The sequence below is a fragment of the Aquarana catesbeiana genome, linkage group LG02, assembly GCF_042186555.1.
Source record: "Aquarana catesbeiana isolate 2022-GZ linkage group LG02, ASM4218655v1, whole genome shotgun sequence".
Lineage (NCBI taxonomy): Eukaryota > Metazoa > Chordata > Amphibia > Anura > Ranidae > Aquarana > Aquarana catesbeiana.
In genome coordinates this window covers 361,610,849-361,841,900 of record NC_133325.1, presented here as the reverse complement: position 1 = coordinate 361,841,900, position 231,052 = coordinate 361,610,849, and the positions used below count along the sequence as shown (strand labels likewise).

At 43.6% G+C, this 231,052-nt stretch overlaps 1 protein-coding gene across 2 annotated transcripts; it reads right to left on the bottom strand.

Moving 5' to 3' along the window:
• Positions 1 to 3,021: 3,021 nt before the first annotated feature.
• Positions 3,022 to 163,912, bottom strand: P2RX1 (purinergic receptor P2X 1). Of its 2 annotated transcripts, XM_073615053.1 has the most exons (14): positions 163,611 to 163,912; positions 118,267 to 118,414; positions 65,757 to 65,828; positions 63,385 to 63,451; positions 53,068 to 53,100; positions 48,885 to 48,981; positions 46,530 to 46,610; positions 43,842 to 43,983; positions 38,464 to 38,591; positions 37,501 to 37,591; positions 22,430 to 22,495; positions 20,074 to 20,169; positions 18,924 to 19,052; positions 3,022 to 10,146 (listed from the first exon to the last, which is right to left on the bottom strand). In XM_073615053.1, exons 1-13 carry the CDS (start codon positions 163,745 to 163,747, stop codon positions 18,951 to 18,953), a joined length of 1,260 nt encoding a protein of 419 aa, XP_073471154.1. In that variant the 5' UTR covers positions 163,748 to 163,912; the 3' UTR covers positions 3,022 to 10,146; positions 18,924 to 18,950. The 2 variants fall into 2 exon arrangements, with proteins under 2 accessions (XP_073471154.1, XP_073471153.1); XM_073615052.1 differs by lacking the exon at positions 53,068 to 53,100 and having other exon boundaries at positions 163,611 to 163,910.
• Positions 163,913 to 231,052: the final 67,140 nt, after the last annotated feature.

Sequence of the window (231,052 nt, the reverse complement as noted above, 5' to 3'; positions counted from 1 at the left end):
AAAAAGTAGGCATTCCTTTACTAAACAGAGCACTGCATATTAATGCATAGCCAAGATTTTGGCAAAAGTCATTAAAGGTGAACGAACACTTTAAAGTGCCCTCCTTCAACAGTTGTCAGTAGAACTAGTGTCCCTGATGCAAGACTTACCTTTGCTTCTGATGATTATTCTAAATTTTAGATTTCCAATCACTTTCTGCGTCGGTGACATTGGTCGCCAAGACAAATGGGGAGGTTTACCACTTGCCACCCACCACAGGCACTGCGCTCTGTAACTGCTATGTCCACTGGACACAGAGGATTGCGGTGCTCAGTATTGGACCATTGTGAGTGGCCCAGATACAACATAATCACTATGTCATTCATGACATCATTGCTTACTACTGTGTGTGATCTGTGATTGGCCGCCAGTGATCACATGATACCGGGGGCCAGTCACAGCACCTTGTACCATGTGATAGCTGTGGACCAATCACAGCATCACAATAACAATGAGTCATGAATGAAAGCCATTCATGACAGTTCAAACGATTGCTGTTACAGTGATTATCACTGCAATCACAATATAAATAAAAAATAAAACAACTCCGATAACAGTAGGTAAAAAAAAGTAAAGAAAAAGAATGTAAAAAAGGAAAATGTTAAAAGAATAAATACAAAATTTTATATTTTTATATACTGTGACCATCCCTAGTCACTGCAACACCAGCCATATGATGATTCTGTACTGCACTGTTGACAGTATTTAAAAAAAAATGCAAAAAAATATATTTTATTTAATTTCTTAATTTTCAAAAAAATTGTGACAAAAAATACTACTTCAAAAAATTCACCATGCCTCTTACTAAATACATTGGACTGTCTGCTTTCCAAAAAGGGGTCATTTGGGTGGTAATTGTACTGTTCTGGCATTTTAGAACTTCAACAAATGAGATAGGGTGTCAGCATATCAGAATTGATCAATTTCAAATATATATCACATAGTCTGTAGACTCTACTTTCACATAGACTAAATAATATACACTGATTTGGGTTATTTTTACCAAAGAAAAAAATAAGAACTCCAGTAGTGATTGCATATCACCAAAAGAACAAGTTCTATTTGTGTAAAAAAAATTATAGAAATTTCATTTGGGTACAGTATTGCATGACCGAGCAATTGCAAGTTAAAGTAGCACAGTGCTGAAAAAAAATGCCCAGTATGGTCACAGATAGCAAAAATAAACCTGACAGGTTACATTTCTGCCCTACTGTTTCCAAAACTAGAACCCTTTTGACCCTACATTCACACCTATGCGTTTTTTGGTGCGTTTTGTAGAAATGCACTACAGTCCGTTTAACATGGTTTCCTAAGGATGTAGTTCACACCTTTGTGTTTTGCGGCACTGCATTTTTCGAAAAGGGTCATGGACTTTTTTCCCGCAGGTGTTGCATTTTGTATGCGTTTTGCAGGGTTTTTTTCTCTTTAAAGCGGACCTTCTGTCATTTTTTCAGTTTTCCATCTATTAAATCTTCTGCCCTGGTTGTTTTAACTTTGGATAGTAAAACTTTTTTTTTCTGCCAGTAAATACTTTATACAGCCCACTTCCTGTTTCTTGTCTGGCCTAAGCTTATGACATCATGCACAGCTCTCTCGCTAACTCTTGAGAGAGTTTGCCAGGAAGGGAGGGGGGATGAGTCATAAGAGGGCCAATGAAAGCTGCAGGGCTGCAGAGCCGCAGGCGTGCCTCTGTGTGTTTGTGTAAATCCAGGAAGTGAACAGGCAGCAGCTTCAGCTGCCCACAATTACAATGGCTACAGCCAGACTTAGTGGAGGGAGATTTCTGCAGCATATTTGGCAAGTACAGAATCACAGTATATATAAAATAATATGCAAAGTGGTTGGAGGGAAGCTTCAGAATAGCAAAGATGTTTTTATTACAAATTATGTGAGCAGACTGCAGTTCCTCTTTAAACACACTGTGTATAGCTGATTGCTAAGGAGCAGACCCGGAAGCCTGACACCATGTCTATAACAACCGATGAGGCATCAGCTGTCAGCAGGTTTCCCTGCTGACAGCTGAATGTAAAGAAAAAGAATTGCTGGCAAAACAAATCGGGAAAAAAACATTGTGGGGTCCCCCCCAATCCATACCAGGCCCTTCGGGTCTGGTATGTACTTGGTGGGGAACCCCGCGTCCAAACTAAAAAAAAATGGCATGGGGGCCCCCCAAATCCATATCAGATCCTTATCCAAACATGCAGCCCGGCAGGTCAGGAAAGGGAGGGGACGAGCGAGCCACCCACCCAAACCATACCAAGCCACATGCCCTCAACATGGGGGGGGGGTGATTTGGGGCAGTGGGGGCAGAGCACCTTGTCCCTATGTTGATGGGGACAAGGGCCTCCTCCCCACAACCTTGGGCGGTGGTTGTAGGGGTCTGCGGGCGGGGGGGTTATCGTAATCTGGAAGTCCCCTTTAACAAGGGGGCCCCCAGATCCCAGCCCCCCTCCCCCAATGTGAATGAGTATGGGGTACTCATTCACCAAAAAAAGTGTTAAAAAGAAAAAAAAAACACACACACAGTTTTTCACAAATCCTTTATTAAAAATAAAAAAACAATGTCCCCCGATGTAGATCCATCATCAACCATGCTGTCCGTTGCACCGCTAGACCCGAAAAAAAAGAAAGAAAAGAAATGCACTCGATGATGGCTAACTGCCGACTGCCCGCTCCTCCTGATGTCACAAGGGGCGGGGCCACCAGGTGAGGTCACCAGGTGGCCCATCCCTTACATATTTAAGAACTGTCAGAAGGAGGAGCAGGCAGTCAGACTTCGTTAAGTGCTAAGCTTTTCTTTATTTTTTTGGGTTCGACGATGCGGCAGGCGGTGTGATTGACAATGGGTCTTCATCGGGGGACATTGTTTCTTATTTTTAAGGATTTGTCAAAAACTGTGTGTGTGTGTGTTTTTTTTCACAGGGTAATATCAGTTGTACTTTACAATTAGTAACACTACCAAATGAGATTTACAGTATTCAGTTGTTAAAAAAATATTTTTTTATTTATAACATTTTCAGAGAAAAAAATGTCACATTTAATATTGATGTTTAAAAGCTCACACAAACCATTACACTTTTTTTAATTGATAATACATTGAAGACTTATTAGTCATTATCAGTAATGCAGAACACTGGAATTGATGCAAACATGTTTCGGGGAGATGGATCTGTGAAGAATTGACAGGAGGAGGATGAAAGTGTCTCCAGTGTAATATACAGACAAGTTCTCCATTCCAGCTTGTGAAAATTCATTAAGAGCTGAAGACTTAATATACAGAATTACTTCAATAAATATTGCACATTCCTGCACAGGTCAGCTCTTCAATACCACATCACCCATTTTTTCACAGAGATAAAGAAAAGCAAAGTAAATATATGTGGTCATGCTTTATTTAGACATGTCCCTTGATAAACATACATGGCTTTTATGGCATGGCAAGAATCTGGGAGGGTTAAGGAACACATTGAGGTAACCCCTCAATAGAATTGTGATTCTCTGCATTCCCAGTTAGGATGTAAGTTTTATTTATTTTTTTTAATTTTTTTTTGTTTTTCCTCAGATTTGTTTTTTGGCAAACATGTAATGCAGAGTTTTTACACCTGGGGGGTATTTATTATTACAATGTAAATTAGAATGGCCTTATTCACTAGACCTTCCGCTTAGTCTTATTTTGATGGTCATCCTATGCCATCACAATTCCATTTCTTGTGAAGCAGCGTACCAAAAAGTCAGAGGATATTTAAATTCTTCAGTGGAGCTAATTCAATTCGAACAATGCAGAGTGTAGAAATAGGTATGGAGAGACATGATTTTACAACACAATTCTAGTTAATAACACCACTGAAGTAAATTGTAAAAAAAAAAAAAAAAAAGATTATCATTATGGTTGCAGACACATAAATTGAATCTACATTGTTTCCCCTTTTCACACATGCATACAAGCTAGAGCAGGGGTAGGCAACCTAGGGCCCTCCAGCTGTTGAAGAACTACAAGTCCCACCATTCCCCTTTCTTTCATTTCTATGGCCAGTCAGTCTAGGCCTAGCATGGTCCCCATTAACCACTTGCTGACCACCGGAAGCAGTTATACTGCGGCAAGGTGGCTCGGCTGCGCAAATCGCCGTACCGGTACAGCGGACCGTGTACTAGCTTCCGTGGGCACGCGCCAATTGGCCAGCGGGGGAGCCAATCGTTCCCCGCAGAGACAGAACGGGGATCTGCCGAAGTAAACAAGGCAGATCTCTGTACTGACAGGAGATTACACTGAGATCTTGTCTTTCTGCTATGCAGGAAGACAGATCTGTGTGTTATCTCAGGCAGCCCTTCCCCCAGTTAGTTAACACACCCAGGGAACGCAGTTAACCCCTTGATCGCCCCTGATGTTAACCCCTTCCATGCAAGTGTCATTAGTACAATGTCAGTGCATATTTTTAGCACTGATTACTAATAATGTCACTGGTTCCCAAAAAAGCGTCAAAAATGTCAGTTAGGTGTCTTATCTGTCCGCCACAGTGTCGTAGTCCTGCTAAAAATCACTAATCGCCACCATTACTAGTAAAAAAAAAAAAAAAAAAAAATCATAAAAACACCATAAACCTATCTCATAGTTTGTAGGTGCAATAACTTTTGCGCAAACCAATCAATATACGTTTATTGGGATTTTTTTTACCAAAAATATGTAGCAGAATACATATTGACCTAAATTGATGAAGAAATTATTTTTTTCTAATTTTTTTAATTGAGAATGTTTTATAGCAGAAATTAAAAATATTGTTTTTTTCAAAATTGGCTGTCTTTTTTGTTTATAGCGCAAAAAATAAAAACCGCAGAGGTGATCAAATACCACCAAAAGAAAGCTCTATTTATGGGGGAAAAAAAGCACACAAATTTTATTTGGGTACAATGTCGCAAGACCATGCAATTGTCAGAAAAATTAACGCAGTGCCGTATCGCAAAAAATGGCCTGGTCATTAAGGGGGTAAAACCTACCCGGGCTGAAGTGGTTAATGCACTTTAGCAGTATAGTTCCTGTGTTCTGTAAATCAGGTTTTATTACTGCTCACTGCTGTACTTTCAGTGACCTTCCTACTACTTATGCTGATCTGGATGCCAAGTGTCATCTTATGCCTAGTCTTTATTACTAATCACCCTGTACGTTAAATGGTGTTATTAACACTGTTAATCCATTTCTATACTTACTTTATAACCATATCAGGTGACAATATATTAAGTTTACCTTTACTAACTGGTTTAGTGCCTAATTTTTTATATAGCACTACTACTGGGTACTAAATATTACTTTCAGTGATTTTTTTTATGGTATTGCATGCTTTGTACACTGAATCTAGTTTGTTAAAGGGACTGAAATTCTTAAAGGGGTTGAGGCAAAGAACAGAGGACCCATCCTAACCAGTGGCTCCTATGGGTGTAACACTACACAAAGTTAATTAAAGCTGTTTCCTACCCTTGATCCCCAGAGGACAGTTCTGCCAGCTTGTTAATACAGGTGTGCTAACAGATTAGGACTTTGCAGCCTTTGCTTAGTAGCCCCCTATTCCCCATTTTCTGCTGGATAGGAGCAGGGACGGAGGACATACCCAGGGGGGCAAACTGACAGTAAACACATGAGGGTAGGGGTGGGTAAGCAAACCCCTGCACAGTTCTGATCTGACAGCAATCCTGTACTAACAAGCAGGCAACAGGAGTGCTGCTCTGGCAGGAAGGAGGAGCTGGATGGGGCTAGAGAGCACAGTCCACACCTCCTCACAGTTCTCTTCTCCTCTCCTGGACACTTCTAGTGCTCAGCTTTGTGAGCTGTGTTCTTTCTCCACCTGCAGCTTCTCTTTCTTGCCAGTGCAGTGCTTCCATATTCCTGTAAACAGAGCTGCCAGTTATTGGCTTGTACTGGAGCGCTGCACTGGCAGGAAGGAGGAGCTGGAAGGGGATGAGAGCACAGCCAGCACTTCCTCCTGGCTCTCTCTTCCTCTCCTCGCTGCTTCTAGAACCTGGCTGACAGAAGTAGTGATGCTGACGTGACTACTCCTGTCAGTCTCTAGCTAAAACTTGCAGCTCCCCCCCCCACACCACCATAAACTGCTGTGCCTGGGGCAGTCACCCCTCCCGCCCCCTTGTCCCAGCCATGGTGACCATATTGATTCTGCTTGAAAATGGGTAAGTATACAAGAATGCAATAGGGAAAGGGGAAAGAATGGGATAGGAGAAGTAAAGACTAAAGAAGTAAAAAGAGGAGCTGGAGAAGAGGATATTTACAGTATGATCTGTTGGAAACACAAGGCAATTGGAAATGTACCCCTTGTGTTTCATGTCCGTAAGTGAGATTATACATATGTATCAATGGTAAAAAGAAGGGAATAAATGTATTTTTGTACTTACATCTAGTAAAACAATAAAAAAAAAAATTTAAATATTGCATTAAAACTGCATGATACAGAATGTACAATAGTTCTAAATGATTTATGACCAATAAGGTTACTTTAAACAAAAATGTACACTATTTCAACTTAAAGATTACATTGTCCAGCAATGGATATGGCATACTTTCAATCAATCAGAATATATCACAGTATACATTTAAATATGAATAAAAGACAGTGCAAGTGACATAAAATGTTTCATGTTCAGTTAGCTTGCAGGTACGTAAGTATTACTGCACTTTTTTAATAATTCTATATCATATACATTTCAAAGACATCTGGTTTTATTATAAAATGTATATTTTCTATTTTCCATGCTATAACTATTTGGTTTACATTCTGTAAAGCCAAATTATGGATGTTTAAAATACATTTTGTTGTCATAGCTATTCCCAACACATATCAATATATTGCAAGTCACACAGAAACCTGCAGAGCATGGCAATTTCTCAGTGTGTTTCAATTGGTTACTGAATTATACAACATACATGTGGTTCTACTAGATATCTACAATATGTTTGCTATGTGTTTTTGTATAGGATTTTGACAGGTGCAAATAAAATAAGTAGATTACTGCTGTGCTGATGCTGGATGTCTTTCAGAAATCTATTTATATATATATATGTATATATTAAAAGAAAAAAAAACTCTCCAGCATTGATATTGGAGTCCTTTACAAATGTAGCCTGTGTTTGGTTAGATTTTACACTTTATCTTCAAGTATAACTGAAGGCATTTTTTTTTTCAATGTTAGATTAGATTAGAGTAGAGAGGGGGTTTTTATTACTGCCTGTGTCCCCTCCCTGTTTATCCTGGTGACCGTTATCTTTGAAGTAAAATTTTGAGTAGTCACCAGAACAGGAATAAAGGGTGAATCTTACAATGGGGACACTAGTTCTAGTCGCAACCAGGGATTCCTCACTTTGGAGGGATTTCCTCTTATTATCAGTTGTGGCTATGGGACAGAAAGTGTTAGAAAATCTCCCCAATGGGACCAAAAAAAAAAAACTGACAGGGTCACAATCCTTCCTTACTCTATCCAAAATTTAAAAAAAAAGCGTTGCCTTTGGTTTTACAATAAAATAAATATATACAAACTCCCAGCTCTGCTTCACACACGTATTGTAGTGAGCAGTTTGTCCTATCTATAATGGCTGTTTTATACAGCATTGCTTCTTGTGACGCATGTGATCTCAATACCCACTTAGAGAGCAGAAAGCGAAAAACAGTATGTGCTGTAGCTTAAAACATAACTACACTATGATTGCAGATCCTTTATCCACCGGTTCACAGTGTCACATCGCATGTGATTCGCACAGGAATGCAGCGCGATTCATGTGCGAATCACATGCGATTCCGTGCAGTGCGATTTGAGCCCTTTCATTTTAAATGGCTCAAATTGAACTGCATCTGCATAAAAAAGATGCAGGCACCTTTTTATTTGCCACACTGGAATCGGATTCCATAGGTGTTCATACCCATGCGATCCAATTGAGGCAATCAATTTGCGACCTGCTTTTGGGGTGTTGTTAACTTTTAATTGACACCCACAGCAGATCGCATTAACACAGTGCAATTGCTATGCAGTGCAATGTGAGGAGGGCAGTGTTTCCTGTGCGTTTCCTGCATCGTATCAATGTGAACCAGGGCTCAAAGTAAATCTCCAGGAAAAGGCTAAATCCTTTCTTGCAGTAGGATTACACGCACTACAGGGGTTACTGTAAATGTTTGTTTATCTCTAGGGTCATGAAAAAGCTATTTTATTTACTTGATCTCTGCAACTCTGGCAGACAGCCCTCTCCTCCACTCTAGTGGTGAACTGTTCCTTGGAGTCCTCACATTCATTGCAGAAATATGGGTCCTGCATTATACATGATGATGTCAGAGGACCCGTGACCTGTGAGTGTAGGGGAGAGGAAGCTGCAGGGGCGGCTTTAGCAGTGCAGAGGGAGCCTGTGGGTGCAGGGGATCAGGTAAGTAAAAGTGCTTTTTCTAGTACCCTAGACAGGGCTGTATTTAATATTGATTGGACCCTGAATAAACATTTTCTTGGGCCCTCCCAAATTCACTTATTAACTTTTTTCAGGCAGTGTGGGCTCAATGGGCAGCTGCTTTGGGCCTCACAACTATGATTAGGCCCGGGGCAGCTGCCCCGTTTTAAAGACAGCCCTGACCCTGGAGCTAATTGAGCATTTAACCCTTGAAGCCTTGAAATGAGGGAATAGTCCCACTGAAAGGTATGGTTCAGCATTAACTGTCACCTTTTCCCCAAGTATGCTTAATCAACCTAATGCAGAGATGCAAAGCCTGTCTCTCATCTTCCATGACCTTATTCTAGTAGTGGGCATTAGCAAATCCTCAGCATTACAACAGGATATAAAAAGATGCCAGGAAACTGCCGTGGTGTGTGTGTATTGTGTGCGTATGTGTGCTGGTGAGGGGGGTTCTGATTCCTTGTGAGGTAGAGAAACTCCTTTATTTTTTCATGCAGCCTGCAAAGAATAACAGCTAAAAGTCTGCACTTAAAATGCAACTATCTATTAACTTGTGCATCAAGGGCCTGAAATACTCACCCCTATACCCATTTCAACCACTGGTCTTGGAGGCACTGCTAAATACATGAATCAAGCATCATGACTCCAAAACATTCACCCCTATACCCATGTCAACCAATGGTCTTGGAGGCACTGCTAAATACATGAATCAAGCATCATGAGTCCAAAACATTCACCCCTATACCGATGTCAACCACTGGTCTTGAAAGCACTCCCATTGAATGAATAAATACTTTAGACCGATTATGATTCAGTTCATTCACTAGATAAGTGCACCATATCTCTATACACAGCACTACAGGTGCCTTCTGGCCAACTTGCGAACAATAGTGCCCGTGGGAACAATAGTGCCCGTGTTATATGAATATAGTATAAACAAGTTCATAGTAATGACATATAAATGCTAATACCACTATGATAAACCAAATAAATAAACACCCTTCTAAATATTCACATACAGGGTTTCTGATTCCCCCCCTTGCCAGTTACTAGCATAGTAAGATGTTCTAATATATACATTGGAATATACACACAGGAATAATGCACCCCCTACTGTAAACATAAGGTTATTCAAAGGCAACAAAAAGTTCCATTGACACATAAAGGCACAAAGTTGCAGAACATCATATTCTGAATAGGAAAATACCTTCATCTCACAGATGTTACTTTTAGAAGAAAGAATAGTGTTGGAAAGCAGTTATTCTTTGTAGTGGATCTTTATCCTTATGCAGTATGGTTCACCCTAGCAGTTAGTCATGACACATGCATCAATTTCTATTTTCAAGACTTGTTATAGATAGGAAAAATCTTCTTTCCAGATATATGGAACTGATCAAACATTATATTTTAAGGAGATCCTCAAAATACCAATGGCATCTATTGGTTGTACGGTTTGGTTTTTGGGAGCTTTCATGTTCTTGTGTGCTGGCACAGCTGTGTAATATAATTGTGCAACATAAATATGTTTACATTACTTCATTAAATCAGTTATTTTTCAAAGTCAGTTCTTCCAAAATATCTAGTGTGCATTCACAAGGAAGTTCATTCTACAGCAGGGAATGTGCTGATTTAATCCTGATAACCAAAATATGGAGAATCTTCCGGCTGTTGAACTTCTGAAAAATAAAAAGAAAATAGTAAGAATTTGTTTTCACAAATTGATTGATTTGTTAATTTAGTGGATTGAAACGTGCTATCACAAAAATAAAGTAAAACATGAATTGCAACCCTACTTGGCACTGATGGGGGATGGAGGGAAGGAGGAAGAGAGAAATTTAGGGGAATCTAATATGCTTTACCCGCCCCCCCCTTTTTTTTTTCTTTCTTCCCTTATTCCCCAATTATGGGACTAGGCTGTTATGCCCTGTACACACGGTCGGATTTTCCGGCGGAAAAAGTGCGATCAGATTGTGTTGTCGGAAATTCCGATTGTGTGTGGGCTCCATCAGACTTTTTCCGTCAGAATTTCCGACGCACAAAGTTGAGAGCAGGTTATAAAATTTTCCGCCAACAAAATCCGATTGGTTAAATTCCGATCGTGTGTACATAAATCCGACACACAAAGTGCCACGCATTCTCGGAATAAATTAAGAGACGAAAGCCATTGGCTACTGCCCCGTTTATAGTCCTGATGTACGTGTTTTACGTCACCGCGTTCAGAACGATCGGATTTTCCGACAACTTTGTGTGACCGTGTGTATGCAAGACAAGTTTGAGCCAACATCCGTCGGAAAAAATCCAATGGATTTTGTTGTCGGAATGTCCGATCAATGTCCGACCGTGTGTACGGGGCATTAGACTCATTGAATACACAACCGAGAAGGGAAAGACATTCTAAATAATATGATGATAGTAAATATATTATTGGACTAAACAGTTTGTGATTAGTGGAATGTACTATCCAATATTGTGGTTATTAGTATCTAGATATGGAAGTACTAATGATTGGAGCTTTTATTTTGTTTCTTTTTCCTTCTTCTTTTACTTCTGAAATAAAAGGATTTAACTGTAGAAAAAATGAATTGCATGGCGTTTGTAAGTTCTCCCTCAAATTTTCCCCTCGTTGAGTGGAAAATGAGGGCTGGCGAGGGTGGGCTTCCTGGGAGCCGGGGGGGGTGAGAATACCGCTGGCAGGCGGGGTTGTATGGAAGCCGTTGTCCCAGTGATCACGGAGGGGATGAGAGAGGAGAGCAGGTGGTCGGATGATCAGAGCGCCAAGGAACATCACAGCTTTCAATTCAATTGCTGTGTGTTCCCCGCACTTGCTGTCACATAAAGCCCCTCCTTCTTGTCTGGAACTTTGATAGACAGATCACCCATCCAATCCCGGGACGTGTGACGTATATCAAAGTTCCCAGGCCAGGAGGCGGGGCTGTATGAGACGGCAAGCAGCGGGAACACAGCAATTGAAATGAAAGCTGTGATGTTCCTTGGCACTCTGATCATCTGGCCGGCAATTCCTCTCCTCTCTTCCCCTGCACAGGTAGGCTGCATTTTTAGGCACAGGCTGCACTAGTGGACATAAGCTGCATTGGTGGACACGCAGGGCCGCTGATAGAAACCCCACCCCTGGCCCGCTCCCCTGCCTTAAGATCCAGCGAAAGGACTGAGATGGGTGGGAAGGGGTTAATGATGCCAAGAGGTGCCCATGTCTTACTTTGTAAACTTACAATCTGTTTATTTATGTGCATTATATTAAAGTCAGTATAACCGGCAAAAGATGCGGGGGGGGGGGGGGTCTGTCAATAGAACAATGGACAGAGTCCCCCATTTCACATCAGAGTCCCCTCCATCACATGAGAGTCCCCTCCATCACATCAGAGTCCCCTCCATCACATCAGAGCCCCCTCCATCACATCAGAGCCCCCTCCATCATATCAGAGCCCCCTCCATCACATCACAGCCCCCCTCCATCACATCAGAGTCCCCTCCATCACATCAGAGCCCCCTCCATCACATCACAGCCCCCCTCCATCACATCAGAGTCCCCTCCATCACATCAGAGCCCCCTCCATCACATCAGAGCCCCCTCCATCACATCACAGCTCCCTCCATCACATCAGAGTCCTCTCCATCACATCACAGCTCCCTCCATCACATTAGAGTCCCCTCCATCACATCAGAGTCCCCTCCATCACATCAGAGTCCCTTCCATCACATCAGAGTCCCCTCCATCACATCAGAGACCCCTCCATCACATCAGAGTCCCCTCCATCACATCAGAGCCCCCTCCATCACATCAGAGTCCCCTCCATCACATCACAGCCCCCCCATCACATCACAGCCCCCTCCATCACATCACTGCTCCCTCCATCACATTAGAGTCCCTTCCATCACATCAGAGACCCCTCCATCACATCAGAGACCCCTCCACCACATCAGAGTCCCCTCCATCACATCAGAGCCCCCTCCATCACATCAGAGACCCCTCCATCATATCAGAGTCCCCTCCATCACATCAGAGCCCCCTCCATCACATCAGAGCCCCCTCCATCACATCACAGCCCCCCTCCATCACATCAGAGTCCCCTCCATCACATCAGAGTCCCCTCCATCACATCAGAGCCCCCTCCATCACATCAGAGTCCCTTCCATCACATTAGAGTCCCCTCCATCACATCAGAGTCCCCTCCATCACATCAGAGTCCCCTCCATCACATCAGAGCCCCCTCCATCACATCAGAGTCCCTTCCATCACATTAGAGTCCCCTCCATCACATCAGAGTCCCTTCCATCACATCAGAGACCCCTCCATCACATCAGAGTCCCTTCCATCACACAAGAGTCCCCTCCATCACATCACTGCCCCCTCCATCACATCAGAGTCCCCTCCATCACATCAGAGTCCCCTCCATTAAATCAGAGTCCCCTCCATCACATCAGAGTCCCCTCCATCACATCAGAGCCCCCTCCATCACATCAGAGTCCCCTCCATCACATCAGAGCCCCCTCCATCACATCAGAGTCCCTTCCATCACATTAGAGTCCCCTCCATCACATCAGAGTCCCTTCCATCACATCAGAGACCCCTCCATCACATCAGAGTCCCTTCCATCACACAAGAGTCCCCTCCATCACATCACTGCCCCCTCCATCACATCAGAGTCCCCTCCATCACATCAGAGTCCCCTCCATTAAATCAGAGTCCCCTCCATCACATCAGAGTCCCCTCCATCACATCAGAGCCCCCTCCATCACATCAGAGTCCCCTCCATCACATCACAGCCCCCTTCATCACATCAGAGTCCCCTCCATCACATCAGAGTCCCCTCCATCACATCACAGCCCCCCCATCACATCACAGCTCCCTCCATCACATCAGAGTCCCCTCCATCACATCACAGCTCCCTCCATAACATCAGAGTCCCCTCCATCACATTAGAGTCCCCTCCATCACATCAGAGTCCCTTCCATCACATCAGAGACCCCTCCATCACATCAGAGTCCCTTCCATCACACAAGAGTCCCCTCCATCACATCAGAGTCCCCTCCATCAAATCAGAGTCCCCTCCATCACATCAGAGTCCCCTCCATCACATCAGAGTCCCCTCCATCAAATCAGAGTCCCCTCCATCAAATCAGAGTCCCCTCCATCACATCAGAGTCCCCTCCATCACATCAGAGTCCCCTCCATCACATCAGAGTCCCCTCCATCAAATCAGAGTCCCCTCCATCACATCAGAGTCCCCTCCACCACATCAGAGTCCCCTCCATCACATTAGAGTCCCCTCCATCACATCAGAGTCCCCTCCATCACATCAGAGTCCCCTCCATCACATCAGAGTCCCCTCCACCACATCAGAGTCCCCTCCATCACATTAGAGTCCCCTCCATCACATCAGAGTCCCCTCCATCACATCAGAGTCCCTTCCATCACATCAGAGTTCCCTCCATCACATCAAAGTCCCCTCCACCACATCACAGCCCCCTCCATCACATCAGAGTCCCCTCCACCACATCACAGCCCCCTCCACCACATCAGAGTCCCCTCCACCACATCAGAGTCCCCTCCATCACATCAGAGCCCCCTCCATCACATCAGAGTCCCTTCCATCAAATCAGAGTCCCCTCCATCACATCAGAGCCCCCTCCATCACATCAGAGTCCCTTCCATCAAATCAGAGCCCCCTCCATCACATCAGAGTCCCCTCCATCACATCAGAGCCCCCTCCATCACAGCAGGACACCTCTCAACATCAGTCCCCATTTCAGGTTGGTGGGGGAGGGGGCCCCTCAGGAGGTGTTAGGATTGTTTACATTACAAAACTTTTCTGACTATGTTGTGCCTGTGCTGGCAGGCCAGATGCAGTATCAGTGTGCCTGTCCTAATCTGTGCCCACATGAGAGAACTCTGCTGCACAGCACTGTGTCTCTTACCTCAGAAGCTCCTATCCGGGCTGCTAATCCTCAGATTTCTCTCCTCCAGCCAATGAGAGCAGCGGAGGGGTGTGGTCTGGGGTCTGGGGAGAAGGCAAACTAGAAGCTCTGGACTGGATTACAGAGCTCAGCTGGGGTCCTGGGAGACACAAGGTGGATCGGACCTGGATTCTGTTTCCAGAATTTTGTAATTGAAAAATCCAGCATGTACAATGAGAGCAGGGAGCTGCGGCCCCCTGGAGCTAAATACAGGGCACAAAGGGTGTAAATTAGAAAGCGTTTTTTTTCTTTTTCTCCACTGAACTGTCTTTGAAGCTGCACAGCCCCCTCCTGCTGGCCGGGCCCGGTACAACAGGGCTGGTTGTACTGGCTAATCAGCGGCTCTGTGGGACACAGGCAGGCTGCATTGATGGACACAGATGAGGCTGCACTGATGGGCATGGATCAAGTTGTTGTTAATATTTATTTTTATAACTTAATTCTGCATAAAGCATTTAAGTGTCATTTCATGAGATAATTTATGAGGGTGTGTTTAGGGGCGGAATTAGGGGCGGGGCAGGGCAGGGTGTGGGTGGGGCAACTGGTGGCGAGTATCTTGAGGCCTGGCTAGTAGCTCAGGACTTTACATTTTTAGCCCTGTATGTGTGTATATATATATATATATTTTTAGCCCCGTATGTGTGTATATATATATATATATACACACATACGGGGCTAAAAATGTAAAGTCCTGAGCTACTAGCCAGGCCTCAAGATACTCGCCACCAGTTGCCCCACCCACACCCTGCCCTGCCCCGCCCCTAATTCCGCCCCTAAACACACCCTCATAAATTATCTCATGAAATGACACTTAAATGTTTTATGCAGAATTAAGTTATAAAAATAAATATTAACAACAACTTGATCCATGCCCATCAGTGCAGCCTCATCTGTATATATATACAGTCAACAGACCAGCCATGAGACCTTAGGGCAGTGATGGCGAAACTTCGCCCCCAGATGTTTTGGAACTACATTTCCCATGATGCTCATCCACTCTACAGTGTAGCTGAGCATCATGGGAAGAAGAATAAAGGAGGTTCTTCAAATAAGAGAAACTGGTTCCAGTAACAACTATCTAAGAGTTGATTACGCCTAACTTAGGAGAGATTTCTTCACTTCCTGTTACAGTGCCTTTAAAAAGTATTCATACCCCTTGAAATTTTCCATGTTTTGTCAACCAAAAACGTAAATATATTTTATTGGGATTTTATGTGATAGACCAACATAAAGTGGCACATAATTGTTAAGTGGAAGAATAATAATAAATGGTTTTCCACATTTTTTACAAATAAATATCTGAAAAGTGTAGCGTGCATTTGCATTCAGCCCCTATTACTCTGATACCCCTAACTAAACTCTAGTGGAACCAATTGCCTTCAGAAATCATCTAATTAGTAAATAGAGTTCGCCTGTGTGTAATTTAATCTCAATATAAATACAGCTGTTCTGTGAAGCCCTCACAGGTTTGTTAGAGAACCTTAGTGGGCAAACAGCATCATGAAGGCCAAGGAACACACCAGAGAGGTCATGGATAAAGTTGTGGAGAAGTTTACAGTAGGGTTAGATTGTAAAAAAATTATCCCAAGCTTTGAACATCTCACAAAGCACTGTTCAATCCATCATCCAAAAATGGAATGAGTATGGCACAACTTCAAACCTACCAAGACATGGCTGTTTACCTAAACTGACAGGCCGGGCAAGGAGAGCACTACTCAAGCAGCCAAGAGGCCCACTGTAACTCTGGAGGAGCTGCAGAGATCCACAGCTCAGGTGGGAGAATCTGTCCACAGGACAACTATTAGTAGTGCACTCCACAAATCTGACCTTTATGGAAGATTGGCAAGAAGAAAGCCATTATTGAAAGAAAGCCATAAGAAGTCCTGTTTGCAGTTTGCAAGAAGCCATGTGGGGGACACAACAAACATGTGGAAGAAGGTGCTCTGCTCAGATAAGACCAAAATTTAACTTTTTGACCTAAAAGCAAGATGCTATGTGACGGAAAACTAACACCGCACATCACCCTGAACACACCATGCCCACCGTGAAACATGGTGGCAACATCATGTTGTGGGGATGCTGTTCTTCAGCAGGGACAGGGAAGCTGGTCAGAGTTGATTGGAAGATGGATGGAGTCAAATACGGGGCAATGTTAGAAGAAAACCTGTTAGAGTCTGCAAAAGACTTGAGACTGGGGTGGAGGTTCACCTTCCAGCAGGACAACAACCCCAAACATACAGCCAGAGCTACAATAGAATGGTTTAGATCAAAGCATATTCATGTGTTAAAATGGCCCAGTCAAAGTCCAGACCTAAATCCAATTGAGAATCTGTGGCAAGACTTGAAAATTGCTGTTCACAGACCCTCTCCATCCAATCTGACAGAGCTTGAGCTATTTTCCAAAAAAGAATGGCCAAAAATGTCACTCTCTAGATGTGCAAAGCTGGTAGAGACATCCCCAAAAAGACTTGCAGCTGTAATTGCAGCGAAAGGTGGTTCTACAAAGTACTGAATGCAAATGCACGCCACACTTTTCACATTTATTTGTAAAATGTTTGGAAAACCATGTATCATTTTCCTTTCACTTCACAATTATGTGTCACTTTGTGTTGGTCTATTACATAAAATCCCAATAAATTACATTTACGTTTTTGGTTGTAAAATGAAAAAATATGGAAAATGTCAAGGTGTATGAATACTTTTTCAAGGCACTGTATGTCTGTCAAGATAGTAGATGAAGGGAAATCTCAGTGAGAAACAGACAGCAAAAAAAAAAATAAATAAATAAAAACAACAACAAAAAAGACAGACATTTTAACCATACATTACTCCAGCCCTCAAAAATTCCACTTGTCTGCTTGCATTTTGCGAGTGGATTTTGAGGGCTGGCGAGCTATTGCCTGCCTGGGAGCAGGGGGCGAGCACCGTCGGCAGCCTGGGTTGAACGGGAGTCCTTCCTCCCATTCAACCCATTCCTTGAATGGGAGTCCAGCGATCACGGAGGGGAAGAGAAAGGAGAGCCACCCGGATGATCAGAGAGCAGGGAACACAGCGATAACAGCTTTCATTTCCCATTGCCGTGTTCCCCGACACTCACTGTCACATACAGCCCCTCCTCCTGGTCCCGGGACTTTGATAGACAGACCCCCGTCCAATCCTGGGATGGGCAATCTGTCAATCAAAGTTCCCTGGCCAGGGGGCTGGGCTATATGTGACGTTGAGCGGCGGGAACATAGCAATTGAAATGAAAGCTGTTATCGCTGTGTTCCATCATCCGTGTGGCTCTCCTGTTCCTCTCCTCCCCTGCACAGGAAGGATGCATGGTGGGCACAGGCTGCATGAGGCTGTATGGTGGGCACAGGCTGCATGAGGCTGCATGGTGGACACAGGCTGCATGAGGCTGAATGGTGGGCACATACTGCATGAGGCTGCATGGTGGGCACAGGCTGCATGAGGCTGCATGGTGGGCACAGGCTGCATGGTGGGCACAGGCTGCATGGTGGACACAGGCTGCATGGTGGACACAGGCTGCATGGTGGGCACAGGCTGCATGAGGCTGCATGGTGGGCACAGGCGGCATGAGGCTGCATGGTGGGCACAGGCGGCAGGAGGATGCATGGTGGACACAGGCTGTATGAGGCTGCATGGTGGACACAGGCTTCATGGTGGGCACAGGCTGCATGAGGCTACATGCTGGACACAGGCTGCATGAGGCTGCATGGGCACAGGCTGCATGAGGCTGCATGGGCACAGGCTGCATGAGGCTGCATGGTGGGCACAGGCTGCATGAGGCTGCATGGTGGGCAGAGGTTGCATGGTGGGCAGAGGTTGCATTGGTGGACAGAGACTGCATTGGTGGACAGAGGCTGCATTGGTGGACAGAGGCTGCATTGGTGGACAGAGGCTGCATAGTGGACACAGGCTGCATTGGTGAACACAGGCTGCATTGGTAGACACATGCTGCATTGGTGGAGACAGGCTGCATTGGTGGAGACAGGCTGCAATGGTGGGCACAGGCTGCATTGGTGAGCACTGATAAAGTTGTTGTTAATGTTTCTTTTTATAACCAAATTCTGCATAAAACATTTAAGTGTCATTTTATGAGGGTGTGTTTAGGGGCTGAATTAGTGACGGGGCGGGACAGGGCAGCGTCGTGGTTGTGTGGGGCAACTGGTGGCGAGTAACCCTTGATGCTTGGCTAGTAGCTCAGGACTTGAAATTTTGAGCATTACATTATGTAAACAAAACTATAAAACAAAAGTTTTCCTCTAGAATAGATATACTTTAAGAGCTCTAGTTAACAATGTTTTCACACAGGATTCACACATTTTTCACATAAGATTCAAATAGAAATATGTGTGAATCATGGGTAAAATTCTTGGGTGAACACATTAACAAATAGACACCTAAGTATTTCAAATATTACTTGGTAGCATTTTCATTATGCTTTGATCCATCTTTAGAGATATTTACTTACCTTGTGTTGTTGAAGGTTGGTTAGATGTTAACTGGCTACAGTTTCTACAGGAATCCCAGAGGTTTGGGAGTTGTCTTGTTGACTGTTATTTGAATAGCCCACCCCCTCTTCTTCTTTTTTTAAAGTGTTCTGATTTAGAGAGAAGAAGTGCAGAAGGTGAATATAAATAAGTGTATATGAAACCAACAATCTATTAAATAAGCCTTTAAAATTCTATATCATAGAAATCCTTCTTTCCTTTCATGCTTTCTTCGTTCCTTTATTCATTTTATTGCTTCGCAGTCACCAACCCAGATTAAGCCAGCAGAAAAGATTTGTGACTTCACTTTACTGATTTGTAAGCTTGTTCCAGACTAGTGACTCTGGGACTCTGGTAGTAATGAAGCCAGAGACTGACATTTTTTTTTTTTTACAAGAGATAAGAGACTGACATTTTTAATAGAAAACAAACCATTTGCATGCCACTCCCAAGCTATGTGTGCTTCCTTGGCTGTTGAATGCCAAAGCTGGACAGTGCTGCATCTATGCCCCAAACACTGTTTATTAATTAAGAAAACTATCAGAACACACTCAATTCCTTGTTAGGTAGAACTTTATTGTTCCAGACAACAAAAAATCTTGCCTGGGACCCCCTCCTTGGACTTGTTTTAGCCAAAACTGGGCATGGTGATCTCAGCATTCAAGCCAAATTTTTGTTGAAACCTGTCAGAGAAAGAGATTCCAGGTAGGCTTTTTGATGTTGTACTGATCAATAAAGTTTTACCTGCAAGTGATTCTACACTGTTTGTCCTGAACAATAAAGTTTTACCTACCTGGGTATTTTTTCTTGGATTCTCAAATTAAGTTCAGCAATGACAGTCTTAAGTTAGCTCTTGGTATAGGGTCCCTGTTGCAGAACAAATATGTACACTGCTATTGCTGACCTAGAACAATTATGTAGGAAGGGAAGTCAGAACTCCCAATTTTCATACTTGTTTAACATCATTTAGATCAGCAGGACAGCCAGGCAACTAGCTTATTTCACAAGGAGAAATCAGCAATGGCAGACCACATATTTTTCTTAGCAAGTATTTACTGTGAATGTACTCATTTAAGGCACATTTAATGTAAAAAAATACCAATTCATTAGCCATTTCATGTAGTTAGTTACCTTTTCTTCATTTTTTGCATGCTTAAATTTTTTCGCCTTGTAGTAGTTACGTTTGGGAAGGATGTGCAATAACATTAGGTCACATACAACGGTTGCCTGAAGACATAAGACATATCAAGTTACTCAGATTAAACACAAAATTAAAAGCTTCATAAAATATACTGCACTGTTTCCGTTTGACATTTCTCCTTTCTCATGTTTGAACTTTCTCCTGCAGAATATGTCTTCATTTAGGTTATATGATGTCTTTTTAAACAGCCTATCAAGAAATTGTACAAGACGAAAGCATTGCTGAGGAGCATTAAAGTTGCACACCAACACTGAGGGGAGTTTTTATTAAAAAAAAAAAAAAAAAAAATGCAAAGCAATTAGCCCAGTGAAAGTGCATATACATTTGTTCTATGTAAATGGGGCAAAAATCAAATGTTATTAGGCAATTTCCCATTGTGGATGATTGTTTTTCATTGATTTTAAACAGAAAATATTGCATTTGGCCACTAGATGCTACTAAGTACCATACCAGTACCATTTTCCGATGATACTTAGCGCCATCTAGTACCCAAATGCGGTATTTTCTTTTTTAAATCAATGAAAAACATTCATCTGGCACAGGAAATAGCATAATATTATTTGTTTTTTCCCCTATTTTCATGGGAACAAATGTATATGCACTTTAAATGGGCAAACTGCTATGCAAATGTTTTTTTCCATAAATACAAGCCTTAATTACAATACATTTATTTCCTAGGACATTTCTGTCTTTAAGGTTTTTTACCCTGAATATGTCTAACTTTTCACATGATTTGTGGTTGTTAATCATATCATATCACTTTGGATTTTAAAGTAACATTTTTGAAAGAGCAAAACAATATAAAACACTTGCAAATTTTGCAATGCCCTGAAAAATGCTTAGAATATTTGGGAGTACATAGTATGATCAGGGTTTCCTCCCCTATCAAAGCCCCTTCTCTACTTAATTAGGTTATTCATTTTGCTTATTTTTTGTTTACATTTTTACTATTCATATGTAAACTTTTTTTTGGTTGTTTTTGGAACTTTTTGCTTGCTTTTTTCTTTTTTTAGCAAATGTTTAGCAATTTTAAAGTACACTTCTACTTAATTTGTAAATAACTTCCCTATGCTTTGTACCAGCAGCACATATTTATAGTGGCCTATGTATAAAAAAAATCACATATTTGCACAAGCTCCACAAATCTTCACCATAATATTCCTAATATTTTTATTTCCTACGATCATAGATGCTATATAGTGGCAGTAATGCAGTGTTTTTTTTCTGAAATACAACAATCTGGATATACTCTGCATTATTGCCACTAAAAAGCACTGACAATCGAGCAAAGGAAATCAATGTATTAGGAAAATTATGAATGGTTGAAATATTTGAAGAGCAATTTTTCTTTTTTTTATAAACAGACCCAGTGTCATTTGAAATGAAACAAATCACAGAATACAATTTGCACTTTAGATTGGTAGTGTTACTAGCAGTTTAAAAGTTAACACTAGTTGAACTAGATTTGTTTTAGTTTTTGAATTATTTTTTTTAGTTAAATTGCAAAGAAGATTAAATACATTAAGTTTTCCTAAACAAGTGTTGCTTCTTCCAGAAAATGTTATATGTATTACTCAATAATGTACAGTAAGTAATGACAAATTTATTTCCAATTAAATAGCCCAATAGCTGAAATGTAATTACTGCATAAAGGGTATAAAGGTACAGTGATTGAAGTGATTAATGTGCCGCAGTTCAGCTGTATGGTGTCCCTTGGAACAGTTTTTAATAGTGACTAATATGCCACTGCATTCTTTTTTTTATTTTTTGACTGATCCTCTAAATCCAGACAGTGTCCGTGTCATAGCTGAATGGTCAACTGCTTCTTCAGCCTTCCCCATGAGTATACAATGCTTTGACACTATAAGACAAGAAAGCAGCAAAAATGATCACTGCCACAGGAGCAGTCAGCCTGCTACTGTCATGATAGGGCCACTCAGATGTAAATCTTTCAATATGTGTTACAGGTAGAAATGGATCTGTTTCTATTTGAATTCTGTATATTAGCTTCATTTTGGTATATTACTGAGCAGGAAGAGTCTGCATTTGGTTTACTATTAATTTGCAATACTACTTTGTACCACACGAGGTCACTGTGAATTACAGCAGTAAAATGCAGAATGCAGAATATCAAGAAAACTAAAGGTAGTTAGGCAAGGCCCAAAGATATAACCAAGGTAAAAAGAGAACTTTGCAATGCTGTTTATTTTGTATTATACAATGTCTAAAAGAATTGCATGAAAATAAATAAGCGTCACTAATTACAATATACATATTTTAACTTACCACTCCAAAAATACCAATTCCTGAACCTATTGTTGTCATTGTTGGGATTATATTAAATTTTCCTCCCTGAAATAAATATAAAGCTGTTTTGATTTTGGCTCAAAATTGCTAGACATTTGAGCTATGGAAAATGATAGAAACATGTATGTGACTCAATACCACTAAGATAATTACATTTTTCATACAGTGAATTTGATGGAAAATGTGTTTGCAAGAAAGTAGTACTATGACTGTTACTACTAAACATTATTTACATGGCTTCTTTCAAAACAAAATAGCTTTACAGAAATAAATAAGATGTAAAATACAGATAATTGACATCTCCAATATGTATTTAAAACAAATCAGTTAGCCACGATAGTCAATAGATACGTTTTTTTTAGAATTCTTTTTAAAATTATAAAGCTGAAACCTTGCATTACAATTAGATGTGATGCAATCCAGCTACAGTATATGTACATGAAATAACGGAGGATCCAAGAATGACCCCTAAGAACCTTAACAAGACCTTGATGTAGCACAGTCACAACTTGTATAGCTAACCTAGCCTAAAGCCTCGTACACGATTGGATTGTTGGCCAAAAAAATTTTTGCAATTTTGTCCGAACAAATACGAACGTAGTGACGTACTACGTTGTTTTTCAGCTATTTAGCACCACCCTTTGGGCTCCTTCTGTTAATTTCTTGTTAGTAGAAGTTTGGTGAGTGTTGATTCACGCTTTTCATTTCGCACTTTTCATTTCGCACTTTTCAGTTAGTTTCTGAACGGCCGTTCATCAACCAGCCATGTTGTGGAATCGGAGGCGATAACATGTTATTTATTATTGGCCTTGGGGTTATTGCTTTGACATTATTTTTTTGGTTGAATAATGATTTGATTTGGTATATTTTCTATATTTATGGATGCATAGAATGCACTGTTTGGTTAAGTTCTATTGGCAGATAGCATGTCTAATTTTATTTGTTTTCTTCTTTTAATGCACAATAAACAAATTGTGGAGAATAATACTTGGCTATGTGTTTTACTTCAAATGACAGTTTGGGAGTAGGCAGTTACATTAAAAAAAAAAAAATACAATGTAAAATTAACAAGGGATACCAACATAGTTGTATCATTGATCTTAAAAACTACGGGATAATGGTGTTGTAGTAACTTTCCCAAATTAAAAAAAAAGCAAAATAATATTATTTTTGATATCACTAGAAAAAAAAAAGCCTTTAAAAATTTGTTTGCAATAACTCCATCAGTATCACCAGCAAAACAGCTTCATTATTATCCAATTAAAGAAGAAGAGAATGTGCGCTGCATTTCGAGATTTCATAATTTGCCACGTCACGAATGTTAATTCTCCATTACGAACCCTAGTTTACAAGACCAACCACTTCTGGCTCATCCTTGCTTCCGAGCATGCGTGTTTGTACTTTGGACTTTTGTCCGACAGACTTGTGTACACACTCTCGGAAAATCTGACAACACACATTTGTTCGCAGAAAATTTAAAAACCTTCTAGCCGACATTTGTGCACGGAAAATTCCGACAACAATTGTCCGATGGAGCATACACACGGTCTGATTTTCCGCCAACAGCCTTTCAACATTTCCCGTCGGAAAGTCCGATGGTGTGTATGAGGCTTAACACTAGACTACAAAGAACTACAACTTTTGCAATCCATAATATTAATTAATGATCAAATGTATCAAAAGCTAATGTGAGATCTGGATAGATAAACAGCTTAGACAGAAAAACATTACTGGAATCATTCCTCAATACTATTACAATGATTCACTACAATATTCACTAAATAAACACTACCTGAACAAAAAACTGAGAAGACAAGTTTGTCACTAGTACACTCAGATAACAGTGATTGCTTAGCTCGTATAATGTTTTTACATGGGGTAGTGTCTGTAGACACAAGGCCTACCAACTGGCTATTTAAAAAGGTGGGTAGGCATGGGATTAGTATCCACGACAGCACAGTAGAAGGCCGTCAGAAGTCATGGAGTACTGAAAATAATGCAACCTTTTTAGTGTGAACTAAAAAAACTTTGCAAATATCCACACTTTGAGGCATATTTATAAAGCAGTAACTTTGATGTTAACCAAATATTCACTTCAGGTGAATCTTCTTGGTACACGTTAAATTGCATTGACTGATTCACCTACAGAAAATGTTTCATGAATGTCACATTCACTGTTTTATATATAGGCCCCTAAGTGAACTAGCAAGAACCAGTTTGAATCCTGTTTCCTGCAAAATTGTTTAATTGGCTTTAAAAGCACATTTTTTAAAGTGTAAGACTTTAAAAACAAAATATGTTTGGATGCACGATAATAACTTGTGACAATGTGGTTTATTTACTAAAGGCAAATCCACTTTGCACTACAAGTGCACTTGGAAGTGCAGTCACTGTAGATCTGAGGGGGACATGCAAGGAAAATAAAAAACAGCATTTTTGCTTGTACATGATTGGATGATAAAATCAGCAGAGCTTCCCCTCATTTCAGATCTTCCCATCAGATCTACAGCGACTGTACTTCCAAGTGGATTTGCCTTTAGTAAATCAACCCCAATGCCATCTAAAGCGTGGGTAAAAATTTCACATACAATATATCCTTAAGCAATGACAATTTAGGAGTGCATGAGTATTTGTGTACTGAGGACATTCTCACATTTTGCATTTGAGCCCTAAGGGATTTACATACACCACCTAAATATTCTGTTGAAGTATATGCATATTGTGACTCACGTCATGGAAAGTTGAAATCTACAAAATGTTAATGTTTTAAGGGATGATTTCTGTGTTTTATCTCTCAGCTGTCTCGACCAGGGTTTCTCAACTCCAGTCCTCAAGGCACCCCAACAGGTCATGTTTTCAGGCTCACCGTTAATTTGCACAGGTGATTTGATCAGTTTCACTGCCTTAGTAATTACCACAGCCATTTCATCTGAGGGAAATCCTGAAAGCATGACCTGTTGGGGCGCCTTGAGTACTGGAGTTGAGAAACCCTGATCTAGACAACTGTCTAAGCATATAGACGTTTAGACATTTAAAACAAGTAATATTTGCACTCCATATTGACCATCAGTTTTGTTCCTATCCACCAAATGTGCCGATATCATAATATTTTATAAGTTAAAAGTTACGGACATTGTTGAATTGATAAACAAAGCAACTGCAGCATTACTTGTACTGTGTAACTCAGGGGTAGGCAACCTTGTAAGCACAGTGTGCCATAAACTGTAAACTACTTGAGTAGTAGTGAGAAAATAACATCCTGCACTCTCACGCCTCAGATCAGCCCCAATCCCTGCACCTTCACACTTCAGATCGCTGTCCTGCCTGCTCATCTGCCCAACCACTGTAACCCCCTGCACATCTGTCCCACCACTGTACTACCCTGAACATCTGTCCCACCTCTGTACCCCCATGCTCATCTGCCCCACCAATGTTCCCCCTTTCTCATCTGCTCCACCACCGTACCCCCATGCTCTTCTGTCTCACCACTAAACCATCTTCTCATCTGTCCTAACACTAATCTTATCTGCTCATCTGCCCCACCACTGTACCTCCTGCAAATCTGTCCCAACTCTGTTCCCCCTGCTCATCTGTTCCACCAATGTACCTCCTTTCTCCTGTGCCCCGCCACTGTACCCCCCGTACATCTGCCCCACCTCTGTACCCCCTTCTCTTCTGCCCAACCACTGTAACCCCCTGCTCATCTGTTTCACCAATGCACCTCCTTTCACATCTGCCCCATCTCTGTACCCCCCCTGCTCTTCTGTCCCACCGCTGAACCCCCTTCTCATCTGCCCCAACACTGAACCCTCCCTGCTCATCTTTCCCACCACTGTAACCCCCTTCTCACCTGGCCCAACACTGAACCCCCCCTCTCATCTGTCCCACCTCAGAAACCCCTTTTCATCTGCCCCAACACTGAACCCCCCCCCCCGCTCATCTTTTCTACCACTGTAACCCCCTGCTCATCTGCCTCATCACTGTACCCACCTGCTTTTCTGTCCCACTACTGAACCCTCTTCTCATCCCTCCCACTACTGTACCTCCTGCACATCTGCTCCACCACTGTACCCCCTTATTCTTCTGTCCCACCACTGTAACCCCGCTGCTGATCTGCCCCATCAATATACCTCCCTGCACATCTGCTCCACTGACGCATTCCCATGCTCTTCTGTCTCACTACCGAATCACCTTCTCATCTGTCCTAACACTGAACCCATCTGCTCATCTGCCCCACAACTGTAACTTGCTTTATCATATGCCCCACCAATGTACCTCCTGCACATCTGTCTCACCTTTGTACCCCCTGCTCTTCTGCCCAATCTCTGTGCCCCCTGCTCATCTGTCCCACCAATACACCTCCTATCACATCTGCCCCACTGCTCTACCCCCCTGCTTTTCTTTCCCACCACTGAATGCCCTTCTCATCTGCCCAAACACTGAACCCCCCTCCTACAGTGCTGCAGTCCCAAAACTGTAACTCCCGTCTCATCTGTTCCACCACTGAACCCTCCCTGCTCATCTACCCCATGACTGTACCCCCCTGCTCTTCTGTCCCCCGCAGTTTGGCCCCCGCAGCTGAGAAAAAGTGCAGAGCTCTGCGCCGCAGCAAAAGTTGGGTGTGATTTTAATTGCGCTGAATACTGGCTGTGGCTTAAAGGGACACAGAGTGCAGGGGTTCAGTAGTAAGTGACACAAAGGTTCAGGAATAATTTCAACAAAGTTCCCAAAAGCTCAACAGTAATTCCACAAACTGTCACCTGATTGTGGTTTTCTCAATCACAGTGAAATCCATTCTTTCTGAAATTGGTAGTGGCAACCAAGTGAGTCATCTTCCTCCAGATGGTGGAGGGGGCTAGCAGGACTGTGATTGACTTTAGCAGTGGCCAATAGCAGTCCTCCTCCGCCTACAAACAGGGAGTGCCCAACCAGCAGAACTGCACCCAATCTCTTCCCCATCACAAAAGCTGACAATCGCAACTACAGCAAAGTTACAGAACCAAACAATGTTTCCCATCTTTTAAAATGTGTGGGGGCGCAGTACCTCCCCCTCAGTGCAGGCGCGGCATGGGGAATTCTGAAATTGGAATGCATTAGCGTCTCACTGACACTTCCCTGCGCTGCTCTGCTGTTGAGGAGGGAGTCGAGTGCCGGCAAAGGAGGCTTCAAGTGCCGCTTGCGGGACCAGTGCCGGGGGTTGCCTACCCCTGGTGTAACTGATTCAAAGTCATCTCTGTAAACTTTAAATAAAATAAAATGACAAAATATTTATCAAAATGATATTGCATTAATAGTAACATTTAGTTGAAAACTTATTTTGATTAGTAAAATTGAATCTACTAAAATGTATTAAATATTTCTGCTTTGACAATTTTTGCACATCCCAAAACGAACTCTTTCTGGTAAAATACAGTAATAATTAATGAACCTTAATACAAAAGGCAAATAAACGCGATTGAAAGTAAACACCAAAATGATAGTGTAGCATAACACAAAAATTACCCCAGAAGGAGCTGCTAATAATTTTCTTCGGGCTTACCGTTACCATCTTCACAGTGTTCGTCATAGGGGTACTTATCAGTTGCTCAATTGAAACACTGGCTCCAACACTTAGTCCTTTTTCCAAGTTTTATTGAAAAAACAAAATAATGCAATAGCAGGATAAAGGGATGAACGGGATTCAGGTTGTTGCAAAATGTTGCAGTTTAAAGGTATTTCTTATATCCAGCGAGCAGCAGCTCCACAGCTGGCTTTAGCAATAATCGGATAGATTTCTCTCACCAATCTAGCAGCCGATGCGATGCTCGGATACGGTTTCTGCCACAGACCTGACAATCTTGAATACATTACTTGCTGTACTTGACACGGTCTCTGCCACAGACCTGACAATCTTGAATAAATTGCTTACTGTACTTGATCTCAGATGCGTCTCCGACTGAGTTTCCAGGCTCTTCTCAAGATACCAGCCTTATGCTCGGTCCTCTCCCGAAGAGTCCTCCCCTAGTTGCTACAGTCCCTTGCTTCTTCCCGTAGGCCAGACAGCAAAGAGACCATCCTATGGACCAACAGGCCACTAAGTGGTGCTAACTAACCCTGAATAAACTGAACAAATAAAAAATCCAGTGCAATAATGATTAACATGCGATCCATAAATTCTAGAGTACAATAAAATAAATAAAAAACAATCATAAAGTGCAATCGAGTGCAATGATGATAGATATACAATCCATAAATTCTAGAGCACAATATAAGACAATAAAAACAATTGAAAAGTGCAAATGAAGAATAAATATAAAGTGCAGTGAGGAATAGCTCATTCAGGATAAGTTCAAATAGAATAGGAATAATGAAATAGCAATATGCAAAAAAGAAATCGTGACACACTGTTGTGTGTGTAAATGTCCCAAACACACTAACAAGTGACCAAAAAAAGTGACAAGTGCAGTCCAGTAAATAGTGTAGTGTAACTCCCAATAGCAGCAGGATCCGATCTTCTGATAATAATAATACAGGAAAGTGGAAGAGCAAGAAACAGTCGCTGTGATGGAAAGTGTCTCAAATACACTACAATCATAATCCGGAGTGCGGCATCTATTTCCCCCACCCTCTCACCTGTAGCAGCGGCCCCAAATGGGACGAATCGAGCATGAACCAACAGGTGATACAGTACTCCACAGGGAATCCAGTTGTAGTCACGGCACCCGGGGACACTCGATATCCGGTTCACAGTTGCACTCTCCCACACTCAATGAGTGCCATCGGATGAATGGTGAAAGAAAAAAGATAGCTCCATAGTGTAGTATTTAAAATGTATTGCGGCAAAAAAATCTGTAACTTACATTAAAATTCGGTACTAGCAGCAGTGGAAATTAATGCTTCCGGGTTCGGCCGTACCTGGAAACAGCGGCACCTGGCTCCTCTCTGACGCGTTGTGTCACTACACACGTGACTTTCTCAAAGGGTCCAAAAGACAGTGTGTCACGATTTCTTTTTGCACATTGCTATTTCATTATTCCTCTATTTGCACTTATCCTGAATGAGCTATTCCTCACTGCACTTTATATTTATTCTTCAATTGTACTTTTTTTTTTTTTTTAACAAAGTTTTTTATTTTATTGTGAAACAGTTTGCATACATGTTATGTTATTTGCACATACTTATACAAGTATACATTACAAGGTAATTGTACGTAAAATAAAGATGGTTACATACATGAATGGTTTGTTGTACGTTTCTACTGACGTTCTCTATTAATATTATCATTTAAAGTAGAATATGATTATTATACTTTCATTGAGGAGAGATTTTTCAGGTGTAAAAGCAATTTATAATGATCATGAACAAGTTTCCGAGTCCTGTATCCATCGATCCCATATTTTATAGTATTTGTCTGGGCACCCTCTATTTATGTATATCACTCGTTTGTACGGGAGTGTCCCGTTTACTTCTGCTTTCCACTCTTTAATCTCGGGTGGTAAGGGACGCATCCACTTCCTAGCTATTATCTTTCTACATGAGAAGAGGGTCTCCTGTAGAAATACCTTGGTATATTTTTCCAGTGGGTTCGGGAATACCCCTAACAGGCATTGTTTGGGGTCTAGTGTCACAGGTGAGCCCATGTTGTCGTGAAGAAAGGTCACTATCTGTTTCCATAGGCCCTGTATCTGTGGGCATGACCAGAGGAGATGATAGAATGAACATTCTGAGGACTTACACATTGGACACAAAGTTGGGTAGTTGTGTTTGTATCTAGCTACCCTATGTGGGGTTAGGTATGTGCGATGTATTATATATAGGTGTGTCAGTCTGTCTGACAGTCTGGGGGACACCTCCTTACACGCGTCCAGTGCTTCTTCCCATTCCTCATCTTCTAGGTTACCCAGATCCCTTTCCCAGCGGGATTTGAGACCGTATGCTATTTTTGTGGCTATTGGGATAGTAAGCATGTTGTAGAAACAGGAGATTAATTTTTTTGGGTCTGTGTCTTTTATGATTGCTATTAAAGGATTGGAAGCTGACTGTAGTGAGAGTTGTGGAAATTGTGCCTGCATTGCATGTCTTAATTGAAGGAATTTGAATACCATATTGTTGGCCAAATGGAATTCCTCTCTAAGAGTGTCAAAACTCCTAAGGGTTCCACCCGACCAAACATGGTGTAAGTAGAGTACACCCCTCTCCATCCAAGGCCGCGTATCCTGGATGTTGTGGAGTTCTGATAGATCCCTGTTACACCATAAGGGAGTGAAGTCGTTATGTCTGGGTATGTTGAGTTTATTGTTTGCGAGTTCCCAGATGCGTCTGTACTGGTATATCAGGGATGTTCTGTTTATGTTACCTTCATTGGTCTTAGTGCCCATGGTGATAGCATATATAGAATCTGAGGTTCCTTGGGCCCACCGTGGGCAAAGTAGCATCCGGAATCTTTCACTATCTACCTTATCTATATGGTAAAGTTGGGAGAGTTGGGACGCAATATAGTAGTGATTGAAGTCTGGGAGTGCTGTGCCTCCCATGTCTGTTGGGTTTTTGAGGGTTTGCCATGCAATCTTGTGTCTATTTTTCCCCCACACAAAGGGTTTGATAAGGGACTCCATTATTTTAAAGTGTTTTAGGGGTATGTATGTTGGGGCATGCCAGAGTATATATAATATTTTAGGGAGTAGTATCATTTTTATGAGATTGATGCGGCCCCATACTCCTAAGGGCAGTTTGGTCCACGACTGTATTTTAATTTTAATAAGGGAATATAGTGGTTTAATATTGAGTGTTATATAGTCTGCTGAATTGTTGGAGGTATTTATTCCTAGGTATTTAATTGTGTTTACTCTTTGTAATGGTAGGGTGGCCTGGAATTCCGTAAGTGGGAAGGTGTCTATTGGTAAAACTTGGGATTTCCCCAATTTATTTTGAGACCCGAGAATTTCCCAAAACGTTCGATTATCTGAAGAGCCCGGTGGAGGGAAGGACCTGGGTCCGCCAGATATAATAATGTGTCATCAGCGTACATGCTGATTTTTTCTGTAAGGGTTCCAGTTTTTAATCCTATGATCTCTGGGTCTGTCCGAATAGAAATAGCTAGTGGTTCCGCAACCAGAGCATACAGTAATGGGGACAATGGGCAGCCCTGTCTCGTGCCTCTGTGGAGGTCGAACTTCTGAGACGGCCATCCATTCGCCACCACTCTGGCCTTAGGGTTCTGGTATAGTAATTGTACCCATTGAATGAATTTTGGACCAAAACCATATCGTTCAAGACAGCACCAGAGGTATCCCCACTCAACCGAGTCGAAAGCCTTGGCTGTATCAAGGGTGACTATCACTCTTGTGCCTACATTCTCATGTGTAGCCTGCATGTTTATAAATAGTTTCCGTAGGTTAAAGGAAGTGTTACGTCCTGGCATAAAACCTGCCTGGTCAGCGTGTATAAGGCTGAGTATCGCTCGGTTGAGTCGCATGGCTAGGATTTTGGCCAGAATCTTGATATCAGCCTGTAATAATGAAATAGGGCGGTAGGATTCCGGGTTACCCAGGTCCTTGCCTGGTTTAGGTATTAAGACTATTGTGGCTTCACCCATAGAGGCTGGGAGGGTGAATTGTTTAAACATGGTATTGTAGAGGGTAAGTAATTTGGGGGTGATTATTTCATTGTAGTGAGAGTAAAATTCTATGGGTAACCCATCTGAGCCAGGGGATTTAGATTTGGCGAAACTCGCAATTGCGGTGTCTATTTCCTCCCTAGTGAGAGGGGCCTCTAGAAGCTCCCTTTGGTCAATCGTAAGTTGAGGGAATGCTATTCCTTCCAGGAAGGGAGTCATCTCATCTGGTCCCTCTTGGGTCCTAGAGTTGTATAAGTCCATGAAGAACTCCCTGAACTTAGATGATACAACAGGAGGATCTGTGATTTTTTGCCCTTCTGGGCCCTGAAGTGCAATTACCACTGGGGGCCTATCCTCATTTCGAGCCAGAAACGCCAGGAGTTTTCCAGCTCTCTCTCCTTGCTCAAAATACTTCTGTTTGGCAAAAAATAATTTCTGTCTTGCTTTTTCGTATTGGAGTTGATTCATAACCCTGGATTGTAGTTTTAAATGGGAGGCGTTAGCTTGGGATGGATCAGTTTGATATGTGTGTTCTGTACGCGATAATTCAGTTTCCGCCTTCTCATATATGTCTGATGAGTTTGTTTTGATCCTGTTGATGCGAGTTATTAGGGTGGCCCTGGCGTGTATTTTAAAGGTCTCCCACACTATCAGGAAAGAGGCAGAGTTTGTGTTTTCCCGGAAGAAGGTCTCCCATTCGGATGACAAGTCGTCATCCTCTGGCAACAACTTCAGCCAGAACGGATTGAGGCGCCATGAAATTGGTGGTTTGTCTATGTGGAAGGTAAGGGTAATCCAGTATGGAGCATGATCCGAGAGCATTCTAGGACCAAACTCTGTCTTAAGAAGACGTGCTAACAGATTTTGGGATATAAAAATAAAATCAATTCTTGACATAGTATTGTGTGTTGCTGAGAAGCAGGAGTATTTACGTGTGTGTGGATGTTTATGTCTCCAGGTGTCTATCAAGTGAAAGGGTGAGAAAAGCCTGGCGAGTCTAGTATCCCTGGGAGGGTTTATAGCGAGTGAAGTTGGTCTCAGTCTGTCTAGTTCTTCATTAAGTGTACTATTGAAATCTCCCATCCATATTGTTTGAGCTGTTGGGTATTTTGCTATGAAGGAAATTCCCTCCAGTAGTATAGAGGTGGAGAATGGGGGGGGGACATATACAGCCAGGATCAAGAAGGGTTCCCCGTGTAATTTAGAGGATATAAATATATATCTACCTTGTGGGTCAGTGTGTAGCTCGCATAGTTCAAAGTGTACTGTTTTTGCGATAAGTACTGAGACACCCCTTGAGTGCGTTGTGTGGGTCGAGTGGAACGCCCAACCCACCCATGGGCGACGGAGTGCCATCTGAAGTCTACCCTCTATGTGTGTCTCAACCAGGGTCACCACATCCGCTCTTTGCTTTTTAAGAAATGCGAGAGCTGCCGCCCTTTTAATTTTGTCTCGTAATCCCCTCACGTTCCATGTGAGGAACTTCAATGACAGTTTGGGCATTGTTGTTTGTGACTATACATCAGTATATTAATGTAGCCTTTAGCCCTATTGTGGCAGGGCGATGTAGAATAGTAAGACAGAAGGGATAGGTGATATAACACATTGCGTTTGTCCAGGGGACATCCGATAGAACCGAGACTTGTTAATGTTGCAGACGTATCAGTTAAAGTGCACCCATTTAAGTTCATTTTTTCAGCTTCTCTTCCCCTCTCCCTCCTCCCTGCAATGTCTCTCGCCCAGCCAATGTCTGCTTGCATCAGTAATTGAGTTTTCTTTATGCTTTTGCGTCTGGTAGCATAGTAAAAGAAGAAATAATAAGAGGGCAATAAGTAAGATGGGATGGACTTCTGTGTACCCAGCCTGAAGATCCCTTTTCTTAGGAGAGACAATACAGAGAGTATCAGGTTCCCAATACATCCGCAATATAACTTGTTATGTGTAGCAAATGAACACCAGATATACGTGGGGTATAGCATTGTCATACATACATAAACCGAAGCGGGTGTGGTTGAATCCAGCTTTTTAGTTTCCCCCCCCTCCTCCCCCTTCCCTAAGACGTATTCTCTCCAATTGGTCTCGGTATGTATGCATGACAATACTCTCCCTGTGGACCCAAACTTGACACTATATTGAGGGGTAACGCATTGATATGGATACAGGAATTGTAATAGAATATGTTTTGGTCTCAATCCACCTCTCTCTCTCCTTGATAGGAAAAGAATAAATGGGGTTAGATTCTTTCTGGTCATGTGATATAACTCACTGCTTACAGCACTCGAATACCAGTAAAACATAAGGTATGTCAGTGCTGCACGTTCGAACATTAAAACGCATATATTGAAATTCAACTTGTATGTTTCCCCTCCCCCCTCCCCCCTCCCTGCTTTGCATCTTCCCCAACTGATGCTAGCATTCACCCATAACAAAACTTTCTTTGCAGTCTCGGCCTTGACGGCACATTGAGAAAAAAAATAATGAAAGTAAATTATTTGAAGTAGGATAAGTGTCTGTGCACCTCTAAATTTCTCTTTCCATAAAAGAAAAAACATGGAGAGGACTAGTCTCTCTTCACTCAGGTGTATATCTGGGGGTTGCACATTATCAGGATTGATGCTGTTGTGGTAGTTTCTTCTTAAGCCGTCAATTCCAGACTTGCATGGGGGCAGAGTACGCTGCACTCTGCTTGTGGATTGCAGGACTGCAGCAGCCCAGAGCTCCGTTAAGGTGTATAAAGTAGTGAGTATAGTTCGGTTACTTAAGAAGTTATCCCAGGAAAGTTCCAGCATTGTGTATCAGTAGTGATCCGCAGAATATAAACTGGATCGGTGCCCACAATAGGGGAGTACGTGTGTATATTTGTGTAGCCACTATGTCCCTCTACCCCTTAGGTTATCTTCACAATGGTAACAACTGGTGAAGTAAATGGGGGTGAGTGCTTAGTGAGAGAATTTGATATTGAGTTGCTGTTGCATCTGTTGTAGGGTATGCGTGTGGAAGATTGATGTGTAGTTACATACTCACAATCACTTTAATCCGCCTTCTCCAAGTTGTTTCTGCGTTCCATCCAGGCCATCAGTTCAGCGGGATCTTCAAAAAAGGAAACACGGCCATCATGTTCCACACGGAGACGCGCCGGAAACAACATGGCATATTTCATGTTGAGGTTTCTAAGCTTGCGCTTGGCTTCCATAAAATTTTGTCTGCGTCGCTGCACCTCCGCCGAAAAGTCAGGGAACACTGCTATTTTTACGTTGTCTAGGGGGATGTTACCCCTCTCCCTTGCAAGTCGCAAGGCGGCGTCTCTATCTCTGTAGTTGAGCATTTTGGCTATAAAAGTACGTGGTGGGGCTCCGTGTGGCGGTGGTCTGGCGGGCATACGATGAGCTCTTTCAACTGCCAGCATGGGGGAGAAGGCTTCTCTACCATAAGTCTTGATGAGCAGTTGCTCCAGGAAAAGTGTGGGGTCCTTACCCTCAGCCCCCTCTGGCAGTCCAATGAGACGGAGGTTACATCTCCTGCTTCTGTTCTCAAGATCTTCTTGCTTGGAGAATAGTTGTTGGATTTGCTGCTTCATGTGGTGCACCTCCGTTCTCATTGGAGGAATGGTGTCTTCCATGTCACTGATGCGGGTTTCAGTTTCTTTAACTCGATCCCGGAGTTTGTGGAAGTCTTGTCTGATTAGGGATATGTCTACCTTGACTTCTTCTATCTGCGAGGCAAGTGATGTTCTGCAGAGGGTTATTGCTTCCAGCAGTTTTTCCGTGTCTCCCGCTGTGCGCTCCTCGCCATGTGCAGCATCGCCGCCATTCTTCGCCTGGTCCTCCCTGTCCTGACGGCGGAATTGATCCATCTTGGATGTGGCAGCTTTCTGGGGTTTCGATGGCGACATGGTGTCCGGATGTTGGGGTATCTGGGGAGACGGGGACAGGAGCCAATCTTGCTGCGACAATGTGCGGAGTGTTACTCCTCCTCCTTCAGGGAGCCCAGCAGACCGAAGCTATGTCCTGCAAGACACAGGGGGTCAAATATATGTTCTTGAGAGGGGAACAACAGGACCCCTGACTGTGTCTGGAGTGCAGGCAGGGAAGGAAGGTGTGCCAAGATGGCCGCCGTTCACAGCATGTAGGCCCAGGCTGCAAACCAGGCCAGCTATGGATGACAGTCTCCCCGGGTCTCCGACAGCCAAATAAGCCAGTGGTCAAGGGGATGTGTGCTGCCTAGCTCTCCCAGGGGGTTATCCAGCAGTTGTGTACCTGTTTACTGAGGCAGGCCTTAGTCAGGGCCGCAGAGGAGGAGGATCAAGATGGCCGCGACCTCCGGTGGTAGGCCGAAGCCGCGGTCTAAATTTATTGCGCCGCCGAGCGGGAGATCGCCGCTCCGGTCGGGTCGGCGCTCACTCCTTCTTCACAGGGACCAGGTGGTTCTCCTCTAGGTGTCCCAAGGGAACAATCCAGCCGGAATTTTAGTTTAGAATGTCCAGGATTAATAAGGAAAAGGAGTAATGGACGGAGCTCTGTGATCACACGTCCTACTCCATGCTGCGTCAGACCACGCCCCCTTCAATTGTACTTTTCAATTGTTTTTATCATCTTATATTGTGCTCTAGAATTTATGGATTGTATATCTATCATCACTGCACTCGATTGCACTTTATGATTGTTTTTTATTGATTTTATTGTATTCTAGAATTTATGGATCGCATGTTATTCATTACTGCACTGGATTTTTTATTTGTTCAGTTTATTCAGGGTTAGTTAGCGCCACATATTTTGATTTTTATTTGTTTGAGTTATGTGAGTACACTTTTTTATGTTGGCAGCTCCTTTCCAGCTTATTGATTATTGTGGTTTTGTGCATTAGCATTCTTTAGAATAGGCCACTAAGACTTTGGGCCTTCTTCTAGTAACAAAGCCTTGGGTCCGCCAACCCCAAGACAGAATTTTAAGCAGCAGCAATTCCCCCAGGCCAGGAGGGCCATGAGGTCAGGAAGTGCGAACCCCACCAGATGGTGTCTATCCCTTAAATACCTCTACCCAGAATGCACGGTGAATGAACCACTCCCACCGAACCTGTTTCTGAGCAAAGAGCATTCAATATGTCCAACCAGCACCACCCATGGTCAGATGGAAATTTGCACAGTCCAGCTAAACTGGTACAGAAACCATTACATGTAGGTAATAATAAGCTGAGCCAAACTGTAGCTTCAGTTAACTTAAATGTCAAAAGAATAGTGTCTGCTCTTCAGGAGCAGGGCACTACAATAGTATGGTAATTAAATCTGTAGCGATTGCCAGATTGTGCTTTTGATCAAAAATAGATTAAGCTATTGGTATTAAGTTTTGACCTTGGTATGTATAAACTATTTCTCTAATGTGTAATATATTTAGCCATGAAGTACCCTTTAAAATATTAACAATACCAATGACCACAACAATAATAATTGAAACATTACCTCTCCATTCACTAAGATGTCAAAGCGAATACCAAAGACCTTGAATAAAGTTCTTTTCTTTACACCGTTATCTTTGTAATATCTTGCATGTCTTTAAGAGGCAAAGAAAAATGTGAACATTAACAGTTATTCAAAAAAGGCACCCATAAGATTACATTTCAAGATCAACTAAAGATATTATTTTTACAGGAAGTGGACAATCAACAGATCTAGCAGCATGATCATAAAATAATAAAACTATGTTAGGGAGGTCTTGGACAAATAAAAAAAATGTTAAAGCGGAGTTCCACACAAAAATGGAACTTCCGCTTTTCGGAACCCTCCCCCCCTCCGGTGTCACATTTGGCACCTTTCAGGGGGGAGGGGGGTGCAGATACCTGTCTAATACAGGTATTTGCACCCACTTCCGGCATAGACTCCCATGGGAGTCTATGCCTCTTCCCGTCCCGACCGCGCTGTCTGCTGGGAACACACAGCTCCCAGGAGAGAGCGGGGGCCACTAGGGACGCGCAGCGCGACTCGTGCATGCGCAGTAGGGAACCAGGAAGTGAAGCCGCAACGCTTCACTTCCTGATTCCCTCACCTAGGATGGCGGCGGCAGCTGCCGAGAACCGAGCGGGTTCTCGGCGTCCCCTGCCGACATCGCTGGACCCTGGGACAGGTAAGTGGCCATGTATTAAAAGTCAGCAGCTGCAGTATTTGTAGCTGCTGGCTTTTAATATTTTTTTTTTTTTGGCGGTGTGGGTGAACCCCCGCTTTAATTCTAGTGAATAACTGCAGCATACATGTAATTTTTTTTGTCTATAGTTCCACTGTAAAAAGAAAAATGCAACTTCACCCATTCACTATTGCTTTGTGCAGCAATTTTCTCTACCTATCTGGTATTTGCATTTTGCTTTTTAAAGTACACATGTAAAGATTAGCACTGTTTGTCCTGTAAAACCAAATTAAAACATGACATACCTGAAGTTAAAGCCCTGTGAGGCTGAGTTCTCATCATTGAGTCCATGGAAACTATATGTGGGTTTACAGTATTTCCATGGCCAATCCAGATCACACTGCCAGTCGATTATAATGCCAATGGTCCCTCCCTACAAAACAACATTATTGATATTGGTAAGGCATGATAAGTTACAGACAATATATATATATATATATATATATATATATATATATATATATATATAGTGTGTTACACACAGTATATGTGCAAAAATATGTGAGAGCCTGATACACATTAAGTGTGCTACAACTTCACCTTAGTTCTTTTTGGCAATTGTGTAATCATTGGAGCAGCTGCCGATTTATTTGGGCTGTTCTGAATCTAATAAGCTGTAAGTTTGATTGCTCCCCCTGCCTTCAAAAGGCTTCTAGAACAAAGGGGGCTGGGAGTGTCAAATGGGCAGCTTGAATATGTATTGGTTTTGCAGCCAATCCCTGGAAAGGTGTGCTCAGTAGATGGCTGGGGGAACATAAATAGTCTGGGGTCTGGGGCAGCCAGGTTCTTGTCCTGGGGGAGAAGTTCCCAGCCTTAGGGGCTACTGCCCCTTTGGGGCAGCTTACTGGAGTTGCTGCAGTTCATTGTGGCAGAGCTGGGGGCCTATCCTTAATCAACTTTAGAACTACCTAAGCACTTTCATTTAAGTGTGTGGATGTCTCACATTGTGAGTACTAACCTCTCCCTCACTAAAGAGTGTCTGATGGAAGCAAGGAACTGAGCAGTTGACCTGGGACATAGAGATGTCTGGGGGAAACTGGGGGAAGTTCAACTGTCATGGAGAGACATAGTGAGAATAGACCTGTGCTATTTTGAAGGATGAGTGTCAGCAGTAGCTCTTTCTGAGACAGCTCTTCCTAGTAACCCTTGAGAGAAAGACTGTCCAGAGAAGCCTAGCCTAATCAAGAGTGTCCTTTGATTACTATACAGTGTGCCTTTAGTATCCCATATCCCATACCACCCTCACCCCTCTCACATCCCAAGTTTAAAAGCAATAAACTATATAAAGACAACCCCTAGGCTGTTTATTGGAGCCAGAAGTGAATGGACTGTTGCTTGGGTAATTGGTGGCCTCTGCAGTGTTTAGGGATGGACCATTTAATACATGTGGCTCCTACGGGGCAGCGCTACAGACAGCTCTCTCTCTCTCTCTCTCTCTCTCTCTCTCTCTCTCTCTCTCTCATATATATATATATATATATATATATATATATACACACAGTGGGGCAAAAAAGTATTTAGTCAGCCACCAATTGTGCAAGTTCTCCCACTTAAAAAGATGAGAGGCCTGTAATTGTCATCATAGGTGTACCTCAACTATGAGAGACAAAATGTGGAAACAAATCCAGACAATCACTTTGTCTGATTTTTGAAAGAATTTATTTGCAAATTATGGTGGAAAATAAGTATTTGGTCACCTACAAACCAGCAAGATTTCTGGCTCTCACAGACCTGTATCTTCTTCTTTAAGAGGTGCCTCTGTCCTCCACTCATTACCTGTATTAATGGCACCTGTTTGAACTTGTTATCAGTATAAAAGACACCTGTCCACAACCTCAAACAGTCACACTCCAAACTCCACTATGGTGAAGACCAAAGAGCTGTCGAAGGACACCAGAAACAAAATTGTAGACCTGCACCAGGCTGGGAAGACTGAATCTGCAATAGGCAAGCAGCTTGGTGTGAAGAAATCAACTGTGGGAGCAATAATTAGAAAATGGAAGACATACAAGACCACTGATAATCTCCCTCGATCTGGGGCTCCATGCAAGATCTCACCCCGTGGGGTCAAAATGATCACAGGAACGGTGAGCAAAAATCCCAGAACCACACGGGGGGACCTAGTGAATGACCTACAGAGAGCTGGGACCAACGTAACAAAGGCTACCATCAGTAACACACTACGCCGCCAGGGACTCAGATCCTGCAGTGCCAGACGTGTCCCCTTGCTTAAGCCAGTACATGTCTGGGCCCGTCTGAGGTTTGCTAGGGAGCATTTGGATGATCCAGAAGAGGATTGGGAGAATGTCATATGGTCAGATGAAACCAAAGAACTGTTTGGTAGAAACACAACTTGTCGTGTTTGGAGGAGAGAGAATGCTGAGTTGCAACCAAAGAAAACCATACCTACTTTGAAGCATGGGGGTGGCAACATCATGCTTTGGGGCTGTTTCTCTGCAAAGGGAACAGTACGACTGATCCATGCACATGAAAGAATGAATGGGGCCATGTATTGTGAGATTTTGAGTGCAAACCTCCTCCCATCAGCAAGGACATTGAAGATGAAACGTGGCTGGGTCTTTCAGCAGGACAATGATCCCAAACACACCGCCCATGCAATGAAGGAGTGGTTTTGTAAGAAGCATTTCAAGGTCCTGGAGTGGCCTAGCCAGTCTCCAGATCTCAACCCTATAGAAAACCTTTGGAGGGAGTTGAAAGTCCGTGTTGCCCAGCAACAGCCCCAAAACATCACTGCTCTAGAGGAGATCTGCATGGAGGAATGGGCCAACATACCAGCAACAGTGTGTGAGAACCTTGTGAAAACTTACAGAAAACGTTTGGCCTCTGTCATTGCCAACAAAGGATATAAATTCTTTCAAAAATCAGACAATGTGATTATCTGGATTTGTTTCCACATTTTGTCTCTCATAGTTAAGGTATACCTATACCTTTTTTGCCCCACTGTGTATATATATATATATCTATATATAGATAGATAGATATATATAGATCTATATATATATATATAGATCTATATATATCTATCTATCTATATATAGATATATATATATCTATATATATATATCTATATATAGATATATATATATCTATATATAGATATATATATATATAGATATATATATATATATATCTCTACACACACACACACTGTATATATAAAGTTTAGAACATAAAATGTAAACATTTATCTATTATTATTTATCAGTACTATGTCTACAACATTTCTCATTTTTACTATGAGCTCCATATCAATTTTTATTGCAAAGTGCTTATAAAGAAAGCCTAAAGTGGCAGTTATGGAAAAGTCACATTCAACCCATTCTTTAGTCTAAGTTGTTTCTGAATTTCATATTAGTGTATATATATAGAATGTTTGTATTTATTTACTGCCATGAAGATGCTTTTATTATTCCCTCCTTCCTTTAAAATACTAACTTTTTGATTTGTGATTAACAATGTTTTGCAAACTGGCCAAAAATCTATGGAGGTTATTTACGAAAGGCAAATCCACTTTGCACTTCAAGTGCAAACTACAAGTGCAAAGTGCACTTGAAATTGCACTGAAAGTGCACTTGGAAGTGCAGTCACTGTAGATCAGAGAGAGACATGCAAGGAAAATAAGAAACAGCATTTTAGCTTGCACACGATTGGATAATAAAATCAGCAGAGCTTCCCCTCATTTCAGATCTACCTCTTATGCCCCGTACACACGGTCGGACTTTGTTCGGACATTTCGACAACAAAATCCTAGGATTTTTTCCGACGGATGTTGGCTCAAACTTGTCTTGCATACACACGGTCACACAAAGTTGTTGGAAAATCCGATCGTTCTAAACGCGGTGACGTAAAACACGTACGTCGGGACTATAAACGGGGCAGTGGCCAATAGCTTTCATCTCTTTATTTATTCTGAGCATGCGTGGCACTTTGTCTGTCGGATTTGTGTACACACGATCGGAATTTCCGACAACGGATTTTGTTGTCGGAAAATTTTATCTCCTGCTCTCCAACTTTGTGTGTCGGAAAATCCGATGGAAAATGTCCGATGTCGCCCACACACGGTCGGAATTTCCGACAACACGCTCCGATCGGACATTGTCCATCGGAAAATCCGACCGTGTGTACGGGGCAATAGATTTACAGCGACTGCACTTCCAAGTGCACTTTCAGTGCACTTTGCACTTGTAGTTTGCACTTGTAGTGCAAAGTGGATTTGCCTTTCGTAAATAACCCCGTATATGTTGTAAATACGTGTCCTGCTGTAGGTTGCAGATTTCTAACCAAACTGAGAATAAGTGGGGTATCTGCTTTTTGTTTGGCTTAGATAATGCAATGGCAAAAGACATTGTTTGTGTTCCATTAGTGCCAATGATCTGTAGGTGATAATGAGCACTTCTGATAGCAAGTCATTTTTGCTTTCCTTTGTTTGTACCATGTCTTGTAGTGGCAAGGAAGTTGGCGGAAGGAACCAGTGAGCGCTGCAGGAACAGGTTACGTTTCCCCGCAGACTATGGAGGATTCTGGCTTTTCAGGCAACAGGAGAGATAAATATTTACACTACTTTGAATGGGCTAAAACCAAACTTAAACCTAAACACCATCCATCACCAGAAGAAGTGTGTGAGTGAATCCCTCCACCTTACAAAGTGCTGCTTACCAGCTAGTGATGACCTCCTGTTACGGAAGGTCAATCTCGCTTGTGGCTCAAAAACCCAGTCAAGGCCTTTATCCATACAGGGGGACTTTAAATCAAAGATAAGGAAATCCCCCCACTTTAATAAGACTTGGTTATAAGAGATCCCTGCACCATGCAGTGGAAATAGGAATGTTTTTGAGTCTTCTTAAAGTGACAGATTTCCTTATGTTCGATTTAAAGTCCCCCTGGATGGATAAAGGCCTTGGCTGGGTTTTTGAGCCACAAGCTAGATTGACCTTCCGTAATAGGAGGTCACCACTAGCTGGTAAGCAGGCACTTTGTAAGGTGGAGGGATTCACTCACTTCTTCTGGTGATGGATGGTGCATTTACTGTCTGAAGGACTGTTTCACTACTTTAGGCTTTTTTCTTCTTTTTTATTCCTTTTATTTATTTTTCAATTGTAATAATAAGCACAACTCTATAAGGGAAGAATTTTGGTGCTGTGTGTGTCTCACAGGAGAATTGCTGCTGCAGTGTTTCACGTTGTATGGAGATAGAGCAGTTTTTACCTTTCGTTATTACCATGCACAGCTGCACCAAATTCTTTAGTGCTTAAATTTTGGTAAATCTCCCCCAGTATGTCCCACGGATAGGCACTTTTAGCTGGAAACTGAAGTTAATGCATATGCAAATTCATCATATGCATTAACTAAAGTTAATGCATATGATAAATTTGCATCCTGCTGGAAAGTCAACACCCCCTTAGCCCCTACGCAGTAATCACAGGGGAAGAAGGATGACGAGAGGCTTTGCAGTCATGTGGCCACATCTAAAACCCCTACAGTAAGGTATTAGTTTTTTTTGTTGGCACTTTCTTATATGCTGTGAACTAGCTTTGAATTTTTATTTGGCGGGTCTCAACATCCAGGCTTGCTATCTACATTTATATAACTTATCTACTGATACCTTATATGCTATGTCACTGAACGTCTGTCCTGTTTGCTCCACAATATATCCAAGTCGAAAAACAGGACAAAGTGGGTCTTTATGTTTGTCATAGATACATTTCTTTAGGTAATCACTGGTTACCGATTCCACTAAATTCTGTCTGAAAAGTAAAAATAAACCACAAAAAATTCACAAACACAAAAAATTTAAATCAAACCTTTTGAGGGTGGTAAGTCAGCTGAATTGTTGCGCATTCTGCTTATTAACAATAATTTGCCTAAATGACGAGTAAATGCATACAGTATCTCACAAAAGTGAGTACACCCCTCACATTTTTGTAATTATTTTAGTATATCTTTTCATGTGACAACACTGAAGAAATGACACTTTGCTATAATGTAAAGTACTGATTGTACAGCTTGTATAACAGGGTACATTTGCTGTCCCCTCAAAATAACACAAAACACAGCCATTAATGTCTAAACCGCTGGCAAAAAAATTGAGTACACCCCTACGTGAAGATTTCCAAATTGTCAATATTTTTTGTGGCCACCATTATTTTCCAGCACTGCCTTAACACTCTTGGGCATGGAGTTCACCAGAGCTTCACAGGTTGCCACTGGAGTCCTCTTCTTCTCCTCCATGACGACATCACGGAGCTGGTGGATGTTAGAGACCTTGTGCTCCTCCACCTTCCATTTGAGGATGCCCCACAGATGCTCATTAGGGTTTAGGTCTGGAGACATGCTTGGCCAGTCCATCACTTTAACCTCAGCTTCTTTAGCAAGGCAGTGGTCGTCATGGAGGTGTGTTTGGGGTCGTTTATCATGTTGGAATACTGCCCTGCGGCCCAGTCTCTGAAGGGAGGGGATCATGCTCTGCTTCAGTATGTCACAGTACATGTTGGCATTCATGGTTCCCTCAATGAACTGCCAAATTCTCTGAAACTCCTTTGGAGACTGCTTATGGTAGAGAAATGAACATTCAATTCAAGGGCAACAGCTCTGGTGGACATTCTTGCAGTCAGCATACTAATTGCATGCGCCCTCAAAACTTGCGACAGCTGTGGCATTGCCAACTGCACATTTTAGAGTGGCCTTTTACTGTGGCCAGTCTAAGGCACACTTATGCAATAATCATGCTGTCTAATCAGCATCTTGATATGCCACACCTGTGAGGTGGATGGATTATCTTGGCAAAGGAGAAGTGCTCACTAACAACGATTAAGACAGATTTGTGAACAATATTTGAGAGAAATAGAAAACATTATAGCAATTATATATGAAGAGTGACCTATGTTTTTAGCCAAAGACTCATTTCTGAGCATTGGGAGTGATTTTATGGGAAGGTGCCGACCATTGTGATTCCTTACTTGTGGAGACAGCTGGAGGATCCTGATAGACCTACAGACTGAAATCTGGGAGAGCCTAGGAGGAAGCCAATCCACGACCACACACTTACACCTATTACCCCTGTAGGGGTGACAACATTTAGTGAGTGGGGATACAACAGGGGGAGCACCTTAAGTCACCCTATCTGCTGAGCACCGAAGTCACTTGAAGGGATCATAACCAGTTAACCTGGAATATACTCCTGCGATATACATCTTATCCCCTGGGAATATATTCATTTATTTTTACTTTAATCCTTATTTTTATCTCTATAAATTTTGTGTATGTTATTTTTAGGTTAATATCATTTTTGTTTTTTCACGCATAATCTGCATATATACCCCTGCTCTGGGACTTTTTAACAATATTGAATTTTTGGTTACTTTAATATATATATATATATATATATATATATATATATATATATATATATATATATATTTTTTTTTTTTTTTTTTTGTATTTTTCTGTTATGTCATTTTGGAGGTCTCACTTATATTAGTACCTTCAATATATATGTATGATGTTAGCTCACATTTTTGGTTTATTAGATATAGCTATATACTACATATTTTTCCACATCCTTGTTTGACAGAATATACATATTTGTTTATATGTGCACATAGGCACCCTTTTTCTTTTCACTTGGCACGGTTTTTGCCACACTACACTTTTATATCCACCACATATGGATATATTTACATAAACCTAGCTTCAACAGCATAGGTATTTTTGCCTCCACTGGTGGGAGGTCACTCACTTTTTACACCACTTGGAACAATAGGGTAAAGCCACGTACCCTACTTTTTCCCAATATTTGAGAGAAATAGTCCTTTTGTGTACATAGAAAAAGTCGTAGATCTTTAAGTTCAGCTCATGATAAATAGGGGCAAACACAAAAGTGTTGCGTTTATAATTTTGCTCAGTGTGTGTATATATATATTTAGGCAATATATATATTTATTACACATACACATATACTTTTCTGTACCCCTAATAAAGTGGTATTGTTTTGGCCCCTAATGCACTTTGGCTATTTTGAGTGTGAACGATTAAAGTGGTTGTAAACCTCAGACATTAAAAGTGAATATAACACATCCCACTACTAAATCCAAAGCACCAAATCCTGTTCTCCTCTGATCTCTTCTCGTTCTGCTATCTGCATGAGTCACTTCTATATTTAAAAGCAGTACTGTCATTTTCTACACTGCACACAGCATGCCTGTATGATATGTCTGCATCTACTCTTTTCAAAAAAGGTTTAACTTTAACGTTAATATTGTATTTCATAATATTGAAATTCATTCATGCTTACCTATCAACTTTATGTTTTGGAAAACTTATGCTGTTTTTGATAAATAATGTGAAATTTTCTGCTTGCATCAGTAATGGGGGCCTATAAAGAAAGTAAACAAGTGAATACATTTTTATAACATTGTCTTATTACTATCAGCCCATCCCCACATGCCAAGGTTCTAGGTGTTATCCTGGACTCTGAACTATCCTTTCAGCCCCCCCGTCCAATCACTGTCCAAATCTTGCTGCTTCAACCTCCGCAACATCTCCAGAATATGATCCTTCCTAACCAGTGGGACCACAAAGCTCCTGATTCACTCCCTGGTTATCTCCCACCTCGATTACTGCAACTGCCTCCTCACAGGATTATGTTCACATAGGCAAACCCCCCCACCCCATCATGAATGCTGCTGCCAGACTCATCCACCTGACCAACCGCTCAGCGTCTGCTACTCCTCTCTGCCAATACCTCCATTGGCTGCCACCCAAAGAAATAAATTAAAAATACTAACAACAACTTACAAAGCCATCCACAACTTGGCCCCCAGCTACATCACTTTGTCTCAAAATACCAACCAAGTTGTTCTTTTCATTCCTCCCTGACCTTCTGCTCTCTAGTTTCCTCGTCACCTCCTCCCATGCTCACCTCCGGGACTTTTCCAGAGCCTCTCCAATCCCATGGAACTCCCTACCCCAATCTGTTCAACTATCTCCTACTCTGTTTTCTTTTAGAGGATCCCTAAAAACCCTTCTCTTCAGAGAAGCCTATTCTGCCCCACCTAACAACTGCATTTTCATTTTCTCCATCAGATCATCCCCCACAGTTATTACCTTTTGTATCACTTGACCCTCCCTTCTAGATTGTAAGCTCTAATGAGCAGGGTCCTCTATTTCCTCCTGTATTGAACTGTATTGTAACTGTACTGTCTGCCCTAGCATTGTAAAGCGCTATGCAAACTGTTGCCGCTATATAAATCCTGAATAATAATAATACTATTAAATCGTAATATAAAATACAGAATACATGTACTGTATTGTATTGTTTTGTTTGGAAATTGAAAACACTGTGGTTTATAACAGTTTAGAGGTGCGCCATGAATTAAAAAGTCAAGCATTAAAAGGTTTTTCTAGTTTTGGATAGCTTATAGAAAATAAGAACTACTGGTGGGTTCTTAATGCTATTTATAGAGACTCACCTTCACTTCCTGTCTCTCAGACAACAATTTCCACAGACATGAAGTGAGAGAAAATCTGCAACAGGGTTACAGACAAAAATAAATATCTGACAGGGGTTCTAATCTTCTCCTACTTTACAAGGAAAGCTATTTTTTTCTGTCAATGTTGCTGTTGGAGAGTTTCTCTCACTGGTAAAACATAATCAACAGAACAGGAACTGAGAAGAAATCTCTTTAAAGAGGAACTGCAGTCTGCTGACATAATTTGTAATTAAAACATCTTGCCATTCTGAAGCGTCCCTCCAACCACTTTGCATATTATTTTATATATACTGTGATTCTTTACTTGCCAAATATGCTGCAGAAATCTCCCTTCACTGAGTCTGGCTGCATCCATGTTAACTGTTGGCAGCTGAAGCTGCTGTCTGTTCACTTCCTGGATTTACACAGAAGCACACCTCTAGCTCTTCAGCCCTGCAGCTCTCATTGGCCCTCGTATGACTCATCCCCCCTCCCTTCCTGACAAACTCTTACAAGAGTTAGAGAGAAAGAGTTGTGCATGATGTCATAAGCCTATGCTTTTTACCAGACAAGAAACAGGAAGTGGGCTGTATAAGGCATTTAACTGGCAGAAAAAAATGTTTTACTATCCAAAGTTAAAACAACAAGGGCAGAAGATTTAATAGATGGAAAGTTGAAAAAAAATGACTGGAACTGCAGATGGCAATATAAACTTGACAGAGGACTAACTGTTCCCCACTCTATTCAAAAACAAAGAAAAAGTTTTGGCTGGACATACAATTTAATGCCAACTCGTGTTTGTGTTTTGCATAATTTGAGCAAAGCAACATGTTCAAATTATTCTCCTCTTCCTTCTCTTCACATACTCACCTTTCCTTCACTTCTCTACCGCTCTGTTCAGCTGTCCATGAGCAGATTATCTATGTAAGCTGCAAGCACTTCAAGTCATCTTGTACATGGAACTATGGACTCTGTCCACGTGACACTGCTGGTGCCTAGTGATTGGCCCAACACTGTCACATGGAGTGTGTCACATGTTACAAGTGCTGTTGTTTACAGCAGCTGAATGCAGCAACGTTTATCACTAAATATTGGAAATAGGGGAGGAAATCTGTACAATTACGTACATTTCTTTGTTCTGGTTTCCTGTATTTATATTTTTATTGAAAATAACATACTTAGGGACATTGTGGTCATTCTCCACGGGGCACCAAGCATAGACCTCACAAGATTTGGTCTTGTTGTCAATAGGTGTGCAATTTCCTGTTAGGACTCCTGAAATAAGCACAATAAGACATGTCAACTATACAGAAAAATATGTTGTAATTTACTAACTACTGTACCAAAAATGTTAATTCTTAATTTATGTGCATCCAAAAATTGTCTATAGCTAGCTGGGAAATAGGCTAGTATCTTATCTTCCAAACTATTTACGCATATAAAGTTCTGGAGTAAAATTAAAAACAAGTGAAATATTCACTATCCATTTTCCGGTAATTAGAAGTTGTTGATAATTAATAAACCCAATATACCTTGATGTGATGTTATACACTAATCATAAAATCTCCCTTTATCTCTTGAGGCAGCAAAATAGAAATAGAAAGAGTTGGTGTAGCTTAGTCACAAAAGAGGTATGGGATGCAAAAAAACCCCCCAAAAAAGCAAAGCTGAGCAATTTTAAAGGGCATTCCTACAATCTACTATGAAAGCCATGAATATCAAATTAGGTATTAAAATTAATAAAGTGAAACGCTGCTCCTTTTACTAAACAAATTAACAACAAATTATAAAGTGATTCAAATAAAATTGTCATTGCGCATTATTACACATATGTGAATTAAGAAATACTTAGGTTACCATTACACGTGATACACCAAACATTATGTGAATAAACAATAATATGAATAAGCAATTATGTTGTGCGGTAATAGTACATATCCAACATTACTAGTGCTATATGCACATGCCAAAGTCCATATAACCTCAACCATCCAATATTGTCTCTATTAAAAAAGTTTATAAGTCACAGTGCATGTTCAAAAGTTCAACAGAGACACTTATGCACAACATATGTTATTAACATATATTATGTACAACATACGGTAATTGTTTATTCATTTTTTTTGTTTTTTCACATAATTTTTGGGGTGTAATATGTGTAATGGTAATCTATGCATGTAAATAATTGATTCACAAATGTGTAATACCACACAAACACATTTTTATTTGAGTCACTTTATAATTTATTCCTAATCTGTTTAGTAAAAAGGAGCAGCACTTCACTTTATTATTTTTAATATATCATTTACCACATGTGGGAATACAGTTAGGTGGTAGCAGCAGCTCAATGCATAAATATATGATTTCTTTTTATTAATATATAATAAGGGCGTGGCAGTACAGGAGTAATGTATTGGCTAATGTAGCACCCTAGGGTTTAGTCAGGGCGCTCCTCACAAATTTACTTGTCAAGTGTAGTCATCTTGGTCGATTAATAGAGAGCTATTGATTTCTCCATAAGTTTGGCCTTGTTGTACTTTTCTCTTCTACCACTAGGTGGCCGGGTATTAGATATGAGAAGGGCAACTCAAGGTCAGGTTATGGGTATACAGGGTATCTCAGCCAATGGGCAGGGGTTTTCTTGAATCCTTTGGCCTGCTGGGAGAACCTTTATATTCGGGTGAGGTCAGTTGATCGCTGTTCTGTGCCACTTGGATAGCTGTCTGGGTGGACGTGTGTCATACACTCCGGGATGCTAGGCTGGAGATTGGGCCTATCCCGGGCACATCTGGCTGCCAGGCTGTGTTAGGGCCTATCCAGAAGTAAGAGGGCAGTACAAGGTTGGGACTGCGGCTTGCAGTCCAACCGAAAGTGACGGTTCTGTCGGCCAGAGAACCTGTCAGTGGTCAGAGGTAGAAGGTAAGCTGTCGCCACAAAGGGACCAACCATCTTTACCAAGGACCACAGTGAGTAACTGAAGAAAGTACCGGAACCATATTCTCACTGAACGGGCACGGTGGAGAATCAGACAACTTCATGTGGTGATCAAGTTAGGGACCCAACCCGCGGAGGAAACACTTGCAGAGCAGCCTTGTGAGTCAAGCCAGGGACCTTGCCGGTTAGCAGGGGGGAAGCTTGAGAAGTATCTGGAGTGCCAAGCTAGGGACCCAGCAGGGAAGCGTGGGTGACGCTTGAGGGAGATACCACCGCCAACCTTGGAGGAGCTCAAGGGATTAAGAGTCAGTGAATCAGTGGGTCTAGTGAGAGACCAGGAGCTCAGTGTTGAAGAACTACAAGATGCAGTTGTAGTGGAGCTGAAAGAACGGTTACGTAAGAGTTAGGAACTGTTAAAGGACTGTTGCCATAAAAGACAGCATTCCTGCATGTGCAGAAGTGGTGCCTTGCTGGGGCCTTTCCCTGCACGGCTGTCTGCCTATTGAAGTCTCAGAGTCTCCCAATTGGATCTATAACTACTTAACGGTGTGCTGGCCCTAACCCCCTATCCCCGAAAAATACAAAAAAGGCTACCAAAAGAAATAAAACCTCTATTACATCCAAGAAGTGTCTGGTGCCCAATGACTTTCACCATTTTTGCACCCACTATGCCTCACAACCCACTACATACTGATGTCAGCTATCTTTGGCCTTAGAGGTCCTCATTAGACTGGACAAGGCTGGAGACTTTGCAACACTAATAACAAATTATTGTTGAGTGTAGGCAGAAGCATATTATTATTTTTTTGCTTATTTTGTCTTTGTATGAATTACAGGTTGTTAATATATTTTTAGTTTCTTTTTGGATTATATGTCTACAGGATGTCAAAGTAGCTGGAGATTCTGTATAGATTATTGTATTAATATTAGTTTGTTTTTTTTGCGCAAGCAAGCTGAATTTATATTTTCTTTAATTTGCTGATGGTGCAAATCTTTCTAAGCCTGGCTTCACACTATAACGGGCTGCGGATCGCACAGGAGCGCTGTGCGTCCCTGTTCCCCGTTTCAGGGACGAATCAGGGCCGATTCTATGCCTGAATTCGGCCCTGAAACGGAGCCAAAGACGCACAGCGTTTTTGTGCAGTGCGCTCCGCAGCCGCCGCGGAGATATGTGAACCGGTTCCATAGGGAGCCAGTCACATTCTCCTGCTATACGAATTAGATGTGGGGAAACGCACATCTAATTCGCATAGGTGTGAACCCGGGCTAAGGCCTATATTTATTTAAAGGTATTAATATTTAAAAACTAAAAATGTACTCTCTATTTTGCAGTCTGAGAAAAAAAGTGTATCTAGCATTGCTATGTAAACCTAAAAGCAGCCCCAGTGCTTTCCAACACTAGCGCAGATGCTGGAGTCTCGCGGATCAGAAAACTACAACCAATAATCTACAAAATTCAGTAACTCCCTACTTATGAGACTACTACAGCCTTCCTGTACTGCAAAACCTCTCAAGTGCCAAGCGCTATGCTCAATATTCAAAACATTTTTTTTCACAGGTCAGTCAAAAAATTAAAATGTTCTACTCAACATGTGAACCCATGCTAAACATAATATGACACTGTGGGGTTGATTTACTAAAACTGAAGCACTCAGAATCTGGTGCAGCTGTGCATGGTAGCCAATCATTGTCTAAAGTCAGCTTGTTCAATTAAACTTTGACAATAAAACGTGGAAGCTGATTGGTTTCTTTGCAGAGCTGCACCAGATTTTGCACTCTCCGGTTTTAATAAATCCACCCATTTGTACTGTTGTAGTGTCATAACCCCAATATATCTTTCAGACTTCAGGATAGATGAGTTCTTGATGTGCACATCAAAATTCTTATAACAGTTTAGCTAGCTTGTCCCCTAGACTAAACAAGCAGTTAACCCCATGCAGTGCAGGTGCATCCCTACTGCAAGGGAGAATTGAGCTTTAACCCATCAAGTCAATTGTTTTTTATCTATTAGAATGCAAATCAAAGTTACAAGAATATCCATTAGATTTAGAGTTGCCACCTCATCCCTTTAAACCCAAACACATATGATTTACACAGGTTCTGAGGCTAATTAAATGCGGATAAAACACCAAGTGAGTTTAATTACCAACTTAATCAGCCACATAACCTGTGTAATCAATATGTGTTCAGGTTTAAAGGGATGAGGTGGCAAATCTAATTAGATTCTGTTTTTTTTTTTTTTTTTTTTTTTGCAGTCACTAAGTCATAAACATACGATTAAGCCTTTTTGTGTTTTACATTAAGTAAAAAAAAAAAAAAATCTCAATATTAGATTACATAATCATTTTATTTATTTTTCGTATGCACTGAAAATAAGCATGGAGAATGCTCCCACCACCAAGACATATCTAGTCAAGCTAAGGTTACCTGATTCAGTCAGTGCTTGATAATCACTCTTTCCTTTTTAAACAGGGATAAATTAAAAGATATAAAATCATTCACTGTATTGAAATATTTAGTAAAATCATTTTAGATATTAATAGCTTTGGTAAAATAAAAACTTTACAGGCTTTTTTTTATATGGCAGTCAACAACATTCTTGTCCTTTATGGCGGTTTTTGTAAATCTATGACCATAATCATCCCAGCAGCTTTAAAAAGTATATCTAGCCAAAACGTTTTTTTTTTTTTTTTCCATAATGTAGGGAGCTGCTTGAACCTCTTAGTATTTTATATCTGTCTGTATTGCAGATTTTCTCTCACTACCTGGAAGGTGAAACTGATGTTGGCAGTACAAGAAGTGGGGGTAAATCTCCGATCCCAGGAGAACATTAAAAACCCAACAAGCAGAGGCATAGATTGAAGCTTGTGGGCCCCAATACAAAAGATGACCTGGGCCCCCCACACTACCACCCCACTTCCACTGTGTGTGCAGATACACCCACCGCACGCCAAGATACTCAAAGTGGCTTAAGAGTTTTGAGTTCCCAGAGTTCCTCCTTACATTAGAGGACAGGGATCACTCCTGGAGAATCAGAGGACAGGGATCACTGCTGGAGAATCAGAGGACAGGGACCCCTGTCAGATCATTTGGCAGAGCCCATTTTCAATTCCAGCACTGCAAACAGCTCCCCCTCCCCCCCACAATACACAGGGCTGAAATCACATTCCTTTACACACAGTCTATCAGCCTTCACAGGGTGTATCTGGGTTTTATGTTGCCGTTCTGACCTGTGAAATCCCCTGGTCAGAATGGCAGTGTAGCTGCAGTAGGCAGATACACCCTATGCAGATCATGGCTGACTGGCTGTGTTGTAAAGGAATGTGATTTCAGCCTTGCGGAGGAGGAGCAGTATAGAGTGCTGTACTGGTAAAGGAGCTCAGCAGCAGGCATAGCATCCAGGGCTTTGGGGGTAGTCAGGGGGCTTTGTGTGGTGGGGGGCGCAACTTAGATCTGGGGGGGGGCAAAGCCATGTGATATGAAATCCGGAGCCTGCAGCCCCTCAGGGGCCCCTCAGGAGCCCCTCAGGAGGAGTTAAGGGATTTGTTTTAGCAATTTCTGAAGGTTTCTCTGTCAGTGTTGGCAGGTGTTGGGGGAAGGTCACCTCCCGGAGGTGCGTGTCTTTTCCCCAGTTGTCAGGGAAGTGGGGTAAGCGGTCATCCCGTGTGGGAGGGTACAGAGAATCCCTGCTAGTGACTAGAAGACACTGAGAAGTGTCTTACCTCTCCAGTGACATCGGTCCCATTGTGGCTACATGTCAGAGAACTCACAGTTTCCGTCTCCGTGCAGCAATGACTAACGGCCATGCGCGGTGTCCCCGACAGAGGCGAACGAGTTCTGGATCGAACGTGCACACCCACGCACCTATATGAACGTGTGCGCGCACCCGCACAACTATACGAGCGGGTGTACGTTCTCACGCACGCACATTCACGTCCACCAATCCCGATGCTCAGCCCCATATATAAACAAAGTCTTTGCCTGACACTAGTGCTGGATCATCTTCAGCTAGTTCCTAAGTTCTTGATTCCTGTGCGACCCGTTACCTTGTTCCTGACTACCCGGCTTCCTTGACTACTCTTCTGTATCTCCCTTGCCTGTTACCTACCTCTGCTGATTATACCGACCCTGGCTTGAACTCTCTACTACGGCTCTGCCTCCTGACTTTGTACCTCGCTGCCTGCCCGTTGCCGACCTCTGCCTGACCTTGACCACGAACTTGCCTCCTGTTTAAGATACCTCGCTGCCAGCCAGTTGCCAACCTTTGCCTGTCCTGACGTTGCAGTTGTTCTTGAACTCACACCTACCTGCCCGGCTTCTACTAAACAGTTCTGGTGATCAGTCTTCCCATCTTCTCCCAGAGGATCCTGAACCTCCTAGTTCCAGTTCTCCAGCCTGCAAGCACCTGCACCCTTCCGTGCCCCGGCACTCCCTGTCCTCACTACCAGGGGTGTCAGGACCGGAACCGTGCGAGAGGCCTCCCTCAGCATTTCAGACTCCGCTGTAAGGTACGTGACAGTACGATCCAGCAAAGATGGAGTCTGAAAGGGGGACCTCACCTCGAGATGCTCTGTGCCAACAGATTTCGGCCCTTACCCAGGCAGTCCAGGGCCTACAAGATGGCTACCGGCAACTCGAGCAAAGAGTGGAGTCATTGTCTCCAAATCTCTCAACTCACCAGGCGGCTATAGCATCTCGGCCTCCTGGCCCAGCGGCCTCAGCATCAGCACCTGCAATAATGATGCCACCCCCAGAGCCTCGAGTCCCCACTCCAGAGAGGTTTTTGGGAGATTGCAGCAAGTTCCGTGCCTTTAAAAATGCCTGCCAGCTATACTTCTTGCTACAGCCCCATACCTTCTCTTTGGAGAGCACCAAGGTGGGGTTCATCGTCTCACTACTCCAGGGGGAACCCCAAACCTGGGCTCACCGCTTACTGGAGCAGGCCAGTCCGCTATTAGACACTATGGACTCTTTTCTGAATGAAATGGCCAAATTGTATGACAACCCTCAATGTGCCACCACCGCAGAGGCCAGTCTTCATGCCCTCCAGCAAGGACGTAGGCCAGTGGAAGATTACGTAACAGACTTTAGGCGGTGGAGTTCCGATACCCAGTGGAATGATGCCGCCCTCTGCTATCAGTTCCGCATCGGACTCTCTGAGGCACTGAAAGATGAGTTGGCCCGTGTTGGACTTCCAGACTCTTTGGAGGACCTGATCCAATTGTCCATCCAGATAGACCGTCGTCTAAGAGAACAGAGATCTGAATGAACCAGTCAGATGCGGCCCATGTGGATGTTGCCCAAGGTTCCTAGCAATCCTCCTATGTCTGTCTCCCATGTACCTGCTGCCACCTCCGAAGCTCCGGAGCCAATGCAGATAGGTCTGCTCCGTTCACCACTGCCACCCAAAGAAAAACAGCGTCGACGCCAGAACAACCTCTGCCTCTATTGTGGGGAAGCTGGCCACTATGCAAATATGTGCCCAAATAAGACCCATAAGTTTAACTCTCTGCCTCATGAACCTAGTTCACTACCTATAACAAGATCTGCTCACATTGCTGTCCCTGTTTCCTTGCAGCTTCCAGAAGGAACACTCCGGGTCCGGGCCATAATTGATTCTGGCGCCTGCAGCTGCTTCGTAGATCGTGCCTTTGCCCTGCAACATAACATCCCGTTAACACCCAAGCAACAACAACTCTCCATACGGCTAGCAGACGGGTCAAATATTAAATCCGGGCCTATTACTCACGAAACCCAACCACTGCCCGCTAACATACTACCCAACCATCAGGAACTACTATGCCTGGACGTCATCTCATCCCCATTATTTCCAATTATTCTGGGAATGCCGTGGCTGCAAGCCCATAATCCTCAAATCAATTGGGTTACGGGTGAAGTAGTGTTCCAGTCTATCTATTGTCTCCAACTGCCTTAAGGTCATCCACCATGTAACCCCAGTCATCGGCTGTTTAAAATCTACATCAGAATCCCAAGAACTGGTCCCATCTGTGTACCATAGTTTCCTGGATGTGTTTGACAAACAGAAAGCGGACACTCTTCCTCCCCACTGGGTTTACGATTGCCCAATGGAACTGTTACCGGGGGCAGAAATTCCATTTGGAAGGATCTTTCCTTTGTCGGAACCCGAACTCTTGGTCCTTAAGGAGTACATTGACGAAAACCTCAAAAAAGGTTTTATCTGACATTCCTCTTCTCCAGCCGGTGCTGGAATATTCTTCGTCGAGAAGAAAGATCATTCCCTCCGCCCATGTGTGGACTACAGAGACCTAAATAAAGAAACGGTTAAGAATCGCTATCCTCTCCCACTGATCCCAGAACTGTTTCAGAGACTTCGCTCGGCACGGATATTCACAAAACTGGATTTGCGAGGTGCCTATAATTTGATTCAAATCCGTGAGGGGGATGAGTGGAAGACAGCTTTCCGGACACGCTTCGGCCACTTCGAGTACCTAGTTATGCCATTTGGACTCTGTAATGCACCGGCTACCTTCCAACATTTTGTAAACAACATTTTTAGAGACTTTTTGGACTCATTCGTAATTGTCTACTTGGATGATATTCTGATATTCTCAACCTCCCTAGAAGTTCATCGTGACCATGTGAGACAAGTTCTTCAGGGATTGAGACAAAATGGACTTTTCGCCAAAGCCGAGAAATGTGAGTTTGAACGCCAGACCATTCACTTTCTCGGCTTGGTAATATCAACTGGGGGTGTGGCAATGGATCCTCAGAAGGTCTCAGCCATCATGTCCTGGCCACCCCCAACCGATAAAAAAGGAGTGCAACTTTTTATTGGATTCTCTAACTTTTACAGAAAATTTATTAAAAATTTCTCCAGTATTATAGCACCCATCACACACCTCACAAGGAAGCAAAGCCGTTTTCAATGGACCACAGCAGCCCAAGCTGCGTTTGACAAATTAAAAGAACTATTTACCTCTGCCCCGGGTGTTGAAACACCCTGATCCTGCCTTACCTTATACCCTGGAAGTGGATGCATCGGAGAGCGCTGTGGGGGCCATCCTGTCCCAGCGCCAAGGGCCCAAATCCTTAATGCACCCTGTGGCTTTCTTTTCCAAGAAATTAGGTGTATCAGAGAGGAATTATGACGTTGGGGACCGAGATCTCTTGGCGATAAAAGCAGCCTTAGAAGAATGGCGGTATCTCCTGGAGGGAGCAGCGCATCCCATATTGATCTTCACAGATCATAAAAACCTAGAGTATCTTAGGACTGCCAAGTGTCTCAGACCCAGACAGGCAAGATGGGCTCTTTTCTTTTCCCGTTTCAATTTTCACCTTACCTACCGGTCAGGGTCTAAGAACATCACACCCGATGCGTTATCCTGCATGTTCACGGAGGCTGAGGTTTCTTCACCACCAGATACAATCCTGCAAGCTGGAAATTTCTTATTAACCCAATCTAGCTTTATATCACAAATCTGTCAGGCATCTTTAAGGACATCGATACCCCCAGGAACTAACTTTCAAGAAAAAGACGGGCTCTTCTGGCAAGGAAATAACATTTTTGTCCCTCAAGATCTATGTACCACCACCCTACAGGTCTGCCACGACTATCCCTTAGCGGGCCACTTTGGGGGTCACAAGACCATGGACCTAACTCAAAGGCACTTTTGGTGGCCCAACCTGGCAAAGGACTGTAGGAATTATGTAAATTCTTGCTTCACCTGCCTTAGGAATAAGAGTAGCAAGAATAAAGCATGGGGACTATTGAGACCACTGCCCATCCCTGAAATACCTTGGGATAAAATTGCAATGGACTTAATTGTCGAGCTTCCCCCTTCTGAGGGATTTTCATCGGTCTTCGTGGTAGTTGACCGTTTTTCCAAAATGGCACATTTTATCCCCATGAAAGGGACTCCGTCGGCAACCGAGACTGCCAGGATTTTTATCAAGGAAATCGTTAGACTTCACGGAATTCCCAGTGACATTGTTTCGGATCGTGGAGTACAATTCACATCTAAATTTTGGAAATCATTGTGTGAGGCACTAGGCATCAAACTGAGCTTTTCTTCAGCATATCACCCCCAGACCAATGGGCAGACTGAACGCACTAATCAAACGTTGGAACAGTACCTATGTTGCTTCTATTCTTTTTCTCAGGAAGATTGGGCCTCATTGCTGCCCTTGGCAGAATTCGCATGCAACAATTCTACGCACTCTACCACAAACCAGTCACCATTCTTCTCCAACTACGGGTTTCACCCCTCCTTTCTGCCAGTACTCGTACCAGACTCTCCTTTACCCGCTGTCCAGGAGAGACTCAATTTCTTTGCCGCAAACAATCAGTTGCTTAAACTATCTCTAAGGCGCAGGAAGATAATAAAAAATTCTTCGACAAGAAAAGAAGGGGAGAATTGGATTTAAAGGTTAGTGATCGTGTGTGGCTGGCTACTACAAACCTGAAATTGGCATGCCCTTCTAAGAAACTGGGACCCAGATACATAGGGCCCTTCTCAGTCAAGAAGAAAATCAATTCAGTCGTCTACGAACTTGAACTCCCCAATTCATTCAGGATCCACCCTGTTTTCCATACTTCACTACTCAAGGTCGATGTACCAAATTCCTTTCCGGATCGGAAGGTGGACCCCCTGAGGCTATAGTTGTGGATGGGGAAGAGGAATTCGAGATTGAAGCCATTTTGGACTATAGGAAACGACAAGGGCAGAATCAATATTTGATCAAATGGAGAGGCTTTGGCCCAGAAGAGAATACCTGGGAACCCGAAACAAATCTCCATGCCCAGAGACTCATATGGGCCTTTCACCGCTCTCGCTCAGAGGGTTTGGTTTCAAGAGGCATCCGGAGGCTGCCCTTAAGGTGGGGGCAATGTCAGAGAACTCACAGTTTTGTCTCCGTGCAGCAGTGACTAACGGCCATGCGCGGTGTCCCCGACAGAGGCGAACGAGTTCCGGATCGAACGTGCACACCCACGCACCCATACGAACTTGTGCGTGCACCCACACAACCATACAAGCGGGTGTACGTTCTCATGCACACACGTTCACGTCCACCAATCCCGGCGCTTAGCGCCATATATAAACAAAGTCTTTGCCTGACACTAGTGCTGGATCGTCTTCAGCTAGTTTGTAAGTTCTTGATTCCTGTGTGACCCGTTACCTTGTTCCTGACTACCCGGCTTCCTTGACTACTCTTCTGGATCTCCCTTGCCTGTTACCTACCTCTGCTGACTTTGTACCTCGCCGCCTGCCCGTTGCCGACCTCTGCCTGACCTTGACCACGAACTTGCCTCCTGTTTAAGATACCTCGCTGCCAGCCAGTTGCCTGTCCTGACGTTGCAGTTGTTCTTGAACCCACACCTACCTGCCCGGCTTCTACTAAAAGGTTCTGGTGATCAGTCTTCCCATCTTCTCCTAGAGGATCCTGAACCTCCTAGCTCCAGTTCTCCAGCCGCAGGCACCTGCACCCTTCCGTGCCCCGGCACTCCCTGTCCTCACTACCAGGGGTGTCAGGACCAGAACCGTGCGAGAGGCCTCCCTCAGCATTTCAGACTCCGCTGTAAGGTACGTGACACTACAGGACAGCACTCTCCTCCTCTTAACTCGCTGAGCTCGGTTACCATTCCATGTTGCTAGCACACAGCACAGACGTTTCCCCATCCTGGGCTGTTCTCATCCCATGCTCCTCTCCATTTAGGAAATGGCTCACAGCTTCTCTCCAGCCAATGACAACAGAGGGGTGTGGACTGTGGAAGGCAAAGTGGAAGCCCAGTACTGGAGCGTGGCTGTGGGTCCCTAAGGCAGATCGGAGCTGGACTTTGTGGAGGAAACTATTATTTAACAGGGAGGCTGCAGGGACCCCCTGGAGCTAAGGGCGGGGTTGCGATTGTGACCTCTGTAACCCCTTATGCTACGCCCATGCCAACAAGAATTTGAATCCTTTCCCACTCTATTCCAAACTACAAAAAACAATTGGCTTGACATACACAGTAAAACCAGTCACGTTTTTAAGTCCTGACTCGAATTCTAGAGATGTTAATGTTATAAAGACTTTAATTACAGATTTACAAGGGCAAATCTGTAGACTTTGTTGTAGACATTCAGTGACAGTAAAACATTCTTGCAGAATCTAATCTTTGGACAATTTTGCCTGTAGTTCCAATTAAAAACATATTAATGAATGCAGTATGGAACAGTAAAAAGGAAGTTTGTGTGTCTTATCAAATCCTTATAGCCTTTTTAAATATCCTGGTTTGCTTTATTTAGGTTATAGATACCACCATCAGCTAATTATTACTGACATAGCTGAAAAAATCTATTTAATAATGTACATTATTATTTGGATATAAATATGAATTCAACTCAGTTTGATAGTGGTGTGCCCTTAAAGATTGCAATATATAAAAGAATGCACTATAGAAGAGACAAGAGATAAAGTATATAGGTGTGTTTTAAGTCAGCATTGTTTAAATATAGCAACCCCAAAGCTCCACTTCCTGATGGTGTTGAAGCTTGCCCATTCTTATCTATTTTCTGCACATTCCTATTGACTCTAGATTGGGTATGATGGGCTGACCTGGGCATTAGAAATATGCAACAGATATAATGGGGTGAGCTCTAGGCAATGTGAGAGAGCGTGTCACAGACACTTGGCTTAGACAACTGCAGCCAGCCCCATGGATGGTTGGCAACCCTGGTGATTAGGGTGTGCCCAGGCCTATGCACTAAGCGGTTGGGGTACTCGGTTACTTGGGGAGTCACAGTAACCTGTCTGAACAGAGGTGTGTAGACAGTGGACAGTGGATTATGTCAGTCAGTAGAGCAGTGGATGGTGTCAGTAGGTAAGTGGATGGTATCGGTAGGGCAGAGATTGGTGTCAGGGGAATTTACTAAGAACAGCTGTGCATTACAGCCAGTCAGCCTCTAGCTTTCATTTTCAAACCTTAAAGTAGAACTATAGGCAAAACTTTTTTTTTCATTTTGGGATAGAGCAAGGGAGGGTTATAAGCCCTGTCAGATTTTTTTCGCTCTTTTGTGTACCATTGTGGATATTTCCCTTCACTTCCTATTATATTGTCAAACAGGAAGTGACAGATTAAGGGAATTCCTTGTGGACACCAGAAATAGTGTCCCCTTTGAACCTTCTACTACTTTTCTGGGGACAACCCAAAATTTTCTTTTACTTTCACTTTCATGATAATGGAAAACAGGGCAAATAGAGAGGGCAAATCTCTTTAACTGGGACATAGGCAGCAATGAAAACTGACAGCAGTTCTAATCCATCTTCACTCTCTCTAAAACAAAAAAAAGAAAGTTTTACCTGTAGTTATACTGTAGCCTCCCTGGAGGAATGATTATGTCAGAATTTTGCATCCCAAAGCGGTACAATTGTTTTGCATAGAAATTTGGCGTTTTATATTGTAGACCTGTAATTCTTAGCAATAACACACTTAAATCTATCCAAACAAGAGAGAGTAGATAACCCGGGTATGATAAAGTTTGAAACACAAAATCAAACAAAAAAATTATACTATAATAAATAACTATAAATAATTATAAAAAATAATAATATAATAATAATAAAATTAATTTCCCCACGATTCACTATCGCTCAATTCTGCAAGTGATTCTAATTTACTATCGCTGTTTTCTAGCTGGTCTAAAACCACTTTTGACATAAAGGGACACTTTTTGGTTGCTATGGACAATCTCCAGTTTCCAGGCAGAAAGAACAGTATATATAATATAAAACTGCATGCAGGGCTTTGGACAAAGCACTAAGGACAAAAGTGATGTGAAATGATTTTATACAGTAATGTAATCTGTAAGATTACAGTGTACTGTATGTGTTATGAATTTTCAATTTTTTGAATTTGCCGCCGGGCTCTGCCCCCGTGCGTCGCAACGCTCACAGGGAACGGAGCCCGGCACACAGAGGCTTCGGGCGGAGGACAGAGCCCTCAGACACAGCGGGGGGACATCGCAGGATCCTGGAGACAAGATAAGTACACTGCACCAGGATCCTGCAATGCAATCCCGAGTCCCACTCGGGAAAACCGCCAGGGAGGGTAACTGAACGAGCTGAAGTTAGAAGCTACATGTTTACTATGCACAGCTGATTCTGTCTACTTTAGTTTTAGTAAATTCCTCTCAGTAGGGCAGTGAACAGTGTCGGTAGATTTACATTTTTTATTATTATTTTTTACAATTTTATTTTTTAAATCATTTCTTTACTTAATTATTTTTTAATTATTTGTTTTACAAAAAATCCTCGTTGGGGACACTACCAACACAAAACTTTCTCAATCAGGACAGCAAGGAACCTAAGGCCTAGGTGTCTGTACATGGTGAAATTTTTTAGCTTCCTATTAAACAAGATCCGTCGTTTAATATTTGTATGACCCCCCTCCGCGCTAACAAACTAAGATTTATATGATCAGTAGTTTATTTTATCCCTTTAGATACTTGTTTATGCTAGTACCAAAAATCTGTGCCTATTTTTATTTACTGTAGGTAGATTACTGCATGATTTCATAGAATATACTGTACATAGCAATACGGATAGAAAAAAAGATAATGCACTGGAACTTTAATATAGGTTAAAAATGTAAATATATGTCACTATTATATTTACATGCCATGCACAACTATAAAGCATTATGTGGGTGCACTTAACATTAATTCATAGGTTTTCTTTTCAAATTAATCACTGCAAGTTTTTTTTTTCACAGTATAAAAGGCATACCTTGACTTTGACGAAAAGAAAGAGCGTTGCAATCTTCATTGGTATTGCATGGTGCTAAATCAGGAAGCTGGAAAGAATTGATAATACTTCTTGGTAAAATATTATTTTTTTCCATTCAGTGTTGAATATTGTAATCTTGGTATTATTGTATAACAAAATATAAAATTATGCAATAACTAGGTTCCCAGTTAGTCAGGTACTTCTAGCACACACCTACTGCCAATCTGGATGACAGTAAGCAGGCCCCCTTAGTGCCAGTTCACACCACAAAAACGTCCTCCAGATCTTTTCCGGATGCATTTCTGCATGCGCGCTTTGAATGCTTTTTTGATGTGTTTTACTGCACCCCAGTACAGTTTTGTGCAGGAAAAAAGTAGCATGTTGTACTTTTTTTCTGGAACTGAGAAGCACTGGAACATACTGTGCTGGTATGAACTATGCCATTGGAACCCATATAATCTACTTTCCATGATTTTTGGATGCAAAAAAATAGCACTGCACTGCATGTGGTGTGAACTGGCCCTTTAGAGCCCTTTCACACTGGGGCGGTTTGCAGGCGCTATTGCGCTAATAATAGCGCCTGCAAACCAACCCGAAAGTGCCGCGGCTTTCACACTGGAGCGATGCGCTGGCAGGACGGTAAAAAAAAGTCCTGCCAGCAGCATCTTCGGAGCGGTGAAGGAGCGGAGTGTATACCGCTCCTTCACCGCTCCTGCCCATTGAAATCAATGGGACGGCGCGGCTATACCGCCGGCAAAGCGCCTCTGCGGAGGCGCTTTGCGGTGGTTTTTAACCATTTCTTGGCCGCTAGCAGGGGGTAAAACCGCCCCGCTAGCAGCCGCATACCGACGGTAAAGCTTTACCGCCGACGCTCGCCCCAGTGTGAAAGGACCCTAATGCTTAGAATACTTGGATATGACAATAAAGACCTTTTTACTGCAGGATGCCCCATAACAGAAATGACTGTGTACTGGAACTAAATATAAACAGTTCACTGACAATACATGTCCCTAAGGCCTTTGCAGTGGCAACGTTTTCTGCTCTTGTGTTTTGTGGAAGACAGTCTTTGGCTGTGAGGGAACTATCATATCTTAGCCTTGTTCCTGCAGGCTCCTCCTCCAATACTAATGGTCCCCTGCAGACTCTTCTCTGATTTACGGTTGCAGCGGTGGCTGCATCACGTAAAATGCAGGGCCATCAGTCCTGCATTGTGAGTGAAAAAAGCGTGGGCCTGCCCATAAGTGAAAAGAAGATAAGGTAAGTAAAAGGGCTTTTTTATTGGTATTCTAGGCAAAAACAAGCATTTAAGCAGTGCGGGGTCAGTCCGTCTGCAAGACTGGTTCTTTTCTTTTTATTTTTTTCAGATGTTGTTCTGTTTTAAGTGCATCTTACCACCCCAAAGGCACTTTTACTGCTACAGGGCGGCAGCTCTGCACAGGATCACGTATATATATATGTGTTCCTGACTTCTGCCACCAGAGAGTGTTGCCTGCGGGTCGCTTCTGCTGTGATAATTCACAGCAGAAGCTGATCAGTGGGTGTCGGGCACTTGATGTCCTCTGGCATCTGCCGATCGTCGGTAAACTACACAAAATAGGGATCTGCTTATGTAAACAAGGCAGATCGCCATTTGGACAGGGGGAAGGGATTGATTCTGCGTTCCTGCAAAACAGTGACTCGAATCCATCTCTTCCCCTCGTAAAAGTAGCACAAATAGTAAACACAAACACACAGTTAACCCTTTGATCGCCCTAGATGTGACAGTGACAGTGCATATTTTTAGCACTAATAACTGTATTAGTCTCAATGATTCCCGCAAAGTGTCAGTTAATGTCAAACTGTCTGCCCCAAAATCGCAGTTGCGCTATAAATCGCCTCTAGTATAAAAAAAAAAAATGATAAAAGTTATATATCCCATAGTTTGTAGACGCTATAACGTTTGCATAAACCAATTAATATACGCTTATTGGGTTTTTTTCAACCAAAAACATGTTGCAAAATACATATTGGCCAAAAATGTTATTGGATGCGTTTTATAACAGGTTTTTTTTTTCAAAATTGTCAGTCTTTTTTTGAATATAGCACAAAAAAAATGCAGTGGTGATCAAATACCACCAACAGAAATCTATATTTGTGGGGGAAAAAATTACATGAACGACCACACAATTGTCAGTTAAAGTAACGCAGTGTCGTATTGCACTGGTTTTGAAGGAATCTTCCAGAGGTCAAGTGGTTAAGAACATGTGAAAACGTTAATGTCCATAGTCTGGGCACTACTGGGCTTAAATAATAAAAACTGCATGTTACCATATATCAAAAGTAATCTGACTTTAAATGGATTTAATAAATATCAGAAACGATCATATATTTACCTCATTACATGTTCCCATCTGTTGTTCTGGAGTAATTATGAAGTTAGTCATCACAACAAAAGAGCTGTCTCCCTGTGGAATAATCAGACATAATACTTTCTTAGCAGTATGTAGAAGCTTTCAGTAGCTCAAAGACATTCGTAATTTAGAAGGAATGTAAACTGACCTTAAGTTTGACCTTTAGCATGTAATATATTGGCCCTGCTAGAAAAGTATTTTCACTTGGTCTAACTATGAAAGTTTTGTTTGGGTAAAGAGGCCTCTCGATGTATGTGGGAATTTACACTGCCTCTGCGCTACATGCCCTTCTTCTGTGTCACATCTCATGCAAGGCCTGCAGATAACAGGATCATTTTCAAATAGCAGTCATTTTTATTTAACATGACCTTTCTTGATACATTTGATTTGACAGTTGAAAGTGAAATTTTCCACATACTGTATATTAAAAAGTTCTCCAAAGTGAAACTCACCTTATTACATCATAATTAATGTTCTTCAGGTTCCCTGTGTCCTTTTCCAAGCTGTGAAATCCTAAATTATTTGTACTGAAACCTTCACTGTTCATGCACAACCTGAACAGCATTTTCAGCATGTGAGATATATGCCAAATTATGCAGCTTGGTCTGGGGTGGAGACAGTGCTCTTGGTGGTAAAATTTTTTTTTTTTTGGGGGGGCGCAATCAAACTTAAAAATGAAACTGTTTTTCAAATATTCTCTTGTGCAATAACACCATTCATAAGTCCATAAATAAACTTTAAAATTATAAGTCCATATACAGTTGTGCTCATAAGTTTATATACCCTGGCAGAATTTATGATTTCTTGGCCATTTTTCAGAGAATATGAATGATAACACAAAAACTTTTCTTTCACTCATGGGTAGTGTTTGGATGAAGCCATTTATTATTAATCAACTGTGTTTACTCATTTTAAATCATAATGGCAACAAAAACTACCTAAATGACCCTGATCAAAAGTTTATATACCCTGGTGATTTTGGCCTGATAACATTCACACAAGTTGACACAAAGGGGTTTAAATGGCTATTAAAGGTAACCATCCTCACCTGTGATCTGTTTGCTTGTAATTAGTGTGTGTGTATAAAAGGGTCAATGAGTTTCTGGACTCCTGACAGATCCTTGCATTTTTCATCCAGTGCTGCACTGACGTTTCTGGATTCTGAGTCATGGAGAAAGCAAAAGAATTGTCAAAGGATCTGTGGGAAAAGGTAGTTGAACTGTATAAAACAGGAAAGGGATATAAAAAGAAATCCAAGAAATTGAGAATGCCAATCAGCAGTGCTCGAACTCGAATCAAGAAGTGGAAAATGAGGGGTTCTGTTGAAACCAAACCACAGTCAGGTAGACCAACTAAAATTGCAGCCACAACTGCCAGGAAAATTGTTTGGGATGAAAAGAAAAACCCACAAATAACTTCAGGTGGAATACAAGGCTCTCTGAAAACACGTGGTGTGGCTGTTTCAAGATGCACAATAAGGAGGCACTTGAAGAAAGATGGACTGCATGGTCAAGTCGCCAGAAGAAAGCCATTACTACGCAAATGCCACAAAGTATTCTGCTTACAATATGCCAAACAGCACAGAGACAAGCCTCAAACCTTCTGGCACAAGGTCATTTGGAGTGATGAGACTAAACTTGAGCTTTCTTTATCATACATCACGGGACACGGAGCAGCTATAGTAATTACTATGTGGGTTATACGCCACATATAGGTGAGTGGACACTGGCACACCCAAAAGACAGGAAGTCCCCCCTCTATATAACTCCTCCTATACAGGAAGTACCTCAGTTTTTTTGCCAGTGTCTGTAAGGTGGTGGTCACTGATGTGATACATGTGCTCTTGGAGTATACTTGGAGGTCTGGACGGTTCTATTAAGAATCATGGATTTCAATCGGATCCAGTTGAAAAAGCTGTCAGCCAAAATGGATGGTACCCAAGCCTCATTGGAAGGAGAGAAGATTCCTTGAGGTTTGCCTGTAATGCAGCCTTACGGCGCTGGACCCTGTGTAATGGAACCCTGTGCAGTGTTTGTTCTGACCAAGGTGCTTTCCTGCAGGGTGCTATACAAGCAATGGGGGGAAAAGCGAACTTAGGACTTTAAATGGGACGCAAGGGAAAATTTGCGCCCCCATCCTTAATATCATGAAAAAGAGGGGGGGAGGTTGGGACTTTAAATGAGGTGTGCATGATGCAGCCCAATCACACTCACAGAGGTGCAAACATATGTATGTTTATTAAGGACCAATGATCAACATGGCATAAAAACGCATTGCATACATTAAACAAAAAAAATAATCGCATATAGACAATAAATCTATGTATATACAACCATGGGACATGGGTAGGTACAATTATGCATCTTAATCCCCTAAGCAAGATAAAAGTCATGTGAAGTAAAAAAAAAAAAAAAAAATCTGAAAATTGGTCAATGTGTGTTTGATGCATCAAAGGTAGGCCCGACGCTGCGTTTCATGGACTTCAATCCACTCTTCAGGAGCCGGATGCATCTAAATTCTATAAAAAATGTATAAAAAGCAATATAGTTTCAGGGTCTAACAAAATCAGCAGAAAAGGGGGAAATTTGGGCATAATGGGCCATGCCAAAAAGGTTACTCACATGATAGTCAAAACTGGGACCGTGCGACAAAACAAAGCCAGGGGTGAGCCATGGAGCCTGGCCCGGGAGCTGAGAGGGGGACCTCAATGAGGAACACTGGACCGCACACACCAACACCCCGCAGTGGAGGGGACTTCTATAATGTAGGAAATATATAAAATGTATCTATGATGATACAAGTAATAAAAAACGAGATGATATAAGCTGCAGATATCACCAAGGTGATTGAAAAAAGCACCCGGAGGATTACCTTGAAAGATACATGTGGTGTTTGAAGCCACATAGATGGGGGAGGATCAGGGTTGCATAGGTTGTATCAGTACCATCTCTGAATACCATGAAGCAGGGAGTGAGATGCAGCCCCAGTATTGAACGTCAGCTCCCCCTCAGCCTCACGCAGGCACGACACAGTGGAGCAAAACCTCAGCGAATGCCAGAGAAGCTCACCACATGTCAGCCCAGCTGATATACCGGACATCTGTGTGTGCAACGCCCAACCAAGGAGGTCACATGAACAGTGCCGGGGGTGTGGCGCCGATGCAAGGTGGAAAGATCCGCCCAGCCACTCACCCCCAACCCTGTGGAGGGGAGGTAGGAGGGCGGACACCGGCATGCATCGCAGCTCCCGGGAAACAGGACATCTGCCCACCCACCGACAATGAGTCACACAGACCCAGTCTGGCCACAGGGAGTAAAAAATGTATAAAGTAGTAAAAGATCAAAGTATGTGGACTGTCAGTGCAAAGAACGTTCCATATCAAGCATGCTGAATTACGGCCGGACCCGGTAGGAATCCGCCATAAGAGAGCGATGGGCTACAATCATGAGCACCTCCATCCCTAATCAATGCAAGCAATGGGGGGAAAAGCGAACTTAGGACTTTAAATGGGACGCAAGGGAAAGTTTGTGCCCCCATCCTTAATATCATGAAAAAGAGGGGGGGGGGGGGGGGTTGGGACTTTAAATGAGGTGTGCATGATGCAGCCCAATCACACTCACAGAGGTGCAAACATATGTATGTTTATTAAGGACCAATGATCAACATGGCATAAAAACTCATTGCATACATTAAACATAAAATAATCGCATATAGACAATAAATCTGGCATGCTGAATTACGACCGGACCCGGTAGGAATCCGCCATAAGAGAGCGATGGGCTACAATCATGAGCACCTCCATCCCTAATCAATGCAAGCAATGGGAGGAAAAGCGAACAACCCTGCAGGGTGCTATACAGGTCCAGGGGAGTGGACCTCAGATTAAGGGGGACCCAGTCTCTGAAGGTCTTTTATGACAAAGCTCGCCGTGATGGGTGAAGACTGGACTCCTGTTATGTTCAGAGTCCTGCAGCAGGAATGGTGTCTGCATTTGTTTGCAGTTTCTCTTTTTAAAAAAAAAAGAGTTCTGACTGTCTGTTCTCCCGGTGGCCACTGGGAGCAGTGTGCTGTTTAATCATGCTATGTACTCTTACTCATGTGGGCTGCTGTTTCTGCTCCAGCCACTAGAGGGCACAGGCTCGCCCAGTATGGCCTATTTTTATATAGGCAGGAAGGGCGGCCATGCCATGTAGCAACAGGTTCAGTAGGCCTCTGGAGACATAGCAGCAGCCATGGATACTAACAAAGTGTGAGTACTTACTATGGGAGAACTGTGTGAGAGCAGGGGCGGATCCAGAGTCTAGTCTCGGGAGGGGCACTGCCAGAAAATATATTTTTTTGAGGTACATTTATCGGGGAAATGGCTGGTGTTGGCGCTTCAATCATCACGGCACCATGGTTGTTATGGTGTCAGGATGATTGAAGCGCATTATTACCATAATTACATTGTTATAAAAAATTAAATAGTTTAACTCACCATAATGCAGAATCAGTGGGAGCCCCGAGTGTGTCACTTGCCACGTCACCTGTCACTAGATGCAGATTGTCACTTGCCACGTCGCCTGTCACCAGATGCAGATTATCACTTGCCACGTCGCCTGCCACGTTGCAGATTGTCATTTGCCATGTCACTTGCCACGTCGCCTGCCACCGTGCGGATTGTCACTTGCCACGTCGCCTGCCACGTTGCGGATTGTCACTTGCCACGTCACCTGTCACCATATGCGGATTGTCACTTGCCACGTCGCCTGTCACCAGATGCAGATTTTCACTTGCCACGTTGCGGATTGTCACTTGCCATGTCACTTGCCACGTAGCCTGCCACATGTTGCGGATTGTCACTTGCCACGTCGCCTGTCACTTGCTACCTGCTAAGGTGGTCTCTTGTGTCCCAGAGACAGGCAGCAGAGAGATGATGTAATCTCTCTGCTGCCACAGCTGCCTGCATGGAGGGGGGGAAGTTGAACTGCAGGGATGCAGGGCGGGCGCCGAGAGATGATGTCATCTCTCTGCTCCCCCGCCCACCGGCTCCCTGATTGGTCAGCAGGCAGCAGCCCGCCCACAAACACATTGAGCGGCGGCTCTCCCTCGCCTATGGAGCCGCCCGGCGGCTCCCTCACTTACTCCCTCATTCACCGAGCCGCCCAGCGGCTCCTTCAGTCACCGAGCCGCCCAGCGGCTCTCTCAGTCACGGAGCCGCCCAGCAGCTCTCTCAGTCACGGAGCCGCCCAGCGGCTCTCTGTCACTGAGCCGCCCGGCGGCTCCCTCAATCACCGAGCCGCCCGGCGGCTCCCTCAGTCACCGAGCCGCCCGGCGGCTCTCTCAGTCACCGAGCCGCCCGGCGGCTCTCTCACACATCCTGCTCTCAGTCACCTGCATTTCTCGGAGGGGGCAATTGCCCCGTTGCCCCCCCCCCGGATCCGCCCCTGTGTGAGAGACAAGTCATTAATATATGCTGCATATTTACTGCTGATCCGGGGGGACTGTACAACTGTAACCCCTGGATGGTTAGCAGTTCACTTTAAAGAGTTGTTGACTGCTCTGTAGGCAGGTGCAGCGTAGTATACATGCTTGCAAACTTGTTGCTTAAATGCATGTTTAAATATACACGTTTGGAAAAACATGAGCATGGGTGCATTTTAAGGAGTTGTATCAGTATAGTGCATATGTGCTTGGTTAAATCCTGCAGGTCTAGTATGGGGCCAGATGCAGTTAAGCAGGTGCTTGCTTGCAAACTAGCTGAAATGCACAGTTGCTGGAGTGCACGGTTGCTGGAGCGCACGGTTGCTGAAATGCACGGTTGCTGAAGATACATGTTTTTATATATTTGCATAAATATACATGGTTTTACATGTTTGCATAAAGATACATGATCATAGTTGCACAAGGATGCATGGTTACACAAGGATGCATGGTTGCACAAAGATGCATGTTTATTCATGTTTACATAAATATACATGGTTATACATGTTTGCATAAAGATACATGATCATGGTTGCACAGAATGCATGGTTGCACAAGGATGCATGGTTGCACAAAGATGCATGGTTATTCATGTTTGCATAAATACACATGGTTATGCATGATTGCATAAAGATACATGGTTGCATAAAGATGCATGTTTGTATAAATAGACATGGTTATTCATGATCGCATAAAGATACGTGATCGCATAAAGATGCATGTTTATATATGTTTGCTTGGATATACGTGGTTATACATGATCGGATAAAGATACATGGTCGCATAAAGATGCATGTTTAGACATGCTTGTATAGATATACATGGTTTTACATGGTCGCATAAAGATACTTGATCGCATAAAGATGCATGTTTATACATGGTTGCTTAAATATACATGGTTATACATGATCGCATAAGGATACATGGCTGCATAAAGATATTTGATCGCATAAAGATACTTGATCGCATAAAGATACATGATCGCATAAGGATACATGATTGCATAAAGATACATGATTGCATAAAGATGCATGTTTATACATGTCTGCATAGATACGTGTTGCGTAATGTTGCATAAACACGTTTTATGAACGCATGCTTGCTTATTGCAAAAATGCTTATTTCCATGGGCACATGTTGCATGAATGCGTGTGTACAGCGCACACTTTCATATTTTGCCTAAATGCATAGTTGCATAAGCTCATGCTTCCATAAAAACATGCTTCCATAGATGCGGGTTTTACCCCCTTCCCGACCAGAGCACTTTTTACAATTCGGCACTGCGCCGCTTTAACTGCTAATTGTGCAGTCATGCAATGCTGTACCCAAACGAAATTTGCGTCCTTTTCTTCCCACAAATAGAGCTTTCTTTTGATGGTATTTGATCACCTCTGCCGTTTTTATTTTTTGCGCTATAAATGGAAAAAGACTGAAAATTTTGAAAAAAAATGATATTTTCTACTTTTTGTTATAAAAAAAAATCCAATAAACTCAATTTTAGTCATACATTTAGGCCAAAATGTATTCGGCCACATGTCTTTGGTAAAAAAAATGTCAATAAGCGTATATTTATTGGTTTGCGCAAAAGTTATAGCGTCTACAAACTAGGGTACATTTTCTGGAATTTGCACAGCTTTTAGTTTATGACTGCCTATGTCATTTCTTGAGGTGCTAAAATGACAGGGCAGTACAAACCCCCCCCAAATGACCCCATTTTGGAAAGTAGACACCCCAAGGAAATTGCTGAGAGGCATGTTGAGCCCATTGAATATTTATTTTTTTTGTCCCAAGTGATTGAATAATGACAAAAAAAAAAAAAAAATTTACAAAAAGTTGTCACTAAATGATATATTGCTCACACAGGCCATGGGCATATGTGGAATTGCACCCCAAAATACATTCAGCTGCTTCTCCTGAGTACGGGGATAGCACATGTGTGGGACTTTTTGGGAGCCTAGCCGCGTACGGGGCCCCAAAAACCAAGCACCGCCTTAAGGATTTCTAAGGGCATAAATTTTTGATTTCACTCCTCGCTGCCTATCACAGTTTTGAAGGCCAAAAATTGCCATGATGGCACAAACCCCCCCCAAATGACCCCATTTTGGAAAGTAGACACCCCAAGCTATTTGCTAAGAGGCATGCTGAGTATTTTGCAGCTCTCATTTGTTTTTGAAAATGAAGAAAGACCAATTTTCAAAACTTTGTGACAAAAAGTGAGGTCTGCAAAATACTCACTATACCTCTCAGCAGATAGCTTGGGGTGTCTACTTTCCAAAATGGGGTCATTTGGGGGGGTTTTGTGCCACCTGGGCATTCCATGGCCTCCGAAACTGTGATAGGCAGTGAAGAGTGAAATCAAAAATTTACGCCCTTAGAAAGCCTGAAGGCGGTGCTTGGTTTTCGGGGTCCCGTGCGCGGCTAGGCTCCCAAAAATTCCCACACATGTGGTATCCCCATACTCAGGAGAAGCAACAGAATTTATTTTGGGGTGTAATTTCACATATCCCCATGGCATGTTTGAGCAATATATCATTTAGTGACAACTTTGTGCAAAAAAAAAAAAAAAATTTGTCTCTTTCCTGCAACTTGTGTCACAATATAAAATATTCCATGGACTCGACATGCCTCTCAGCAAATAGCTTGGGGTGTCTACTTTCCAAAACAGGGTCATTTGGGGGGGTTTTGAACTGTCCTGGCATTTTATGCACAACATTTAGAAGCTTATGTCACACATCACCCAGTCTTCTAACCACTTGAAGACAAAGCCCTTTCTGACACTTTTTGATTACATGAAAAAATTATTTTTTTTTGCAAGAAAATTACTTTGAACCCCCAAACATTATATATTTTTTTAAAGCAAATGCCCTACAGATTAAAATGGTGGGTGTTTCATTTTTTTTTTCACACAGTATTTGCGCAGCGATTTTTCAAACGCATTTTTTGTGGAAAAAACACACTTTTTTAAATTTTAATGCACTAAAACATACTATATTGCCCAAATGTTTGATGAAATAAAAAAGATGATCTTAGGCCGAGTACATGGATACCAAACATGTCATGCTTTAAAATTGCGCACAAACGTGCAGTGGCAACAAATTTAATACATTTTTAAAAGCCTTTAAAAGCCTTTACAGGTTACCACTTTAGATTTACAGAGGAGGTCTACTGCTAAAATTACTGCCCTCGATCTGACATTCGTGGTGACACCTCACATGCATGGTGCAATTGCTGTTTACATTTGACGCCAGACCGACGATTGCGTTCGCCTTAGCGCGAGAGCAGGGGGGACAGGGGTGCGTTTTTTTTTTTTTTTGCTTTTTTATCTTATTTTTAAACTGTTCCTTTCATTTTTTTTTTTTTTAATCATTTTTATTGTTATCTCAGGGAATGTAAATATCCCCTATGATAGCAATAGGTAGTGACAGGTACTCTTTTTTGAAAAAATTGGGGTCTATTAGACCCTAGATCTCTCCTCTGCCCTCAAAGCATCTGACCACACCAAGATCGGTGTGAAAAAATGCTTCCCCAATTTCCCAATGGCGCTGTTTACATCCGGCGAAATCTAAGTCATAAAATGCTCGTAGCTTCCGGTTTCTTAGGCCATAGAGATGTTTGGAGCCACTCTGGTCTCTGATCAGCTCTATGGTCAGCTCGCTGAATCACCGGCTGCATTCTCAGGTTCCCTGTTGAGACAGGAGAGCCAGAGAAAAACACGGAAGACGGTGGGGGGGGGGGCATTCCCTCCCACTGCTTGTAAAAGCAGTCTAGAGGCTAATTAGTCACTAGGATTGCTTTTACATGAAAGCCGACCGCTGGCTGAAAAGAATGATACCAAGATGATACCTAAACCTGCAGGCATCATTCTGGTATAACCACTCAAAGTCGTGAATGGCGTACCTGATGACAAAAAAATGGTTAACAATAAAGCACAGTGAACAGTAAAGTATAAAAAATTGCATACCTGAAAAGCAAACATGATAAAACATAATAACAATAAAACATTGCAGAATAGAATACAGTAAAAAAGAGCAGAACAATAGAGAGAGAGAATAGAGAGAGAGAGAACAATAAAACGACAACTATTTTTTTTTATTTTTGTTTGTGTTTTTTTTTTACACTTTTTTTTGTAACTGTAACTTTTATAACTGTAACCGGTTCCAGGTTCGGGTCTCTCAAAATGCGATGGCATCTTGGGAGACCCTGTGAAAGTGTGCCTAGTCTGTGCAATGCTGTACCCTACGCTAATACTCAACTAGTGAATGGTAGCGTTCAAAACATTCACCAATGCAAAGACCAGGATTGTCAGGACAGGAGGGACAATAATAGCGGTTGTCACGCCTATATCCGCGCTTGCTGCAGACACAACATCTTTTTTGGGGGGGTTCGTTGGGTAGGGGTACTCGGGAGGACATAAAGAAAATGCCTCTCATGCAGCCGACTGCATTTGGTTGGGGATGTGAATGGGGGAAGTACGGGCGCTGCAGAAGCGGTGGGTTCCCAATTAGGATTGGCGAATGCAGCAGGAAGGGCACTATGGGCACGACGGGCCTGTGTTTGTCTTCTTGGTGGCAGCGGGACACTACTTGTGCTTGCCACCTCACCAGCTTGAACTGCACTTATGGGACTCGCCACGTCACCAAGTGTTACTGCAGTGCTGGTTTGACTACGACCGGGGTGTACTAGGCCGCTGGTGCTTGCCAGTTCACCAAAACGCTACAAAAAAAACTGTTAGCGATCGCAGGGATCAGGCCTGACTCTGCGAACGCTGCAGTTATGCGTTTAGTGTTTTGTAAGTGACAGTGATCGATCGATACTGCACTTGGGTGGGCTGGGCTGGGCCGGGCGGAGGGGCAAAACGCAGGTGCTAGCAGGTATCTGGGCTGATCCCGCTAACACTGCGTTTTTGGGAATCCTAAACTGCTGGGGAAGCTAGTATAGATCTGATCGGATCAGATACTGATCCGTTCAGATACTATACCACTAAGGGAGGTGTACGGTGCGTGCGTGGGTGTTAGCGCTACTGGCACTAACCTGACGCTGCCTGGGGCTGGTGCTTGCCATTTTACCAAAACGCTACCAAAAAAACTGTTAGCGATCGCAGGGATCAGGCCTGACTCTGCAAACGCTGCAGTTATGCGTTTAGTGTTTTGTAAGTGACAGTGATCGATCGATACTGCACTTGGGTGGGCTGGGCCGAGCCGGGCGGAGGGGCAAAATGCAGGTGCTAGCAGGTATCTGGGCTGATCCCGCTAACACAGCGTTTTTGGGAATCCTAAACTGCTGGGGACGCTAGTATAGATCTGATCGGATCAGATATTGATCCGTTCAGATACTATACCACTAAGGGAGGTGTACGGTGCGTGCGTGGGTGTTAGCGGTACTGGCGCTAATCTGACGCTGCCTGGGGCGACGCATATCACCGCCGGGCGATCGGGGGGCTAAACCTTTATTCGGTAATAAACGGCGGGTGCCCTGACACTATAAAAAATAAACAAACTAACCAGTGTCACCCGTAACGGTTATACAGTGATCAGTGGTGAAAGGGTTAACTAGGGGGCAATCAAGGGGTTAAAACATTTATTAGGTAGTATATGGGGGTCCCTGTCGCTATAAAACGCTGACGGTGAACCTAAATATTTACCTCCCTAACTAGTGTCACCAGCGACACTAATACAGCGATCAGAAAAATGATCGCTTAGCGACACTGGTGACGGGGGGTGATCAAGGGGTTAAAACTTTATTAGGGGGGGTTAGGGGGGTACCCTAGACCTACAGGGGGCTAATACTCACTGCCCTACCACTTCTAACTGTCACAAACTGACACCATGCAGTAATCAGGAAAAAAAAATAAAAAAAAAAACAGCTTGGTGTCAGTTTGTGACAGGGGGGGTGATTGGGGGGGGATCGGGGGGCGATCGGGGGGGGGGTCGGGGGTGTTTAGTGTGCCTGGCATGTTCTACTGTGTTGTGTAGTGTTTTACACTTACTCAGATGTCTTCTCTCCTCGGCGTCGGAACGGAAACTGCCAAGCCGAGGAGAGATGACATCACATCCTCTGCCTGTGTGTACTATACACAGGCAGGGGATGTTTCTCATTAGCTGGGAGCGATCGCGAGGGGGGGGCCACGATCGGATGGCCTCCCCCTCATCTCTGATCGCTCCTAGACAAATGCCGACCGCCGCTGGCACCGGGGGGGGTCCGATTGGACCCCCCGCCCGCGGGAAGGCAATCACGTACCAGGTACGTGATTTTGCCTGCCCGTGCCGCTCTGTTCACGTATATATGCGTGAGGCGGTCGGCAAGTGGTTAAACACATGCTGCCATGTTTTCATTTGTACTGCATACGTATGTTTATTTACATTAAACTGTATACATATGTACTTGTTTTCCTGGGACTACATACATATGTGCTTATTTGCATAGGACTACATGCATATGGGCTTATTTCTGGGGGTAAATGCGTGTGTACTTATTGATCTTCTACTGCATACATAAATGCATGAATGGCAAGAATACTTGTATACCTGCATGTTTGCATACCTAGGTACTTGCATACCCAGGGCTTTTTTTCAGGGGGAACTTGGTGGAACTCAGTTCCACCACCTCTGGCTCAGACCCTTGGGGGGGCCTGCTCACCACAATCACTTGTAAACACAAAAGTCCAGTTTCTGTGTTTATAAGTGACAGCTCTGCACTCTGTATGTAATGCAATCCTGGTATTTAATGCCCCTTTAAGACCCTTCTACTGTTTGTGAAATTCGACTGACCACACCCACTATTTGATGTGATTTGGAGGGTGTGTGTGGGTTGAGGGTTTTGGGGGGTCGTGGTTGAGTTCCAGCACCTATTGTTTGAGAAAAAAAGCCCTGTGCATACCTAAGGGGTTGCATAGAGGTAAACCAACATTGTTTTAGGCCTGCATCCTTGGAGGACTGTATATTGGGTTGGATAATATAGTTGCTACATTATTTACCTGTTATACCAGTTAAATGGTTCCAGAAAAGAGAGGCAGCCGGGGGAAGCAGGGGCACCGCTCTCAGGTTCAGGGATCTGGCGGTGTCCACATCTCCCGATGGACAGTGGTTTTGGGTGCATCTGAGCCACTGTGGTGTTTGGCATTGCAGTGTTTCCTGGTGCATTCATTTTTTGTCAGACTGCGGCCGCATCACCTTGACCATGCCTGATCTCGGTTGATCGAAGCCTAATCAGGATCAAGCCTGGTTAGTATATAGATGGTAGACTGCCCAGGGATACCAGATGCTGTAAGTTTTCCCCACCTGGGTCAGGGAGGCATCTGAGGCTGCTGGGTTTTGAGAGTATCTCAGGCCAGAAAATCTTAGGGCAGTCTCTGAGGTGGTTTGTTCCATCTTTAGCCATAAGAAACCTGGTAGGTTAAGTGCACCTCTTGGGACTGCCTGGTTCTGTCACAGAGTGGCCAGTCTTTTGCCTTGCATTTTCTCTTGGAGTAGAAGTTATGGGCTCATTATTGCGAGACAATTAAATGGTAGTAGTTCCAAAGCCAAATAGGGACACGAGGTCTATCTTAAGATCTCAAGCCACTGAACATCCTTCTGTTTCAAATAGGCTAGACTGTTCAGTGATGATCTCTCTGCAAGAGGTAGATTTCGGGGTCCATAATCATCTGTAAAAGCACATCTTCATGTGGCAGTTTGTTTTCAGGCTTATCAAAGATTTCTGTAATTGCAGTGGAAAGCCGTTTTTTTTGTGAATCTTCCCTTTGGGTTGGCCACAGCACCGGAAGGTTCTCAAAGCATATAGCCCCAGTGCTGGCCTTGCTGAAGACACCTCAATACACTTTACCTCAATAATCTTTGTTCAGGAAGAAGTTGATTCCAGGGGTTCATTCAATATATTTCTACAGGAAGAAGCTGTGTTTAGGTCAAAGCACGTTCTCTACATACAGCCCTACTCCAGGTCTTGGTAGAGGTTCATACTCTGTCTGGAACTTGAAGATCCAGGCATTGCATTGCCAGAAGGCTCTGTTTCCGGGGTGTTGCAGAGCAAAAATTGGTGCTTGATATTCTTCCTTTTCAGGAATTTGGAAAATAATAATCACTGATGCCAGTCTCTCTAAGTTGACTTGAAGCTGGTTACAGTTCAGTGGGCTTGGTCTCCACAGGAGAGAATACTGTCCAATAGCTTGGAATTTTTGGCCAGTATGCCTTGCTCTGGATTATAGGACAAATCTGTTGTAGGTTCAATCTGGAAATGCTTCTGCAGGGATATATATATCAACCACCAGGGCAGCACTAGAGGTCATGCGACTCAGGGAGGTGTACCACATTCTGTCTGGGATAGTACAAGTGCTGTCTATCACAATACATATTCCAGGTATATGATAGTGGCAAGGGGAACTCTGCAGGGGAATCTACTAGATTCCAAGTTCTACAACAGTTTGGGACAGATGTGTCTGGGACAAGAGTCCCACTGCCAATAAGGGTACATGTACTGGTAACACCTTAAGGTCTGGTTCTCCCTTATTTGAGGTTTTTTTCCCCATTTTGGATTCTGCTACATCTTTTGCGAAGAATCCGTAAGGTGGTAACACTGATATTAGTGTTGGCCGAATTAGCCAAGGGGGGCTTGGTACACAGGCATAGCGAGTCTTGTGGGGGTTGCTCCTTTGGACACTCCCAGTCCAGTGGGACCTGATGGTCTTGAGTCCTGTATCTCAGCACTGTTGAGCCCCTGGAAGCCAGCTTCAGGGAACATCAATCACAGGACTTGAAAATATTTATTTTGCCTGGGGTGAAGCCAGGAAGTGGCACCCGCAGAAATATGTGGGTGGGAGATTTTCTTTCTCCAATCGGTAGAGGAAAGGAGTTTGAATTTTTTTTCAAGGGCCATTGTTTCTCACTCCTTGTTTCATACCTCATACAGCATGTAACTTGGACAGTCCCGCCTGTCAGGCCATTCTTGTGTCCTTAGGACTTGAATTGATTTTGACTGTCCTTGCAGAGGCCACTCTTTGAACCAATCGAGGGATTCTGTTGGTCCTTTTATCTCAGAAGGTGGCTTCTTTGGTTGCTATCACTTCACGAAGTGGAGTGTCAGAGTTGGTGGCTCTTTCATGCAAGGGGCTATTCTTGGTTTCGCATCATAAGGTGATGTTGCGTCCTCATCCATTTTTATTGCTTAAAGTGGTTTCAAGTTTTTCACTTGAATCAGGACAGTGTCTTGCCTTTTATTTTTCTCCTAACCCACAGACGGCAGGAGAAAGATCGCTACCTACTCTAGAGTTAGTTCAGACGCTCAGGGTCTACTTGAGTTGTCGGCACAAGTCAGGAATCCTGGTTTGTGCTGCGAGAAGAGCCCAGGAAGGGCAGGCGGCATCCAGGTTGAATATTTAGCAGTAGATCTGCCAGTTTATCAATAAAACCTATGGTTTAAATGGCAAAAAAATCTTTTTTTTCTGGGGAGAGATTCTCTATCAGGTGTGGGAGTATCTTGGGCCATCTATCATCGGATGTCAGTGGTCCAGGTGTACAAGACCACTATTTTGTCTTTTGTTTATACATCTACAGGGTTTTTACCAGGTCGATGTCAATCACGTAGAAGACACTGCCTTTGGCCTCAGCGTATTACAAATAGCAGAGCATGTCCTTCTTTGGTGGCAGTTTCTATGATGATGTCTCCCTCCCCTCAGGGGCATTGCTTTGGGACATCCCAGATAGTAACTACTATATAGCTGCTCTGTGTCCCATGATGTACGATAAAGAAAATTGGATTTTTCCTACAGCTTACCTGTAAAATCCTTTTCTTGGAGTACATCACGGGACACAGAGGCCCCTCCCCTCTTTTGGGAATTTCTTGCTACAAAACTGAGGTACTTCCTGTATAGGAGGGGTTATAAAGAGGGGGGACTTCCAGTCTTTTGGGTGTGCCAGTGTCCATTCACCTATAGGTGGCGTATAACCCAGATAGTAATTATTATAGCTGTTCTGTGTCCCGTGATGCACTCCAAGAAAAGGATTTTACTGGTAAGCTGTAGGAAAAATCCTATTTTTTTGGCCACAACCATAAATGCTACATTTGGAGAGGAGTCAACAAGGCCTATGATGAAAGGTACACCATTCCTACTGGGAAACACGGAGGTGGATCGTTGATGTTTTGGGGATGTGTGAGCTACAAAGACACAGGAAATTTGGTCAAAATTGATGGCAATATGAATGCAGTATGTTATCAAAAAATACTGGAGGAATATTTGCATTCATCAGCCAGGAAGTTGCGCATGGGACGTACTTGGACATTCCAACATGACAATGATCCAAAACACAACGCAAGGTCAACCTGTCATTGGCTACAGCAGAATAAAGTGAAGGTTCTGGAGTGGCCATCTTAGTCTCCTGACCTCAATATCATTGAGCCACTCTGGGGAGATCTCAAACGTGCAGTTCATTCAAGACAGCCCAAGAATTTCCAGCAACTGGAGGCTTTTTGCCAAGAGGAATGGGCAGCTTTACCACCTGAGAAGATAAAGCGTCTCATCCACAAATACCACAAAAGACTTCAAGCTGTCATTGATGTTAAAGGGGGCAATACATGGTATTAAGAACAGGGGTATATAAACTTTTGATCAGGGTCATTTGGGTAGTTTCTGTTGCCATTATGATTTAAAAAGAGTAAGCACAGTTGATTGATAATAAATGGCTTCAGCCAAAAACTAACCATGAGTGAAAAAACATTTTTTGTGTTATCATTCATAGTCTCTGAAAAATGGCCAAGAAATCATAAATTCTGCCAGGGTATGTAAACTTATGAGCACAACTGTATACACATTCTCTGATTCATATAAAGTGGAAAGTGCTTGAATGCTCGTCCAAATATAGATGACTGGTGAATGGTGAAATGGCCAAAAACTCACTTATATCATGGATGTAGAAGAAATAATTTCAGATGCAATACACAGCATGCCCGGGACGCCTTGCATTCCACGAGATGAGAAGCCGGAAACCGGAAGTGACGCAATGATTTATTTATTTATTTATTTCAGGTACTTATATAGCGCTGTCAATTTAAGCAGCGCTTTACATATTCATTGTACATTCACATCAGTCCCTACCCTCAAGGAGCTTACAATCTAAGGTCCCTAACTCACATTCATACAGTACATACTAGGGACAATTTAGACAGGATCCAATTAACCTACCAGCATGTCTTTGGAGTGTGGGAGGAAACCGGAGTACCCGGAGGAAACCCACGCAGGCACAGGGAGAACATGCAAACTCCAAGTAGGTAGTGTCGTGGTTGGGATTTGAACCAGCGACACTTCTTACTGCTAGGCGAGAGTGCTACCCACTAGACCACTGTGCCGCCCAATGATGCTCAAAGCCCCGCCCTACATTTTGAGAACGGTCCAATTACATGAGACCAAAAATATAAAAACAATATCGATTCGCTAAAATCAAAAGTGGGAGGGTTCTGCGCCCCGAGGACAATCTGAAACAAGCCAATTAGAGCTCAGCCTCAAATCACATGCTTTTCAAAAGTTTACTGACCTAATAGACACCCATTAGTCCGGCACCATGCTGCACACACATATGAATAAACGGATATGAACAGTTTGTATTTTTTCTAGTTTTGAATAAATGATAATATATATGATTGACTAACAGTTTTTAACTGTTTGGGGAGGGGGTCTCTGAGGTTTGCCAAAGGCAAAGAGGCTGTTAACTTTGCAAGGGAGTTTGCACTTTGCAGGCTACGTTTTCCTTAGCTTAGTGAAGGAGGTGAACATTTACTTTGCAAAAAATACCCAATCATGTGCACATGATTGCATGATGGAACTCCGCAGAGCTTCATCTCATTTACTAATCTAAGGGAAAATTCCATTGCAAAGTGCATTTTCCCTTGCAACGTGAACAGCCTATTTGCCTTTAGCAAATCAACCCCTGTGAGTCAATAGTCCCCTGCTGTATCCCCCTCTAGTGAATGATGGGACAAATTCTGTTGTCTGTAGGGAGTTTTTTTTTTCTTTTTCTTAACCCGTAGTAGTGAGAAAAAAACAAAACACCTGTAAGAAAAAAAACACACACAAAAACATGCACTTAGGGGTGTGGCTCTAGTCCACCTCCCAAAGAAGTAGGATCCTTCCTTGGCCCCCCAGGGTGCAAGGCTCCTGACAGGGGCAAAGCACACTTGTGGTCCGCCTAGCCAAAAGGCCAGGCGGACACCTTTCCTCATGGTCAGCTGAGGCTGACCACTGAGTACTAGATGAAGGGTTCTCTCAAAGAGAGACCTCCTGGCTGGGGGGAGAGGGGAGAAATCTGATGGCCACACATCTTCCCCTAGACTTCATGGTAGGCGATGGATATACACCCTTCATCCGAGTGAAAAAGGAAACACATACAGTATCTCACAAAAGTGAGTAAACCCCGCATATTTTTGTAAATATTTTATTATATCTTTTCATGTGACAACACTGAAGAAATTACATTTTGCTACAATGTAAAGTAGTGAGTGTACAGCTTTTAGAACAGTGTAAATTTGCTGTCCCCTCAAAATAACTTAACACACAGCCATTAACCACTTGCCGACCGCCTAACGTAGATATACGTCGGCAGAATGGCACGGGCAGGCAGAATCACGTACCTGTACGTGATCTGCCTCCCGCGGGCGGGGGGTCCGATCGGACCCCCCCCCCCCCGGTGCCACCGGCGGTCGGCATCTGACTGGGAGCGTCGGGAGGCGAGGGGGAGACCATCCGATCGTGGCCCCCCCTCGCGATCGCTCCCAGCCAATAGGAATCCTCCCCTGCCTGTGTGTAGTTTCACACAGGCAGAGGATGTGATGTCATCTCTCCTCGGTCTGGCAGTTTCCGTCCCAGCGCCGAGGAGAGAAGACATGTGAGTGCACACAACACACACACACACAGTAGAACATGCCAGGCATACCTTACACCCCCGATCCCCCCCCGATCCCCCCCTGATCACCCCCCCCCCTGTCACAAACTGACATTAGCAGTATTTTTTTTTTTTTTTTCTGATTACTGCATAGTGTCAGTTTGTGACAGTTACAGTGTTAGGGCAGTGAGTATTACCCCCCTTTAGGTCTAGGATACCCCCCTAACCCCCCCTAATAAAGTTTTAACCCCTTGATCACCCTCTGTCACCAGTGTCACTAAGCGATCATTTTTCTGATCGCTGTATTAGTGTCGCTGGTGACGCTAGTTAGGAACGTAAATATTTAGGTTCGCCGTCAGCGTTTTATAGCGTCAGGGACCCCCATATACTATCTAATAAAGGTTTTAACCCCTTGATTGCCCCCTAGTTAACCCTTTCACCACTGATCACCGTATAACTGTTACGAGTGACGCTGGTTAGTTCGTTTATTTTTTATAGTGTCAGGGCACCCGCCGTTTATTACCGAATAAAGGTTTAGCCCCCTGATCGCCCGGCGGTGATATGCGTCGCCCCAGGCAGCGTCAGATTAGCGCCAGTACCGCTAACACCCACGCACGCAGCATACGCCTCCCTTAGTGGTATAGTATCTGTACGGATCAATATCTGATCCAATCAGATCTATACTAGCGTCCCCAGCAGTTTAGGGTTCCCGAAAACGCAGTGTTAGCGGGATCAGCCCAGATACCCGCTAGCACCTGCGTTTTGCCCCTCCGCCCGGCCCACCCAAGTGCAGTATCGATCGATCACTGTCACTTACAAAACACTAAACGCATAACTGCAGCGTTCGCATAGTCAGGCCTGATCCCTGCGATCGCTAACAGTTTTTTTGGTAGCGTTTTGGTGAACTGGCAAGCACCAGCCCCAGGCAGCGTCAGGTTAGTGCCAGTAGCGCTAACACCCATGCACGCAGCATACGCCTCCCTTAGTGGTATAGTATCTGATCGGATCAATATCTGATCCGATCAGATCTATACTAGCGTCCCCAGCAGTTTAGGGTTCCCACAAACGCAGTGTTAGCGGGATCAGCCCAGATACCTGCTAGCACCTGCGTTTTGCCCCTCCGCCCGGCCCAGCCCAGCCCACCCAAGTGCAGTATCGATCGATCACTGACACTTACAAAACACTAAACGCATAACTGCAGCGTTCGCAGAGTCAGGCCTGATTCCTGCGATCGCTAACAGTTTTTTTGGTAGCGTTTTGGTGAACTGGCAAGCACCAGCCCCAGGCAGCGTCAGGTTAGCACCAGTACCGCTAACACCCACGCACGCAGCATACGCCTCCCTTAGTGGTATAGTATCTGAACTGATCAATATCTGATCCGATCAGATCTATACTAGCGTCCCCAGCAGTTTAGGGTTCCCACAAACGCAGTGTTAGCGGGATCAGCCCAGATACCTGCTAGCACCTGCGTTTTGCCCCTCCGCCCGGCCCAGCCCAGCCCACCCAAGTGCAGTATCGATCGATCACTGACACTTACAAAACACTAAACGCATAACTGCAGCGTTCGCAGAGTCAGGCCTGATCCCTGCGATCGCTAACAGTTTTTTTGGTAGCGTTTTGGTGAACTGGCAAGCACCAGCGGCCTAGTACACCCCGGTCGTAGTCAAACCAGCACTGCAGTAACACTTGGTGACATGGCGAGTCCTATAAGTGCAGTTCAAGCTGGTGAGGTGGCAAGCACAAGTAGTGTCCCACTGCCACCAAGAAGACAAACACAGGCCCGTCGTGCCCATAGTGCCCTTCCTGCTGCATTCGCCAATCCTAATTGGGAACACACCGCTTCTGCAGCACCCGTACTTCCCCCATTCACATCCCCAACCAAATGCAGTCGGCTGCATGAGAGGCATTTTCTTTATGTCCTCCCGAGTACCCCTACCCAACGAACCCCCAAAAAAGATGTTGTGTCTGCAGCAAGCGCGGATATAGACGTGACACCCACTATTATTGTCCCTCCTGTCCTGACAATCCTGGTCTTTGCATTGGTGAATATTTTGAACGCTACCATGCACTAGTTGAGTATTAGCGTAGGGTACAGCATTGCACAGACTAGGGCACACTTTCACAGGGTCTCCCAAGATGCCATCGCATTTTGAGAGACCCGAACCTGGAACCGGTTACAGTTATAAAAGTTAGTTACAAAAAAAAGTGTAAAAAAAAAAAAAACACATACAAAAATATAAAATAAAAAAAAAATAGTTGTCGTTTTATTGTTCTTTCTCTCTCTATTCTCTCTCTCTATTGTTCTGTTCTTTTTTACTGTATTCTATTCTGCAATGTTTTATTGTTATTATGTTTTATCAAGTTTGCTTTTCAGGTATGCAATTTTTTATACCTTACCGTTTACTGTGCTTTATTGTTAACCATTTTTTTGTCTTCAGGTACGCCATTCACGACTTTGAGTGGTTATACCAGAATGATGCCTGCAGGTTTAGGTATCATCTTGGTATCATTCTTTTCAGCCAGCGGTCGGCTTTCATGTAAAAGCAATCCTAGCGGCTAATTAGCCTCTAGACTGCTTTTACAAGCAGTGGGAGGGAATGCCCCTCCCCCCCCCAACGTCTTCCGTGTTTTTCTCTGGCTCTCCTGTCTCAACAGGGAACCTGAAAATGCAGCCGGTGATTCAGCCAGCTGACCATAGAGCTGATCAGAGACCAGAGTGGCTCCAAACATCTCTATGGCCTAAGAAACCGGAAGCTACGAGCATTTTATGACTTAGATTTCGCCGGATGTAAACAGCGCCATTGGGAAATTGGGAAAGCATTTTATCACACCGATCTTGGTGTGGTCAGATGCTTTGAGGGCAGAGGAGAAATTTAGGGTCTAATAGACCCCAATTTTTGCAAAAAAGAGTACCTGTCACTACCTATTGCTATGATAGGGGATATTTACATTCCCTGAGATAACAATAAAAATGATTAAAAAAAAAAAAAAATGAAAGGAACAGTTTAAAAATAAGATAAAAAAATAATAATAATAAAGAAAAAAAAAAAAAAAAAAAAAAAAAAGCACCCCTGTCCCCCCTGCTCTCGCGCTTAGGCGAACGCAAGCGTCGGTCTGGCGTCAAATGTAAACAGCAATTGCACCATGCATGTGAGGTATCGCCGCGAAGGTCAGATCGAGGGCAGTAAGTTTAGCAGTAGACCTCCTCTGTAAATCTAAAGTGGTAACCTGTAAAGGCTTTTAAAGGCTTTTAAAAATGTATTTAGTTTGTCGCCACTGCACGTTTGTGCGCAATTTTAAAGCATGTCATGTTTGGTAACCATGTACTCGGCCTAAGATCATCTTTTTTATTTCATCAAACATTTGGGCAATATAGTGTGTTTTAGTGCATTAAAATGTAAAAAAGTGTGTTTTTTCCCCAAAAAAATGCGTTTGAAAAATCGCTGCGCAAATACTGTGTGAAAAAAAAAAATGAAACACCCACCATTTTAATCTGTAGGGCATTTGCTTTAAAAAAAATATATAATGTTTGGGGGTTCAAAGTAATTTTCTTGCAAAAAAAAATTATTTTTTTATGTAAACAATAAGTGTCAGAAAGGGCTTTGTCTTCAAGTGGTTAGAAGAGTGGGTGATGTGTGACATAAGCTTCTAGATGTTGTGCATAAAATGCCAGGACAGTTCAAAACCCCCCCAAATGACCCCATTTTGGAAAGTAGACACCCCAAGCTATTTGCTGAGAGTCATGTTGAGTCCATGGAATAATTTATATTGTGACACAAGTTGCGGGAAAGAGACAATTTTTTATTTTTTTTATTTTTTTTTGCGCAAAGTTGTCACTAAATGATATATTGCTCAAACATGCCATGGGAATATGTGAAATTACACCCCAAAATACATTCTGCTGCTTCTCCTGAGTACGGGGATACCACATGTGTGAGACTTTTTGGGAGCCTAGCCGCGTACGGGACCCTGAAAACCAAGCACCGCCTTCAGGCTTTCTAAGGCCGTAAATTTTTGATTTCACTCTTCACTGCCTATCACAGTTTCGGAGGCCATGGAATGCCCAGATTGCAAAAAACCCCCCCAAATGACCCCATTTTGGAAAGTAGACACCCCAAGCTATTTGATGAGAGGTATAGTGAGTATTTTGCAGACCTCACTTTTTGTCACAAAGTTTTGAAAATTGAAAAAAGAAAAAAAAAAATTTTTTTTCTCGTCTTTCTTTATTTTCAAAAACAAATGAGAGCTGCAAAATACTCACCATGCCTCTCAGCAAATAGCTTGGGGTGTCTACTTTCCAAAATGGGGTCATTTGGGGGGGGTTTGTGCCACCTGGGCATTCCATGGCCTCCGAAACTGTGATAGGCAGTGAGGAGTAAAATCAAAAATGTACGCCCTTAGAAATCCTGAAGGCAGTGATTGGTTTTCGGGGTCCCGTACGCGGCTAGGCTCCCAAAAAGTCCCACACATGTGGTATCCCCATACTCAGGAGAAGCAGCTAAATGTATTTTGGGGTGCAATTCCACATATGCCCATGGCCTGTGTGAGCAATATATCATTTAGTGACAACTTTGTGCAAAAAAAAAAAAAAAAAAAAAATTTGTCACTTTCCCGCAACTTGTGTCAAAATATAAAACATTCCATGGACTCAACATGCCTCAAAGCAAATAGCTTGGGGTGTCTACTTTCCAAAATGGGGTCATTTGGGGGGGGTTTATGTCATCTGGGCATTTTATGGCCTTCAAAACTGTGATAGGTAGTGAGGAGTAAAATCAAAAATGTACGCCCTTAGAAATCCTGAAGGCAGTGATTGGTTTTCGGGGCCCCGTACGCGGCTAGGCTCCCAAAAAGTCCCACACATGTGGTATCCCCATACTCAGGAGAAGCAGCTAAATGTATTTTGGGGTGCAATTCCACATATGCCCATGGCCTGTGTGAGCAATATATCATTTAGTGACAACTTTTTGTAATTTTTTATTTTTTTTGTCATTATTCAATCACTTGGGACAAAAAAAATGAATATTCAATGGGCTCAACATGCCTCTCAGCAAATTCCTTGGGGTGTCTACTTTCCAAAATGGGGTCATTTGTGGGGGTTTTGTACTGCCCTGCCATTTTAGCACCTCAAGAAACGACATAGGCAGTCATAAATTAAAGGCTGTGTAAATTCCAGAAAATGTACCCTAGTTTGTAGACGCTATAACTTTTGCGCAAACCAATAAATATACACTTATTGACATTTTTTTTACCAAAGACATGTGGCCGAATACATTTTGGCCTAAATGTATGACTAAAATTGAGTTTATTGGATTTTTTTTAGAACAAAAAGTAGAAAATATCATTTTTTTTCAAAATTTTCGGTCTTTTTCCGTGTATAGCGCAAAAAATAAAAACGGCAGAGGTGATCAAATACTATCAAAAGAAAGCTCTATTTGTGGGAAGAAAAGGACGCAAATTTCGTTTGGGTACAGCATTGCATGACCGCGCAATTAGCAGTTAAAGCGACGCAGTGCCGAATTGTAAAAAGTGCTCTGGTCAGGAAGGGGGTAAAACCTTCCGGGGCTGAAGTGGTTAATGTCTAAAACGCTGGCAACAAAAGTGAGTACACCCCTATGTGAAAATTTCCAAATTGGGTCCAAAGTGTCAATATTTTGTGTGGCCACCATTATTTCCTGCACTGCCTTAACCCTCTTGGGCATGAAGGTCACCAGAGCTTCACAGGTTGCCACTGGAGTCCTCTTCCACTCCTCCATGACAACATCACGGAGCTGGTGGATGTTAGAGACCTTGCGCTCCTCCACCTTCCATTTGAGGATGCCCCACAGATGCTCAGTAGGGTTTAGATCTTGAGACATGCTTGGCCAATCCATCACCTTTACCCTCAGCTTCTTTAGCAAGGCAACGGTCATCTTGGAGGTGTGTTTCGGGTCGTTATCATGTTGGAATACTGCCCTGTGGCCCAGTCTCTGAAGGGAGAGGATCATGCGCTGCTTCAGTATGTCACAGTACATGTTGGCATTCATGGTTCCCTCAATGAACAGCAGCTCTCCAGTGCCGGCAGCACTCATGCAGCTCCCACCACCATGCTTGACTTCATACTCCTCACCTGGTTGCCACCACACACGTTTAACATCATCTGAACCAAATACGTTTATTTTGGTCTCATCAGACCACAGGACATGGTTCCAGTAATCCATGTCCTTAGTCTGCTTGTCTTCAGCAAACTGTTTGCGGGCCTTCTTGTGCATCCTCTTTAGACAAGGCTTCCTTCTGGGACGACAGCCATACAGACCATTTTGATGCAATGTGCGGCGTATGGTCTGAGCACTGACAGGCTAACACCCCACCCCTTCAACCTCTGCAGAAATGCTGTCAGCACTCAAACGTTTATTTGCCAAAAACAACCTCTGGATATGACGCTGAGCATGTGCACTCAACTTCTTTGGTCGACCATGGCGAGGTCTGTTCTGAGTGGAACCTGTCCTGTTAAACTGCTGTATGGTCTTGGCCACCCTGCTGCAGCTCAGTTTCAAGGTCTTGGCAATCTTCTTATAGCCTAGGCCATCTTTATGCAGAGCAACAATTTTTTTTTGCAGATCCTTAGAGAGATCTTTGATATGAGGTGCCATGTTGAACTTCCAGTGACCAGTATGAGAGAGTGAGAGCGATAACACCAAATTTAATACACCTGCTTCCCATTCACACTTGAGACCTTGTAACACTAACGAGTCACATGACACCGGGGAGTGAAAATGGCTAACTGGGCCCAATTTGGACATATTCACTTGGGGTGTACTCACTTTTGTTGCCAGTGGTTTAGACATTAATGGCTGTGTGTTGAGTTATTTTGAGGGGACAGCAAATTTACACTGTTATACAAAAATGTGACATCACACATGCAGAGCAGAGCAGTGCTGAAAGCTTTCATTTTGGACTGAAAGAATAATAGAGTCCAGATATACCGTATATACTTAAATATAAGCCGAGGCACCTACTTTTACCACAAAAAAATGGGAAAACCTAGGGTGAGAAATGTGCAGCTACCGTAAGTGGAAAAGAGGGTCAACAATGCCCATCTGCAGCATCACTCTGCCCATCTGCATGCCTCATTGTGCCTCACTGTCCATCTGCATGCCTCACTGTCCATCTGCATGCCTCACTGTCCATCACTGTCCATCTGCATGCCTCCCTGTCCATCACTGTCCATCTGCATATCTCACTGTCCATCACTGTCCATCTGCATGCCTCACTGTCCATCTGCATGCCTCACTGTGCCTCACTGTCCATCTGCATGCCTCACTGTCCATCTGCATGCCTCACTGTCCATTTGCATGCACCAATCTCCCTACCTGATCCGTGCCTTATGTACCGGCGCTGTGTCTATCTGCAGTCTTATGATCTCCGGCGCGGTGACATACAGTCTAGTCGGCCGCCGTGTAGTGTAGCAAAGCACCGCCTCCTCCTCGTCCTCGGAGTGATGGAACACTGACTCAGTTTCCCAGCAGTGAGTCAGTGTTCAGCCTATCATGGACGAGGACGAGGAGAAGGCGGGGCTTTGTTACACTACTACTACTCATCGCCCACCAGCCTCGCATTTACCCCATCCAGGTTGCGGCTTTGGTGTCTTCCCCCCTGCATCTCCTCCTGAGTCCAGGCAGTCGCTTCTCCTCCTGGCCAATTGGGTCTTAGGACTCCTGGCCAATCGGATCTCAGGTCTCACTTCCTGATTGGCCTGGAGGAGAAGCAGGAAGACTTTAGTGAATAATAATTCGCTAATGTCACACAAGCCACCTTGTTTAATCCAATTAGAGCCTCAGGCTCTAATCATGTGCTTAAAAAAAAAAAATTCTACTCAAATCCATGCACCCTGTGCCCAGCATAGAGATAAGGGGCCAGGCGCATGGATTAGGGGGGCGGCACCCCTGTAGTATCATGGATTTGCCACCATCTTCTGACCTGGCAATAACGATCACCAGGACAGAGATTTTGGCTAAATATACACTTTAAAACAAAATCAAAGTGTAGTATTCCTATGGCAATTGTAATAGAGATGCAGTATGTTTAAACATTATTATATTTTTACACACAATTTTCCTTAAAAGATCAGCCAATCAAGAACTGACTTTTCAGTTTCTTGTAATACCGGAGAGTTAAAACATCTGACAATTTCCTATATTTCTCAGGAACAGTTAGGTAACTGTGCTTGAATTTCTGAGCCTGTACACCTGCTTTGCCCATTGTGATAGGTTCCAACACTCTTTCTGCGACTTGTTTTTTAATTAGTTGCATATAATGAAGAATGCCACAGGAAGAGCTGGAATGTACTAAAGTGGACATGAACACCAAAACTCCCAGAAAATCAGGGGACTAGTCAGAATGTAAAAGGTGATCTTGCTAGTGGAGTACTCAAGACATAAAATAAGCTAGGGGCCGATTCAATCTACCAGGCTCCACCTATAAATAAAATATCACTTTTGGGTGGACTGACTTTTTATTATTATAGGACAATGACCATTATGTACAATTAACTAAAAGCAAGTAATCACAATTCATTCAACTTTGAGTGTTATAATGTTGTCAGACTAAGGCCACATGCACACGAGACGTTGGTGCAAACTCTGCTGAACATAGGTTTTTAAAAGCTGAAACTGGCGTTTAGAAACACCCGTTTTGCCGAGTTTACATGCCGCGTTTAGCCGTGTTTAGCCGCGTTTAGCCGCGTTTGCGTCTAGAAGCGTCTGCAGAGCAGAGAATGACATTTTGCGACCCAACTTTGGGGCCCCATATCTCAGGGCCACTTAGTGCTAGGAACCCCAAATTTGGTGTGCTAACACAGTGGTCAGGGTCAAAGTCGGGTCGCAAAATGTCAAGCACTTCTGCAGCAGAGAATGACATTTTGTGACCCGACTTTGGGGCCCCATATCTTGGGGCCACTTTGTGCTAGGAACCCCAAATTTGGATATGTTATAGTGTTAGTCCAAATGTGGGGTTCCTAGCACCAAGTGGCCCCGAGATATGGGGCCCCAAATTCGGGTTGCAAAAAACACTTATGAACGCAAACGAGGCTAAACGCAGTACCGGCGTTTAGCCGCGTTTAGCCGCGTTTGGCGTCTGAAACATGGAAAACTTTTGTGTCTGAACCCATTTTTTTGCTTCTGGAAAAACGAGGTTAAATGCAACTGCCATAAAACGCCAAAAAACAAGACTGTGTACATGGACACATAGGATAACATTGAATGGGTTCAGGGGCAGTTGAAAAAAGTGTCCAACTGCCTCTGAACACGATTTTAACAGCGTCTCGTGTGCATGAGGCCTAAAAAAACTTTTGTGTGCCTGGGACCAAATGATTTGCCACAGTGACACAGGTAGTGTCTGTCCAAGGATCTCCTTCCATTTCTTCATGTAGGAGTGTTTAGAAAACAGGTCTGCTTGTAGGGTAACTGGGATTTTATAGAATTGTGAAATAAGGCCTTTCTGTGAGAGTCCATTTAGGCAGATGTGCTCAAATTGTGTGAGCTTATTGAAGGTAAGGTCTCTAATCAAAGAGCTAACGTAATGTCTGTGCAAGCTATTATTTATCCTGCAGAGCAGTAAAGGAGAGGATTCCTCTAGTCAAAGGACTGGCAAGTTGGTCAAATCTCAGGAGGAGTGTGTATTGGGGGAATCCAGAATTTATTTCTGTCCACCTGTCGTATGAGCCCGAGAAACATAAATACAATGCTAGATATTATTTCTCTATATCTGGTTCTCTCAAAACGTGTAATATATTTTTTCCAGACTACATTACCATATTATACAATAACTAAAAAAAACTATATGTTTTCAAAATCTCTTGAGAGTTAATCTTCAGTTTACCACAAAAAGGAAGGTAAAGAACGGCTTGAGTACCTGAGTACTCAACCACAATGGCTGCTGTCATTTATTTTACTAGCTCTTAGTGCACAAATTTTTACTTTTTATTTTTGTGTAATTAAGTAATTTAACACTTCCCTTTTTGCTTTTACTTCCTTTTGCTGTTGTGTTGCTGTATGAGAATTTACTTTTTTATACTTCTTCAAAAGGATTAAAAAAAGTGAAATTGTATCAAATTTTACTAGCAAACTAACAGCTCAAAGGCAGAACATCATAATGTAAAATTAGATCTGAACAAGAAACGAATACAACATTTAAAATGTATTTATAGCCCAAACTTTTTTTTAGCTTTGGATAGAGTAGGGAAGAGTATGATTATTGAGAAAAGAAGAATCATTTAAGAATTAATTTCAGAATAACAATCATAAAATGAAATACAGATGTAGCCTTATCATATCATGCAATTACTACATAAAAACATTCACACAACAAATAGCACTCAATTTAATTTAGTTTGAAACCCCTTTGGAGTTTAAGATCTGTATGGACAAGGAAGAGAAGCTATTTTGCAATCTAGTTTTGGAGGCAATGCTCTTCAACCATCTACCAGAAGGCAACAATCTAAACAAAACATTACCCAGGTGAAACCTATCCTACTAATCCTACTTTGTGCTCTCTGGAGACATCACCTTTCCCTATATCTTAAACTGTGCTCAACCCTTACCAAACAGAGATGTGATAAGTCAACAGAATCTCAATGGCAGCCTTATAGAAGCAGAGGAATAACTGCTCTGAAAAACCCACCTTCCACAGCTTCCTGAGGAAATACAATCTCTGATGAACCATGCCCATTAGGTAGGATACGTGCCCTGTCTACGACAAAGCCTCCATAAGTGTTGTTTCCTAAAAATCAAACTCATGTACCCTCTTTACCTCCATGCCACCAATCACAATTGGCTCATAATTAGTTCCCCTACTTCTCCTAAAATCTATTATTCGTTTTTATTCCATAAGTTGGCCATAGATGGGTAGAATTTTGACTGAAAATTGAAAAAAGAAGGCCCTAAAAAAGTTTGTTTGCTTTTCTAATTGTTAGTGGGCCAAATTGATGTTCATGTCCAGTCCATTCATTTCAAAATCGAATGTTAAAAGCAAACAAAATCTTTTGAACAAACGAATTGAGCTGAGAATTTTTTGACAAATTTTCCTAAGACTTTTCCCAAGAATTTTCATTTGAAATTCTAGCCATCTATGGCCAACTTAAGTTTTATCTACATTTAACTCTAAATTATTCTCCTTGCATCAGCCCACTAGGTTCTCTATTTCCTGCCAATATGCAACCTTGTTGCCTTCCTTTATTCTCCCAACAATTATAATGTAATTTTCAAATTTTAAAACTAAAGAAGTCTACACGGAAACAAGAGACACAGTCATGAGTATATAAAGTAAACAGGAAAGGGTTTAACACACATCTTTGCAGCACCCCTGTACTACAGAACAGCATCAGGGAGTAGCAATTGCCAATTTTTACCAACTGCTACTTGTTGATAGGGAAGTCCGGTGCCCAGTGACAAAAGGTTGGGTGGTACTGTGGATACTAAAAAGATACTATGTGCCACATCCTGGAATTGGTGACGAAAAATAGATTGGAGGGCTTGGACTTTATAGGCACGACTACACGAGGTGTATATTAAAAAGTTATAAATTTATTAAATGTAGAAAATACATAAAAACATATATCTCATCAAACAAGCAAGTCAGTAAAACAAAATCTCAATGGTTTATCCTATACATAGCCTTGGAAAATAGCATAGATGGTTTGGAGATGGAATACCACTCATTGCATAGTGGGTTTGATGGATTCTGAGTAACGGCTATGTAAATAGTCAAGATAATCGTAGCGCCTTGGGCTCTACATATTACGCGCGTTAGTGCTTCCATAGGAGCATAAGAGAGACTTAATGTATTGATGATATGAAAAAAGAAAACACAATTGTGTAAAAAATATAGTAGGGAGCCAAACAGTAAAGGTGGTATTGGAGTAGATATTCAATAATTAATACCTAACCTTGATGGCAATAGGTATGTCATAATACAGGGTACAAAAAGGTGACCGCACCTCTAAGAAAGAGGTTTTTTGTTAGAGGTATACGCCTGGTAATAAAAGGCTAAGACAGCACTGAGGTAGTGCCTGGGTAAAGGCAACTGACAGCTGTAAAGTCAGCTGTTCCTACCCGGATGGCTTTGTCCAACAGGACTTCTACTATATCCGCTACTATCAGGTGACTGCCTGGCTTATATTAAACTCTCTGTACTACCAGCACTCTGGTTCTCATGCACCAAGTCTTCCTCACGCAAATTACCCCAGGTTTTTTTTACCGTTTTTGAGGAGTTTTATATGTCAGTTGCCTTTACCCAGGCACTACCTGTCTTAGCCTTTTATTACCAGGCATATACCTCTACCAAAAAAACCTCTTTCTTAGAGGTGTGCGGTCACCTTTTTGTATATTATGACATACCTATTGCCATCAAGGTTAGGTATTAATTATTGAATATCTACTCGAATACCACCTTTGCTGTTTGGCTCCCTACTATATTTTTTACACAATTGTGTTTTCTTTTTTCATATCATCAATACATTAGGTCTCTCTGACGCTCCTGAGGAAGCGCTAACGCGCGTAACATATAGAGCCCAAGGCGCTACGATTATCTTGACTATTTACAGTCAGGTCCATAAATATTGGGACATCGACACAATTCTAATCTTTGTGGCTCTATACACCACCACAATGGATTTGAACGGTGTAGGAATTACAACAGTTTGTATATGTGCCTCCTACTTTTTAAGAGACCAAAAGTAATGGGACAATTGGCTGCTCAGCTGTTCCATGGCCAGGTGTGTGTTATTCCCTCATTATCCCATTAACGAGGAGCAGATAAAAGGTCCAGAGTTCATTTCAAGTGTGCTATTTGCATTTGGAATCTGTTGCTGTCAACTCTCAATATGAGATCCAAAGAGCTGTCACTATCATTAGGCTGAAAAAACAAAACAAGCCCATCAGAGAGATAGCAAAAACATTAGGTGTGGCCAAATCAACTGTTTGGAACATCCTTAAAAAGAAAGAACGCACCGATAAGCTCAGCCAAACCAAAAGACCCGGAAGACCACGGAAAACAACTGTGGTGGATGACCGAAGAATTCTTTCACCCTTCACAACAGTTGGCCAGATCAAGAACACTCTCCAGGAGGTAGGTGTATGTGTGTCAAAGTCAACAATCAAGAGAAGACTTCACCAGAGTGAATACAGAGGGTTCACCACAAGATGTAAACCATTGGTGAGCCTCAAAAACAGGAAGGCCAGATTAGAGTTTTGCCAAACAACATCTAAAAAAAGCCTTCACAGTTCTGGAACAACATTCTATGGACAGATGAGACCAAGATCAACTTATACCAGAGTGATGGGAAGAGAAGAGTATGGAGAAGGAAAGGAACTGCTCATGATCCAAAGCATACCACCTCATCAGTGAAGCATGGTGGTGGTAGTGTCATGGCGTAGGCATGTATGGCTGCCAATGGAACTGGTTCTCTTGTATTTATTGATGATGTGACTGCTGACAAAAGCAGCAGGATGAATTCTGAAGTGTTTCGGGCAATATTATCTGCTCATATTCAGCAAAATGCTTCAGAACTCATTGGACGGTGTGACGAACGCGGGTGTCAGATCCCTGCCCTCCTCGCTAACTCGCGACAAAGGACCGGCCAACCTCACACCACGCTGTCACTTACGTAACAATGCCACTCTCAGCTGCGCCCAGCACAAAGATTTTCCAGCTTGCGGGACCACAATCTAGGTGCGAGCAGCCTGAGAGTGATTGTCACTGGGCTAATTACACAATTAACCCTTTAACTGCCACCACCCCCGTTTAAAAGACCGAGCCGGGGGAGACTCGTAATTTAGCAATACCAATTATAATTTTAGAATAAGCGTCTGCCACACACACTGTCACCACAGACAGGTCTGCTCAGAGTCTTACTCTACAACAGTAGCGCCCTTCAAGAGGCAGGTTCGTTTATAGCTTGCATTAAGAGCTTTAGAGACAAGGTTAACACTTTTCAACATAAGGGTTTATTATGAAAAGGTCAAAGTTGATGCAAATAAAATATTTACAGAAAAAAGATGTTTCAAAAGATAAAGACAATATACAGCCACAAAGCAATAAGGTAGAATTGGGAAGAAAGAATACTTGCAATTAATGTCCAAGGGTTGATCAGAGTTCGATCGATGAGCTAGGTAATTGGTTCTCGACTTGGCAGATGTTTCTTCTTGGATGGTAAAAGGAGAACTGACTATTGTCTTGGCATCTCCTCTTTTCTGTCAAATCAAAAGGGGTGTTGACAGCGACCAGTAACCAATCATCTGGTCAGCTGGTGTAGGGGTTGGTTGCTGGGAGGTGTCTACACTCATGACCACGTCCCAGGTACATTTTGTAATACATGTTCATATATCTGCATCTGTAGGGTTTACAGACTCCAAATATCCATATTATTATTCAACTTGAGATTTCCTTCAAAACAAGTCTAAACATGCCATATCTATAACGTATAGCCTGCTTTGGAGGAATAAGTGGTCCCAGGGGTTTCCCATATGACCTGACATAGGGGTGTCTGGACTTGAAACGTTCCATATTATCTGAGGAAGCTAAATATGTCCAGATTATGTCTGTGCTATTACTAAGTCAGAAGTTATGAAACATGCTGAAATTTCATACTTATTCTTATGAGGTGTATTCAGAAGACTTTACGACCTAGGCCTGTTTGGTCTCTGAATGGGGAGGGTGACAGTTTTACGACAGGCCTGAACTGTTTTCTCTGTTGAGATAACCTTTTCTGTTGAACTTAAAAAGCTTTGAATTCCTAAGGTGGGGAAGACGGAGTTCAGAGTTCTCTGTGAGGTTACATGGTTCTCAAAACTGTCATGGCTACTTCCACACAAGATGGCAGCTAGCTACAGCTTTTCATGTCCCATACGTGATATCGTTACACCTCCCCCCTTAGGTGGTTGCATGGGAGGGAACTACAATTTCCCTCCTGACGCAACCGACTTCTGCGGGCTCGGCTTGTCGTGACAGCCCATCAGCATTGCCATGGGCGCTGCCTTTCTTATGCTGGATGGTGAAATCGTATTGCTGAAGAATTAGGCTCCACCGAAGTAGTTTGCCATTCTCCCCAGCAACACGATTTAGCCAGCTCAAGGGATTGTGATCTGTGATCACAGTGAAGTGCCGTCCATAAAGGTACGTTTGTAACTTCTGGAGAGCCCACACGATCGCAAGACACTCCTTTTCGATTGTGGCATATGCTACTTCCCTGGGAAGCAGCTTTCTGCTCAGGTAGAGGATGGGATGCTCCTCTCCGGCCTCGTCCACCTGGCTCAGGACTGCACCCAATCCAAAGGCAGAGGCATCCGTCTGCACAAGGAAACGGCGGGTGAAGTCTGGAGCCTGCAGCACAGGTGCGCTGGCCAGCGCCTCCTTCAAGGCCTGAAACGCCTGCTCACATTCTGGTGTCCAAGACACCACCTTGGGCAGTTTCTTTTTGGTTAGGTCAGTCAGAGGTTTGGCCAGGCTACTATAGTTACATACAAATTTCCTATAGTAGCCAGCGGTCCCCAAGAAAGACATAACCTGCTTTTTGGTTTGAGGGGTAGGCCAGGCCAGGATGGCCTCAACCTTCCCTGTCTCGGGTTTCAGGGTACCTCCTCCTACCTGGTGTCCCAAGTACTGCACATCAGTCATGCCAATCTGACACTTACTGGGTTTTACAGTCAGATTGGCAGCCGTCAGTTGGTCCAGGACCTGTGACAGGTGCACCAGGTGTTCTTCCCAGGTAGGGCTGAACACGGCGATGTCATCCAGGTAGGCTACGGCAAAGGTTTCCAGCCCCTCCAGTAAGTCATTCATGACTCTCTGGAAGGTAGCCGGGGCATTCTTCATCCCAAACGGCATGACGGTAAACTCGAACAATCCGAATGGGGTGATGAAGGCCGACTTTTCCCGAGCCTAAGGGGCCAGAGGAATTTGCCAGTACCCCCTGCTCAGATCCATGATTGTTATATAACGGGCGGCCGCCAGCCTATCTAACAACTCATCAATCCGGGGCATAGGGTAGGCATCTGCAGTAGTGATGGCATTCAGCTTCCGGTAGTCCACACAGAACCTGGTCGTCTGGTCCTTTTTGGGAACCAAGACTACTGGGGACGCCCAGGCACTGTGGGACTTCTGAATCACCCCCAGCTGCAGCATTTCCTCCACCTCCCTTTTCATGTCGGCCAGCACCTCCAGGGAGACGCGATAGGCCGACTGTTTAATGGGGGAATGTGCCCCGGTGTCCACCTGGTGGACAGCGAGGTGTGTCCTCCCAGGTTTTCCCGTAAACCTGCTACCATGTACTGCCAGCACTCGCTTCAGTCCAGGTACCTGGGTGGGGGTAAGATTGGAGTTTATCAGGAGTTCTGAGTCTACCTCCCTGGTGTCTGCTAGCAGGTCCAGAAGTGGATCAGCCTCCTCGGGCTCTGGCCTGCTGCAGACCGGCATGACATAGGCCGTGCGCTCATGATGGGCTTTGATCATGTTAACATGAATGGCCTTCTGCCGTCTACGCCCTTCTCCCAACCTGACCAAGTAGGTGACATCATTCAGACGCTGGGTGATGGTGTACGGGCCTTCCCATGCGGCTTGGAGCTTGTTCTGCCGCAGGGGAAGCAGAACATACACCTTCTGACCAATGTCATAGGTCCGCTCCCTAGCGTTACGGTCATACCACTCTTTCTGCCTAGTCTGGGCCTGGGTCATGTTCTCCCGTACCATTTCCACCAGCGTCTCCATTTTATCTCTGAATTTTAGGACATAATCCACAACCGAGACCTTTGAGTCGGCAATCTTGCCCTCCCAGTTCTCACGGATTAGGTCCAGCGGTCCTCTTACCCTCCGTCCGTACAAAAGTTCAAATGGCGAAAAGCCTGTGGACTCCTGAGGCACCTCTCTGTAAGCAAACAGCAGATGAGGCAGATACCGTTCCCAGTCCTTACCCTGGGAGTGCACAAAGGTGCACAACATTTGTTTCAAAGTTCCATTGAAACGCTCGCACAAACCGTTCGTTTGTGGGTGATAAGGACTGGCCATGATATGCGTCATCTGTATTTTCCGACAGAGAGCTTGCATCAAGTCGGACACAAACTGAGGGCCTTGATCACTAATGAGCTCAGCCGGGAATCCCACTCTTGTGAAGATTCCCAGCAGAGCATCAGCGACCTTGTCTGCCCGGACGCAGGAGAGAGCCACCGCCTCTGGATAACGCGTGGCATAGTCGACAACTGTAAGGATAAAACGTTTGCCTGAACTGCTAGGGATGGCCAAAGGCCCAATGATATCCACTGCCACCCTCTTAAAAGGTTCGTCAATCACAGGCAAAGGTTTTAGCGGAGCCCTGTGTACATCCCCTGCCTTGCCAACTCGCTGGCAGGTAACACAGGACCGACAGTAGTCAGCTATGTCAGCGAGCATTGTAGGCCAATAAAAGTTATGTATCAACCGCCCTCGGGTCTTAGTGATCCCCAAGTGCCCTGCGAGGGGAATCTCATGAGCCACTTTTAGCAGCTGTCCCCTAAATTGACTGGGTACAACCAGCTGCCTGCTACCTAGGTCAGCCTCATTCCCCTCTGCGGGCATATTTTCTCTGTACAGTTTACCTTTGTCCCAATAGACCTTTTGTTTGTCATTCTCTGCAGGGGGGCGATCAGCTAGACTCCTGAGCTGTGCTAGTGTTTGGTCTGTCTGCAGTGCTGTTTCAAAGGCGGAACAACAGGTCCCAGCCAGCAGTCCTGTGGCAAACATGGACAGCTGCTGAGGCTCAACAGAGGTGGAGTCCACTGGGTCAGAACAGGGAGAGGGCCCAGAGACCTCCTCTTGCTGTTCTGCGACCAGGGCCTGCACCTCGGCTGCCTTTGCAGCACTGCGAGTGACCACCAGTACTGGCAATGCATCATCATCATTATCATCATCATCATTATCCTCATCATCATTATCATCACATTTAACCTTTATCAGTTCAGCATCATTGGAACATACATCAGTTACCTTCACTGGGAAGGGGGCCTCCTCTCCTGTCTCTGAAGAAGGAGGACCTTGCACTTCCACTCCACCCTCCCCCTCCCGCTGTCCATCTACAGGTTGCCCAGATATTACCCCAACATCGGTAAACAGTACCTTGGGAGGTCCAGAGAGATCTGTGGGAGCATCTGGGGTGCTTTTAGCAGGGGCATAGTATGAAACAAGGGTACCTAAATCAGAACCCAACAACACCGCAGTGGGGATCTCCTCCGAGACACCCACCTCTCTCATCCCACTCCCGGCACCCCAATCAATAAAAACATAGGCACGGGGTACACAGGAACGGGTCCCCCCAACTCCGGTGAGGGTAAGGAACTTCTCTGGGATGATGTCTGTTTCTTCTATAACCTCTGGTCTGACCAATGTGACTTCGGCTCCGGTGTCACGAAAGCCTGTTACAGTCCGGTGGCCTACGATGACTGGCTGCAAGTTGGCATTGGTTCCGGGAGGTTTCCCACTGACGAGCAGCACAGCGGAAGGTTTGCTAGCCGGATGGCCAGGTGATATCGTCTTCTTCTGCTCAGGGCACTGCGCCCTGAGATGTCCGGCTCCCCCACAGTTGTAGCATTTGCGTTTGTCCGTTAGGAAGGCCTTGGCTCCAGGAGTTGCAGGTTCCGGCTGCTGAGGAACTTGTTTGGTAGGCATAGGAGGGGTTGCCGTGTGCGATTTCCCTCCTTTCCAGCCATTCAGAGGAGCCTTGCGATGGTCAGATACCCGAGAGTGGATATAGGTATCTGCCAGTTCTGCTGCTGCTTTGGCAGAGGCTGGCTTTCGCTCCAGCACAAACTGTCTGACGTCTGTAGGACAGATGTGCAAAAGTTGATCTGCAATCATAAGATCTTCCAGGGATTCAAAAGAATCGGCTTCCAAGCCTTTAGTCCACTGCCGGAATGTGGTACGTAAGCGACCTACCACATCCATGTATGAGTCCCCAGGCCCCTTTTGCAAGGACCTAAAACGCTTCCGGTACACTTCCGGGGTTAGCTGAAACTTTTGGATGATTGCAGCTTTTAGGGCCGCATAATCGTCGCACTGTTCTTCTGACAGTTCGACATAAGCATCCAGGGCCTTGCCTCGTAGCCCTGGTGTCAGGTACCGGGCCCATTGTGCTGGGGGCAGATGGTACTGACGGCAAGTTTTTTCAAACGACAGTAGATACACGTCAATGTCACTGTCCTTTTCCATAACTGGAAATTTGGCTGCTGGGATCACTGGCAGAGAGGCATCCCTGTGCTCTAGGGATCCGAGGTTCTGAGCCTGTCGCTGCTGCTGGAGCCTAGCCATCTCCAATTCGTGCCGACGATCAGCCTCCCTCTCAGCCTGGCGTTCTGCCGCCTCTCGCTCAGCCCTGCGCTCTTCTCGCTCAGCCTGGCGTTCCAGAAACTGCAGGTACACCACAGGATCCGTCTCCCTGAGGTTTTGTAGAGTTTCTTGCATTTGAAGAGAGTCTATGATGTTTTCAGGCAATCTGATGCTAGCCTGCTCTTGTGGTGGCTTGGAGGTAACAATCCGTGGTATTCCAGTGTCAGTCTCTGCTTGCCCATCTGGTGAGGCCGCCTCTGAACCACTGGGCTCTGGAGTAGCGGAAACCCTTTCTGGTCCAGTTTCCCCCAGGTTCTGGTGTGCACGGATATCAAACTCCTGTAAGGCATGTATCAAGCCTTCACAATTTTTGCCACCGACATCAATTCCTCTTTCTGCGCACTCAACAGTCAGTTCATTCTTGCTCATCTTTTTATATGCTGATAACCCAGACATTTTGCAAGCAGAAGAGATAGAACAGAAAGAAGAGATAGGAAGAAGGTGTAGGAAGGAGCTGTTGCTGTATGTCTCTCTTGAAAAAAATCGAAATAAAAAAAAAAAATATGCACCAGCTTGTCTCTAAGGACTGTTTCCACAAAGGTTACAATCCTTCAGTGCAGAGCTAATTCCTAACAATGCACTGAATGCTCTTAATGCGAAACTATCCCGCTACGCTGCCACCAATATGTGACGAACGCGGGTGTCAGATCCCTGCCCTCCTCGCTAACTCGCGACAAAGGACCGGCCAACCTCACACCACGCTGTCACTTACGTAACAATGCCACTCTCAGCTGCGCCCAGCACAAAGATTTTCCAGCTTGCGGGACCACAATCTAGGTGCGAGCAGCCTGAGAGTGATTGTCACTGGGCTAATTACACAATTAACCCTTTAACTGCCACCACCCCCGTTTAAAAGACCGAGCCGGGGGAGACTCGTAATTTAGCAATACCAATTATAATTTTAGAATAAGCGTCTGCCACACACACTGTCACCACAGACAGGTCTGCTCAGAGTCTTACTCTACAACAGTAGCGCCCTTCAAGAGGCAGGTTCGTTTATAGCTTGCATTAAGAGCTTTAGAGACAAGGTTAACACTTTTCAACATAAGGGTTTATTATGAAAAGGTCAAAGTTGATGCAAATAAAATATTTACAGAAAAAAGATGTTTCAAAAGATAAAGACAATATACAGCCACAAAGCAATAAGGTAGAATTGGGAAGAAAGAATACTTGCAATTAATGTCCAAGGGTTGATCAGAGTTCGATCGATGAGCTAGGTAATTGGTTCTCGACTTGGCAGATGTTTCTTCTTGGATGGTAAAAGGAGAACTGACTATTGTCTTGGCATCTCCTCTTTTCTGTCAAATCAAAAGGGGTGTTGACAGCGACCAGTAACCAATCATCTGGTCAGCTGGTGTAGGGGTTGGTTGCTGGGAGGTGTCTACACTCATGACCACGTCCCAGGTACATTTTGTAATACATGTTCATATATCTGCATCTGTAGGGTTTACAGACTCCAAATATCCATATTATTATTCAACTTGAGATTTCCTTCAAAACAAGTCTAAACATGCCATATCTATAACGTATAGCCTGCTTTGGAGGAATAAGTGGTCCCAGGGGTTTCCCATATGACCTGACATAGGGGTGTCTGGACTTGAAACGTTCCATATTATCTGAGGAAGCTAAATATGTCCAGATTATGTCTGTGCTATTACTAAGTCAGAAGTTATGAAACATGCTGAAATTTCATACTTATTCTTATGAGGTGTATTCAGAAGACTTTACGACCTAGGCCTGTTTGGTCTCTGAATGGGGAGGGTGACAGTTTTACGACAGGCCTGAACTGTTTTCTCTGTTGAGATAACCTTTTCTGTTGAACTTAAAAAGCTTTGAATTCCTAAGGTGGGGAAGACGGAGTTCAGAGTTCTCTGTGAGGTTACATGGTTCTCAAAACTGTCATGGCTACTTCCACACAAGATGGCAGCTAGCTACAGCTTTTCATGTCCCATACGTGATATCGTTACAGACGGCTCTTCACAGTGCAGATGGACAATGACCCGAAGCATACTGAGAAAGAAACCAAAGAGTTTTTTAAGGGAAAGAAGTGGAATGTTATGCAATGGCCAAGTCAATCACCTGACCTGAATCCGAAGACAAAACTGAAGGGAAAATGCCCCAAGAACAAGCAGGAACTGAAGACAGTTGCAGTAGAGGCCTGGCAGATCACCACCAGGGATGACACCCAGCGTCTGGTGATTAGGGATGAGCCAAACACCCCCCCGGTTCGGTTCGCACCAGAACCTGCGAACGGACCGGAAATTCGCACGAAGGTTAGAACTCCATTGACGTCTATGGGACTCGACCGTTCAAAATCAAAAGTGCTCATTTTAAAGGCTAATTTGCATGGTATTGTCCTAAAAATGGTTTGGGGACCCGGGTCCTGCCCCCAGGGACATGTATCAATGCAAAAAAAACTTTTAAAAACTGACGTTTTTTCGGGAGCAGTGATTTTAATGATGCTTAAAGTAAAAAAAAAAAAAAGTGAAATATTCCTTTAATTATTGTACCTGGGGGGTGTCTATAGTATGCCTGTAAAGTGGTGCGTGATTCCCATGCTTAGAACAGTCCCTGCACAAAATGACATTTTTAAAGGAAAAAAGTCATTTAAAAACTGCTTGCGGCTTTAATGTAATGTCGGGTCCCGGCTATATGGATGAAAATCAATGAGACAAACGGCATGGGTACCCTCCAGTCCATTACCAGGTCCTTTGGGTCCTGTATGGATATTAAGGGGAACCACCCAAATTAAAAAAAGGAAAGGTGTGGGGCCCCCAGGCCCTATATACTCTGAACGGCAGTATACAGGCGGTGCAAACAAGACAGGGACTGTAGGTTTGTCGTTAAGTAGAATCTGTTTGTAATTTTGAACTGGTACATTTTTAAAGTGTAGCTCCAGCCAAAAAATCTGTTTTTAAGCTTTTTGGAAAACATAGGGAAGGGTTATCACCCCTGTGACATTTGTTTTGCTGTCTGTGCTCCTCTTCAGAAGATTTCACCTCACTTTTTGTCCCAATGACAAATGTTTTTTGAAAATTTGGGGTTTTTAGTGAAACAAAGATTGGTGATAAAGCATCAGTGGAAAGGAGAAAAGATTTTCCCATATTAACTCTTACAGGAGAGAACTTCCCTTCCTATGGGGTAGATTTCATCTCACTTCCTGTTGTCTCCTTCTATTTGCAAGTAGGAGTCGTTTGTAAGTTGGATGTTTGAAAGTAGGGGCCTGCCCTATATACTCAGCAGAAATTTGGGCCTTAGGTGTTGTTGTGGCCTCAACACTGTAAGCCCCCACAGGGCCCTGCTGTGAAATATTACATCAAGAATTGTAATTACATGCCCCTGTTGAACAGGGCCAGAAAAATTGGGCCTTTGGTGATGGTAGTGCTGGTGCCACAACACTGTAAGTCCTCACAGTTACTCTTGGTGGGCGCTGGAACGGGCCCTGCTGTGAAATATTAGATCAAGAATTCTAATTACATGCCCCTGTTGAACAGGGGCTGAAAAATTGGGCCTTTGGTGGTGGTGGTGCTGGTGGCACAACACTGTAAGTCCTCACAGTTAATCTTGGTGGGCACAGAAACGGGCCCTGCTGTGAAATATTAGATCAAGAATTGTAATTACATGCCCCTGTTGAACAGGGGCTGAAAAATTGGGCCTTTGGTGGTGGTGGTGGTGCTGGTGGCACAACACTGTAAGTCCTCACAGTTAATCTTGGTGGGCGCAGAAACGGGCCCTGCTGTGAAATATTAGATCAAGAATTGTAATTACATGCCCCTGTTGAACAGGGGCTGAAAAATTGGGCCTTTGGTGGTGGTGCTGGTGCTGGTGGCACAACACAGGGGCTGAAAATTGGGCCTTAGGCACTGGTGCTGGTGCCACAACACTGCAAGCCCTCACAGATACTCTAGTTGGAATGCAGGAACGAGCCCTGCTGCAAAGTATTGCATCAAAAATTGTAATTACATGCCCCTGTTGAACAGGGCCAGAAAAATTGGGCCTTTGGTGGTGGTGGTGGTCCTGGTGGCACAACACTGTAAGTCCTCACAGTTAATCTTGGTGGGCACAGAAACGGGCCCTGCTGTGAAATATTAGATCAAGAATTGTAATTACATGCCCCTGTTGAACAGGGGCTGAAAAATTGGGCCTTAGGCACTGGTGCTGGTGCCACAACACTGCAACCCCTCACAGATACTCTAGTTGGAACGCAGGAACGAGCCCTGCTGCAAAGTTTTGCATCAAAAATTGTAATTACACGCCCCTGTTAAACAAGGGCTGAAAAATTGGGCCTTAGGCACTGGTGCTGGTGCCACAACACTGCAACCCCTCACAGATACTCTAGTTGAAACGCAGGAACGAGCCCTGCTGCAAAGTATTGCATCAAAAATTTAATTACTGTACACACCCCTGTTAAACAGGGGCTGAAAAATTGGGCCTTAGGCACTGGTGGCGGCGCCCAGAACCCAAAATGTTCTTACAAGCTATCAGCATGATCATTGAGGAGGAAGAGGATAATTACTCAGGATAGTCACTCAGCATCAGCATAGGCAGTCTTTGAAGGGATCTGACATTTCCAAAAAAATTATTCGGTTACATCAGCATCAGGTGCTTGGTATCTGGTGGTGATCCAAGACTGATTCATTTTTATGAAGGTCAGTTGATCGACTGAGTCGGTGGACAGACGCACCCTGTGATCGGTTACAAAGCCTCCAGCAGCACTGAATGTGCGTTCCGAAAGAACGCTGAATGCAGGACAGGCAAGTAGCTCAATTGCATACTGTGCAAGCTCTGGCCAGTGATCCATCCTCAAGACCCAGTAACCCAGAGTATTTTCGGTGGGAAAGGTGTCCAAGTCAGATCTTGCCCCTAGGTATTCTTGCACCATGTAAAACAGACGCTGCCGATGGTTGCTGGAACCGATCATACCTTGGGGCTTCGGTCTAAAAAATTGTCTGAATGCATCGGTCAGATGGCCACCTTCTCCACCGCTCCTTCTTTGACTGACCGAAGCCTCAGCAACACGTCCAGAAACAGGAGTTTGTAACCTCCCAGTCTCTGGGAACGCGTTGCACAGACCTTTCTGCAAGGCCTCCCGAAGATGTTTCATCCTCTGCTCCCTCTGCGATGGTAAGATAAGGTCCGCAACCTTACCCTTGTAACGTGGATCAAGGAGGGTTGCCAGCTAGTATTGGTCCTTCTCCTTGATACCACGAATACGAGGATCGTTCTGCAGGCTTTGCAGGATCAGGTAAGCCATGCAGCGTAGGTTTGCAGAGGCATTTGGTCCGGAGTCCTCTGGGTCACTAAGGACGACATGATCCTCAGCCACCTCCTCCCAGCCACGTACAAGTCCATGTGTTTCTTGGGACTCTAAATGATCCCTTAAAGACTGCTGCTGATGCTGAGTGCCAGGCTCCATCTCCATACTGACACAATCCTCCTCCTCCTCTTCCTGTGTGATCAGCGGGCACGCAGGAACACTGTCTGGATAAAGGGGGCCTTGAGAGCTAAGGAAGTCCTCCTCTTCCTGCCTCTGTTCTGCCTCAAGTGCCCTGTCCATTATTCCACGCAGCGTGTGCTCCAACAGGTGGACAAGGGGGACAGTGTCACTGATGCATGCTCTGTCACTGCTCACCATCCTCGTGGCCTCCTCAAATGGTGACAGGACAGTGCATGCATCGCTGATCATGGCCCACTGGCGTGGGGAAAAAAAAACAAGCTCCCCTGAACCTGTCCTGGTGCCATAGTCGCACAGGTACTTATTGATGGCCCTCTGCTGAGTGTGCAGCCGCTGCAGCATGGCCAACGTTGAGTTCCACCTGGTGGGCATGTCACAGATTAGGCGGTTCTTGGGCAGGTTAAATTCCTTTTGGAGGTCTGCCAGCCGAGCACTGGCATTATATGACCAGCGGAAATGCACACAGACTTTCCTGGCCTGCCTCAGGACATCCTGTAAGCCTGGGTACCTGCCCAAGAACCGCTGCACCACCAAGTTAAGGACGTGAGACAAACAGGGCACATGGGTCAGTTGTCCCTGTCGGAGGGCAGGGAGGAGGTTGGTGTCATTGTCGCAAACCACCATTCCTGCCTTAAGTTGGCATGGCATCAACCACCTCTGAACCTGCCCCTGCAGAGCTAACAGAACATCTGCCCCAGTGTGGCTCCTGTCCCCCAAGCACACCAGCTCAAGCACCGCATGGCATCTTTTGGCCTGCGTACTTGCGTAGCCCCTTGAATGACTACGGAGCACCGCTGGTTCCGAGGACAAAGCACAGGGAGAGGCCATGGAGGAAGAAGAAGAGGAGGGGGTCGAGGAGAGAGGTGTGTCACAATCATTAGTAGTGGCATTTTGGAGGCGTGGTGGCGGAACAACCTCCAACACTACTGCACCTTGTCCTGCATCCTTCCCAGCTGCAAGCAGAGTGACCCAATGCACCATGAAACTTAGGTAACCTCCCTGTCCATGCTTGCTGGACCATGAGTCAGTGGTAATATGCACCTTACCGCTGACCGCCCTGTCCAGCGAGGTCAAGACATTGCCTTCCACATGCCGGTAGAGAACCGGAATCGCCTTCCGTGAGAAAAAGTGGCGTTTGGGTACCTGCCACTGAGGAACCGCACATTCCACAAACTCACGGAAGGGGGCAGAGTCTACCAACTGAAAAGGTAGCAGTTGAAGTGCTAGCAATTTTGCCAAGCTAGCATTCAACCACTGGGTATGTGGATGGCTGGGAGCGAACGTCTTTCGGCGGTGCAGCAGCTGGGGCAGGGAAATTTGCCTGGTACAATCTGACGTCGGTGTACCGAAAGCAGATTGCCCACAAGTACTTGGCTGTGACACACCTAATTCTACACCTTCATTCCTCTCAGTGCAGGTCTCAGAGAGGACTGAAGGTATAGTGGGGTTGGAGATCTCAGCTGATGAGGAGCAAGGAGAGGTCCTCTTTGTTCTTTGGTGTGAGTCTTTTACATACGTTTGCCAATGAACTGCATGGCAGGTCAACATATGTCTGGTCAAGCATGTGGTGCCCAAGCGGGAGATGTTTTGGCCACGCAAGATACGCTTGAGACATATGTTGCAAATAGCAGCGGTGCGATCTGATGCACTCGTCTCAAAAAAGCCCACACCAAAGAACTTTTGGAATAACGCGCAGAGACAGCAGCGCCTTGCACATGCGGAGCTTTGCGGTGTGATGCAGTCAGTGTGCTGCCCTTAGGCTGGCCCCTGGAGGGCATCCTGCCTCGTTGGTGATGTGCCTCTTCCTCCTCTCTTCTATCAGGCACCCACGTTGAGTCAGTGACCTCATCAACCCCTCGCTCCTCATCACTGGAGCAAACCTGGCAGTATGCTGCAGCAGGGGGAGCATGACTGCCAGTTTGCTGTCCTCCTTGGACACCCCCTCTGTCCGTGCTCACGTTACTGCCTTCATCTAGCTCAGTATCATCATCAGAGCCTTCTAAACGCTGGGCATCCTCCTGGAGCATGTACCCAACACTGTGGTCAAACAGTTTGAGAGACTCCTCAGGAGGACATGGTGGGGCTAGGGAAGGAGTCACTGATTCCACTGAGCCGAGGGAAGAGGCCGCGTTGGCAGCTGCTTTGCCAGACAAAGTACCCTGAGCATGGGTGAGGGAGGATGAGGAGGATGAGGACGGCTTAGTCATCCACTCGACCAAGTCTTCCGCATGTTGTGGCTCAACACGGCCAGCTGCCGAAAAAAAGGCCAAGCGTGTCCCACGGCCACGTGCTGATGAGGATGCACCGTCTCCACGACCAGCACCGTTGCCTCTAGACACAGAGCCTGCTTGCCCTCTTTTATTGGCTTGTGACTGTCTGCCTCTCCTTGTTGGCCTTTCAGACATACTAATGGCCTGTAGCTGCACTAAGCTGGGATATATATATACATATATACATATATACTGATACTGCAGCTAGCAAAATCAACTGACTGCCTACAGTATGAGAACACCACCAACCTTCTACAGGTAGCTTTAGCTGAACACTGTGCAGAGGTCGCACTACACTAACGTGTAAATACTTTAGCTGCCTGCGGTAGTGATAGGATCAGGAAAACACCACCAACCTTCTACAGGTAGCTTTAGCTGAACACTGTGCAGAGGTCGCACTACACTAACATGTAAATACTTTAGCTGCCTGCGGTAGTGATAGGATCAGGAAAACACTACCAACCTTCTACAGGTAGCTTTAGCTGAACACTGTTCAGAGGATGCACTACACTAACTTGTAGCTTTAGCTGAACACTGTGCAGAGGTCGCACTACACTAACTTGAAGCTTTAGCTGAACACTGTGAGGAGGACGCACTACACTAACTTGTAGTTTTAGATGAACACTGTTCAGAGGACGCACTACACTAACTTGTAGCTTTAGCTGAACACTGTGCAGAGGTCACACTACACTAACTTGTAGTTTTAGCTGAACACTGTGAGGAGGATGCACTACACTAACTTGTAGCTTTAGATGAACACTGTTCAGAGGACGCACTACACTAACTTGTAGCTTTAGCTGAACACTGTGCAGAGGTCGCACTAAACTATCTTGTAGTTTTAGATTAACACTGTTCAGAGGATGCACTACACTAACTTGTAGCTTTAGCTGAACACTGTGCAGAGGTCGCACTACACTAACTTGTAGTTTTAGATGAACACTGTGAGGAGGACGCACTACACTAACTTGTAGCTTTAGATGAACACTGTTCAGAGGACGCACTACACTAACTTGTAGTTTCAGTTGAACACTGTGAGGAGGACGCACTACACTAACTTGTAGCTTTAGCTGAACACTGTGCAGAGGTCGCACTACACTAACTTGTAGTTTTAGCTAAACACTGAGGAGGACGCACTACACTAACTTGTAGCTTTAGATGAACACTGTTCAGAGGACGCACTACACTAACTTTAGCTGGACACCGTGAGGAGGACGCACTACACTAACTTGTAGCTTTAGATGAACACTGTTCAGAGGATGCACTACACTAACTTGTACCTTTAGCTGAACACTGTGCAGAGGTTGCACTAAACTAACTTGTAGCTTTAGCTGAACACTGTGCAGAGGTCGCACTACACTAACTTGTAGCTTTAGATGAACACTGTTCAGAGGATGCACTACACTAACTTGTAGCTTTAGCTGAACACTGTGAGGAGGACACACTACACTAACTTGTAGCTTTAGATGAACACTGTTCAGAGGACACACTACACTAACTTGTAGCTTTAGCTGAACACTGTGCAGTGGTCGCACTAAACTAACTTGTAGCTTTAGATGAACACTGTTCAGAGGACGCACTACACTATCTTGTAGTTTTAGCTGAACACTGTGAGGAGGATGCACTACACTAACTTGTAGCTTTAGATGAACACTGTGAGGAGGACGCACTACACTAACTTGTAGCTTTAGCTGAACACTGTGCAGAGGTCACACTAAACTAACTTGTAGCTTTAGCTGAACACTGTGAGGAGGACGCACTACACTAACTGTAAATAGTCTAGCTGCCTGACTGTGGTACTAATAGGATCAAAAGATTACCAGCAATTTTCTTCAGGTAGCTGTAAAAAACTGTAACAAGACAAGCCTGCCTGTCAGTAGGAAGATAACAGGAACGGATCTAGCTAAACTGAATACAGTATATATATATATATATATATATATATATATATATATATATATATACACAATACCTGGGATGCATATATATACACAATACACTGTAAGTGCAGCTAACTGACTGACTGTTCTGCCTAATCTAGCTAACTCAAATGAAATGACACTGTCTCTCTCTCTCTCTATCTCTCAGCACGCCGGAACACACTACACAGGGCCGCCATGCAGGCGGCCTTATATAGTGTGGGGCGTATTCTAAACCCCCTGAGCCATAATTGGCCAAAGTCACCATGGCTTTGGCCAATTACAGCTCTCTCTACTGACGGCGCTGTGATTGGCCAAGCATGAGGTTCATAGTGCATGCTTGGCCAATCATCAGCCAGCAATGCACTGCGATGCCGCAGTGAATTATGGGCTGTGACGCACCACACGAATTTGGCGCGAACGGCCCATATCATTCACAATTCGGCGAACGGGCGAACAGACGATGTTCGAGTCGAACATGGGTTCGGCTTGAACACGAAGCTCATCCCTACAGGTGATGTCTATGCGTTCCAGACTTCAGGCTGTAATTGACTGCAAAGGATTTGCAACCAAGTATTAAAAAGTGAAAGTTTGATGGATGATTGTTAATTTGTCCCATTACTTTTGGTCCCTTAAAAAGTGGGAGGCACATATACAAACTGTTGTAATTCCTACACTGTTCACCTGATTTGGATGTAAATACCCTCAAATTAAAGCTGAACATCTGCAGTTAAAGCACATCTTGTTCGTTTCATTTCAAATCCAATGTGGTGGTGTATAGAGCTAAAAAGATTAGAATTGTGTCGATGTCCCAATATTTATGGACCTGACTGTACATAGCTGTTACTCGGAATCCAACAAACTCACTATGGAATGAGTGGTATTCCATCTCCAAACCATCTATGCTGGTTCCCAAGGCTATGTATAGGATAAACCATTGAGATTTTGTTTTACTGACTTGCTTGTTTGATGAGATATATGTTTTTATGTATTTTATACATGTAATAAATGTATAACTTTTTAAAAGGTTGGGCTTAACCCCAGTAATTTTAATTTAACAACAAGTTTTATGGGTAAAATTGCAATAAACAACCAACTAAAATCAATTATAAGGATACAACTCTTTTTGCCCTCCAAATGGGTCAACACAGAACTTATGCCAAATATAATAGCATCCTCCCCACTAAAGGCAAATTGGTAACTATCCAGCCCCAGTGGAACATGTATTTATATGTGGCTGAATACCTTCTCAAAGCATTTCAAGACGTGGAGGTGACAGCCATGGTAAGTCCCACACGGCTGCCTCTAATGCTCAGCAGGTTATGCCTATCCAAAACAGTCCAGACTGGGAGCTGCTGGCCCCTAGAGAGATTTCCCTTTGCTCATTGTTCTGGAGATAACCTTTTTCACAAGGAGAGAAGTAAAGAAAACTCTCCAATAGCAACACAGAACAAAGTAACTTTTTCAATTTAGTACAGTAAAGTAAAACATTTTTATTTAGTAGAGAAATGCTAGAACCTTTGTCAGCTTTTATTGTTGTCTGTTTCCTGGTGCTGATTTTTCTCAGTATCCTATTTGGTAAAATGTTGTCTCCAAAACAGAAAGTTAGGGGAAATCTTCATGATGAAGCCCTGGATAGTAGTTAAAACAGTAGTAAACTCTGTAAAGAAAAAAGTTTCCACCTGCAAGGCAATATCATAATGTGCTAGACCTAACTTAAAACAAAGCCCTCCAGCAGTGCGCTGGTATCACTACCAAGGCTTCCATATTCACCCGGTCTTCCTTCTGGGTTTGGGCGTCTGATTGCCTGAGCCGCAATAATGTCACTCACAGCGCAGGAGTCTCGGCCGCGGTACACAGCTCTGAAGGAACTGCACGGTATGGTGTTCCTTCAGAGCGGATGCACAAGTGATGTCACTGGCTGCTGTTTGCAAGAATATCTCCTAAACAGTGCAGGTTTTGGAGATATTCATTTTCCCTACAGGCAAGCTTTATTAGAAGCTTACATGTAGGTAAAAATACAATTCCAGGGTTTACTATCACTTTAAACCTGACAGGGGTTCTAAAATTTTACCATTGTATCCAAAATTTAAAAAAATTTTGGATTATAGATACACTGTTATTATTTTTCTGATCACATCATTACTACTGGTGATAAGCCTCTTGTTTCTAATATTGAGCACAAATTTTTATTTTAACACATCATTTATTGTTTATAGAATATGGCAATGCAAAAAATACTCATAAATGACAACAGTCCAAAACATTATGCTTCCCGCTGTAATGCCATGTGCGAGGTGCGCGACGACTTATATAGGCATGGGGCGTGGTCACCGGGTGATGTCACCCGGTGACCCCACCTCCATATTATGTCACAGTCCCGGGGCATGATGGGACTGTGATGTCATAAGGGGTGGGGTCACCGGGTGACATCACCCGGTGACCACGCTCCATGCCTATATAAGTCGTCGCGCACCTCGCACACGGCATTACAGCGGGAGAGAGCGTCGTGTCAACATCGGAAAAAGAGAAGAGGGAACAAGACGATGGAGAAGACCGGGCCACCGCTAGCAAAAGAGCGGCAAAAGAGCAGAAGATAGCGGAGGAGCCTGGCAGAAGATCTAGAGAGCGGGAGAAGAACCGGACACCAGGAGAAGAGGCCGGAGAGCGGGAGAAGAACCGGACACCGGGAGAAGAGGCCGGAGAAGTCGGAAGAAGACCCCCGAAGTCGGAAGAAGACCCCGAAGCTGCCTAATAAATTACTTTAAAAACCTGTCTAGTGTGTTTTTTTATTGACACTTTTTCCCCCCAGGTGAATGGGTAGGGGTGCGATGTACCCCATACTCATTCACATAGGGTGGGGGGCCCCCAGATTCTGATAAGCCCCCCGCCCACAGACCCCGACAACCAATGGCCAGGGTTGTCGGGAAGAGGCTCTTGTCCTCATCAACATGGGGACAAGGTACTTTGGGGTGGGGGGGCCGCCATTTTCAAAACTGCAGTGACACTGACAAGTCACTGCAGTTTAACTGCAGCCTGGGCAAGACTGCAAATGTCACTGACAAGGCTGCAGATGGACACTTGCAAGGCTGCAGATGGACACTTGCAAGGCTGCAGATGGACACTGATAAGGCTGCAAATGACACTGGAAAGGCTGCAAATGACACTGGCAAGGCTGCAAATGACACTGACAAGGCTGCAAATGACACTGATAAGGCTGCAAATGACACTGACAAGGCTGCAAATGACACTGACAAGGCTGCAAGGCTGCAAATGACACTGGACAAGCATGCAGATGGACGCTGTGCAAGGCTGCAGATGGACACTGATTAGGCAGTATTGATGGGCATTTATATGTAAGTTTTTTCCTTAAAAAGTTTTTTTTCCTTAAAATTCCCTCCTAAACTTGGGGTGCATGGTATACGCCGGCGCGTGTTATACGCCGATAAATACGGTATATGATTTTTTTTTTTTGTTGGGGGCTTTGCTGAAATATCAGGGGGCCCATGATGGGCTTCCTATTCTTTCACAACATGAAGCATAGTAAATACAGTTTAGATTATTACGTTTCCGGTCATGAATGAACACAGTAAAAGATCAATAGTGATCACTCACTGTGTTCATTCAGAAATGGAAGGGTCTGGTAAATGACATATTTACCAGCCCCTTTCCCTGCTCTCCGCCTGAGACAATGCCCTGCAGCAGCCGATGGGAGAGGAGGCAAGCTGGAAGCACTGCAGGAGGAGGGGGGGACCAGGTGAGCACATAAGTGGCCGAGGCAGGAAGAAAGAAGAGGCACAGGGACAGGAGGGGCAGCGTTTACTGGTACCAATCTATTGTATTTTCCTGCTGCAGCAGCTGAATGCTGGCAGGAGGCAGAGGAGGGGAGGCCAACTTTCAGCTGCTGAAGGAGGAAAATACAAGGTATCGGTTCCTGAAAATGCTGCCTACATTGCCCTCCTGTCCAGGTTGGCAAGGAAGGATCACGGTCTACCCGTCACTTGCCTGCTATCATCAGGTAGATCGAGATCGACCCCCCCACCAACAGATGTATATGGGCAAATAAAAGAAGAACTACAGTTAACAATTTGTAAGCTGTTACACCAACAGTTTTACATGAATTAATAAAAGATGACCATTGTAAGGAGCCCTATCAGTGTTAAATGGTTTGTCTCAACCCTCCAACTGCCACTTGTGCTGGACAGCTTGGTCTGTTAAGTTGGCCATACATTTATCATTTTTTTCATTCAACCAGTGGGTTGAATGAAAAAAAAAGACCTGATTCCCCCATCCACACACTTGATGTAGATGGGGAAATCATTACTACTGAGTTATTGTATTCTGACAGCCTTCCGTGACATCCTGGCACTGATCGTTTGGGAAAAACCCGACAGGCTGGTTGTACACAAGTCAATCAGTAGATTGACTTCTCTAAAATCAGTCTGCCCATACATAGATCAAAATTCACTTGGTCCCTGCTGAATCGGCTGAACTTCAATCCATATGTGGCTGCCTTTAAAGGAAGTTGAAAAATAACAGACTTACTGGCTGGATCACCAGGTGAAAATTAGAAAAAAAATGAAATTAAATTTAACTAATGCTGCCACCACCTTTTAAGAGCTAGTAAGCTGCAATATAATGTATTTTGTTTTTGTCGTTATAACCACTTTAAAGTGGTAGTAAACTCTCCTATTTTATTTTGTAACTATAGGCAAGCTTATAATAAAGCTTACCTGTAGGTAAAATGAATATCTCCTAAACGTGCACCGTTTAGGAGATATTCTAGCGAGCAGCAGCTGGGCAGCTGGTGATGTCCCTGGCGCATACACCCATGCGGTTCCTTCAGAGCTGTGTGCGGTGCTTTAGACTTCTGCACGTAACATCAACCCGGCTTTGCCAATCAAGAGGCCGCAGCCCGCAAACCTGGAAGGAAGACCGGGTGAAGACGGAAGCCTCTGCAGCAGTGACAGCGCACCGCTGGAGGGCTTCGTTTTAAGGTAAGTCCTTCATAATGTGCTGATATGTGATGCATACTCGCACATTATAAATTTGCCTTGCAGGGGGAAACTTTTTTTTTAAGAGTTTACTACAGTTTTAAAATAAAAACTGACTGACTTTGCATAATTTATACGTACATCTTACCTGTGGAGGGAACACATAGTCAGCTACATCCCAGATCTCTCTTCCTATACCTGGAAGATCAGTAATGGCTAATCCTTTTAATTTTATGGAGACTGAACTGATGATGTCATCTACATCTTGGTAGCCTTTTTCATACAAAAACACCCACCTAAATATAAACATTAACAAAAACCACAATTAGAATTCTGAACACATGATAAAATAACCTGCAAGTACCACTGCAAAACTTATTTAATGCACAAGGTAAACATTATTTGAGCCATATTACATAAATAATATTCCCCTTTTGTAAGTACATATGTGAATCTTGTATAATAGTAAATCACTTTCTACACAAGACATTCTGTAATTTATGGTTCTTAAAAAGTCTCTTTACTGCCTGTAGTGTACCAAAAGCAATATATGCAAGGACACCAGTGGCGTAACTAGAACCTTCGGGGCCCTGATGCAAGAAACCATGAAGGGCCCCCCTGACCCCAGCTGGGGCCCTTCCCTTCCCAAGGCCCGGTCGCAAGTGTGATGTTTGTGACGCTGGTAGTTCTACCACTGACGTCTGTTTTTTTAATTTTTTATTGTATTTTTCTACCATTTATTTATTTATTGTTTTACAATATTATTTAAAAAAATATATTTTTAGAGTTGGGGGGCTTTGGTGAGATATCAGGGGTCTAAGCAGAACTCTGATGTTTCACCTTTGAGACCGAGAAAGGAGATTGAGAACACAGCCTCAGCTGCACAGAATGAATGGACAGGAATAGCTCTGTATAGAGCTGCCCCTTTATTTGCAAACTGAAGCATAGTAAATACAGTTTACTATGTTTCAGTTATGAATGGACTGAGTCCATGATCGGTATGGATCACTGACTCTCCATGCAGATACTCCACAGCAGCTGACAGAAGAGGGGAGGGGGGAATTCTGCTGAGCTGTGGGGACAAGGGGAGGGGCCAGGAGAGAGCACGGAGGGCCAGGAAAAAGTACAAGGGGGCTGGAGAGCACACAGGGGGGCAGCAGAAAGAAGCTGCATAGGAGGCGCAGTGGGTGTGGCTGCATATAGAGGAACTGATCTTTCCATTTCCCTCACTTCTCAACTCCCTCCCGCAGGCTTTCAGCAGCTGCAGGAGGAAAATAGAAAGATCAGTTTCTCTGTATCAGTGTTTCTCAACATTTTACCAGTCAAGGCGCAACATATTGCCTCTTCACTGCCTGTCAAATGCCTCTGAAAAGCGATCTGAGCCTGAATCACTTTTCAGAGGAATGGTATTTTCTTGTTGGTATTATGAACCCGCCCTAAAAAATGCAGTTCTGATCGTAAAGAAAAAGGGGATCAGGAATAAAAGTAATGTGTATACATACACACGCATGTAAACACACACGTACGCACATACACACACATATACATACACATATAAATACAAGTACACATAAAAACATACACACATGCACACACATAAACGCACACACACATATAAAACACACACACGAGCAAACACACAAACATGCACACACACACACACACACACATGTAAACATATACACATGCACACACCTAAATGCACACACACACACATATAAACATATACACATGCACACACACACATGCACAAACACATATTAACATATACACATGTACACAAATAAACACACACACACACGCAGACACACACATGCACACACCCAAACATGCGGACACACACATTCAGTGGGGACAGAAAGTATTCAGACCCCCTTAAATTTTTCACTCTTTGTTATATTGCAGCCATTTGCTAAAATCATTTAAGTTCATTTTTTCCTCATTAATGTACACACAGCACCCCATATTGACAGAAAAACACAGAATTGTTGACATTTTTGCAGATTTATTAACCTCCCTGGTTGTATGAGTATTTCTGTTTTTTGCGTCTCAAAGCGTTAAAATTATTTTGCATAGATATTTGGTGTTTTATATTGTAGGTCTGTAATTCTTAGCAATAACACACTTATATCTGTCCACCAAGAGTATAGTAGATATCCCAGGTATGATGAAGTTTGAAACACAAAATCATACATTATAATATAATAAATAAATATAAATAATTTAAAAAAATAATAATAGAATAAGAAATAAATTTCCCCACAATTCACTATCGCTCAATTCTGCAAGTGTTCTAATTTACTATCCTGTTTTCTAGCTGGTCTAAAGCCACTTTTGACGTAAAGGAACACTTTTTGGTTGCTATGGACAATCTCAAGTTTCCAGGCAGAAAGAACAGTATATATAATTTAAAACTGCATGCAGAGCATGGGCCAAAGCACTGGGGACAGAAGGGAAGTGAAATGATTTCATACAGTACTGTAATCTGTAAGATTACAGTACTGTATGTGTTATGATTTTGACATTTTTTAAAATTTGCCACCAGGCTCTGCCCCCGTGCGTTGCGACGCTCGCAGGGAACGGAGCCTGGCACAGAGAGGCTTCGGGCAGAGGACGGAGCCTGCAGACAGCGTGGGGGGACATCGCAGCATCCTGGGGACAAGGTAAGTATGCCGCTCCAGGATCCTGAGATGTAATCCTGAGTGTGGCTCGGGGTTACCACTAATGGTGCTGAAATTTAACCTCGAGCCACACTCGGGAATACCGTCAGGGAGGCTACAAAAGAAAAACTGAAATATCACATGGTCCTAAGTATTCAAACCCTTTGCTGTGACACTCATATATTTAACTCAGGTGCTGTCTATTTCTTCTGATCATCCTTGAGATGATTCTACACCTTCATTTGAGTCCAGCTGTGTTTGATTATACTTATTGGACTTGGTTAGGAAAGCCACACACCTGTCTATATAAGACCTTACAGCTCACAGTGCTTGTCAGAGCAAATGAGAATAAATGAGGACAAAGGAACTACCTGAAGAGCTCAGAGACAGAATTGTGGCAAAGCACAGATCTGGCCAAGGTTACAAAAAAAATTCTGCTGCACTTAAGGTTCCTAAGACAGTGGCCTCCATAATCCTTAAATGGAAGACGTTTGGGACGACCAGAACCCTTCCTAGAGTTGGCCATCCGGCCAAACTGAGCTATCGGGGGAGAAGAGCCTTGGTGAGAGAGGTAAAGAAGAACCCAAAGATCACTGTGGCTGAGCTCCAGAGATGCAGTCGGGAGATGGGATAAAGTTGTAGAAAGTCAACCATCACTGCAGCCCTCCACCAGTCGGGGCTTTATGGCAGAGTGGCCCGACGGAAGCCTCTCCTCAGTGCAAGACACATGAAAGCCCGCATGGAGTTTGCTAAAAAAACACCTGAAGCCCTCCAAGATGGTGAGAAATAAGATTCTTTGGTCCGATGAGACCAAGATAGAACTTTTTGGCCTTAATTCTAAGCGGTATGTGTGGAGAAAACCAGGTACTGCTCATCACCTGTCCAATACAGTCCCAACAGTGAAGCATGGTGGTGGCAGCATCATGCTGTGGGGGTTTTTTCAGCTGCAGAGACAAGACTACTGGTTGCAATCGAGGGAAAGATGAATGCGGCCAAGTGCAGGGATATCTTGGACGAATACCTTCTCCAGAGTGCTCAGGACCTCAGACTGGGCCGAAGGTTTACAAGACAATGACCCTAAGCACACAGCTAAAATAACGAAGGAGTGGCTTCACAACTCAGTGACTGTTCTTGAATCGGCAGCTGCAGCACCGTACCTTCACTCTCCATGCCGGGTACTGCACTGTAGGGGGAGGTAGAGAGCACAGCACACACTGTGCTAGACACCTTTCCCTTGCTTTCACTTTCAGAGTAAACACAGCGTGACCGAGCTCCTGCACTGCCGATTTACGCATTGGCTGAGGATTGGGGAGCTCAGTCCCATATGGAGCCACCGCTCGGGGAGGGGGGGCACACGGGCCCCCTGCAGCATGGGGCCCAGTCGCAATGGCGACTTCTGCGACCCCTATACTTCCGCCCCTGCAGCACACAATAGATCTTCAAATAATGTCTAAAGGTTTTTATTCAAAGTGATTAAATCACAGAGGAAGAGTGCAACATTTCGGAGCTCTACAGGACCCCTTCACGCATGCCACATGCCTGATGAAGGCATCCTGCATGGTCCCAAAATGTTACACTCTTCTGCTGTAGTATGATGGGGGAAGCAAGCCACTGACCACTAATTTAAAAGGGGGTACCAAACCACTCAACACCAGTCTAATAGTGGGCACTACACTGACCATCAGGGTAAAGGGGTAGGGGTAGTACACCAACCACTAGTGTAATGGGTTACTACACTGGCCCCATGTGTAACCAGAGGCACTAAACTGATGACCAGTTTAAGAGATGGCAGTGGCACTCCACCACTGACCACGTGTGTAACAGGCACTTTTCCAATCACCACCAATGTAATGTGGAAGTTTTGGACTGGCTGAGTCACTTTTATGGCCATCGCAGTTGATAAGATTTGCTTTAATTTTAGAATTATTGATGAAAATAATGTAAATATATATAGGAGGGGGGTTTATAGAAATTACCAGCTCAAATTGAAATGTCACCTATGGCATCTTAGGGGCATTTTTTACACTGTGTGCAGATGTCCAGAAATCTAATTTCCCACTAGTGTCATTGAGTTACCACTTTACCCAGAAGCCTACACAGAACTTGATGTCAAATTTCAGTCAACCTTTACAATAGGGGTTTCATGTTTAGTGGGTTTGAAATAGTCCTAAGACTGAGGCTCGGTTCACACTGCCGCGGTTGGAGATCAGACTTGTGAGACCCCAATTCTCATGACATTTGAAATCCCATGTTAGTCAACATAGGCGTGTGCACAGGGTGTCCTGGGTGTGCCTGGGCACACCCTAATCAGCCAATGCACATTAGCATTATCGCACTGTGTGCCAGGAAGTTTGGAAAGATCTCCATCTTACCAGTTCTGCCATAAGAGAAGACACACATGTGTGCTTGAGCTTTATTAAAGGTTCCTGTACTACTTCAAGGCGACTTCTATTCTAGCCCATAGACTTTAATGGAAGTCGCCTCCAAGTCGAAGCACAAAAGCCGCACACACACACACACAGGCAGCTAGAATTTCATATTAAGGCCTGGTTCACACCTTTGCATTTTTTTAGTGCATTTCAGTTTTGCAGAAACACACTACAGTCCATTTAACCACTTCAGCCCCGGAAGAATTTACCCCCTTCCTGACCAGTGCGTTTTTTGCGATTCGGCACTGCGTCCCTTTAACTGACAATTGCGCGGTCATGCGACGTGGCTCCCAAACAAAATTGATGTCCTTTTTTTCCCACAAATAGAGCTTTCTTTTGGTGGTATTTAATCACCTCTGTGGTTTTTCTTTTTTGCGCTATAAACAAAAAAATAGCGACAATTTTGAATAAAACACATTATTTTTTACATTTTGCTATAATAAATATCCCCAAAAAATATTTAAAAAAACATTTTTTTTCCTCAGTTTAGGCCGATAAGTATTCTTCTACATATTTTTGGTAAAAAAAAAAATTTCAATAAGCGTTTATTGATTGGTTTGCGCAAAAGTTATAGCGTTTACAAAATAGGGGATAGTTTTATGGCGTTTTTATTAATAATTTTTTTTTTTACTAGTAATGGCGGCGATCAGCGAATTTTATTGTGACTGCGACATTATAGCGGACACATCGGACATTTTTGAATTGAATACAAAGAGCTGCGCTTAGAACAGTAATTTAGGTGTGCTGCCTCCCTTAAAAGAGCTTCCCTAGGGATTCTCTACTAACTAGAATTATATTAACAAGGGTTGTGGCGCTTCCTATGGGGTAATAGATGGGAGGGGTGGTTACCCAGATGGTTTCCCTCAGTAGATCCCAATAGAGGTACCTGGTATCTACCAGGGAAAAAACTTAGTTGCCGTAAGAGTATATATGTCTGTGCCTACACACATACACATATATATCCACATACACCCGTGTGTATCAGCAGATATAAATAAATAAATAGATAGGTAATGTCTTCAAGGGGTCTGGCCTGAGGCCCCTAATACTGTGGTAAATCTGCACCATATACCACCACTAGGTGAAAATATCTATACCATATATACGTGAACCTTATATGCTCTACTGATCCAAAATAATTCAAACCATCAAAATAAACCTCTGCTCCCCGTGCAGAAAAAGCATGTGTAAATATGAGTAGAAGGACTTTACATATTATATCAAAATAGTGCAAATAAACGTATTATACTCAAATAAGTCCAAAGAAAACCAAGGTTAACAATTTTGCAGTAATTATAGTCCTTAAAGTGAAAAAACTTTTGTGAAAAAACTTATTTTTGAAAAAACTTGTTCAGATCCAATGTTTCAACAATTTCGTGACTTGAGTGCTCTCGGGTAATTCCTGTGACTTTTGTGCACCCCCTTGCGGGTCCCCACTCACCAGATCCAACAGCCCCAAAAGGGGCGACCAGCATAAGATGTCTCAATCACGATCTCCTCTCCGCGGCAGTTTTGCGGGCTCCTCAAGGTGGTTTCCGTGCCGTTGATTTCCCCAATAGATTCCTCCAATCTCAGATGGAACAGGTTGCAAGGGGAGTTGCGATTCTCTCCCCCACCTTCCTACCGAGCATCCAGATAGTTTCCTACCATTGGGTTCAATATTCGCAGTGGCTCCAGTTTGTGGATGGGTCTTTATCCCAAGGTTTTAACAGACCTTATTGATTGTTTTTAGCAGCCACCAGCAAACTCATGGCTCTCCAAGACAGAGTTGGTGAATACACCTGTCTTGGAGAGCCATGAGTTTGCTGGTGGCTGCTAAAAACAATCAATAAGGTCTGTTAAAACCTTGGGATAAAGACCCATCCACAAACTGGAGCCACTGCGAATATTGAACCCAATGGTAGGAAACTATCTGGATGCTCGGTAGGAAGGTGGGGGAGAGAATCGCAACTCCCCTTGCAACCTGTTCCATCTGAGATTGGAGGAATCTATTGGGGAAATCAACGGCACGGAAACCACCTTGAGGAGCCCGCAAAACTGCCGCGGAGAGGAGATCGTGATTGAGACATCTTATGCTGGTCGCCCCTTTTGGGGCTGTTGGATCTGGTGAGTGGGGACCCGCAAGGGGGTGCACAAAAGTCACAGGAATTACCCGAGAGCACTCAAGTCACGAAATTGTTGAAACATTGGATCTGAACAAGTTTTTTCAAAAATAAGTTTTTTCACAAAAGTTTTTTCACTTTAAGGACTATAATTACTGCAAAATTGTTAACCTTGGTTTTCTTTGGACTTATTTGAGTATAATACGTTTATTTGCACTATTTTGATATAATATGTAAAGTCCTTCTACTCATATTTACACATGCTTTTTCTGCACGGGGAGCAGAGGTTTATTTTGATGGTTTGAATTATTTTGGATCAGTAGAGCATATAAGGTTCACGTATATATGGTATAGATATTTTCACCTAGTGGTGGTATATGGTGCAGATTTACCACAGTATTAGGGGCCTCAGGCCAGACCCCTTGAAGACATTACCTATCTATTTATTTATTTATATCTGCTGATACACACGGGTGTATGTGGATATATATGTGTATGTGTGTAGGCACAGACATATATACTCTTACGGCAACTAAGTTTTTTCCCTGGTAGATACCTCTATTGGGATCTACTGAGGGAAACCATCTGGGTAACCACCCCTCCCATCTACTACATCGGACATTTTTGACACATTTTTGGGACCATTGTCATTTATACAGCAATCAGTGCTATAAAAATTCACTGATTCCTGTGTAAATGACACTGGCAGTGAAGGGGTTAACCACTAGGGGGCGGGGAGGGGTTAAGTCAGTACTAGGGAGTGTTTTCTAACTGTAGGGGGGATGGGCTAGCTGTGACACGTCACTGATCTCTGCTCCCGATGACAGGGAGTAGAGATCAGTGACACTGTCACTAGACAGAACGGGCAGATGCTGTTTACATCAGCATCTCCCCGTTCGTCCTTTCCGTGAGGCGATCGTGGGTATCCTCGTGGCGATCGAGTCTGCGGGACCCGCGATCCAACTCACAGAGCTCCCGACCGGCGCACGCCGGCGGCGGCACGCACACAATGGCACGGCGGGAAATTCAAAGGGACGTACTTGTACGCCCATTTGCCCAGCCGTGCCATTCTGCCGATGTACATAGGCGTGCGCCGGTTGGGAAGTGGTTAACAGGGTATTCTGCATGTGCATTTAGCAGTTGCACTCTGCATGTGCATTTGTTCCAGAGCTTATTAAAGGAAGTAAAAAGTACCCAATCACGTGGCAAGGAAAATAAAAAAAAATGCATTTTTGCTTGCACATGATTGGATGATTGACATCAGCACAGCTTTTGCTCATTTACTAAGCTCTGGAGCAAATGGTCTTGTAGAGTGCAACTGCACTTTGCAAAAGTGTACAGTGTATTTGCCTTTAGTAAATCAACCCCAGTGTATTGAAAAACGCAAATTGCTCCTGGACTATGCAAACTGCCTAAGGGTATAAATGGTACAGCCCACCAGAAATATTAGGAAAAAAACAACCAGCTGTTGTGCAGGGATAACGTCTGAAATCCCTTTATATAAAAACAGTAAATGAAAAAATCACACCATTCTATTTTGATATATATAAAACTACTAACAAACACATTGAGGTTGCCTGATATTCCAAGACTCTTTTCATATATAGCATATGGGTATTATATGTAGCGACATAACTTATAAATTACTTTTATTATTTGCGCTGAGATTTAAATTTTGGATATGTTTTAGGGGTGTTCCATACTTCTCAATCTAAGCAGTACTCAATACCTTTTAATATTGAGAACCCAAACTACTGTATACTAAATATGGAAGTGTAGATACGTATTTGTTTTCAGCTCAAATATCTACAATAAGAGGGTACTTCGCTTCTATGCATGTGTGGCCCCTGAGGCCTCTACTTTGAGGTTAGATTACATTTTAGATGAATAGGTGGTAGAAGGGTTAAAATGTATTTAAACCCTAAAAACAACCTTCTATTATTTGTTTCCTTTTGGTCTGTTGAACATATAATATAAAAATGTCTGCAAAAAAACAAACAGAAAACTACTGATCCTGCCAGAAATCATGGAAGGTGATAACCTCCTGTGCTCTCTGCCTTTGCTGGCTGTTGCCGGTTACATAAAATTGTTCCCAGCTATCTTTGCGAAATACAAACACTCTGCTTCCTATGTTATGGAGACAAGGAGAGAGGTATTTCTGTAGTCCCATCCGGGAGTGCCAATAGATCCTCAATAGATACAGTACAGTGTGGGAGCAATGTCACAGACAGGAGATATGTTACTGGCAGGATTTCCATATGAAGTTAAAGGAAAAGAGAGTGTCGCACCCTTCTAGTTGGCCAAGTTGTTAGGCAAATTTAGTTGGTTCCCCTGTAGGCAGAGGAGCATGGGGTTAATTGTTTAGGAGGCTGTGCAGTGCTTTACAGGTGGTGCTGTGTTACCTCCCCCTGTCTCTTGGATCTCACTGGAAGTCTCCAGAACATAGTGGGTGGGGGGACAGAGGCTGCAACCTGAATATTTATGGAGGTTTCCACCAATTCTTGGGGAGGTGGGCCCAGAAGGTGGGGAAACAAACCATAAATATTTTGAAGTCTGGGAGCAGAGTCCAGGGTCCAGCTGTCTAGAGGTGACCCCTGTGCTGGGGGGTTCTGCCCCTGGGGCAGAGAGAAGGAGGGAGAGAGAGAGAGAGAGAGAGAGGAGAAAGAGGAGGAAGGAGAGAGCTCCAGGAACTCACCAAGCTTACTTCTCATTTAGGTTTAGCTGCAGACTCATAGCCAAGCCAGAAACAGCCTGTCCAGCAGAAAGGCCAAGACAGCAGCCACTCTGGATCCTGGGAGCTTCTTAAAAGGGACTGAGTGAGTATAGACCAGCCATCACACCCTAGGAAAGGAGAGGGCAGTGAAATGCAATACCTCGTGTGTCTGGGACCAAGTGTAGCTCAAGTGCATTGAAAGACAGCCAGGGGCAGGCTATTTCTTTGACCTTGGGACTAGAGCAGCCACGTGCCCTGCAATACAACCAGGTGCTGTGTCAAGGCCCCTAGACCTTTTTTGAGGCATCTGAAAGTGTGTGGAAATGGGGTTTGCCTGGCTGTGGGTGCTGTAAGGGGGAAATAGGCCAAAAATCCTTCGGGGGTAGCACTACAAAGGCACTAGTATGCTGCAATATATTACACTTTGTTCTTCAATTTACAGTACATATACTTTAAGTGTTGGGGTGGACTTTAGCGTTAGGGACACCTTGGAGGTGTAGTTATGAAAAAATTACATAGCAATTTACCCAGTTAAAGTGCATGCACATTCGTTCTGTGCAAAAAAAAATATATATATATATATATATATATATATATATATATATATATATATATATATATATATATATATATATATTATTAGGCTATTTTCTATGCTGGATTAATGTTTTTCATTAATTGAAGTGAAAAATAAAAATACAGCATTTGGCCACTGGATGCTGGTAAGTATCACTGGGATTTCCTATGATACCTAGCGCCATCTAGTGCCTAAATGCAGTATTTTATATTTTAAATCAATGAAAAACATTTGTCCAGCACAAGAAACAGCTTAATTAGATTAGTTTTTTGCCCCTTTCGCACAGAATGTGAATGCACTTTCAATGGGCTAATTGCTTTGCATTTTTTTTGTAAATACCCCCTTGTGTTAGGAGACCATGTAATTGCCGCTTAAAACTCTTTAGGCACAGTTCACAAACACATGGATGCATTAATGAACAAAAGAAACCCGTTTTCTTTTCAGGAAAACAAAACATCTTTACACTGGAGTTCCACAGAGCTAAAGCATTTCTCATTTAGTGTCTAAGCTTGTCTTCAGCTACGTCTTGTCAGTAAATTTCATCCCTTTGTTGACTTTACCAGCGGCACATCAAAGCACATCATTTTTAAGCACTGCCATAGATTCTGCAGCATACAGCTATGTACTGTCTCTTGACTCTAGGACAGCCTTTTACAGTCTGTACTTTCCCAAAGCTTCAAAGACAGCAGTTTACTTATGCTGCAGTTTTCCTCTCCAGTTTTACACAAGACTAATACTTTTTTTTTGTTTTGTTTATGTTGTCATCATACAGTTCCTCTGTGGCAATGCCCCCCCCCCCCTTCCCGGCAGCGGCAGACCAGTTACAAGGCTGTACATAAGCATGCAATGGCCCAGTCAGGTCTCCATTTATTGTATGCCCCAGTCAGGTCTCCATTTATTGTATGCGCCAGTCAGTTCTCCACTTATTGCATACCTCAGTCAGGTCTCCACTTATTGCATGTCTCAGTCAGGTCTCCATTTATTGCATGACCCAGTCAGGTCTCCATTTATTGCATGACCCAGTCAGGTCTCCATTTATTGCATACCTCAGTCAGGTTTCCATGTAGTGCTTGCCTCAGTCAGGTCTCCATTTATTGCATACCTCAGTCAGATCTCCATTTATTGCATGCCTCAGTCAGGTCTTTATTTATTGCATGCCACAGTCAGGCCTCTATTTATTACATGCCTCAGTCAGGTCTCAATTTATTGCATGTCTGTCAGGTCTTCATTTATTGCATGCCTCAGTCAGGTCTCCATTTATTGCATGGCTACGTGAGGTCTCCATTTATTACATGCCCCAGTGAGGTCTCCATTTATTGCATGCCTCAGGCAGGTCTCCATTTATTGCATGTCCCAATCAGGTCTCCATTTATTTCATGCCCCAGTTAGGTCTCCGTTTATTGCATGTCCCAGTCAGGTCTCCATTTATTTCATGCCCCAGTTAGGTCTCCGTTTATTGCATACCTCAGTCAGGTCTCCGTTTATTGCATGCCTCAGTCAGGTCTCCACTTATTGCATGCCTCAGTCAGGTCTCCATTTATTGCATGTGTCACTATAGCAGATTTCTCAAGCAATTGCAGGACTTTTTTAAGGTATGATAACACAAAAGTCTGGTTTATTAGAGTACCTGCCTGGTTGTTCCCAATACTTGGTAAAGATGGAGGAAGATCTGGCCTTCCTATTCCACCTAAAACATGCTAGAATAGGGTCCCAAAAATGACAAAAAAGCAACCCTACATTTGGAATTGGCAGCATTGTAAAATCCTGATATACATCACCGCTTCAAATACATGACTGTTATAAGTTACCACTCTTTGCACATATTCCCTTGCCTTACACAAGCTATGTTACGGGGTTGATTTACTAAAGGCAAACACTGTTCACTCTGCAAGGGAAGTTGCACTTTGCAAGGGAGTTTTCCCCAGCTGTAGTGAATGAGGTGAAACCATGCAGACTTTCATCATCCAATCTTGTGAAAGCAAAAATGCTGTTTTTTTTTTCTTTTATTTGCACAATTGGGTTTTCTTTGCAAAGTGAAATTTTACCACATGCACTAAGCTCTGGGGAAAATTCTCTTGCAAAGTGCAACTTCCCTTACAAAGTGAACAGCCTATTTGCCTTTAGTAAAACAACCCCTATAAGTATTTCTCACTCATGTCGAGCAAGGCTGTTTTTTTAGACTGCACTGCAAAATGGGGTTCCAGTCTTGGCATTGACCTTTCTCTCTTCTCTCTGTGAGTGCTATAGTAACTGTTTGTATTGGAAGTGAAACAAGTTCTTGACACCTCTTCCAATCATTTAGACCCTAAAGAATATGTCAGGTATGAACAATTTCCCATGTTTAGTCCCTTTAAACTTGCTATGAGTACAGACAATACCTGATAAACCTGGCCTATATCCAATGTAATCCTAAATATCTTGCTTGGACAGACTAAATGGTGCATTAGCTGAAATCACCAGCCAGTGTTGTCAACCCTGTCTGCTGAACTACAGAACTCAGCCAAACCTCCACTCCCCTCTGCCCCTCTCCACATTCAGAACATTGATTTATTTCCCAGCAAAACAACACTGCTACCTTGAACCCAAAGAATCTGCCTGGAGAAGAACTCCTGGAAGTTGCAGTTCTGAGGCACGCCTACTTGAACAAGAACTGAGCTGCCACTGAAAGAACCCTGGTGATGACTTCACAAAGAGTAATAATATGGGATTCCCCCCAGTAGAAACAAGATATAAGAGTAATAATTCTGTGACGTGCTCTAGAAGGGTACAGGTGATTGGGGGTACAATGTACATTTGATAATGTTTGAGCATACATTTTAACACAATATAATTGCTGCTAATATTTTAGAAAAGGTTAGGTTCACACAGTCATTTAAAGGAAGGAGACTACTGTGCTGTGTTCAGAAATACTGTATATCATGTACAAACAGACTGTAATAGACGCCAGAAATATGTGAGAAGAGAGCAAATCTTTCTGCAGAAATGGTGCACCTTATGCCGTGTACACACGACCGGACATTCCGACCGGACTGGTCCGACTGAACAAATCCGTCAGACAATCCGATCGTGTGTGGGCTTCATCGGACCTTCAGCGGACTTTTTCTGTCGAAAATCAGATGGACTTTAGATTTAGAACATGTTTCAAATCTTTCCGACGGACTCGAGTCCAGTCGAAAAATCCGTTCGTCTGTATGCTACTCCGACGAACAAAAAAGGATGCAAGGGCAGCTATTGGCTACTGGCTATAAACTTCCTTATTTAGTCGCTTCGTACGTCATCACGCTCAAACCAACAGACTTTTGACCAGACCTTAGTCCGTTCGTGTGTGGGCAAGTCCGGTCGTTCGAAAGTCCGTCGTAAATCCGTCGAAAGTCCGTCGGAAAGACCGTCGGACCTTTGCCCGAGTGTACACGGCATTATACTTTTCTGGCATCTGTTTTTGCAGGTGTTATGTATTCATGCACAGAAAGCAGTAGCTCAAATCCATACACACTGGGCTTAAAAAAATGCCAGGTACTTTGACAGAAAAAAACGCTCATAGAGAAAGTATTTTTGTACAGGTGTTTAGGAGCGTTTAGCATTTTTTTCTGCTAGAAAATTGCGTTCAAATATGTAAGATAGAAGGGTTTTTATCTGCCTCTGAAAGCTGAGCTTAAAATATGCCTTTAAACGTCCCAATGTGCATGGACACATAAGATTACATTAGCTGCATCTACAGGAAAAATGCTAAAATCTTCTAGAAACAGCGCTTTTTTTTAAGGCTGTGCGCTTTCTAACCCTGCTGTTTTTTTGTCCTACTTCTGGTAGAGAAATTTCAGATGGCAATGGGAAGAAACTGGAACACTACTGGTGACTTAAGGGTTTTGTATTCATCAAAAAGTATATACCACTTTGAAGAAACCCTAGGAAAATGATCCCCTATTAAGATTAGTTTAGTATTTTGTAGGGTGTTCTATAATTAAAAAAAAAAATCAAAGGCTAAGGAGAAAATGAGGGTTCCCTATTGTGTAGTTGGCCAATACATCCATCCAGGGACATTTCTAGCAACAACCATTTCTGGGGACAAATATTGAAAAAAAAATTTGCTCTGTCCCTGAGGATTAGGAACAGCTGGGAAGTACATTATTGCTACACCCTCCCTGTTTTCTTTTAAGGTGAGCATAACTTACATTACATTTGCATTTATAACTAGCTACTGTAAGTGACAACCACCTTAACCAAAGTACAAAAACTATTTGGCCCTGAGCATTCACACGTTCCAGAAATGAACAGCTTCAGAAAGAAATAAACATATTGCCCTTTGTCAATATATATGAATGTTCCTGGTAGAAGGTTTCACCCCTTATTTGATTTGCGTTAATTGTTTGCTAACAATAAAGTAAGTATAACAGATGGCCTGCGTACCAAAGCCAAAAGATAGATCATGTGATGTTTAAACTTGTTTTATGACAGCATCATAGGTGACATAAATGTTAGGCAATGAAAGTGCTTTCTAACAAAAAAAAATAAAAGATCCAAGTCCCCAGATCTCTGCATCACCTATTATAACGTTTATTACATGGCAGAGCAATCATTGCCATTCCAGAGCTCATATTTTGCTGTGCAACCCACCTGTTGGGAGAGTAGATGCTTGATTTCTGATGGAGGAATACAGGAAGGAAGATGAGTGTATATAGCTGTATACAGGACAGATGATGTATATCTGCAGTCAGTGATGATGGAGGAATACAGGAAGGAAGGTGGGTGTATATAGCTGTATACAGGACAGATGATGTATATCTGCAGTCAGTGATGATGGAGGAATACAGGAAGGAAGGTGGGTGTATATAGCTGTATACAGGACAGATGATGTATATCTGCAGTCAGTGATGATGGAGGAATACAGGAAGGAAGGTGGGTGTATATAGCTGTATACAGGACAGATGATGTATATCTGCAGTCAGTGATGATGGAGGAATACAGGAAGGAAGGTGGGTATATATAGCTGTATACAGGACAGATGATGTATATCTGCAGTCAGTGATGATGGAGGAATACAGGAAGGAAGGTGGGTGTATATAGCTGTATACAGGACAGATGATGTATATTTGCAGTCAGTGATGATGGAGGAAGGTCTCTATATACAGGAGGGAAGGTGGGTATATACAGCTATCAGGACAGAAATCTCAGTAGCTTTTGATTTCTTGGAGACACGAAAAAGGTCCCACAGGTGAACCAGATGACCGAATACCCGAGAATGCACAGACTATTCATTGTGGTCTGGAAATCTGCAAGATAGTCAGTCTGCCTCCATATTTAGCTTGCCCAACATATACATTGTCCTACAGTCTAATAGGCGTTATCCTGCCAAAGACATAAAGGTATCGACCTCCCTCAGTAATATGTTGCTGCAGGTACTGCCCCGCCTCTGAAAGTAAGTGACTGCCACTTCGTTGCGAGGTTGGGTCTGGCTAAACTTTAGACTCTGCAGACTCCTTGCAGATAGTGTCCTGGCCAGGATTCAAATTAAGGACCCCAGTGCAGCAAGAGAAAAGTGCTAGCCACTGTGCCAACCACGCCCTCTTCTGCCTATTGTACCTCTTGGGGAGGAGCCTCTTACCACCTACTTCAGGAGGGATGCTACCTGGAGACTCTTCTGTTCTTTGTCAGATTTCACCCAAACAGTTTATACAGACTAATTCATTGGACAGTGAGGCTGTTCCCCAGGCCCAGCAAACGTTACTCTTTAGCTGATTTTCTGAAGACGAGGAAGAGAGATGCTTCTTTCTGGATTTTATTCCCTCCAGCATGAATGGAGCCTGGACGGATGCCTAGAAGCTCCAGAGGAAGAGCTGTCCTTGTCTGTGTTTGGAGATTTGCAGATCCCTTTTAGTGTACGTTCACACCACAAAGACGTCCTCCAACTCCGTTCCAGATGTGTTTTTTAGCACTTTTTTGTACTTTTTTTTTCTAGAACTGAAAAGCACTGGAACGCACTGCGCTGGTATGAACTATGCCTTTGGAACCCATATAACCTACTTTCAATGCTTTTTTGATGCAGAAAAAAAGCACTGCAAGTGGTGTTAGCGGGCCCATAGAGCATGTACGGCAGATCTGAAGAATCAAAGTGACCTGCGTCAGAAGAACTATTTATTTTTTTTACATTTACCCAAACTGTTGGTCCCTTACCTATCATGCATATAAGGGTCTTGTTTTGGTAGTAACTGCCTCATAGCTCATGAGAATGAGGTCGTCAGCAAGAAAGAGGTAGTTGACAGAAAAGGTGGAAAAGGATTCATTGTTGAAGATATGAAGAGAAGTCAAAAACATAAACTGCAGTAATGTACAGAGTTACTTGGGCCAGCAAGACAGGCCAGGCCAGCAGCAGAAACTGTTAGCAGGTAGAAAGAATACTCCCAAGACCAAGCAGCCACCACTAACTGCCCCCTGACCATTATTGTGAACTCGTTGGCCAAATGCCCCCCCCCCCCAAAAGTGGCCCCACTACCTGCAACCACAGTTTAAGGGCACATTTTCCCTATCCAAGATGGCGCCCATGTCTCCCATCCAAGATGGCACATGCAAGATAAGAAACGTGATATCATCCATACTTCTGCCGCCGTCCAGAAAGGACCGGCAGAGCACGTACACAACCCCTAGAAAGCGATGGCAACTCTAGGATACACAAGGAGAGAGGAGGAAAACAGGAAGGAGAAAAGGCAGAAAACAGTGCACTGCAAAAAACAAACCAGCAAATGCAGTATATAACATACCAGGACTGTAGGTAAAGATTTAAAGAACATAGACTCACCTGTGTGAAATCAGGAGGAAAGCTAGCCACTCTATGTCCTGAAACTTTTCAGACACTTCACGTGTAAGAAGATTTTGTTTCCAACCCTACATGCTCCATAAGACCATCAGAAAGGTGCTCCCAGACTGTTTGGTGCATTTAGCAGCCAAAGACCTGGGACTGTGCCTGGGAGAGGCTGGACCCAGACTGAAAACTGCTCTAGACAGAGGCAGAGCTGGCTCTAGGCTTTGTGAGGCCTTAGGCAAAACTTAGACATGAAGCCCAACTCACGCCCATAATGGGAATAACAATTCAAGCAAAGAAAATAACTGGGGTATGGGGGGGGGGGGGGTCAGGAGTGGGGATAACAATTTAGGTGTGTTGTAACCCGTAGCATTCAGATCTACAGCTCATGGAACATTGGTGTGATCAGCGAACTGTGATATAACAACATTTTAAGAAATAGCATTAAATAATAGAAACAAATATTAGAAATTACCTATTTTATGTGAAACTTGTGCTGATTTTTTTTTTTCTGCACTGATGCTCAGTTCTGGGTGTAATTTTAGATAAGCAGTGCACAGGGGACAGTAGGGCAGAGCACAGGAGGTCAGGACACGACACAGGGGGGCATCGAAACACATTAAAGGGGGCACAGCATGGCACATTAAGGGGCACACAGTAAAACATTGGGCACATCATGGGACACACAGCAGAACATTGGGCACATCATGGGGCACACAGCAGAACATTGGGCACATCATAGGGCACACAGCAGAACATGGGGCACATCATAGGGCACACAGCAGAACATGGGGCACATCATAAGGGCACACAGCAGAACATGGGGCACATCATGGGGCACACAGCAGAACATGGGGCACATCATGGGGCACACAGCAGAACATGGGGCACATCATGGGTAACACACAGCCGAACATTGAGCACATCATGGGGCACACAGCAGAACATGGGGCACATCATAGGACACAAAGCAGAGCATGGGGCATACAGAAGAATATGGGGCACAACATGGGGCTCACAGCAGAACCTTGGGCACATCATGGGGCACACAGCAGAACATGGGGCACACAGCAGAACCTTGGGCACATTATGGGGCACACAGCAGAACATGGGGCACATAATGGGGCACACAGCAGAACCTTAGGCACATCATGGGTTAATGGCAAGGCATAGGACACACCCCATAGGGCATGGGGCACATCACAGGGTACACTGCAGAACATGAGGCCCATCATAGGGCTCACATGGGTCACACCATGGGGCAAGCAGCATAACATGGCGTACACAGCAGGGCTCACAGCAGGCTACAGGCTCAGCATGGTATAGGACACACAGCGTGGTACAGGGCACACAGTAGGGCACAGAGCAGGGCACGGGGCACACAGCAAGGCATGAGACACACAGCGGGGCACATAGCAGGGCACAGGGAACAGCAGAGCACATAGCGGGGCACAGCAGGGCACATAATACAGCAGGGTACAGGGCACAGCAGGGTACATGGTACAGCAGGGTACATGGTACAGCAGGGTACATCAGAGTACAGGGCACCATAGGGTACATGGCACAGCAGGGTACTTGGTACAGTAGGGTACAGGGCACAGCGAGATACAGGGCACAGTAGGGTACAGGGTATTGAGCACAGCAGTGTACAGGGCACATCAGGGTACAGGCCACATGGCACATCAGGGTACAGGGCATATCAGGGTACAGGGTTTAGGGCAGATCAGGGTACAGGGCACATCAGGGTACAAGCTTTGGGGTACATTAGTGTACAGGGCACATCAGGGTATATAGTACAGGATACATCAGGGTACAGGGTATGGGGCACATCAGGGTACAGGGTCCGTGGAACATCAGGGTATAGGGCACATCAGGGAACAGGGCACATCAGGATACAGCGGAAGGGGCACACCAGGGTACAGGGTACAGGACACTTCAGGGTAAAGGTCACATCAGGGTATAGGGTACGGGGCACATCAGGGTACAGGGCACGTCAGGGTACAGGATTACGGGGCATATCAGGGTACATCAGGGTCCAGGGTAAAGGGAACATCAGGGTACAGGGTACAGGGCACATCAGGGGACGTGGCACATCAGGGTACAGGGTATGGGGCACAGCAGGGTACAGGGCACATCAGGGTACAGGGTATGGGGCACAGCAGGGTATGGGGCACAGCAGGGTACAGGGCACATCAGAGTACAGGGTATGGGGCACAGCAGGGTATAGGGTACACTTTTTCTATCAGTTTCCTTCAAATGCAGAGCAACGCGGGAAACGGCTGTAACAGTGGCAGCTGGTGCTCAAAATTTTTGGGGGGGTGCAAACAGAAAAATTTGGAAAAAAAACCCCCATCAATTGCAGCCTCACTGTGCCCATCAAACGAAGCCACTGTGCCATCAAACGCAGCCACTGTGCCCATCAATTTCCACCACTGTGCCCAGCAAACGCCGCCACTGTGCCCATCAAACACCACCACTGTGCCCATCGAATGCTGCCACTGTGCCCATCGAATGAAGTCACTGTGCCAATCAAATGCTGCCAATGTGCCCCCTGCCCGCTCGCCGTCTGCCCGGCACTTACCCTGTCTCAGTGGGGCTGACAAGATTTGTGTGACCGTGTGTACGCAAGACAAGTTTGAGCCAACATCCATCGGAAAAAAAACATGGATTTTGTTGCTGGAATGTCCGATTGTGTGTGCATAAGTGTTCGTAAAACCTAATTATGAACTTCTCTTGTTTGCTCCATTTTGGTCTGTTAAATACAGCAATGAAAGCATTTGTTATGTCTGATAAATGCAAATAAAAAACAAATACTTGTTGATCTTGGCAGAAATTCACAGATTTCCTGTGTCTTGTACATATTCTGTGCCATCTAAGGAAGTCTATTTAGCCCTACTAGTTCCTATATTTGACTACAGAACATTATTTCATTACTCTCAATGTTTTGGAGATGAGAAGAGTGGGAGGGATTGAGTAGTTTAGTAAAAGATAACCAACTGGGCTGGGCTGACACTATTTCCTACAATCTCAGTACAGGAAAAGACACGTGCTTCTGTCTACAACAGGCATTCAAAAGCTAAGTGCATTTCTGTCAGACCAACAGGTAATTTTCTTTACTTGCAGGGTCTCTAAATGGTAAAACCATGGGGAAATATGCATGTATTGCAGAGATATACTGCATTGTTTTTATTTTGCAAAGAGCTCAGTTAATGTAACTCATATACACTATATTGTCAAGAGCATTGGTACGCCTGCCTTTACGCACACATGAACTTTAATGGCATCCCAGTCTTAGTCCGTAGGGTTCAATATTGAGTTGGCCCACCCTTTGCAGCTATAACAGCTTCAACTCTTCTGGGAAGGCTGTCCACAAGGTTTAGGAGGATGTCTATGGGAATGTTTGACCATTCTTCCATTCTTGTGAGGTCAGACATTGATGTTGGACGAGAAGGCCTGGCTCGCAGTCTCTGCTCTAATTTATCCCAAAGGTGTTCTGTCGGGTTGAGGTCAGGCCAGTTAAGTTCCATCACCCCAAACTCACTCATCCATGTCTTTACATTATCACTTATTTGTACAATTTTCACTGTTCTCTCTGTTTTCTCTCAATACTGCAACCGCTATACCTATTGGTTTAGTCTGGTATTCACACACACTTTCTCAATGCTAAATACTCTACTTCATCTTTATATTTTTTTCTATAGTCACTTTTAGTTTTCTCATCCTTTTAGAACATGAAGATGTGATTTTCACTTTCAACAATTCTTCACAAAGTCGCCCTTTAGGTACCGCCTCAGCTCCCGGGGTTGTTTGACTTTTATCCCTGACAGGCTCACACCCTCGGTGCCCTCCACCCATCTACATAGGTTCCTTGTAAGTAACCTTTTATGGTTTTTTAACCATCATTGCTACTTTAAGATCATATTACAACAACTTTCTCTACCTGCCCTGTGATCAGCCCCTGAGAATTTCTTTAATATCTTTTATAGACATTTACATTGCATCTGCTCCTGAAGATTGGAAAGATCCATGAAACGCGTAGAGCTCTTAGATGCTATTCACATTAACAGCCCTTCTACATTTCTACCAGATTACGCCGTTTGGATTCCACCAACTGCTATGTTATTATATTACTGTGAAGACACACAACTTCAAAATTGAATTGTTTTTATCTCACCATTGCGTTCCACATCGTGCTGCTATGTTGATGGGTCACCTTGTTATTTTGGTTCATACTTATGGAATATTTATTCATATGTCATACTCTCTTACTCTGTATACATGCGAGCTATTTGGTCACTAATGTGGTCCATTCACCAGACATTATTAATACTATGATGCAGTCATATGCAAATATTAGTCTGATGAATTCTTACTATGGTACCATGATGACCATAATAGGCTGCTATGCCATTATGTTGTTTTATGATGTCTTAATAATATATACCTTACTATGAAATAAAGATTCCTTGATTTATTATAATCTACTGTTCATGCATTTATTACTATGCAATACGATGTGGTCGCATTTATGGTGCAATTATCAGACATTCATATCATTACCATGTTGTGTCACCTTCCCAGCTGCATGTCTCATTTAAAGTCCCAAAAAAAAACAAAAAAAAAAAAAAAAACCCACCTCTCTGTTTTTTGTATGCATTTTGGGGATGGAGGTACATTTTTGCAAATGTCCTCATATAAAGTCCCATTTAGTTAGTTCTCCCTTTTTTTCTTTATAGACCTTGCTTTGTGCACTGGTCCAAATCATTTGGTGGAGGGGTTGTCTTTCAGGTATTGGGCTTGGCCCCTTAGTTCCAGTGAAGAGAAATCTTAAGGCATCAGCATACCAAGACATTTTGGACAATTTCATGCTCCCAAATTTGTGGGAACAGTTTGGGGATGGCCCCTTCCTGTTCCAACATGACTGCACACTAGTGCACAAAGCAAAGTCCATAAAGACATGGATGAGCGAGTTTGGGGTGGAGGAACTTGACTGACCCCAACCCGATAGAACACCTTTGGGATGAATTAGAGCAGAGACTGCAAGCCAGGCCTTCTCGTCCAACATCAGTTCTTGATCTCACAAATGCCCTTCTGGAAGAATGGTCAAACATTCCCATAGACACCCTCATAAACCTTGTGGTAGCCTTCCCAGAAGAGTTGAAGGTGTTATAGCTGCAAATGATGGGCCAACCCAATATTAAACCTTACGGACTAAGACTGGGATGCCATTAAGAGTGCTGCACAAACTGTTGGCGCTATATAAAACCTGTATAATAATAATAATTAAAGTTCATGTGCGTGTAAAGGCAGGTGTCCCAATACTTTTATACTTTTGACCAGGGGAGTTGCCAGGTCTGCAAAAGCAATTTTTCATGGGCAAAGGATACTGGTGTTGGCATTTCAATCATCATGGCACCTTGGTTGATATGGTGTCATGGTGATTGAAGCACATTGTTTCTATTGTTACATTGTAATATATAATGAAGTGGTTCAACTCACCATAATGCAGAGTCGGTGGGAGCCCTGGGCATGTCACTTGCCACGTCACCTGCCACCATTTGCAGATTATCATTTGCCACATCACTTGCCACCATTTGCAGATTGTCACTTGCCACCATTTGCAGATTGTCACTTGCCACCATTTGCAGATTGTCACTTGCCACGTCACCTGCCACCATTTGCAGATTGTCACTTGCCACCATTTGCAGATTGTCACTTGCCACATCACTTGCCACCATTTGCAAATTGTCACTTGCCACGTCACCTGTCACCATTTACAGATTGTCACTTGCCACATCACCTGCCACCATTTGCAGATTGTCACATGCCACGTCACCTTCCACCATTTGCAGATTGTCACTTGCCAAGTCACTTGCCACCATTAGCAGATTTTAATCATCATGGTTGATATGGTGTCATGGTAATTGAAGCGCATTGTTTCTATTGTTACATTGTAATATATAATGAAGTGGTTTAAAGGGGTTGTAAAGTTGTTTTTTTTTTTTTTTTTAAATAACAAACATGTTATACTTACCTTCACTGTGCAGCTCGTTCTGCACAGAGTGGCCCCGAACCTGGTCTTCTGGGGTCCCTCGGCGGCTGTTTCAGCTCCTCCCCGCAAGCATTTACCACCTTCATGCGAGCTCCCTCGCACGGTGGTGAGTGCTTGCGGGTGCGCTCCCGTGATACAGCCGGCGGCTATAGCCGCTCGCTGTATCACTCGGCCCCGCCCCCCGGCGCGCCGCGTCATCGGATGTGATTGACAGCAGCGCGAGCCAATGGCTGCGCTGCTTTCAATCCATCCACTGCAGCCAATCAGCGACCAGGCTGAGCTGCAATGAAGCTGACGAGGAGCGAAGATTCGAGGCGTCAGGTAAGTAAAACGGGGGGGCTGGGGGCGGCGGTACTGTCAAAAGTTTTTTCACCTTAATGCATAGAATGCATTAAGGTGAAAAAATTTTTACCTTTACAACCCCTTTAACTTACCATAATGCAGAGTCAGTGGGAGCCCTGGGCATGTCACTTGCCACGTCACCTGCCACCATTTGCAGATTATCATTTGCCACATCACTTGCCACCATTTGCAGATTGTCACTTGCCACCATTTGCAGATTGTCACCTGCCACATCACTTGCCACCATTTTCAGATTGTCACTTGCCACATCACTTGCCACCATTTGCAGATTGTCACTTGCCACATCACCTGCCACCACTTGCAGATTGTCACTTGCCACCATTTGCAGATTGTCATTTGCCACATCACTTGCCACCAATTGCAGATTGTCACTTGCCACCATTTGCAGCTTGTCACTTGCCACCATTTGCACATTGTCACTTGCCACATCACTTGCCACCATTTGCAGATTGTTATTTGCCACCATTTGCAGATTGTCACTTGCCACATCACCTGCCACCATTTGCAGATTGTCACTTGCCACCATTTGCAGATTGTCACTTGCCACATCACTTGCCACCATTTACAGATTGTCACTTGCCACATCACCTGTCACCATTTACAGATTGTCACTTGCCACATCACCTGCCACCATTTGCAGATTGTCACATGCCACGTCACCTTCCACCATTTGCAGATTGTCACTTGCCAAGTCACTTGCCACCATTAGCAGATTGTCACTTGCCACCATTAGCAGATTGTCACTTGCCATGCCAGCCAGTGCCACCAAATGTGCATTGTCGCTGCATTGGTGGCAGGCTGGCAGCACTGGCCCATTTAGTGACGGCAGGAGAGCGGAGATGCGGGGCGGGCAGTGAGATATGATGTCATCTCTCTGCTCCCGGCCGCACATCACTCCCGCATTGAAGTGGCCCGGCTGTGAAGGCAGAAGAGTGGTGACGGGCAGGCGGAGAGAGATGATGTAATCTCTACTCGTCCGCCCACTCGTCTTTCCTCCACCTCCAATGGCTGCCCACCACAGCCGCGACCCGCCCACTCTTCTCTCCTCCACCTCCAATGCCGCCCGCTGCAGCCAGGACCCGCCTGCCCCTCTCTCCTCCACCTCCAATGCGACCCACTGAGACTCGGGGCTATGGGCTCTACATTCAGGGCTTCAGCTTTTATAGCCACACCCTGGCGACGCCTATGCTTTAGACAATATAGTTTATTTTGACTTGACCATAAGGTCTCTTTGCCATATCTTCCCCATTTTTTGGCAAAAGTTGACAAAAGAGAAAAAGGGATTTATGAAACAGCCATGTCCCAAAACCACATGGGTTTGTTCACCAAATATACTGTAACATTGGAAGTAAAACTGGAGTTTCAAATGTATTGTGATGATGGTGTAAAGGAGTGTATATTTTTTCCATTGATGATGGAATGTTATAATACAATAATATGGTATGGGTTATGTTATTCTCATATCTACGGTATTGGTATGATGGTTCTCTACTGTCTTTTCAAGTATGGATTTAAAATGATAGCTTAGACAATGGAGATTCTAAGTGGTAGGTCCTTTGTAAGATATACAAGTACTGTACTGTAAACAATTCCATTCAGCTCTATACAGATGGTAACAATATATGGAAGTGTAACATCATCATCTGTGTGTAAATTCCAAATAAACAGGTTTTAGCAGTTGTTTGACTTGTTTTACGTAATTCACTTTAGTATAGCTAAAAAGTACAGCTGCTTAACCTTTTGTACACAAATATTTAGAGTAAAACTATCACCAAATATAAATATATTAGGACACTAACAAATAGCTGTGTGAATATCACTAACTAACGTGGGTTGTGTTAAGGCAGCCTCTTTAGTTTAAAGGGGTTTCCAAGGCATTTCAACATGTCCAAATCTTGTAACACAACACATAGCAGTGCATTACTGTACACTGTCATGTGTTGAAGGGCGCTACATTACAAGTGCATTGGGGTGCCAGTTAAAAGAAATACAACACAAAAGAAATACAACACACAAGAAATGCAACACAAAAGTGTGATTTAGCCCTGAAACATGTAGTGTTGTCATACTTGATAAAATTCCTTAAAAGAGAAGTATGGGTTTGGGTTTTTCTTTAAAATCATACTTACCTAGGTGGATGCAGCATCAATCCCTCACTGTCTCTTAAGCCCCGTACACACGATCGGATTTTCCGATGGGAAATGTTGGATGTCAGGCTAAAATCCGAGCATGTGTATGCTCCATTGGACAGTTGTTGGCGGACTTTCCGCCAACAAATGTTGGCTAGCATGTCTTCAAATTTTCCGCCAACAAACGTGTGTTGTCGGATTTTCCAAGCGTGTGTACACAAGTCTGTCAGACAAAAGTTCAAAGTACAAACACGCATGCTCGGAAGCAAGGACGAACCAGAAGCGGTCGGTTTGTAAACTAGGGTTCGTAATGGAGAATTAACATTCGTGACATGGCAAATTATGAAATGTCGAAATGCAGCGCACATTCTCTTCTTCTTTAATGGGATTATAATGAAGTTGCTTTGCTGGTGATACTGATGGAGTTATTTGGGCAAGTTACCACAACACCATTATCCCCTAGTTTATAAGATCAAAGATACAACTATGTTGGTGTCCCTTGTCAATTTTACATATAGCCAAGTATTATTCTACACAATTTGTTTATTGTGCATTAAAAAAAAAAAAAAAATTAGACATGCTATGTGCCAATAGAACTTAACCAAAAAGTGCATTCTATGCATCCAAAAATATAGAAGTTATACCAAGGCAATTCATTATTCAACCAAAAAAAAAACAAAAAAAAAATGTCAAAGCCATAACTCCAAGGCCAATAATAAAAAACACGTTATCTCCTCCGATTCCGCAACATGTCTGGTTGACGAACGAAATGAACTGAAAAGCACGAAATGAAAAGCGCGAAAAGAAAAGCATGAATCAACACTCACCAAACTTCTACTAACACGAAATTAGCAGAAGGAGCCCAAAGGGTGGCGCTAAAGAGCTGAAAAACCACGTAGTATATGTAGTACATCACTACGTTCATACTTGTTGGCCAACATTTGTGTGACCGTGTGTATGCAAGACAAGTTTGAGCCAACACCCTTTGGATGAAATTCCACGGTTTTGTCTGCGGAAAGTCCGACCGTGTGTACGAGGCATAAGGGTGAGAAATGAGCGATCAAACACCGCTGATCGCTCAGTTCTCTACGCCTCTCTGAGCAGAGAGCCGGCGACTGTCAGTCACTGGCCCTCTGCTCTGCCCCCCCTGCGCTCACTAGAGCACTGGGCTGTGGAGGGGTGGGAGCGGCTGGCTCAGGCTCTCAGTGACTTGGTGAGAGGCTGAGCCAGGTGGTGGTGAAGGCTCCTGGGTGGTCGCAATCTTTCCCCAGCCTGTGACGTCAGCCAACAGCGGACTTTAGCTCGCTGTCTGCTGAAAAGGGGTCACAGGAGTGCAGAATAAACTCCACTCCTGTGATCCACAGGAGACGTACAGTCAAACGAGCTTTGGCTGTACTTTTCCTTTAAGTTTGATTACAATGTATACGTTTTATATGTTATCTAAAACCTAGCATTCTTAGCATATCTTTTAAATTCCCAAAACAATCCACATAGTTTTCCACTCTTATCATCTGACGTCCGCTAAAAAAAAAATAGTTGAAGTGTACTCACATCTCTCTTATTTTAAAGTTTATGTCAGGGGAAAAAAAAAAACACATGCAGTGTATATGTGCAATACATAAATATTTCCCCAAGTTTTGGCTATACACTATACGAAAAATCATCCAAAATTCGGTCATTTAGACAGTTGGTTCGTTTTTCGGACAGTTAATGGGCACAAAATCGATAATCGCTGGGATATTTTTGAGCCGAAAAAACAAGGTTTGGAAATTTTCTGCCAAATGATCGCTATATTGAAAGGTTAATGTGTTTCCCATCCGAACTATCTGCACTTGGTATATTTAAAAAAAAAAAAATGCATTCATTTATGTTCACTGAACGATTTATCGGTCATTACATGATGGCACTGTAGTTTGTGCTCACGGCCGAATGGTCGTTTTTTGAAAATGGGTTCGGACGTATTTTTCATATAGTGTATGGTCAGCATTAGGCTCTGTTTCCACTTGTGCAACTTGTCCTGCGACTTGGGACTGCAAAGTCGCATGACAAGTCGTACCCCATGATTTCCAATGAGTACTGTATATATCTGTGCAACTTCAAGTTGCAGTGACTTTAAAGTAGTCCCTGCACTACTTTGGTCCAACTTTGATGCGACTTGAGGTCCATAGACCTCAAGAATACACAGGCATTGCTTCAAGTCGCATCAAAATCGCGGCAAAAATCACAGCAAAAAATCGTGGCAAAATCGTGCGATTTTCAGGTCGCAATAGTGGAGACCTAGGCTAAGTGATGTTAGATCTGACCAGTTGTCTTTTGCTAAACTACTCAAAATCTCCCACTCTACCAATCTCCACAACAAAAAGCTGATCATTCTATAGTTCAGGGTAAGAACTAGGAGGACTAATTAGACTACTTTGATTTTCTGACATGATTAACAGTATTTTTTTTCTACTTTTCAAACAGATAAATCAACATGCTTTTAATGGGATATTAAACAGATCAAAAAGGTAACAAATAATAGATGTTCAATGTTAGCATTTAAATGCACTTTAAGAGAACTATTTTTATTGGTCTGCATCTACATTACTCCATGGAATAATTTGTTTTATGGAAACTGCTGATTGACAGTAGCAGCCCTGCCAAGTGTCCTTTGACCTTAATCACTTGAGTCCCCCCCCCCCCCCCCCCTTTCTGCATTGTGTTTACATTCAATGTCACACAGTGGCGGCCGGTGGAATTTTTTTTAGGGGGGCAGAAAACAGTATGCCAACCCCCCCGGTCGGTAGCACTTACCCCATCACCGGCGGCTTCCCCTGCTCAGCTTCCTCCCATTCTCCTGCTCTCCACGGGTCATTAAGGCGATGGCAGTTTCCATTTCCCCCCTCCTCCTCGGTGGCCAATCGGGAGTCTTCTCTTTTCAGGCCAATCGGAAAACGTGTCTCACACCCACTTCTGATTGGCCGGATTGAGGTTCAGTGTTTCAACAGCGAATATTCATTTGCATAAAAATATCTTTAAAAAAGAAAAAATAATATTCATTCGCTGTTGTAACACACCTGGGTGGGCTCCGGTCGCATCCTCTGCAACCCGAGCCCACCCTATTTTGAAGCCCATTAGAGCCTCTGGCTCTAATCAGGTGCTTAAAAAAAACCACTGCTGCAATTCATGCGCCCGGTGCCCTGAAAGGGGTCGGATGCATAAATAGGGGGTGGCCACAGTGGCCATGGATAGATTCATGCTATGTATGAATCTATCCATTATGTATATAGGGGTGGTGAAGAGAGAGGGTGCGGCGCCCGGGCGCCACTAATGGAATGGCTGCTGCTGATGTCATATCACCTCCTCTGATTACAGAGTATGAGACTGAGCTGCTTTAGCTCTGTCTAGTGTTTCCCTGCAGCAATAGGAGTGATCTGCACTCCATTAGCTTCAATGGAGGGCAGGTGAGACATCAGGGGTCTAAAAGACTTCTGATGTCTCATTAAAGAGAACCTGTCACAAAGGGTTTGACATATAGGGAACTTTTTGTCTCTTATGCAATATAAATAATGTTTTAGTAATTTAAAAAGTTTCAAAAAAATTAAAAAACTTAGAATGCCCCTCAAAAAAAAATTTGAACCCACCCCACCCCACGTCTGCACACACGCGAATAAAAAAAACCCCGTTGGGGCCGAAAACATTGCCTGCACAACACATGTTACATATTGCCATGCATGCCAGAGTGTAAGCAATAATTCTAGGGCCAATATCCACAGTTGACTCTAAAGTGATGACCTGTAGGGGCTTTTAACCACTTGACCACTGGAAGGTTCTATCCCCTTCATGACCAGTACATTTTTTCTATTCAGCACTGTGCTACTTTAAGTGGCAATTGCATGGTTGTGCAAAACTGTATGTAAATGAAATTTTTATCATGAATAGAAGCCATTCATGACTGTCTTGTTTACATTGTAATGATGTGATCGATATGACCGATATATATCACATGATACCCTGGCCACGCCCAGCAGCTGGGTACCGAACGCTGTGATCCGCTGTGTCCACAAGACACAGCAGTCATTGGATCGCGTTGCTACATGACCCAGGAGGCGTACCAGTGCGCCTGTGCACTACAACATACCGGTATGTCGTGGTGCCTGCAGCTGCCACCCACTCGCAGTAGAAGTACTGTGAGCAAGGTCAGCAAGTGGTTAAAGCATTGTATTTGGACAATCTAGGATACTTAAGTAAAGTTTGTCATCATTTTACAGGCAAGCTCATCTTAAAGTTTGACGTGTTAGGTATGGTATCTATTTACTCAGTGCCACTTTATCTTTTAGATTTTCCCCCAAAATTGGGCAAAATTGTGTGTTTGTGTGCCCAAAAATTACCTGTATTTTTTTCTGAAAATTTGTGCTTGATAAAATGTTGCGCAAATATAGTGTGACATAAAAATAGGAACGTAACATTTTTTTTATTCTGCAGCGTCTGCTTTCAGAAAATATATTTAAACAATCCCACAAAAATGGCTCTGGTGAAAGAGATATGAAAAAAAAAATGTTTCCATATGTGAGGTTGATTTACCTGATATTATGTGCAAATAAAAAAAAAAGGTAGTTTGAAATATACCTAAAATAACAAGTCTAAATACACTGTAACATGGAGCGAGAGGAGGACCAGAGCATAACAGAAATGTTTAAGGAACTTTGTTGAAGTTTTTTTTAGAACATACCTGGTACACCTAAGGTCCAAACTAGTTAACATGCAATATTTTATATTTAGCTGGCTTTAAAAAAAATAAAAAAATAAATTTTTTTTTGTTATTTTTTTTTAGTTCTGACCATAATAAAGAAATCGGGAACAAAGTCACTGACTCACTATACATTCCTTTTAAATGAAAAGGTTCATGTCTAAAATATTCCAGTATGAGCTGAAACCACAGGAAACTTTCATCTAAATTGCAGTTAGCTCAGTTGCTGAAATGTTATTTCAAAGTATAGTACTGATAATATCTGGCCGGAAAATCTTGTGATGAACTATCACACACACTGGAAGAAACAAACTGTTGTGACTATAGATGGTGTGCAACCTCGGGCCAACATTCAAATACTAGGCAAACAGTAATAAAGATCCTTGCTTTATTTCCTTATATAACATTCTAAATATGTGATCCTTTCAATAAAACAGTTACAGGGCTCAGTACATTATGTGTCCCCAGTAAAGCTGAGTCACTAGCCTTTAAGCAATACATTTCTAGAAAGGAAACATGCATTTCCATCAATGAGAACAGATGGCAGCCAGTTTCCTGAAGTTTTTTCTTTGAAAAGCTGTAAGATACAAAGTTCCTTCAGGCTTGACTTTTGTAACATGACTTATCCCAATTTATAGAAAGCTTTAGAGTAATCCTCACCAATAAAACATAGTACAGCAAAAAAAGCAACTGTTTTACATATACCCAGTGTATAGGTAAGTTTCATTATTTTCCAGGGTAGCAAATTCTATCCTTAAGTGTATTTCTACTTTTACAGCCTAATTGGGATAGCACCTACTCTATACTTTATATTTGTTACATGTTCCCACTAACATAGCATAACCTAAAAAAATACTAAATAAAATAAATGCAATTTGCCAGTTACCTTTTTAAAGCGGAGTTCCACCCAAAAGTGGAACTTCCACTCGTACTCCTTCCCCCCTCTCTTTCACAGATATCCTGTTCCCACTTTCGGGAGTCTCAGCCGCAGGTATTGACGTCACTGCCCGGGTTCCCTCCTCCTACCTCCTCCTTCCCCGACCGCCAGGCCAGTAGGAGAGAGGAGCCTCGCGCATGCACAGTAGGGTTCCCAGCGTGAAGCCATAAGGCAAGGCTACACTGCCAGGTTCCCTTATTAAGAATTACTCGCAATGGAGGCGGCATGCACCCGACAGCTGATGGAAACATCAGCTGCGGTGCCGACATTGCTGGACTCCAGGACAGGTAAGTGTCCACTTATTAAAAGTCAGCAGCTGCAGTATTTGTAGCTGCCGACTTTAAATTTTTAAAATAAGTGCTCTTTTACTTGCTTTAAAATCCTTACATGCTCTCCCTGCTTTGCAAAATTTAGGAGAGGGCTGTAGAGTAACATTTACCATAATTAACCCAGTCTGTAATGTGCTCATAGTTCCTCAATAATAGCTGTAACTAGATTTGAACCCTGTCCAAACAAAGGGTTAAAATGCAGAAACTGCCCTCCTGGATTGTATGTTAGCCATTTGCCCCATATGAACGAACCCATACGTCCTCTGGTTCACGTAGTTCTACCAGGGTCATGGCTGTACCTGGACCTGCACCATGCAGCAAGGTTGTTCCCATACCCCCCACCCCTCTGCCTTCTCCCCCAGCCTGGGGCTGAAGCTGGCAGTTCTACCAGCTAACCATAGAGACAAGGGAGGAACAGAAGTTTCTCAATCATCTCTATGGTCTATGAAACCGGAAGTGACAAGCATTTTCACAATTTTAGTTTTTTTTTTTTTTTTTTACATACTGGCACCAATACAGTACAACATTATCATATGACGGGTATGGAGGCGATCACGGACACTGACTGGTGACAGTATGTAAACAAACAAAAAAAAAGTTTAATCATTTTTTTAAATGTTTTTTTTTTTAATTATTTTTTCATACATTTTTTTTTTTTTTTTACATACAGTGACCAGAGCAATACAGTGTTACCAAAATAACACTGTACTACTCTGCTACTCTGGGGATGGATTTCGCTGCAGCTGACTCCAGGTTGCGGCCCCCGGGGTCTCTCAGCTCATGCTCATGGACTGATTCTGGTGGACAGAGCAGAAGCAGCAGTCCAGGGTTAAACACAGGATTGTCAGGAGAACAAACCAAGGTTGGGGCAACTAGCATACAGGGATGGTCAGGAAGGCATGCCAAGGTCGGGGTCACTAGCAGACAGAAATGGTCAGAAGGACACACCAAGGTTTGTACACAGAAGTCAGGGATAAACATACAGCATGACGCCACACCAGAAGCCTAATCACAACTTTGTTCGGCAAGGCTGGCTTTCATTGTGATGGGTTATATAGTGTTTCCTGTTGAAACGCTGGGGTGAAGCCATGCTGAGAGCTCATACTTAAACGCCCAGGCACGCTCTCTAAAGCTGAGACACAGACCTGAGAGGTAAGCAGATAATCAGAGGATAAAACATTACTGCAGATTCAAGACAGAAAGGCTGTGATTCATGCCTTTCATTGTGTACTATTGTGATGAGCTCTGTGATTGGTCACAGTGATCACATGTCTTTATAAAATTGATTCCTTCTGTATTAAACTGTATTGTAATTTTACTGTCTGCCTTTATGTTATAAAGCACTGCGTAAACTGTTGCTGCTATATAAATCCTGTATTATAATATAAAATAATAACCCCTGTATGGTCAGAGCATAGAAATTGGGTTACCTCGTCACCTGCCCACAACGGTCTACCAAATTTTCCTGCATATTGTGGTTGGTGCAGAAGACAACTGACAGATATATCTAAAATAGGTAAAATAACTCTTATCCATAGCCCTTTGCAGGCAGGAGTACTTAGTGCAAAAGAGCAGATGCGTGTTTACAAAGGTGGGTTAGATAAAGATGAAGTGCAGGGAAGTGAAACAGTACTCACTTCTAGGGATGAGCTTCGAGTTTGAGTCGAACTCATGGCTGTTCGCAAGTTCGCCGAACAGCGAACAATTTGGGGTGTTCGCGGCATTCGAATGCCGCGAAACACCCTTTAAATGTCTATGGGAGAAATCAAAAGTGCTAATTTTAAAGGCTTATATGCAAGTTATTGTCATAAAAAGTGTTTGGGGATCCGGGTCCTGCCCCAGGGGACATGGATCAATGCAAAAAAAGTTTTAAAAACGGCCGTTTTTTCAGGAGCAGTGATTTTAATAATGCTTAAAGTCAAACAATAAAAGTGTAATATCCCTTTAAATTTCGTAGCTGGGGGGGTGTCTATAGTATGCCTATAAAGGGGCGCATGTTTCCCGTGTTTAGAACAGTCTGACAGCAAAATGACATTTCGAAGGAAAAAACCCATTTAAAACTACCTGCGGCTATTGCATTGCCGACAATACACATAGAAGTTCATTGATAAAAACGGCATGGGAATTCCCCACAGGGGAACCCCGAACCAAAATTTAAAAAAATGACGTGGGAGTCCCCCTAAATTCCACACCAGGCCCTTCAGGTCTGGTATGGATATTAAGGGGAACCCCGGCCAAAATTTAAAAAAAAAATGATGTGGGGTTCCCCCTAAATTCCATACCAGACCCTTCAGGTCTGGTATGGATTTTAAGGGGCACCCCGCACCAAAAAAAAAAAAACGGCGTGGGGTCCCCCCAAAAATCCATACCAGACCCTTATCCGAGCACTCAATCTGGCAGGCCACAGAAAAAGAGGGGGGACGAGAGTGCGGCCCCCCCCTCCTGAACCGTACCAGGCCACATGCCCTCAACATTGAGAGGGTGCTTTGGGGTAGCCCCCCAAAACACCTTGTCCCCATGTTGATGAGGACAAGGGCCTCATCCCCACAACCCTGGCCGGTGGTTGTGGAGGTCTGCGGGCGGGGGGCTTATCGGAATCTGGAAGCCCCCTTTAACAAGGGGACCCCCAGATCCCGCCCCCGCCCCTGTGTGAAATGGTAAGGGGGTACTTACCCCTACCATTTCACTAAAAAACTGTAAAAAATGTTAAAAATGACAAGAGACAGTTTTTGACAATTCCTTTATTTAAATGCTTCTTCTTTCTTCTATCTTCCTTCATCTTCTGGTTCTTCTGGTTCTTCCTCTGGCGTTCTCGTCCAGTATCTCCTCCGCGGCGTCTTCTATCTTCTTCTCCTCGGGGGGAGGCTCCCGCTCTTCTCTTCTTCTCTTCTTCATTTTCTTCTCCGGGCCGCTCCGCATCCATGCTGGCATGGAGGGAGGCTCCCGCTGTGTGACGGCGTCTCCTCATCTGACGGTTCTTAAATAACAGGGGGCGGGGCCACCACACGGGACATGACGCACGGGACATGACGGGACTTCCCTGTGGCATTCCCCGTGACGTCACAGGGAAGTCCCGTCAAGTCACCGTGCGTCAGAGGGGGGCGAGGTCACCGGGTGGCCCCGCCCCCGTTATTTAAGAACCGTCATATGAGGAGACGCCGTCACACAGCGGGAGCCTCCCTCCATGCCAGCATGGGTGCGGAGCGGCCCGAGGAGAAGAAGATAGAAGACGCCACGGAGGAGATGCTGGACGAGAATGCCGGAGGAAGAACCAGAAGAGCCAGAAGAACCAGAAGAAGATGAAGGAAGATAGAAGAAAGAAGAAGCATTTAAATAAAGGAATTGTCAAAAACTGTCTCTTGTCATTTTTAACATTTTTGACAGTTTTTTAGTGAAATGGTAGGGGTAAGTACCCCCTTACCATTTCACACAGGGGGGGGGCGGGATCTGGGGGTCCCCTTGTTAAAGGGGGCTTCCAGATTCCGATAAGCCCCCCGCCCGCAGACCCCCACAACCACCGGCTAGGGTTGTGGGGATGAGGCCCTTGTCCTCATCAACAAAGGGACAAGGTGTTTTGGGGGGCTACCCCAAAGCACCCTCCCAATGTTGAGGGCATGTGGCCTGGTACGGTTCAGGAGGGGGGGCCGTACTCTCGTCCCCCCCTCTTTTCCTGCGGCCTGCCAGGTTGTGTGCTAGGATAAGGGTCTGGTATGGATTCTTGGGGGGACCCCGCGCCGTTTTTTTTTTTTAATTTTGGTTCTGGGTTCCCCTGTGGGGAATTCCCATGCCGTTTTTATCAATGAACTTCTATGTGTATTGTCGGCAATGCAATAGCCGCGGGTAGTTTTAAATGTGTTTTTTCCTTCGAAATGTCATTTTGCTGTCAGACTGTTCTAAACACGGGAAACATGCGCCCCTTTACAGGCATGCTATAGACACCCCCCAGCTACGAAATTTAAAGGGATATTACACTTTTATTGTTTGACTTTAAGCATTATTAAAATCACTGCTCCTGAAAAAACGGCCGTTTTTAAAACTTTCTTTTGCATTGATCCATGTCCCCTGGGGCATGTCCCCAAACACTTTTTATGACAATAACTTGCCTATAAGCCTTTAAAATTAGCACTTTTGATTATTCATGTTCGTGTCCCATAGAACGGTGTTCGCGTGTTCGAACAAACTTTTTTCCTGTTCGCATGTTCTGGTGCGAACCGAACAGGGGGGTGTTCGGCTCATCCCTACTCACTTCATATGGAATGCTGCTCTAGTAACATTCATGTGCTATTCCCTTGGGAAGCAGATTTGCTTCTGATACTTCTGGAGAAGAATTAGTCATCTACTTCCAATGCACCCATGATCCAAAAAACCCTGTAATCTTCCCTTAAATCTTATCAGCTAGCTAAAGTGCATACAACTTGGATTGTTTTTTTCTTTTTACAGTAAATTAGCCATTTTATGTTATGTCTGTGTAACTTCAATGGTTTGTGCAAAAAAAAAAAAAAAAAGTGGATCCAATGGAATTTAAAGTTGCAATGATAGGTTACTAGTATTACAATCCACTTTAATACTAGACCTTTTCTGACACTTTTTCATGTAAAAAGCTGTATTTTTTGCTAGAAAACTACTTAGAACCCTCAAACATTATATATATATATATATATATATATATATATATATATATATATATATATATTTTAGCCGAGACACTAGAGAATAAAATGGTGGGTTTTGCAATTTTTTATGCCACACAGTATTTGTGCATTGTTTTTTTTTTAACGCAAATGTTTTGGAAAAAATACACTTCAGTTTTAATGCACAAACACACAATATAATACCTCATTTTTTTGTAAAATATAAAAGATGGTGTTATAAGTTGATCAAAGATAGTTTAATTTGCATGCCACATCCCTAAATCTGGTGTATCAAAAACGTATCTGTAGTAACATATGGGACTTTTGAGGCACAACGTTTTAGTGAAATATGTAATATTTTATTTAATTTCTTTTAAAGAAGTAAACATATAATAAAATACAATTATATAACCATCATTTTAAACCACAGCATGATTTATAGCAAGTATTTCCGCTCAACGCATTTCATGGACATGGTCCTCTTCACTAGGAGCTAGCTAACTTGAATTGCTGCCATCTAAATAGAGTGACAAAATTGATCTTAAATAGTTATATAAATATAGTGCATTTCATACATCATGCCATAATTCCTCCCCATGGACTGCAATAATGTGTACCCAGATATTAATCACGGTTCAACCATACGTGGCACAGGTGTCCCAAGATGGGGAATCTCTCTCCCCTTCTCCTCCTCCTCCAACCTCCAACCTCATTCATTCTATTTAATACTTTATTAATTCTTTCAATTGGTGGGTGACAGAAATATCACCCAAACCTTCACTTAATTCATTATTTATTTATTATGGTGCCCACTGCACCATATAAGAGAACTAATCTTCTCTGAATTGTCCCCAGGTGTGGTCCGGCTGCCAGGATCAATGATCTCCACCCAGATCCTAGCCCACCATTTTGAGGAAGGGCAATGCCCATATATGAATCCCCATATCACAGCCGCTAATAGGGGGGGAGAAATGAACAAGCACAATGCAATATATGTCATCTGGGCGTAGATCATTGATCCTGGTCGCTGGTACACACCTGGGGACGATTTGGAGAAGATTATTTCTCTTATATAGTGCAGTGGGCTCAGGGTGTCTCTCTCTCCCATCTCTATAGCCTGTAAAAAGGCTGGAGGCTCATTTGCCAGCGTGGAATTGACACAGGTAGGACATCCTTGGAGGACTGCTCTCTCTAACAATTATTTTTCTTTTAAAAACTGACAGTCTATCTATTCTTTTATTTAATCTGCAGACTATATTTTTTTCTGCCCAAACGAGACAGCACATGGCTGTCAGCGTTGGACTTTGCTACGCTTGAAACATCCACAATCAGCATTATCCTTCTTTTGTCTTGTCCTAGTGGCAGGTTGGTATTAATAGTAGCTACTTAATTGCTGTGCAAAGGCAGTATGATTCCACTGAGGAAAGTTACTCTGTCTACCAGCAATAGTTCCATAATTTTAGCACCAAGCTCTTTAAGTAACTGACAGTTTTTTTATCCTCTCATTTAACCTGCAGATTTCATTAACCTCTGCCTAAAAGAGACAGCATATGGCTGTCAGAGTTGAATTGAAGACATTTCTGGGTTGAAGGTATGTGTAATGTAACCCCCTGATGGAGCCCCCTGGGAGGGGAACACACATAATTAACCTTGAATATAAAATAAATAAATGATTAATTAAGTGAAGGTGTGGGTGATATTTCTGTCACCCACCAATTGAAAGAATGAATAAAGTATTAAATAGAATGAATGAAGCTGGAGGTTGGAGGTTGGAGGAGGAGGAGAAGGGGGAGGAAAATTCCCCATCTTGGGACACCTGTGCCACATATGGTTGAAACGCATGGAATAGCTGGATACACATTATTGCAATCCATGGGGAGGAATTATGGCATGATGTATGAAAATGCACTATATTTGTATGACTATTTAAGATCAATTTTGTCACTCTATTTAGATGGCAGCAATTCAAGTCTGCTATCTCCTGATGAAGAGGACCATGTCCATGAAATGTGTTAAGAGGAAAGACTTGCTATAAATCACTGCAGTGGTTTAAAATGACCATTTTACAGTTGTATTTTATTATATGTTTACTTCTTTAAAATAAATGAAAAAAATATTACAAATTTTACTAAAGATGGTGTTATGTTGAGTAAATAGATACCTAACATGTCAAGCTTTAAAATTGCACACGCTCGTGGAATGATGCAAAACTACAGCATTTAAAAATCTTCATAGGCAATGCTTTAAAAGCCACTACAGTTTACCATTTTAGATTTACACAGAGGTCTGGTGCTAGAATTACTGCTCTCACTCTGACATTCGTGGCAATACCTCACATGTGTGGTGTGATCATCATTTATGTATGCGTGCGGGACCTGCGTATGCGATCATGTGAGTGCGGTGGCACAGGGTGCTTTAATCATTTTTTTTATTTGAATTTTTTTTTATGCTTACATGATCTCTTTACATTTTTTTTAAACACTTTTATTGTTATCACAAGGAATGTAAACTTTACTGAGGCATCTGAGGTCTCTTACACCCCAGATCTCTCTTTTGCCCTTAAAAGCATCTGATCACACCAAGGTCACACCTAATGGCGCTGTTTACATCCGGCAAAACCGGAAGTGACATAATACTCAGCACTTCTGGTTTCCTATACCAGAGGGATGATCAGGGATGTTCAAGTCCCTGATTGGCTCTATGGTAAACCGGCTTAACTAGCCACTTCTGGATCGCCGATGGGATGCTAGAGCCAAGAGAGGCTCCGGCTGGTGGCAGTGGGGGGACAACAACTCCTCCTGCCCCCTGTAAGAGCAATCAAGCAGCTAATTAGCCACTAGGATGGCTTTTCTATATACAGTAAGCTATCTGCCGGCTGAAGAAAACAATGCCGGGATGATGACTATAGCTGCAGGTATCATCCCTGTATAACCACTCGATGTACCGACCTATATATACGTATTGTGGTCTTAAAGTGATCAAAACCAAATGTAAACCCAAGGACTACCCTAGGACAGGAAGGCTATTAGGACTACAGCACACCTCCTCCACTTTAAAGCATAGGGGAAGGTGTTCTGTAGTTCACATAGGGGACAATGCTAACTGATAACAGTGACTAGAGGCAGAGTCCACAGGAAGGTAGAAGCATACTATATTACTGGCAGGAGCAACTGATATTTTTTCTTTTTTTGTATAACTTAAACAGATATAATAAAACTTTTTCAATAAGATAGCTAATGGACTACAAAAAAAGAGAAGTTAATTGTTAAGAGTTTTACATGTACTTTTAAATTCCCCTTGCAATTTTTTAAATTGTGGTATTTATATAGCACCAACAATTTACACTGCGCTTTTACATATTGTACATTAACATCAGTTCCTGCCTTCACGAAGCTTACAGACTACGGTCCCTATCACACATACATACATACACATACTAGGGCCAATTTAGACTCAAGCTAAATTACCTGCCAGAATGTACGGAAACCCACACAAGCACAGGAGGAACATGCAAGCTCCATTAAGGTAGTGTCCTAGTTGGGATTGGAACTGAGACCCCAGTTCTGCAAGGCACTTGTGCTGACCAATAAAGCTGGCCATACATGGGGCAAATTCATCAGGAACAGGATGAATATGTAAGCTGTGGGTGGCCCTTTTGGTATCCTGCCATCCAACATTCTTTGATCTGAAGAAAATTGTTAGCCAAGCGGTGGCTGCATTCAATCCAGTACAGCCGCTGTTTGGGAATTTTGACAGCAGCGGGTGCCAGCTGTCAAAATACAATACACAGTACTAAATATAGTACTGCTCCAGTTTAGCTCACATTATACCCCAGTAAATCATCAGGTGACTGTCCAGATTGTCACTGAAATTATTCCACAATACAAGACACAGATGAAAGATCTGCCATGTAAATTTGTGAATATTTATTTTGTCTGAAATCAATCTAACGCATTTCATGCTGAACAGTGCTTAGTCACAGAATAGAGTCTCAACAATTCAACTTGCTATTCTTCTTACTTCACTCCCCCCTTCCTAACGCTAATTAATTATACGCTATATTAACAAAAGTATTGGGATGCCTGCCTTTACACGCACATGATCTTTATTGCCATCCCAGTCTTTGTGTGTAGGGTAAAGGCCATCCACAAGGTTTAGGAGTGCGTCTATAGGAATGCTGGATCATTCTTCCAGAAGTGCATTTGTAAGGTCAGGCACTGATGTTGGATGAGAAGGCCTGGCTCACAGTCTCTGCTCTAATTCATCCCAAAGGTGTTCTATTGGGTTGAGGTCAGGACTCTGTTCAGCCCAGTCATGTTCCCCACCCCAAACTTGCTCATTCATGTCTTTATGGACTTTGCTTTGTGCACTGGTGTGCAATCATGTTGGAACAGGAAGAGGCCATCCCCAAACTTTTTCCACAAAGTTGGGAGCATGAAATTGTCCAAAATGTCTTGGTATGCTGACGCCTTAAGAGTTACATTCACTGGAACTAAGGGGCCAAGCCCAACCCCTGAAAAACAACCCCACACCATAATCCCCCCTCCACCAAATGATTTGGACAAGTGCACAAAGAAAGGTCCATAAAGACACAAAAGAGCGAGTTTGGGGTGGAGGAATTTGACTGGCCTACACAGAGTCCTGACCTTAACCCAATAGAACACCTTTGGGATGAATTAGAGCAGAGACTTTGAGCCGGGCCTTCTTGTCCCACATCAGTTCTTGATCTCACAAATGCGCTTCTGGAAGAATGGTCAAACATTCCCATAGACACACTCCTAAAGCTTATGGACAGCCTTCCCAGAAGAGTTGAAGTTGTTATAGCTGCAAAGGGTGGGCCAACTCAATATTGAACCGTTCGGACTAAGATTGGGAGGCCATTACATTTCTTGTGAGTGTAAAGGCAGGTGTCCCAATACTTTTGGTAATATAATGTATCCAGTCACAAGCCGTTTTTTAAGGAACAGTAATCAAAATACAATAGCTAGTATAGCTAGCTTAAGCCATTGTCCTTCCATAAGAGGGTACTTTTCATTCTTGCCAAGGACCCCCTAAACTGTCAGGCATGATAGTCTGCAATAAGCTTAAAGCGGACCTTCAGTCATTTTTTCATCAGCCCACTTCCTGTTTCTTGTCTGGTAAAAAGCCCAGGCTTATGACTTCATGCACAGCTCTCTGTCTCACTCTTTTGAGCGTTTGCCAGGAAAGGAGGGGTGGGTGAGTTATAAGAGGACCAATGGAAGCTGCAGGGCTGCAGAGCTTGAGGTGGGCCTCTGTGTGTCTGTGTAAATCCAGGAAGTGAACAGGTAGCAGCTTCAGCTGCCCACAGTTAAAATGGTTGCAGCCACACTCAGTGGAGGGAGATTTCTGCAGCATATTTGGCAAGTGCAGAATCACAGTATATACATTATCTCACAAAAGTAAGTACACCCCTCACATTTTTGTAAATATTTTATTATACCTTTTCATGTGACAACACTGAAGAAATGACACTTTGCTACAATGTAAAGTAGTGAGTGCACAGCTTGTATAACAGTGTAAATTTGCTGCCCCCTCAAAATAACTCAACACACAGCCATTAATGTCTAAACCACTGGCAACATAAGTTAGTACACCATTAAGTGAAAATGTCCAAATTGGGTCCAAAGTGTCAATATTTTGTGTGGCTACCATTATTTTCCAGCACTGCCTTAACTCTGTTGGACATGGCGTTCACCAGAGCTTCACAGGTTGCCACTGGAGTCCTCTTCCACTCCTCCATGACGACATCACGGAGCTGGTGGATGTTAGAGACCTTGCACTCCTCCACATTCTGTTTAAGGATGCCCCACAGATGCTCAATAGGGTTTAGGTCTGGAGACATGCTTGGCCAGTCCATCACCTTTACCCTCAGCTTCTTTAGCAAGCAGGGGTCATTTTGGAGGTGTGTTTGGGGTCGTTATCATGTTGGAATACTGCCCTGTGGCCCAGTCTCCGAAGGAAGGGGATCATGCCCTGCTTCAGTATGTCACATGGTTCCCTCAATGAACTGTAGCTCCCCAGTGCTGGCAGCACTCATGCAGCCTCAGACCATGACACTCCCACCACCATGCTTGACTGTAGGCAAGACACACTTGTCTTTTTACTCCTCACCTGGTTGCCGCCACACACACTTGACACCATCTGAACCAAATAAGTTTACCTTGGTCTCATCAGACCACAGGACATGGCTCCAGTAATCCATGTCCTTAGTCTGCTTGTCTTCAGCAAACTGTGGGCTTCTTGTGCATCATCTTTGGAAGAGGTTTCCTTCTGGGATGACAGCCATGCAGACCAATTTGATGCAGTGTGTGGTATATGGTCTGAGCACTGACAGGCTGACCCCCTCACCCCTTCAACCTATGCAGCAATGCTGGCATCACTCATACGTCTATTTCCCACATAAAACCTCTGTATATGACGCTGAGCACGTGCACCCAATTTCTTTGGTCGACCATGGTGAGGCCTGTTCTGAGTGGAACCTGTCCTATTAAACCACTGTATGGTCTTCGCCACTGTGCTGCAGCTCAGTTTCAGGGTCATCTTCTTATAGCCTAGGCCATCTTTATGTAGAGCAACAATTCTTTTTTTTCAGATCCTCAGAGAGTTCTTTGCCATGAGGTGCCATGTTGAACTTCCAGTGACCAGTATGAGAGAGTGAGAATGATAACACCAAATGTAACACACCTGCTCTCCAATCACACCTGAGACCTTGTAACACTAATGAGTCACATGACACCGGGGAGGGAAAATGGCTAATTGGGCCCAATTTGGACATTTTCACTTAGGGGTGTACTCACTTTTGTTGCCAGCAGTTTAGACATTAATGGCTGTGTGTTGAGTTATTTTGAGGGGGCAGCAAATTTGCACTTTTATACAAGCTGTACACTCGCTACTTTATATTGTAGCAAAATGTCATTTCTTGTTGTCACATGAAAAGATATAATAAAATATTTACAAAAATGTGAGGGGTGTACTCACTTTTGTGAGATACTGTATAAAATAATATGCAAAGTGGTTCGAGGGAAGTTTCAGAATGGCAAATATGTTTTTATTACAAATTATGTGAGCAGACTGCAGTCCCTCTTTAACGACAAAATGCACCCTTCTGTTTTTGGCAAACTTTGCATTGTTTTACACTAGCCTGAATGTCACATTGCAGCATTTGGGCCCATCCACCTTGTTAACTTGCACCGATGGACCCACTAGGATGACCTTTCTCGGGTTCCTCCAGAGGTTGCTAGGGGTTCATTGAGCAATTTCTGCCTCTCAGATTAGTAACCACTGATTTTAATGATCTTTCATCTGTAAAGCTGAGAATATTGTCTTTTTATTTATTTTTTTTTGGTGTATTTGCATGCTAGTCTCATAATAAAAATGAAGAGGTTACTCAACTTAAAAAAAAATCCTCGTACAACAGAATACAACTCCGGAAGTGAAGTAATGTGTTGTATTGTATTGTAATGTATTATTTTGTTTCCAAAAGCTGTGTACTAATGATCAGATTATCATATGACCTCTTTGAAAGCGGTATTTTCATCCAATTTTCTGATCATGTGTACTAAGCTTAAGAGGGCATTCTTCCAAATTACCAAAAATGTAAGAGGTCCTTTAACATGGACTTGTCAATCAGGTCTGCTTATCAGTTTTTCAGGTAGACCTGATTTTTTTCCTTCAGATAATTTCGGAAGAACTGTCTTGATTTTCTCACAAAAGTTGTGTACTAATGATCAGATTATCCTACGATCGATTTGTATTTTACATCTGATTTTCTGTACTAGGCTTAAGGGCGCATTCTTCCAAATGGCCAAAAATGTAATGCCCTGTACACACGAGCGGACTTTTTCGACCTGACTGGTCTGACCGACTGAATCTGGCGAACAATCTGTCCGTGTGTGGGCTTCATCGGACCTTCAGCAGACTGTTTCTGTAGAAAATCTGATGAACTTTAGATTTGGAACATGTTTCAAATCTTTAAGTCGGAACTCTGCCGGACCTAGTTCCTATCGAGAAATCCGCTCCTCTGTATGCTAGCCCGACGGACAAAAACCGATGCTAGGGCAGCTATTGGCTACTGGCTATGAACTTCCTTATTTTAGTCCGGTCGTATGTCATCACGTACAAATCCGTCGGACATTGGTGTGATTGTGTGTGTAGGCAAATCCGTTCATTTGAAACTCAGTCGGAAGTCCGTCAAAAGTCCGTCAGAAAGACTGTCGGACCTTTGTTGCCGAAAAGTCCGCCCGTGTGTACGAGGCATTAGGGGTCCTTTCACACGGGCTTGTCAATCAGGTCTGCTTATCAGTTTTTCAGGTAGACCTAAATGGAAGCTCCATGCTAGTCTAGGGGTAGGCGGATGTAAATGATGGATGTACTCCGAGTCGGTCCAGGTACGGAAAAAAAAATGGATTATGTACTTTTCTTTTCTTCTGGACCGAAACATATGGGTTGGCGGTGACCTGATGTAAATGGATATAGATCCAACACAATTCTGTAAACCTCCACTTTCAAAATGTGGACAAAAATACTGAATTGGCATGGCTATCACAAAAGTGACATCCATCCTGTTCTGGATCTGCAGGTGATCTATTCATGGATCATCACATCTGTGTGAAAAGAGGAGCATTCTTCCCAAGGACCTTCACACTGATGTACAATGAGCTTAAACATAGTCATTTTTAACAGGGTTTCCTGAGACCTGAAAGCTATTTCATGGGGTTCCTGTGTGTTAGAAAGTTTGAGAAAGGAGAGGTGAGTCAAAAGAAAAGAAAAAAAAAGGAAGGTTGAGAAAGGCTGCACTAGGAGAACTTTTCTCATATGTATGTACTTTATAACACACACAGGACCATTTAGATACAATTTAAACTTTCTGATATTTCGTCCTCACTACAAATAAATAAAACTATGATATGACACAAAATATTGATAGGAAGTTGTTACAAACCACTAACAATGTTACTAAGCTTACAAAACATGTGCAGTCAATAGAATCAGGACTGTTATACGTGTCCTGAGTGCAGAAGTGCTTACCCGATAATGTAACCTAGGACTCCAAGCTGGATGAGTCTGAATGTCAGCCCGACTTTCTTGTCCCGGACCAGGACCATCCTAGGGGTGTCATACTCAAAGAAAAAGTTGGAAATCCCTTTCTTGACCTTGTGCCCCATGATCACCGAGAGTTTAGAGGAGTTCCCTAGTACAGTGTCTGCTCCAGCAGCCCAGACTGATCAGACTTCTCCAGCATGCATGGAAGGAGGGCTCCAGGGGCGTAATGTGCTGCTCCTCCTGTACACAGTGACAGTATATGAGGCAGATGCTGCCAGAGGTGACAGTGTGTCCTGCACATTCCACATGGCTCTTCTGATAAGGATGGTGGAGGGAGGCTCAGAAAACACTGGAGGGGCTGTAAACACTGTACCACTACATCCTGCGTACAGGACATACACTGGAAGTAAACATAATTGCTAGTTAGCAGAACTAGATTTCACTTAACTACTTGAAAACCAAGCCTCTTCTGGAACCTTTTCTTCACAAGTTTAAATCAGTATTCTTTTGCTGGAAAATCACCTATAACCCCCCGAATATATATGTTATTTGTGTATATATATATATATATATATATATATATATATATATATATATATACACACAGTATCTCACAAAAGTGAGTGTACCCCTCACATTTTTGTAAATATTTTATTATATGTTTTCATGTGACAACACTGAAGAAATGACACTTTGCTACAATGTAAAGTAGTGACTGTGCAGCTTGTATAACAGTGTAAATTTGCTGTCCCCTCAAAATAACTCAACACACAGCCATTAATGTCTAAACCGCTGCAACAAAAGTGAGTACACCCCCTAAGTGAATATAGGTGATGTTTTACATTTTTTTACAGGTTACCTGTTTAGAGTTACAGAGAAGGTCTAGAACTAGAATTCTTGCTCTTGCTCTAACGTTCACGTTGATACCTCACATGTGTGGTGCGAACACCATTTACATGTGCGTGACTTAGGTTTGCTTTTGGTTCTGCGTGTGAGCACAGCGGGATGGGGGGTCTTTATTTTTTTGTTATATATTTTATTTTTACACTGTCCCTTTTAATTTTTTTTTTTTTTTTTTTTTTTTAGGATCACTTTTATCCCTATTACAAGGAATGTAAACATCCCTTGTAATACAAATAAGGATGACAGATGCTCTTTATGGAGGGATCTGGGGTCAAAAAGACCCCAAATCTTTCCTTTACCTTTTAAAAAGATCAAAAAAATTTAAAGTGTTTACTTGATGTCACTCCGGTCCTCCAAAGCCATAGAGGCAATCAGAGAGGATCTGGTCTCTGTTCACCTCTGTGACCAGTCGGCCGCACCGTCGGATTGTTTCTCAGGCGTGCGTATAAAACCGGTAAGCCTGATAAACACCAGCGAGCGTCCCCTCCCGCTGTTTCTGAAGGCGATCCAGCAGCTAATGAGCCACTTGGACCGATCCCGTGAGGAAGCCGGCCGCCGGCTGAGAAAAAAAAATACCTGGGTTATGCCTGATAGCTTCAGCCATAACCCCGGTAAACTATTTGCACACCGCAACATATATATACTGTATGTATTGCTGTTGGTAAGTTCACCCTACCTAGCTAAAATGAAATCTAAAATTCCTAACGTGTCCCTTGCAGCCAATGCCAAAACCAAAGTTCCCCTTGCACTGCTCTGCTCCCACTTCACAATCTTGAAGTGATATTAGGTGTATGCGCAGACACATGGGTTTCTGCCAGTTACCCTAGACCTGGCAGAGACCCGTGGTGTGTCTGCACATGTGCTGGTTTCCCCCCACACACGACCAGACCACCGCAGATCCCATAGACCTGGCAGAAACCAACAGCATGGCAATGCATGCATCAAATCTTGCCTTCTCGGATATGTGATGAAGACTTTCCAGGAGGCAGCATGTACTGTATTTATCGGCATATAACACGCACAGGCGTATAACACGGGAAGTTTCAGGAAAAAAACTTAAATTTAAAAAAAAGAGCTTTGAAGGGTCAGTGCCCATCATTGCAGCCTCACCATTGGCCATCTGCAGCCTGATCAATGCCATTTGAAGCCTCACAATTGCCCATCAACAGGGCCGTCTTTTATTTTGATTGGACCCCGGGCAAACATTTTCTTGGGCCCCCACAATGCAGTTTCGCTCTCCACCTGCTCTGAGCCTACAATAAATAGCATCTAGACTCAAGATCAGTTTACTGAATCAGATCAGGCAGTGAGTGCGATTGTTTGCCAGAGGTTACAGTGTATTATTATCACTCACTGACTGGCTGCTAGAGGTTACAGCACACATTATGGCTCACTAATTATTTTCTAGAGGTTACAGCACGACTTCTGCTTGTTGATTGGTTGCTACAGATTACTGTACATCAATACTACCCACTGATTGGTTGCTAGAGGTTACTGGACATCCTTACCACTCACCAATTGGTTGCTAGAGGTTACTGCACATTATTACTGCTTACTAATTGGTTGATAGAGGTTACTGCATATCCTTACCGCTCAATGATTGGTGGCAAGAGGTTAGTGCATCATAACTGCTCACAGATCACAGTACATCATCTCCTCACTGCCTACACACCATGGACTGGGGAGATGAGGGGACCCATCCATAGACAGAAAACCCCAATGTAATGGGAATTCACATTGCCCACTAATGTAATGGGGATTAACACTGACCACGAATGTAATGGGGATTAACACTGACCACGAATGTAATGGGGATTTACACTGACCACTAATGTAATGGGGATTTACACTGACCACTAAGGTAATGGGGATTTACACTGACCACTAATGTAATGGGGATTTACACTGACCACTAATGTAATAGGAGCATTCACAGGAACCACCAATGTAAGGGGAGCCTTCACACTGGCCACTAGTGCAAATGAAAGGATTGTACACCAAGTTCCAGTGTAATGAGAAGATTTACACTGACCACCAATGCAACTGAAACATTTAGCCTGCGTTCACATTTGTGTGTGTGAGGAACAAATGCAAAATTGCTTTCCTGACCCCACAGAAATGTGCTGCCCTTTAGCAGATACTCAGCAGTGCCATTAATTGTTAATGACACCCTCACGCATCTGCTGAGATGTGTGTATTTACATGCACCACAATTCAGGGTGCTGTGGCACCATGTTATTTTGAAAAAGGGTTCCACTTCCAATTTGCTTACCTTTGCAGAACAGGCTGATATTAGGCTTAATGACCACAGTTTTAGGCAGGACTTTCAAACGTGCCCCTTTACCTCTCCGGTGGGCACCATTCAGCAGAAGTGATGGTGGATATGACCTCAGGGGGGCATGATATACATAAGAATGCCGCCTCTATTTACATATCATTGCTCCCGCTCCACGGCTATTTACATATTAATGCAGCCGCTATTTACATATCAATGCAGGTTATTTACATGTAAGCACAGGGTCTGCAGGTGAGTCATCTGTACATGGCAGTAGGCAGAGCTGAGCAGCATTAGAAACAGAGCTTCACACTGAGATATCGGGACACAGCACGGGACTAAAACTTCAAGGGACAAGGGAATTTGAACTGGGATAGTTGGCAAGTATAAGGCAGCTGCTTTGTGCCCCACAACAATGATAGGGCCCAGGGCAGATGCCCCTTTTGCCCTGCCTTAAAGACGGCCCTGCTCATCAATGCAGCTTGATCAATGCCCATCTGCAGCCTCACAATTGCCCATCAATGCCCATCTGCAGCCTCACAATTGCCCATCAATACTGCTTGATCAATGCCCATCTGCAGCCTCACAAGTGCCCATCTGCAGCCTCACCATTGCCATCAGTGCAGCCTGATGAATTCCCATCTGCAGCCTCACCTCAGATTACTGCTGCCATGGAGGGGACAGGGAAGGGGGCCGGAACAAGCCCTGTCAGATTACATACAGCGAGAATCTCCTGTTTACTCAGCGGCCTCTTTAATACAAAGTCCCGCCTCCTGGACCGGCTTCTATGATAGATAGAACACTGGTCCAATGCCGGCCAGGAGACGGGACTTCCTATTACAGAGGCCACTGAGTAAACAGGAGATTCTCGCTGTATGAAATCTGACGGCTCTCGTCCTGCTCCCCCCCCCACTCCTAGGCAGCCAAAATTGCAGTATCGGCATATAACACGCACACGCTATTTGCACCCGATTTTCAGGGTGAAAAAGTGTGTGTTATACGCCAATAAATACAGTATGTAGATATGACAGCCTCACCTTTTAGTACAGCTATAAGAAATGAAAAAAAAAATCTGCAAATGTTTAAGAGGGAGGCAGGAGAGAGGATGTTATTTAAAAGGTTAAAGGTCCACTTTAAGAGGGCCCCGTAATGTTGCAACCCCCATAACCCCCCCCCCCCGCTGCCTTGTGGAAGGAAAGAAAATTGATTCTGTTGCGCTATTGTATTCTGCTATAGCCATTGGCAGTAACAGTATGTAGAAAAATCCGCCATGCTGGTTGTACCCTTGCGACAATCATCCTGCCCATACATGGTTCAAATCTTGGCCGGTCACTGCTGAACTTGCTGAGATTTAGACCGTCTATGGCCGGCTTAATTCAGAATTTTTATCATTTCAAGTAAGACTCCTAACCATTAAAAATGTACCTTTAGGGATGCCGTGACCTACAAAAGGGCATCAGTGTGGAGCAAGTTGATATGCTTTGTGGATCTATTATAATAGACTGTGACTCAAGACACAATGTCCTTGTACCTTTAAAAAAAATCTTATGCCTTTTAAAATATATCAATTTTACATTAATATCTCTTTTTATATGAAAAAAAAAAAAAAACATGCAAATGGTTAATATAATATATATATATTGCTGTCTATGCCCCCATTAGGCATATTCACACTCTCTATTTGTCCTGTTTACCATTATCACCAAGAATGAAAGTAAATCCTAAATTTTGGTTTGTCACCAGAACAGCAATAGAGGGGAAATAGTCAGACACCAGCTCTGTTAACCCTGGTGACAATAATGCCCTGTACACATGATAGGATTTTCCGATGGAAAATGTGTGATAGGACCTTGTTGTCGGAAATTCCGACCGTGTGGAGGCTCCATCACACATTTTCAATAGGAATTTCCGACATACAAAGTTTGAGAGCTTGCTATAGAATTTTCCGACAACAAAATCCGTTGTCGGAAATTCCGATCATGTGTACACAAATCCGACGCACAAAGTACCACGCATGCTCAGAATAAATTAAGAGACGAAAGCTATTGGCTACTGCCCCGTTTATAGTCCCGACGTACGTGTTTTACGTCACCGCGTTCAGAACGATCAGATTTTCCGACAACTTTGTGTGATCGTGTGTATGCAAGACAAGTTTGAGCCAACATCCGTCGGAAAAAATCCATGGATTTTGTTGTCGGAATGTCCGATCAATGTCCGACCTTGTGTACGGGGCATTAGGGTTTCCCTTACTTTGGGTATTTCATGTAACTTTCTTTTTTGTACATGAGACAGTAAGTGAAGGAAAATCTACCCAACGGCACACAGATGACAAAAAACAAAACAAAGAAACAACAGGGGTTACAACCCTATTCAAAATAAAAATGAAAGTTTCACTTTTAGCCCTATTCATGAATGGGGATGAGCTGAACACCCCCCGATTCGATTCGCAGCAGAACATGCGAACAGCCAAAAAATTTGTACGAACAAGCGAACACCGTTAAAGTCTATGGGACACAAACATGAAAAATCAAAAGTGCTCATTTTAAAGGCATATATGCAAGTTATTGCCATAAAAAGTATTTGGGGACCCAAGTCCTGCCCCAGGGGACATGTATTAATGCAAAAAAACAGCCGTTTTTTCGGGAGCAGTGCCACAGCAAAATTAAATTTCTAAAGGAAAAAAAGTCATTTAAAACTGATCGAGGCTGTAATGTATTGTCGGATTCTGGCAATATAGAAAAAAATTCATTTAAAAAAAAAAGCATGGGTCCCCCCCCAGTCCGATACCAGGTCCTTTGGGTCTGGTATGAATATTCAGGGGAACCCCTCACCAAAATAAAAATAAAAAAGCCTGGGGGTCCTCCCCAAAACTCATACCAGGCCCTTCAGGTCTTCAGGATATTAACGGGAGCCCTGCGCCAATTTTTTTTTTAAATGACGTAGGGGTCCCCCCAAAATCCATACCAGACCCTTCAGGTCTTCAGGATTTTAAGGGGAACCCTGCGCCAAAATAAAAAAAATGGCATCGCCCCCCCCCCCCCCTAAAATCCATACCAGACCCTTATCTGAGCACGCAACCTGGCAGGCCGCAGAAAAAGGGGGGGCCCCCCGGTGACGTAAATGGGTGACCCTGCCCCCTCCGACGCCACGTGACGCGTGTGATCCATTTTCTTGTTACTCGTACATATAACTAAAGCTGAAAGTGCCAAAGACCTTTCTTAGTTATAGAACACAAGTCATCTTGAGTTTTTCGATTTTTTTTCTGCTATTGCCAAGTATACAGAAGTCGAAAGTCATTGGTTTTGGTACCTGTTGAAATATTGAAGACAGAAATACGTATATTTACATTGCAGCTTTCAAGTGGTATATGAATGATGTCTGTATCTACAGGCCAGTATCGTTCTTTTCTGCCAGTGGATGGCTTTTTTGTAAAAGCCGTTCTAGTGGCTAATTAGCCACTGGATTGGTTTTACAGACAGCGGGAGGGGTTGCCCACCCCCCTTCTGGTGCCCGCCAGCGCCTATTCAGGTTCTCCATCCCACCAGAGAACCCAGGACTGAAGGCAGCGCTTCTGCCAGCTTACCATAGAGCTTTTCAAGGACTGGAAGGTCTTCAATTAGCTCCATGGTATAGGAAACCAGAAGCAAGGAGAATTTTCATCACTTCCAGTTTCCCCAGGTGTAAACCACACCATTTTTAAAATAGGAAAGCATCTTGGTGTGATCAAATACTTTTAAGGGCAGAGAAGACATCTGGGGTCTAGTAGACCCCAGATCTCTCCATAAAGAGTACCTCTCACTGCCTATTGCTGTCACAAGGGATGTTTACATTCCTTGTAACAGCAATATAGGTTACATTTTTTTTAAAGAAACGTATAAAAATAAAATCCCCCCCAAAAAAATCAAATTAAATAAATGCTAATAAATTTTTTTTTAAGGTGCCCCTTTCCCCTCGTGTTTGCGCACAAAGGCGAATGCACGCATTGGGGCCCACATGCATTCATAAATGACGATCGCACCACACATGTGAGGTATGAACATCAGATTGAGAGCAATAATTCTAGCACCAGACCTCCTCTGCAACTCCATTGGTAACCTGTAAAGACTTTTTAAGCGTTGAGATTATTAAGTACCGTAGCCTAACGCAATTCCCTGAGCATGTGCAATTTTTAGCATGATATGTTAGGTATTTATTTACTCTGCGTAACACCATCTTTTATAGTTTACCAGAACTGGGTGTTAAAAGTGTATTTTTTTCTAAAATTTTACATTCGAAAAACTGCTGCGCAAATACCATGTAACATAAAAAATTGCAAAGCCCATCAATTTATTCTCTAGGCTCTCAATATATATATTGTTTGAGGGTTCTAAGTACGGTAATTTTCTAGCAAAAAAAAGCAGATTTTTACATGTAAACAAAAAATTGCAGCAAAGGCTGGATCTTTAAGCAGCTAAAGGCATGTTTAAAAGGGGTTAATTATGCCCTGCAAAGGTAAGGCGGCAATTATATCCTGTGGTGAATGTTGTCGCGTTAAACAGAGCAATGCTGGATAAATGTTTGTTGAGATTATAGTATTTTTCTCAGTATTCACAGTATGGTCCATGTTGAAGGTTTGTTCTGATAAGACTCTTTTTCTGTTATATACAGTATAGTAAAACAAAACTGAATACTCAGTAAACAGATATTCTAAACTTTGATATAATATTTTATCTCCAATAATTTCTATTGGCCAATAATTTGAAGGATAAATACTAAACAATTCCAAACGGTTGGAACATCCGTAATTTTTCTATGATTTTTTCATATTCTCCATTAGCTGTAACATGATTCAAACTTGTCAAAGTTAGGTCATGAACAAGGTTACTGTTCCTGCTCCCATGTGTAATGTTCTAACTGTTCCAAGAGATGAGAACCATCACGAATGTAAGAGGGAAGATTGGTTGCAAGAGGTTGTAAAAACTGGTCTATATACTGGGAAATGGGACTGGTGATGCTGTCCATAGCTGCAACTATGAGTCGACCTGGAGGATTTTGGATACTCTTGTGTGTTTTGGGAATATGGTAAAAATATGGGGTGGAGAAATATGGTCGGTTGAAAAAAGCATACTCATGTTTAGAAATTATATCATTGTTTTTGGCCTTATCAGTAAGCATTTTAACTTTTGTAATGAAATTGGACAGGGGGTCGCAACGTCATTTTTGATATATATTGTCATCCAACAGAAGGCGGCGGGCTTCAGCCAAATAATCACTGCGGTCCTGGATCACAATGCCTCCGCCTTTGTCTGCCGTCTTGATGACTATGTTGCGATTATCAATAAGATGTTTTAGGGCTGTTTTTTCTGGGAGAGTAAATTTTTTTTTTTTTTTTTTTTTTTCTTAATTCTTATTCAGCTTCCATACATTTCATTTTTTACCATCGTTTTTTTATACGCATGTATGTACATGTGTATGTGTGTATATATGTATATTGAAACTTCTAATTATCCAATTTTTTTTTTCCGTTCTTAGCCCAATATTACCATTTATTACAGATGTGTATATATACATATATATATTTCTCAAGTAACTTTAATAGAGGTCCCGTTTGGTTGCATTTCTTCACACACACACACATTGCTTTTCTCAGCGAAAAACATTGCATTTGACACACAACACATAAACCATACTATTCATTCATTTCAGGTATCCGATACAACAGTATTAGCCTTGTGCCCAATAGTTTTGTGCTCCAGTCTGAGTGATCACTCTCTGCACCAACCAGTGCCATTCACTGAATATACAAGTCCTGACCAATCACAGGTCACGTTAGGCCTGAGGAAGGAGCGTAGCTCCGCAAATGCGTTGCCTACTCATTCTCAGCTCCGGAAGTGATCCCATCCCCCTGGTTACCATTGTGCGCTCCAACGGCAGGAAGTGTCGGCACACAGCGGCGCAGCCTGTCATACGGACATCACTGCCATCCAGCCACCGGATCGGACACAACTCCCGGGACATCCGGCAGAATTACAGTCTTACCCACATGCCTGTTTTTATTGTACCTTTTGTGAGTACCAATTTTAAAGATTTTATTAAACCTTTGCCAATATTGCACTTAGAGTGGCGCCTCTGTTCCTAATCCCCCCAGTGTAAACCTCCCCCCACCCAGTGTAAATCCTCTTTGCGTAATGCCCCCAATGTAATCCCCCAGTGTAATGCCCCCAATGTAATCCCCCAGTGTAAATCCCCCCAGTGTAACAGTGCAATTCCCCCAGTGTAAAACCCACACAGTGTATTTCCCCTCATGTAAATCCCCCCAGTGTACTCTCCCAGTTTAATCCCCCCAGTGTACTTTCCCAGTTTGATCCCTCATAGTGTAATCCCTCCAGTGTAAATCCCCCAGGCGTAATCCCCCATTGTACTCCCCTGTGTAGATCCCCCCAATAGAATGCCCCAAAGTACTCCTCCTCAGTGTAATTCCCTCCCATGCATAATCCCCTATTGCACTCCCCCCATGTAAACCCCCCCCCCCCCCCCCCCCAGTGTAAATCCCCACAGTGTAAATCTCCCCGTTGTCATTTCTGCAGTGTAATCTCCCCAGTGTAAAACCCCCAAAGTGTATTCCCCCCAGTGTAAACCCCCCCTGTGTAATGCGCCCAATGTAATCCCCCCAGTGTAATGCCCCCAATGTACTATAATCCCCCCAGTGTAACCGTGTAATCCCCCCAAGTGTAAAACCTCCTCAGTGTATTCCCCCTCTAGTGCAAACTCCCCGCATAAACTCCCCCAGCATAATCCCCCCATAACCCCCCCCATTGTACTCCCCTGTGTAAATCCCCCATAGTGTAAATCCCTCCAGTGTAATCCCCGCAGTTGAATCCCCCATAGTGTAATCCCCCAGTGTAATACCCCACAGTGTAATCTCCCCATTGCATTTCTCTGTGTAAAGCCTCACAGTGTAATCCCGTGCAGTGTAATCCCCCTCAGTGTAAATCCCACCAGTGCAAATATGTATGTGTAATCCCCCCTTGTAATCCCCCAGTGTAATCCTTACAATGTAATCCCCCCAGTGTAATCCCCTGCAGTGTACTCCCCCTTGTGTAAACCCCCAGTGTAATCCTTCTCACAATGTAATCCCCCTAGTGTAAGCCCCCCCCAATGTATACCACCCAGTGTAATCCCTCCAGTGAAAATATGCCCAGTGTGACTATGCTCAGTGAAAATTTCCCTTTACAGACCTCAGATTAGCGCAGCTCAGTCCACACAGATGTCTCTCCTCCTAGACTCCTCCTGTTGTAGATGTACCGTCAGAGTGGAGGAGGAGCCTAAGAGCAATTGGCTATTAGGTGTGTTATTGATGATAAATTTATTTGCCAAGCGATAGTTGCCTTGGCCAACTGTTAGGAGGTCAATTGATTTTGCCCTAATTCTGGAATTGCTGCACTTCTCTCTTCTGTCACTAGATGGCTGGGTATCTGGTGACCTTAGATAAGACAAGGGCATTGCAAAGATGTATTAGGAATGAATGCCAATGGTCTTAGCCAATGGGCAGGGATTTTCTTGGGCCCCTTGGCCTGCTGGGAGAACCTACCTATTTGAGTGGAGTCAGGTGATCGGGGTTCTGTGCCACCTGGACGGCTGTCTGGGTGGACGTGTGTTGTATTGCCCCGAGCTGCTAGACCAGAATCCTAAGGCCTATCCCGGGGACATCTGGCTGCTAGGCTGTCTGAGGGCCTATCCAGAAGCAGGAAAGCAGCTTAGGGATGGGACTGCGGACTTGTGGTTCAACCAGAAGTAATGGTTCTGCTGGCCGGGGAACCAGTCCTGGTCGGAGGTAGAAGGAAAGCTGTCACCACTAATGGACCATCCACCTTGCTACCGGAGACCATTGTGAGTAAGCTGAGGCCAGTACCAGAGCAGACTTCTCGCTAGTCGGGGACAATGAAGAATGGAGAAAACTTCAGCAAGTGCCAAGTCAGGGACCCAGCGGGACAGCAATGGTGACGCTTGTGGAGTGCCAAGCCAGGGACCTAACGTGTCAGCAGGGGTGAAGCTTGAAGAGTATCTGTGAGTGCCAGGCCAAGGACCTAGCAGGGAAGCAGGGGAGATGCTTGAGGAAGATACTGAGTGCTACAGTGAAAAAGCCCAGGGGATCCAGCGGCTAGTGAATCTGAAGTCTAGTGAGAGAGACTGGGAGCCCGTTGAGTGAAAACCCACAGTGAGTGAGTGTGGGGCAAAGAGAACTGTTTGTGCAGATAATTGAATACCTTTTCTGTTAGTTACAGCTACAAGATTGTTGCCATAGGAGACAGCGTTCCTGCCTATACAGAGGTGGCGTCCGGCTGGAGGTCTTCACCTGTGTAGCTGTCATTCTATAGAAGTCTCAGAGTCTGCTAATTATCTTTGCATCTACCTAAGGGTGTGCTGGTCCTAACCCTCTCTCCCATAGTTCTGTTTAAGAGACAATAAATCTCTTTGCATTCAAAAAGTGTCTGGCGCCCACCTGTTCATCTTGCATTGCACCCATCATGCCTTGTAACCCACTCTACACTGAAGGATGTCAGCTCTCCCTAACTCTGGAGGTAACCATTAGGCCAAAAGAGGCCCAGGACTTTGCTATATTGTGATAGGCAGCCGACAGCTCTCCTTGCTGCCTGTCACAATAATAGAGTGGGCAATTTAGGTGCTGGTTCCTGGAGGACATGTGCCCAAAGTAGCAAGCCCCTGTGAGGTGGATTAGCTGAGCTGAATATCGGAACTTGTTGCAGCACTGAGTTCCAGGACTCCAGAGCTATCTGCCTCACTCCCTCTTCCCCATCCCCACATATCGTGGGGAGCTGAGGAGATACAGCAGGGATCCCGGAGGGCCCAGGGGAAGGAGGAAGAGGAGGGAGCCGAGTGGCCCCAGTCCACTGGGTAAATGCCCGGTGTGCCCTATGGCAAGTCCAGGCCTACCTAGGATGTATGACATTTTGGTCTAGGCCAGAAACCAGGAAGTAACTGAAAAAAATGTAAAAACGGAAAATTGAATACTTACCTTTCCGTAATTTTCCTTTCCTGGTGCCTGCCCATGGCAGCATACCCATGGTTGGTTGCTCCGCCCTCTACCAACCCACAGGACCCTTTTAACTCTATAAAAAAAGAGTTCCTCCCCTTAGTCAGTATTCTTGTAACTAGATCTCATAACGCTAAGGATCATTGAAGGGAGGGTGTATGCTGCCATGGGCAGGCACCAGGAAAGGAAAATTACGGAAAGGTAAATATTCAATTTTCCGTTTTCCTGGTGCCTCCCATGTCAGCATACCCATGGTAAATAACTCGCTTACAGGGAGGGTACTGCAATAAAGCAATTTAATTAAACAAAAAAGCTACAGTACAGATGGCTGCAAAGTCCTTTCCCCAAACTCTCGGGAAGTAAGGACTGCTGGGTCCACACTATAGTGGGACATGAACGTGCTGAAGGACGACCAGCTGGCCGCTCAACAAATTGTCTCAGGGGAGACCCGCGCCAAAGCTGCCCAGGAGGAGGCTATTCCACGCGTTGAGTGCGCATTGACCGCATCTGGAACTCGGAGACCACTAGCCCGATATGCTCTTTGGATTAACCTTACAATCCAGCTTGCCAAGGTCGTCTTAGATGCTGCCATTCCCTTTCTGGCACCCTTGGGGATGACAAATAGCCGTTGATCTTTCCTGAACTGCTGCGTCAAATTTAGGTAGTGACTTAGGGATCTGGCTATATCCAACTCATGCAGTTTTGAGGAGGCTGGATCCTCCCCGAATGGTGGAAGAACCCACTCTTGGTTCAGATGGAAGACTGAAGGTACTTTAGGGATGAACTGATGAATAGGTTGCAACACCACCCTGTCCAGGAAGAAGGTAATGTAGGGTTCTTGTGACCCTAATGCTTGGATCTCTGATACCCTGCGACCCGAAGTGATGGCCACTAGAAAGACTGCCTTCAGAGAAATATCCTCCAAGGTGCTTTCTTCTGTGGGAGCAAACAGAGGTTTTGAAAGGATATTAAGCACGATAGTCAAATCCCATTTGGGGTATAGCGTCTTTCTAGGCGGTCTCAATCTTAGAACTGCTTTCAAGAAACGTTCCACCAGAGGATCTAGCGCCCACCGGGTGTCTGTTAGAGTTGAAAGGGCTGAAACCTGGACCTTAAGCGTATTCAGGCCCAAACCTAAGTCCAATCCACTCTGTAAAAAGAGGAGTATGTTCTGGATTCCGGGGGTTTAGAGGATCGAAATGGTTCGTTTCTGCCAATTCCGTAAACTTTCTCCAAACTCTATAGTATGTGGAATTCGTAGATGCTTTTCTGACCTGTAGTAGTGTTTGAATGACATTATGCGAACATCCTAACTCGCCCAACCTTTTCCGCTCAACTTCCAAACCCTCAAGTCTAGGATCTCCGGGTGCGGGTGACAGGACTTGCCTTGAGACAGAAGGTTGTCTATGCGTGGAAGGTGAAGCGGTTTGCACAAGGTCATCTTTATTAGCAATGTGAACCACGGTCTCTTGGGCCAGTATGGAATCACTGCTAAAACTGTGATCGCTTCTGTGGTTAGACGTTGGAGAAACCTCAGTATCAGTGGAGTTGGTGGGTATGCGTATGCCATCTGAAAGTTCCATGGCTGGGTTAGGGCATCCACCCCTGCTGATTTCGGAGATGGGAACCTTGAAAAGAAAAGCGGTGTCTTTGCATTGAGCGGGGAGGCAAATAGGTCTATTTGGGGAGTGCCCCATTGTTGGCATATCCAGGAGAAGACCCTCGGATTCAGAGACCACTCGTTGTTGTGGCTGAAAGATCTTGAAAGCTGATCAGCTAACTGGTTCTCTGGCCCTGGGATATATGAGGCTCGTAGGTTGACTAAATTCCTCTCGGCCCATGTCAGAATGGGTGTCACTTCGTTCAGAAAGGACCTGCTGTGCGTTCCTCCTTGATTCTGAACATAAGCTACTGCCGCTTTGTTGTCCATCTGGAGAAGGATGGATTTTCCCCTGAGGAAGGTGGCCAGAGACAGGATTGCTAACCAAGCCGCTCTTAGCTCCAAGGTGTTTGATACTACCTCTGTCGCATTGAATTGCCATCTGCCCTATACCAACTGGTCTTGGTAATGTGCCCCCCATCCTAACTGACTTGCGTCTGTCGTCAGAACAGTCCATGGGATGGGGCCAAGGGGACAGTGAAGCAGAAGGTTGGATGATCTTGTCCACCACCAAAGCCTGGATTTCATTGTAGGTGTAATCAATATCCTCTGCTCTAGGCGATCTTTCTTCCACTGTGATAAGAAGCCCACCTGGAAAGTCCGTAGATGCCATCTGGCCCATTTCACCATAGGTATGCATGAAGAGAGGGAACCTAGCAGGCTTAGACAGTCTGATGCTGTCATAGAATGGCTCGCTAGCGCCCTTTTCACTTTCCCTATCAATGAAGGGATTTTTTCTGCCGGGAGTGAAACTGCTCTTCCTGGAGTGTTGAAGAATGCCCCTAGGTAAATTATCTCCTGTGTGGGCGTAAGTTGACTTTTGGCGTAGTTGATTAGCCAACCAACTTTATCAGTGTGTCTAGGACCAACTGTACATGTATCACCAAGGCTGCCTGTGCTGAGAAAGAACTAGAATATCGTCCAAATAGTGTAGTACTCGAATCCCCTTCTCTCGAAGAGGAGCCAAGATCGCTACTAGCACTTTGGTGAAAGTTCTGGGCGCTGTTGAAATCCCGAAGGGAAGGCATTGGAATTGAAGATGTAAGTCGCCTATTCTGAACCGAAGAAAAGGTTGAAACTGAGGGCGGATAGGTATGTGCAGATACGCATCCTGAAGGTCTGTGGACGCCATCCAATCTCCTGGCTGAACAGATAGAATGACCGTGTTTAAGGACTCCATCTTGAAATGTTCCACCCGGATATACCTGTTCAGCCCCTTCAGGTCTAGCACCGGCCTCCAACCCCCCCCCCCCCCCCCCCCGATTTTTTGGGGACCAAGAAGACTGAGAAATAAAAGCCTAAGTGCTTCTCCAAGTCTGGAACTGGTACTACTGCCTGCTGGAGAACAAGCATTTTGACATATTGAAGAAGGGTCTCCTTCTTCTCTCTGGAGGTTAGAATCTTGGTGGCCTGAAAGGAATAGAGGGGAGACTGCCTTTTGAATCCCCAGAAATGACCTTGACAGACTGTGGACACTGCCCACTGGTCTACACAACCTTCCACCCAAACCCGGGCAAACGCCTTTAGACGGGCTCCTACCGGACCGGTTTGGGTGGAGAGGGCGCCAAAAGGACTTCTGGCCATCAACTGTGGATGTAGAGGCTTTTGGTTTAGCGACCTCAGAAAGGTAGCTTGTGAACCTTTCCAGCCCCTGCTATACTCCCTTCCCGGACGGTAGGATCTGGAGTCCTTCCCTCTTAACTGGCCCGCTGGGCGGTTTGCAAATCTCTTCCTCCTGCTTCTGTCCTGGGGAATTAGCCCACTTTTCCCCCCTGTGACTCTGGTAATTGCCGTATCCATTTTTTCGCCAAACAGGGCTTTCACATCGTATGGAATACGACACCATGATTGCTTAGACGTTGGGTTGGCCGACCATGGTTTTAGCCACAACGCTCTTCTGGCCGTTATGGAATACAGCATGGCCCTGGAAGAGCATTTTAGGACGTCAATAGCCGCTTCTGCTATGAAATCTGAGGCCAGCTTTAATTCATCCAGTGCCTTAATGATTTTTTCTGAACCTACCCCTTGTCTGAGGGCCATTTCCACGTTGTCTGACCATACTCTGGTGGCCCTTGAGATCGAAGTCAGAGCTACCGCCGGCTTGCATGCTCCCCCAGCCGCCTGATATGTTTTTTTCAGGTCTGAGTCAATCCTTCGGTCAAGGACATCTTTAAAGGAGACTGCGTCTTCTAGTGGCAAGGGCGAGTTTCTAGCCAACCTCATAACTGAGGCGTCCACAGTTGGTACAGCATCAAAAAGTTGCGCAGCTGCTTCTGCCAGTGGATATAACTTAAGAAAACGATTATACGCCATAGGTCTTCTGTCTACCTTCTGCCATTCATCTGTTACCACCTCCTTGATTTCTTCCATCAAGGGAAAAGTTGATACCTTCTTTTTCAGATGTGGGAAATATTTCTTTGTTTTAGAAGGTGGCTCCGGATTTTCCTCCCACTAGATTGCATCCTTGACCGCGGTTATGAAAGGCTCAACTAGAGCGAAGTCAAAAGCTGAAATATTGCTATCCACCCCTTCCGCCTCGTCTTCAGAATCCACCTCTGCATCCGAATGAGGAGTGGACGCGCTTACTGCTGCTTCAGGCGAGGGTGGGTTAATTTGGTCTTGGGAGAGGGCCAACTCCCTGATTGAATCCTTGATCAAGCTCTTAATTGATTCCAGAGACTGCTGCTTATCTTTCTCTTTATCCCCTGTAGCCTCTAGTAGACACTTCTCGCATACCAATTTTTCCGGCAGCGCTTGTCTTCCACATACCCAACAGGTCTTCTCTTTTGGATACACCGGTCTGTGGGATTCGTGTCTACTAGGGGTATGTCGAGGTGACCTCTGGCCACTGCGGGAGGCATGAGCTGAGGATGAGTGAGAGTGTCCTGAGCTCCTATGACCTTTGGATCTCCTATCTGAGGAGCTACGGTGAGATGATCTGCGGGATGATCCCCGATGCGGGCTGTAGAAACAAAAAATACGTTCTAATTTGCCCATAGTGCTCTTTTTTATTTTCCTTTAAAACTTACCTGATTGTTGCAGCCCTTACCTAGCGGTATGATGAGGATCTTTTTGTTGTGGTATCATATTACTAGGGGCAGCTGGGCAAGAGAAAAACAAAAAAAGGATAGATTTCTTTCTGCTTTCCTTTTTAACCATATACATACATATATATATATATATATATATATATATATATATATATATATATATATATATATATACACACATAGATACACATATCTACACAATACATATACATAACATTAAACAAAAGTACCTATTTGCAAGCCCCTAAATACCTTGGCCAGGCTCCATTGCAAAAAATAGAGAAGACACTTAAGGGAGATGTCTTCACCTTGATAGCTGGCCCTGTAATGAATCCCAGGCTCTCCATTTATGCTGAGAGCACTTTGGGAGTACCAAGATGGCCGCCGACAGTTTCAGTTTGCTACTGGGCATGCACTGTACTGTTACATGTGCAAGTAACAGCCTGCTCACATACGGATAGGAGACATACCATCAGGGAAGAGCATAGAGGAGAGGCTAAGCTCCTGTTAATCTTCCAATATGGCCCAAAAAAAGATCCACAGAAAAAAACGGCCTCCCATACTTATCTGGCGCCTTTAGCAGCCCAAGCGATGGGACTCCATACTGCAGGAGAGCATGAACTGCAACAGTTACACCATAAAGCGGTGAGGTAAGGCTGATAATGATCCTGCAGGCATGAGGACAAAGTAAAGAATACTGACTAAGGGGAGGAACTCTTTTTTTATAGAGTTAAAATGGTCCTGTGTGTTGGTAGACGGCGGAGCAACCAACCATGGGTATGCTGACATGGGAGGCACCAGGAAAAAAAGTTTCAAACAAGTAAATATGATATACTTTCCTATCTATTTACTAATGCTAGTAGCATAAGGATAAGACCCTCAGTCTGATGTCTAATATAAACTAAATCCTTTCCTGTTATTCAACCAGTCCAAGTTGGTATTTAATGAGAACTAGATAACTTTTGTTTTCTTTATACCAGTTATTTGTAAACTTTGTGCTATCTAGATAGTGTAAATATTGGATATATTTATCAGTAGAGATGAGATTAGGGATGAGCCAACCACCCCCAGCTCGGTTCGCACCAGAACTTGTGAACAGGCAAAAAATTTGTGTGAACACGCGAACCAGAAGCAGGAAAGCAGCTTAGGGTTGGGACTGCGGAATTGTGGTCCAACCAGAAGTAACGGTTCTGCCGGCCGGGGAACCAGTCCTGGTCGGAGGTAGAAGGAAAGCTGTCACCACTAATGGACCATCCACCTTGCTACCGGAGACCATTGTGAGTAAGCTGAGGCCAGTACCAGAGCAGACTTCTCGCTAGGCGGGGACGATGAAGAATGGAGAAAACTTCAGCAAGTGCCAAGTCAGGGACCCAGCGGGACAGCAATGGTGACGCTTGTGGAGTGCCAAGCCAGGGACCTAACGTGTCAGCAGGGGTGAAGCTTGAAGAGTATCTGTGAGTGCCAGGCCAAGGACCCAGCAGGGAAGCAGGGGAGATGCTTGAGGAAGATACCGAGTGCTACAGTGAAAAAGCCCAGGGGATCCAGTGGCTAGTGAATCTGAAGTCTAGAGAGAGATGGGAGCCCGTTGAGTAAAAACCCACAGTGAGTGAGTGTGGGGCAAAGAGAACTGTTTGTGCAGATAATTGAATACCTTTTCCGTTAGTAACAGCTACAAGATTGTTGCCATAGGAGACAGCGGTTCTGCCTATACAGAGGTGGTGTCCGGCTGGAGGTCTTCACCTGTGTAGCTGTCATTCTATAGAAGTCTCAGAGTCTGCTAATTATCTTTGCATCTACCTAAGGGTGTGCTGGTCCTAACCCTCTCTCCACAGTTCTGTTTAAGAGACAATACACAATACATCTCTTTGCATTCAAAAAGCATCTGGCGCCCACCTGTTCATCTTGCATTGCACCCATCATGCCTTGTAACCCACTCTACACTGAAGGATGTCAGCTCTCCCTAACTCTGGAGGTAACCATTAGGCCAAAAGAGGCCCAGGACTTTGCTATATTGTGATAGGCAGCCGACAGCTCTCCTTGCTGCCTGTCACAATAATAGAGTGGGCAATTTAGGTGCTGGTTCCTGGAGGACATTTGCCCAAAGTAGCAAGCCCTTGTGAGGTGAATTAGCTGAGCTGAATATCGGAACTTGTTGCAGCACTGAGTTCCAGGACTCCAGAGCTATCTGCCTAACTCCCTCTTCCCCATCCCCACATATCGTGGGGAGCTGAGGAGATACAGCAGAGATCTCGGAGGGCCCGGGGGAAGGAGGAAGAGGAGGGAGCCGAGTGGCCCCAGTCCACTGGGTAAATGCCCAGTGTGCCCTATGGCAAGTCCAGGCCTACCTGGGATGTATGACATTTTGGTCTAGGCCAGAAACCAGGAAGTAACTAAAAAAAAGTAAAAAAAAGTTTCAAACAAGTAAATATAATATACTTTCCTATCTATTTACTAATGCTAGTAGCATAAGGATTAGACCCTCAGTCTGATGTCTAATATAAACTAAATCCTTTCCTGTTATTTAACCAGTCCAAGCTGGTATTTAATGAGAACTAGATAACTTTTGTTTTCTTTATACCAGTTATTTGTAAACTTTGTGCTATCTAGATAGTGTAAATATTGGATATATTTATCAGTAGAGATGAGATTAGGGATGAGCCGACCACCTCCCCGTTCGGTTCGCACCAGAACTTGCGAACAGGCCAAAAATTTGAGTGAACACGCGAACACTATTAAAGTCTATGGGACATGGACATGAAAAGTCAAAAGTGCTCATTTTAAAGGCTTATATGCAAGTTATTGCCATAAAAAGTGTTTGGGGACTGGAGTCCTGCTCCAGGGGACATGTATCAATGCAAAAAAAAAATTTTAAAATGTCCCCCCCAATATCTTTTACTTTTTGCTATAGTAAATATCCCATTTTTTTTAAACACATTTGTTCCTCAGTTTAGTGGATATGTATTCATCTACATATTTTTGGTAAAAAAAAAATCGCAATAAGCGTATGGTGGTTGGTTTGTGCAATAGTTATAGCGTCTACAAAATAGGGGATAGATTTATGGCCTTTTTATTATTATTTTTTTTTTTTACTAGTAATGGCAGTGATCTGTGATTTTTATTGGGACTTTGATATTGCAGAGGACAGATCAGACACTTTTGACACATTTTTGGGACCATTGACAAATATACAGCGATCAGTGCTATAAAAATGCACTGATTACTGTATAAATGTCACTGGAAGGGAAGGGGTTAACACTAGGGGGCGAACAAGGGGTTAACTGTGTTCCTTAGGTGTGTTCTAACTGTTGGGGGGATGGGACTGACTAGGGGAGGAGAGAGATCATTATTCATATTTAGTATGAACACACGATCTGTCTCCTCTCCTCTGAGAGAACCTGGATTTGTGTGTTTACACACACACAGATCCTGGTTCTCACTCTGTCACAGCCAATGCGATCGTGCCTGCCAGGCACTCACATTGGCTGTGGGCACATGCTGCAGGCCTCTTACAGAGTCTTAAAGGGCCGACGTACAGCTACGACGGCTCGCACAGGGGAGCCATTCTGCCGCAGTATAACTGTGGCGGCTGGTCGGGAACCGGTTAATAATGCTTAAAGTGAAACAATAAAAATGAAATATTTCTTTAAATATCATACCTGGGGGGTCTCCTTAGCCTGCCTGTAAAGTAGCACATCTTTCCCATGTTTATAACAGTACCACAGCAAAATGACATTTCTAAAGGAAAAAATTATTATTGTCATTTAAAACTGCTTGTGGCTGTAATGTATTATCGGCTCCCGGCAATATAGATAAAAATAATTTTAAAAAACGGCATGGGTCCCCCCCCCACTCTATTACCAGGCCCTTTGGGTCTGGTATGAATATCTGCGGAACCCCGCACCAAAAACAGCAGTATATATACTATATGGCCTGCCCTATATGCTCTGCAGAAAAATTGGGCCTTAGGTGTTGGTGTTGGTGGTGCCAGAACACTGTAACCCCTCACAGTTACTCTTGTTGGACACAGGAATGGGCCCTGCTGTGAAATATTATATCAAAAATTTTAATTACATGCCCCTGTTAAACTGGGGCAGAAAAATTGGGCCTTGGGTGGTGGTGGTGGTGCCACAACACTGTAACCCCTCACAGATACTCTTGTTGGGTGCAGGAATGGGACCTGCTTAACTATTATTTCAAAAATTGTAATTACATGTCCCTGTTAAACAGGGGCAGAAAAATTGTGCCTTTGATTTTGGTGGTGCCAGAACACAGTAAGCCCTCGCAGTTACTCTTGTTGGGCACAGGAATGGGCCCTGCTGTGAAATATTATATCAAAAATGTAATTACATGCCTCTGTTAAACTGGGGCAGTAAAATTGGGCCTTGGGTGGTGGTGGTGCCCTAAACCAAAAATATTGTTGGAAACTAGCATCATTAAGATTAAGGAGGAATAGGATAGTCAGCATAGGCAGTCTTCAAGGGATCCCAGATCCATAGTAAACGCAATCAGTTACACCAGCATCAGGTGCTTGATAGCTGCTGATCCAAGACTGATTCATTTTTATGAATGTGATCTTATCAAAGGAGTCTGTGGACAGGCACACTCTTTGATCCATTACAAACCCTCCAGCAGCACTGAATGCGCGTTCAGAAAGCACGCTAGATGCAGGACAGGCCAGTAGCTTTATTGCATATTGAGCAAGTTCTGGCCAGTGGTCCATCCTCAAGACCCAGTAACCCAGTGGATGCTCTGTTGGAAAGGTCTCCAAGTCTGCTCTTGCCCCTAGATATTCATGCACCATATAATGCAGATGCTGGTGATGGTTGCTTGAACCGATCAGACCTTGGCGCTGAGGACTGAAAAATTGTTTAAAGGCATCGGTCAGCCGGCCATCTTCTCCACCTCTTCCTCTGACTAAACACGTTGTTCAGCAGCAGGAAATGGTAACTTTCGCAGGGTCTGGAAATGTATTAAATACACCTTTCTTCAAGCTCTCCTGAAGATGTTTCCTTCTCTGCTCCCTCTGCGAAGGCAGGATGCGTTCTGCAACTTTACCCTCGTAACGTGGATCAAGAAGGGTTGCTAGCCAGTAATGATCCCTCTTCTTGATACCACGAATCCTAGGGTCCTTTCGCAGGCTTTGCAGAATCAGGGAGGCCATGCAGTGTATGTTTGCAGAGGCATTCGTTTCTGAGTCCTTTGGGTCACTAAGGATCACATTATCCATAACTACCTCCTCCCAGCCATGTACAACTCCTTGGGTTTCTGGAGACTGAAAACCATCCCTTGAAGACTGCTGCTGAGTGTTATCCTCTACATCCATCCTGACGCAAACCTCCTCCTCCTCTTCTTCCTGTGTGTTTGGCCAGCCCGCAGGAATGCTATCTGGATAAAGGGGACCTTGAGAGGAAAGGAAGTCCTCCTCTTCCTCCCGCTGTTCTGCCTCAAGTGCCCTGTCCATGATTCCATGAAGTGTGTGCTCCAGCAGGAAGACTAGAGGGACAGTGTCACTGGTGCATGCATTTTCGCTGCTCACTATCCTTGTGGCCTCCTCAAATGGTGACAGGGCAGTGCATGCATCCTTGATCAGTAGCCACTGGCGTGGTGAAAAGAAACCAAGCTTCCCTGACCCTGCCCTGGTGCCATACTCGCACAGGTACTGATTGATGGCCCTCTGCTGTGTGTGCAGCCACTGCAGCATTGCCAACGTTGAGTTTCACCTGGTAGGCATGTCACAAATGAGGCGGTTGGTGGGCAAGTTGCATTCCCTTTGAATGTCAGCCAGCCGAGCACTGGCATTGTATGACCTGCGGAAATGACCACAGACCTTTCTGGCCTGCCTCAGGAGATCTTGTAAGCCTGGGTACCTGGTCAAGAAACTCTGCACCGCCATATATTTGACCTGTGCCAAACATGGAACATGGGTCAAGTGTCCCCGTCGGAGGGCGGAGAGAAGGTTGGTGCCATTGTCGCATACAACTATTCCTGGCTGAAGCTAGCGTGGTGTCAACCACCTCTGAGCCTGCCCCTGCAGAGCTGACAGAATCTCTGCCCCAGTGTGGCTCCTGTCCCCTAGGCAGACCAACTTAAGCACCGCATGGCATCTTTTAGCCTGACTGCTTGCGTAGCCCCTTGAATGCTTACCGAGCACTGCTGGTTCAGAGGACAAATCTGCAGAAGAGGCCATAGAGGAAGAAGAAGAGGAGGGGGTGGAGGAGAGAGCTGTGGCAAAATCACTAGCATTTTGGAGGCATGGTGGCAGAACAAGCTCTAACAACACGGAACCCTGTCCTGCATCCTTTCCAGCTGCCAGCAGGGTAACCCAGTGCGCCGTGAAGGAAAGGTAACGTCCCTGCCCATGCCTGCTGGACCACGAGTCAGGGTAATATGAACCTTACACAGAACACCTGGAGCCCTGCGAGTCTAGGGGCCAAGTAAAAAACCCTGACGAGCTGCTGTACAGGAACAATCCAGAAATTGGAACAAAAAAACATAGAACACCTGGAGCACTGCGAGTCTAGGGGCCAAGTAAAAAAACCTTGGCGAGCTACTGTACAGGAACAATCCAGAAATTGGAACAAAAAAACACAGAACACCTGGAGGTGACTTTGACAAAGCGCATGCTCAAAACATGTAAGTCACGGCAACAGAACAGTGGAGGCTTACACAACTGACTTCAGGACACCTTTCCCCTTCATCTCCAGCACAGCAGTAATGTCACAGAAGGCCACCCGAACATCGAGCTCATCCCAAGATGAGATGTATGAATATGCCAGGTCTCATAAACCACACTTCCAATATATATAATACATGCTGACACTTCATTATGTTTCCCAAGGGCAGTTGGTTCACATAGAGTTGCAATATTTGGGTACCATGTATTTTATTTTTATATGATGTCACTATTGTTCTTATCTTTATCTATGTTTATACGTATTTGAATAAAATATACTTTTTACTTACATGCTTGGTCTGCCTATAATAGATCCAGTAGGGGTTTACCGTGCCTTGCGCACCAGGTTTTTGTTTTTGTCACACTTGATCATGTATGACGCATTTTAATAAAAAGTCATAGACATCTTCTCCTCTGTATTTTCTCAAACATGACAGACATTTTAGGCAAACGTTGAACCTTTTCAGCCTCACATGAAAGATCTCACCAAAAAATAGTCTCTGCTTCTCAATGGTAAAGTGATAAGTTGATTTGTTGGATCAAAGGAAACCCAGACTGTTCAAGTAACTGTAAAGAATCACAGTATAATATGTTGTATTGGCTCATTAGGAGTGCACCTTGTGCTTGTCTCCTGATGACTTTGTAACAAGTGGCTGAGAAGCATGTATAACACTATTGTAATGTCTAACACATTTACTTTGTGATCCATTTACCTGAGATTGCTGTGGGGGTATTTTACTATTCTTACTGGATGAATGGAAAAGTGTACATGTTGCTTATACCAACCACATTCAGACTAACCAGTTGTAGCAAAGTGACAGTCCTATGCCTTGCATGTTATATATTGATATGTCTATCTTCTTCTGATGTGTCTACTTTGGTGTAGGATCTTTTAATTGTCTATCAAGGTGCTGCAATTTACAAAGGCATGAGTTTTTTATTTCCATTAGGATCTATGGGCATTTTTTAGTTGAATCACTAAGCTAATAAAGTAGTATTAAACCAATAAATTAAAATTTTATATATATTGCAGCTGAGTTTGCCAATTTTTAGAAGTTAGATTTGTTTTCTTTTTTTTACCCTTTATTTCCACCCAGAGATCTGGCCAGTAGGTCTGATGTTTTAAAACTTCCTTTAACAGACCAAGCAAGGCAGCATTTGATTGGGCACAGTGGCAGCATTTGATGGGGCACAGTGGCAGCGTTTGGGCACAGTGGCAGCGTTTGATAGGCACAGTGGCAGCGTTTGACCACAGTGGCTGCGTTTGATGGCACAGTGGCTGCGTTTGATGGGCACAGTGGCTGTGTTTTATTGCACAATGGCTGCAATTGATGGGCACAGTGGCTGCGTTTGATTGCACAGTGGCTGCGTTTGATTGCACAGTGGCTGCAATTGATGGGCACAGTGGCTGTGGTTTATTGCACAATGGCTGCAATTGATGGGCACAGTGGCTGCATTTGATTGCACAGTGGCTGCATTTAATGGGCACAGTAGCTGCGTTTGATTGCACAGTGGCTGCAATTGATGGGCACAGTGGCTGCATTTGATGGGCACAGTGGCTGCATTTGATGGCACAGTGGCTGCATTTGATGGGCACAGTGGCTGCATTTGATGGGCACAGTGGCTGTGTTTTATTGCACAATGGCTGCAATTGATGGGCACAGTGGCTGCGTTTGATTGCACAGTGGCTGCGTTTGATGGGCACAGCGGCTGCATTTAATGGGCACAGTGACTGCGTTTGATTGCACAGTGGCTGCAATTGATGGGCACAGTGGCTGCATTTGATTGCACAGTGGCTGCATTTGATGGGCACAGTGGCTGCATTTGATTGCACAGTGGCTGTGTTTGATGGGCACAGTGGCTGCGTTTGATGGGCACAGTGAGGCTGCAATTGATGTTTTTTTTCCCCAGAATTTTTCAGTTTATCTGCGCCCCCCTCCCCCCCAAAAAAAATTTTGAGCACTAGCCGCCAGAGTAGATTATATGTAAAATGTCAGCTTACTGAACATTGCATGAAAATCCCATAAATTAAAATAAGCTGGATAGTTATATCTGACATAAATCAGCCTACACGTTTTTTTTTTTTTTTCAAATGACCGAAAATCCTCTTTAAACGTTGTGGAGTTACTTATGGATCTTGTATGGCTGTTTGGTAAAATAACAGCAAATACTTTTGTAGGTATATTTCTTTGTACTTTGGTAATGATGTGAGGAAATTAATGTTTGGTTATTTTCTTACACATCAGACAAGCTAAGGCTGCAGAGACAGGAAAGCACTGGTAATCAATGGCACAATAATAATGGTCATAGTGGCTGCAACTGAAACAGAGTTCCATAAGCTAAGCCTCTGGAAGTATCGTTACAACATTCTAGTGCACAAGGAGTCTGTTGGTCTTCCAGGTTTCTAGCTCGTGTAATGAAGCAATTACGGGAAAGGCAGGCCATAAACTGTTTTCTATCCCTGCAGATCCTGACATTGAAGATTTTTGGGTTAGTTACATAACTGGGCAGTAGAAGCAGGGAGATGTTATAAGGTATGTACATTGTCATGCTTGGTATATGAATATATTATTAATGTTTTTGATTATCAAAGAATGTTATGTCAGGGAAGATGAAGAATAATGGCAACAACAAAAAAGTCAGTGGGATTTGGTGTCATACACCTTTTGGTTGCTTAATGGTGAAAATATATTTTTTAGTTTTCATGGATTTTTATGCAGAAAAGACCAAATTAATAAATAATTTCAACACACCTTACTAATAGTGAAATATATGTTGCTGTCACATAATGAAGCGTTTGACTAATTATGATGATATATAAATGAAGTCTGCTGTATCATCTGAATCTTTCCATGTATTGAAGCTGGGGAATGACACATGATTGACCCTGATTTATCACATTTGTGTTACATATTATCTTATGTTTTACAAGTAACCCAAAGAGTGTGATGTCCACCAAAACATATTCTAATATGGCATGCTTTCACCTGGTTCTGCACTGGAGAGAGAGGTCTCCAAGACAGGGAGATAGGGAGACTATCATTGAGGCAGGCATTGAGGAGAACTTCCACAATGAGACTGCAGATGGCAATTAATACTTGCAGTTTTAACTATCCCCACTCTATGACCAATAAGTGTGTTTGACAATAAAAATATCTCCTACCTCAGAGATCACTGTTTTGGATGGAGTTTTCCTTTAATCTGGTTACACAGTAACACCGATGACAGTATTAGTAAAACCTGTCCTAAATCAAACACTTACTTTGTATATTCAGGGCCATAGGGGTGCACAGCCTATTGCATTAGGGTGTGCACCCCAAAGCTCATACATACATGCTTTTCTCTGCAGCCTCAGCTGCACAGGGCAGTGAATGAATGAGGAGTGCTCTGTGCTAAGTGGCTTCCTGTTCATTCACAAACAGAAGCATAGTAAACACAGTTTACTATGCTTCCATTATGAATTAAAACACTGAGTGAGTGTGTTCACTGTGTATATTTAGAAAAGAAAGGTGCTGGTAAATGACACAAGGGCAATTAGCACTCCACGTAGTGATTAGGGTATGCGCAGGCACACCTGGCACATCCCCTGCATATGCCTATGTTCAGGGCAAAGCAACAGGTTGGCGTTAATAAAACCCTTCCCAACAGCACTTGCTCATCTTTCTTCAGATCCTCTGCTGCTCCATTCAGTTATCAGGTGCAAGGAAAGGAACCCTTGTATAAGTTATGAGGCATTCTAGTTATAGTTTATATAGTGCTGGGGACTCTTTCCGTACCGCCACGTGACAGCACTGAGCTAATTACTAAGCATTAGTCCTGGCACAAGAGAGGAAAGGAAGTAAGTCACATTCTCCTTCATACCTGGAAGTTACAGTCTTTTTACAGTCTGTTGCTGGCGGGGTCAGCATTAAATCAAACCTGTTACTTTGCGGTGCATAGGTAAGACGCATGTTGCTTTATCATCTTGTAGCACTCACCCCCGAAAAGGCCAGCTGGTTTGTCCCAGATTGTCCCGGCCAATCTCAGCAAATAGACCCCCCAGCTTAGCAGAAGCTGGTACCTTGCGAAAAAAGGCATAATTTCAGCTTGGCTGCCTGTAAGGGCAGCAGTCCTTCAGGTTTGGAACTTCTGCTCCTGGACAAGAACAGAGCTACCTTCCGACCTCAGACTATTTATGCACTCTCCAGCCACCTACTGGGTGCCCTCCCCCAGGGATTGTCAGAAACAACATAAATATTGAAACTGCTGATTTGCCTCCTGCCAAACCACTATATTCTGGAACCCTCTAGAAGACAGGGGGGAACAATCAAATCTGCAGGGCAAAAAACAGCCCAATCACGAACTGCTCAAGTAGTTTCAGTGGAATCAAAAAGGAACTAAATATACCTAGCTTTCCTAGCAACCTATCTAGGAGGGTGCTACAAATCTCACTTCCAATATCTGCATATCCATATTCCAGAGCTTCTTGAAGATCAACTTTTCTGCCCACTTAAAAAAAAAAAAACACAAAAAAATCTCATATTAGAAGCATAACACATAGACAGTATGTATTCATGAAGCTCCAAGGTTGTCTGCTGAGAGCGTTTTCACTATGCTCTCATGGTACACTGGAGGAGAGGTCCTTGACAGCTTGCAGCCATTGCTTGCTGTTGGGAACAAGTGATAATTGGTTGTGGGAGGTGGTGGGAAGAGGTTGAAGTAGGAGTCTACTCTAGAGAAAGTGTGGAAGAATTAGAACCTCTGTCAGGTTTTAAGAGGCAAGTTAACTGGTCACTTGGCCTTTAATGTGGTCTCTATCCTAGTTGGGGTGTTCTTTACCCCACTCCCTGTTTTGTGACCAGTAGTGATACCTGTCACAGGTGCTAAATGTGGTGATTGTTTCCAATGAAAGTGGGTTGTACATCACTGAATCCATCACTGTGACTCCGTCTAGACTCACTAGAGTTTTATTATTATTTTAAGTGGGCAGAAAAGTGTATCTTCAAGATGTTTTCAAATATGGATATGCAGATATTGCTAGTTAGATTTGTAGCACCCTCCCAGATAGGTTGCTAGGAAAGCTAGGTAAATTTAAATCTAACTAGCAATATCTGCATATCCATATTCCAGAGTTACTTGAATATCCACTTTTCTGCCCACTTAAAAAAAACCCACAAAAAAATCTCATATTAAAAGCCTAATGCATATAAAGTAGGTATCCATGGAGCTCCAAGGTTGTCTGCTGAGAGCGTTTTCACTATGCTCTCTCTGCACGCTGGCTGAGCTGTCCCTGACAGCTTGCAGCCATTGCTTGCTGTTGGGAGAAAGTGATAAAGGCTCCAGATCATGTGGTTGTGGTGACATTAACTCCCCCCTTAATGGGTTGTAGGAGGTGGTGGGAAGATGTTGAAGTAGAAGACTACTCTAGACTTTTTACTACAGTATTAGATAAAGTGTGGAAGAATTAGAACCTCTGTCAGTTATTAAGAGGCAAGTTGACTGGTCACTTGGCCTTTAATGTGGTCACTATCCTAGTCGGGGTGTGCTATACCCCACTCCCTGTTTTTGTGACTAGTGATACCTGGCACAGGTGCTAAATGTGGTGATTGTTTCCCATGAAAGTGGGTTGTACATCACTGAATCCATCAGTGTGACTCTGCCTAGATTTACTAGAGTTTTATTAAAAATTAATAATAGCTCATAATATGTGCTTTATCTTTAAATTCTAAAATTGTTGCAACTCTTCCTGAAAAAAGATAAGAACATATGACATTAACACACCATGGATTCCACACCAGCGTGACCTTGAAACATTGCACAGTTTTAAATGTGATTGCTTCAATAGAACTTTTGGACTATTGATTACAGATCCATGATGTGTTGGTGACAAATGTACTTATTTATGTATGGACACCAGCCAACCTGCAGACAGTTGCTACAGTACACATTTTACTTCAGAATCTGTCCAGGAGCGTGTTCATATATTGAATGCTTTACAAAAAAGAGAACATGCACTTTAATTTGCTTAAAAAAATATAATGTGGTTTAAAGCTGAATTGACATACAAAAAGTAAAATGGAAAAATAAAAGCTATAAAAGTACATTACTGTGTCCACATAAACATGACCAACTTAATCAGCCCATATGCTTAGAAAATTAAACTCTTCAAAAATATATATTGCTTTTTTGCTGTTTTAGGACATCATCAATTTAAACAGTCAGCCTCTTGCGCTGACCTTCATATTTCCTGGCTCTCTTTCTTTCAGGATGATGAGTTATAGAAAATAATGTTGTTCATCTTAATATTGTATTATTCTTTAAAATTAATGTATAGATTGACAATTCCAATGATCTGCTTAACAGTTAAAACTGAGCCCTGCAGAAACATATGGATTTTATTGTGAGTACAAACTCAGGGGTGGGGGGGCACATTGCAAGTATGAAGTTCTATTTCACTCACCTGTTTTTAATAAATCACTATAGGTTCAGTAACTATTTAGTTACTATGAAAAAATTAATTTGCAAGGCCTTCATATTGTAATATCCATCAGTGCATGGCGCATTTGTTTAGTTTCCCATAACACTAGTAAAAACCATGTAAACATATCAAGAAGTTGCCATTGCCCTCTTAAAAGAAGAGGTACTTTCCTAAAGTGGTTGTAAACCTATAAAATAAAATATGAACAAATCATATCCCTGTATAGTGTGTACTTGTCTCAATCCAGAGCACTAAGTGTCATTTCTGTCTGCTGCCTCCTTCCTCTGCTATCTGCATGAGTCACTCCTGACAGGTTTTCCTGACACTAAGAGGTAAAAAGGTGACAGGGGAGGGAGCTCCAACACGCAGCCTGTGATTGGCAGCCTCAGCTGTCCTGTGTGCTGTGTATAGGGAGGGGGAGGAGGTGTCCCTTCCCTCCAATCAGCCCTCAACTCTCCTCACCAAGATCTGAAGAAATGTAACTTCAGCTCCCCATCCCCTGCTTTCTAAAAGCTCAGACAAGCTTTTTAAATTCTGGACTTTAAAGAGAAGACTGCAGATAAACAGGTACAACATATGTAGGAGGATTTGTTTGATCTCTGTGTATTACTGACACTAAACACTTCACTGGGTATGTGTAAAGGTTTATAACCACTTTAAAAATCTTCGCTGTATCTTTATTTCCAGGAATTGAATAATAAAAAGTGTGGAGGCGCAAGCATGGACATGTATCACTGAGCTGCTTTTCTTAAGGGATTATCCAATGATGTGTCATCATATCCTTCATCATCATATCCTTCTGGCCACATGTCTCTCTGGCTGATGCAGTTCTACAAACAAAGCATTAAAAAAGTGAACTGTACTGTTCAGTCAAGTTGAATTTGTTATATATTATAGATATGCGCAGTTAGAAAGAATTGTGGCCACATAAAGTAACAAGGAAAAATGAGTGACCTGTTTTCTGCTCCAGGGCTACACTCAAATTTTTTTTTCATAAATTCAGCCCTCCCTTCACCTTGCCTTAATGGATTTTACTGAAATTCAGTAAAGCTGAAACTGCCCACATGGACATAGAAAATAATTATGTAATATTGTGCACCCCCCCCCACACACACACACACCCCCACACACTTGAAATGGGAGCACATTTCTTTTTTTAAAAATGTGTGATGTAAGTGACAATATAAAGAGATGACCAAAATACATTCTGCCTTATAGGAGATGTGTCCAAAAAATTTGGAAATGTGGGAGAATCTTGAAGGCTGCCATTGATGACCATCTTTACAGAAAATGCTAGCTGTCTGTCATATAGATGCATTGGCCTGGAGCATGTGATAAGCATAATAAAGACATATTGAATTCTGATACTTTCCTCAAACGCATTTACAGCATGCATGTTTGTCTGTGAATCACAATGTATTGATAGCACTTTAACAGCTTCAGCCACGGAAGATTTTACCCCCTTCCTGACCAGAGCACTTTTTTGCGACTCGGCACTGCGTCGCTTTATCTGACAGTTGCACGGTCGTGCGACGTTGCACCTAAAAAAATTTACGTCCTTTTTTTCCCACAAATAGAGCTTTCTTTTGGTGGTATTTGATCACCTCTGCAGTTTTTATTTTTTGCACTGTAAACAAAAAAAGAGCGACAATTTTGAAAAAAACGCAATATTTTTTACTTTTTGCTGTAATAAATATCCCCAAAAATATATAAAAAAAAATTTTTTTTCATGAGTTTAGGCTGATATGTATTTTTCTACATATTTTTGGTAAAAAACATCTCAATAAGCGTACATTGATTGATTTGCGCAAAAGTTATAGTGTCTACAAAATAGGGGATAGTTTTATGGCATTTTTATTATTCATTTTTTTTATTAGTAATGGCGTTTTTTTATCGGGACTGCGACATTATGGCGGACACATCAGACACTTTTGACACTATTTTGAGACCATTGTCATTTATACAGCGATCAGTGTTATAAAAATGCACTGATTACTGTGTAAATGACACTGGCAGTGAAGGGGTTAACCACTAGGGGGCGATGGAGGGGTTAAGTGTGTCCTAGGGAGTGATTCTAACTGTGGGGGGTGGGCTTCCAGTCACATGACAGCGATCACTGCTCCCGATGACAGGGAGCAGTGATCTGTGTCATGACACAAGGCAGAACGGGGAAATGCCTTGTTTACATAGGCACTTCCCCATTCTGCGGCTCCGTGACACGATTGCTGGGAGACAGGTGGACATCGAGTCCGCCGGTCCCACGGGCACGGTCACGCTATACGCGGTGGGCGCGTGTGTGTGCCTGCTATCCCAACCTCTTAAAGGGGAAGTACAAGTACGCTCATTTGCCCACTGCTGCCATTGTGCCAACATATATCGGCATGCAGCGCTTGGCAAGTGGTTAAAGCAGATCTCCAAGCACAAAAAACTGTAATTTAAATATATTCCTTAATGGCCACGAATTGTATAAACCCACTTTGTATGCACCAAATGACTTTGTAAACCCAGATAGTACCTTGTAATAGTAGCAGTGACATCATCACTGCGCTGTGCATAGCCCATGTAGAAAGTAGAGCTGTGGGGGGCATCCAGCAGACTCCACCCTGTAATGTTGTACAGGCTGTTGAAGAGCTAGTGAAGGGGGTTGAGACAGGACCAGTCACCCTGAACTAGGACTGAGCAGCAGCTGGCCTTTATTACAGGAAGCTTCTGTACAGAGGCAGAGTTTCACTGAGGATTACTGCATAAAACTGTAATACAAAAAGCACAACAAGAATCACGTAAGAGTATTTAATAACCTCCTACTCAAATTAAAAATTGCAACCCCCCACCTCAAGCCAAAAAATTTCCTCAGTAAAAATCTCCCCCCATCGCTCCCCCACCAAGCAATCACACCCCCCAAACACCACTTTCCCTCAAGCAAGCCTCCACACGCAAAACTCCCCTTCTTTCCCCACCAAGCAAACATCTCCCACCTCCCTTCCATTAAAGTAAAAACTACCCTAACACAATTCCCCCCAAGAACCCCTTTTCATTCATAAATCCTGACACCCCTCCCAGCAACCACCCACTAAAAAAAAATCTCCCTTTCCCAGCAAAACATTTCAAAAGATATCCCTGCCTTTCCACTGAAAACAAACTTATCCGTCTTCAGGCACTTATTATTATTATTATTATTATTATTATACAGGATTTATATAGCGCCAACAGTTTGCGCAGCGATTTACAACATGAGGGCAGACAGTACACTTACAATACAAATCAATACAGGAGGGATCAGAGGGCCCTGCTCGTTAGAGCTTACAATCACTTACCAGACTTCTTACTGTTGCTAAGAGGTACGCACCTAGAATTTTCAAGCAAGTGGAACTGAACAAAAAAAGTGAAAGTCTCTACATTTTATAGGGAACATTTAGAAATGTTAAATGTTCCCTATCAGTACTCTTAAAACTATACCTTTTGTCTTGAATTCCTCCTAAAAAATATTAGTGCACTAGCTGGTATGTGGGGGTGCCTAGGCACTCCTGTGCATAAGCCTTATAGCTGTTTATCTGCAGTGTGAGAACTAAGGCACTGCTGCCTTTGTCTGCAAGTCTCAGGAGATTTGATGATGCCTGCTGTTTTTTGGGCACAGCTTCCAGAGTACAGTTCTTCTTTAAGGCTTTTTCCATAATTCAATGGTCATCAGACAAAAAAACTATTTGACATCAAATGTCATCATCAAAGATACCGATTTTGTAATGACGCATGTATGTATGTATGTGAAATGCGTAGAGGTTTCTGGGTAATTGCGGACGTCACTTCCTGTCACAAACTCGTACCAAATCGAGGCTTAGAATGCATGCCAGGCTAGAGGAACAGAGCAGAGGAACAGAGCAGCGTGACAGATAACCAAAATAAATTGCTGGATAGACTCAGTGCCTGTCCTAAGGCACTATAAAGTGTGAGTTTACATTTTATACATTGTGGACACTTACTTATTATCCAAGATAAATAAATCTTTTATGCATACATGTTGCGCAACATGTTTTTATGAGATACCAATATTGACATGGAGAAATGAGGAGCACCTAGCGGTTAACTAGCTGGAGGAATGCCAGGACAGTGGAGTGGATATCCCAAATGAACCAAAGGCAAAACTTTTTCTAGGCTCTGGTGAGTGCCCATTTTAGAAGGTGATGGCACATGAATTGGTGAAAAGTTCCTGTATAACACACGGATGAAAATTGGAGAATATGTATGATAAATGGCAATGAACTTTGGGAATATTATATACCTATGTTTTAAGTTTGCACTTTTGATGTTTGGCACTTTATTGTCACATTGCACTTTACAGTAAGGTTGTTTTATAGGGTATATACACTGTATTAGTACCATTACCAGTAATTGTTTGGATTAGCGCAGTTACACTTTTTGAATGTAATTCTCTTTGCAGGAAAATTTACGTCAAAGAACATGTGGCAAATAACACAACTCAACACAACAGGAAAACAGAGGTTAAAAAATCATGTGGGAAATGTGTGGTTTTAATAGGAGGTAAGCTAGTTCCAGGTACTATATCACAGATGGCTCAAATACAATATCTAAATACAAAACTAGAAACTGTGCACAATTCTCTACCTGGGTAGTGAAAGTTTTAAAAGTTATGATTGTTAATATTTAGTGTAAAACATTAGCAAAAATGCTAGTTATGCTGACAAAATTCCGGTCTATAAGCAGAATATGTTATATACCAAAATCACTTGAGTGCTTCTTTGACAGCTCTAGGCAAATGGATGATCCTCCTTGGTGTACCTGGTATGAAGCATACTGATCCCAAGCTGCATGCATTAGCAGATACAGCAGAAATATTTTTACACATACTCACCATCCGTTGTACAATATTGGTACATAATTTAATTGCAGATTAAACAAGCTACTTTGGACTACAATCTTTTTAAAAAAATCAAAACCTATATTTAAATATTGTGATAGTGCGAGGTCCTGCCACTGTAAAAATTGTTGGGAATAGAACACAGCGTTCCTACATATGCAATGTGCGGGACCTTGGAGTGTTGACTGTGAGCGGAGGAAACTGTTTTTACAGCTTTCTTTGGATTTTATTATTCCTGAAAAGAGCGCTGTAGTTTGGAGATTTCACAGTGCTTTAGGAGGGAAGACATCTCCAACCCATTGTCCAGGTTCTGTTGATGACCAGCAGGGTATGTGTCCAGGTGCACACAGCCCTTATAATGGAGGCTTGGTCATAGCTCAGGGCTCCAGCCAGGAGGATGGTATGCTTCCAGTGGTGGCCCGTGCACTATGGGTGCACGGGCGCCGCCCCCCCATCCATGCGCCCGGCCCCTTTCAGGACGCCGGATGCATGGATTCCTGTGGCGGGGGTGGGAGGGATGGTATTTTTTGAAGCGCGTGATTAAAGCCAGAGGCTCTAATAGGCTTCAAAATAGGGTGGGCTTGGGGCGCAGAGAGTGCACCCTGATCCCACCCAATTGTGTGACCATAGCGAATTAATTTTCGCTATTTTCACACTAACCTTCCTCCCCGCCAATCAGGAGGCAGGACATCAGATCTGCTTCCTGATTGGCCAAAGCGCCAGGCCACCCTATTGGATGTCTGGCACTTAGGAAGAGCAGCGAGGAGACTCGTGTTGGAGCTGCCGCTCTGAGAGGATCTCCAGCTGACAGTGCTGCGGAAAGTCCCCTTGTTTCTGTCAAAGCCGCGCGAGGGAGTTGCCGGATCCGCACGCGTTGAGGGGTGCCTGAGCCGCAATCCACGCGGGGGGTGGTGCCGGAGCCGCTGCCACAATCCGCGCACGGGGGGTGGGGGGATGCTACCACAAGTGGTTACATTTGATGGGCAAGTGGCTGCATTTGATAGGCACAATGGCTGCATTTGATGGGCACAGGTGGCTGCATTTGATGGGCACAAGTGGCTGCATTTGATGGGCACAGGTGGCTGCATTTGATGGGCGCAAGTGGATGTATTTGATGGGCGCAAGTGGGTGCATTTGATGTGCACAAGTGGCTGCGTTTGATGGGCACAAGTGGCTGCATTTGAAGGGCACAAGTGGCTGCATTTGATGGGCACAAGTGGCTGTATTTGATGAGCACAGTTGGCTGCATATGATGGGCACAGTGGCTGCATTTGGTGGGCACAAATGGCTGGATTTGATGGGCAAGTGGTTGCGTATGATGGGCACAATGGATGGGTTTAGGCACAAGTGGCTGCATTTGATGGGCAAGTGGCTGCATTTGATGGGCACAAGTGGCTGCATTTGATGGGTAAGTGGCTGCATTTGATGGGCTCAATGGCTGTGTTTGATGGGCACAAGTGGCTGAATTTGATGGGCAAGTGGCTGCATTTCATGGGCACAATGGCTGCGTTTGATGGGTACAAGTGGTTGCATTTGATGGGCAAGTGGCTGCATTTCATGGGCATAAGTGGCTGCATTTGATAGGCACAATGCCTGCGTTTGACGGGCGCAAGTGGCTGCATTTGATAGGCACAATGGCTGCATCTGGTGGGCACAAGTGGCTGCATTTGATGGGCAAGTGGCTGCATATATCATGGGCACAGATGGCTGCATTTGATGGGCAAGTGGCTGCATATGATGGGCACAGGTGGCTGCATTTGATGGGCACAGGTGGCTGTGGCAACTAGGAGAGTCTAGGGGACTGAAGGAATATGTAAGTCTCAGAGGAGCGACAGCCCAGGGTGTCAGGAAGACCCCTATTGAGAGGCCAGGAGTGGGCCCGTACAGCAGGGAGCTGCGACTAAAAGGTGAAGCTGAAAGCTTTGCGTGGTCGACTTTATAAAGATTTTGCTTTTCATTTAAGTCAAAATGTATAAAGAAATAATTGTTGTTGGATCCTTTGCAGATAGGGATGTCTCCAATCCCTAATAGTGTATAGAAAATTATTGGTAAAATTCAGGGGAAATGTGAATTACCCCTAAGGAATGGGATTTTTGGAGGAGACAATTATATCTGTATAGTGAGCACACAGTCATAGAGATTAATAGAAAATGTATTGATACAAAAATAATGAATAAATAAATTATTTTTGTATCAATACATTTTCTATTAATCTCTATGACTGTGTGCTTACCTCACTATACAGATATAATTGTCTCCTCCAAAAATCCCATTCCTTAGGGGTAATTCACATTTCCCCTGAATTTTACCAATAGTTTAATGGTCTGGCAAGCCTTTAAAACACAGTTCAGACTGGCATGGACATCACTGGACTTCATGGGACTAAGCAACCCCCATATCACTATATATAATTATGCTCATTATCATATTTTGTCAAAGGTGTCAAATCTATTTTGCAGCATATTCCACCAATTTATAAATGTTCTGACTGTTTTTTTTTTTTTTTTACATATGGGCTGCTAAGACCTTCAGACACCCTTATCCACATCATAATTTATGATTTTCTGATTTGAATTTGTCTTTGGCGCCGTCTCTTGCAGACTCATGACTTCAGCAACTGGCTGGTGCTCCTCTTCTGGGTTGAATAAAAGCCAGTAGGATTCAACACACTTCTTGTGAACACAAGGCATCAAGGCACTGTCCACCGCTCAAAATGTGGTGCTGCTCTCTGCAGAAATTAGGATCTGCCCAAAGCTAGAGGAAGAAAATTACAAAGAGGGCTCATGACATCATCTGAGCCAGCTGACCAAATCTGGAAAAAACAGTGTGTTTAAATCTTTTTAATAGCTGCTGGGGTGCTCCAGTATGGTGGAAGGGGGAAACAGCCTGGCAAGCCCTAATACTCTGCTGACTTTGCCAAACCCATACACACTATACCTACCTCTTTTGTGTTCATATTTATGAATGAATTCACAAAAGCATGTAGTGCAAGGGCCTGCATGAATACTTTCAAATGGTACTGTTTAAAGTTTTGTTCTATTATCTTGAACGGTAATTGCAGAATGTAAAAATGTGCTTCAATTTGTACAGTGTATATTCTTATTTTTGTATTATGACACTTCTTACCTGTCCAGTGAGCTACCAATAGTGTAAGTAAGGAGGGCCTGGCCAAAGTAACACACACTATTTATGCATTCAGCTCTCAATGAAGTGGAGAGGGTTACCTGTCCAAAACATCCCCCCCACCCTAAAATTTTTACAATGGGCCATCAGAGGGGGTAAGGAATCTGATAAGTGAACCTTATAGTTTTGTCTTTAAATACTCCTTAAAATAAATGTTTTATACTTATGTTGGCCAAGAATGTTTGTGTCTAATCTGCTTGCAATGTTATGTGCAAAAGTGCTAAATTTATTTTTTTCTTGTTTCACTCCACAGTTTCCTTCAACTCCACAGAAATGGCAGACTGTGGCTTCCAAATTTGCCCAGCGGTAGGACTTTCCCAACTGGGGCAATTGATGGGAAACACGTCCAAATCGTGCCACCCCCCAATTCGGGGTCATACTATTACAACTATAAGGGGTTTAATAGTATTGTGATGTTGGTGGTGGTGTCGGCGACATACGAGTTTCTCTATGTTGACGTGGGGAAGAATGGCCGGATGTCGGATGGTGCAGTCATCACCCAGACCGAGTTCTACTGATGGCTCCAGAGTGGTGGCTTGGGCTTGCCACCTCAGTAAGACAATGTGGCTGGTCTACCGTTCGTCTTTGTCGCTGATGAAGCATTTGGGCTGGGTGATCATCTGATGCGGCCGTTCCCGATGAGGACCCTCACCCCGGACCAGAGGGTTTTTAACTACTGGCTGGCCAGAGCAAGAAGAGTGGTGGAGAATGCTTTCGGCATAATGGCCAGCCGGTTCCGCCTATTCCTGATGTCAATCAACATGGCGGAATATAAACGAAACCATATAATACTTGCATGCTGCATTCTACACAACTTTCTCAAGAGAAATTCTACAAACTATGTGACCTCAGTTGGGCCTGAGGCTGGATTTCCAGAACAAACAACAACCCTGACGGCGCTTGAAGCTGGAATATATGGAATACTTTGCGGGTAGGGGGGGCCATTGATATGCCAGCAAATGTTTGATAAACATTTTTAAAATACATTTTTTGTTAAACCGAAATAATATTTCATTTGATTTACTGCTTGTGTTTCTTTTAGCTGTTTCCTAGGTTCTCCAATGGGCTTTTCTTTTTGGCCATTTTCTTCAATAGCGCAAACGTAATTTATTTGATACACGAGGTGACAATCTCTTCTTCGGCTAATTATTATGTTGTGGGTCTGCTACACACACACACACCTTGTTTTTGTTGTTAATGTATGTAATGCATTAATGATAAAAAAACACATCCTTTTCAGCACCATGAATTAATTGTTTTGAGTCCCAAAACTGGCCTGATTGGGGCAAATTTTAGAACACTGTGGGGGTTATTTACTAAAGGAAAATCCACTTTGCACTACAAGTGCACTGCAAGTGCACTTAAACAGCACTGAAAGTGCACTTGTAGTGCAAAGTGGATTTGCCTTTAGTAAATAACCCCCATTGTCACTGTAAACACCAAATTACTACAAAAACTGGTATTGAGTATTGAAAAAATCCACACTTTGTTGAGTAGAAAACATTTTACTCAAAGCACATTCACTTGTGCGTTAGTGTCAGGTCACCTTGAGGCTAGGTGACAGATGCACTCTGTAGGAGTCAGAAGTGCACCGCAAGGTAGTGGACCCTAGGACTGACTGTTGCGGATTGAACCCTGGGAGGTTCAGGAAGCAGGTCTACTGGATCACTGACACAGATCCCACTGGGAGCTAGAGCATAGATTCCCCAGGGCGAGACCGAACAAGGGGAAGCACCGACATGAAGGAACACAGAAAGAAGAAGACGAGAAGGTGAAGGTGATACTTCAGGGTCTAACACTCCACCTTCCAGATGTATTAGCCCCGATCGTTTTTCCGGACGAAGAGAACAAGTGTCATGAAAATGACCTTTGGCCCCACAATAGAGGCACAGGCCCAGAGTTCTGCACCTAGTGCGTTCTTCAGGAGACAACTTGATCCAGCCCAGCTGCATAAGTTCCTCAGCGGGCAGGGGGTGCTCCTCGGATTGAAGAGAAGGGACTGGGAGCTCAAGCTGCCTAAGGAACGGGGAGTCTCCTGAAAGTGAATATTGATCTGGTTACACAAGGTGATGACACTGTCCAGATCAGCAGGATGGGATCTTCCTGCTAATTCATCCTTCAGTCTATCAGAGAGGCCATGTAAAAAGGTTGCAACTAGGGCCTCATTATTCCAGCTCAATTCAGCTGTGAGGATACGGAACTGAAGAGCATACTGTCCCACAGAAGCAGACTTTTGACGGAGACGTAAAAGATCGCTAGCCGCTGAGGAGACACGACCCGGTTCCTCAAAGATATTCCGAAAAAGTTTCAAGAAATCAGACAGGCTAGAAACCACTGGATCATTCAGTTCCCACAGAGGGGCAGCCCAAGCTAGCGCCTCGCCGGACAGGAGGGATATAATATAGGCTACTTTCGCCCGATCGGACAGGAAGTTTTGGGGCTGAAGTTCAAAATGAATCGTGCACTGGCTAAGGAACCCCCTGCAAGCCTTGGAGTCCCCAGAGAAACTGTCCGGAGCTGGCAGTTGTAATGAATGTGTGGCTGCGACTGATGCGATAGGTGCAGCAGCAGATAGCGGTTGAGGTTGTTGAACCGGGGGTCCTAATGAGGCCTGAACCTGTTCAAAACGGGATGCCAAATCCTGAAGGAATCGCATCACCTGGGTCTGATGCGATTCCTGGGTCTCAAGTCTGTGAACTAAGCCCTGCAACGGATCATCTGCGGGTAGCGGCACATCAGCCGGGTCCATGGCTGATCAAACTGTCAGGTCACCTTGAGGCTAGGTGACAGATGCACTCTGTAGGAGTCAGAAGTGCACCGCTAGGAAGTGGACCCTAGGACTGACTGCTGCGGATTGAACCCTGGGAGGTTCAGGAAGCAGGTCTACTGGATCACTGACACAGATCCCACTGGGAGCTAGAGCATAGATTCCCCAGGGCGCGGAGTCTAAGAGCCAGCAGGTGTTCACCAGAGCCTTTAGTGGTAAGGATGGACCGCGCTGCAGTCTGGCTCCGGGTCACGGCCCCCAGGGTCTCACAGCTCACGCTCACGGTAGACTACAGGAGAAGAGGAAGGAGGCAGCAGGCTGGAACAACAAGGAAAGTAAGGGACAAGCCAAAGTCGGCGCCACAAGCAGACAAGTACAACAGAGTTCACGCCAAGGTTCAGGGTCACAGGCAAACAAGGATGGTCAGGGACACGCCAAAGGTCAGGGACACAAGCAGACAGGAATAGTTAAGAACAGGCCAAAGTCGGTAACTGGAATCAGACGTAGGAAACACAGCAAGTACACACGAAAGCTAACACACAATGGTTGATCAGCACTGCTGGCTTGCAGTGCACAGGTTAATATAGGGTTTCCTGATAGGGCCTGGGGTGGGGCCATGCTTAGAGGAGAGGTTATAAAACCTCAGGTGACAGGCAGCTGGTCTTTAGAGATGAACACATGGAGACAGGTAAGCTGACAGAAAACTCTATTGCATAACCATGACAGTTAGAAAAGGGTTTTTGAACAAACCAACATATTTGTTGTATAACATTTTTAGGTTTCACAGTACAAATAGCCTTTTTTGGGTTAAACAGGCATGTTTAAAACCATAACCATACACAACTCAGGAACTTACAAAGTTCAACTTTGACAAAGTGAAGGCAATATCAGACATTAGTATGCCCAAACTGTGTTAATATTGCCTTCATCAGATGGGGTGATGTCACCTCTGTGAAAGCCAAATTTTGAAGATGCACACAAATTGGGAGTCAAGATGTGGATTTTCCTCCTGATCCCATGCCTAATGTCAACATGCGCTATCTCCCATCATGGGGGATCAGTGGACATGTTTCTGGGTGCAACCCGTTCCTCTCATCTACTTTAGTTGCGAGGAAGGGGTTGCACCCACAAAACATACATTGATATCCCGTGATGGCAGATAGCACATGTTGACACACTGTGTGCATCTTCAAAATTTTGCTTTCAAAATAATTTTTAAAATTTGAGAAAATCATAGTTACATAGTAGGTGAGGTTGAAAAAAGACACAAGTCCATCAAGTCCAACCTATGTGTGATTATATGTCAGTATTACATTGTATATCCCTGTATGTTGCGGTCATTCAGGTGATTATCTAATAGTTTCTTGAAGCTATCAATGCTCCCCGCTGAGACCACCGCCTGTGGAAGGGAATTCCACATCCTTGCAGCTCTTACAGTAAAGAACCCTCTACGTAGTTTAAGGTTAAACCTCTTTTCTTCTAATTTTAATGAGTGGCCTTGAGTCTTGTTAAACTCTCTTCTGCGAAAAAGTTTTATTCCTATTGTGGGGTCACCAGTACAGTATTTGTATATTGAAATCATATCCCTTCTCAAGCGTCTCTTCTCCAGAGAGAATAAGTTCAGTGCTTGCAACCTTTCCTCATAACTAAGATCCTCCAGACCCTTTATTAGCTTTGTTGCCCTTCTTTGTACTCGCTCCATTTCCAGTACATCCTTCCTGAGGACTGGTGCCCAGAACTGGACAGCATACTCTAGGTGTGGCCGGACCAGAGTCTTGTAGAGCGGGAGAATTATCGTTTTATCTCTGGAGTTGATCCCCTTTTTAATGCATGCCAATATTCTGTTTGCTTTGTTAACAGCAGCTTGGCATTGCATTTACTAGGACCCCAAGGTCCTTTTCCATCCTAGATTCCCCCAGAGGTTCTCCCCCCCAGTGTATAGATTGCATTCATATTTTTGCCACCCAAATGCATTATTTTACATTTTTCTACATTGAACCTCATTTGCCATGTAGTTGCCCACCCCATTAATGTGTTCAGATGTTTTTGCAAGGTTTCCACATCCTGCGGAGAAGTTATTGCCCTGCTTAGCTTAGTATCGTCTGCAAATACAGAGATTGAACTGTTTATCCCATCCTCCAGGTCGTTTATGAACAAATTAAATAGGATTGGTCCCAGCACAGAACCCTGGGGGACCCCACTACCCACCCCTGACCATTCCGAGTACTCCCCATTTATCACCACCCTCTGAACTCGCACTTGTAGCCAGTTTTCAATCCATGTACTCACCCTATGGTCCATGTCAGCTGTGTCAAATGCTTTTGCAAAATCCAGATACACCAGAAAAATAAAAACAAACTTGAATAATTTTGGGGTGTTTTAGATTCTGCCTAAAACATCAATGATGTTTTTGAGTCTTTTTTCCACATCATTGATGTCTTCCTTGATCTTCTGTAAATCATGATTGCTCACCATAATCTCCCTGATGAGGACGTGTGCACTTGCACTTGTGAAATGAGATTCTTCTTCCACAATATCCACATCCCCTAAAATAAAAAAAACACACCATGTATTATGGAAAAAAAAAAGTGGAGCTGGTGGTGTGTGTGTCTTCATTAAATAAGGCACCCCATCCCAAAAAGTAAATCGAAGAGTGGATGGAATAGTAGGATTAGGAATTAATTTTAATAATCTGTTTTGTTGTAACAACTTGGGCACCGCAATAATCCTACTATTCCATCCACTCTTCCACACCATGTATTATAAATATGCAGTCATACATCTATTACCTGAAGCTGTGGTGTCAGACACTCACCTGTTGTGATCACTATTTCGCCCACTTCATAAACCTCTCCTTCCTCCACATCCTGAGGTTGTGGTGTTGTGACTTCCCCTTCTTTATGAAGTTGGGGTCCCTGGTATCCTCTGATGCCCTGAGTCTTTTCTCCCCTATGTGAATTAAAAAAGGTATACTTAGCACACAGATATTTGAGGCCAGAAATAGGAATATGAAACATTGCTTGGAAGTGTGGTACAATTGTCTGTTTTGGCAGAGTTCCAAGCTGAAACCATGATTTTTTTTTCCTTTCTAAAGCTGTTTTGTGCAAGTTTCACACATGTAGAGACCCCTAGTATCCACTGGAGCACCCGTGTGGGACACCCTAAAAAGTTTGTTCTGGTGTACCACACTAGTGCTCCTGCATCCAGATGTGTAAACAGCTGCTGAGTGTCCTCTCCTTACACTGAATCAAGTTTGCATTTCATTCTAGTTACAAACCCATCTAGACAACAATGTACTAAACGTCTTTTAATACAAATAGGCATGAACAAATGTAGTTAACCTGCATCTGCCAAAAACATCGTATTAGTGGGTGAACGAACAATGTTTACTATGAACGATTACTGTGCCCACGAACCTGAAACTTGCCATTTTAAACTGTACAACAGTAAAGAAAAGCACATGGAGAAATAGACACACGCGACAAAATACTTTTTTGCAGAACTCTCTTGATCCTTCTGTACTGATCCTGCTCCCTCAATTTGATACAAAGCCAGGAGGTGGGAGGGAAGTACACGTGCACTCCTCTGACAGGCAAACGTGTCGTCTGATGATGTCTACGGAATAGAAGTGGGCCAAAGATCGAGCAACATCATCTAGAGAGAGATCAGCTCCAAGTCCATCCCATCGACATTCTGAAAGCCCGAGCCGTATCCCTCCAGCGTCATCTTCTGGCAGAAAACAGCGGCCCAATACTCCTCAGGATCAACAAGACCAGCCTGAGAGGAGAGTGCAGTGCAGCCCGCACTCGCCTGTCCTTATTTTGGAGGGTATTGAGCTTCAGAATGAGCCAGAACTGACCCCTGGGATTCCACAGACTCCTGCCTTCTCCCCATGGCCAGAGGAGGAGGTCAAGAGCCAAGGTTCCAGCATGCTGCCACCATCTAATGCTGCCCCCAGTGTGCATGTACTGCAGGAGCCACAGCAGGTGAATAGGCTCCACATTTAACCAGGATGGACAGATCTCTTCTCACGTTATAAAAGCATCTATGGAAGATGTGTATATTACTATACATGCTCAGCCCTAGTTTCTCTACACTACTGGAGTCTATTTTTCTTTTTGGCATCTATGGTTTACCCTTGCTGGATTCCATTGGAAGCAAACATTGATTGCCATATAAGAAGTACCCCTGGGATCGCATCCTTCGAATTGCTCCTTGGTGTCGCTGATTAGCCGTTCAGGAAGGAGGTTGGAGGAACTTCCACAGAGCTCCCTGTGGGACATTCCCTGAGGTCCACATATCTCTACTGAGCCTGTTTTGACCCCCCTGAATAAGGGTGGTCGCAGGCTGTCCGGTAAGCCTCCATTACTTTATCACTAGGTGGTGGGCAGCACCAGCGGTGGAACATTGATCCAGGATTTCGCATTTGAACACCAATACTTTTGGACTTTATTTTCACTTTCACCTTATTATATTAATTGTTTTTCACCTTAATATATTTCATCATGTCATTGCAATATTTTTATGAGCACATAACTGATTGATTAATTTATATACCAGCTGTTATTACTTTATTGGTTGTCATTCACTGCTGTTGGTATTTCATTAATTGATTTAACACATTTCACATTTGTGATATTTATCCAGCGCTGCACTGTTCTTTTTATATCTATTTCTATACCCTCAATTTGAGGTCTGACCATCATTTCCTCAGTTGATCCTTGGATTGCCGTACCCCAAAATTATTCTGCAGACTTTTCACAACTTTAGCCATGATCTTGGCCTTTCTCACAATTGGGTTTGGGTAAGGGCCATATTTCCTGTCATAGTCGGCCCTCTTCAAGATGTCCACCATCTCCACCATCTCTACAAAGGACATATTTGAGGCCTTAAATCTTCTCCGGGATCGGGACGTTTGTGGCTCAGGGCTTTCATCGCCCTCCTCGTTGCTGCTCGCCTCTGCATGCACCTGCTCTTTCTTCGCCATGTACTCTACCACTGCGCCCGAAAGAGAAGGGGCGGGGAATACACTAGAAAGAAGGTCAGGGGGTATATAAAGCGTAACATGCATGCGTCGTACGTACGATCTGTGAGCAGAGGGCGGAGTAGCGTAAGCACCGATCGTGATAACAAAGGTACAAATTGAACTTGGGGCATCAGTGGTCTATACTGCTTTTAGATTGAGGCCTATATTGGGACAAGATTATGAGAATTTAGCCTGACATTAGGGTTTGTCTTGTGCTGTGTCTTGCAGATAAAATGGATCGATTCAATGATCACAGCTTCCTCCCCTAATTCATTGATATGTACAGAGAGCTGCCCTGTCTGTGGCAGGTAAAACACCCCTTTTGTACTAATAAAATAAAGAGGCAGGCAGCGCTGGATCAATTGCTGGAATTGGTGAAGCCGCAGATCCCCATGGCAAACATCAACTATTTGAAGGCCAAAATTGGTGGCCTGAAGAGCACATATACTAGGGAGCGCAAGAAGGTCCAGGATTCCATGAGATCAGGATCAGCAGCAGATGACGTTTATGTACCCAGGCTGTACTACGACAGACTGCAGTTTCTGTCAGACCAGAGTGAAATCAGGCCATCACTCTCAACCCTTCCTTCCACACTTCCGTCCACCTCGGATGAGGCTTTCGAAGTCCAACCTGGTCCTTCCACCCAGGAAGAAGATGTGGAGGAGCCCAGCTTGAGTCAGGTATAGCATTGTTTAACATATGTCTCAAAATTGTGTTTGATTGATGCACAATAAACTAAAACTATGTCCCATTTTCATACACAGGAAAGCCTTAGCCAGGAGGAGGCTGTGGAAAGTGGCAGCCAGGAGGTGGCGGGGGAAAGTGGCAGCCAGGAGGTGGCGGGGTAAGTGGCAGCCAGGAGGTGGCAGGGGTAAGTGGCAGCCAGGAGGTGGCTGGGCCCAGTAGCCTGACCGAATCCCAGGTTCCTCCCCTCCGCCTTCCAACAAAAAGTACCAGGAAGGGGAGGAAGGAGTCAGCGCTTTCTTTGATTTGGGAGGCTACTGCAGCCCTCAGAACCACCCCCAATGGACCATCCTCCTCCACCTCCTGCCACAACTCCAACACCAGAGCCACAGCCCGAAACCAGCGTGGAAGCAAGTGTGGAAGGAAGACAAGAGTGTGATGGCCTGGGTTTAGTCTGGTCTGACAAAAGACACAGGCTGTTGTAAGACCACAGACTGGGGACATATATGTCATCTGCTGCTGCTACCGATCTCTCGGAGTCTTGGACCAGATTGTGCTTCATATTAAATGGACTCCTAAGGCTACCAATTTTAACTGTCAAATAATTGAAGTCTGCCCTGGGTTACAAAGGCTTCGTCAATTTCACCAGTTTATACAGCGTTGCCTTCCTCTTTATTTTGTTATGACCCCTAATAAATGTCTATTTTAGTTTCACAAATACTTGGCTATGTGTTTTAGTTCAAAAAGGACAGTTTGTTTGAGAGTAGGCAGGTACATTTCAAAAAGCCAATGTCAAATTAACAAGGGATACCAACACCAACCAATCTCTTTGAGGTTAAAAAATATAAGATAATAATGGTGTTGTGGTAATTTGACACACAAAATGAAAAAAAATATTATGGAGATCACTATAAAAAAAAAAAAACATTATTCTGGAGATCTGGCAAAAAAAATAAAGATTATTCATGAGATCACGAGAAATAATAAAGAAATCAGTTTGTCAGAGCTCTTTGTGAATATCAGCAGCAAAACAACTTCATTATTCTAGCATTCGAAAGAAGAAGAGAATGCGCTGCATTAAAAGATTAAAAACTTTGCAGCGTGACGAATGTGCTATCTTACGAACGCTAGTTTTACCAGACCGAGCGCTTCCATCTCGTACTTGATTCAGAGCATACGTGGAATTTTGTGCGTCGGAATTGTCTACACACACTCAGAATTTCCGACAACGGATTTTGTTGTCGGAAAATTTGAGAACCAGCTCTCAAATTTTGTTTGTCGGAAATTCTGACAAAAAAGTCCAAAAAAAAAGTACACACGGTCAGAATTTCCCACAACAAGCTCACATCGAACATTTGTTGTTAGAAATTTTGATCGTTTGTACGCAGTATTAGAGTTTGGCTTTAAGGACATTTGAGAAAATACTTTTCTCAATGTGGAGTTGTTTCTGTTTGGTAGTGCAGCATTTCTTCAGGGTTTTTTGCTGTTTGATGTCCACTTTTCACCATTTTAACATTGTACTTGGTGGTAAAGGAAGTTTAGTTGTGCACAAGGTTGTGTCCTATTGCATGCTCTTACATTTGTTCTGATATAGGGAAATCAATTAGCAAAAAAAAAAAATCATATACAGGTCCATTGTCATTCACGTAGTATATGTAAAATCCTGGATATTGGACAACAGGCTACTAATATTTATTATCTTATGGGAAATAGGTGGCACAAAAATAAGGGCTGCAGGCCCGCAGCAGTTGCAGTGATTGGATAGGAAGGCTTGCGCTGTAACCTTCTCTTTCAACTTCACTGCTCATCTTCTCTCTCAACTTCACTGCTCACTACCTCCTTTCTGCTTTTACTTACCATTTCTTGGATAACAAATTTTTCTGTTTTTATTTATTTATTTATTACAGGGACTTATATAGCACCGTCAATTTACGCAGCTCTTTACACATATACTGTATATATTGTACATTCACATCCGTCCCTTAACCTCAAGGAGCTCACAATCTATTTCCAGTTATTATTCTTTAATCAGTAAGACAATAGACACACACGTGTCCTTGGGTAACTGTTCATGGGATGATCAATCAAAGTGCTTAGTTGTTGGGTAACATGGCATATTAAACACTGCATATTAAATAAAATGTTAAAATCTATAAATATAGATACATAGTATTTTTTTCTATCTTCATGTGACACTGACTCTGATAGTGCTGAGATGCTAGACACATCTAGGACAGATCATCCTGCAATTGTTTAGAGCATTCCTATGTTTAAACAACTTACAGGATCTCTTATGATCAATGAGGAAATCCCCAGCTTTTCCTTTTAGCAGTGTGGCTCACTTTGATTATAAGGTACAGTAGTGGCCAGCAACAAGCAAAAAGTGATCAGTCATTTCCTAGTGATAGTTGAAGCATATCAACACCAAAAAGCACATCTTCCTCTTGTGCACAGCCCAAGCAAAGTCCTTTCACAGGGAATTCAAAAAGCTAAGCTCACGCACCCACACAGCTGGCTCTGACCCATGAGCGAACGGCTTCAGTCCAAAGTCTTTAGGATCTCTCTCACCAGTATGTACTCACAGATGTCCTTGGAACGTTGGTTCCTTTCTTCCAACATCCATATGACACCTGTGATACAGGACTAGATACTCAGATGACATTCCTTCAGTCAGCTTTTTGCAGCTTCCAGCAAAGCAGGCCTTCAGGTCACCCACCTGAGGCCTCGACACCCCGTAGGCAGGACAGGATGGCTCTGTGTCTCAGAGTTTTTATACAGATTCCTAGCAGCTAGGGACACCCTCCCAGGGATTAGTCAAGGCTGTACAAATATTAATTTGACCATTTTCCTTGTTCCAGACCTATGTTCCAAAACAACCCACAGTTCTCCAGAAAGCAGAGAGAGCAATCAAACCTGCAGCAGGGGAATCATTGAACACACTAGATTAATCAACACAGCCACACTGGTTACAGTGAGCCAAAACTAAATTTGGCAAGCAACAAACTGCAGCTCAACAGGATACAGTGAGCCAAAACTTAATTTACCTAATCCTAGCACCTATCTCGGAGGGTGCTACATGTATCTTGCAGCTTACCAATCTCTAGATGTGGTGTGTACATTACTTTTCATTCCTTTAGAATATTTTCAGCAAGTACAGAACATATCTGTAATACCTCTTAAACTTGCGAGAGTGCAGTGTCCTGGTCACTTTCTTTGAGCTGAGAGCATAAAACAGCTTTATCTGTCTTGTGTCAACAACTAGTCCTATTAATCCACCATGTAATAAAGATGACCAAGAGGCAGGCCAGATATGTTTGAAAACCAGCCATGGCTACCCCAATAGATAACAGTAGAGAAGTGACATTAGTCACAAAGGATCAGGAATTGTGTTATTTGCAGAATTATAAGGGGAAAAGCCCTGCAAAAAGAAAATGAATGCAGCTCAACATCTGAGGACTGGTAGCTGATAAAAAGATAAAAAAGACATAAAAATTGTACCAGATTTGTAAATAAATGGCATATTATTAATAATAAAAGATATAACATATCTAAGATATATAAACAAATAAAGATAAAATACTTTGACCAAATATGAGTAATATCCCTATTAATTGTAGGGGTGTAACCATGGTTTCAAAGTCCCATCAACATAAAAGGTAACAAGAAAAGAAAGAAAGAAAGAAAGAAAGAAAGAAAGAAAGAAAGAAAGAAAGAAAGAAAGAAAGAAAGAAAGAAAGAAAGAAAGAAAGAAAGAAAGAAAGAAAGAAAGAAAGAAAGAAAGAAAGAAAGATTGCTGGGCCTGTCATCTACTAGGACCCCCAGGTCCTTTTCCATCCTTGATTCCCCCAGAGGTCCTCCCCCTAGTGAGTAGATTGCATTGATATTTTTGCCACCTAAATGCATTATTTTACGTTTTTCTACATTAAACCGCATTTGCCAAGTAGTTACCCACCCCATTAAGAAAGAAAGAAAATGTAGCACCCTCTACCAATACCAATAGGTAGGTGCTAGTAATAGGATTTTTGTTAAATAGACTGTTAGCACAGGTAAATTTAGACAGGATTATGCTGCAAGCTAGGCCTGTCTGTTTTGAGCTGGGGGCTGGGAGTGGTTAGAGTAGCAGTGGGTGTGGCCACCTGGGCTCTGGTTCTGAGGCGCCTCCCCTGCTTCCAGGGAGAATGTTCTGGAAGAGGGGCGGGGCCAGGAACTGGAGTGGCAGGCAGCTCATGTGGGAGCCCTGACCAATCCCAAACTGGAATTGGCAGGGGGCGGGCCTCCTATATAAACTGAGGTAACATGCCACTGGGGGGAGTTTTCGGTTGAGTGAAGTGGAGAATAGATAACTAGACAGCAGCAGGAGGGCACCCCCATCTGGGGGGGGTGCTCCGATCGCAAGAGGAGGCCCAGGGAGAACTGTGAGGGAACATCACCTTTACACGGTCATTGGCGATGTCCTTATCATTACACGGTGATCGATAAGGAACTCCTGGAGCAGAGTGGCAGGTGAAGCTGTCGGAACGTATGGTCCGGTCAAGTTCTCCATCAAGGTCAGTGAGTGGAGGGCTGGATGTGCCAGGACGTCTGTGAGGGAACTTTGCTTTTACATTGGCAAAGTCCTCATCATTACACGGTCAATGATGAGAAGTCCTGGATCAGAGGATTTCTGGGAACATCACCCTTACACGGTCAAATATGATGTCCTCATCCTTACACAGTAATGGTGAGGAAGTCTTGGAAACATTGGTCTGCAGGAGTTAAGCAGCGGAGGAGCAATAGTCTGCATGGTGATGCAGGAGAAAAGTTATAGCAGTTAAATATGCACATCATCTCTTCAGGCTCTAACTATGTGCTAACCTGGGAAATAATAAACTATTCTTTGGGCATCCCATATACCCCTTTACCCAACCAAGTTGTACCCCCCAATAAACAAAAAGCTAAATCAGCAAAGGACTATTCATTGTCTCTGCAAGTGATATATGGCGGTCTGGCAGTGGGGTGAATTGGTGGCAGGGGAGGACTGACAACTCATGGAGCCCCCGGGCATTAAGGGATCATGGGGCCCCCTTTGTCACACAAGCCACACCCTCACAAAGCCCGACGTATCTATGGCACTGCTACATTACATGCATTTGTCACAGAATTTCTCTACTGTATGTTCAAAATAAATGTTTAAGGAGTTAAGAAAATAAAGAAAAATAAACTCACATTAACCACGTACATTTACTGCGGGGCTGCGTTTCCTGTGAGCAGAATCACGTACAGGTACTTGATTCTGCACTTGCGGGTCAGCGTGCTGTTTGACCCGCTGCCGCTGTGATTGGACACACCGAGAGCTAATCAGCGGGTCCGGAGGACCCGATATCCACTGGGCCCAGACGACCGTTTCCAACAGAGGCAGAACAGTGGTCTGCCGATGTGAAAAAGTCCCCAGAGAGCCTCCCCCACTTACATCAGGGTCCCCAGAGAGCCTCCCCTTACATCAGGATCCTCAGAGAGCCCCCCCTTACATCAGGGTCCCCAGAGAGTCCCCTCCTTACATCAAGGTCCCCAGAGAGCCCCCGACCCCCCTTACATCAGGGTCCCCAGAGAGCCCCCCCTTACATAAGGGTCCCCAGAGAGCCCCCCTTTACATCAGGGTCCCCATAGAGCCCCCCTTACATCAAGGTCTCCAGAGAGCCCCCCATACATCAGGGTCCCCAGAGAGCCCCCCATACATCAGGGTCCCCAGAGAGCCCCGCCTTACATCAAGGTGTTCAGAGAGCCCCCCATACATCAGGGTCCACTCCCCAGAGAGCCCCCCATACATCAGGGTCCCCAGAGAGCCCCCCATACATCAGGGTCCCCAGAGAGCCCCCATACAACAGGGTCCCCAGAAAGCCCCCCATACAACAGGGTCCCCAGAGAGCCCCCCATACATCAGGGTCCCAGAGAACCCCCCATAAATCTGGGTCCCCAGAGAGCCCCCATACATCAGGGTCCCCAGAGAGCCCCCCCCATAGATCTGGGTCCCCAGAGAGCCCCCTATACATCAGGGTCCCCAGAGAGCCCCCCATACATCAGGGTCCCCAGAGAGCCCCCCATACATCAGGGTCCCAGAGAGCCCCCCATAGATCTGGGTCCCCAGAGAGCCCCCCCATACATCAGGGTCCCCAGAGAGCCCCCCCATACATCAGGGTCCCCAGAGAGCCCCCCATACATCAGGGTCCCCAGAGAGCCCCCCCATACATCAGGGTCCCCAGAGAGCCCCCCATACATCAGGGTCCCCAGAGAGCCCCCCATACATCAGGGTCCCAGAGAGCCCCCCATAGATCTGGGTCCCCAGAGAGCCCCCCATACATCAGGGTCCCCAGAGAGCCCCCCCATACATCAGGGTCCCCAGAGAGCCTCCCCATACATCAGGGTTCCCAGACTTAACCCCCCCAGAGGTTCCCCTGTACCTGGCTGTGCACCTCCAACCCCCAGCACAGGGGGAGGTGGGAGGTGGCGATCGGAAGCTCTATGGTGCCTGTGGACCGCGGGATCTCACTGGGGCTTGTAGTTCTCTTCCTGATTCTGTACATTGGAGAGGGGCCTCTGACCCGGACAGCAGTTGGCAACAGTGTACAAGCAGAGCAAGTCATTTGTACACTGAAGAGTGGACCTTGTAGTTGCCCGGGTCAGAGGCCCCTCCCCTCTCCACTGTATACACTCTGAAGGAGAAATACAAGCCCCAGGGAGATGCCACGAGGTGCAGATGGGAGATGCTGTGTCTTGGGCCCCCCCACAGCAGCAGAACGGCTCCGCCGCAGCACTGCCAGCAGCATACCCCTAGATCCAACGAGCATCTCTTAGGAGCTTCTCACGGGCCCCCTACTGGCCGCGGGCCCTCGGTCGGCGTCTGAATGCCCGAATGGTCAGTCCGCCCCTGATTGGTGGATGTTTGTTACTAGTGGCAACTACACCGCCACAAAAGAAAGAAAGGAAGAGTCAAGATTTTGCCTACTCAGATTTTAGGTATCAATAGAGTATAAAAATACAATAAAGTATTGTATCCAGGGTTTCCACGGATTATTAAATTTGGTGGTTATGTAAAGCACAAGCCATCTTATCATTGATCATGATACAATTCAGTTTTTGTTTGACAAATGTCACTACTGTCTGGTTCCAACAAAGTGTAATAGCTATTCTAGCGGCCAAGATTATATAGGGAAATTAAGCGTTTGCTATATTTAGGGAGACCTCTATCAAATTTCAGAAAAAAAGCAATTTCTGGGGATCTAAAAAGGTTTACTTCAATAATTACACAGATAAAATCATAGTTACTATAAGATGAAAATCATAGTTAGAGGTTGAAAAAAGACACAAGTCTATCAAGTCCAACCTATGTGTGTGATTATATTCCAGTATTACATTGTATATCCCTGTATGTTGCGGTCGTTCAGGTGCTTATCTAATTGTTTTTTGAAACTTTCGATGCCCCTCCGCTGAAACCACCGCCTGTGGAAGGGAATTCCACATCCTTGCCGCTCTTACAGTAAAGAACCCTCTACGCAGTTTAAGGTTAAACCTCTTTTCTTCTAATTTTAATGAATGGCCACGTGTCTTATTAAACTCCCTTCTGCAAAAACGTTTTATCCCTATTGTGGGGTCGCCAGTATGGTATTTGTGAATTGAAATCATATCCCCTCTCAAGCATCTCTTCTCCAGAGAGAATAAGTTCAGTGCTCGCAACCTTTACTCATAACTAATATCCTCCAGACCCTTTATTAGCTTTGTTGCCCTTCTCTGTACTCGCTCCATTTCCAGTACATCCTTCCTGAGGATTGGTGCCCAGAACTGGACAGCATACTCCAGGTGAGGCTGGACCAGAGTCTTGTAGAGTAGAAGAATTATCGCTTTATCTCTGGAGTTTATACCCTTTTTAATGCATGCCAATATTCTGCTTGCTTTGTTAGCAGCAGCTTGGCATTGCATGCCATTGCTGAGCCTATCATCTACTAGGACCCCCAGGTCCTTTTCCATCCTTGATTCCCCCAGAGGTTCTTCCCCTAGTGGGTAGATTGCATTCATATTTTTGCCACCCAAATGCATTATTTTACATTTTTCTACATTAAACCTCATTTGCCATGTAGTTGCCCACCCCATTAATTTGTTCAGACCTTCTTGCAAAGTTTCCACATCCTGCGGAGAAGTTATTGCCCTGCTTAGCTTAGTATCGTCCGCAAATACAGAGATTGAACTGTTTACCCCATCCTCCAGGTCTATTATGAACAAAGTAAAAAGGATTGGTCCCAGCACTGAACCCTGGGATACCACACTTCCAACCACTGACCATTCTGAGTACTCCCCATTTATCACCACCCTCTGAACTCGCCCTTGTAGCCAGTTTTCAATCCATATACTCACCCTATGGTCCACGCCAATGGACCTTACTTTGTACAGTAAATGTTTATGGGGAACTGTGTCAAATGCTTTTGCAAAATCCAGATACACCACGTCTATGGGGCTTCCTTTATCTAGATGGCAGCTCACCTCCTCATAGAAGGTTAATAGATTGGTTTGGCAAGAACGATTCTTCGTGAATCCATGCTGATTACTGCTAATGATACAGTTTTCATTACTAAAATCTTGTATATAGTCTCTTATCATCCCCTCCAAGAGCTTGCATACTATCGATGTAAGGCTAAATGGTCTATAATTCCCAGGGATGTATTTTGGCCCTTTTTTAAATACTGGTGCTATATTGGCTTTTCTCCAATCAGCTGGTACCATTCCAGTCAGTAGACTGTCAGAAAAAATTAGGAACAATGGTCTAGCAATTACTTGACTGAGTTCCTTAAGGACCCTCAGGTCCAAGCCATCTGGTCCCCGTGACTTATTAATGTTAAGTTTTTCAAGTCTATTTCTAATTCTGTTCTCTGTTATCCATTGGGGTGCTTGCTGTGATGTGCCATGAGGATAAACACTGCAGTTTTGGTTACTGAAGCCCCTAATTCCCTCGTGAAGACTGAGGAGAAGAATGAATTCAATACCTTCGCCATTTCCCCGTCCTTTGTAACCAGATGCCCTTCCTCATTCTTTATGGCGTGAATATGGTCTGTCCTCCCTTTTTTACTGTTTATATACTTAAAGAATTTCTTGGGATTTTTTTTGTTCTCCTCCGCTATGTGTTCTATCTTAGCCGCCCTAATTGCACCCTTACATTTCTTGTTGCATTCTTTGTAAAGTCTGAATACTGATGATGATCCCTCAGCCTTGTATTTTTTGAAGGCCTTCTCCTTTGCTTTTATATGCATTTTTACATTGGAGTTAAGCCATCCAGGACTTTTGTTTGCTCTTTTAAATTTATTTCCCAATGGGATGCACTGGCTAATGCCCTTATTTAATATGCTCTTAAAGCAAGCCCATCTCTCCTCCATGTTATTTGTTCCTAAGATTTTCCACATCTGTGATCAGGTCTGTATTGGTAATCAGTAGATCTAGTAACGCTTTGTTTCTAGTTGGTGTGTCTACCATCTGACCCATGAAATTGTCCTGCAAGACATTTAGGAACTGGCGAGCCTTAGACGAATGCGTGGTGCCCTCCATCCAGTCTATGTCTGGATAATTAAAATCCCCCATTATAATAATACTTCCCATCCTTGTTGCTAATCCAGATTGTGATAGGAGGTCTGTCTCCCCCTCCTCCCTCAGGTTAGAGGGTCCATAGCATACTCTCAGTATTATTTCCCCCTCAGCTGATCCCTTTGGAGCTCTACCCATAAGGATTCCACCTCCTCCCTAACTCCCTTATTGATGTCACCGCTCTCATTCCCTTGTACCAATCAAACACTTTAATCTAAAATCTGTGTATTTTGGGACATCACTACCAAGTATGCACCATAGTTCCTTTATGACCACAGTTTCTAAAAACATCTAGAGGAAGCTTGTCAATGTATTTTGGCAATCTTTGAGGGAACCATATACTATCTCAATGGTGTCTTATAATTAGATTTCACCAAGGTTGTAATGATGGATATTTTAGAAAGATCATTGATAGTATTACACCAATCTTGAAGTTCCCAAGATCTGTCAAGATCTTTTTCTCAGTGTTCCATATAGGGGAACTTGAAAGATTTTTCGAAGAGAGATAACAATAGAGGTCAATCAAGTTTGCTAAGTTTGCTTATTAAATATATAATAATATAAGTAATTTGGTGATATTGGAACAACTCTAAGGAAGGCAGTTTTAATACAGAATTATAATAATCTAGCGAATATAAATCATCTCCAGATAAAAAGTTTCCTATACGTAATAATCCCTTATTTTTCCACCATTGAAAAAGTTGTGAGAACAAACCTGGTATGAACTAAGGATTATTAAGTAAAGGAGATAAAGGTGTATGAGGTGAACTGAGTTTCCTTTTTATCTTATGTCTGTCCCATGGCTGATATATATTAGATTTTTTTATTTTTATTTTTTATTTAGATACAATTAACCACATCCTATATTTTAGCCTTTTTTAAATAAAATGTGCATTTTAATCTTAATGCTTTTTTGTAGTAAACTGGTCATGTTCAGGTAATCATAGTTAGATATGTTCAAAGGCAATGTTGGAATGCAAGAAAAGCCCAGTGTCTTTGGAAATGGACAGACACTGTTGACATGATGCAAGCAAGATTCAGTATCTGTTGACAAGGTACAGAAGGGCAGAGACTGCAAGCACACTACAGGCAGAGACTGGGGGGACAGGGCGCTTTAAAAAAGATTTTATTGTTATTTATTTTTTTCATTTTTTTTATTATTTTTACACTGTCCTTTTAAAAAAAAATTGATCACTTTTATTGCTATCACAAGGAATGTGATAGCAATAGGCAGTGACATGTCCTTACTGCAGGTCCTTACTACAGGTCCTATACCCCTGAAAGATTCGGAACAAACTCAGATCGGTTCGATCTGAAGCTTTCCCTTGCCGGTAAACAAAAGACCAAAACTGTAAGGGACAAAATACTCATTGCTTTGTATACTATAAAGATGATCAGGAACCACCAGCTTCAGTACCGGGCTCCTGGTGGGAGCTGAGAGTGGTGGGAGGGGGTGTATGATCCTTGAAAACTGATCCAGTGGCTAATTAGCTTCTCAGATTGCTTTTATCAAATAGAGAATTGCCTGCAGATTTAAAAAAAATAAAACAAAATACCAGTTTGATGCCTATAGTTGCAGGCATCAGCCCAGTATAAGCTTCCAAACTGGTGATGTATATGTACATAAGTCGGTCCAGAAGTGATTAAAGATGGCTGCTGTATTTGTACACAATAAACTGTTCAACTTAATTCTGTGAATTCCACAGAAGAATAATGCAGCAACAACAGGAGGAAAAGCCAAAGTTCTTAACAACTATAGTCCTGGCTATACAAGAGGTCTGTTTTCTTCCTACTCTGAAAAATATATGTGCTGTGCATTGCTACCACATCAAGTAAATAACACCACTGCACTCCACTCCTGCAGGACTGTCACTTCCATCTCCCAGGCATGGACAGCCAGTGCAGGATCCAGGATTCCCGCACCCATAACCACCCGCAGTAGTGTGAACCAGGCTTAAACAAAGTTTTTACTAGTATCTACAATTTTACCATGTCATTGGCTCCCACAAGAGGATATTACCTAGAAGAAATTATAGGATTCCAGTAATAGAGGAATGTGGTGTTGATTAAACAAAGTATACAGAATATTACTCCAACATTCCTGTCTGGTTGTACAAAGTGTATAATATGTTAATCCATAAATATCTGATGAAATATCACCTGCAATGTAAAGAGCAGTGGTGTGGAGGTTATGTTCAAGAGGATGTATGGTCAATGTGATATTAGGGGCGACTCCCTCTGTCTCAATATCATATGTTTCTTTGCCAGAAAAGTGATTGCACAAAAGTGGATTTTGCCACATCCAACTGGTAGTGGGGGACTTTCTATATCACATTATCTGCCAGTCATTGCATTTGGAAAGCATGTGATACAAAGAGTCCTGTCTGTCTTGTTAGCTTGCCAACCACTAGTGAGTTTGTTGTCAGGGAGTTGGATGAGTCTCTGGCAAAATACCTAAACCGTGTTCTAGAAGGGTCCTTGTAGAGATAGTTTTCTTTGAAGCAGGCTGTGTAACAGTTGATAGGCACTGCAGCTGAAACCCAAACCTAGAGGGTATGACCTTCCTGCAGGATATGGACCTGGAGTAGTCCTCCAGTCCTTCCAGTAGCTGGAAGAAAAGAAATAGGAGGGCTGAATGGGTATTCAACATTTTCCTGTACTCTATTCATAAGTTCTACAATGAAGCGTTTGGAATTGCATTTATTGCATGCCACAAGTAAGTGACTTACCTGGGAACTAGAGTTCCTCAGGAAACACACACATAGGCATTTACAGGCATAGTAGAAGAGGAGCGTTCACAAGCTAAAAAAACAATCACCAGCGCTATCAGAGAGGAGCTTTTGTGCATAAAAAAACGATTGACTCGCCTTAATGCCTCAAAATGCTAGACATGTTTAGTGATTGAGCATTTATTTATTCCATTGGCCAGAGTTAATGAATATTCTGGCCAATGAATTCAATAAACGCTCCAATGCTTGGCGCATCTAAACATTAGGTATGTTTTTTAAGCTGATTTTGCCTGCCAGGAGTAAAAGACATTCAGAGGAGAAGTTCAAACCTATGCCCAGTATGCATGAGCACTTTATGTGCCAGGGACTCTCAGGAATATAGACACGTTTCTATGTAATTAAATCTAATTAAAATCACTTCATTTATTATCATATATGTAAACATAGCAGTATTAAAAACAGTTTTTGAATAAAGTCAAAACAAAGGATAATTATCCCACTCACAATAAAAGCACAGTCATATGGAAAAAATCTTGCATCTCCCCCTATCGAAGTTATCTATGAGATACAGGTACAGCAGAAGCTCTTTTTTCATTATTGAGTATGGGTATATGTGAGCAGACTGTCTTTGGCTTCTCAATGTCCTTTCCTTCTTTATATGTTGATGCTGCCTTGGGCCCTTCATCTCCCCTGTTGATGTGTTGAATCAGGCTGTTTCCACTTGTTAATTAACAGTTTGGAATCACACCACCTCTGTGCCTCCTGAACAGGTTATCTTGCAAAACATGTTAAGATGCGATCTCATCCTCAGTCAGCATAATCCAATCACCATTATGTAACACAAAGTGTGGGCAATTTGTTTATCCATTTTAACCTGGACTATAGCTGATAACTGCTGCAGAACTCCTTCCTTTTGTTGTTGCTGTGTTATCCTTCTGCAGCGTGGACAGGGTTAAACTAAATATTCATAAGCAGCAGACTGCAGACTACACCTGTGCACCATAAACCAAAAACACTATTTATTCATTTTTAAAATTCAAAGCAAACACACCCATCCATCCACGTTTCTATGCTTTATTTTACTGAGAAATCACTTTGAAAAACACCCCCCCCCCATGTAACATTTACTTCCTGGAATCCATCTGCCTCTAGCTCAAGCATTCAGGCTTAAATCCCCTCCTGGGATGTATGATTAAAAATAGTCAATTTTTTACCTCAATGCTAGCCCCTGTGTGGGCAGAACTTTTGATTGTTAACCACTTGTAATTTTGAGAGAGTGAAGCTCCACTGTAGGGAGACCACTTGCAGTGCTTGTCTGTGGAGTGTCTCCAGAGTAGAGGGCAGCCATCCTGGCTGGGTCTGGATCGATCACAGAGGACAGTAATTGACCGATGACCGATGCAACGAAGCAGGGAGAAGTGTGTCTGCAGGCTTCTCAAAAGAAAATAGAGGACAGTCTTAACGTTAGCAGGAGGTGAGAAAAATGCCGCGTGCAGACGATCGGACATTCTGACAACAAAATCCTGGATTTATTTCCGACGGATGTTGGCTCAAACTTGTCTTGCATACACACGGTCGCACAAATGTTGCCGGAAATTCCGATCGCCAAGAACGCGCTGACGTACAACACGTATGACGGGACTAGAAAAAGGAGGTTCAATACCAAGAGCGCCACCCTTTGGGCTCCTTCTGCTAATCTCGTGTTAGTAGAAGTTTGGTGAGAGACGATTTGTGCTTTTCAGCCTCGTGCTTTTCAGTCTGTTACTGCTCTTCAGTTTGTTCTTGTGGGTTCCTATCTGTTTTTCAGTGCGTGTAGTTAGTTTGTATCTGGTTTTCAGTGCGTTCTTGTCCACTTGTTTCTGATTTTCAGCTCACTCTTCGCAGGCCTTTCTGATTTTCAGTGCGTTCTGTTAGTTCGTTCTGACCAGCTGACCGTATTGAAGCCATGTTGTGGGTACATACTCATCGTAGAGTTCGTGCTATGCGGGGGCTTCATGTTGGGGTTCTTACTTTGACCCAAGCCCAGTCCATGAACAGGGGGTGGAGGAGTTCATGGACCAAGAATTGGTTGCTCCAGCATGACCAATTCTCGCACATGCCTTTGCTGGAGATCCAGGAGAATAATCCTGATGATTTCAGGAATTATCTCCAGATGACGGACCCCGTTTTTCACCCCGTCTGTTGGCTTTGCTGTCCCCTTATTATGAAGCAGGACACCTGCATGTGGCAAGCCATCACTCCTGAACAGAGGCTAGTCGCCACGTTGTGGTACTTCTCTCAATGAATTGGAGAAACATACCCCCCCCCCTAAAATTTTTACAATGGGCCATCAGAGTGGGTGAGGAATCTGATAAGTGGACCTTATATTTTTGGATTTAAATACTCCTTAAAATCAATGTTATACTGATGTTGGCCAAGAATGTTTGTGCCTAATCTGCTTGCAATATTATGTGCAAAAGTACAAATTTTTTTTTTCAATCCACAGTTTCCTTCAACACCACAGGAATGGCAGACTGTGGCTTCCCAATTCGCCCAGCGGTGGGGCTTTCCCAACTGCGGAGGGGCAATTGATGGGAAACACGTCCACATTGTCCCACCCCCCAACTCGGGGTCATACTATTATAATTACAAGGGGTTTAATAGTATAGTGATCTTGGTGGTGGTGTCGGCGACATACGAGTTTTTGTATGTGGGACGTGGGTAAGAATGGCCAGATGTCGGATGGTGGAGTCATCGCCCAGACCGAGTTCTATGGATGGCTCCAGAGTGGTGGCTTGGGATTGCCACCTCCGGAAGACAACGTGGCTGGTCTTTGTCGCTGATGAAGTGTTTGGGCTTGGTGAACACCTGATGCAGCCATTCCCCATGAGGACCATCACCCCGGACCAGAGGGTTTTTAATTACCGGCTGGCCAGAGCCAAAAATGTGGTGGAGAATGCTTTCGGGATAATGGCCAGCCGGTTCCGCCTATTCCTGACCCAATCAACATGGCGCAATATAAACAAAACCATATAATTCTTGCATGCTGCATTCTACACAACTTTCGAGGGAGAAATGCTATAAACTGTGGCCTCAGTTGGGCCTGAGGCCGGATTTCAAGAACAAACAACCCTGACAGCACTTGAAACTGGCTTTCCTGGCTTGCCCCCCCAAAGTGTCCGTCAAAAATATATGGAATACTTTGCGGGTAGGAGGGCCATTGATATGCCAGCAAATGTTTGAGAAACATTTTTAAAATAAATAATTTTTTTAAACGGAAATAATATTGCATTTGATTTACTGCTTGTGTTTCTTTTAGCTGTCTCCTAGTTTCTCCAGTTGGCTTTTTGTTTTGGCCATTTTCTTCAATAGTGCAAATGTAATTTATTTGATACATGAGGTGTCAATCTCTTCTTCAGCTAACTATTATGTTGTGGGTCTGCTACACACACACACCTTGTTTTTGTTTTAATGTATGTAATGCATTATTGTTAAAAAAAAAAAAACACATCCTTTTCAGCACCATGAATTATTAATTTTTTTTGAGTCCTGAAAATGGCCTGATTGGGTCAAATTTTAGAGCACTGTGGGTGTTATTTACTAAAGGCAAAACTGCCTTTAGTAAACTGAAACTCCACTGAAAGTACACTTGTAGTGCAAAGTGGATTTGCCTTTAGTAAATAACCCCCATTGCCACTGTAAACACCAACTTACTCCAAAAACTGGTATTGAGCATTGAAAGAAGAAGCCACACATTGTTGAGTAGAAAACATTTTACTCAAAGCACATTCACATGTGCGTTAGAAAAGGGTTTTTGAACAAACCAACATATTTGTTGTATAACATTTTTAGGTTTGACAGTACAAATAGCCTTTTTGCGTTAAACAGGCATGTTTAAAGCCATAAAACATACACAACTCAGGAACCTACAAAGTTCAACTTTGATAAAGTGAAGGCAATATCAGACATTAGTATGTTCAAACTATGTTGATATTGGCTTCATCACATGGGGTGATGTCACCCCTGTAAAAGCCAAATTTTGAAGATGCACACAAATTGGGAGTCAAAATGTGGATTTCCCTCCTGATCCCATGCCTAATGTCAACATGTGTTTCGGGGTGCAACCCCATCCTCTCATCTACTTTAGTTGCGAGGAAGGGGTTGCACTCACAAAACGCATACATTGATATCCCGTGATGGCAGATAGCACATGTTGACACACTGTGTGGATCTTCAAAATTTGGCTTTTAAAATACTTTAAAACTTGATTTAAAAGAAAAATGTACACAACAAAACGGTACAATTTTTGTGTGTTTTATATTCTGCCTAAAACATCAATGATATTCTTCATTTTTTGTTGAACATCATTGATGTTTTCCTTTATCTTTTCTAAATCACAATTGCATACCATGATATCCCCGATGAGGACATGGTGAAATGAGATTCTTCTCCCACAACATTCACATCGCCTAAAAATAAAAAAAACACATCGTTTATAAATATGCAGGCATACATCTATTACCTGAAGCTGTGGTCTCAGACACTCACCTGTTGTGGTCACTATTTCGCCCACTTCATAAACCTCTCCTTCCTCCACATCCTGAGGTTGTGGTGTGGTGACTTCCCCTTCTTTATGAGGTTGGGGGTCCCTGGTGTCCTCTGATGTCCTGAGTCTTTTCTCCCCTATGTGAATTAAAAAATAGGTATACTTAGCACACAGATATTTGAGGACAAAATTTGGAATATGAAACATTGCTTGAAGTGTCGTACAATTCTCTGTTTTGGCAGAGTTCCAAGCTGAAGACATTATTTTTTTCCCTTTATAAAGCTAGAATACTTACCTGTTTTGTGCAAGTTTCACACATGGAGACACCCCTAGTATCCACTGGAGCACCTGTGTGGGACAACCTAAAAAGGGTGTTCTGGTGTCCCACACTAGTGCTCCTGCATCCAGATGTGTAAACAGCTGCTGAGTGTCCTCTGCTTACACTGAATCAAGTTTGCATTTCATTCTAGTTACAAACCCATCTAGACAACAAACTTCTTTTAAGACAAATAGGCATGAACAAATGTAGTTAACCTGCATCTGCCAAAAACATCGTATTAGTGGGCGAGCGAACGATGTTTACTACGAACGATTACTGTGCCCAGGAACCTGAAACTTGCAATTTTAAATGCCATTTTAAACTGTACAACAGTAAAGAAGAGCACATGCAGGAACGTAATCATAATAATAGGAACACACGACAAAATACTTACTTTTTTGCAGCACTCTCTTGATTCATCTGTACTGATCCTGTTCCCTCAATTTTAGTTCTGACCATCGTTTCCTCAGTTGATCCTTGGATCCCCGTACCCCAAAATTCTTCTGCAGACTTTTTACAACTTTAGCCATGATCTTGGCCTTTCTCACATTTGGGTTTGGGTAAGGTGCATGCTTCCCATCATAGTCGGCCCTCTTCAAGATGTCCACTATCTCCACCATCTCTACAAAGGACATATTTGAGGACTTTAAATCTCCTCCGGGATCGGGACATTAGTGGCTCCGGGCTTTCGTCGTCCTCCTCGTTGCTGCTCTCCTCTGCATGCACTTGCTCTTTCTTCGCCATGTGCTCTCCCACTGCGCCGAAAGAGAAGGGGCGGGGAATATACTAGAAAGAAGGTCAGGGGGACAAGATTAAGAGAGTTTAGCCTGACATTAGGGTTTGTCTTATGTTGTGTCTTGCAGATAGAATGGATCGATTCAACGATCACGACTTCCTCCCCCAATTGATATGTACAGAGAGCTGCCCTGTCTGTGGCAGACAAAACACCCCTTTTATACAAATAGAATAAAGAGGCAGGCAGCGCTGGATCAACTGTTGGAATTTGTGAAACCGCAGATCCCCACGGCAAACATCAACTATTTGAAGTGCAAAATTGGTGGCCTGAGGAGAACATATAATAGGGAGCGCAAGAAGGTCCAGGATTCCCAGAGATCAGGAGCAGCAGCAGATGACATTTATGTCCCCAGGCTGTGGTACTACGCCAGACTGCAATTTCTGTGAGACCAGACTGAAATTAGGCCATCACTATCAACCCTTCCTTCCACTCTTCCTTCCACGCTTCCTTACACCCCAGCCGAGGCTTCCAACGTCCAACCTGGGCCTTCCACCCAGGAAGAAGTGGAGGAGCCCAGCTTGAGTCAGATATAGCATTGTTCAACATATTTCTCCAAATTGTGTGTGATTGATGAATAATAAACTAAAACTATATACCATTTTCATACACAGGAAAGCTTCAGCTAGGAGGAGGCTGTGGAAAGTGGCAGCCAGGAGGTGGTGGGGGAAAGTGGCAGCCGGGAGGTGGCCAGGCCCAGTAGCCTGACCGAATCACAGGTTCCTCCACCCAGCCTTCCAACAAAAAGGACCAGGAAGGGGAGGAACATGCAGGAGCACCCCCAATATTCAAGAGGCCTATTGCCTGCATGGCTGCCAGAAAAATGCAGGAAATGGAGATGGGCCAACGCCTCATTTGTGAGGAAGTGATGTATCTGGCCCTAAATAAGGGGTTGAGGAGCGAACTCACACGCAAAACCCACCTATGTGAGTTGGACCATCCTCCTCCATCTCCTCCACCTCCTGCCACAACTCCAACACCAGAGCCACAGCCTGGATGCAAGCATGGAAGGAAGACAAGAGTGATGGCCTGGGTTCAGTCTGGTCTGACAAAAGACGCAGGCTGTGGTATGACCACAGCCTGGGGACATATATGTCATCTGCTGCTGTTCCTGATCTCTTGAGTCCTGGACCGGATTGTGCTCCCTATTGAATGGACTCCTCATGCTACCAATTTTGCCTGTGAAATAATTGATGTCTGCCCTGGGATACAAAGGCTTTGCCAATTTCACCAGTTTATCCAGTGTTGCCTTCCTCTTTATTTTTTTATATTCCCTAATAAATGTCTATTTTTTTTAACACAAATAATTGGCTATGTGTTTTAGTTCAAAAAGAACAGTTTGTTTGTGAGTAGGCAGGTACATTCCAAAAATACTATGTCAAATTAACAAGGGACACCAACACCAACCAATCTCCTTGAGGTTAAAAAATATAATATAATAATGGTGTTGTGGTAACAAAACGAAAAAAATATTATGGAGATCACTATAAAAAAAATGAAATCATTAGATCTTGATAAAAAAATTTAAAAAAAGTAGATCTGGAGATCTGGCAAAAAAAAATAATAAAGATTATTCATGAGATCACGAGAAATAATAAAGAAATCAGTTTGTCAGAACTCTGTGTGAATATCAGCAGCAAAACAACTTCATTATTCTAGCATTATAAAGAAGAAGAGAATGTGCTGCATTAAAAGAAAAACTTTGCAGCGTGACGATTGTGCTATCTCCATTACGAGTGCTAGTTTTACCAGACCGAGCGCTTCCGTCTCGTACTTGATTCAGAGCGTGCATGGAATTTTGTACGTCGGAATTGTCTGCACACGCTCGGAATTTAAGACAATGAATTTTGTTGTCGGAAAATTTGAGAACCAACCCTCAAATTTTGTTTGTCGGAAATTCCGACAAAAAAGTCCGATGGAGCCTACACACGGTCGGAATTTCCGACAACAAGCTGACATTGAACATTTGTTGTTGGAAATTCCGACCGTGTGTACGCGGCAAAAAGACTGGGCTGATGGTTGAATGGAACCATGCAATAGGGTGGGAAGTCAGACAAGCAAAGAGACCTCTCATCAGAGAGGACCTAGCTGGGAACTGGGAACCTTCTCCCTGGGAGGTTGTGAAGTGTCCAGAGACCCAGAAGAGGGAGATCTAGGTCTGATAAGACACTAACATTGCACAGGTAATCTGTTGTCCGCTGGGAACTGTTTTGCTTCCTTCAACAGCACTGACTTTGCTGGCCAACAGGGTTTTTTTTTTTCATTATTCTATGGCCAGTGTGTTGAAACAGAGACAGTAATAGCAAATTAACCTCTTCGTGCCTAAGACTTTTTCTGACACTTGTTGCTTACAAGTTAAAATCAGTATTTTTTACTAGAAAATTACCCCCAAACATTATATATATATATATATATATATATATTAGCAGAGACCCTAGAGGATAAAATGGTGATCGTTGCAATATTTTATGTCACATTGTATTTGCGCAGCAGTCTTTCATATGGAAGAAATACACTTTCACACTTTTATGAATAATAAAAAAAAAAACAGTAAAGTTAGCCCAATTTTTTTATAATCTAAATAGATACCTAACATGTCATGCTTTAAAACTGCACACACTCGAGGAATGGCGGCAAACTACGGTACTTAAAAATCTCCATAGGTGTTGTTTTAAAAAATTCCACAGGTTACCAGTTTAGAGTCACAGAAGAGGTCTTGTGCTAGAATTATTGCTCTCACTCTAACTATCATGGCGATGCCTCACATGTGTGGTTTCAACACTGTTAACATTTGCACACGCAACTTACGTATGCTTTTCGCTTCTGCGTGCAAGCACGGAGAGGGATGGGGCGCTTTAAAAAAAAATCTTATT

Excerpts from the sequence above, each read along its gene's own strand:
- P2RX1 (XM_073615053.1), bottom strand. The coding sequence starts at position 163,747 with ATGGGGCACAAGGTCAAGAAAGGGATTTCCAACTTTTTCTTTGAGTAT. Across the intron at positions 53,101-63,384 it reads TTCTTTTCGTCAAAGTCAAG|GAAAGAGTGATTATCAAGCA; the intron begins GTATGCCTTTTA and ends CTGTTTAAAAAG. Across the intron at positions 43,984-46,529 it reads CCAAAACATAAAGTTGATAG|ACAGAATTTAGTGGAATCGG; the intron begins GTAAGCATGAAT and ends TTTACTTTTCAG.